This window comes from Larus michahellis, chromosome 4 (genome assembly GCF_964199755.1).
Source record: "Larus michahellis chromosome 4, bLarMic1.1, whole genome shotgun sequence".
Taxonomy (NCBI): domain Eukaryota; kingdom Metazoa; phylum Chordata; class Aves; order Charadriiformes; family Laridae; genus Larus; species Larus michahellis.
In genome coordinates this window covers 40,807,929-41,049,088 of record NC_133899.1, presented here as the reverse complement: position 1 = coordinate 41,049,088, position 241,160 = coordinate 40,807,929, and the positions used below count along the sequence as shown (strand labels likewise).

Here is a 241,160-nt window from a genome sequence, read left to right as displayed (position 1 = left end):
AAAGCCCCGTCCAGCCTGGCCTTGAACTCCTGAAGTTGTACCTGCGAACCACAGACCTGTCCCCTCAGGGGCTGCCACAGAGAAAGGATAGAGGCCAAATTTGGCCTCAGAGGACTCTGAGGCAGGAATGTCCCTCCAGAGGAGCCCGTGGCTCAATCTGTGTGTCACTCCGAGGCACATCACCTCAGCGCTGGCAGCTGTGCCGTCCGGTGCTCCGGGAAACCTCAGAGGAAGAGAAGGGATAACTGCCCTCTGCCACCCAGGCAGGTTGGACACCCGCTCTAGGATCTATCCATAGTATGTCATCTAAATCCTTGCCTGCGTATGAAAAAAAGAGGTGAGAAATTCACTGTTTAGCTTTGTAACTCATTGGTAACAATCAGGCTTTGAATTCCTTGACTTTTCCTGCTGCTGGTCCTTGTTATGCTTCAGCCTGCTAGACTGAGATCATTAGCCTTTTTTCCTCCAAGCTGTGTTTCTACCTAGTGATCAACTCACTTCTTTCCCAGCCCTTTCATTGTTTTGTGGCTCTGTCATACCTTATTGTCACCTACTCCTTTTCGGTCTAGCCAGTGCCATTAACTGGTGCACGGGGGAATCTGGTCAAGGCATTTCATTTCCTTTGCTTCCTCCTCTGTTCACATTCATTCTTCTCCCTTCCGCACTTGGCTAAATCAGCTGATGGCACAAAACAGCCTTTTATGAGCACAAACAAATAACAGATGTATTAAAAATAGCCATTGCTGTGGCTTTGCGTGGGGAATCATTAGCTGGTTAGTGTTTGTATGGTGCTTTGAAGATCAACGTTTTCATGTGTGTGAATGCAGATATAATAAATGCACTTAAGATATTAAATACTCTTTTGATCTTGATTTCTTGTCTCCTGCCACACTGCTAGGTAACACTAATGGTAGTTACAAACCAGTGATAAATCAACCACCTAGAACTCAGGAATTCAAGGCATAGCTCATTTCACAACTTCTTCATCCCCTTTTAGGCTAGCTACGAAACAAGATTTGTGACTTTTCATGTTTTTCAATTTATAGATTTTTTTTTTTTATATTTGTCCAACAGAAGCGCATACTCCTGCATGGTGAATTTACACCGACTGACAGCAGACATTTTCTCTTTACTTCTGATCTGTGGAGTGCTATAAACAGCCTGCACCCCTCCAGGATCTCACAGACCATGGGACAGAAGTGGCTGAGAGCCAGACCACGTATTAGTTGGCTTTGAGAGGTGCTGGGTCAGTAGGAGCTGGTAAGGCTCCAACCCCTTCTGCAAGATTAAAATTCTCTGTCCTAGTTAGGGAAGCACAGTTGATGCAAAAATCACTTGCCTGGTGTGTTGTGTGGAATCTCTGAATACACCACAAGTCCCCCACTTCCCAATTTCACCTCCAGTGGGAGTTGGTGTTATGAGAACATTACCAGCATTGATCTCGGCTTCAAAGTCAAATTTCGGGACTTAAAAGTGTTACTTTGCAGAGAAGGAAAGAAATGACTGGTTCATTTGAAGGTTAAACTAATATGCCCAGAAACAACGCTAAGCTTCAAATTCTTTCCAAACACCTTAGTTCTAGCTTAATTTTTCATCTCCTCTCTTCCTTTTATCCCTAGGCTTTCAAGGACATGCTGTGCGTGTTTAAACATCACGAGATAATAATATAAGCAAAGCCATTCTTGAAATTGCTCCTGACTGTGGTTCCCTTCCAACATCACTCTGTGCAATAGATGCACAGTGCTACCCTCTGTCTCTTTGAAAGCTTCTAATGAATTGCAGCTTCGTATTGTTGCTGAATTCTTACTATGCTGACAATTTTTCTTTTCAGAAAAAAATCAAGCAGATTGCTTTTTCTGCGATTAGGCTTTTTGGAAGTTATGGTTAAAGGAGTGCAGAGGAAGCCTAGCTGAGTAAGATGTATGAACTATCATTTATTACCAAGAAAAAGACAGTTACGTGATGAGGGGCACATAGGGACTTATTTGTTTCCTCTTTTTAAGTTAAGAGGCCCATCAAAGTCGCTGGTTGCATAAATATGCTAAAGTGATTTTGCAGATAAATTTGTATATTTACCACTCTGTGACTAAAAATCTAAGGGTTGATCCAGAAAAGAGCTTCAAAAGCATCCATTTAACCTGGAGCTTGTTGTAAAAGTTGAATTTCCCCCAGACTCTACAAATGGGTATCTTTCTTTAGGGAAAGAAAGAGACTCACACCTTTAATGGCCACAGAATTTGGCCACAGTTTTTTAAAAAAACAAACATGTTTAACTCCAGGCCATATGTTGTCAAAAATAACTTCCTGAGTGAGAGAACAACGTAAATGTCTCCTGATCATCTTGCTGATTCTGCAGACAGACAGTCCCAGTGTCTTTTTTGCTGCTCACAGCTTTCCCAGACAGCCTCAAATAGAAATGAACAAGAGTCTGGGTGTATTTCACAGCTGCCTTTCAAATCCCACTGGATGGTGCTGTCATGAACCGGCGAGTATCCTCACATGAGTAGACACTGAAGAACAGACCTTTCCTTACCTGCCTGTTTCTCACCACATCGGCTCTGATTCTTTCTCCATGAGGTAAGAGGCATGACTTCTTCTTTTTCAGTTCCTTATTTATGTTTCAAGGCACCCTAAAGACCAAACGCTGCTAACTCAATAGGTCCCCATGTTTGACAAACGGCCCGAGGGTTTTACAGAAAGATACAGGACAAGAGGAAGAATGAAAATGCTTAGAGCTGAAGTGATTGCCTGAGATCCCAAAGCAGATACACCACAAGCTTAGAGGATTACAACCCAGTTCTCCTGTTTCCCGTGCCAGTTCCCTGTCCTGCTCCTTCACTACTTCATCCTCCTCCATGTGCCTCCCTAGTCCACCTGAGACAAGAGCAAGGGGTGATCTCTGTCCAGGAGCAGAGATCCTTGGCAGTTACTGCCAATCCTGCCGCCTCATCTCTTTGAGGAGGTTCTGACCTAAACTGTTATCAGTAGTGAGCTGTTAAAAGAAAAAAAAAAAAAAAGAGGCAGCTTTGGTCTGTCAGTGCCTGTTTCTTTCTGAACGCAGCTTACTTTCGAGCCTGTGAACATGTGAAAAAAGAAAAAAAAACCTGCCACAGCAAGGAATGTTTAATGCCAAGTGACTCTTTTAAGTGAAAAATTAATTACAAGTTGATCATTCCAAATTAACTGTTTCCATTTCAATATACTATTGGGTTTTTTTAACAGGAGTGTGTCACTTGGACTGCAACTTAGCAAGAATCTTTAAAAAGGCGCTGCAAATAGAACTTCTCTCATGTCATTTGGATAAAATTATTTTGCATGGTATGGGCCCAGCTCTCAGACAAGTCATGCTGGTGTAAAACAAGCATGAACATGAAGAAGCTGGACCCATAGATAAGGAAAAGAAAGTCTGCAGCATTTAAAGTTCCTCTAATTGTCCTCTTCAGTGGTACCCATGGAAGTCACTGGAGCATAGCCAGTTCCTGCGCGCTTTGCCTCACACACACCAGGGATGAAGGATGGACTAGTCTCTCCATTGACATCAAGGTCAAAAAGGACTCATTGACAATAGGAAACCATTTAGTGTAAAGATGCCTGAAGCCGGCAGCTTGGTTTTAAGAGCTTTTCCCCTCTGTTTGAAAACTGGGGAGATTCCAGCTTGGAACACAATTTGAAGTCCAGTTCCAAAATATTTCAGAGCATCACCAGATATTAAAAGGTTTTGATTTGGCAATGAGCTAGGCAGCTTTTTTAATGCCAGTTGATTTCACTGAAGGGAGACAGAACAAGAAACAACTAATTGTTTCTGAAACTAAGACACAAAGATGGTATTACGGATGGGGGAGAAAGCTGCCAGAAAAATAACAAAAGGAAAGTTGAAGAACAAGGAAGAGAAATGTGAATGAATGGGGAAGAAAAGGTAGAAAGAAAGAAATTTTGAAAGAGAAGGATGCCAGCAAGTGAAATGTGTCTATGCGGAGGCTGGAACAGTGACCATCTGAGCTACAAAAAAATGCCTTCCTGATCCCAAACCAAGCTGTGGTTTTCACTCCTGGAAGGGGAACAGCCCTCAGAGCTCACCCGCGCTACGAGCCTGCAGCAGGACAGGGGGTGAGAGGAGCCTGAAGAAATTATTTGTGCGCAGTTTTTCTCACTGTGCACCTCTAGTCCAGACAGCAGCGCAGCTTTAAACAGTCCCCATGCTACAAAGCAATTTGTACAAATACGTGCGTGCTCTGATCCACTTCAGGCACTAGGGAGATGGAGGGGTAGTTAGCATTTGCCCCCAAGATGTGTAAAAATGCAAGCCCCCGGCTCTGTACATTTATTCTAACTAAAGCTAGCAAAAAAGGAGCTTTCAGGGCACACATCATTTTTGTTTCCAAATAGCAAAGGGAGGTAGTTATTCCTCTGAGCCCATGCTCTCAAACATTTCCTGGAAACATTTATTTAGCAGTAGCACTGCCAATTTATTGATGCCTGTTTCAAAGAGAGGGGAAACAGAGAAAAGCCTCTGTCCAAATTGCAACCGGTTGTTGCAGGTGTTTGCTCCCTAAGGGTCATCCAAGGGACCTCTGCTCATTCTCAATGGCAAAAAAAAAAAAAAAAAAAAAAAAAAAATGGTTAGAAAACTCCATACAAGTGCAAGTAGCACATGGCTACTGTGTTCTCTGTCACTTAAGATGGGCTGAGACCTGTTTTTGCAAAGTAGACACCATGCCTTTTGCCTTCCTTCTTTGACAGCTAGAGTTATGCTCATTTACAGCAGCTGATGGACTGGTTTATACCCATTGCTCTACTTTTTCAACTCCCACTTCATCAGCAAAGTCTTCAATTGATGAATGGCCACAACTAGGTTCTCATGCCGTTTTCAGTAGAGCCATGACCGTGTAGACCAGCAGAAGACCTTTCTTGGGAGCAGTGAGAATTGGGGTGGACAAAGCCTGGCTGGACCTTCAGATTCCAGTCTGACCGCAGTGGTAGGGATGGAGAAAGGAAATCGTTATTTGTACAGGAGACAAGGTACTTTTTAGAATAAATCTATGATGGCATTTCCAAGGAGCAACTTTCCTGCTAACACCTGCCATTCCCATTCAAACCAAGATTTGATCTCCGAGCAGTCTTCAGCATTTGGGAGGCAAGGAGGAATTGGAGCTCTACACTGAGAGCTGGGAATCAGCACTGATTTCTTGAGCATCTGGTAAGATTTTGTGTTCTTCTCCCTTGTCCCTGGATTTGGAAGCTGGTGTAACTCAAAGGCCAACAGGCTGATGCACTGACGTGGAAGTGTTTGGATGGCTGGTGGCCAGGACAATACTGAGCTCATGATGCAGTGTCATAAACCTCCTCTGCCCTGCCATCGTATATGCCAGTATTTCCACTGCTTTTGACATCAGCAGGAAGCACAGCAGGACCCACAATGAGCAACACTCTGTGTAATACACACAAGAAATCTGCAACACCGGGCAGTTTTCTAAAGTAGCTTTCTTGTGGACAACAAAGTCCTGACTCTTTCAATACATCTGCACCTATGAAGTTTCCCAGATGGTGTTTTCAGGAGGTAAAAGTGCATAAGAAGTGGCGTGAAAAACTCAAAAAATTCTACTACCTCCTTGTGGCAGAGATTTGCTCTCTGTATGCACAGAAAAGATGCTGATGGAATGAGGCCTGATTATCTGTAAAGATTTTGGTGTCTTCAGGTCAGTTCTATAACCCCTTAAAACTCCCAGTGATACATAAGGTATTACCTGAGCAACAGCTCTCCTGTCTGTCCTCAGCTTTTCCTTCCCACACTTCTCCCTGCCTACATCAAATCAATTCCTTTAGGCTACTCTGCACTCTTGCCAGTTAAGCCGAAAAGAAATATCTCCTCCTCTAACCTCCTTCCTTTTGACGTATCTTGTGCTGCTGGAGAAAGTGATCTCCTCTCTGGACTCAATCCCAAAAGCAGGGAGATTAAAACAAGCAGTGTGACTTCACCTCAACAATAACATTAGTCTTGTCCCCTGGCCTTCACAGGTCCTTCAGATCTATATGCTATAGAAGGATGGAGGATCAGCTCCTTCTGTTGTCCTAGACTGAATCTGTACCTGGTGCCTCAAGAGTAGAGTGGCCTCACTGATCATCTCCTGCTCAGGAATGGGCAGATGGACGATACAACCGTGTGTGTGCCCCTAGGACTCTCCAGTCCCAGCTCTCTAGAGAAGAGCTCACAGCTACTTGCCAAGGACCCTTTGTGCCCAGGCTCCTTATCAGGTTACACTTTCACTCCAGAAGGCTTCTTAATGTGAGTCCTCTCCACTTCTTAAGGTGAGTCAGGGCTCAGTTCATTAACCTGAGCATCAATAACATCTGGTGTCCTTTAAGATGCCATGGGGCATCTGAGAAATCTGCAGAGCACTGGCAGGTATAGCAGAGGGTCTAAGGAGGTGGTATGTTTCTGCACTGGCAGCTAGAAGCCATGAAGTTTTTCATAGCACATCCCAAATGGCTCTGAAGTTTTGTGTGAATCAAGCCCTTGGATTCACCACTAAATAATTGTGTGACTTGACTTGAGGGGAAAAAAAAAAAAAAAAGTCATCCTGATGCTTCTAAAGGCATGTTTCATCCTGAGTCACGTATACCTCCAGGAGGCAGAAGAGCAGGCTGTCGCGTTGTCCCAGGGCTGATGGATTTGCTGACTGCATGCTCTGAATTACCTGAATTGCACCTGGGAGGGTATAGGGCAGCACAACTCAACAGAGGCCAACGGCAAGCACTCAGATTAGCGAGTAAGTGCGCGTGTGTGTTTCCATATCTCCCTTGAAAACATGCTGGCCCATCAGAAAGATAAATTACGTGGAGAAAGCGAAGCCTCCCAGGCTCGGGACAGTACCTTTAGCTATGCTCTGCTTTCCCTGCTAGCCTCAGGAGGCTGGGTACATCACCCTTTGGAGGAGTACCACTGCAAGCTGAGCCTTTTTGCTTTTGGGAATGAGGTTTTTATGGCGTGAACTGTCTGTGAAGGCGAGTTTGATCTTTATCCTTTTCTTTCCATCTGTTTACCATGCTAGGCTAAGTCAAACAGATTGCAATTGTTCTTCGCTGCCCAGTCTCAGCATGCTGATTTTGTCATATCACCAAGCAGCATTGACATCCCTGATCCCTCTCCAGAAGGACCTAACAAATTCAGATTCCCTGGATTTCCTTCAGTCATGCTTGTCATCTTTTTGCACCTTTATCGTACGAAAGATCTGGCTGGAGCTCCACACACACTGCTCTTTCGGCTCCTACCTGCCACGTTTGTAGCCCAGCACTGTGAACTCTCTTCTGCCCCACAAGTGGACACATAGGACTTGTGATCTGCTGCTGGTGCTGCATATGTAGTCCCTGCAGCAGCACCACATCACATCCAAAGAGCCTGCCAAAGGAGCCCAGTCACCTTCCCCCAAAGAACACAATGAACTTGACCCAGCCTCCTATCCAGGTCTCATCGCATATTACGGCCCCATTACCCAGAGCATTCACTCCTGTTCCTGTCATATGCCACAAATTTAGGATCTCTCGTGACAGGACATAAAGGAAACCTGGAAGGGTCTGGCCAGTACCCTAAAAACATTGTGAGCTTTTTCCATATTTGCTGCAATGCATATTCGGAGACTTTATTTTTCTGCCTCTGCAGCTGCTCCATAGCCATGGGAGAAAACTTACATTAACTAACACTTTCCCTAAAGGATCAGTGGGCGAAGTCTGGTTTTTAACATCTGCTTTCTCTCCGGAGTCTCCTCGGATTAGATACACATGTAGGAAAAAGAAACCTGGTGTCCCGCTCCCTCTGCTGGTACAATTTTTCAGCCATCACTTTGTATCAAAGGCAAAGCTGTTCAAGTCCTCTGTTTTCCAACACCTGACCCGGCTCTCCTCTTTGGAGATCAAGCACTACATCCAAGGAGAAAGCTTGGGAGGGACAGCAAATCTCTTTCGCAAACAGTTTTCTAATTGAATCCAGGTTGTTCCCAGGTGGCACTGCCTGTTTTATGGCTGCCTCTGAACTTTCTGCTTGAGCTCTGCTATTTGGAGATTTATTTTTGTGTCCATAGAGAGACCTGCTGCTACCCAAACTTTTCTGCTGGTATGTTTTGCTGTTTCCATAAGCATTTCAAAGTTCACACGTACATCTCTTCCTTCAAAATCACCTACCCTGCTGCTTGTTCCATTTTAATGCTTCAGCCATTAGAGGTAGGATCCCAATGTACATATCTCGTTCTCTCCTTCTTATTGACATTGTGTTTAAAGAGCTTTCCAGACTGCTAACAAGCACTGACAATCTTTTCAGTCTGATATTCTTATTTATAATAAGGCACTTATCCCATGTTTTACAAATGCCACACATCTGTTTACAATCAGGTAGAAAGTGAGGTATGTTATGTTGCCTGTTACCACTAAACACAAACGGGGATGACTTCTCCAGAGACCTGCACCAGATGTGCATCTCCAGATACCAGTGTGCCAGAGGATTACTCCCATCCTCAGGAGCCCCAGGGGTTATAAAACCATGGAAAGCTGCACCTGAAACATCATCTCTAGAGGTTATTGCAGCCAAGTCTTCCTCCTGGGTTGGACAACCAGCTCTACCTGTAGTATCTCTGTACCTAAAAAGATTCCCACAACAGAGAGTCCATCCAACCCCAGAGCACCAGGGAATCAATCCTAGATGCTGTGTTATTAAAAAATAATTTCCTTTGTCCTCTTTATCACAATACCCCGTTCTAATTCTAGTTACTTCTTTTTTATTATGCAAGATGTAATTGAATGTGACCTATAGGGCCAGAAGGAAAATGGCAATATGGTTCTTCCTTTACCAATCCCACATATCGCATTGAAGTAATTTCAATACAGTCTATATGGTCTTCGGTGTTTACATGATCAGTGTTTGGCTTGTGTATCCAACGGGGCTTGTCAAATATCAGCAGAGACCAACATATTCTGCATCCAGAACAAGCTCTCATATTGAAATACTGACCCAGGTAAGATCAAAACTATTTGTTATTCATCACATAAATTATTAAATCTTTCATCAGGAACAGAGCCAGCTGTCAATGTCTTTAGCTAAATATATTCTTTTTAAATTGTAGTATTTTTTTCTGGTTTTCCAAAGTACCACAACTTGCCATGAACAATGTTTTCAATATCTGGTGGTGATCAACTTTCTGCTGCTCCCTCTTGCACTACTAGAATCTTTCACTTCAAGAGAACCCAGTATTTTTCTTTCCTCAAAAAGAAGAAATGCTCAATTCATATCAAACACTGCTGGCAGCATCAGTTTTCAATGATAAAAATGGTACTTGGGATGGCACTGAGATCTACTTGAAAGGGTGCCACAGAGCACTAGCTGTGTAGAAGAAGGGCTTTTTATTTTATATTTTTTAATATATGATAGCCCAATGGTATTTGTCAGAAGTCACACTACAGGGCAGGAAACCTCCTGTCACAGCCAGGTTTCTGTTTGAAGTGTAACATGGAACTGACGTATTTTCTAGGACAACCTCTAAAATAAGTAAATTTACTAATCCCAGGGCTGTGACTATTGTGCTATTGAGTTTTAGAGCAGTAATAACAATTTCCAAGCATTTGGTGTGAAGAATAAGGCCTTCCAGTCATTTTCTTTTGTTTATAATAGATTACCTCCGTGCTAGCTACTTGACTGTGGTATAAATCATATGTTTCCGTTTCAAGGAGATGTCATGTGTATCTGTAACTTCTGTTGTTACCTCTCAATTTATTACATGGAAAGCAGAGACCATTAACGTTAATGCTACAAAGTCAAGCACTAAAAAGTTCGGAAATGCCAGACTAAAGGTTGTCTGTGCCATTGGGACTGTTCTGGATGGGTTTTAACCACCTGTTAAAATCATGCCCCATACCAAACTGGCTGTTATGAAATGGTTCTGGCAAGCCCCCCTTCCCTGTACAGCTGCCCCACTTCCGAAAGCTTATTATTTATGCCTAGTTCAAAGGATGGCTCTTCCTCCTCATCCTCTCCTTACCCCTTGGCTTGGAGAACAAGCCATTCCCATTCTTCCTGCCACACACATCCCTGCTCCCATCTCTAGGGCTTAATATGTAGCACAACCTCAGAGCTAGCTTTACTTATCCCCCTGGATTCAAGCCCATATTCCATGAAATGACTGCATGTTTTTTTTCCTGCAAGTCTCTTACCACCTGGAGGTGCTGGCACAGTGGGGACAAGACACCAAGTCACTATTTTTCCACAGTCATTAGTCTGAGAGCTGAGCCCCTATTTTCTGCACAGCACCAAACCTCTGCACTGAATAGAGCATGAATAATTCCCTGTGGGACTTTTCTGGGACACTCATCACAGGAGAAACTGGGAGTTTTGCAAAGTGCAAAAGTAACTTTTTTGCCTTCATCTTCACAACACATGGCTAATGTCAAATGCCTCACTGCCCTCATTTTACACGCAGGGAAGTAGGTGCAGAAACAAAGGCACCTTTTTTCCAGATATTTAACTGCGTTTTAGCACTTTATATGTCCAAAGCACAGCTCCCAGTGGCTTCACTTGTAGCTTGGAGAGCTCAATACACCTCCAAATCAGGCCCAGCGCACATCTGAGTGGACCTCACTAAATACATCACTGATAATCACTAACCACATGGGAAAACGTGGGGTAAGAAACTTGCCCATCAGTCCTCCTCGTTCTTTGGTTGCTTTGCCATGGCATGCTTGGTAATGAAACACTAACAAAGTTTTTTTTCTTGGAGCAAGTCTCAATGTCCTTACCAGAATTGCAGCCCGCTGCTTAGTGCGCGTACCGTCCTGTTCACCTGAGAGAGCATTCGCTCTGCAACAGCATTGCTTGGTGAGATACAGGAGGAAAACCAGAGGCAAAGTGGTATGCTACAGACGAAGACACATCATGACTGTTAAAAAAAAAAAAAACAAAACCACAAACCAAAACAAACCCAAACAAACAAGGCACCAACAGAAGCAACCACTTTGGAAAGTAGCCTCAAAAACTCAATTTAAGAGATTACAGAACCATCAAGCCAAACCCAGTTGAATCTGTAATACGCAGAATTGTTATCGCAGCGCAGGGAACACTCATGGCTTTCAGCACTTATGGTTCCCTTTCAGCTTAAGCCGTGATTGATGCTGGTTGTGTGCTGAGGTCTTGCCAGTTGTGTACCAAAGGTCTGGACAGTCTCTTCTCCTGCCCCTTCTCCACCCTGAGCCACCCTGTTTTGCTCCATTCCCTTCTGGGTCTGCCTCTTTTCAGGACACCAACTGCTGTCCCTGTGCTTTTCCAGCATTGAGCCAGAGAAGTCAGCTTTTTGCTGACTTGATCACAAGTTGGGCTCATCACCTTGTACCTGAAAGAACTTCGCTTCCTACAGGTCTTGTGCAAGTCAGTTCCAAGGAGAACTTGTCAGAGAGGGTGAGAAGAATTATCACACCTTCCTTTAGCTGTCCAAAACATACACATCTAGCCTAAACAGAACCTTTACATTCCTCCTGTAATCAACGGAGAAAGTTAACCAGTTCCAGAGGGTGCTTTGTCCTGTCTTTGTCCAAATGCCTCAGACAGGTGGCCATTTTTCCCTGGGATTGCTGAGATGCATCTGAAAGGGCTTTTCTTCCCTGGCTTTTTTGAACCTCTGTAGGCTTTTCTATAAAAAAATTCATCTCTTAAGAACTCCTCAACAAGTTCCTTACATTAAAATGTATATCGTGAAAGGAAATTTGTTTTCTTACTTAAAAGTCTCCCACTTGACCACTTGTTAGTCTCTTCATCATGAGAAACAATGTTCAACTGCTCCCTTAAATCTTCTCCATGCTACTTCTGCTTTCACAAGCCTCCATCTTATTCTCTCCCTGTTAATCTCTGTTCCAAGCTGAAGAGTCTTATTTATTTCACTTTTCCTCATACGGAAGTTGTTCCATATCTTTGGCCACCTCTGACATCCTTCACCGTGCCTTTCTCTAGCTCTGCCTGTCCTCTTTGAGCTGGGGGAGCAGCACCACAGGCAATGTAACTGCAGACACACTGTGGATCTGCAGAAAGAGCCAACTGATAATTTCTGATTTGTTAGTTATTCCTGCCTAATAATCCTCCCCATGCTGTTTTCCCTTTTGAGCACTGCTGAGTCCGAAAGGGTTTTCAAAGAAGTTGCCACAGTTTGAAGATCTCTTTTCTGGATGGTAGCAGCTAACTTAGAGCTCGTCCTGACAAATGTTTTGTAACAATGTATTCCTCCATACTTTACTACCTTTGAATGTCACCTAACATTTTACCACCTCATTAGTGTATAAAGAGCCTTTATTTACCATTTGCACTTGCTCTGCATTTCTACCACCCTGAAGAGATGGAGCTTTGATGACACCCTTAATAGATGCTTGCCTTTTAAGATCCTATCCTAACAGGCACTCGAAGGAAGATTAAACAAAAAAAGGCTTTCCAAACAAAAAATCTCTGAAAGCAACACAGTAATTTCCACAGCTTGCGACTCAGGGGAAACATCCACCTGCCAGCGTGACTTTAGGCCAAATTTCAACTCCTCTTGCCTCAGGCTTCCTCTGCTGAAAAACAAAGACGCAGTTACAGTGCATGGCAGAGGCCAGAGAACTTCTCCCAGCCATTTCCACCTCCAGCCTCAGAGGCTGCCAGAGCTCATGCAAGTTCTTCGCATGATACCCTGTCTCCCTGAGGTCTCTCCTGATGGGGAACGCCGAAGTGACTTCTCCAAACAGACAGTTACTCCCACCATAGGGAAAAAAAAAGCCTTAGTTTAATAAAATCCCTTAAAAGTTTATTCTTCTGCATAAATAGCTTGTAGGTCTGCAGATCCTTTCAAATGGTCTGAAGCATGGCACAGCAAGGGTTAATCAGCTTTCCTTGTAGGCAAATACTCCCTCCAGCCTGATCCCCAATGTGTTACAGGTGATACAAGTACAAAGTATCACTGCTAGCTACCTTTAAAAAAAAAAAATAGAAGATTTCCTCTGTAAACATGTCCAATATTTTTTAACTAGACGTATCCCGTAATTGTTGAACCCTCCATTCAGAGCTCAATCCTACAATAAAGGGAGACAGACACTCTACTCAGAAGTACTTAGTTTGGGCCATTAGAAGGCAGAGATTGCCAGCAGCATGGGCAGAGAATGATTTCTATTCACTATAGGTTTTCATTTCAGATCTACAAGGAGTAAGATTTCTACTCCAGCAGCCTGGGCAGCAAAGGGTGATGCTACATGAACAAGGGATGCAAAGGCAGGAAAGACCACTGGATCTCCAGGCCAGCTCCAGTGAGGATCCTTGTCTAGCTGACATTTTGTACTGCCCAAGAAGAAGTTTGCTTGTGCCAACCACCACCGAGGCTCCCAGCAGCCGATCCACAAAGCAGCAGCCAGAGACTGTCAGTTCCGGTCTGCTGGCCACAGGATGTGCCTCGCTAGCGGTGGACGAACGGCAGCATAAGGCGATCAAAACCAGCAGCCAAAGGCACAACAGCCTCAGCTATTAGACAGACACAGCCCTGGTGGAGACAGTACCTCTGCGCAAGGGGCGGAGAAGGGGCCTTTGAGCTCCATTTTAACCCTGATTTTGTCTGAGTGATCAAAGCTTCCTTGTCATGCTGCCAGCAGTAGCTGCTCTCTGTTTTGTCTGCATCAGGCGATGTTCAGACAGCAAGGCACAGATCTGAGGCCGCGCTTCTTACCTGAAAGGTGGCGTGACAAGAAGAGGGAAGATCACAGGATCATGCCAGAGAACGTGACACAACCAGACAGTTTTCTTTGCTACAAACAGCCAGTGAGCCTTGCCTCTGCTCCAGCAGCTCCCTGGACTGAGCATGGGGGCTGGATCCTCAAAGACTCATCAGTACCTCACTCCTAGCCATGCTGCCACCACACGAAATCCTCCTTATGGTGCAGAGCTCCAAGGGTCACCACACAGCGCATAGGGAGAACTGATGCTGAGAGACAGGATGCTCAGAACCAGATGTGCGTGTGAGGCTGTGCAGAGACTGAGCGAGGTTGGGTCTTGGAAGCAGGACAGAGACATTAGTTCAGTGCTTTGCCCACCCTGATTAGCCTAATATCATAAGGCTGTATCCATGATCTGAGCAAGCTTCACTTAATGCTTTTGCAGTACACATCATGTATGGACAGATCAAAGGACCTTCACCAGTCAGAAAAGGGAAAGAAGAGGCTGAATTAACAGGATTAAGCAACTGGTCCGGTCAAAGATAAACCACAATCCATGTAGGATATTAAGACATGACCTTTCGTTGCCTGGGATAAATCTGTTGCTCCCAACAGAGAATAAACTCCATACCAAAATTAGGGAAGAGGATAGTTAATTTGGCTTGGACATGGAAATCATCTCCCTGATGTGACGTGGAGACTTAAGCTTCCATCTCCTGAGTCCAAAGCAGAGCATCCTGACCACCAGGACAGTGACATGACTCTTGGCCAGTCTCTTCTCTTGGAGTTCTAATGTACAAATAAATAAATGTTTACTGGATCCCGATCTTGGTGTGTTTCTGATCTGAACTATAATAAGACTTTATCTAGAAATTGTTTGTGAATAGACATAAAAATGACAACCACTTATTTTAAGAGAAGGGAAGAGTAATTCCATATAGAGGGTGGCCAGCACTAGTTTATTGCTCCTCTTGCCTCCCCAGCAGTGACTCTGCCAAATGAAACCCACCACAGACGCTGTCTGTGCAGAGTTAAAGAATTTAGCGCTTAAATGAAAGAAAACATCCCAGCACCGTTTGGAGAATGATGGAAAACATGACTAATAAGAAAAGAAAGAGCTATATTATAGCAAAGTGCAGGGAGGGAGTTTGTGAGTCTCTCTGCAATCAACATAAAAATTTCTACTAGCACAAGGAAATGAACCTGCACCAAATCCATTAGTCATAGTTGAATGAGGTACTTAAGGCAACAGGCGGGACCCCTCAAATGGGACCCCAACACTCCCTTCTTACCCAGCAATTGGGCATTCTTTGCTGTGCCAGGGAGCAGAGTAGCTACACCTTCATCATATCAAACTACGTCCACGAACAACACACAGTACGTATCAGGAGCGATCAGTATAAACTGTACGTTGAGGTTGTGAATAAAATGCTTAGGCAATCTGAAACATTGAAAAAAGCATTGCTGACAGTCTGATAGAGGCCTAAAAATAAAAATTAAAAAAAATAAAATTCAAGAAGTCTCACACTTATTACACTACAGAGCACAGTTCAACAAAGCCAATCTTTCTAAGCCTTTGTTTCAAGATTCACTTGCACTGAGGGAGATTTGGGAGCAATTACAGTGGCTTTCGCAAACTAGTAATTTTTATATTTACAGTTCGGATACAGATAGTAAATATGACGAAGGGGCACTAAACCTTTAAGTAACTCAAAATATTGCTATGCTCAGAGTAAAGCAAACTGAAAGAGAAGCCAGAAGAATACTTATGTGGACCATGTTATCAGAAACATTTAAGGAGACTGCATTAATAAAGAAAATTCTTACAGTCAGTTATTAGCCAATAAGTGGAGCAGTTCATTGGCAAAGACACAGTAATACACAGCAGGCTGCTGGAGCTTTTAGGGAAAATACAATTAACTCAGTAACAAAATTAAATATAGTAGATCTATAATAAGTGTGAGCAGCTTATAGTAAACCCAAAGGGAGTATTAAGAATTCAATCCATCAATCATCACAGCACGTAACCACCCCCGGACAATGTTTCAAAAACCTGTTTGCAATTTTATGTCTGTTCCAGTTACTGTAGGAATAAAGCTGTTCTTTGACTGATTTTAACTGCTATGGCTCCTTGAATTTCAATACAGAAATACTACTTCACACCAGTCTATCATTTCGATATTCTTGATCTTGGTGGAATATTTCCACCTCTGCCACAAGATTTTCACCAAGATGTGACTCAGTTTCTCCATCTATAAAAATGTGGATAATGACATTACTTTCCATTATGAATTGACTGGACACCTAATGGAATCGTGTTGGTAGTGCTGCAGCCAACTCTCCTTTTAGCTAACCTAAAGTAACCATGAGTAATGCTACAAACCTGATGAAGTTATTATGGTAAAATCCCAACACAAGAGAAGACTGTGTCTCCAAACATTCTAAAGAAAAAAAATCATCAAGAATATTGTTGCAGCTTACAGAAAACAATCCTGTGTAAAAAATTGCTGCCTGCTCTGTCTTACTACAATAATCAAATTTAGGCTCTGGAGCGGTGATTTGAAATTACGACACATTCACTCAACAACTTGTCACTCTTCACAGCCTCCCTTCTCCACCACGGGGACAGAAAAAACACACCCTCTCTCGACCCCGCAAGCAGGACCCTGCTCCCAACACACCTCCAACCACGACCGCGACTTCAAGGCAACCTCAAAATACAGTTCAACTAATTTAACTGCCCTCACAGCCACGAGGTTCTCTCACCTTGGATGAAGCTCAACACTGACGAGAGTGCTGGTGCATGAGTACTCTGGTACTCCTGCCAGCCCAACCGTCCACAGCCCTGGCTAAATTGATTTTTTCCATAAGGTACTCTGGAAAATATAATTCTCTCTCCATCTTTCTGTTCAAGATCACATTATCCCAGGTAGTCAGAAGTGTCTTTAAGTGGAAACTTCAAGTTTCCAAAAGATACTGAAACACTGGTGACCATTCATAAGATCCCCTTGTACTTCCAAAGCTCTCCTGGGCTGTGTAGCCCAGGTGTCTGCTGGCTCCCTTGCCCCAAAGAAACCTGGAGAAACTGTAGTTCCCAGGAATTCATACAAGGGTGGGGAGACATGTTATGACCCAGGACCATCAAAACTGCAGAAAGCAAGCGCGTGCACTTGAAAGCAGAGGAGCACTTGTTTAAGATACCAGGCAGTGAAACACTTGGTGCAAGCCCTGTCTGAAAAGCTGTTGCTGTCAGCCTGCCCAACAAAAATGAATGCCACCTCCAGCTGGATGGAAGTTGGTGCTGATGGATGCAGCGAGGATGGGCAAGGACTGTCACATACAGCTCTTGGAAACAGATCATTGTTTCCCATGAAAGGTGGACAAGCAACAACTCTTGTTATGGACTAGTATGCCGAGGCCAACACTGCCATCTCCCTGGCAGCTTCCCAGGTTCTCACCGCAAGCTCTGTCTCCGCCGCAGGGACCGGTGATTTGTCAGACATGGAACGAGAGGGGATTTTGAGGACAAGGATGCAGCAGCCTCTCGCTATGCCCAGGGCAGGGCTGACGAGGGCCAGAATGAGCCCCTGCCACACACCAACCCTGCAAGGCAGCTGCGGTCCGAGAGAGATGGGTTGGACTTCTTTTTGTACCCATCTCCATTCATAAATCAGGGAAAGCACTAAAGTGAAAATTCCCACAGTAGGAGCATTTTAAACTCAGACAGTCTCCACCCAAGGCAATTACAGAGAGGAGCTGTTAATCACCGAGCAGACAGGGTAACCTTTGAGGACTGTGTGATGAGAATTTGAGGAGCTGGAGCTAAAGTGTTTGCTTAAGGTGTTTTGATTCCAGCACTGCATTTTCTTTGTAAATATTGATCAAAGATCCACCTCTCCCCAGTTTCCTCTCTAGGTCTATTCGGCAATCATCCAGAAACAAAATAAATCTCCAGAGCCCACTAACCATTATTATTAATCCTTATTTAGGGAGAAAGTGTGCACCAGTTGCTTTTCTAGAGAGAAGAGCCAAACGTTTCTAGTCTCCATGCCCTTGGAAAACACACATGCTGACTGAGCTCTCTGTGCAAAACAAAACTTTAATTCCACCCACACAGACCAGGGGCTGCTCATGCCCCAAACCAGGGAACACAGGGGGAAGGGCTGCTATGGGTGACCCTCCAGCAAGTACTTCCAGCACCAGGAGCACTGCACAGACTAGTGGTGAGAGCAATAGGGGAAGGTATGGATCTTGAATAAGAAGTATGTTTACAATCCACAGGACATGGCTCCACCTGAGGTAATGCAGAGCATCCTCCAGGACAGCCCAGAGTAGTCCTTATTCACTTGAACTGTCCTGTTGGATCACTCTTAGTGCTTGAGCTAAACCTTTTACCTTTCTCTCTCCATTTATACGGTTCAAAGGGGCATGAGCTTACATCCCTTAGCAAAATCAAACCCCATCTTCCTCTCACCCCACCTCCCCCTGCTTTCCTCCTGCCATCTCCATCAACACTGAATCCAAGAGGTAGCAATAGATCCAAGGCAAGGGGGGAAAAAAAAAAAAAAAAATCTACAAACTCAGTTCTCTCAGGTTGGCTGATGGCTTGTTTCTTAGCTGGATAATTCCCTCATCCAAACGCACAGCGGTGGAGGGTCCATTGTGTCCATTTGAGTTGCTCCAACGGAGACTTTTTAACTGGCAGTGTTGGAGATGCTCCTCTGTCTTTGGGAGAAACCAGACCCCGTAAGCTCTACAGATGATATAAAACCTGGACCAAGATGTACTGAGGCATTCCCAGGCATGACAGACCCTCCTTGATCCCAAGCTGGCCACCACAGTGATGGGCATGGAGACGTTCACTAGGGGTTTGATCACAACCAAGGAAGGTCTCTATGAAAGATATTATTAACTTCAGAAAACAGGGAAACAACTTTGTTTTTCTGCCACCCTAAGCAGCACTTATTCAAAGGGGCAGGCAGGGTGGATCGGCACTTTTGCCATGAACAGTAAAGGCAAGAGGATGGCTGATAATGCAGAGTCTGCTTACACCAAGTGAAGAAGTTTGTCACCTGGGACTGTTCTGCAGAGTGCAGCTTAGGTAAAATCTTTAAGCAGAGCAGCCTTTAATGTTTAATATAAATAGTATCTTAATCACCGAGGAGCCCCTGGGCCTCACACGTGAGACATTCTGCATTAACCGAGCGCTGTACGCAGCTACAGAAATTTAGAAATGACCCTCCTCTTACTGCCGGTCATAAACACTTGAGCCAACAGCCACTTGGAAGTGCTAGCAGAGATGATTGGTGTGCACGCAAGAGAGGAGCTTACACTGATTCAAATAGGCCTTGGATCATCCCCTAAATACGCCTAGTTAAGCTAGCTGTTTTATTAAATCACTGTGCCAGCACATGCATGCATGGATCTTGACAGCTGAGGAGAAGGATATTAATTTTTGATGCAGAGCTGCAGCTTCATTGATGGAGTGCCCTCTGCAATATTTAGCAGTGCTGCCACACCACGGCTACCCCAGTAACATATCACCAGCTACCACCAACAACCTCTCAGGTTAGGAACTGGACTAGATGTTCAGTGAATTATTCATTTCACTGCAGAGCAGTGCCAGCAGCCTGGGGAGTAAATACAGAAGGAGCTACTTGCCCTCTCACTTATTACGGCTCTTTTCATTGTTCATTGCTGGCAAATTTGCACGTGCCCAGTGCAAAATTCTCAGTCCTATACTAAAAAGAAAATCCAAAGGAAGGAGGAAAGCTTCTCATTAAAAAAAAGTTGTTTACTACCAAGCCAGAAAGTCTTTTCATAGCCCAACAATTGCTGCCTTCAATATTTCTCCCACGTATCCTCTAGAAGCTGGCCAAAAATTCCCAGAAAATTATGGAAAGCTGCATGAATCCTCTTTGGCACAAAGGTGTTTCATAGATACATCTAAATAAAGTCATGAACATTGCTACTTACTGGCTTCAGAGAAAGCCTGAGGTGCTGCTCGGGGTATCGTGGTGACTCTCCTAATACTTGGGAGGCTCCTGAGAGCAGCAGCTCCTGCAGTCCTGTGATCAGTCGAGAACTTCGGCTGGTTTCAGTGTCTTCTCGAGATGTCTCTTGCTCTTGTGTTTGCTGGAAGAACTTGAGCTCATGACAGGAGCGAGCACAAGCTCAAAATTAAATTAGAAGTTGATCCTCTCCTGAGTTTATCAGCAGAGCTGCGCTATATCTCAAGGCATGGCCATCACCCATGTGTGGTTATTGCCCAAGTTGGGCAGTGCAGCCTCATTCACCCTGATGCCACAGGATGCCACCTCCACCACAGAATGGACCCAGAGGAGCGTTGTGTTTGTACACACAACATGCAGCACCTCCGTGCTCTCTGCCAACAACAGGGCTTTTGCAAAGCAGCATTCAGCTATAACTCTTCTTCATGGAAGAACCAAGCACTGGTGGTGTTAGCCAGGAAGCCTTCTGCAAACATCCTCTTCCATAACCAACCCCTGTTGAGACTGTTTTCCGTAGGAAGCTTTCACCATCGTGGTAGAGGAAACCTGTATATGGACTGATCTCTGCTCCTCTAACCTACCCTAGGCACAACCTTCCTGCACAAATAGCCCAGCTGAAAGCAAAGGGAGGGCTCAGAGGGTAATGGACTTACTGGCACAAAGGCACAACAACCTGCCCATAAGGCAGCTGGGACAATAATACCCAGCTGGAGCTTTGCTAGTGTGAATTGTGTCAGCTCCATCACAGCTGATGAAGCTGTGCTGATAATAAGGTGTGAAAGTATCAAGAAGCCTTAGTTGTGGTGAATTTTGGTTTGTTGTTTTTTTTTTTTTTTCTAAAAGACAATGCCTCCGGGATTTGGTCCAAGATGCAGCTAGATATGTGTGCTGGAGGGTACCAAAGCAGCCATCAGCTGGTGTCCATTTGACTTTTCGTAGCCAGACATGGAAACCACCTGAGGGGATGGGAAAAGGCTGTGCGCTGCCACTGCTGCAAGTGGTCTCTTGGGAGGTGGGAATGGGCAGGAGAGGATGGCCCCACTGTAAATTCATGCCTGCTTCTGGCTGGGTTGCCGTCAGCATCTCCCCCAGCTGCAGCTGTGATGCTCAGGGGAGTCAGAGGGGACACCAGTGACAGCTCAGCACTTGGGAATTATGGAGGAGAGCCCAGGACTGCTGGATAAATGGCATCAGATTCACAGACCGTGGAGACAAACAGCTAATGTGGAAATTATCCTTTGTCCCACACACACCGCAGGCAACACACAGCTCCGGCTCAGGCTCAGGCCAGTGCTAGACCCGCTTCTGCCCAGCACATCACCCCTACCATCCACATCGCACCTCATGGATTACACAATTTCTGCAAGGAGTTATGGGCAGCAAACATCTTACTTCTGTCAAAACAAATGGCAAAAATCCAGCTGCCTTCAGAGAGGGCACAACCATATTTATTTTTAAAAATTAATGTGCATGCTCTCAGGGAAATGTTCAGCTGTCAGAGCAGAGTAGGTCACAGCAGCATTTGATCTATAGACTTTAAACCTACTGGTGGACACCATGTTCTTTACAGGCAGTTATATACCTATTTTTGTCTATATGTCTATATAATAGCAGGCTATTGCAATTGCACTCTTTTTTATTGTTTTTTTTTGCTCAGTGCTTTTAAATAAACCATTAAAGTAATGATTCAGGCTCCAGCCTCACCAAGAGCCACCACAAATGGACAGATGTGCTGCAAGGACAGTGTGAACAGGGGCTGTGGTTGCCCTGAGCCACAACAGCATTTGGTGACGTCCTACTGCAGTGTCCCTATCCCAAATGAGAGCCTCTACAGGAGAGCAACAGAGCATCGCTGATCGAGACAAGCTGCCCCCAGCTCCTCAGCAGCATTTTCTGATCTATATTCAGAACTGGGCTGTTTTCCGTGCCCTAAAACATGCCAGGATCCAGCACTCGTGGCCTCGGTAACACTAAAGGTGTCCAGGTCCACAGCTGAGTCTCTTATGTGCTATCATCGCATCACACTGTAGAGAAGAAAAGACAGTTTGGGGAGGGAGGGGTGCGGGGTGAGCACTGGGAAGTCCAAATTTAGGGCTCATCTGTTTATCTACCATCCGGGTCCGGGAGTAGGGAGGGGGCTGAGGCAAAAGCAGAAAATGCCCTGGCACATGTAGTAGCGGTTGCAGGAGACAGGAGAGGTGGGGTACAGCTGGACACACAATGTTGATCTATGCATGTAAGGAGTTAAGGGAACAGGATTTTTATCCCAGTCTCTGAACGAAGTTCTTCCATACAGCCCTCTTCAATGAAACTATTTGGAGGCAAAAATTGCTCAAAGAAACTCATTTTTTTGTGAGAAAAAACTCACATTTTTTTCTCCTACCTAAGAGGGGGACATAACCTTCTAATTAATATGTCCAATGCGCTATCCCAGACCGGGACAACCCACTTCCTTTCTCCTGGGGCATTTCCCTCCACTACATCCCACAGTTTCAAGCATCTCTCAAGCAGAGACCATCACTTTCTTGTTATGATCGTCACTTGAACATATCAACATGACCAAAGCTCCCATCTTTCTTCAGTGGAAGGCCAACAGCTGCAGCAGATGCTGGCCTGAGCAGTTTGTCTCTCTGTAGTTGTGAGCCCAAGAAGGCTTTTGAGGGCAGATGGAAATCAATCGACTGACTTCAGCTTCCACATGCTGGGCAAAGGACTCGATTTCAGGGGTGTCTCCCTGTTGGGTGCTGGTTACCAGGAAAAGGGTCCAAAATGGGTGGCAGCTGATGGGCTGCAACCAAATGGTGGAGCTGAGCCAACTGTGGTTCAATTCATCCACTTATTCTGCTGGATTTATCCACTGATTTAACCACCCAGATCTAGATGGTTTTCCCCTAAATTCAGCCAAGACCTCTCCAGTTTCTCCTCCCGCATGAGACATCCTGGAGAATACCACCCAAAGCCGTTTCATTAAGTGGTCCTGTGGACACCACCTCCCCACTACCTCAACACCACGGTGGATCCCAGATTGGCCACATCTGCAACAGAGCAGGGATGCTCAGTCAGGACCTGCCAAAGAGCCAGGTGGAGAAGTGAGAGGCAGATCTGCTCTCCTTGCTCCGTATGTGAGACTCGGTAAGTCTGTGACTTGCACTTCCAACACGCTGCTGAGCAAAGAAAGGGGTCTTGCTTGCCTTGAAGCGGTGGGAGTTTGGGTTATATACGGCCTCCCTTTTTCCCTTGAAAAGCATCTGTTAGTAGAGAGGAGTTGGAGGGGAGCATCAGACAAAGAGACATCACAAGCACGATCCTCCCCATCAGTGGAACTGCCGCTTGCCAGGAGGGTTCTCATGCAACTTACGCCTGTGTTGTGCTATTATATTTTATGAAAAGAATGGAAAATGTCAAATTTAGAACATCTCAGCTATTTCCAGAGGATTAATGCTATTATGGCTCAGAGATGACATGCAGTGGAGACTGCTGCCTGCTCCCAAGCAGCAATTTGGGGGCCAGCTTTTTGAGGAGGCATCTGAGCCACAATAAAACCGATCCCAGACCAAGGCAGAAGCTCCCCATTTGGCTCATTTCATCCATCAGGCCTCCCAAGATCTCACCTTAAGTGCCAGTCGCTGATCGGGGCGCACATTGGGCTGTAAGGATCACGAGGGGATGGTGAAGGGCTCTGAGCTCTTGTGATAGTTCCCGAACTCTGGTGTCCCAAATGCCATACACCACAGGTAGGAGCATTTGATCATGAAGCTGTCACGCATGCAGCTCTCTTCATGGGTGGTTGCTCCCAGGGCTTTACTGCAACTCAAGCCACCACCACCCAGGCTACTGAGTTTGTTCTCCTTTATTGAACGTCTCATTTTCCCGTTGCATCTGCAGCAACACCAAGAACCGAAACTTCATCTCCCGTGTCCCTGGTCAGCCCTCAGCTACTGAATCATCATCCCCCCTTGAAAGGAGCTTTAAAAAAATCCATTAAACCGTTTGCTTTGTGGTCCTTTATTAGGCATTCCAGGTTTCCACTTCAGCATCCAGTTTCTCAGGACACCAGCACTGCAACAACTCCCTTCTCATCAGGGCTATTATTTTAAAGGGCAGAATAATCGAATGTCACACACGGGTTTTCCTTGCAGCATGCGAAAAGAAAGTCACTTTAATCTGAGATATGACACATCCTGATCAGGTACAGGAGGGGGTAAAAAACAGATAAGAGAGATTTTGCTTTCATGTGGCTACAAGATAAATCATTGTCCAGGGCAATGGGTAGTAATTGTAACTCCCCTTTGAGTTTTACAGTACATCAGAGGTCTGCGAGGGCTGAGATTGCTCGATAGCTACCGCACCTTCCAGGCTCCAATTACCCTCCTCGCTGCTTTCAGTATCAAAGGCAAAAAAATTGCTTTCTTCACGCTAAATGATCTGCAGAGTGGAGCCAGATGGGCAAAGGGACTTGGAGAAATTATCGCCGGCTCTGCTGTGCCCAGGTCTCATCTATTTCTTTTAGTTCCTTCCAGAGGAAGAAGCGCTGTTCGGAAGGTGTGGGACTGAAGGTGATGCTTTCTGCACCTCGCGCTCTCCGTGATGAGCTGGTTATTAGCTTTAGGCAAAAGAAAAACTAATCTGTGCTCAATTTGTTCGTTGGACACTTCAATATATCAGAGAGAAAGAATCAAACTGCAGAGAAAACCGTTTTGTCTTCTGACACTGCATTTTCACTTAGGAAAAACACCTGTCCCTGCAACAGTGACTGTCATCAGCAGATGGCCATGCGCATTTCAGTGGAGCCATTTGCCCTCTTAAACAGGGGAAACCAAGGCTGATGAAATTAACTTGCTAGTGGATCACCCAGCAACCTTGTGGCATGCGAACTTGAGTGACCAGCATCCCAGCCAGGGCTTGGTCCATCACACCATGCTGCTGTCCTAAAAGCAGAGACACCCCTTGGCCAAATCTCCACCCCGAAATGTCTTTCCCTCCTCCCATGAAGCGCAAGACCTGCCAGGATGCTCAGCCATGGAGCAATTCACTGTCAGGCACTTGTACTATCAAGGACACGTCCTTTCCATCTATTAAATCAAAATAAAATTAATTTGGGTGCAAGCTGGCTTGACCCAACCCTAGCATTAGCTCCACCAAGCACTTACGTGGTTGCACAATAGCACTCTGCTATGTTGTCTAGGGCTTCATGCGTGTCACACTTGTAGTGCCCCTTGTAGTTACATGGTCGTGCAAATGTTCCCTTCACTGCCTAAAGCGCTGCCAGCTCCATTACAATGTCCTGGGTTTTGCTGGATGCAGACTTCAATCAATCAGTGGGATCGGGCAGTATTTCCAGTTCTCAGGTTCACTTGTAAAATCTAGGCTGTCTACTGCACAACTCCCTTTCTCCACTGTACCAATTCTGGATGACTTAGATATTTATTTACTGTTGACTACATCCAAAATTACATATATTGCTTCAAGTTTGTCTTACAAGCAGTGGCCATACAAGTGCCACCTCAAGGGCAAGCACAAGCCCTTCCTCCAGCTTCACCGTTCTTCAGATCAAATGTTTAGTCCATAAGAGAGCACTAACATTTTATTTCCGTAGTGTCAGATGAGGTTCCTCTTCTGCAGAAAATTCCCAAACTGTGGCTTTCCCACGTGCAGTTCTGTGAGCACCAGTGTAAAGGCTTGAGGTTTGCCAAGGCAGTGGAGCTCGCAGGCAATTCACTCTTAAGCTTTTAGCTCCAGATTTCTGTCGGACTTGGGTATCTAGAAGAGAGTGTCTATGTAGATTCTCAGGCTCTAATAATGCTCGACCCATTCAAATTTCCAAAATCATGGCACGTATGAAGATTTCACTTTACACTTTAGGTGGTCTGAGCCATCGCGTGCCTGTGGACGTTACCCAGCACTGTAAGCCCCAGCCTGGTTCAGAGCACTTTGGTTTGTTATAAGTAATTGTTAAATAATAAGATGTTTTTTCTTGTTTCCTGTCTCTTCAAAGTCTGTACTCTGCCATCGAAAAAAACCCTTAGGCTTAGTGTTCCCGCTGCCTCATCTCCTTCCTACACCCAGGTGTGATCATTTAAATGTTTCAGGGCACTAGCATGTATTTTTGAACACAGTAGGCCGACTGCAAAACAAATATCCAATTAAATACTCATTTTTAATAGATGCTGCACAGCTTGCATGCAGGCAAATCCCTTTATTAGCCTTTTATTTTTAATGCTATTAAACCACATTCTTCGGTTTCAATTTTAGAGGAATATCTTCTCTAGCATGTGTTCACCGGCTCACCCACTCCTATTGAGCCCTTAACAATTCACTGCCCTCACCCCTGCTTTGTTGGAAATAAGGATGGACTTGGGTGATATCTATTGGCCTTTTTTTTTTAACAGAAGACAAATTCAATTGCAAATTATAAAAGTCACCTTTGACTTAGAGCTAGACATGCAAAGTCACCCCTACACATCCCAGAGTTGTTATTTTGTCAAACCATCTGGAGAATTTAGACACACAGCAGCTTCTGTGCCACTAAGATGTGGTCTCCACGCATGAGCCAGTCTCCATCCATGTGGCACCAGGGCCACTGCCAGGTCCCACAGCCTTACTCCACTCAAAGGCCTCACCAACATTTCACTGGCGATTTTATGAAGGTTACAGGAATGGTGAATGTGATGCTCCTCCCAGGGCATCACCATAGATGGATCCAGCTTTATGCTTCCACTCAGGTGAAGCAAGAGGTTGGGTTTTAATCAGCTTCCTTATCTTTTTCAACTGCCTATGGAAAGAGCATTTGCCCCCCAGCCACAGTATTCATTGGAGTTCATCATTTTTGACATGATCTTTCCACCTTTTGGTTGGCTGCTGAGATGCTGGGTGCCCTCAGCTTCCTGGGCTGATCCTGTATGTCCCCTCCAGCCTCCTGCGTTACTGGTCCTCCTGTCTCAGTCCCCTACTCCCTGGCAGAGACTGAGCCTCTCCATAGCACCAGCATGTGCCCGCACTTCCCAGAATTTGTCTTGTCCTCGTCTCTCTCTGTGCCTGCAGATCCAGCACCACTGATCTTTGTGCCGACAGCCACACCAGCACCTTTTCCTCTCTCTGTTGCCCACCCTTCAGGACCAGCCCCAGCCCCTGCTGTGTCTCCACCATCCTGGAGGAGCAGCTCTGCCCCATGAGCTCAGCCCAAAGGTCCCTGTGCAGAGATCAGGTAGTCGGTGCATCGCTCCAGAGTTCCGTGGGGAGCACAGCTCGTTCATCAGCATAGCGGAACATCTGACATGAAAGCACACCGATGTGTCAGCCCTGTAATTTTTTCTCACGTAACGGCACCCTAGAGCTGTAAAGCAGCCACATCCAGGAACTCATTTAGCACCTAAGTACATTACCCCCTGTGGAGGAGATTAAATATCATCCTCTGGGTTCATTTGACATTATAAACAATTACTTTTGGCACCGCAGGTTAAAAAGTGCTTTTGTCCTGCACTGACACACAGTTGATAAAACGGAGCAGGTAGTTTGGTGAGCAACAGACACTGCAAGCAGCTACCGGCTGCTTCCAACATCGTTGCCTTCCCGTGCTCAGAGATGCATGGACCCAGCACCCATGGGACGAGGTCCCCTGGGCACCTATTTAGCCTTTGCTGAGCCCAGTGTCAAATACTGCAGCTGTATTTCCATCAAGGGCTGCTTTGTGTGATCTGTTGCGCTTGACGGGACAGGCGCTTCCCAATCCGACAGGGATGCTCAGCAGCACCAGATATCAGGGGAGAAATCCATCAGCAGAGCTTCTCTTGTCTCTTATGAAGAGGAGTGTCTTCCATAAAGACACGGCCTCCATAAAGACGCGGCCAAACAGATGGCTACTCTAGCAGCAGTGAAGGCCTTATGAGATGGGGGTGAGCAGACCCAACTGCTAACGCTGGCCCTGGGCTGGCAAGCGGAGGCAGAGCCATCAGGGAGGAGACACCGCAGCCGGGGGCAGGTCTCTGACAAAGGGGTGCGCAACACCCCCCTTGGCCAGATTCTGTAAGAGATTATAGTTTTGGAAACTCTTCTGTCACTTATAGCAAGAACAAAACACCCCGACAAACCTCCACCACCGTTTTTGATGCAATCCACCTACAGGCACGGTCCAGAGGAGCCAGAGACCTGACACCCTCTTGCCCATAAATAACTTTCACATACCCAGCACTAACGCACAGCGCAGCTTTCTCTCATTCCAGCCCTGACTCAATGATGCATTTTACTACCTCCCTCCTTGTCATTTTAATCCCAAGATAAGAATCTTTTTTATGTAGGTCTCCTTGGCCACGGTTGCACCTCAAATATAATATCGATCTGCTCTCTAGTTAGCTCTTCATGCCCAACCGTGCTAAAGTGGCAGCAGCTCCCATCTCCCCCGGGATGCAGGGACCAAGGTTGTTGGCGTGTTATTTAGTCTTACAAAACAAAACCTCACAGCCCCTTGGGTCCACAGGTAAGGGTTTGTCACCGCAAACCGGTCCCAAATGTTTGCACAGCTCCCGCTTGCAGCGGCCCCACCTCTGCTCTTACAATAAAAATCCAATTTCTGGGTATTTCAGTTGAATTTCAGTCTGTATCCAAGTGAGATTTAACCAGACCTGAGTGCAATGCAAAACCAATCAGCCCGTGAATTGGAAGGATGTTATTTGCTATTTTTTAATATTAAAAATGCAAAATGTAAATAATCTGAAGAAAATATATCAGAAGCCCCGAAATTGCTTAAATAAGTGCACATAAGTTATGGTAAGAAAAAAGCACAATTCCATGGGCAGACCATCTCCAGAGGCAAATCAATAAGCTCTAAAGGGCATATTGACCAGTAGGAATGAACCTTGGGAAAATAGCTAAAAATGAAAAAATAGCTGGTCAATCAATTATTTAAAATAAGGACTTTCAGCTTCCTAATATAAAGTATGATTAAACCCAGTGATTTAAATATTTTGACTGAAAAATCCCAGGTCAAACTACAGCCTGATGCTGGCAAATGATTTCATCACCTAGACTTTGCTCGTGTAATAGCAGCTGTTTTAATTTTCCTGCAGAAATTCTTGATTTATTTCTGAATATCCTTTTAGATGAATAAGGTCACAATTTTTGCTGGGATTTTCTTTTCTCCTTTTTTTTTTTTATCACATTACCTATTTGTTCTCCATTAAAGGAAAAAAAAAGCTTAAAACTGAAGCGCAGTGAACCTCTGTTAACATCAGCCTTTTTCTCATTCAGTTCCATTTCCTCTGCTTCAGATGAAATGAATTCATTAGTGAAGAACTTCAATGACTGCAGTTTAGCCTTCCAGTCATTTTTTTATGTAAGATTTGGAAAATTTATCTTGCTTGGGTGAACTGCTGCTGGTCCGGGTGACGCTTGCTCACATCCCACCAGTAGTAGTGCCTGGGCAGCCTTGCCAGGCACTGCACAGGTCCCTTTCTGACCCATAACTGGAGATTTATTTCCTGCCAAACCCATGGGCTTCACGATGAGGATCCTGCGAGCAAGAGCTGAAAACACTCGTGCAACGGAGCTTGTCACACTAGGCTGGACCTGGCATCCTTCCCCAGGAGTCAGGTTTGGCCCCCGAGCACCGAATTTGTAGCAAAACTTGTATTGCTTTCCCTCTAGTGCCTTCATTATCCATCAAACAGATATAAATACTTTGCCAGGAGCCTCTAGAAACCTCCAAGAAGGGTGGGTAAGCCTCCACTCCTGAATGCTCACCTTAAGACAGAGGTTAACATTTCTCTTCTTGTACAATGTGCAAGACCCAGGACCTTTCTGGGGATATTTTTGGAAAGGGACACTCAAGAACTGCTGTTCAACTCCATCCGTCTCCCTCCACAGACCCCTGTGTTGAAGCTGCATCAGCAGCTGGGCAATGCCAGCAGTTGCTTAGGTCTCTGGCAACATTTTAGTGTCAGAGTAACTTCATCTGGGCATGGATTTGGTCAAAATACACTTGCCAACACCTGCCCATGGATATTCCTGCCTGGACATCAAGGCTTTGCAGAATGTGGCCTTTCAGCCCAGGAATGAAATTGTAGGTGTTGGCTGAAGGTAGCACCAGGGTCCACCAACTCCTTCCAAGACATGGAGCTGTCTCACACCTGTCCTTGGGGTGTTCCCCTGAAGGACTAACCAGCCTGTGAGCCACACTGAACTCCCCCATCTCCCACATCCATGCCACTGCCCTTCCCCTGCAGGCAGGAGCCCGGCTCGATGCTGTGGGGAAGCCTCATAGCTCCGTACGCGAAGGCAGTGCTGGAGCATCCAAGAGGTGACACAGGCAGGTACAGCTTAGCCGTCATGGCGAATCTGCCAGGAGGGTTTGTGTCTCCTCTTCCTGCATCAATGGTAAAAGCAGGGACACCAGAACTGTAACTCAGCCTATTCCTACAAGGAGCGTGGGGAGATTTTGCCCCACCATCTGGATGCTAAGAAGCCTTTTGACGGACAGAGAGCATAGCACATTCCCAACACTCTGGGAAGAGATGCTCAACGTTTACCATCTTTTCTTTGGGTTCAGATTTGGATGCTCTGACCCAAAGCCCCCTCTGCAGTCACAGCACCCCCTTCCCTCCCCAGCACCTTCTCTTCTCCTCTAATTGCAAAGTTCAGCCAGTGCCTGGTTTTGCATCCCTCTTTTGTCTCCTTCAGCAGGTTTCTGCAGGCAATAAGCCTTGTGTTAGATATGGGGTAAATCTGCAGGAAATCGGACCTAGAAAAGACAGAAGTCGAAGAGACTTGGAGTAAATCAAAAAGAACCCACTGTGCCTGGCAGGTGCAAAATTTGTGTTGCCAACACCATGCGGTTCTGTGTGTATATAACCCACTGGTTAAACTTCTATGTGTGCATATATCTTAGCATATATGCGGGCTAATGATGCAGTGTGCTCACATACAGGCATTTCGTTGTCAATACAGTGGAGCACAGGGTGCCCAGCAGTTACCATTAAGAAGGGACTGACTGGGGGAAACGTTTCCACTGGGAAATGCCACCATCATCTCTGCTGGCTCCCTGCTGCTGGCTCAGACCCAAACCCTTTCCTTGCAGGCTGGGGCTATCCTGCTCCTCAGCCCTTGGGAGAGCATCACCGTTGGGGATAAAAGGGGGAAAGTCATCGTGCGCGTCGCTGCAAGCCTGGGGTAAGCTAAGAGTCAACGTCCTTGTGCACTAAATCCATTAAGGTCCAACCTTAAAGCGCTTATAACCCCCATATGCACCAGGGGCTGCACAGGTGGAGGATGAGACGTGCCCCAAAGTAAAGGAGATTTTCGTGCCTGGCCCCAGCCCCTCAACCCAAGCGCAGACGCCGGTGGGCTCCGGCACAGCAGCAATGACCGCTCACGGGTGGCTTCACCAGCAGAGCAAGCAGAGAATGCCTTTGGGTTTGTCCTTCCAAAAGACATTGATTAAAACAAGCCCAAGCTGGGCTGTCTGCACTGCTCTGCATGGATCGGTGCCTCACGGCCCGTCGCCGGCTTGTCACTGAATTAGAGCGAGCCCTGCACAGGGCGACCTCGGGCTTCGGTCAGCCCAGGGAACCCTCACAGGGCAGCCACCCAGCGGGGTGTCTGGCACATCCAGCTCGTCCCCTCTATCAGGGCACATACAACCTTTTTCGCTTACGAGAGTTTCCTGCAGCCTCAGAATGGCTCCACACATGCTTTTCTTGGGGGTTTTTAATATGATCTCTCTCCTCTCCCCTGTTTTCGCAGACCCATGGCGTGGCTGGCAGAGTCAGGGGCATTAGGAGGAGGCTGGCTGACAGACAGAGGCTCACAGCCAGGCAGTGTGATCGCAGAGTCGTTTCCTTAGGAAATAAACCTATGGAAAAAAACCCCAATATTGTCATTGTTTATCTTCTTTCTGCAGGTTTTGAGTTTTTTTCACCGGAAAAAGTCAGCAATGCAGCAAACAGCTTCATGAATATACAGATTGGTTTTGGCAACTACCAATTAACAAAGAATGTGTTCGTGCAATCCCCAATCAGCTATTTCCCTGGGAATCTCTTGTTTGGAACAAGCCATTTTTCATTAGAGAAAAAACACACACACTTGGAAAAACAGTTCTTGCTGGCTCTTATTATCAGAGGAAGGCTGGAGAGGGGCAGCAGCCACCGCCACGGGCCAGCTGTGTGCCCCGCTGGCTCACACACCTGCAGCAGGACCTTCACCTGTAGACAAAACAGCAAAAGGATGCGTACCCAGCCCCTGCACACGCACACAATGACACAACGCCTGCAAGGACATCTGCAAACGGGACTGGGAAGGCAACTATAAACCCAGCCCCTACACCTTTTACTCACCCTCAGGGCTTTCCGATTCTTCTGCTTGGATCGCAGGTCCGTTGAAATGTGTGATAATATTTGACAAGTGGTGTCCTTTGGGGTCTGTACTGGGACCAGTACTGTTTAATATCTTCATCAATGACGTGGGCAGTGGGATCGGGTGCACCCTCAGCAGATTTGCAGGTGACACCAAGCTGAGCATGCGGTTGACACGCCTGAGGGACGGGATCCCATCCAGAGGGACCTGGACAGGCTGGAGAAGTGGGTCTGTGGGAACCTCATGAGGTTCAACAAGGCCAAGTGCAGGATCCTGCACCTGGGCCAGGGCAACCCCTGGCATCAATGCAGGGGGTTGAGGGCAGCCCTGAGGAGAAGGACTTGGGGGTTTTGCTTGATGAAAAGCTGGACACAAGCCGGCAATGTGCAATCCCAGCCCAGAAAGCCCCCCGCATCCTGGGCTTCATCCCCAGCAGCGTGGACAGGGGGAGACCACCCTCTGGGGAAACCCCCCTGCAGTGCTGCCTCCAGCTCTGAGGCCACCAACATAAAAAGGACATGGACCTGTTGGAGCAGGTCCAGAGGAGGGCCAAAAAAATTATCAGGGGGATGTAGCACCTCCCTTATGAGGACAGGCTTCTCCATGCAGCATGGAGAAAGAAACATAACACTGAGTCTTCCAGGCAGTCACCTCCCAGCATTACCTGAGAGACAGTGAATGCCATGAACCACAGATCAGAGAGACGAGGCACTTAAAGTCAGATATGATGGACAGCTTTTTATTTCCCAATGTTTTAATTTAACAAAAAGTGCTACATTCCATAGTTACAGTATGAGGAGTTGTTCTTGTCCGAAATAGAAAACCACAAGAAAGCACAAGGACTGCTAATATCACTCTATGGAAGCAGTGCAGTCCAGAGAAACCTCACCTCAGGTGAACATCTGGCATTAGAGACACCTTTAAAAATCAGCAGCTGTAGAGTGTAGGTGCATTTCATCAGGGCAAGAGCTGCACATCAGGCAGGCTGGTTCCTCCCGTTGGAAATGGGGCTGTAGATGCCGAGGCAGTTGTGTGACGCCTACAATAAATTCTGGCTTGTGCTGTTGGGAAATCCCAAGCTGGGCATCCACAGGAAAACAGAAGCGAGCGACTCATCTTGTGCTGAGTCAAGAGATTATTATTGCTGCAGCAAAGTCACCACCATCGCAGCCGTGGCTTTGCATGGGGCAAAGGCTGCGTTAGCCATGTCATGACCCACCTCTACGTTCAGGGGCTTGCAGTTCACCCGGCACAGAGGATGAGGAGGGCCCTTCTTGGCTGTTCTTTTTGTCTTGTCTCTTTCAAAAGAATCTGCTTGTTTGGCAATGCAGAGGTACAGATTAAATCAGGAGAGCGTTAAGAGACTGCAGGCTTCAGCTCCCACCTGAAACCCTCCTCCCCTCCCTGCCTGCACTCTGATAATTTCAAGCAAATGCATCAAACTCCAGGAGTTGTACAGAGAATATTTTTAAGAGACCAATCCAAAGTCTACTGGCCTTGGAAGAGAAGGGAAGGAGCTGAATGATGCTTGTGCTTTAAGGACCTGCAGAAATTGCACTGATGTCAGGGGCACTGCAGAAAACCCTGTCTGTGCTCCAAAAGCTCCTGCAAGCTTCACTGGGCCCCAGGACTGGTTTTGACTGTCCCTCTTGCCTCCACACTAAGAAGAACTAAGCTGAAGACACGGGGAGCCTCCAGGCTCTGGGGCAGGTGCCTGACCAAACCCAACTATTCAACAAACACCTCCACTTCAAATGGACATCAGTTGGGATCTCTCTGCACTGCTGAGTGGCTCAGAAAGTTGGCCAACGGTTGTCTTCTGCCAACCAGCAGCTCCCAACTGAGGCACCTTGGCTGGTGGTGTTCAGAGCCAGAGACAGGCCTGGGAGTGAAGCTGGACCACAAAAATCTTTGGGCAGCTCTTCTATCCCACAAGGCTGGCACCAGCACAGACCACAGAGCCAACACTGAACTGCGCATTCAGCTGGACCTCCCTTCGGGCTACAACTCGTCTGCTTGCCCAGTTTGTCCCACCATACTTGCCGTATAAGCACTCCGATATTTGCAACTATTTGTCAGCCCCGCTTGCGGCACTGCTGATTTCCAGCTTCCCAGCCACCCACACCACATCCTCGCCAAGCGAAGTCAGGCTCTTGAGGACACCAGGGCACCGAGCCGGTGCACTAAAACACCACCTCCATCTTTCTGACCAGCAGCGTTGCCTTTAATTTCTTAAGTTCATTACATAGGGGAGGAAGAAGAGAGGCAGTGAAACTGACTGCCACTGTAGAAATTGAGAGTTTCCCAAACCGTGGATTTATTAGCACAATGAAAGGCCACGGCACCTCCCCACCAGCCTTCCCAATCCATCAAATCAAAAATCCATCCATAAAGCTCTTCCTGCACTGACGGTGTTGCGGTACTTGCACTCAGACCAGCAGCCTCGCGCAGCCATCCCTCCTCCTCCCGACTGGCCCAGGAGCTCTGTGTTTTATCCATTACTTAACGCAACTTTTGCCGTTAACACACACTGCGCAGGCACCGCACCATTAACAGGAAAGCAAGAGGGGAATGTCCTTCACAGGCTGTTATCGCACAAAACCCTGCTGATCTCCAGCTGCTTGGGGTCTTGCTGGGACATCTGCTCTGTTCTGCAGCATCGCTGGCAGCTCCTCCTTTCCAGTGTTATTTTAGGTCGCTCTTTCAGGTTACAGTTGCATGCAAAGGACTCAGCCAGCCCAGATACCGTCCTGCCTGCTCCAAGACAGGCTCCCTCTTGCAGAGAGGCAAATCACTGCCCTTTGTCACTGCTCATTCTCCCTGCCTCCCCGGCTGGACCAGGGTAAAGCATTTCAAGAACATCTTGCAGCTGCCTATGTAGTCTTGTTCCCAGCCTGCCTGGTGCTGTACGTAAAAGACAATCCTTTCTGGAGATCATCTGAAGCAAACTAGAACAGAGAAGTCATTCCACCTTGCAACCCTCATCAAGCCTCGCCAGGAACAAACCATCACAGAGCCCAAGGGACAATATTTCCTGATTCCCAAAACTGCAAGCCAGCAACACTCAACTGGACCGTTAACATGACCCAACCTCCTTCAAGCGACTTAGGAATGAGAAGCAAATAGGAAGAGACCAGTCTGGAAGCAAAACTTCTTCTTAGGTTGGACTGATCACTTGTTACAGACAAAAGACGCTTTAATTTGGGGCAGGAGCACCTGGGCTTTACACTGGGCCACCAGTCAGTGCCTGTTAAAGACGTGGGGCTGCTTTTAGCAATGCAAAATTCTCCTGGTCAAAGTTTCAGGAATGAATAGGGAGAGATGTGAGCACTGTGGAGCCCTGGCTGGGAAAGCCTGTCCTAGAGGGATGAGGGTATGAAGACTCCCCAACATGTTGATGTTTTACCATGTCTCTGCCATCCTGCTTCCCACGCACTCGGCGGGACGAGTGCGTGAGGGACCACGCACAGCTCTTCAACTGGAAGACTAGCATTAGTAGCAGCATTTTGAATACAGGTTGTCCCGCCTGTCCTTCTCCAGGTGACTCAGTAGATGTGTGGGTAAGGCCTACAGGAAAGTACCTGGGCTCTGAAGAGCACTGCTTGTTCAGAGCGGAACATCACATCTGATGACTTAATGTCCAGATGAGGCCCTGACCCTCTCAAGAGATAAGTGAACTTCAGGAGGGTCTTCCAAACGTCCTCTCTACCTTGCAAACACATTCACGTGCCCACGAGATATTTGCTTACCATCATCTACATCTACCCTTCTCAATCTGACCCAGCTTTTCACCTTTACAAGGAATGAAGTCCTGCATGTGCCCCTCCTCAAACTCTCCTCCTTTCCACCATCTCTGAAGGCTCTCTGGGATTTAATCTCAGCAGATGCGCAGTCTGGCCTTATTTGTCTAGTCAAGTCTCCTCTGGCAACAGTCACTGCTCCTTGTATGAAGGATGATTCCTGAAAGAACAGTGATTCCCACCTCAGAAAAGTGGCTGTTTTGCATAAATGTCAGACTGATGTAATTTCACAACCAGAAGCAGAGCTAAAGTAACGGAGCCCTTTTTCTAGCTATTTTGACAGCATTTCTGTGCAAAGCAACATTTGTTTCCCCTGCTCAGTTCCAATAACATCTCAGACACTGGCTGTCTCCCTTTGCAACCTCGTGCTAGCAGCCCGGGCAGCTGCCCTCACCCTGTGCCACCCTTGGGCTTCACCTCCACAACGCTCTGCAGCAATCTGTCCTACAGCTTCTCATTTCACCCCATGGCCAAGGGCTCCCAGCGGGACCACTTCACCTCCCCACAGCAGACATCTCTCCAGCTGTGGCTGCCACTGCTTGCTGACTATTAGCAACAATTCCCACAACACCAACAGCCACCCGCCCCACAACCTTTGGTACCTCTCTGCATTCGGTGGTCTGGAGACAAGACCCATCCAGATCCCCCAAAGGTGCTGCCATTCACACCGCTTTTAGGGGCTGAAAACGTAATTTCCAGCGGGTAAAGGAGACGGATGCTCCGCTTTCACCTCTATGTGAACACAGCCTTATGAAAGAGATGGACCAATAACTAGTGTCCTTCAAACAGGAGGCAGAAGCTGAAGAAACCTCTAGCCTGGCTCTTCTCTTACTTGCACACTGAACAAAAGCTAAGAGATCCATGCAAGACTATCCGTCAGTAGGTGAGCGCTGGTATTTATTGTGCTGTAACAGACAGCGTTGGTTGAAAATGGACTATGATTTTTGTGGTGAATCAAGTGTTGAGGCCATTCCTGTGTGTCTCCAAGAAGCGTGGGGCAGAGCTGAAGGAAGAAAGAAGGGGTGAGAGTCGGGAACTCGAGTGCAGAAATGTGCTTCAAACCCTATCAACAACACTGTACTTGGGCACTTCTCAGGTGGCAAGGGATACAGTTCAAGTGTATAACTCATTAATTAAGCAGAGCAGCTAATCTTAGCACTAATGAACTCTAGCTCAGGTAATGTAACATTTAAAATTAACAAATTGGACAGAATTCATTCACAGTAAAGATTTCCATTCCCAGGCTAGGTGAGAGCTATTGTTATGATTAGATTACTGCCAGCCAGGACCAAAACAGCACACCAGGGTAATAGGAAAATAATCATCCATATGGATCAGCTCCAGCTGTAACAAGACGCGCTGTGGATCTGAATGAGGTGCCGGGTGCAAATGTGAAATCTCACTACTGTATCAAAACAAACATCACTGCGCGGGACACGTAGAGCGTAGCATGCCGTTTCGCCGGGGTGGTACCGACCACTGCTCGGTGGCTCGGGGCGGCGGAGAGCAGTGATGCAGCAGAAAGTCGCTTGTTCTTTTTCTCCCCCTCCCTTCTTTTTAAAAGTCACGGGCTATCGCAAGGGCACTGCAGTTCGACTCAAAATTCATCTTCAGAGCTGTCAGCTAAGAGCATGACTCGGTCTTGCATGCTGTTAAATTCCCTCTGCTAGGGGAAGAAAAGAAACATTGAAGAGCAATGAAAGAAGGAAATTAAGACCTTTCGGATTCCCCCAAACTCTAACTGAGAGGTCCCGAACACTCTGGCCCAGACAAACCATACCAATAACCAGGCTGCGCTCGCTTTACAGCCACAATGGCTAACAGGAGAGTGGGTGGGATTGAGGTCTTCCTTTGCAGTTTCCATACCTTTCTTTTATGTCTCTTTGAGCCATTTCTCCTTCGGCGATTCATAATCTTAATGCTGTAGAGCGCTCCTAGGATAAACAGGGCTCCAGCTATCCCGACTCCTACAGGGACCAGCATCCCCGACATGTATCCTGCCTACGGGGAAAAGAGAGAAGCAGAACAGCACTCACAAGACCGTCCTTTCAGAGTCATCTTCCACCAGTCTAGGACTGGGAGAGATCCCTGTGCTGCTTTTGTCAGAGTTTGTTGTATTTGAGTCCCTATCACCCATAGGATAAGCCCTGCTTCCAGGATTGCTAAGCAAGCCCCCAACCAGCCCCACTCCAGGACCAAGCTGGTAACCACCACGGCTCGCTCACCATCAGCTTTTGCTCGCAGGTTCTGCCTTGTGATAGCCAAGACACTGCAGTGTTTGCCCGCCTTTAAGAGAGGGAACAATTCTGGTGCAGAGCTGCAAGTGCCGGGGTGGAGCATCGAAAGAACAACATGTAAAGGAGAACCTCGACCGCCAGGGACAGGCAATCTCGAGCCACAACAAAGACCTGTCATAACCCAAACAGCTTCACGACACGCTGTGTAGTGTAGGCTGAGCGCTGCTCTGAGCTCCTCAGGTACCACCAGCATAAATCAAGGCACAAGTATGTATGTCTGGCCATGTGCAACAGAGCTCAATCCGGAGAGCCAAGGGCTGCCGTTTTCATCTGCTTTTTGGCACAAATCCGGACTAGCAGCGCGGCACTGAGCAGTGTGGTGACAAGTGTCTCGGCACCCTGCTGCCCGCAGCTCTCCACACCGTCCCGCAGCCCTCAGGGCGGCAGGGGCAGGCAGAGGAAAGCGTGGCACAGGCAGGACAGCCAAGTGCCCACGAGCCACCAGGTGAGACGGCCATCACCAGCCGGGGAGCAGAGGAACGGGCGAGGAGCTGTTTTCGGAGAACGGCCGCTCTGCAAAGCAGGGGCTCTCGCCACCATCATGAGAGGTGGGTGGGAAAGGGACCCACCATCCTCCTGACCAGCTGGAGGGTGTCTTGCCGTGGACGAACTGCTAAATACACCTCCAGTAAAGAGTATTACACAGCTCCCATGCTTCCCAGAGACACGTTGGCGTGGGAAAGCACATGCCCCAGGACACTAGTGACATATCTCAGCATGGGGATGTGCTTTGCACCAAATGCTTTGGCTTTGCATGGGAAGGGGTCGCTTGCATGAGCAGGACAATGACATAGAGGAAGAGCACGTGTACCTTCAGCTGGCCTTAAGGGAAGCACAGCAGAAGTAAATCAGCTCTAACTCAATTGCTATGATCCGTACATTTGCATTGCTCATCAAAAAAAATAAAATATGGATAGCATGACTAATTTAAAATTACACATTTAAACATTTAAAATCCTATGGAAAATATTCCCAAGTGCTTGTCATTTTATATTTCACTGTTTTGAATGAAAATTAACCCATGTTTTAAAGTGCCAAATTACTTCAGCATCCTCACCTAATCCAGGCTGGGGGGCTCAATGGAGTAAGGGAGGCAGGTAGAACCTGGCTCCCTCCCTCGTCAGCGCTGCCTTCCTTCACACTGCAGCAACAGAGTCCTCTGCTGTGGCACCACAGCTTTACCCTTCGCCGTCTACACGCCCCCAAAATAGTTTTTACGCCTGCCAAGGGACACATGCACAACTCAGAGGACCATCAGACAGCTCTTAGCAAGCCCCAGTCCATTGCTTACAACCACTCATCTTCATCTGCATTCCCAAACTGCAACACAACTCAACAACACATTCTTACAGCGGAATTGCTTTTCTTCCACAATCCACTGAGTAGGGGGGGAAAAAAGAAGCTATTTAGTGTGCGCTGCCCTGCCTTCGTATGCTTACCTGGAGAATGAAAATAATTCAATGCTCACAAGGGCTGTTTTGCCCTCCCAAACCCCTCCAGATCCTGCTCAGTGCGCTTTAAATAGCAACACCTTTGTGCCTGGATCCCAAGGCCTGAGGGATCTCCAGTTGTGTCCTGCAGGTCCCCTGAACACCCTCCCAGAACACCCAGCCCTGCTCAGCACACGCGCGTGGAGGGGGGCTGCATGCCTGCACCCCCGTTCCCGAAAAAAGAGGTCAGTGAGAACACAGATAAAAGACTGTATCTCTGCGAGGCAATTAAGGTGCCTTAATTGGGTGACCTAATTAGTGCAGCATGGGTTTTTCTATTTCTGGAACTTTCTGCTGGTGTGGGCGGTGAGGGGAGACTGGAAATGGCTTTTTAGCTGCTGCCCGGCTGGGTGTCCATATCAGAACTCACTAGTTTTCATACGGCGAACTCCCTAGCCCACCCGTGAGCCTTTATCACGCCTGGCCAGCCCATCCCCTTTTACAGGCTTCCCCCAACAGCTGGACCAACAATTTCTACCCCAAAAGCCTGCAATGGGAAGAGGATCCAGGTCCTGCTCTCCCAGCCCCTCTGTGTCATGCAGCCCAACTCATGAGGGCTTCTGCACTTGCCTGATAGGAAACCCCATTTCACAGGCAGCTCCGAAGCCATGTTTTTAGCCCTTGCCCATGGGGAAGGTGCTACAAGTCCTAGGGATGCTTTTAATACAACCAATCCATCACCATGACCTTCCTGGCTCCGCTGGACTTTGGGACAATAGCAACAGAGGACTTCAGAGGAACCTCGTGTCCACTATTCAGCGTGCCAAATGCAACATTTGCACAGTGTTTGCAGGAGACCGGACATAAATTTGTCACTGACCTGTGCTCCTGGCCCCATGCTCCCCACACCCTTCCCTCTCCCAGCAAGGCAGCCCTGATGGACACAGGAGGATGCATCTCTCGGGGATGGGACCATCATGTGCCAGGATAGTCTTTTGGATGGAGGGATTGTAAAATAGAGAGGACGGGGCTCTGCCAACAGCAAATGGAAGGGGCACATATTGTGACTGGTGCTGATAAACTCAACAAGGAAGAGGAAGAAAAGGGGTGAGCAGGTTTATTTGGGAGTGATTTGCTTCACCAGCATTCGGTTGGGGGTGGGGGAGTGGTTTTTGTTGGGCTTTTCTAAGGGAAAGTGTGAGCAAGGTGAAAGATCTGCTTCCATACATCTGCCGTTCCCCAAAGGAGGGAGATGGCTCAGGGCTGAGTCTCTCTTTTGAGTGGACACTAGCAGACCCCCAGTTATACCAGTGCTTGTGCCATGCAGTCCAACATCTGAGATTCAGACTCTACAGAGCAACTCTGTTGGAGACTGGAACATGCACCCCCACTCTGCAATGGGGAAGGACAGAGGCAGCCAACAAGGTGCCAAGAGGAAAGAAGTAAAAGCTGCGGCTTCAGTGAGAAGACGCCTGATGCCCCTACGCTGGTGTTGTGCCGGCTGGGGAAGGTCTGGCATGAGCAGGTGACCCGTGCATGCTCCATTCACTCCAGGCACTCAACCAGTCTTGGTGTCTGCTTTTTACCTTCGTCGGGAAAACCATTCTCTGTCCTTTCAGCATTCGCTCAGGCTGAATCCCAGGCCAAGGTGCTCTGCTATGAGCATGGCTTGTACTAGACATGCCTCCTTCCTATTGTAGGCAGAAAAGCAACTCAACAAGGGCTGGGCATAAATCCACCCTAAACCCTTCCACTCCCCAGTCCTGGAAAACAGACACCCAGACCCCATCTCTCTGTTCGGACTTGATGGTAAGGTGCTGCTGAAATTTGGTGGGATCACATGGGAAGGCTGAGCTCGTTGGATAACTATCTGCTTAAGCTTAGAGATGTATTTTCAGGGACTGGATCTTCCCATCAAGTCATTATTCCTTCTGGTGGTTTTTTTTGCCTATTGACTCTGATCCTGTTCAAGAATTTCCAAGCCCCGTTGAGTCACAAAGTGTTCTTGTCTTGAAACACTAGTGTCACATCATTTCTAGCTTCATGGTTTTGCTGGCATTAACACAACATTTGGAAGGCTTCACAACCATTTCAAAATGTTATTATTTGCCCTAGGCAGCAGAGCCTAAAAAGCCGTCACTGCCTGTGGTTGGCACAATGCCTGGTTCCATGTACCATCACCCTGCAACACCAGAGAGAAAAGATCAGGATCTGTTATCTTTTCCTCTTTTTCCTTCCAGGAATTTGCAGTTCTTCTTGCATGTGGAAGCAGAAAAGGTCTCATCCAGAGGCGGTGGCGTGGCACGCAGCCTCTCACCAGAGAGGATCACCAGATCCTCTTGACTTGGATATAGAACCAAGCTTAGGACTTAGAGAAAAGGGGTGGCGGTAAGTTAGAGGGCAATATAAAAAAGTAGCTCAGGTAGTCTGAAGCGAAAGTGATTTTCTTGCGCAGAGAAGTCTATAAAATACCCCTGTCCCTCCTTCTGCTCTTAGTTAGCACTCATCGGGGATCTACTGTGGATTTACACCACTCTATACAACAGCAGCATCTGCTTCATTGCCTCCCAGAGAAAATTTTAAGCCCCTTCTCAATTGTCTTTGTAGAGATAATGAACTCCAGTGACAAGAGTTTGTTCCTACAAGTAAAAATGGTTTTGCTTTTAAAGTAATTGAAACACTGAGCCTCCTACCTTATCTTTCAGCTTCTCCATCCAGCTTCTCACTGAAAAATAAGACAAAAAAAGCTGTAATCATGTTACTTATGTTATATTAATTAGTAACAAATTATAATGATAGTATTAAAATAGACACTAATTAACTTGACAAGCTGATAACACTTTTTGTTAGATTTCCTCTCTTCTCATTCATGAAAAAAAGCAAATGCAGCAAATCAACAAGAGAAACTCTCCAAGCGAGTTGTCAGGCAAGATTTGCCTGTGCCATTCACGTCTTCAGAGTGACTAAAAGGGGAAGATGAAAAACAATTATTTCAGGTTTTTAACCAGCACTTCTAATACACACAGTGGGATGCCAGACAAGGAGAAAACCTAGCAGCGTGGCTATCCCCTTCCACTGGCCTCCTCCACATAGATATTCCTCCCTCTGTTTGGCATAGCCTGTAACGATGCTTCAAAAAGCGTTTTGCCTTGTCTTTTATTCCCCTGCTTTTATGGAAGCAGCCACTGCCTGCTCTGGGAAGTCACCAGAAAACACGTGAGGACTGGGACAGCACTGGAGATGCTAAATTACTAAACCAAGAAATTTATACTGCCATCCCACAGACTTTCACTTCCTAACAGTTAATATAAGTCACATGAAATATGATACCCAAGAATTACAAGTCTTTAATGGCATGTACTTTGGGATGAAATATTCAGCTAATCTCGAAGAACTGCAAAGGCTTAGCCGCGGGTGCATGACCCATTAATTCCACAGGCAACTGGATTCGACTGCACTGCACCGAAGACAAAAGTCCCAGACTTTTAGATACCCACTAATATTTTAACCAATTCCTGCTCATAGGTAAGAGGCAAGCAAACAGTTCAATGGTGGTTCTTTTCAGCGTATGGCGACTGTGTTTTAAGCCCTGGTCAAGGACCTCTGTTTCTCCAGGAGGCACAAGGGGACTCTTGGATACGCCAATGTCCATCTGAAGAATATTTTTCCCAGGATACACTAGATCCCAGATGTAACACACTGTTTATGGAGAGAGACCCTATTTCCAAGCCTGCTTTCTCGTAGAAGGTGCCTTCGAAGCTTGCTTTAGCAGTATTAGAGCCTGCCTGTTGGCACACGCATGTACCCTGCTCAGGGTAACCATCATACTGAGAGCCTTCCTGTGAGTGGGGTGCAGCAATAGGGCCATCAGTAAATGGCCTTTTTAAGTCTCACATACAATACAGAGAAGCGCAGCAGCTAGGAAGTGGTAAGACTCAGCCCAGAAATCAGCATCACTGTATTAAACCACATGATTTTAACAAGCTCAAAGTGATTTGAATACTCCCTTTTTAACTATTAGTAACATACTGCTTTCCAAACAGAAGGATCCCAAATTACGTAGAGGTGAAAAAGTGTGAAACAGGCACAGGTGCATACACGCAAACTCACTTATCTCTGACAGGTAAGAAAAAAAATGAGTTATCCAGGAGACAGACACCCACAGCACCAGAAGAGGACAAAAAGTCTACTTTTATCAACTCTTCCCACCATTAGTCCTAACCTGCGTGGTCTAAGCTGTAGTAAACTCAAGTTATGAAGGTGCCATCACCATCAAACTCTGCCAGTCGGAGGCTGCATGCCTTGAACATCACTCCCAGTGGAATATCAGAGAGGAAGGAAACGCCTGGTTCCCCTGGGCTAGGTTTCTCAGCTGGGTTTCTAGATGTAACGCTAAAACAAGCACTGGCTGTAAACATCACCTAGACTTTCAAGGAGAGCCCCTACGCTGCTGCCTTGGTGACAGGCATGGGAGAGACCAAACACCGGGAAAAATCGTTTTAAAAACACAAATATTGCAAACCAAAGGAATTCATGCCAAAATTCTTACCAAAGAGCCTTCTCATGACTCTCATGTTTAATGATGCTATTGTGTTTTATTCCAGGTTCCCAGGAGGAGTAGTGATGGTGACTCACAGTCACACAGTGACAGCCACAGCCTCAGAATCACAGTGCACGTTTTGAGGCTCAGGACTGACGTCCTCCATACACATCGAGACAGCCACACGTGTACACACCATGCGCGCACACAGCCACTTAAAGCTGCTGTGGTGCTCAGTTGGCACCAACTCAAGCTCAGCACAAAGCCTATTTTTACAATCTTTCACGATAATTATATGGGATCTGTGATCTTGTCAACAGTCAATCCACTTTCTTGCAGCTGAACAACGGTGTGTCTAAAGCAGTAATTAACTCCAGAGTATTTCTGACAGGTCAGAGGCCGGGGCTGGTCTCATACTATTCTACTACCTATTTTCAATGGACACAAATTCTGGCTTTGCTTCCCCTCTGCTCTACAAAACCACAGCAGCACGTCCGTTGGGACCCACAGACACTACAGTACAAATCTTTATTTGCTATTTGTACAGTTGCTTATTACTAAAACCGGTCTTATTTCCAACCACGTAGAGCACGTCAGACGCCTCTGTGAATCAGCCTAAGCCACAAAAGAAACAACACAAGGTGATTTCTCCTCCAGACTGGACGCCTCTCCAAGAGATGCTCTAATGCAGCCACAAGCTGGCTGAGTGACAGCCCCTGACCTGTGCTAGAGGAAAATAATGGTCGCAAATTTGGGAAGCTAAGGCAGCAGGAGGTCAAAAACCTGGCTGGCCTTTCAGCGTCCTGGCAGGACCACACCGGTGTGCGGCAGCAGCAGATCCAGCTCTCCTGGGCAGGAGTGGAGAGCATGGAGCAGCCGCAGCCATGGTCCCGGACCTCCCGGCTCTGCCACCGGTCAGGCTGAGGCCATGACAAGTCAAGGAGCTCCGGATTACCACGAATTACAAACACTTTTAATGTCACTAATGCACAAAACTGTTTTAACACCTTTGAGGAAATGGCAAGCCACTGTGTCATTAAAACCGAGCACTTACTGCTCTAATTATTTACCCATATGCGGACACTGCGTGGTGTGGGTAGGAGATAAAGCACTTTTTCAAGTTAGAATTTATATCTATGCTAAATGGCTACCATCAATTAATTCAGACTCTAATTATGCATCATTATGCATAATTAATATTCTGAACTTGGTCTTGGAAGAGGAACATTGCGGATGGCACCTTCTCATAAAAATGCAACCCTCTCCAAAAACACTAGGTGACTTGCCAATGAGGCCGAGCAAATAAATAGCAACAAATACTCTAGTCCATGCATTTTTCATCATCTCCTTTTTTTTTTTCCTTTCCTGATCACTGAATGTCCTGAACAAGCGACAACAGTCTCTGGGTGTGAAATTACTAACAAGTGTCTGCAATGCTGGCTCGTCTTCCATGGCATTTTAAGGATGGTGACTAGTCCAAGCACTCTGCCTCCGCTTAATTTTGATCCCTCGGTTTCATGGGGAGCTGAGTTAGATGAGTGTGGAGCACCTCAAAAATTACACACATAATCTGACATTTCCTCAGTGATTTATATAATGTCTGCTTCTCTGCAAATTAATTTTAAATAACATACAGCTTAAGATTAAGCAGGTCAGGAGCACGGAGGAGGAGCACGGTTGTCTGGCATTGGCGTCAGAGCAGCCCAGGGTGAATTCAGACAGTTACAGATACACTGTGCTATTTTTAGTCATTTTTACCCAGCTTTCCCCTTGAAAACGTGCAGCCAGCTATTAAGAAGCCAACTAAAGAAGCCTGGCTAATTTGCAGAGGTAAGCAGCAGCCTGTGGGCCTGCCTGGCCCCTCCTTGGAGGAACCTGGTCCGAAGGGACAGCGAAAAAGCCCCATGAGCAAAAACTTTCTGAAAGTTCGGGTTTTGCCAGATGCAGGCTGAAGGCTCAGGAGAGGGGCAATAGGTGACATTTGAGGGTGTGTGGTACATGGCACTGGATGGCCCAACATCTGCTTTCACCACTGAACTCTTCAATGCAATAAATCCAAACAAACCCTCGTGAGAGACACCTCTTGTGTTTCCATCCCTCTCCTTTCCACTGTGTCCCACACCTTTGCATCCCAAACAAGAACAGATTCAGCCAGCTCACCCTCCCAACTCATTTGTTTTTTGCAGAGCTTCTCTTTACAAAGGGGGTGACCAGATACAATTTATAACAGAGAATCGAAGCACAAGAGGTTTGGAAGCTGCCTCCGAGTTCAGCTGGAAAGATCCTCCGACAACAAAGAGCGTTTGCATGACTTACATCAGGGAAAAATCCAGTATTTGTCGCTTCTGACCAAAGAAAATTAAATTAAGGTAGCATGACAGATCATATTCACTGCAAGTCTAAACCGCATTCTGACACTGTCCTCCTAGGGAAGAGTCTGACCTCTTGGTGCTCGGCTCAGGGATCTCGCAGCACCCTCAGCTTATGTCCCTGCAAAGTCTCACTACAGACAACTCACCTGAAAGGAGAGGGGATGTTAACTGAGGGCAAAGATCTGGAAAAAGTACTCAAAACACTAACTACACAGTAACTCCCATGGCTACTCTGCATCCCCACCATGGAAGAAAGTGGGTCCATATGTACCATTATTAGCCGTGCTCTCCTTCCCTGAGCCCTTATCAGGCACCTTCACTCATGATCTCACTTCTTGTTACTCTTCAGAGAACTGTCCACTTTCAAATAAGTTCTTCTTTACTGGTCAGATTTCTTGAACCCCCTTTTGTTCTGGAAGCTGCTGGGTGCCAGAGGCAGGCTCTGCCTTTAAGCCTCACCATAACGCACCACCAAATCTCTCGCCAAAGGCTTTCCCCTGCTTCCCTCATCGCCCCCCTCTGAAATTAGGAGCACGAGTCCTCCAGGCTTCATGCTTTGCCAACTTTTAGCAATCCTAATTGCCTAATTATCCACTCGAATGCAATGATAAAGCTGCTTAATAATTCTGTTCACTTCTCATTCATTCTCTCCATTCTCGGATAAGAAAACACAAAGACTTTACCTTCTGGTGGAGATTTCGATCAATAATTCATGCCCTCCTGCCAGCAGTTCTATCTCCCCTTTCCCCTCTTGGATGCCCTGCTGTTTATCTTGTCACTTTAGTTTCATCTTATCAGCTGGTTTTAATCATATTCCCTTTTTTAATCATCATCTAAAGCAATTCTGGTTTTCCGTGGCAAAATGAGCACATTATCCCTCTGCCCTGTGCATCTCGCTGTATTTTCAAATCCAGCATTTACATCTTTATTCCGGAACTTCATCTTGATACTGGTGAAGGTACATCCAGCACCTTCTCTTTCAACAATTCTCCAGCGTGACCGCCACAACAGCAGTGAAAACATGGCACCCAAGCTCCTATACACTCCCCAAAGGGCAGAGAAAAGGGCTGAAGGATGGTTTTATGGTTAAGCTGGAGCTCAGGTAACCTGGCTCAACCATTGCATCTGTAATTCCTTAAACGCAATAGGCTGAGAGAGGTGCACTTCATTCTGAGAAATCAGAAAACATCAGTCACCCCAATATGCTCAGGGCATGAAAAGATTTTGATCTAACAGCTACTGTTAATTGCTTTCACATCTGTCTGAAATCAGAGACATCCCAATCTCAGGAACCAGAGAAGCTGTTTAAGGACAAGGTCCCCACTGCAGCAGATGACAGTCCCCACCACAAGCGATCTGTGTGTCAGACAAGATGCAGGAGGCAAAGACGGATGGACGCAAAGAGCAAACAGAGCAACTCTTTTTTAGCACTGGCAATGCCTGCTGTGGATGTTGGGTTTGCTCTGCCTTCCTCCAGCCGGGGCAAGGTCTTCATCCCACCCCTGGCTATGGCTGTTGTAAGGCAGGAAAAGGTTGGCTTGGCATGTTTGCAAGAGTGTGGAATTGTAAATAGGGGAGGAGGCTTTGCGTAGGTTACAGTAAAGTGAAATATAACTGCACCTCGCGGACGATGCAGCTCAGCACAGGTCTGACACCACAATTTTCCCGAAAACAAATTAATTCACCTCTTCCATGCTGCTACCCTACTCTTCCCATTCCCCACCATGAAATGGCTGGGTTTGGTGCTGCTTCTGGTCAGGGATAACAACTGGTGGTAGTCAGGAGGGGTAAACTTCATCCTTGATGGTTAGACTTTGCTAGAGACCCCGCTGCCAGAGCAGCTACCCGTGCGCACCTCTGCAGTGAGAAAACGGGACATTACTGTCCTTTAAAGCGCCTGTTCAATCTCCATTACATACATTAGAGCAAGAGATTTGCTATAGTTAGTTCTCCTCTTCCCTCATCTACATGCACAATTTCCAAGCTGTATTCCTTGTTCCAGCAAAGGAGAGCTGGTTAAAGTGTAAAAAATAAAGAAAAGAGCAATTACTTTAAATCTGTCTATCTACAACAAGCAATCTGCCCTATTACAGTACAGATTTCTTCCCTTTCTCTTGCAGGTAAGACTTTCTTTTAAATGAGACTAGTGAGAACAATTTTGCAGAAATGCTCCGTGCTTCATCTGCTCGGCTCTGACAAGTTAATAGCACAAGGCTGCATCGGCTCCTTTTCCTTAAAAAACACAATTGCCAATTTACTTACTAGCACAAATAAATAATACAGAAAATGGCATTTGGCCGGAAGGCATCACATTTTTAATTCCAGAAGAAAAACTATGCCTACTTGATGGGAATTTTGATGAATGCACTTCCCCCCATGCCCAACTCATGAAGACTTGAATGGCCAGACAATCAAACAAATGCCAAACTGACAATTACTATTGATGTTTTCAGAAAAAAAATTTGGTTGGGCGAACTTTGAATTAACAAAGTGAACTTTGATAGTTACCATGCAACTTTCTCGTTTGTTAATTGCACTGACTACAACCTTTTCCCTGTCCTCCCAGCTACAACCCAAGCCTGGCTGCACACTACGACCTGCCACAACATACCCAAACCTCTTCAGAGAGGAAGGGAGGACAACTCACCACGCTCACCCAGAAAGCAGAAACTAAAATGGGCTTCTTAAATCCTTCCCTGACCATATAAATCCTTTTGGCACTCCCTTCCCCATGGCATTAGGTCAGGTTTCTCCTTTTCCTTTTCCCTTGCACTTTTTAAGCTGTTTTCCTCTTTGATCTGCCAACACCAAGTAGCCACTTGCTAAGCTTCTGCTTTTGCCTTTCTCTGTAAACTCAGTTCTTCTGCGGTGCCTTCAAAACACTTGTTGGTATAGACAAACTATTTGTTTCTACCTAAGTGATGCCAGACAGGCACAAGATGTTAAAACAAAGCCAAGGTAGAAAACCTCTCGGTATCCTAAGAGTAAAAGGCATCAGCAGGACATTGCTGTGAATCGGCTGTCACAATTTGTTGTACAATTAAACATTTACTTGCTCGCACAGTATCCAAAAGCTGTGTGCGCTCTGGGAGAGGAAATGCAAACCTTGCTTATGGAAATGGCAACGCCTCCACCGAAGCAGACCCGGTTCTCCGCCACTCTGCCCTGGCACAGCTCCTAGAGCAACACGGACTCCACCAGCAGCGAGAACCCCCCGGCTCTAGCTAATGGGTTTTCTTGTATGCTGAAAATATTCATATTCAACAGCTTCCATTCATGACATACTCACAGTGCCCATATTGGGAACATAAAGAAGTCCTAAAAATTGAATTGGGATGCCTTAGCTGCCAACTGGCTCTGCCACTTGTAGCTAGCCCTCCTCCTCTGCAAAATGCATGTCATCGCCTGAAAGGGAAAAACTGTTTGCAAGACTTAATGCATATCCCATCGAACTTCAGGTAGTTATCTGAGATGCCCAAATTAAAAGTCTATCTACCTTCAACTCCCAGAGTCACCGAGAGAGAGACCGGCACCTTCACAATGTCACCATCCCCACTCCAGGTCTGGTTTTTCCTCTGAAGGAGCCCTTCTTTTCTGATGGATACATGAGCAACTCTGATACTTCACTTAGAGGGGAGGCTCCTGCACCAAATTGCCTGGATGTTTCCAAACAGAAAGTTTCAGCTGGGAGAGGTGCAAAGCACAGAGACAAGATGGGTGAGGGTGAAGGAGGAAGCACAAGTGTGATGAACCCAGAGGACCTGGAACACAGTGCACACAATACTGCTATTGACACATATCGTGATTTATTGCACACAGAAGCTGCCTGATTCCTGCTCCGACTGTGATATTATCTTCTGTCCCCCTGAAGTCCAGCCTCCATACCTTTAGTCTTACTGAACCAAGAATTCAGTAAGAAATGTTTCAAATTTCAATAAGAAATGTTAAGGAGTGTTACGAATGCTTTGAACTTAATGATGGTGATAATGGGGTTGAGTGTTTATGGGTAAGAATCAGGGGCAGGGCTAACAAGGCGGATATCGTAGTAGGAGTCTGTTATAGACCGCCCAATCAGGATGAGGAGGCAGATGAAATATTCTATAAACGGCTGGGAGAAGTCTCAAGATCGCGAGCTCTTGTCCTCGTGGGGGACTTCAACTTGCCGGACATCTGCTGGGAATACAATACAGCAGGGAGGGAACAGTCTAGAAGGTTCCTGGAATGTGCTGGGGATAACTTCCTGACACAGCTAGTGAGAGAGCCAACTAGGGAAGGTGCCCTGCTGGATCTGTTGTTTGTAAATAGGGAAGGTCTTGTGGGGGATGTGAAGGTTGGAGACTGTCTCGGGAACAGTGACCATGAAATGATAGAGTTTTCAATTCTGCGAGAAGCAAGGAGAGGGGTCAGCAGAACTGCTACCTTGGACTTCCGGAGGGCGGACTTTGGGCTTTTCAGGAGCCTGGTTGACAAAGTCCCCTGGGAGGCAGTCCTCCAGGGCAAAGGAGCCCAGGAAGCCTGGATGATTTTCAAGAAGGAAGTCTTAAAGGCGCAGGAGCAGGCTGTCCCCATGTGCCAGAAGACAAGCCGTCGGGGAAAAAGGCCGGCCTGGCTAAACAGGGAGCTAGTGTTACAACTTAGGGAAAAAAAGAGGATCTATGGCCTCTGGAAGGAAGGGCAGGCCACTCAAGACGACTACAAAGAGGTAGTTAAGCTATGTAGGGAAAAAATCAGGAGGGCTAAAGCCCAGCTGGAGCTAAACCTGGCTTCTGTTGTCAAGGACAACAAAAAAAGCTTCTATAAATATATTAGCAATAGGAAGAGGACTAAGGATTATCTCTGTCCTCTAGTAGATGGGGCTGGCAACATAGTGACCAAGGATGAGGAAAAGGCTGAGGTACTTAATGAAGTCTTTGCCTCAGTCTTCAGCAGTAGGACCAGTTGTTCCCTGAACACCCAGACCCCTGAACTAGAAGACAGGGATGGGGAGCAGAATGAAGCCCCTCTAATCCAAAGGGAAATGGTGAGGGACCTGCTTCAGCACCTGGAGGTGCACAAATCTATGGGGCCGGATGGGATCCACCCAAGGGTATTGAAAGAGCTGGCGGAGGTGCTCGCCAGGCCACTTGGTATCATTTATGAGCAGTCCTGGACAACCGGGGAGGTCCCAGCTGACTGGAGGTTAGCAAATGTGACACCCATCCACAAGAAGGGCCGGAAGGAGGATCCGGGGAACTACAGGCCAGTCAGTCTGACCTCGGTGCCTGGGAAGGTCATGGAACAGATCCTCCTCAGTGCCATTACACGGCACATGCAGGAGAACAGGGTGATCAGGCCCAGTCAGCATGGGTTTGTGAAGGGCAGGTCATGCCTATCTAACCTAATATCCTTCTATGATAAGGTGACCCACTTAGTGGATGAGGGAAAAGCTGTGGATGTTATCTACTTGGATTTTTGCAAAGCTTTTGACACTGTTTCCCACAGCATTCTCCTGGAGAAACTGGCTGCTCATGGCCTGGACAGGTGTACTCTTCGCTGGGTAAAAAACTGGCTGGATGGCCGTGCCCAGAGAGTGGTGGTAAATAGAGTTAAATCCAGTTGGTGTCCGGTCACAAGTGGTGTCCCCCAGGGTTCGGTGCTGGGGCCGGTTCTCTTTAATATCTTTATCAATGATCTGGATGAAGGGATTGAATGCACCCTCAGTAAGTTCGCAGATGACACTAAACTGGGCGGGCGTGTTGATCTGCTTGAGGGTAGGTTGGCTCTGCAGAGGGATCTGGACAGGCTGGACCGATGGGCTGAGACCAATGGTATGAGGTTCAACAAGGCCAAATGCCGGGTCCTGCACTTGGGACACAACAACCCCATGCAGCGCTACAGGATTGGGGCAGAGTGGCTTGAAAGCAGCCCGGCAGAAAAGGACCTGGGGGTGTTGGTTGACAGCCGGCTGAATATGAGCCAGCAGTGTGCCCAGGTGGCCAAGAAGGCCAACAGCATCCTAGCCTGTATCAGGAATAGTGTGGTGAGCCGGACTAGGGAAGTGATCATCCCCCTGTACTCGGCACTGGTGAGGCCCCACCTCGAGTACTGCGTTCAGTTTTGGGCTCCTCGCTACAAGAGGGACATTGAGGTGTTGGAGCGTGTCCAGAGAAGGGCTACAAAGCTGGTGAGGGGCCTGGAGGACAAACCTTATGAGGAACGACTGAGGGAGCTGGGGTTGTTTAGCCTGGAGAAGAGGAGGCTGAGGGGAGACCTTATCACCCTCTACAACTACCTGAAAGGAGGTTGTAGAGAGATGGGGGCTGACCTCTTCTCCCTGGTGACAAGCGATAGGACGAGGGGAAACGGGTTCAAGTTACGTCAGGGGAGGTTTAGATTAGATATTAGGAGACATTTTTTCACTGAAAGGGTTATTAAACATTGGAATAGGTTGCCCAGGGAGGTGGTGGATTCACCATCTCTGGAGGTGTTTAAAAAAAGAGTAGATGGGGCACTGAGGGACATGGTTTAGAAGTGGCTCTTGTCAGGGTAGGCTAAAGGTTGGACTCGATGATCTTAAAGGTCCCTTCCAACCTCAACAATTCTATGATTCTATGATTCTAAGAATAGAAAGAGAAATACCTTAAAAACTCCTAAGAAGACCTAAAATGCAACGACCGCTCTACAACATAAATGTGCCACGACTGCAAGATCTAATATCCTGAAAGCAAACACAGCGTGGTCTCATAGGCAACGCTGAAAATCTCCATTCAAAACTTCAACCTTTGGGTACCTTTGGCTGAGACGTGACAGACAGCAAACCACAATTTGGGTCCCAAAGGCTTCCAAGCCTGCCAGAAAGTCTTCACATCGCATTTCTTCTTCAGCTCCTCTCCAAGGGAGGCAGGGGTAGCGCTTTCACAGCAGTTCAGGGTTCCTCTTATTGCTCTTTGGAGATTTTTAAGCCATTCTCTGGGTGACGGGAGTGGGGTTTAATACCACTCGCCTGGTCATTGCAGCGAGCAATGAGGGCACCTGCACAAGTCCATCCCAGCCCAGCATGATTTGGACTGGAGAAGGAGGAGCTGCAGAAGGACTTCAGCTGGGTGGCAGAGTAAAATATCCGTATGGCAAAATTTTACAAGAATTCAGAGTGTAGGGATTAGCAAAAACTCTAGAAGAGATAGATCAGCGGCCTGAAAAAAGCATTGAAAAAGCCCATGATGGCCTTCCTTCATAGGACACATGACTCTTCAATTGCTGCTTTTATGTAGTAATATTTGGATAGTGGTACGTAAATAAATGGCACACAACAGCTACCTTAAAGAGGTTATTAAAGCTGCAAAGTCAAGACTCATGACTAAAGAAACACCCAATTTTGCATGCTCAGCAGAATACCAATTCTAATTGCCCATTATTTTTTCTCAGAGGTCCCCAGTAAAAGAATTATTGATGGTTTATTTTTCCCCTCTCTTCATACACTGGAGCAGGTGAACTTCTTTAGCTGAAATTTTCTTTAAAAGTCCAGGGCAAGCACCATGGAAAAATTTCGGTCCCAACAGTTAAAATGTGGTAAAGTTATTGAGATAGTTCTTGATAATATAACAGAATATACATACAACATATTTAATGATTGGCATGGCTGTTATTGCCAGGCAAGCCACGTGCATATGCAGATTTACAGGGCAATGCCTTAATGGGAGAAGCATCATCCTTCCATAGGAAGCGCATCTCAACCTTAGTGACAGGTTTTTTTAAGATGCTTTAAGGTACACTGAGATCCTGAGCTGGCTGTTTCCTGATTTACAGCCGCTGAGGATGTGGCCCATAAATTCTTCCTACTGTCAACGGGCTCTGTGTTGTGTTTGCAATCTGCCCAAGTCATCTCAGGGATTAGAGAAAACAAAGTGAGATAAATAATGGTGTGGAGCCGCTCTGCGGCGGTGGGGGAGCTGCGCCATCTGATGCCACCAACGCCGAGAACCAAGCTGCAGAAATGGTTCGGGGATCTTTGCACTTACATTATGACAATCTTTTAGCTCTTTCTGGCATCAAGTACCTCTGAAATCACTGGTGGTTTTGCCCGGGCTACAACTGTAGGACTTGACCCCATATATTTGTAGAAAAAGAACATGAAATGGAAATTGGTCCCATGCTACCTCTTAATGCCCATTTTTCAACAAGCCTATTTTCCGCTCCATAACCCAGTACCCTTTCCCATAATCTCGGAAAGACAGATACATTTTTTGCAAATTAAAACTAAATGTCAAGTCGCTGTGATGGGGGGAGTGAAAAAGCCAGAGAAGCTGCAGATGGAGAGCGTCTCACTCATCCCACTGATAAACGGCATCTCATTTCTGCTGCAGGATGGCAGCAAAAAAACAGTCGCTGTTATCTGACTAAACACCTTCCAAATCTGCAGCTGAAGCCACGTGATTTTCCCCCCTACAGAGAGGAGAGGGTATTTGTCCATGCAGCTACTTAACCCACTCATTCAGCCCTCTCTAGATGCAAGCCACATAGATCTCCATGTCCTGCCGACAGAGCCCACATCCTTATCTGCTTTAAAGGATCAGCAGCTAAACTGCAAAACTTCTTTTCCGATATTAATCAGGCTCCAAAAAAATTCTTGGTTTGCTTTTTTCCTTCCATAAAGAGCAAACGTAATTTTCAGAATCACGTTTCCTGGGGACGCTGTATGAAGGATTTGCCTGCAGCAAGCAAGGCCGAAATACAGTATTTTCCACCTTTTGCATTTAAGAAAAAGAATGCATTTTTCCTATTTCAAGTTTTGATTTCAGCTGGCAAGATGCAGTGCTCATCATGAAATGACATAAAGATCAATAAAATACTAAATGGTTGGAAATCAAAATGATGGAGTTGACCTTTAAAGAAAAAAATAGATATTGAACTGTGTTTTCAGCAAACAATTATTCTAGTAATTAAACCACAAAGGCCTGAGCATCGATTAGATGCTACAAATAAAATCTGATTATCTCGGAGATTCATATTCATGCAAAGACTTGGGAACATGAGCAGACTGAGCACCGTCCAGTGTTAGTCGCAAAAAAAAAAAAATGCAGTTGGCTTCTATTTGCTAATAAAAAAAGTCTGATCCCACATTCCTCCTGCATCCAGAACTGAACATCGATTCCCACTGCGATTCGATGCTCTTGTGATGAAACACCAAATAGGAACTTAAGGTTCCTGACACTGGTTCGATAGCCTTGCAATTGACTTCTTGTATAACCACAGGCAAGTAAATTAATCTCTGTTATTCCATTTCCTATTCTTTCCAGGGGAATATTAAAGGTATAATACATAACATTTAGTCTGTCTTCTCCGTTTCTCTTGCGAGTCACTTGTGTCAGAGCCTCTTCCTACATATTTTAATAGCCCCTACTGTAACATCTCCATCTGGATGTGATGTTCTAGAAGCTAATATAGTACATATATTAAATCACAGTAAAATGGTCTTATTCAGAAAGGAATGCTCTTTAGCAAGCCATTACTTTAAGTATCAAAGTACCTAGGGTGCTAAGGAAAAATAAATACACTCTCCTTTCCCTACCCTCATTAGCATCCATTCAGACTGTATTACCTATTCTTGAAGATTGAACATGCAGAAAAGCTTTTCATGAATGTTTGCAAGGAGAAGCAAATTGTCAAATAAATATAGGACCAAAGAGGGAAGAATTCTGCTGCTCAGAAAGCTGCTCTGAGCATGTATTTGTGACAGACATTGAACCTGACCTTACTCCTGCTCCAGGAAGGAACACAAAATGCGTTCCTTTCCCTACCTGGTGAAACTCCACTAACTTCAGCAGAGTCGCACCATTTCCACCCCAGGATGTGCCCTGCCCAGGTTATACGCCTGTAGTGTCCATTGATACCTTCAATAACATCAGGAAAATTCTGCATGCTGCCAGCAGAAGCCCAGCCCCAGGGAGGAGGTGATACCCAACTGCTACTCATCAACCCGGGCCTACCTGGACTTTATACTCGGTGCTAGTGAAGGGTCCATGAAATGATCCTGTTTCTTTTAATTCACATAAGGCCTTACCTACAGTCCACTAAGTACAACACGAACCTGACCGAAGACTCAAATACACTATATATTAAGCCGAAAATGGTCAATACCCATCTCCACTTATGGTAAAATTCACAACTGTGAAGGCTGCAACTCTGTGAAGCAAAGCATCCTTTATCTGGGGAAGACAAGAGGAAAAATGTAATAGTTTCAATTAGGCAGGTGAAGAAAGTGAATGGGTTTTCCCAAAAGCTCTCCCAGCCTCCTGTAATGTTCACAGTATACCTATGGGAGGGCCCTAGGGAAATCGCAAGGAGAGGAAAAGGGAGCGAGCAATGAGCAAAGCAAAACAGCAGGGAGAGAACATGGAAATGGCAGGATCTTACTAGCAGTACAGTGATTTTCCACTGTGCTTACACTTCCCAGTGATTTATTCCTGCTGTCTACAAATGTCCTCTGTCACTGGCAGATTTTATCCCCTAAAAACTAGAAAAGCTCCAGAAATTACGGCACTCTTTGGAGGGCAGGTCACTGAGAAGGTCGCTGGAATGCCGGGTACCAGGAGACTGCTGATTAGACTCCGAGCTCCAGGAAAGCGATGGCACAAAAACACTTCATGCCTGGAAGTGAGGCAGACAGGGAGGTAATGACACGCAGCATCATGCCAAGGCAGCGTGAATGATGCCTTCTACTTGCTGTAATGCATTTTGAAGGAACACCACCACCCTAAATTTATAGCATACGAAGTGGAGGAGGGAGAAGTCTTCTGTGTACATCCCGTGAAGTCACGTAAGACCAGGCTGAACTAGAGACCACGCAACAGGATCAGATGTGTCAGAAAGTGTTACTACAGCACCGACTGAAACAAAATATAATCCAGAAAAGTAATTCGTGTCGTGAAGGATTACCTACAGGTGCTTGGTGCCTGCAGGAACCAGAGTGACTGTGGGCAATCATCCATCCATAGGAACCAGGGTGACGGATCCATTCGCAGCAGAAATCAGCCCCTCCAGTGGCAACGTGCTTCGCTCCCAGCAGCTGGCAAGTCCCACGTGGAGTCTGGTAGCTGTCTTAAAATGATCTCCCAGGAAAAACCTGTTCCTTCAGGTTAAGGAACATTTTGACATGATTTTGGAGTTGAACCGTCACTTCTCAGGTGAAGGTTTTGTCCCTCATCATGTGCTGTACCCAACACTGCAGCAGCCTGTATGCCAGAGGAGCAGAGTGACAGAGACGGGATGGAGGTCACCACTACAAGTCCCTTTTTTTGACATGGAGGCATCTTGTAGCTCTTTTCTGACTGGGGACTGCTGTCTCCGTGGGTCGCTATGCTCTTTGGTCCTTTGTCACAACATGGCCTTCACACAAATGTGGGTTCATCCCATGCCAGTGGTGTGGTTTCAAATTAGATGCTGTGCAGCCTCCCCAGTCAGAAACCTCTGTCTTCCGGCTCCAGAGCTTGGAAACTGTGCAAGGGTAAAGGCAGCTCCTGGGACAGCAGAGGTCTGGCTTGCCTGGAGAGTCAGTGCTTGGCAGCAGCGAGATACATTTATAAAGTGCCACCAAATTACAACAGAAATCCCATCGCTGCTCCAACAGGCCAAAGCACAGAACAGTATCATGGGAGGATGCTGAGGGCTGGCTGAGCTTTCATTAGAGACAACTTTAGCAGCCTCATTCAGGCCAAAAATACTCAAATCATTCACGTTGTATCACCACCTCCCCTTTAGATACTGTCTCTGGGCCGGAGGAGAGTTGCAGACACCACACTCTTGAGGAGCCACCCTGGGCACACCACGGTGTGGGTGGTGTTCCAGATATGACAGTGTCTAGCTTTGCTTCTTCTGCACTATTTTCTTATTATTGCCCTCTGATATTATTGCCCCCTGCTTGAAAGCATAATACTGATGTGCTGCATTTCTCAGGCCCACACAAGCCGTGACCAGCAGTGGAGTGAGCACAAGGAGAAGCAGGCAGCACTTCTCCATCAAGGCTCTTGACCATGCTGTGGTTTGCTGGTGAATGCAAACTCACAACCGTACCGAGAGAATGATGCAGTGAGGAAGAAGAACCTGCAATGGGGAGAAAACACTGTCAGTGACAGCACGGAGGGCTACGGGGACATGGTGCAGAGAGGGAAGAGGCTGTTCTGATTGTCCCCAACCACTTGTACGGTGAGGTCACTGTCAGCTGGCTTCTAGGTGCTACCACACCGCCAAAGAGTAAAAAGGGAGACGATGTCTTCCTGTTCTCCTCCAGGCTGGGCTGGCCATAGGACAGGTCTCCTTGGTGGTCAAGTCCACAGAGTTGCTTAAGTATGTTCCCATCCAACACTATGTGGATGTAAGGAAAGATCTGGTCTCAGAAAAGTTGAAAAAGGAGGTAAGCCCTAGATAGAGTCTTTCTAAGCTAATTTCTGAGACAAGTTGCAATTGTTCTGGCACTGCAAATACACACTTATGCCAATATAAGCTCACTTATACCAACATAAACTGAGCAGAAATCACTGCATCATTTGAACAGCAGTGATTTATTCCCATCTCATATCAAAGGATGCAGCTGAGCCAGGCTCAGGTTAACCAAGTCCTTCCTGTTTCAGTCCTTCACCTCTGTGGGCCATTCCCTCCTGATGATTTCATGACAAGAAGCTGGAGACTCACAACTGGGTGACAGCAGAACGTCTCTGTAGGAATACAACAGAGAGAGCACTTTCTTCTCTGTTGCTGTCACAAAGTCGCACTGAAGCTCGTGCCAAACCTTTCATACTACAGAAGTCTATTCTTAGCCCTCTTCCTCCAGGAGCTTGTGTATGTTAACAAACAACAACTCAAAAAACAAAAACAAACAACAACTAAGAGCTGGCGAGTGACAATTGCTGCATGCGTCGCTTCCCACTGGCCCACCCACGTCACCTTGCTCAATCCTACCTTGGGTATCTAGGTCTGCAAGACAGGCAGGGAAACCCCTGGATGCCATGGAGATGTGACTAACTCAGAGACTAACCAGACAGGGCTGGAATGAGGCAGGATTGAAGTCCTCTATCCCATTTTGTGTTCGTGAGCCTCAGTAATGGCATTACTGCCATGGGGCAGTGCTTTTCTCACCACAGTGAGATGAGCGGCTATGCTTCCAATTTTCCTGGCTTGAAACTAGCAGCCCAGGACATCTCCCGTTTCACTGAAAAGGCTGAAGTGGCTCTAAGCATTAGCTGCAGTAGCTGCTCAAGGATTTCAGCAATGGCTTGCCGGCAGAAGTGCACTTCAGCGCTCTCCACCAGCTCCCTCCTCTGCGCCCAGCCTCCCCACATCAGGGTGGCTGGAGCTGTCACAGGCAGCGCAGGCAGGGATTGCTGCTTACGGCAGGCGCTGTGCTGAAGTCTGTCTGCAGATCAGCGTTAATGCTCTGGCAATGCTCGTGACTTGTCAGTCCTGCCATATTTCACAGGCCGCCTTCCGCAGTGAACAAGCCTGGGTTGGGATAATTGAAAGCAGTGCCCACCGATTTATTCCACTTCAAACACATTACATGCCACCTCCTGGGCACGCGGCCTACGAATAGGAGGAACTCAGAGTGCGGAGACCAGTGAAAGAGAAAAAATTTTCCCCATTTTGAGAGGTTGGAGGGAGGTGAATCTCTAATTCATGATATATGCTAACACAGAGAATCATAGTCTCGCTCTCAGCACTGGAACATCTGTCTGTCCCCAAAGCTTAGCACATGCCCCTGGCCCACGCTACTTACCAGACCCTTAAGATATTTTCAAGCACCTCCCTGTTGCTGGTTTCCCAGCATCTTTCTCTAAGTTGCATCCACCTTCCCTAGCAGGTAATGAAAAGCCACACAAAGGAGATGTTCTCAACAGATGTGCTCAGACTGTCTCAGTGCTGGGATGCAAAACCAGAACTTAAAAGGAAAAGCAAAAGACGCTTGGCTAACTCAGCTACAGCAAAGGCTGAAAGGGAGCAGCATTGCACTCTGTAAGTAAATCCTAGTGCACAAGTACCAGGGCAGGAAGAAGAGCTACAAAGAGCAGGTAGCTAAGCTAAATAATCGTGTTGTTCCAGGGACAAAGGGACCGTAGACACTTGAGCCGTGAAAGCCAAAGTCTCCTGACGATCACAGCAACAAGGTTCCTCTCATAACATTGGCCAAACCTCAAAATAGCTTTGAGATGGAGCTTGCTGGTGGAAGAGGATGGTATGGTACAGCTGCCCATCGCAGAGAAGTGATGTGTCCACCAACATCTCAAGTCAATGCACTAGGACCCCTCCCTCCTACTGCTATGTATCAAAGCTTCTCAAGTTGCCTTTTGCCACCCCATGGAGAGAAGCCCAGGTTGGGCTGCCCCTGTCATTGGATGGAGCAGGACAACAAGAAAAGATGTAGCAAAAATAGAGGATCAGGAACTACTACATCTATCAACGCAATGGAAATCCACAGTCACAGTGGGCAGGGGAACTCACAAATATTACACTGGTTTGTTCCAAAATAGCAGTTATGGGCTTCCTACCATACCAGGACTTTCCAGGCCTTAGATGAGATACTCTTAGAAACCCATGAAACTCCCATCACCACCAACGTCAGTCAAACCCAGCCTTGATCAAGCAAAATCTCTGCAATATGCCAGTGAATGGGGTTTGAGGATCATCTCCCTGTCTATGATAACTAGGGCAAACTGGGAAACTTGTTGCCAACCAAAACGGTGGCTCTGGCCATCTTTTGCGTTGTGAGAGCAATGAAGAGAAGATGCTGTCCAGAAGGAATCCGGGCCACTAGGAGCCCTACCGAGTGCCCTGTGGAAGTCACTTCACATCTCTGAGTCTCGGGTCCCCACATGCAGCAGAGGGTTAATGAGATGAGCTGCCTTTGGGAAGCATCTTGCACAAGACCTGCTCTGCAGAGGGAGCTGGACACTATTATTTGTAGAGCCTATCCTGGAGCTGCACAACAAGGATAATTACCCAGCCCTGCTATTTCTAAAGAAGCCAGTGCTTCGCAAGCATTGGAAAATGATACTGTGTTGTTTGCCATAAATGCGGTAATTATATCTAAAACTCTTCATTAACATGGAAATGACAAATAACAAATTAGAATCAAGCATCTACAATTAGGCTAAAAAGCCACGGCAATTTATCATTCTTTGCAAGAAATCATTTTTCACATCATGTACTGTGAATGAGGTCTCATTATGTAATGATATTTAGCTCTTCCACTACTTTTCAGCTTTGCAGCTTTATTAATTGCACTCACAGCAGTTCTCTAATATAAGCAAGCAGTGTTATCTTCATCTGTTGACTAGGAATCCAAACCTGAAAGCACCGACAGGATATAATTACAGCCAAATGGAGGCACTAAGACCCAAAGCCAGTGGAGAAAGCAGGGGCAAAATCTGCAAGTATCTTCAGCACAGATATGATTCTGTTCCAGCTGAGAAGAGGAATTTGCATTTCATCACAAAGAGTTTCAGACCAGCACTGAGTTCTTCTGCCAATCTCACCCAAAGCCCTACTTCATCATAACAAAAATTATCGAGGTGACAGTTTCCACTCAGCTAATCTCAAAGCTTCCTATTGAAAGTTAGGCCATGAGGCAATGAGTGTTCAAAGCCAGTGGGTATTTCTTAGTAATAATGAGTCAGACACCTGATGGCAATCAAACCAAAATGGTGGCACTAAATCTGTACTGGCTGAGGGGAAAGTGAGTTTGACAGACAAAAACTCTCTCAGGAGGCAGAACGTGACACTCTGATGCTGGGCTATCCAAATGAGGGAGCTACAAATATACTTGGTAGACAAAAGGTGGAGAAGGCAGCTCCCTTTTTAGCTTGCACAGAGGGGAAATGGCTGATCTCAAACACTTTAACACTGAAAAGTCTCTGAAGGGAAATACTTTGAAGGAGAGGAACAATTTTGGTTGCTGGAGAGATTGGCAACTTCAAGGTAGGACTGGCTTTTTTTGTTCTGTGTGAGCCCAAATTCAACACCCGGACAAGCAGGCCTGGTTCCATGGGGTTGATGGTATAAAACTTTCAACATAGGTCCTCATAGATTAAGTTTAATTGCTGTGGAGTGGCTGTTCCAGGGGCTGCAGGGAAGCAGAACCTCTCTTTCCTCAGCAGCTCCTATTAACAGTTGTGGGTGAGGCTTTGCAGACAAACGAATATCCAAAAATCTTGGCGAAGTTTGCTGCCACCCACTGAACCTTGAAAAATCATCATCACCTCCCAGACAGCTCTGCAAGTAAAAGGGTTAATTTATCCTCAGATTGTCTGTTATCTGCATTTTCCATTTATTTCACATATGGCACAAAGCACTGTTCCTGCTAGATTAATGTCTGCGTGACTTCAGTCTCCGTAGGGTTTCCTGCTGCCCCCAAGTACCTGCAGCTGGTGCCATGGCATTCTCCATCCCAACCCTTCTGCTCAGAAATGAATGGATCCGGTGTTTCTCCAAGCACATTAAGATAATCTATAACAATTTACTTACACGGAAAGGGCATTACTCTGACTGGAACTGGTCAGGGAACCACTCTCTGACAAGGACAGCGATACGATGTGGCTTTAAGAGACATTTTGGAATATGAATATCTCTGAACGAACTCCTGATTTTGCTGCCATCATCTGTTCAAATAACGAAGAAATGGTTTGACGTGCGAGAACCTTCACAATATTATCTGGATAAAGCTTCAGATCTTAATCCGCTTTCAAAGTAGCGGCAAATGTTTATTATCTAAATGCGGACGGCCACTCTAAACTGCTCAGAGTCCAAAACCCACAAAATGGGCCAGAAAGTTTCCTGTTCACTTGACAAGTGTCGTATCATGTCCTCTAGGAAGACAAACTCTGCAGAGACAGACATACAGACAAAGGCGGCACTGACAAGCCCCAAGGAAGGAATAAACAGAAGGTGCTTTTTAAGCTCATTTTTCTAGTGGCCTGACTGTACTGTGGCTTTAAAGGACAGGAGATACACTGAAGAACTGAATTCACGTGTACAGGCTTTCCAGCATATGCAACCTGACTTCTTCTTGATGACCATCTCCCCAGCATGACTTAACCCTTACGTGTCAGCAGATCAATGCTAGAGACTCTCTCCTCCTCCGTGGCCGCATGCACCAGGCAGGAGCCACTCACCCCGTACTGACCAGCTGCTTCGTGCCCACCAGGTGAGACACACCACCCGGTCAGCGCTCAAAGGGAGCCTCCCTCAAGGCCCATGCCCAGCTGTGGGGCAGCCACTCCTGAGACCTCCAGGTTCTTGTCAGGTGACAGGATGTGTCAGGCTACGTGCTCTATCATGCAGAGACTCGCGTGCACTCCAAGCAAATGGGGAGATGGGAGATCTTAGTCTGAACTCATCATGGGAGACTCTGATCTCCAGTCTGGAACATTTGTAGGACATGGCATCACCCACTAGCTAAAGGGATGCAACAAACATCAAAAAAAAGACAAGAAGCAGCAGTAGGAGAAGGCATTATGAAATATTTAGAGACCTTTGCCGGGGTTTTATACCTCCCAGTGTGCAGATAAACCTCCACATTACATGCTAAAAGTAATCAGTCTGGAGAAAGACACAGGCATTCCATCAGACTTCAAGCAGGGGGCTGGTCTCCTATCTTCCAACAGGTCTTGCAAAATTCCGCAAACAAGTCAGTGAGCAAGTTCTAATCTCAAAGGCAATGTTAATAGCCTTTCCTGAGAAGGAAATTGTTATCCAACAGCGTATTTCAGAAATACACAAAGCCAAGAAAAGGTTGGGAACCAGAAGTTTCTTTTGTCTCTTTCTAAAGTATCACACACAGTCCATCGCTCAGGAGAGCGCTGGGCCTGAATAAGCTGCGGTTTTTTAGTTTACAGCTGTGAAGATTCTGCACAAGGAATCCCCTGGGGAAAGGCTGCCTTTTCCACAGCACAAACAAAACCTCTGTGGGCCATCAAAAATCTACAATTCTTTCTAGGTATAGAAAACAGTGAATCTGCAGAGTACCTCCGAAATTTAGTCCTAAACATGAAAGATAAATTACTGGCTTCATCCTATAATGTTGTGAATTGGTTCACAGATTTAGGCAATTACTGATCAAGCCTAGTTAGGAGTTTGATAGACGGACCAGATGAACTGTTGACTCAATGCAGTCCATCACAACATCCTGATTTATAAATCTGTCCCTTGCCTGAGAAATGTTATTTGTCCACATTTATTTGAACTTGAAGGGATACAGGAGCTTAAGTTTCATTTTCAAAGACCATTTCTAAGAGATAACAAACAGATTTACCAAAGCCAAAAGAGCAACAGACCATGCATTTCCATATGAGCTGTTGGACCCATAACCCAGGCAGCTCTGGGAATCCACAGGAAATTTATGCATACAAGAAAATTTCCATTCTGGTATCTGTGAACAGCGAACAAAACCCTGCAAAACAGAGGAAAGCAAACCGACCTGGTGCCTTGCTGAAAATGCCATCACTTTCTAAGCTACTGCACCAATTTTTCTGCATTGAGGACTTGAGAGAAGATCCTGCCTGTGCTGCAAGTGGGAAGTTTAGCTCAGCCCAGCAGTGACAACAACTGCAGGGCAGACCAGCCCCCCCCAAAAAATGTGCAGAGTCCTCAGCAAGGGAAGGGGGGATGCAAACTTACACTGGTGTCTGTACTCAGCTGCATGTCTTTGGTCCCTGAGTTAAATTATCAACAAGGTCACACCTCTGATTTCAGTATAAAAATGTTTTATGGGGAGCCTGGTGAATCTGAAAGAAGCTGCACAGATAAGCGTCTTGGAAGGTACCTTTACTTACTGAGTCACATCTCCCTGCTGGTGTGCAAAACCAGGCAGTTTCCAGGGTTTCTGTCCCTGAAATATGGCTAAGGGGGAAGCTCATGCCAAAGAAAGAGAACGTCAGAATGGCTGTACTGGATCAGCTTACCCCTGCGTCCCGACTCTGAAGGCAGATGCTCACAGAAAAAGCCTAAATGCAGGGCAAACACACAGTTGATACTTCCCTGCCTCACTCTCCAGCCTGCAGCAATTTACTGATCATCCAGGGGTCCCAGCTTTCCTCTTTAGCAGGCTTCAACAGATATTTTTGTCTCAGCAACTGTCAATGTTTTCTTTATGAGCAAAATATAATAAAGGGAAGAGGAGAAGGAATTTCTTGTTAATTGACAGCCGAAAGGCCATCTGAGATAACACACTCATGTGATAAATGCTCTATAAACTTGTAAAAAGAGACAGTATATGCCCAAAAGAACCTGAACAACTAAACCACTACAGAAGCATCAATATTGTCCTGTCTTTGAACACCAGGATTCAGGCACAGGATGGGTAAGACATTTGCTCAAGGACACAGAAGGAAAAAAGCAGCATTACCACTAATTAAACAGATGAGGAGACCAGGCTCCACTTACAGCCAGCCTAGGTCAGACCAAAGGTCTGGCTGCCTTAGCGAGGCTGGCAGTGGCCAACAGCATCCCTCTAGGAAAAGCTGATGAACAGGATGACCACCGAGCGATGCTCCCCCTACACACCCTGTGGGCACCCGGTGCTTCGTGGCTCAGAGACCTGTGGAGTCAGATGTAGAGTTTCTGCAAAGACTGGGATGGATTTCTCCTCTGTGAAATTGCCTACCCGAATGGAAAAGCCAATGCACAAACTGTGATCATCCTCAGCATCCTGTGGACAGGCATTCTCCCATCTTTTCCAGATGGGCTGAATGGCACTGAGTATTTAGGGCCAAAATGATGGCTGTTATTTTTCTCTCTATTCCTTTGTTCCCCCGCATCCTAATGTGTCATCCTCCCCTTCCTCTCATAAAGATTTGGAGCAGAGGACTTGCTTTAATTTCTACTCTTTGACAACAGACTCCCCAGATCTGTCTCCATCATTTATCAACAATCCTGGTCAACAGAGGAGGTACCAGATGACTGGAGGATGGCTAATGTGACACCCATCTACAAGAAGGGTCAGAAAGAGGATCTAGGGAACTACAGGCCTGTCAGCCTGACCTTGGTACCAGGAAAGATCAGGGAGAGTCTCACCTTGAGTGAGCGCTCACGGCAAATGCAGGGCAGCCAAGGGATCAGGGCCAGCCAGCATGGCTTTAGGAAAGGGAGGTCCTGCTTAACCAACCTGATCTCTTTCTATGACGATGTGACCCACCTTCTGGACACGGGGAAGGCTGTGGACGTTGTCTATCTGGACTTTGGTAAGGCCTTTGACACCGTCTCCCGCAGCATTCTCCTGGAGAAGCTGGCGAATCATGGCATAGACAAGGGTACTCTTCACTGGGTAAAAGACTGGCTGGATGGCCATGACCAGAGGGTTGTGATTAATGGGGTGAAATCCTCTTGGCGGCCGGTCACCAGTGGTGTCCCTCAGGGCTCAGTTTTGGGGCCAGTTTTGTTTAATATCTTTATCAATGATCTGGATGAGGGGATTGAGTGCACCCTCAGTAAGTTTGCAGATGACACCAAACTAGGTGGGAGTGTTGATCTGCTTGAGGGTAGGAAGGCCCTACAGAGGGACCTGGACAGGCTGGATCAATGGGCCAAGGCCAATTGTATGAAGTTTAATAAGGCCAAGTGCCGGGTCCTGCATTTTGGTCACAACAACCCCAAGCAACGCTACAGGCTTGGGGAAGAGTGGCTGGAAAGCTGCCCAGCAGAAAAGGACCTGGGGGTGGTGGTGGACGGCCAGCTTAACATGAGTCAGCAGTGTGCCCAGGTGGCCAAGGTGGCCAACAGCATTCTGGATTCTATCAGGAATAGCGTGGCCAGCAGGAGTAGGGAAGTGATCGTGCCTCTGTCCTCGGCACTGGTGAGGCCCCACCTCGAGTACTGTGTTCAGTTCTGGGCCCCTCTGTACAAGAGGGACATTAAAGTGCTGGAGCGTGTCCAGAGGAGAGCTACCAGGCTGGTGAGGGGTCTGGAGACCAGGTCATATGAGGAGAGGCTGAGGGAGCTGGGCATGTTTAGCTTGGAGAAGAGGAGGCTGAGGGGAGGCCTCATTGCCCTCTACAACTACCTGAAAGGAGGTTGGAGAGAGGTGGGTGTTGGCCTCTTCTCCCAGGTGAATAATGACAGGACCAGAGGAAATGGTCTGAAGTTGCAGCAGGGGAGGTTTAGATGGGATATTAGGAAGAATGACTTTACTGAAAGAGTGGTCAGGCACTGGAACAGCCTGCCCAGGGAGGCGGCTGAGTCACCAGCCCTAGAAGTATTTAAGAAACGTGTAGATTTGGCACTTCAGGGCATGCTCTAGTGGCAGAGATTGTAGGGGTTTTTTTCTGTGTGTGTATGGTTGGACTCGATGATCTCAAAGGTCCTTTCCAACCACGAAGATTCTATGATTCTATGATCACCATCCAAATTCACCCTCTTATGGTGATAGGACTAACAATAAAAATAACTCTCAACCTAAATTTCCCCCTGGAACTTGACTGTTCCTATGATTTTCCCCAGGATCTCTTTCAGAAACATTATCTACGGTTCCCTACTCACCCGACCATAAATAAGTCCTATTTTCTTCCATGACTCAGCAGGGATGTTTATTCTGAGCATTAACACCCACCCACCCTAAGCTTAGAGTGACTGTGGAAAAAACCTCTGCGTGACTACCCGGGGCCTGGGACAAGGCAGGATGAGTCCAGTACCTTCAGGACAGGATATAAAAGTGGACACTATAATCAATGCCTTGAAGAAGATTCAGCATATATTAAGAATTAAGTCACAAAATCATAAAATCATAGAATGGGTTGGGTTGGAAGGGATCTTAAAGATCATCTAGTTCCAGCCCCCTGCCCTGGGCAGGGACACCTCCCACCAGACCACGTTGCTCAAAGCCCCGTCCAGCCTGGCCTTGAACACCTCCAGGGATGGGGCAGCCACAGCATCTCAGGGCAACCTGGGCCAGGGGCTCACCACCCTCAGAGTGAAAAATTTCTTCCTGTACCTAACCTAGATCTATCCTCTTCTAGTTTGAAGCCATTACACCTCATCCTATCACTACATGCCCTTGTAAAAGGTCCCTCCCTCCAGCTTTCCAGTAATCCCCCTTTAGGTACTGGAAGGCTGCTATAATGTCTCCCCAGAGCCTTCTCTTCTCTAGATTGAACAACCCCAACTCTCTCAGCCTGTCTTCACAGGAGAGGTGCTCCAGCCCTCTGATCATCTTCACGGCCCTCCTCTGGACCCACTCCAACAGGTCCATGTCCATCTTGTGCTGAGGACTCCAAAGCTGGATGCATACTTCAGGTGGGATGTCACCAGAGGGGAGTAGAATCACCTCCCTCGACACGCTGGCCACTGTTTTTTAAACCCTCATATTCATCTTCAGAGCCTGCACGGTAGTGACTAATCAAGCCTTAATAACTAATTATTGCTGCTGTCAATTAGTACTGCGGAAGAGTGCTTTCCCTACAGCAGACGATTCCGATTCAGGGATGCCAGCTCTGGTTCGCAGGGATGGTGTCACAGTGCCTGTGCTGGTCCATGTTTATGCACTGTCCCAGGAGCTCCCACTGGCTGCAGTGATGGCTCTAGGAGACATCCCTGGGGACAGGATCCCCTGCAGCACGCTGGGAAGAAGCCATGCAGCTGCATCCCAAGCCCTGTGCTGCCCCCAAAGGCATTTCTGTGTGCTCCGTGTTGTCAGAGCCCAGCTGCAGCCAGGCCAGTACCTCCTCTTGGGCAGAGGTGGTCTAGCATGGCCTGAGACATTAAACGTGGGCCAGACTTAACCACTGTGGCTTTTGCTCTCACCTTGTCAGGATACAAAGTTTGAAGTCAAACACGAGGGGCCAGTGATGCAGCCCTGCTAAGCATGAAACAAAATGGTACACGGTCCCGGAGAAGTGTCTTCACAGACCTCCCAGCAGCTCCAAGGCTGCGGGACATGAGTCTCCACCGGAGCACTCACCAGAACAATGCTTAGTTTTGCTAGCTGGGATTCTGACTTTATCTGCTCCATTAAGATACGCACCTTAACAAAAAAACAGTCCTGGCTTGCCTCTGTCTAGTAGAAGTTAAATTAACTCTGCATCTCCTACTCCACGTTGCAATCACACTGGAGCATGCAACATGTGGCTGAACAGGGCTGACTCAACGTGGAGTCACTGCAAACTGCGACTTAAGTGGTCATCAAAAAATACCTGAGCCACATAGACCAGCCACAGGCACATTCCCAACCAACAGGAAACATACGGTGTTCTGACCTAGCTCAGCTCATCTTGCCGTGGCCAGGCGATGGCACGTCACCTTGAGGTCGCTGCAGACTAAGCCCACACGCAGAAGCAGCTACCGTGCTTCAGCTGATGCTCCGTAAGTTGACATAAGCCTGAGGCACAAGACCGCATGAGTCTCCCAGGAACGCTGCAACCAGGAACGCATTTGCTGGCTACAATAAGGACAGCGAAGGGTAGAGGAGTATGCAGCTGCATTTTGTCTGGCAAAGAAACCCATCTCCAGCCTAGATATTACACAGCTGCACACACTTACAGGCAGTAGATGTCTATTGGAAAACTGTATCTTTGCCTGCTTACCCCCAAAACATCTTCTAAATCAACAGCATATTATTTGCACTTAATAAAATCCAGCGTTCACAAACAGCACTCACGGGAACACGTTCTGGCTACGGGAGAGCACATACAACCAGAAAGCAATGCTTCACTGAGGCTATTCGTTTCGTCTCATGTTATACTCAACCCTCTACACAACAGTCCCTACAACCAAAAAATAGAAAGAGACTGTATTTAACCAGTTCTTACAGGTTTGAAAATAACAAAACCCAAGAGGAAGATATTTTTCTGACAGGATATTTATACTGAATCCTACCTTATCATATTCCAGAACCTGCTTACGGACAGTTGCAAGGAAAGCCAGCACTGAGCAGGACAAAGCAACTACCTCCCAAGGCTTACTCACAGGAAGAAACAGGCTCTGCCTAGACTGGAAGAGCAGGCGTCAAGGTCTCTCCTCAATCCTAAACCAAAGCACGCGCTCAAGTCTGGCTGTTGGGACAGCTGTGTTGAAAAGGAAAAAATTCAGGGCAACTCAAGGGGAGCAGACCCACGCCAGGTCAATGAGTGGTATGGGGAAGCCATCCAGGGCCCTTTGAAATCCTCCACTGGCGTTAGACCTGTCCTTGAGCATGCAAAGAGAAAAGACAGCTCAACCTGTACGTGCAGCAAAAGTGCAGAAGGGCCATAACGATGCCATGTGTGTCAGGGATGGGTTCCTGACGGGGACCTCGGAGCAGCCTCAGGATCGCCTTGTCATGAACATCCATAATGATGGATGCAGCAGCATGTCCAACTTATGGAGATAGGGACAGGAGCACAGCATGTGGCACTGCTAAACAAAATGGGGGGTTCCCTGGGGACACCCGTTGTGGCTGCAGAACGGGTGGCCTGGAGGACAGCGCTCAGCCCCAGCGATTGCATTTGAGCCCCTTTGCTAAAAACAAGCACAGTGTCCCACTACTGCAAAAGCCTGGCTGAGAAATGCAGCCTGAGCAGTCAGAGGGAAATGGGGGGGACGTGGGGAGAGCAACAAAAAAGGAATAAAACTGGAGAAACTCTTGGCCTCACATTAATAAAGCCTCAAGCGCAGATGGCGTTGCCAGTATATTAAGATAAATGATAGGCTATCAGGGAATAGCCTCGATGAAACCGTTCATTATATCCCAGGCTCGGATGAGGCTGTGATTAGAGTTATTCAAAAACAAGGCAAAAGAAAAAAAGCGCAAAAGCCTCTAGTAATTCTCAGCGTATCGACCCCTCTCTGTGATTAATGCTGATACCCAGCGTTTTTGCAAAACAACAATTGCTTGAGGTTTGAGGTAATTATTTTACTGTCAGTCAAAATCTAAGCAATTTACTTATTTCCAATACACGTTCCTAACACGCTCTTGGGCAGGGCAGGATTTATGTGTATCAAGAGAGCATCCTTCCAGGAAGGAACCTGGATCTCCTTCGATCCTCAAGTGGTCTTAATCTGAGCAAACACCAGAGGGGAGGCAGGTTTCGCATCAGTCATTTGCAGATTGTGCTGACCAAGCAGAGAGAAAACGCATCTACCATCTCATTAGAAAAGAATATTTTAAAACCATCTTCTCAATAAATTACCCTCTCTCTCCCTGCTGCTACTCGTTGCAATGAGCTCTTTTCCTCTATCTTTCTCTTATCGGCTCTGCAATGGAGCCAACATTTTAACCCAAAAGATCAGCCTCTGACGCAAATCCCCAGAAGGAGAGAGGCAATTCAAGGCCGATGAACCTTCGCATTCCCTCTCTCCATTTTTTATTTTTTTTTTTTAGAGGGCCGAAATAGCATGAAAACAGACAGATTTTTTGCACAGTAGTATAGATCACTATTACAAAATAAATGTGATTTCTCCAACATAAGGACAAGTCTCGTTTTAAAAGGCAAAGGCCACCTAGACTAGCACATAAAGGAAAAATTAATAACTCTCACCCAGGGAAAGATACTGCCCTGCCCGTGTTCTTCAATCAAGCTAAGTGATTACCAAACTCCAAAGGGAGAGAGGGCTGAAAACCATCTCCTCTGTCTAAATGGAGCCACGTTTTCTGACACATATAAACTGAAGGATAGAAGAAGAGGCAAAGCACACTAAAACGTGATACATGTACACACTGAAATTGCAGACGTGAGGGGAAAAAAAAGGATTACTGCAGATTAAAAAGAGAGGGAAGACACCATGATTTATATTACAGGTGGGCTGACGGACAAGGGGACAGACAGCCAGTGCCAAGGCAGCTGACAGTCTAGAAGGATGCCGGCCTCACCATGCTGTGCAGAAACCCCGATGGTGCTGGGTTAGCAGATGCAGCCCAGCCTTCACAGCACGGAGCTCTGCGCAGACTAATGGACCCTATCCTTTAATCCAGGCGAAAAAAACCCCAAGATAAATTACTTGGAGCAGCAAATGCCAAGCCACACTCCAAGGTAGACATATCCTAACTCTAAAGGCCATAGCAAACGGATGGATAGAGGCAGACAGCTGGAGAAGGTCAAAAATGCTCAGCCACGTGCCTGAGTTTTCCAGCTTTGCTTTCTTGGGCCAGGAAAAGCAAGTGGAGGTGCAGGCAAAAAGCTGTTTAGAAGGGGTCCTCTTGTGCTTGGAAAGCCCAGGAGCTTGGTGCTGCTGCCTTTACCTGCTCCCCAGCAAACCGAGAATTTGCTCAGATATGGTCTGCCAGGCAAATTGTAGATGACCAGTGGCCCAGGCTTCAGTTCTCTTCAGCCAAGCTTTCCTAACGCGCTCCACACACAAACGTCACCCAGGTCTCGCCTTTCACCGTTTTCACCACAGAAGCTGTCACTCCCTCCTTGCGGGTATTTCAGGAGATTTTTGCATTGCATGGTAGCGAGGACTAGAGCATGCAGGAGTGACAGCAGTCCTCAGGCTTGGGTTCATCCATGCCTCCCACCATCCATTAGAAATGTCCTCCGGTCAGCCTGACCTCAGCTGGGACCTCTCATACTGACCATGTCAGCCACAATAACCAATGTCCACTCTCTCTTCTCACGAACCATCAGACAATTTCTCTGTGGCTTCATACCACCTCGCTCCAAGCTGAAGAAAAAGAGGCAGGAGTGCTGTGGATGGACAGGACCTCTTCATTTCCCTCAGCAATAGCAAGTAACTCCAGTTTAACACTTTGTCTGATGGGATCCCATCTTCTTTGTGAGCAGGGAGGGGGAAGGCAGAGCCAAACCCAAGCAAATGCCTCTAAATCCACCCCAGCTCCTGGAGGCAGCACTTAAGGGCCGGTAACAAATGGGCTTAGACGGTCTTCCTCTGACACAGGCTTAACTAGAGGCATAAATGTTGTGGAGAGGCTGCTGTTTCAAAGTAATGTATCTGAGGACGTTATAGTGCTGTTCTTTCTCGATATGGTCCACCAAAAACGGCAGGCTAAAATACCAGCCCAAGTTTCCTGCTGGAGGTTTCCCTATAGAAAGGCCCCTGCTGTCTTCCCCTTCCCTATGATAAATTGCAAGCACATACTTTTTTATCGCAAGCAATGGCTTTATTTCACCTATTTCTGATAGCTGTTTGCTTTCAGAGCTGTGTATCACCAAAACACCCTCCAATCTTCTGTTTTACTCATTGCTGTTCCCTTCTCTTGGTCTTGATTTCTGCTTTGAGGACAAGACTTGAGGTGCTTCCAAGAGGAAGGATGTGGCTTTAACCCGTTAGCGGTTCATGCTCCGTGCCTGGAAGTTCCTCATCCCAGTTCACAGCAGGAGAGACACACTATCAGCTTCTCCCATTTAAAATGCACGGGCCTGGCAGTCTTGTGCTGGATGGAAAAAGAGAAGAGCACAGAGTGGTAGGTCAGGACCACAGGGCTGAGACTTGTCCAAGCTTCACATCTCCTGGAAGGTCCCATCGTCCAAGGTCCCAGCGCAGGGCATAGGGCTGCTTCTCACCATGCCATCAAGCATCGTGCTGCAAAGCATGTGCAGGACAGGTCTGCAAGGCTCGTTATCTCAGCTGGGTTTGGAGCAGAAGTAGGAGGAAGTCAGGTTGAAGAAAGAAGCAATATTAAAGAGGGGAAAAGAGACACGGTCCCCAAAACACCTTGGGATAAAATCTGATGAAAGGAAAAAGCCATCTCCAATGTGAATTGTTCCCTCCTGGGAGCTGCTCTGTCATTACAGCAGCGCACGTCACGCCATGCTGGCAGAGAGGATCGTTATTGTTTACAGGTATGTGGATGCAAAATTTCCTTTGACAAGGCAAACTTGATTAAATATCAGTCTGCTCCAAGATTAAGATGCGACCATGAACAGTATCTTAAAACAGTTAAAAAAGAAGTCATTCCAAACAGAGTACACATCCCTCATGAGGAACAGAAACTTGATTTAGGCACAGATTGATGATGGGAGCTTTATTACTGCTTGGGAGAGGGAAGAGGAGCTAGCATGGAACATATGGAATGGTATAAATTATTTGGAGCACCTAGAAAGACAGGAAAAATAACCACCTATATTTCTGAGACTGCTCATTTCAGTCTGCAGCCGTCTGGAACACAGACCTCACGTGGCCAACATTTTGTGCAACAAAGCTCCCATAAACAGGTACAGGGCAGAGCTACGGAGGGCAGGATGGCTGCAGGCAGCTGTACTTCGAACACGACGGGAAGAAAAATTTTCTGGCTCCACTCCCGATCCTGGCTCCTGCCAGCCTCTCTCACCTGGGATTTCGATAGACTCAGTCCCCTCTGTTGGGATGGTGACTTCTTGCACCTTTTCCAGGGAGAAATACAGGTGCGCACATCCTTCCTCCAGCAAGAGAAAGGAAGTGCTCAGGCACTAATTTAATTCACCTCATTCAAATCCCTACTCTGCTAAAGGCTCCCTCCTGAAACCAGTGGGGTCATTTGGCCTCTCTGTGTTTTTATTTGCCACCTGTACGACACAGATATCCTTTCCAGAGTAATTAAGAAGATAAATGCATTAAAGATTAAAAGGCACTCTGATGTGCCAATAACATGAGCTGTAAGAGTACTTAAAATAGATCCATTTTGGGCAGCAATTAAAGAACATACTACTAACTTCTGAGTCTCAGCTTCTGTCTTCCTAATGCTGGTTATTTTTGCCCACAAAAGCATTAATCCAAGGTTCCTGTAAAAATGACATTTCAAATATTCATCACTTTCCACTACTCTGCCGTACCATCATTAACCAGTGGCATCCATTGTATGGTTTATGCAGTATAATTTGCGATTACAGATCTGCAATACAGCTAGAGCTATTTTCTCTGTAACTAGTCAGAGCTGCAAATATTTTTTTTACTCATTAAAAAAAAAAAAAATCACATTTCAAAACTGCGTTTATTATCCAAGTGCCCTGTCATTACCCAGGTGAGAGAGTTATATGACCTTCCATTATTCTAATGTGAACATCCACCGTATTCCTCCTGGCAAAGGACTCCAGATGTTGATGACCCACCACAAACCCCTGAATGAAACCACCAACCTTAGGACCCACACAGGCAAGGACGAGCGTAACATCAGGGTAAAGCACAGAAACTAAGGAGTGTGTGTAACTATCCTAACTGCATTACTATTTCTTTTCCTTTAATAATTAGACCTGGTCTAATAATGATTAGACTCTTAAGATTTCAATTATATTAGCAATAAATTCTTGGGTTTATATATATATGAGGTGTGCCTCCTCTTTGCCCATAAAACAAGATTTTTGAGCACAACAATGGAGTTTCCTCTGCTAAGGTTTATGGTTCAAATCAGTCTCTCCTCTGTTTACTGTTGTTATCTCTTATTAGTGGTGGCCTCAGATAAGCAACTGGTGGTTTCAGAGTCAGCATCTTAAAGAATTAAAGTCCACCATAACAACCTCTGCTTAGACAACTTAAGCCACACATTCAAAACATCACAACCCTATATGCCTCAAGATGAAAATGTATTGTCACTCCAAACACCTCCGTACACTTTGAATGCACAAAGCAAACTGTTACATGCTCCAAAGCAGCAAAATTAAAGGCTGAGTAAATTGCCCTAGACCTCCTGCTGCTACCTTACTATGGACGGCAGGAGCTCTTCATCTTGGGACGTGGATGATAGGTAAGCACTATGTCATTAACAAATAGCTTGGGAGCCTGGGGACATTTTCATGTTTAACCCAAAGTTCCCACACCAGTTCAAGTTAAATTGCTATGTCTTCGCTCACGGTCTGTAAAATAAGGATTCTCACAGACACTGGGAGAATAAATACTCTCAAGAAGCGGGAGAAAAGCACAGTCACAGTAGCCACCACCAACACAGAAGTAGAGGGCCTTTATCTCTGTGAAGGTGTACAACAAAGACCATCTACTTTAACACTCATGAGGAATAACTAAAGGACCCAGAAACTGTTCAGTAGGTTGGAACCCATCTAAACCAACTGCAGTTTTCCTTGTAACGCATAAACATTTAATCACAAAAGAGGTAGCAGGAGGAAAATACGTATTTTTATTCCCTCCGAGAAAGCCCAAGTTTCCTGCTGCTCTGATGCTCTCTGAACAGTTAGCGTTCACCTACCACACACCACCTACAAACAAATCAAGAAACAAGCAGACAAAGACCAAAGTCATCTCATATACAATGCAGAGAGGTCCCAAAGTACTGCCGCGTCCTCCACTGGCAACGTCTGAGGACAAAGCATTTGAAGAGGACACCAAAAGAGATCGCAAAGCATACTCAGACCTTCCTCCTCCAGAGATGCAGGCCATCAGAACTGCTCTCGGAGGATCAATTTCTATTTTATAAAGGCACAGATGACATCATCTTCTGCTTTACTTTTTGTCTAAATATTGCTGGTTAGAGAGTCAGCTGATGGACCGTAAAACTGACAGCCTCATTACTGGCGCATATAAATTGCTTTTGCTCAGCTGGAGTTAATGTAGGACCATCTGATCTTCCCAGAATTGACATTTTTAACAATTCTGTTTCTCCAGCACTTTCCCACTGACCACTACAAAAATCCAAACTGTCTCTTGCTCTGCCAAGCTGTTTGTGGATCAAGTTACTTGTTCTTTAGGGATTTGCAGTGTGTCAGCCATCAGACCAAGCAAACTCAATAATAACTGACCTGAGAATAGCTACGCCAATACTTCTGGGCTCTTCTGTACTATAGATTTTAGCATTAGATGTCAAAATTCTGAAGACCAGAAGACAGATGCATCCCCAGGAGAAGGACCTATGTGCAAAGTATTTTAAAGATGGAAAATGCCAACTGTAAAAGTTTGCTGCTTAGATGGTGCACCCTCATCTTGTACTCCGTTGGGTACTGTTATCTTCAAGTCTTCCTTTCCTGTGCCATATCCCACGTCAAGCAGAACAACTTCCCTCCCTAAACGATGTCTTTCCCTCGCCCAAGATGGGAAATTCTTCCCATCTCAGCACTATTTGGCGAAGGGAGGGAAGCGCAGAGCTCTTCCCCAGGATGCACAAAGGCGCACACCGCGGGCTGAGGCGGGCGAGAGCACAGTGCCCCTGCCCCAGCTGCATTCAGAGCTGCAGCGCCCCCCGCCAGGGGCTGCGCCTGGGGACGTCCAGCAGTTAACGAAGCCGTCTTAAAATTAGAGTGGAGTTAATTTTAGCTTTAGAAGAAAAGTACTTAAAGGAAATGGATTTCAAAGAGGCAGCTTTAGATGAATAGCACTTTCAGAAAAAGGACTTCAAAGAGAAATAGTCCATGCACACATCCAGCAGATCTAAAGCTTTACGAGCCCTTCACAGTGAGCCTGGTCTCTCCAGGCGCTCCAGCAGAACAATGTGGGCAGTTCTTCTGACCTCCTGACAGGGTTGCGGGATTTCTTTTGTTCTTAACAACCCTCCTCCTGCTGACACGAGCTATACGCTTTTTCCACCTTTCCTGTTCTCCCTAATATACCCCATGAAGAAACGCATAACCAGGACCAGGTATGGACACAGGTACGGACGCAGCAGCGGCCCAGTGTGTCCAGGGCCAGGGAACCAGAGCAGAAACTCACAGCTGGCACAAACTAGGAAGAGGAGAACGGCTGCATTACCGCAGCAGCATCTCAGGGAAAAGGAGCCCAGCACCACCATGGAGATGTGACAGCACCTCCCATTCCCAGCAAATGAGCCCTTCAAACACCTGGGTTCAGCTCCTTGCTTGGCCTCAGATTTTCACTGTAAGCTCATGCAAGTTCCTTGGATTTTCTTTGTGCCTCTAAAACATAAATTATTTCCCTTCCTCTTAGGAGCACTGCGGGCATCAGCACATTGTAGATGAGGAAGGAAGAAATATCAAAGAGCCCTTAAGGTTGTCTAGACAGAAAAAGAATAAATGGCTCTTTACATAAGTATATTTACCTGTCGGAATAACGGGGGTGAGTCACAAGCAGAGAGACTGATCCGACCGCGTCCCCTCTTTTCTCGCCTACAACACCACTGCACAGAAGTCCCATCTAACTCCTCCTCTCAGCCACAGCCTCATCGTCTCCCTCACCGCTGCTTGCACAGACTGCAACAGCTTAAAAATAAAAGGCAATCCAAACCATTTGGATCTGGTGACAGGTAACCAGCCAGGCACTTCCAGAGGACGCGGAAATTCATGTCTGCCCAGTACTTCAGGTGCTTGGACTTGTGCTTTGCAGTTGACCTACCTTGACAGACTTCACAACGGCTCCTCCAGTTTGCATGAAGGTCAATAAAACATAAGTTAGGGAGAAAACTACTGCGTTTTGCCACACAGTCAATTTATTCTACATCTGACATTTTTGGAAAGATGGCCTTTCCAAGTTTTAAGAAAGAGAGAAGGTGGTGGAGGATGAAGGCTGCAGGATGATGCAATATTAAACATCAGAAACGGAACTGGGCCCATGTGTTCAGAAGCAGATCTCTGGAAGAGACACTGCAAAGTGCATCCTCCAGCACGGCTCTGCCTAGGGCAAGGGGACCTCATAACAGATGCTATTATACAAGGAGTGTTAAAGCTACATATTGTTCCATAGCCCAGGCCTCCTTATGTTCTGTACATGATTATTACAGCTTCCCCAGCCAGAGAATTTTACTGCACACCAGGGATAGCTTCAGCCTCTGGTCACTGCTTTCTCACCTGTCTCATTTACCAACGCATCTGATGGGGATCTCCTATCCTTAGCCTCTTCCTCCAGCAATGAAGGTGGTAGGGCCGGAAATGCAGCCATGACTCCAGTTGAGACCTGCATCAGCCATGAACAGAGAAGTGCCTGATGCCTTATACAGAAAAACCTCCTCCGTAGCCCCAAAGCTCATGGTGACAGCCTATGTCATATACAAGAGCATCTGCAGCAGACTCCAGGCACCCTTCCAGACAAACTAACCATTGCCTTGCACCCTGCTCTGGGAACAGGTCTCCCATCAGAGCCCTCTGGAGACCAAGCCAGATGACGTTGCATCAGCCACCCTAGCTGGGACGGTTAAGTGTACCAAGATCCCTGAAAAGATATCAGTGCCATCTTTCTCCATGCTGCATAATGTGATGCCTGGTCTGTGGGGACACATCTTGGAGTTTGCAAAACGCTGCCTCTCTTGAACACTTTACAAAGCACTGGCACCCTTAGCCAGGACTGACTGATTCAGAGGCAAAGCTCTGCCAAGCCATCCATCCTCGTACGTACGGTCCCGAACCAGGCAAATAGCTTTTGATGGCCAACAACTTAATGCTACCTTCTCACTATTGCTAGCAGTTGTGCAGAGGTCACCGAGCCAGCCCACTGCACCCCTGAGTGCAGAAAATATGCTGCTCCTCTCACATTTTCTCTCGAGACACCACAAAGATCCCACACCAAGGGCATGAATGAGAACACAAAGCCGCTGATGCGAATCCCGATCATGTTTCTCTATGTTTCTTACACACTTTCCCTCCAAGCACAGTCATGTACCTCTAATCCAGCTTGCCAAAGCCAACCACAAAGCCATTAAATACTTATGATTATTGCCCCCCACAACAGCTCCTCTCCAGCCTGATGGGATAACAGTACACATGAAACAGATATGACATGGAAACCACCCAATACAATGGTTTTCAAGCAAGAGTTAGTGGGACAGCGAGGTATCAGACTTGATGCAAACTCCATCTGCCCTCAAAGAGCAACCCTCCTATGGAGATCTTGAAACACGCTCTTTGATTCAATTCAAAGGACGCTAACAATGCTAAAGCAGGCTGGAAACAGCATTACAGGGGAAGAACTGCCAGGTTAAATCAGAATTTAACATCCACGGCAAGTGATAGTTCTTATAACACAACATATAAAAGAGTTTTAGGATCTCTTTATTTGACAAGCCTCTCAAAGCAGCTAGTTCTCTAATAGACACAGACACTTTCTGTATAGACATGTTTCAGCTCCCACCAATTCACCTGAAAGGTTCCCACTGTTTCTGATGGGCCTTGGCTTGGAAATTGAGTATGCTGGGAAATGATCCCACTGCCCTGAACCAAGCTGGGCAAGTTCCCTTCTAAACCCTACTTTGTCCCACCCCAGCTTTGACTTGCATCAGATGGACATCACACATATAAAGTCGGATAAGCTATTCCTAGGTGGAATAAATTAGTCCAGTTGTTAAATACAGGGCCTATACGTACAGTGAGAATAAAGTTTTCGAAGCTTTATAGAGGCTTTGCAGGTTTGTCTTGCTTAACACTGCCAACTTAGGGTCCTATGCCTGCCCCATACACCCCTTACAAATGCTGAAGTAGCAAATGGGCTCATTAGCAACTAGCCAACTCGTTTTGTCCTCACAGGACGTATATCCCCACACAAACCTATCTCAGGCAAAGGGAACTGAAATTTCCCCAGGTATCACACCTGAGAAGTTATTTTTTTGTCCACCCTTGGAGCAAGACAACACTAAGCTCTCGGAATGAATGAGCAGGTCTGGGGCATTCAGAGCAGCTCTCCCCAAAATGAAAACTCGGGTCACTCTGCTTGGGACCCATCCCAGTTCAACCAGTCATCACTGGTGGATGCGGTTTCCTTAGAAATGAACCTGCTGTGTGTTTAGCTTGAGAGCCAACCTGTGAGACTTCCTGGCACAAGGGGCTGCCCCATGCAAAGCAAAGGGCAGGAGACGTCCTCTGTAAGGAAGAAGGAGCTTTTTGTCTTACCCAGACCCTGGTTCTGCTGCTCCCACTCGATGGTGTCAGGCACCTGGTAGGACACCCCAGCCAGCTGGGCCACAGGGTTTTCCAGGCCAGCTATGGGCTCCTGGGAGGTCTCGCCTGGAAGCGTGAAACCTGGCAGCTCCGTGTCACCCTCCATGCTTTCATCCATCGAATCTATGTCTTTGTCCTCCTCGTCTTCCTCTTCCTCCTCTTCTTCCTCCTCCTCTTCATCCTCCTCCTCTTCCTCACCCTCTGGCCAGGGAGACACAAAAGCAACATCAGGAAAGATTGCACAAGACAGAAGGTTCATACATAGGTGAACACCAAGACAGCCAGCTGATACCACTTCTCGAAAGGCAGACCAGCTGAATGAACTTCTGCCTGTTTTCTAACAGGAAAGACACTCAAAGTGTTTGGAAGAGCTCACCACCTCAGTTTGAAGAGAGCTAAGTTTGAAAAGAGCTCAGTTTGAAGTTGCTAAGTAACTTAGACCATCAAATGCATTAGTGGGAAACACTGTTATTTTGCTTCCTAATAGCAGAGTACAAACACGCATATGTACGTGTACAAATACCTGAATGTATATAACTACAGTGCTCTCCGCTCAACTAATTTTAGCTCAAGTGAAAACTATTTCCCTGATTTCCAATCTTGGAGGCAGCAAGAAGTTGGTTCCATTTTTAACTTTTATTAAGGTCTGGAAAGGACACTGCTTTCCAGCCCAATTAGACTGATAACGTCCCATCCTCCAGAAAAAGCATCTCGCTTTGATGCATGCTGGCAGATCGGCTGTTGCATGCAGGAGAACAGCAGTGATGGTAGTCATCCTCAGCAGGTTTGTACCCGCACTCCTGTCACAACAGATTTACACCAGACGAAGGTATGACCAAGGAAGACTCGACTCAGTATTGGAAAGAAGGCACCGCAGCAAGCACTTCACATGACAGCAGATAAATGTGACACTGAGGAAATCCCTGTATATTCTCCACCAGAGCAGATACCTGTCTTATTTCAAAGCTGACTGTACTGTTAACATATGGAGAGATAAATATTTAAGCCATATTTCACTGATAGAATATAGAATGGCAACACAAGAACAACCATATTGCATCAAACCAAAGGCCCACATCCTATTTCTGACCAAACCACCGCAGATGAAGACTAGAGCAGGGCACACAACAGAGCCAGTCCTCCCACAGTCTCGCTTCATCTTTTAGTCAAAGGCTCAAGGACTTCCTGAGCCAGAATTTTCATCTGAGCTATTTAATAGCTACTAATGCAGCTACTCACCATGACAAGATAGTATCTGGAATAATGATCTGCTTTGAATTTCCAATGGTTAGTTTTTTCAAAGATGAAAGCGGAAACGTAATATTTATGTGCTTTATTTAATTTACAGGAAGCTCTGCTCAGCCCTGTAGAAAAACTCCCTCCTGATGTACTCAGACTGGGAGAGCCCATCACCCTGCATCTGAGCAGCTGCTTCACCCAGGGGTCTAAGACCATGTTAAAAAATAACAATCCAGCCAAATCAACTTTTGTTATCTAGATATCCCTTTATTTCTGTTGGAGTGGGACCTCATATAGGTGACAGACACTGCAATAAGATGGAGCAGCTGAGGTAGGACACCAGAGGGGCTGCACATATCATACCTGCACTAAGCAAAGCAGGTGACGCTTCACTCTTCTCCTTTCTGCTGTGGGATGCAATGGCACTCCAGCACAGCTGTTCCACAAACACCCAAGAAACAAACTGGGGAGCTTTGAGGAAGCTATTTACTTGTTGGCTATCCAACTTGAATTAATTGCGGGGTGCTGTACTCCTTCCTCTGGCCAATACTTCACAGACTGGAATATTCAGAGAAATCAGCGTATCTTCTAAAACCACAGCGTTCACTGGGCTCTTACATGGCATCTCCTTTCCTTCTAATTCAATGATCTGTTTTAAAACATTGTATGTTTTTTCCAGCTCAAGAGACAAGACAATCCTCCTCACCACCTTTCCTTTCCAGGCCCGCATTTCATACAAATGAGCTGCTGTTTGAATTTAGCTGCATCACCCTGCTATAGCACGGCTTTCAGTACCTGGAAAGGAATGATGACTCCCGCAAACAATTATGCCACACAGAGCATCTAAAGGAGCTTACAGGGATGTAGTTAGCCCCTTAAATTCCCATTATGTTTTATAGGCAGTTTCTGTCTTATAATGTGCCCGTCATTTCAAATCAACATAAAAATTTTCTCTTATCAAGCCACATGTTTCCATACAAAATACAGAACTTCTGTAAACCTGAGAATGGCACCTGGAGAGAACTTCCAGGAAACCTGCAAAGACAAGTTAACATAGGTCTTTTGCCTCTGCTGAGAGCAACACAGCTATAAACATTTCCAAACTTTAGTAGCAAAGACACTTAACAGCTAGCACACCGGAGAGGAGGAACATGAACAGAGGTTTTCCCTAGATGGACTGAGTGAAAAAGCAGCCAAGAAAAAACAGGCATCAGATATTTATCTCCAAAAAACTAGTTTGGGACAAGGTTTTTAGAAGCTTCTTGTGATTTTAGCAAGCCAAATCAGAGACACCTGCCAGGATCTATTTTTGAAGCAGCAGATAGCCATCTCTGTGCCTCCAAAGCCTAGCAGGCAGCCAAGCTGAACACCCAAATTGAAAGTGCCAGGACTACTTATCATGTCTGATCATCACCAAGCTACATCAATCATCATGCAGCCGCAGCACAGAGATGTGAATAATGTAGTCCTCGCAGCACAAACGCTGCGAGGGGAAAAGGCTCTTGACTTGTTTCCTCCTCCTCCTCCTCTCTAGCTCGTTCCTACTTATGAAAACAGCTTTTTAAGCCCCCCATCCCGAAATGCCAGCAGCTTGTCTTGCTGCAAGGTGCAGCGCAGAGCACCACTTGGTGGTCACAAGGAGGAAGCTACGCTTCTCAAAAAATCACAAACTTCACAAATGTTGTTATTTCAGGAGCAAAGGCGCAACAGGAGCCCGGCAGCCGTGGGCAGGATGCACGTAACACTTGGTAGCCTCATAAGATGGAAACTGGAAGCAAGCATCACACAGCTGAACCTCAAGCTGGAGGTTTGTGCTTCATGCAAGTGCCTTTTACAAAACTCACACTTTCGCTCCTAAATTGGCACTTTTTGGCCTTTCAGAGGCCTCAGCAGCAGTTTTGAAGAAAAGAAGCAAAAGAAATAGAAAGCAGCAAGAACTGAAGGTGCAAAGCCCAGCAGATTCAGAAGGCATCTGGATTTTCACGTGCGCTTGCAGCCCATTGTGAACTACTTTGTGCACCGTGCTTGTATATACTCTTCAGTTTTGGCTAACGTTCATTTTACAGAAAAAGAGAACAATGTATGATGAAATGCTGGTGCCTCAGGGTCAAGGGACTAGCCTCCAACCAAAAAAAAACATGCAAGTATAAAGTTTTCTTGGCCACAGACTTGAACCTACCCAAATCAGGCATTCACCTAGAGCCCCGCTGCAGGAACACTTCCGAACGCCTGACAGTGGTCACAAGTGCCCCTCACTCGCCAAAGCCAGAAGTCACACAGCACCTATTGTGGTTTCTGCTGTGAGCCATCCCTGCTCTATAGATCTTCATACGTTACATATAAGCTGATCCCGTTATCCTGTTTGCATCCACCGAATCCCAGATCTTGCTTGTGACATGCCATGTGGACCTATCAAGGAGGGATGGTATCCTGCCTCCCCTCCTGGTGACACCGGGAGACTTCACTGAAACACTTTAGTTCAAGACAACGTTTGTATTTTCTCCTGCAGTTAGGGCAATGCAAGAGCAGTCTAGGGCAGAGTTAAAGATTCATCTCCAAGAGTGAAGAAATCCAAAACCTGTCACTCTTTGACAGGCTAAATGAGCACTGTATTCTGTACAGTAGGCTCTGCTTCACTGTCATTGAAACAGGAAAGAAAAGAAGTGAAGACACTTAACACCTCCCTGCTGTGACAACAGCACAACCTAAGGAAGATGCAAGCAGCAGGAATCCCCAGGAAAATGAGATTCCCAGTTTACATGTCAGAGATTTTAGTTTTGAAGGACTTAACAACCTTGTAACAGGCATTCAGATTTTCAGGTTTGGAGAAGCCCTAGGAGAGCACCAAGAAAACAAGTCTGAGACAAACCAACAAATTTATTAATAGTCAGCAGAAACAGCAATGGTTGGGCTTTACCATGGGGCTCCAGACTGATCCGGTAGCAACATCAGTGGTATCCATGAGATGGGATTTGCTATTTCAGGGTGGCAAAACCTCCCCACACTTGCTTCAAAAAAGGGGTTTTCACTACAAAAATGTACACACCCCTGATGACTTTTGTGGCTAAGCACAGAGAAATGAGACCACCTCACACCTCCTTTGTGAGGCACATCCCTGACCCGGCAGGAACCAGGACCCACAGTGTATGAAGCAGCTGGACAACAGCCATCATCCTGCAAGTAAAAGCCTCAGCCCACGATGGCCCTTGCAGATCAACTGCAAAGAGGGACCTCCGCCCCTCCAGATGGTCCCACGCCACAGCAAAGAGGACCGCAGGGCCAGCTCTTCCTCCTGGCAACTCAAAGTGCCAACAACCCATTCCCCATAGATGACTTCAGTGGGGCTTCATGTTTCTCTACAGACTTCATACAGCTGCAGAAAGCCATGCTCCTCCCAAGCAGAAGGAAATCTGAATTACTCACAGGCGCTGCTATTAGCACGGCACAGTGGCTGTAAGGCCGCGCTGTAGGTGAGCAGCACCAGCAAGGCACTGGGCACAGCGTGTGGTGCAAACACCAGCATCAGGAACATGCTACAAATAGGCTGCGATGGCAGTGAAAAAAGTTGTTTTGTTATAATGGCTTGTAACGAGCTGGAGATGAAGCCAGTGTTGTCCTAACCTTGCTAAAGGCAACAGAGTTATACTGGGGCCTCTGTTTTCAGTTGAAGAAACCTTCACTGAAGAGGGATGTTTCTATCTTTAGATATTTTCCATTAACATTTGCAAACGTTTTTACTCCTCAGAAGATTCAAGAAACCATTATTTGTCAGGTTTAGCACACAAGAGAAATAGCCTGCTGCGCCCTACGCTGCAAGAGTGTCTCATTAGAAGGTGACAGATTCACTCACAGTCACAAACTGAATTCAAACATTAAAAAAAAAAAAACACCACACAAACCAAACTAAAAAGAAGGTTGCAGGACAAAACCTAGAGTTCTCATTTTTGGGACAAACTTTTTAGTAGGGCCTGTTGTGATAGAACAAGGGGTAATAATTTAAAACTAAAACAGGGAAGATTCAGACTAGAAATAAGGAAGAAATTTTTTTTACACGAGGGTGGGGAAACACTGGCCCAGGTTGCCCAGAGAGGTGGGAGATGCCCCATCCCTGGAAACATTCCAGGTCAGGTTGGATGGGGCTCTGAGCAACCTGATCTAGTTGAAGATGTCCCTGCTCATGGCAGGGGCAGTAGTGTATTAATTTATGTCCCCCACTATAACTCAGGAGTGACATGAAATCAGTCCTACGCTCTCCCAGTGATGCTGCATGAGGATGAGAAGAATAACACCCATTTCACAGATGGGCCAAGCGTCTAACCAAGGAAGCAATTTCTTTTCCTCCTATGCATACTGGAGCCACTCACAGGGCAAATGGGCAGCAGGGGCACACTGAAGCGTCTTGTCCACCATGCACCCCATAGCTTGTTGTCTTCCACTTCACACCCATACAGCAGCCTTGGACCATGGTCACCCATGTGCGCATGCAGTATAGGAAGCCGAGGAGTGTAAATAATGGATTAAGGATGTGGGTCTATGTCTACCTTCCCTTGCCAGAAGAGGAGGAAAAGGCAGTAAGAAGTCTCTGCCAAATGTTTTCTTCCAGTGAGATTCCTTTTCTGCATTGATTTATGATCACAGCTGACTGTCAAGGCAGGAAGACCTTTCTAGGACAACTCTGCTAATTACTAATCTGCTGTTTTCACATCATCAGTAATAACATCACCACCCAATATCTCCAAAATGCTGCCAAGAACAACCGCTTGCAACAGCTTAGAAGTAGATGGCTGGTAGGAAGGTAGGATGGACTCTCATCATGTGCCAAGCAGTGGGTGCAGAAGCTACGCAAAATCATTAGGGTAAAACCTTCATACTGATGGGTTCAGCTAAGCCCAGCCATGTTCACTGCAAAACTATCTGGGGTATTTGCAGACTGTGTTACATGAATGTAGTCTTAAATGCTTTGCTCTGGAAGCGGAGCCAAATCAAGCAGGGTCTCTCATTGGAAGTATCAGCATCTGGCCTATTGCACAGAGACAAGGAAAGGGACTGTTGGGAACAACACATCCCTTGGGTGGGATCCTACCACACAAAGCAAGATAACCTAACCCTGCCCTTATAAATTCCAAGAGAAGAGGAAGTTACATGTCCAAAGCTTTTCTGTAGCAGAAGAAAATGCTTGCCACATCTAGGAGAGGGAACAGACTCCCGGCAGCAGAGCTGAGCTGATGTCTGAGCTGCAGAAAGTCTTCAGCCTCCACTTGCCAAAACCCAAGAGCTGCAGAAGCTCTTCGACATTGCAAAGACAGCACAAGGAGAGATTTGGATTCTGATCCTAACCTACTTCCCCCCCAGATCTGAGGGGCTTCACATTTGCTTTTTCACAGTCCTGGCTCATCGCTCATCACAGGAGATCTGAGGCACTGAACAGCTTTTGGAAAAAAAAAAAAAAAAAAAAGAAAAAAGGGCAAAAGATATTCCAGCAGGGACCACAGGTCTGCTTCGGTGTTAAGACTAAAAACCAATCATTCCTAAGAGCTGCATTTCCAGCAGCATTCACTGCAAAATTGCTTTCACACTGAGCCAGGCTAGAGAGTCGGTTGAGCAACACAAGGCTATTTGAAAAGGGGAGGCGGGGGGGGAACAACTCACACACAGAATGCTGCAGAATACACAGTATGGACTATAACAAGTTTGCTCCCTAGTTTGCTGCAGAACAGCTCTTCTAACCCGAGGTATGCAGTTGTTGAACTAGCCAGTGTAAAAATGAAGACAAGAAAGATGTGATTTATCAAGTGAGGGCATTCAAATCAGTCCAGACTTTAACAACCATGACCTGTAAGTGGACAGGGCAGAACAAGACAGATGAAGGCAGATACAGAGTTTACTTCTCTCAACAAAATGCTTTCACATGGAAAAGGGCTGTGGGCATGGTACTTTTTCCCAATAACAGAGAAAATAAGCCTCAATAGAGACATTAATTCCATTTTCTCTTGCAAAAAGCTGTTTGGTAGTGTCTCTTCAGAAGTATCCAATTCAACCACACTGCCTGGGAGAGGAACAACCAACAGCCCAATGGTTAAGAAAACATTTGATTTAAGCTTCATTGTCTAGGCAAACCCAGCATGGATCCATCACAGATGACATAGATTAGGGGGTGGATCTGTTTTTACAGGCAACAGTCTCCAGGGTACCAAGGTTTGAGCTCAAGTCCTCTCAGGAGCCAAAAAGAGAAGATGAGTGCAAGCCCACTCAGCTTACTTCTAGTCTGAGCTCACACTTTTCTAAGTTCCTGATCAGCCTTTCTGCAGTCTTCACTGTCCTTGGTCAAAGCTAGCGCTTCTCCCCAGGGTATGTTCTTTGAGAGACTCAGAATGACACCGCTGGCCTCTCCTTGCACCCACACAGCCCAAAGTGTTGATGTCATCCAGAAGGAAACACACCATGCGATCGCCCCCCTCACCCCGGTTTTAAAGACAGCTTGTTATTAAAAAAAAAAAAAAAAGGCCTATGACTCCTCCCAAAAGACAAGACATCCCATGTCAGATTGACAAAAGGGACAGCATCCCACCTGCACAGGGTAGGAAGCAGAAATAAAAGAGCTAAACCAATTTGCAGGGTGGTTTGCCCTGGTCCTGATGCCCAAAGCTCCCCAGAGCAACACTATCCCCCACATGGACCCCAGCGGAAAATGCTCCTTGCAGAGCCTTCAGAAGAAACTGCCACATACCCGCTTATCTGAATCCACCTCCCTAGAGCTGCGAGGGTAAACTGCTTAATCCTCAGATTAAAACAAACAAGAACTCATTAGAAAACTTTCACCCACGCAGTCCAAGTACCTTTCAATAGCAACTGTAGGGGGCTTCTGTTGTTTTTGTTTAAGCTTGAAGAAAAGCATGGGAAAGCTACAACATTAAAGTAAGATTTAAGTGAACTCTAATTCTTTGGACAAATGAGAAGTCAGACAGTTAAAGATTCAAGCATAGCCTGGCCAGAACAAGAACCAAGGTGGGTCAGACTAAGAAATGTCATCTGACCTGCTGGAGGCAGAGCAGTGCCAGAACATCACAAAGAACAAGGTTACTTAGAAAAGTTTTGTTCCTCTCCCAAAAACTAAGAGTAAAAGCCATGCAGCTCACCTCCGCCCAGAGAGCAGCTGGGAAGGCACGTGCCACTTCCCAGACATCTGGGAAAGACAATGTAATGATGCTTTAAACTATTCCTAGAAATTCTTGCAGGAGTTGCTGTTGGAGCCCATAAAGCACAGCAGGTACAACATTTGAGAGATAAAGCTCTAGAGTGCATCATTTGGCACAGTGAGCCACTGGAGAGATTGTGTGGTTTGAGTTTTGTGAGAGCTACCAGTGCCTCCATAGCAGAGCAGGGTGGCCAGACCCTGCCTCCCATCGCAGAGAAGCATGGACAAGGCTGAGGTCAGCACACTGGCTGCGCACGGCAGGAGTTTCCTCACTCCTCCTCTTAGAGTGAGCCTTTAATTAGCCTAACACCCTCTTAGCTGCTCACCCACAAGCTCCCAACTCACTAAGGGCTTGATCACCCTCCACACCCCTTCTTCCTCAAGTCTCACGTGGATTCCATGAAACAAAACCAGCAGAGATATTGTCTTTGTTCAAGCGCTTCTAGGAAAAGAAAAAAGCTTGGTTTTGATGCAAGATTCTGCCACAATTTGTTCTTCTTTTCACAGTTCTCTGCTACAAAGGAGGAAAATTGGGGATGAACTACCACCTACTATGAAGAACATGGAAGTCAGCCTGCACCGGAGGGACAACAGTTCCCCTTTCAGGGGGAGCAATAAACTGGAAGCAAGACAAAAGTTCATACCAAGAACATTTAATAATTAATTCATTTTGCTCTAGCTTTGTTTTACATCTCTGTTCCTTGCCAATTTAGCTGATATCCAAAGAGCTGGTGAGGAATTATAGTATCAGGCTAGTTAACCATGCTGGACTAAGTGCCTGTCTTATTTACACCCCTGCAACCTCATTTAAATTTTTAATGGCATTGCAGAGATTTAATGAGGCAGGTCTTAATCCATGCAGTCAGGGTCCAAATAGCAATCCCAGTCAGAGACTTGATTTCCAGAAAAAATGCTCTTCACCTCCAAAAAAAGGCAGCTCCTGGTACTGTGACCTAGCTCAAAAGAAAAGTGTAAGAGGAATTTAAAAGGGTCTTGCATAGTATTATGTAAATGGCCACAAGTTCTGAAATATTTTCTCAAAAAAGGCAAGCCTATGCCTTCACTTTTGAAGTATGACCCGCCGATTAGATGGCTGTGTACAAGAAGAACAAAATACAGGGGATGTAGAAGAGAATGGAGAAGAGAACTAGGGGAGCTCTTCTCACTGAAATTAGTTAAGCTATGGTTTCCTTGGAAGGGTAAACTTGAGTACACAGGTCAGTAAAGAACAATAGAAACTGTTTAAACCCAGACACAAGTAGGTATTAAAATATCATGAATATGTTAAGGTCAGAAAGCCTAGAGCCTCATATGACACTGTTCTGGAACAGCCTTTAACGCAGCAGACAGAGCAAACACAGGGCAGCCCACAGCCAAGGTTGAAGGGAGGTCCCCCATGACTGCAGGACACTGGATTTGCTGATCCCAAGGGCAGTGTCAGATGTGTTTCAGCATCACTGAGGGGCTTCTCCACAGCCAAATGCTGCATTAGGTGGGGACAGGCCAGCTACCCAGGCAGAGTACTGGAAAGGGCCCTGTGCAGCAGACATCTGATACTGCCTTTCCAACCCCTCCACCCCAAAAGACCAGGATTCTGCCAGCTGCAGGTTGAGAGCCAGCCTGACTAATGAGAAGCACTTCACATGCAAGAGCTACATGGCTCACATCTCATCCCTCTAGAGCAGCTGAGTTTAAGTTGCCCATTTTCAGAGCTATTGACTGTTCCTGACAGCACACAACAGGTAGAGCATCTCCTGCTTTTTATAAAGCTTAAGCACCCTCCACATCCAGCAGCCTACACGACAGCTGAACCATGTAAGCAGCTCACCCCCAGCATCTACAGCTTGAAGCAAGCCTAGATGACTGAACAGGAGCCAGCCTTAGGGCTTACACACTGTTACAGTGCAGTTTGGGATTATTTTGGGGTGGGGTGGAAGGGATGAACACAAAAAATAGAATACACAAATCAGAAACACCAACAAATCCTATCCTTTTTATCCAGGCTGTGATGGGTGAGGCATCACTCTTGGCAGCAGACTAGTTCTGTACTAACTGCTGGTTTAGGATTCACATGTAAGGATGATGTGACCTTCAAGGTCCTCATAGAAAGAGCTCTACCCTACCTCCTGCTTAGCCTCAGAGCATCCCTGGATCACATCTTGTGCAGAACAGCAACAGGAGCTCCTTGAGGACCAGCCAAGAGGAACCATCTGCTCTTGTCCTCTGTCCACCAGGTTTCAGCCTAACACTGCAAGGATCTTGCAGAAGAGGGAACAAGGCAGGCTAGGTGGCACATTGCAAAGTTACACCTGCCAAACGCTGCCAAGCTCATGGAGTGCAGCCATCTCTGCCCATACCTACCATGGCGGACATTATGGCAAGAGAGTTTAGTCCAAGAGAAGAGTGGCTTCTTTCAAAAGAGCCACTTTTCAAAATGCATTGGGAGGCTTACACAGTGGTCCTGAGTAGGCAAGCTGAACTAAATTATACATTTGGAACCTAGAAGCCCTACAGAGAAAGCTGCAGCGTCTAACTTGCTAGAGAGACAAAGATTCTGGGCACAGGAAAATATACAATTCAGTCTCCCAGACAAGTAAGCCTCATCCTCTGCTGTGTCCCATCCCCACATCCTATAATCCCTTTACAGGGTTTCTCTGGCTAGGAAGGGCAAGTAGAACTAGTCCCACCACAGTCAAGGTAGGAGGATATTTGTTACCCAGCTAATCTCTCCAGAGTCCACTAGAGAGGGGGATAAGCTCATCTAGAGACATATTCAAAGCAGCTCATGTTTGTCTGGGCAATTTGAATTTTAATATGGTTTTGCATCCAAGCCAGGTAAGTGAATATACTGATGCAATTAACTGCAGGCAGTTTGGCACAGATGGTCCCCAAGAAACAGAGTTGGCTGAACAGCAGGGGTTTATATTTAATGATGAGCCAGGCCCACAGTCAGGCAAGTGAGCAAACCCCACTGCAGGCAGTGGAGACCAGCTGAGCTCACTCAGCTCCTTCCATTTCTTCCACTGGTGAGCAAGGCACAGCCCCCCTGCAGAGGCCCAAAATCCCTCATTAGGGACCCAAGCATATGCCTCCAACAGCAGTGATGTCTGACCTTGGCATCCTGCAAGAGCTTGACCACCCTGGGCTGGGGCTCAGCACAGCTTTAAAGGAGAGCACTCCCAAACACCTTCTGTCTGGCAGCATCTAAGTATTCTGAGAGTAAGCACTAGGAACTGTAATTCTGGGGGAATGGAAAACCAAGCTTCCAAATGCCACTCCACCATGAGGATGCAGTATCCCCTAATGGCTTTTAATGTATTTTTCTCCATGTAATGGCAGAGTTGCAGCTCAAAAGCTTCCTTTTTGCTTAACTGGGGCAGTAGCATCCCCAGGCAGAAAGCCTATTCCCAAGTGGTATTTGTCCCATTTTACAAGATGTGGGTTGGCGATCCCTAACACCAGGGAAAATTCTGGCTCACTGCACTAAGGTCTGGGTTGATCAGAAGAGATTTAGACTACAAAAGCCTTGCCAGTTGTCAAAACCACACAGCACAACCAGAGTGCACTGTGTCCCCTGGAGGACAGGCACCTGCAGAGCCATACCCCAGAGCCAAGAAACCCACAGCCTTCTAGTTGAGTCATCATCATTTAGGAAAGCTGGTCCTAGCTACAAGCCCACATTTGCCCTCAGAGGAGCTTAGAGCTTATTCAAGAGCACAAGGGAGCTCAGCAGGAACCCAAGAAAGTCACAGCAGTCCTATGTCAAGAGGAGAAAGGTGTTTTTCTAAATGCCTCTGCAGAAAGTCTCATTAAATAGGGAGAAACCAATGCTCAGTTGAAATGGAAATCCCTCTTATCTTCCTGTGCAGAAACCCAGGCTTCTAAAGGAGATCCCAGAGGGCTCAGAAACAGTTTAGCCTCCTGAATCATACTGCTCTTGCTAAGCAAAGACCTTTTTTCCCCAGCCTGAAAGATTGGGTTTCCCCCCCAGCCTCCCCGACCCATGCCCTTCTTCCCCTGCTGCCACTCTCCCACCATCAGCACCACATTCATGCATTGCCAGATACATGCAAGATTCATCCTGGCAAGGGGCAAGTGCTGTAGCTGGAGGCCCAGAGAACCCATGGCAGGCTTCAAAGCAAGCAGCAAGGCTGACAGAGAGCAGGAGCTGCAGCACCTCACACATGCAGTGGGGAGGGCTCCCAGCTTGTGCTGCCCTCTAAATTTAACAGGAATGAGAGTTATTGCTTCCCGCAGAGAAAAGATGCTGATTAGCTGTTGTCTACAGCACCCCACCTCTAATCAGAAGAGAAATACCATCTGGCATGCCACCCCTGGAGGGCTGCCAACCTTTGCAGTAAAATATGAAGGCAAGAGAAGGTCAAGATAAAGGAAGGGGAGCAAAACAGGCAGAAAGATTAATCCCTGCCAGGTGCTGTCAGTCCAGACACTGGAATACAGAACTGGATGGATAAGCAAGCAGAGAAGAGTTAAAGAGAAAGAGTGAGAAGCAGAAGTAAAGCAATTCTCTGCAGGAAAGTCACAGATGAGCTGATAGCAGATCCGAGCTGCAGACCAACTCCAGAGTAGGATCCACTTCACCTAAATCTCTCTTAATGGGCATTTGCCCAGCTGGAGTTTGCATCAACTGTCTGAAGACATTCAGGGAGCAGAGACTCCAAGACCAGCAGTGGGCAAAAGCAGTTTAAGAGAAGGGAGCCCACAGCTGAGGCAAGGCTGAAGGAACCAGTGATGGGACAGCAGCTTAGCAGGTAGCTTTGAGTTGGAAGGCCATCTTAAAGGGCGACTGAGCATTTGCCTCTCCTAGCAGTGTTTCATAGGGAATGAAAATAGGGTATTCACTTGTTTTAGCAAGGTTTCAGCCAGCTGGACACCAAGGTAGCCATCTCATGGTGAACATGCCCCTACATTGCATGTGGTGAGGATTTCAGCAACAGGGTGGCAAGGGCCCTCCAACTGTCTGAACATGTTCCCACAAGTGCGACCTGGTACCGAGGCTCCGCAATGGATGCGCATGCCAGCAGTTACATGGGCGCACAGAGACAGACTCCGCTGCAACAGAATGCCACTGCTGCTCCCTCTCTAAGGGAAAACCCCATCCCTCCCACCACAGCCACTTGAGTTTCAAGCATCCTCCATGACACTGTTCACTGCTTGCTTCCTGTACCTCCTGGAAGGGGACAGGTTGTTCAACAATTTTATTGACAACAATAACATGTGCAAATAGCTGCACGCCAAACCGACAAATTGGGGAGCTCAGTGTCAAGGCAAGTGGCCCACTCCGCATGAAACTGCCTGCTTCTTAGCCTTGGGATCAGTAGTACCTTCTGACTCCAGGCGGTCCAGCCCATAGGTCACAGCTGTACTGATCTTCCTCACAGGTGGAAGAGCTGTCCTCCTAACAGAAGATGCCATTGATGCTGGAGTTACCAGGACCATAGTTTTGCTGGATGGCTCCTCTGTCTGTCCAGACTGGGTAGCAGCCAACCCACCAGGAGCTGGAACAGCATTCTCACTGGTGACCAGGACCACATCTGCAAGATCTACAAAAGACACAAAGCAGCAGCAGTTTGTCACTATGATTTTAAAACCCCACCATTTAAGAACAAACTCCTTAATGAAAACTTAACTCAGAGTGGAAGAAGTTATTAAACTCTTGCCTCTTTCAAGATCTGCAAGTGGCTCTGCTGTAATGAAAGCTTCTCCTCCGGGACAGCCAGCACAGGAGGTTCCCCTTAATGAGAACTCGGCTAGGTTTCACTTCCATTGCTTTGAGGACCACTAGTCACCACCCCATAGCAAGATCAGAGCACCAAGACACTGGTAGAGATCTGAACCACCTGACAGATCTAATTGTTTATTGCAAAGATAGAAATTAGTTGAATGTATAATTAAATCCCAGAAGCAAATTAATTAGTGGAAACTGCCGGAAGAGCCTTCTCTCCCCTACAGAGAGGCCTTAATTTAAGAGATACAATGCAAATAGGTTTTTCTTTTGATGCCCTGAATTGTAAGAATTACCAGAAAAACTGCCCAGCAGCAGTTTCATTGCAGTGGTACCTACTACTACAGAAATACACTCAACCTCAAAGCCAGCTTTGTGCTAAGGGAACCCTTGCTACACTCCTGTTACAAAGGCAGGCTCCTACATGTACCTGCCAAGGTGACATCAAGCCAGTAGGCAGCAGCTGAATGAACACAACTGCTTAAAGCATTTCTGTACGAGCTACATCAACCTGATAAGAACTTGCCATTCCTCAATGGAAGCAAATATATTGCTGGACTCTTGCAAGAGGGTCACACACACACACCACACAACCTGCCCTCCTGACCTTCCACTGCTCCCACGTTGCCCTGATGTTTGTTCTTTGGGCTGAGCATCAGCAATCTGTGACTGCTTTTGGCTCCAGAAGTAAGAGCTCTGCCTCGATAAATAAAAAGGAGCTCAAATGTTTAAGGCTAGAAGTCAGCTTGCTGTCAAAGATGGGCATGGGGTTTTGTTTTGGCGTGGTTTGGTTTTTTGTTTGGTTGTTTTTGTTTTGTTTTTTTAAAATCCCTACTCCATTGTTATTTGGGCCAAAAAGCATATGCTGGCATATTTCAACATAGTGGATCTAGTAGCACAGGCAGGAAGCAGTAGCAGCCCAGGGCTAGAGGCAGCCTGCAGAAGGCTAGAAAAACGTCACTTAGACTATGGATGCTGTGTGGTGAGACTTCAGTACCCAAGCACTCGTATTGGTTTCAGATGTACCATCCATCTCATCTTCTGTGAGAATGAACCCGCAGTCCTTGAAGCGGAACCCTACCTTCTACATCTGGAGTGTTTGCCATAGAGGAAGTACCAGTTGCCACTGGCACCTGGGTGGCACCGGGAGCAGTCGTCATCTGGGTGTCCTCTCCGCTGTTTTCCTGCGGAAGGCTTGCAGCTCCTGTTCCCTGGGTAGCACCAGGCGCCAGTGTCACCACTGACAGAGCAGCATCAGCCTCCTGGGCAACTGCTGTCACCTCCTGAGTAACACCTGCAGCAAGAACACGTGTCAGTACCAACTCACAAGACAGCTGACAGCAACAGAGCAGAGGTTTGAAGGAACATAACTCCATGCATTAGCATTTGCAGAGCCACAGAGCAAGCAGCAGGTCCAGCCAAGTACCATCAGGGCAGTGCAGCATAAAGGCAGATGTGAGAACCCACATAACAGGAATGAAAGCAGCAAAATCAGTCTTCATTTTCTTAATTGCCCCTTTAGGGACACGTGGGTCCACCGGGGAGCAACACCATGGGAGCACAGCACTGCAGGCTTGTGGTGTGAAATACCATTCAAAGCAAGTGAGGCTGCCAGAGCAGTGCTTTTAGTGACCAGCTCTCATGGCTACAACACTTCAGCTTTGTAGAAGGGTTTATTTTTGTTGCACAAGTCTTATTGATAGTGTTGTTTACCCAACATCTGGGAAAGAGCAGAGAGGGAACCTGCTGACAAGTCAAGTGCTTATGAATTAAATCTAGAAATTAATCAGTCAGGTTTCAGCACCAGCATGCAATTAGCTTTTCTTCTTTAACAGCAAAAGCTAGATCTTTTGGATGCAGTGAGGGGAAGTTGTCCTTTTTGCCTCTGTAGCCTAAGAGGGAAGATTAAAGATGCCCAGCGATTAAAACAAAGTCCTAGGAACAAATCAGTCCAGGAACATGTCATTGCCCAACACCTGACCAGACTTATTTTTAGCATTCCCCCTACATTTTGAACACTGAGTAGAAACATTGTCAGTGGGATGACGGTATCATCTCCGCAGGTAAATACAGTACAGGGTGACACCATCAGCCTGTGGCAGGCCATCTAGGAAGATTTCTGCCCACTGATAACAGAGCTGGCACAAACACTGAAGTGTGGCCAGGCTCTGACCATCCACTCTATGGTGGGGAGACAGCACCAGGAGCTTTTGTTACAAAGGACAGAGAGCTCCAGACAGATCTTTTGATCTGAGCATCCTTCTAAAGCCATGGAAAACATCGGTCACTCACAGGCTACTGTGACAGCTCACCTATTCCTGGATTTAGGAAGCATTTACAGCCATCCATTGTCTCTGCATCATCTGCACTGACTGCAAGTGTCCATAGCTAGCAGTCAACAGTCAAGTGATCCAAGATGCCAGTTCATTTAATCCCCCCGAGAATTATCTCCCTCTCTGTTTTGCAGGGCTTGAGAGTGAGCCACAAGTTTGCCATGTCAAAGGGACACTTGGAAGAGTATTATCCTCCTTGAAACCAAGGACGCTTAACCAGCTGGTCAGAGGCTGGGCTCCCTAGTCACTGGAGAGTCATGCCAGAGGGCTATTCCAAGCGGATTTACATCTCTGGTCAAGGGGAGATACCTACAACCAACCACAGCCGTTCCCCTCATCCCCTACATGAATACCAAAACTGAAGCCCCTACTTGGTAGTACACTGCACATGCACTACTTCATTAAGTTAACAATACAAGATTTTTTACCTTTCCATGAGCTTTCCAGAGTAGGAGATAAATCAGACTGTGTATCTGTCACCACAGCAGCCTCCGGCTGTGATGGCAGGATGCTTTTCCCCTCCTCTGCTGTGACTGCACTTATGTTTTCCAGTGAATCGAGATCAGCCATGTCTACACCTGTCAGGTTTGCAGTGTGGAGAGCATCACCGCTGTCTGTGGGAGCTGCTGGCAACTCCTCCCCTTGCACTGGCATTGTGCAGTTGATCTCCTCAGCAAGCCCAGGATTTGGTGGAGGGGATGCTGGCAACGGCAGCACTCTTGTCACATCCTCTTCCTCCTCCACACCTCCCTGTGGGGTCTGGGATGGTTCTGTTGCCCCCAGGTCCTCTGTCATCTCCTCCTGAGACATGCTTACCCCTTGACTTCTGTCTCCCGGTTTTGTGTCATCCCAGTCAGGTGGCACAGTGTCCATAGGGTGGCTGGTGACAGTGCCAGCCATGGTAGGCAGTTCTTCTCCCCTGACACCCGTCCCTCCTTCCAGGCGGAGGGAGGCCTCAGTCACCATGAGGGGATGTTTTGCAGCCACAGATGCTCGCACAGCCAGGGACCTCAGAGGGCTCCCTGTGCGGGCTCTTGGCATTCCCACCTCAGAGGTCACACCATGAGCCTGGGGAGTTGGGATGACAGGGTGGTCACTGGCTGCTTCCCAGCTGGGAGGGCTGGGGTACAGCGTGGGCTGGGACACAGCCGAGGGGTGCAAGCTGCTCTCTGCTGCCTCCTCCTCCACAGCTGTCCCAAAAAGGGGGTTTGCTGAGAGGACAGCAGAGCTGTGCTCTACTTCAGCACCACCCTCCGTGGTGGCCTCGCTAATGGGGCCACTGACAGACTCCTCCTGGACAGCAGGGTTCGGCGTGGTCACAGCTGTGGTCAGCATGGCCTTGAACGCATCATCCTCATCCAGCTCCGGCTTCATGGGACCAAGGTCCTCTTCATCTATGGCAGCCACTGCCACAGCAGAGGTGCGAGCACCCAGTCCCTGGCTGCCTGGGCTGACGTGGCTCGGGCTTACAGGCAGCATTTCTCCTTCCACAGTGAAAGCTTCATTTAAGAGTGTCCCAGATGGATTTACTGACGCTCCACAGGGCTCTTCAGAGATAGACTGTTCAGAAGGGCCCAGGTTATTTTTCGAGTTCAGCATGCCTGTCCTTTCATCTTCTACCCCATTTCCTACCCAGGGGCCATGCTGGACCTTTGTCATGTCCCTCTCCTCCAGTGGCTGAGATGCAAGGCATGGTGGACTGGAGCACAAGAGCAGGATGCTGCAGGTGACCACACAGATGTTAAATCCTATTGATCTACTCATAGCTGAGAAGAGATGTGCCCAGAAGCCTGCAAGGCTGACAAGTCCAGAGTGCAAGGCCTAGAAAGGGAAAAAAGGAGCCAAGATTACTCATACCCATAACCATCTATTGACCCAAGGTATTTAATAAGTGGGTGACAAGTTCCAAGCATACTAGTCCATGGCCAGTTCTGAGCAGACACCTCTTACACATCCCAAGCAATGGATCCCATCATCTATTTTACTGTACCTAGACTAGCCAGTCTGAAATCTCATGCCAGACAAAACCAAATCTTGATGTGAAATCCAAGACAGACCTTGCCATGCTCACACCCCAGTGGTAGAGTGCTATGTTCTACCCAGCAGCCATCAGACTTGCACGCATATGATGAGGATCAACCTGTTTGTCCTCTACCAAGTCCAGGAATGATGCTTGTCAGGGCCAGACTGAGGTCTCAGGCCTGTTATGGCAAGCCCTGTTCTGTGCAGTGACACAGAAGGACAGCAAGGAACTTGCTCAGAAGAACAAGGTGGGTCTATAGGGCATAACATTGGACCAGAGCCAAAACAGGAGGCTTTAGGGCTGCATTAGTGTCATGTCCTGTATGAGCTCCCTGGCCCCATGGAGAAAGGCTACAGCCCAGACAGCAGCACTGCTGCATTAGCACACTGCACCGTGGAGGCCCTTCCAGAAAGTTTCACATGTATAATCATTGTGTGCTTCGAGAGGTTCCAAGAGAGCGCTGAACCAGTAGCCCAGCAGTGATCCAGCCACCTGACAGCCTGCTCTTGGCAGGCTCTGCTGCCTCCAGTAACACAGCTCAGGCCGCCGGGCAGATGGAGGACCTCACAGCAGCAGCAGCCGCCTGCTCCCAACCACCTCCCTCTGGGCAAGTGCCTCTCAGTCCTGGGCTTGCTGCACCATCACTCAACAGCAGAAGACTATCCCATCCAAGGCCCCACTCATCACATGCAGGACAGCTGGTCACACAAGTCTCACCCAGACAGCAAACAGCCCTCCATCCCACAGCAAATCTATTAAGGTCCTCCTTCCAGTACCAGGAGGCAGCTTGTCAGTGGCACAGTCAAGCTCTACTGCAAGAAGCCTCCAACCATCAACAGCGTCACTTGTTTTGGCTGGTATGTTCTCAGTTTCACAAGAGAGCCACTCTTGCCTTTGAGAGGCAGGACTAACGAAAATTAGTAAGGAAAGAGGCTGGGGTTGTCAGAACCACTCCTCAGGCTTCCAAAGACATTGCAGTCTTGCTTATGGGCACCAGGATGAGTACCCCAGCTTACCAGACTGCTCATTTCCCCACCCAGACAGCATGTAGATAAATATTATTCACATTTGTACACACACAATGCAGCAGCAGGCCACCTAGCACTGCTTTGTTACACAGGGGTGTACCACTCCTCCATGTCTTCTCATGCACCCATGGGATGCCGTGCCAGAGGTAACAGCTGTTGTGGGGAGAGGGATCTCAGTAACACCACATTTGTGCTAGTCCATGTAGCTCAAAGGCCCTCTGTGTCCAGCTGCTCATATACATTGGAAAGCATTATTGTATGTGCCCAGTCAACCAAACACAACCAAAACACCAGAAAGCTCATGTTGTATGTGGTCTGGTCCCACACAGCTATGTGTATTCCCATTGTAAAACATACCTCTTATTCCACACAGGAGGTAAAGACTTCTCCAGCTGAAGACCCTTATGATGTGCAGGGCTGTCTGTAGCACAGAAGACAACCTCGGCATTACCAGCTTAGAGAGACACAGGTCAGAGTCAGCTACCACAGGCTCTGCTCTCTGGTTGAGCCTTCAGGGCACACCGAGTCACTTTTTCCACTCTCCCTGCAGCCCCAGCCCTCAGTTTGCGCTGCTGGAATAACTCCCCATCACAGGCCACACATACACCTGGTGCTCAGGGACAAACAGAAACCACCAAGAAGCTGTTCACCAGCAACAGGACGGATACCTTTCACTTTATTTTTAGCATCTCCTTTCTCTGGAGGGTGGGTGGCTGCCCATCTATCACTACCCTCCCTGCCAAAAAAAAAGAAAATAGTTGAAAACTGACAGTATTCAGCTACTCTTCCAGGCTAATCCTTTATGCACTTTCATAATTAAAAAGCACTAAGAGTATATTATGCAAGTTAAATTGATAGTGCCCAATGACATGCATCTGCCTTGCTGTGCTGATGAATATGAGCTATGTTCACCTCACACCCCCTTTAGCAAGTGACAGTTAAGATCAAACATACTGAAACATGAGGTTTGGTTTTGTTCGGTTGTGTTGTTTTTGTTTTTTTTAAATAAGAACAGTTTGGATCTAAATACAGTTTCTCTGGAAGTCAGGAGTCTTTTTAGGCTACATAAGTAGGGTTAGCAGTGGTTAAACCTAGACAGAACTCCAGCTGCACTTGAGAGACAGCCATAGCATTTCTCTTGCAGTCATACACATTATGCATATGTATATATATTTGCAGGTTTTTAGCTCTAGGTTCTCAAATAGCCTAAGACATTCAGGAGGTGGTTAGCAGAAGTACTGAAAAATTAATCTCTCTTCCTCAACAAGCTCACTCCATCTTTACTAGGATCAGGAGTGTCAGTGAATAAGAGGAAAAGCTGCTCCCTAGAAGAATGGCTTTTAGAGATCCATTAATTAAAATGTAAAAAAAAAAAGTATTAAGAGCCTTTCCTCCTTATGGCTAGTGGATAACATGGGCAAGCAGTACTAGCCTGACACAAGAGTTCCCAGGGTACTTGGGCAGCCTCATACTGTTTCCCCCAGTCTGAAAAGCACTCTTGACTGTAGTTATACATTTATATAGGCTAAAAATAGTGCTGGAGAGCTATTTGCTCAGGAAACCCACAACGACCAGATCTAAGCTAACCTAGACCTCTATATTCAATGAAAGCTGGAGATAGCGGCGTGGAGCTTGCTGCAGGATAATGGCACAAGTTCACACTTCAAAGAAGATTAGTCAGAGCTTAAGATCTACTTAGCTTTAGGAAGAGGCTGGATTAGACAGTGTATGAACAGCAGTGACCTGGCTATCTTCTTAAGCAGAGTTTGACTCTGCTGTAGCACCTCCACTTAACACAAGAGCGATCCAGGTTTTAGTAGGTAGCTGGCTGCAGAGCAGCTTGTTACTCAAGCTGCATCGGGCTGTACATTCATCCTCCCATCTGGCTATTTTTACAGTCATTCTGCTCTACAGCCTCAGCCAAGCAATACGAGCAAGCTGGAGCATGCTGCTCTGACCAAGCACCTGTACAGTAAGCTTAAGCTTTTTTGTTACTAGCTTGAAGCTGTAGAATAACTCAGTATTTCATGCCGCAGGAACTCCTTGTCGCCAGATTTCACCTGGCATTCTCCAAGCCAAAGCCCTGGAGGAGAACTGCCAAGCACTGGGTGGAAAACTAATCCTTGCTTCAAATAGGAAACACACACAGAGGGCAAGAGGCAACACCAGGTACTTCCCCTGCACTTAATAACAACAAATCCCAAGAGATGCAGTTCCCCTAGCCGCAAAGGTAGCACAACCGCAGGCAGCCAAGGAGCTTTATCTTTAGCATGGAAAAAAAATTAAGTTGTCTCTTAATACCTGGTAGCCCAGAAAGAAGCACAAAAGACCTCTAGGCTAAAAATAGGTGCCAAAACAAGGCATCTCCAGAAGCTGCCCATCAGAATGAGAACCCGCTACTACTGTGGACAAGTCAGTAAGGTGAGGGACAACAGAGATAAAATGGTCACCAGCCAAAGCAGTCTTGTAGACTCAGCTGGATCTTTCTGAACCAGTCTGCTTCCTTCCTCCACACCATTAGCAATAGCTATTAAACCATTAACCCCCTCTGTGAGTTTCAGAGACCTGTTTGAAGGGTCAGCTCTTGGGAGGACTGACAAAAGCCAGCTCAGAAGGAACCCCAGCCTGTTACGGTCCCTCCAACAAGGCAGGCTTGAAGGGGACAGCCCAGAGCAGTCCAGATTTCTCCTGTTCAACAGCTGTTCCTTACATGGACCAGCAGTCTGTGGACACATACTACAAAGGATGAAACTCTCCCCTCCACCCCAGCTGTACTTAGCTACTCCTTAGGATGGCTTTTTAGAGTTTCACTCAGCCAGTTTACTTTGAAAAAACTGGCAAGAAACCCCTTTGCTGTTATTTTCTGCCTTTAGCAAGTTCTGGCTGTGTTTTTCCTAAATTGTTGAAACAGGGAAAAAAAGCATCAAGCTTTTAACTCACTTGAATTAATAACCCTGTTCTAACAGTCCCTCTCCCAGAGAGGACACTTGTCCTCTGAAGCTGAAGTGGCTGCATGCACCATATAGCAGTGAGCACGGGAGATTATCAGGTCAGCTTCAGAAAAAGAAAATCACTGTCTAGCCTTTGCAGCACACAGCTTTTCACACCTCCAAGTACAAGCTTGATTATGCCAGCTTTGACTGGCTGAACAGTCCTGGATGTGCTTGGCTTGGCAATTCAGCCACTGATTGATAAGGGAAACAGACAAAGCTGCTGCAAATCTTTCAATGTGAAGATTTAGGCAAAACATAGAAGTCAAGCAACAGCCAGCAATCAAATGCTTGTTACCAGAGTGCTAATGTATGCTACCCAAGCCTTATTACTCATGCTGAATACAAAAGCCAGCACACAATACACTGCAGAACTCCAACTCCTACTTTTGCACACAAGCTGAAGAATTCCTTCATTTCATCTTACGTTGTGTCCTTGTCCAGTTCAACGAAGTGAATTGTAGAGCCGACACTCTTACAACACATACTTCAGATAAACAGACCTCAACCAGTTAAGTCACCTCCAACAGCTCTCTGAAATCCCAAACAGCGACACGACTCCACACCAGCCACCAACACAGCCCGAGTTGGACGAGAAAAACTATGTAGACACAACCACGTATCAGAGGGATGCATCCTCCTCTACCTTGGAGGACAGATCCTTACAAGCAAATAAATGAGATCTTAATATTCTGTAAGGACAGCTCCCTACCAGTCCTAGTGAGGCACCTTAATACATAATACATCACCTCCACTTCCAGCATTGGTGTTCCAATAGTAGTTCTTTGAGAAGCGGGAGACATGACATGTTTTAGACATTATTCTCCCAACCACTAAGCGATTGCTTGCTTTGTTCAGAACAGCGTAAGACCACCTACGGAAATCCCTACTCAGATTTGCAAGTGAAAGCCGCATAGTTCTTCGTGGCTTCTGACCCATGCCAGGTCCCCAGCACCACAGAAGTCAGAGGTCTACCAAATTCCTGAGGGATTAAAAAGATTGCGAGGAGGAGCACGGGGGGTGGGGGGGGAGGCCATAAGAATGAGGCCAAAGGGTGTTACAGTTTTCAAACACCAGAAAGATGGAAATGCTGCTCTCCGGACTGACTAGGAGCAGAGCAGTAACATTCAGATTCCAATTAGCAAGAAACACTCAGAAATTTCAGCGCCTCCCCTAACACAGAGCAACACTGTGCAGCAGATCTCCTGGAGGATCATTAGTCTCTGCAGGTGAAGGTTTAAAACCAGATTAAATACACCTTCTCAGGCCCTTTTAGCTGGGTAGAACCTGCTTGTTCACCAGGGAATGGGATTAGGATGGCTCAAGGCACGATGACACCCAGCACACCTGCTTGCAGGGCACAGATCCATCCCCTCCCCCTCGCCCCCGTTCTCCTCAGTCATATTTACAGGTGAGCTTAAAGACCCAGAAGCACATCCTTCCCCTACAGCCGCCCACCACGCACACGGATCAAGTGCAAACAACCACCCGGCGATTTCTCCAGCCCAGGCCCGCAGCAGGACGGAGGGACAGCGGTGGTCACCCCCCTCAGTCCCCCCCAACACCAGAAGAACATCCCTCCCTGGATTTTCCGAGGGAGCAGGACGACACCCCCCTCCAACCACCGCCCCCCCCCCCCCCCCCGCATCCCCCGGGGCTGCAGGGACCAGCCCGCTCGCCGGGAACAAAGAGCCGCGCCGAGGATGCGCTGAGCATCATTACCAAGAACGGAAAAAAAAAAATTAAATGAAAACGCATAAACACGCGGCAAATTCGGCTTGGGGGTGGGATGGTGGTTGTGTGTCCCCCCCTCCCCTTCCCCGGGGTGTCAGCAGAGGAGCCCACCCCCGGCCTCACCTGCATCCTCCTCCCGCCGCCGCCCGGTCCCTCGCCCCAGCGCCCCGCGGCCGCGCGGGCGGAGCGGAACGGGCCGGCCCCCGACACCGCCCCGCCGGGGGCTGGCCCGCCCCTCTCCGCTCCGCCCGGCCGCTGCCTCTGCGCCGTGGGGGTTTTGTGCTCGCCGCCACCCGCGGAGCTTGGGAGAGGTCGCCTTCTCCAAAGGCAACTTCCAGCATCCGAGTCCCACGCACCCAACTCTTCCCCGCCAGCCGGGGTCAGGGTCTAACCCACCAGGCCCCTCCGCTTTGCTCACAAAAAGATGCAAAAAGCCAGGCTTGCGGCACCCTTGGTAGTTTTCCATCAGTTACAGATTCTCCTCCAGTATTTTCAGCTGTAGAGGTCACCTTCCCCTAATACTTGAAGGAGGAAGGCTTCTTAAATAGTATCCCACACATGAGCTTGTTTCAATTTGTTTGGTTGGTTTTTTGTTTTGTTTTAAGTGCCTATTTGTCCAGGGAAAAAGAAAGGTAAACAATTTTACTCATGTTTTCTTCCTCCTACCTGTTTTTTTTTTTTCCATGAGGAACCCCACAGCTAGCCTAACAACAGAAATAGAAAGCCTTTACACCATCAAGTCCTAGAGTGCACATCACCTCACTTTGTCAAATAGCAGCTCAGAAGCCCATACCTTGCCTCCAAAAATGAAAAGGAGATCCAAAAACAAAGAGATCAGCTTATCCCCCTCTCACCTCCCCGTCCAGCCTGATGTCAGGGGCACCACAAGGTCTCAGCTGTGCACACAGGATTTTATACGCCATCTTGGGCAATGACTCATTCAGAGCGGTGCTGCAGCAGGTGCAAAGCATTTTTGCCGGGCAGGCACAGGTGAGAAGAGACAAAAACTAATGCTCTTTCAAAGGAGGAAATGGCTGGGGCAGAGAGATCTAGGGGAGAATTGCTGGGAGGGAATAGAGGAATGGTTTATGAGAGAGGGAGAAGAGTCAAAATGCTGACTTTGCTATGAATGTGCTCTACCACATGAAGCAAATTGGTGAATCCCTCTGGTATAATAATCTATAAAAGGAGGGTTTGTTTGGTGGTTTCTTTCACATAAGAGAGTACGATTTAACCTGCTCGTACCTGTCAAACGCTGGATTCTCTAAATAAACAACATCCATTTGATGGGATGAGGGGTAATGGTTTTAAACTAAAAGAGGGAAGATTCAGACTAGATATAAGGAAGAAAGTTTTTACGCTGAGGGTGGTGAGACATCAGCCCAGGCTGCCCAGAGAGCTGGGAGATGCCCCATCCCTGGAAACATTCCGGGTCAGGTTGGACGGGGCTCTGAGCAACCTGATCTAGTTGAAGATGTCCCTGCTCATGGCAGGGAGTTGGACTAGATGGACTTTAAAGGTCCCTTCCAACCCAAACCATTCTGTGATTCTATGATTTAACATAAAAGAACTGATGGAGGAAAACGGAGATATTCCTCACCAAGAAATTGTTCTTCTTTCTTTCTTTCTTTCTGTTTGTTGTGCTGCTGGAAATAACATTTATATTCGTGGCTTGTTCTCTTTGATAGACTCACCCCAATGTTTTACCAGTCTAATTTTAGAGAAATAGAGTGTTTTCTACTGGATTTCAACCAAACTGGAACCAACACAATTCATTTTGGTAGCATTCTGCATCCAATATTCAAACTTTAAAAAGACAGATTTGTTGTAGGTCAGGGCAATTTCTTTCAGGGTAATATTGCTAACCTCTGCATAAGTTGAAAATAAAGTGTGAAAATGCCTGTATCAGCAATAAAAACAGTCACTGGCAAAAGACATCAGAAAGAACTTCAGAGTTAGGCTTGGCGGAGCAAACGGTCAGAAAAAACGATGGGAATAGTCCCTTCTGGCTTTGCATCTATGAATTGCGAAATCTGGGAAATTATTCATGAATCAATATCTCTAGTGCTGCAAAATCTTTCTAAAAAAAAATGCCAATATGTGAAAAGAAAGGATGTTTACGGTCTCCTCTAAGGGAGACAGAGCAGGGGGGAAAGGAAGAGATAAGAGCTGCATTTTTGTGGCCGTTTGAAACACCACAAACTCCCAGCATAGGGACCCAAAACTCTCTGGAGGTTCATCTTCTGTTCCGCCTGTGTCATTTTGGCGGAGGGCTCAGCCCTGGAGGAGGTGCCACCTCTGAAGTTAACGATGTAGCCAGATTTTCCAGCAAACAGAAATCAATGAGGGCTTATTTTCCACTGCAGCACTGCACGTTGTGGCGGGTCAGGGATTGATTCCCAAGGCGCTCCGTCATCCGCGTGCAGGGAGAGGGGCAGGAAAACAGAGACACCCCCCACTAGAAATCAGAGCCATCATCGATGAGTCCGCCAGGCTTGAGACACAGGCTACAAAATTCACCCCTAATATTTGACCTGGGATTCAGAACAAGGGATGTTGTTTTCAACCCCTTTTCTATCTAACCTTTAAAATTATCAGGAAAGTTATTTAAAATGTAAAGCGCGTGTAACTGATGCTCCACCCTTCTCTAAGGCATGCAGAGCACTTAATAGATTGGAGAGGTTTTCACTTCCCCCTTGTCATTGACTGACTCTGAACCCAAATTGGCACTGTCTGCTCTCAAGGTTAAATATTTCACTGATAATCACTGCAACCAAAATAGCCGGTTATCTCTGTTTTTTTTCCCTGTCTGAAATTGCAAATTCCCCATACACTGCAAGTTTCTCCACCCTGCTTACCTGCCAAAATCATCGGCTTCTGCGTTATCAACAAAAAAAATCTGCAGACTGAAAGAAGGACGCATGATGAAAGAGGCAGAAATCAGAAGTCACCAGAGACCACTGTTTTGTTATTAATTTCTATGTCTTATTAATTGGAAATACTAATTTTTAACTCAGTTCAGTACGCCACAGAGCATACACATAAGCAAGCAAAACTGGCCCCACTTCCACAGCAAGTGAGGAAACATCCATTCCTTTCCCGTCTTAGCAATTCTCTGGTTTGAGACATTTCAGTGCAATCCTCTATTGGTTCTCGTCCTTCAAAGAGTTCTCACCCCCTCAGGTGAAATTCAGAGATTAAATTCAGATGTAAACTGGTTTATTCTTCCATGCGGGTAGCGTAGCTGGTAAAGAGCATGGGACTCATCCCATTCCCAGCTCTGACTCGTTAGATGACTTTCAAAACTGTACTTTACCACTCTCTGCCTTTGTTTCCCCTTCTCTAAAATGGAAATAATAATACCTATCTTTTGTCAGAGTCCTTTACAAGATCTGCGTATTATTATAACAGCAAACTCTGTTGTATAAAGTAATAATATAATGCAGTGGATTTCTTTAAAAGGCGATATTCCTGTTGCAGCCCTATTGCACAAACCAAAAAGTACAAATAACATGTCCTAATTAAGAGACTGGGTCACTTAAAAATTTACATGAAGACACATTTTGTATGTATAAAATGAACTAAAAAATCACTGTCCTGACATCAGAATACTGCATCTTAGGATGCTACTCTTGGCATCGCTGATGAGATGATAACAGCTATCCTAAGTATGTCAGGACATGCCACAGAAGGTAAAGGCAATTTTAAAATAGTTACCATTAATTTCGCTGCTGAACGACTTTCCCGAATTGAATATTGGGGACATCCAGCACATAAATCAGTGCACATCTCTATCACACAATTCACCTTTACATCATCTGGTAGTCTCTGTTTTAAGGGGACCTGCTCTTCCCATTAAACAGCAGCCATGGGAATGGAGCAGCAATGAGTCTAAACCAGGGAAAGTGAGAACAGCATCCCCTGTTACGGAGAGGGAAGTAGGCTTAAAAAGAGTCCACTTTGAAAAAGGTATCAGGAAGTTTATGGCCAATCAGTTATTTCAAATGTAATCATCTTACAGATGACCAGATTTCTTTTTCCTCCAACTGCAAATCTGATAAATGCCATCTGCAATTAAAACTCAATCAAGAGAATCAACTTGGATTCCTTTCTTCCCTGTTCGACACCGCTGGCACCAACAGAAAAGCTGCGCAAGGCCAAGCGATGCCAGTGCAGCCCATTGCTGGCTGTGATTTATAGTAATTAGTCCTACAAGGAGGCACAGGATCCAGCTTCTGCTTTCACAGCTCTCGTGATTCTGCAGTGCGCACAGAGCAGGAAAGCCGTAAAAACTTATTTTTGTCACTAAAGTCAGCAGATGTGACTTGGAGAGCTCACAGCGACCAGATCTGCTGAGTAGCAAAGTGCCATTTTTACACAGTCACTTTTCAGAGTAGAACCAGACTTTTGCTGACTGGTCCAAGGTCAGGGGAATCAGTCACAGTTGCTCTGGGAATACAGCCCAGGAGGAGCAACGCTCACCTCCATAACTGAACCACGGTGCAGCCCTCGCTCTTCTTCATATCCTTTAACAAAAGCAATGCAGTTAATATCAAAGTACACCCCATATTACAATTTTCCCAGAAATAAAGTGCTGAGGAAGCCATCCCCATGCATATCGGAGTCTCAGCTAAAACGTGAACCATCTGTCAATTCCCTGTAGCGCTTGGATATTTTTTCCCCCGTCCTACATACTCCTCTACAAAATTAGGCTGACAATAAAAAAAGCACCTCACACACCACCCCAAAGCAAGCTAACCCTAAGCACTGTTCTGACATTAAACCCTCAGCTTCTTGAACATCTTAAATATAGTTGCTCAGATAATACCCAGCGGGATTTTGAAAACTTCAGCTTTCTTCTGCTTCTCAAAACTTGAAGTTAAGCCAAACCCCTGAATCCACAGGTTTTAAAGAAGTGCAGTTTCGGCACTGCCACTCCATCACTGACAGCATAAGGCTTTACTGTACACGCAGAGGGGCTGAAAGCCCCTGAGCACAGGGACTAAAGGGGTCTTTGCCATGGGTAACACGTGGTTGTCAGGACGCCTGGGTGGGAGACGGACTGTGTTTTAACATGAAGTAGCAATGCTCTCCATCCAGACACCAACAGTGTTTTCATTATTCTCCTCTGGGGGGATTTTTAGGGCAGTACAGACAACTTTTTTGACAGTTATGAGCAGAGAAATACACATTTTTATACTGGAGATATTCAAATCAATTAAGCTGAAATCCTACAGCAGGAACCGGGTCCAGCTGTTAACAGCACCCCAAGCAGCAGAAAATCTATGGGCTTTTTTCCTCTTTCTCCTTCTGGAGAACAGTAAGTGGATACCCTTGAATCCGTGTGCTGGGAAAGCTGAGAAGACACTCTGTGAGCTCCAGAAGCTACAACAGTTCTCTGAGAAATTGCTCTTTTATTATGCCTAAAGCCGGCCCTAAGTATGCCGCTATTTGATTCTGTGAGAAGGAAAAACGGGTGGGTGCCTCAGTTTGCCTGTATATAGGGATTAAGGAGGCTTAACAGCGAGTACACAGGCAAAGCCATCCAATGCAGGGACACAAAAGACTGGCTGAGTATTTTATGACCAAGGGGAAAAACAAAAAAAAAAAAGCTTTGCTGTTGAAATATGCAGAGGGTTCAGCTGAAATCCGAGTCTCTGCAGGGGTCCAGACAGGCATCTCGGCATTAAAGGGAACAGAATATTAGCTGGGCATGACGCCTCCTTGCCGTACCCAGTCGGGCCTGCAGTGTTTATGCTGCAGGACACATTCTTTTATGTTTTCAATGTTTGCAAGGGCACCGCGGGGATTAATTCAACTGAGAGCTGCCGTATTTCAGGACTCGTACAGAAAAGTCATTTTCTTTATGAAAAACGTTCCCTTTTAACCCTCCGGGATAGTTCTGTAGCTGCCACCTCAAGGCACCAGCGTTGCTCCCACCACCGCTCCTTGCAGACGAGCGCACAGTCCCGCTCTGTGACAATAACACGTCTGCATGAGGTTCAAAAAGAGTTTTTTGCTGCCAGTGGCTTGAATACCAACAGGATCTTGAAAAAAAAAAAAGAAAGAAAAAAAGGAAAAAAAGAAAAAAAAACAGAAAAGGACTGCATTAGCCAAAAGGATCTGTCCTACAAATTTTATATAAATCAGAGAGTTTTCACTGATTTCAATGAGCTACTGTTAATGTCTTGTATTTTTATATACCTATGCGACTTCTTCCTTGCTTTTCTGAGGACACTACCGCTTCCAAGAGTTGCAGGAACTGGCTGCATTCAGGGAATAATTTTTTATTGTGTTAGGGAGATCCTGCTTTTTACTCCGCTCTACCTTCTGCTTACTAGCTGCCTTAATTGTCCTACCATCTCCTTAGACTGTGAATAATTATCTTCATTTATATTGTTATCTTGAATGCATTTATAGTCGGATTCTTACGGGTTAGCATCACCATCTGTTTCTTCAACAGTTACATATTCGGGAGAGCGTGAGCGCTTTTCACATTATGCAAGCAGCTTCCTTGATTAAACCAGCACGGCGTGGATGGATTTTGTTATGAAACCCTGGCACATTTCTAAGTCTCTGGCTTCTGTTATCAATAACTGCTCGGCTCTGGAAAGACCATCCATTAAATTAAGCCACTTTTAAGCTGCAGCTTGCATTTCAGAACTCGTGTTAACTGTGATTGATCAATGTAATTTAAGACAAGACTTCCAGTGGACTATAAAGACGGTGATGTGATTAACAGTAAACTCTGATCTTTCCTAACCCAGCGATAATACGTTTAGGAGGAAGCGATGGGCTATGTATTTCAAGCAGGGCCCATGACTTCTGTAAAACATATCATCTAAGTCATTATTTTTACATAAAACACAAGCATAGTGTTGGAAACAGCACAGTAAGAGATCATAAGCAGGTGAGATTTGGGGATGAAACAGGTGGTGAAAACTTCATGCTTAGACTTCAAATTAATCATATATTATCTAAACTTTTACTCCAATTTTTGGACTTGTATTTCAAGAGCAACAATATTTTATTATGCCCTTTTAAGACCCCTGTCACAGAGATATTCAGGAGCATTTTACGGAATTTAAAAGAATTAAAATTCACACGTCAGCGAGAGCATATTCTCACCAGGCACAGTAACCACGCGGCTTTCCTCCTGCTGTCCTTGGAAGAACCAGCGATGGCAGACAGCACTCCAGGTAGTAAACTGGGGAATTTCCAGGATCGTTTCCTCCACAGAAAGCCCAAACAAGAGAAAAGCATCCTGAATATAATTCCCAGCTCAGTCAGGTGTAATTCTAACTGAGCGCTTATTCTTGGTACACTGGGGTACTGCTCAAACATGGCAGAGTTAAGGCTCTGCTGTGAGAATGACATTTGAACATATTTTCGGCATCGTTGTTTTCGTATTCTTTAAAGTTCATCTGCGTTTCCATATTCTGAAAGGGCATAAAATACTAACCTTAAAATATAATTTAAAAAAGCATTAAAAACATAAAACCACGCAAAATCATAAGGCAATTTGAACTCTGTGTCGGCGTGTTTAATTGCTACAGGCTTTTGTTTGTTTATTTTTTCATGTGTCGGGCATCCTCCGCTGCTGCCTTGGCCATGGTTCCTCCTCCTCCTACTGGTTGCGTGCTGGTCCCGTCACTGTTTCTGCATCTCACATCACCACTACAGCCTTGCTCTTGCTCCTCAGTTTTCCTCTCCGAGGAGAGGTAGCTGACAGGATGGGAAGCTGGCAATGGGTCACATGAAGAGTGCACAGGCTCATATTGAGTCGTGGGATAATATCTGCAGGAGGATATAAGGGCTTTTTGAGGGATGCAAGGGCTTTGCGAGGAGTCTCCCCTGAGTTTGTCACTGTTGAATTCCCCTTCTTCACACCTTCCTTGCATTCCCTCTGCACTGCCTGGATTCCTCGCGTGTCCTCCAAAAATGCAGAGCCCTTCCAGGATGCTCCATCTGCTTCAGCACCTCCGTCTGCACTCCTGCTCCTCCAGCTCTGCACACGCATGGACCTCCTCTTCTCAGCTCTTGACCCCACATTGTGACCCAGGTGACTTTAGGGAGACCAGAACGGGGGAAGGCAACAAGGATGGGACAGAAGCAGAAGAGAAAGAGTTATGTTGAGCCGCTAGTCCCAGCGATGGGCTAGTGCAGAGGTTTGCTCAGGCAACAGAGCAGATGGTAGCAATAACAGCTTTTGGCGTCTCACATCACTCCCACTCGTCGTCTGACTCCCACACACCTCCACCTTCACAGATCTCAAACAGAAAGCGTGGATGTGGGACAGACAGACAGCACTGCTGCAGAGCACGTGAGAAGCGCAGCATCTACAAACCACTGCAGCGGCCACAGCGCAGGGAGTCTGGAGATCCTCTAGTCCATTAGTGCCCTTGTCCTCCTGCGCGTATGCACTTCAGGCTCTTTGGCGTGCCTGTCTGGCAGTGAGCAAATGTCTAGACCCAACTCACCAGTTAATAGCTTTTTCAATATTTATCTTGCTTCCCTGAAGAAGAAATGGGTCCCACACACTCAGCTGATAAAAATACCCCGTGACAGACCTTTTGGGGACATGATCAGGGCCACAGTTACACTCCTGGGCACGCATAAAAAATGTCTGAAGAGCAGCTGATTATATAGATGCGGTTATCATGGGGAAAGGAAAAGGGGAATATTGCTAGGGGAAAGGAGGTGGATGTTGGGAGTGGGATAATCTCTCAAGTGATCCCAAATTTTCATTACACCAGCCAACATCTGTTATAAACTCCCTTTTCCCAGCTAGGGGATCAGGTCACAGGGAGACACAGATCACAAACAACGTTCATTAGAACACCTTTTATTGATCAAGCTCTTACTATTAATAGAGTCCAGCTGTTACTATTGATGGCAGATAACTGATCACACATTTCGCCCATGCACACATGCTCTGTTTCCCAGCTGAAGCAACAGTCGGAAGGCCAACCCCTGCTATTTACCCAGAAACAGAGGCTCGTACTGATGCGTCAATGGCTTCTAGGTGGGTGTTCACAAGGTCCCTCAAAGGGTGCTTTGTTTCATCGGGTGTATAAATAATCCTCTTGTCTCCGTCAGCAGAGCACAGCCACCGCCTTTGTGGACGCAGTTGGAGTTAGACAACCCATTGCTGATGCTGGGGGCCTTGCACAGATACAGCAAACTCTTGGCGTCCTGAGTTTATTACTGTCAGATTTGGCAGGACTGATAGCCTGTGGGGCTTATTAATTGTCGGGAGAGTTTCGCATGCTGCCTTTCGGCATGTACTTTTCCCCTCTTCAGTCTGTTCTTGGATTACTGTCTCTCCATCCACACCCTGAGGTACTTACAGAACCCATTCCCACAAACTCATGCAAAGGTGCTTTCATGACCCGGCTGTTACAGACCAGAAATGTCAATACCATCTAAGCAAGGCTGTGTATTTCAGACATTTTGAAAAACTTAGTTGTTAACAAGTGGTGATGGACATCAGCTCTGCATTTACCTAAAATGCAGATATGAAGACTATTCAGAAAAACTTCACATTTCCTAACCTTGATGGGGTTAAAACCTCAGCACTGAGTCAAAGTCTTTTATCGTAATATGTGGGCACATACAAGCTTGCATACAAACACAGCTTTTTCTTTCCTCCAAAACTGAGTAAGATCTTGGTTTCGCCAGCCTGTTACTCTGTGAGGATTTGAGATAATACAGCATTCTCACAAACTTTGCATAATATGTCTTGTGGTGTGTCTCTGTGATTTTGAAAGTCCAAATAGCAATAAATTCCCCCTTTCCAAAAACAGACGGATGAAGGCAAAACCCAGCTGTGTTGCCACAATGATACGTTTTCATGAAAATGGCTAAAATTGAACTAAGTCAAATCAGATTTTTAGCACTCTCGTCCTACCAGTTGACTCCCACCATAGCTGATCTTCTACCACCCTGATCATCGGACACAGGAGACGCAGTCTCACCAGTTACCACATGGCAACCCAGAAAGCACAGGTTTCCATGGTGGAGTTTATTTATTATTCCTATCCTTGCTGTATTTGCAAACTTCTGTCTTCACTCTGAACCACCGCTCTCTTGGAGCACTGAGGAGATGGGGCTTTTTTGCCCCCCCGAGACATTTTATTTCTGTTTGAGAGGAAGGATACTCTACCCTAAGGGTACTGGCACATTTAACCTCATAGTAAACGGCTCTCGCATTACACGCTGTGGTAGCCAGAGCACACACCACTGAGCCCATGGTGGGTTTAAGCTTTTGGGTTTGAGGTAAAACAGAACCAATTTTCTATTAAGTAATTTTACTTTTTCAGTTAAGCCTCTTCTGACTGTATTCTCTGAAATTAACAGCATATTGTTCAGACACTGTTTGCTCCCAGAGTGGGAAAGGAGAGAGAGAGAGGCTCTTGTGTATACTTATTGCTATAACAACCAAGGGCAGCTAACCTTGCTATTTGCCCCGTTGGAGGATCAGAAATGGAAAAATGTAGAGGGGTTGCACCCGTGGGGAGGAGCGGACAGAACAGGTGACCCAAAACTGACCAGCAGGGTGTTCCATCCCACCTGCATCATCCTCGCTATAAAGCTGAGGGATCAAAGGGTCAGCCTCTTCCTTCATGTCTAGCGTCCAAGGAGGACTCTGTCTGCCTTTGATCCCAATCCATGCATTCCTGAATCCAGCTCCCATCACCGAGTCCAGTCTGGGACCTTCCCAGTGCCTGCTGGCGCCGTGATCGTCATCCTGGGAGCTCGATGCGGTTTTGTAGATACTGCATATATTTAATTATTTTCTTTTTATTACTTTATTAATATTTTCATTAAAGTAGTTTCATTTTCTTTTTTTAAACTCTTAAGTGCCTTTCTCTCCCTCCTCTCGCTGAAGGGAGATGCTCTCTGCAGGGAAACAGGTCTGACAGCATCTGCCGTTCGTTTCCGTGCCCAGCCTGGCCCAAACCGTGGCAGGGAGGACACAGGAGACGGTCCGACACCCGGCTGGGTGGCGCAGTGAGGCCATGCGTGGCCCCTCACGAACGAGCCGTGCGGTACAAATTAACGCCATCCCTGCAGCACGGCCGCCTCAGCGCGGCTTTACGCTTGACCAGCGCTGGGCGCCATTTCGCTCGGGCAGGTGCAGCCCCAGCCCCGGGTCTCCTCAAGGAGGGCAGGCCGCCCTCACGCCCGGCCCGCCCCGCCTGCGCCTCAGGGGCCTCATCCCGCCCCTCTCCCTAGTAGAGGCCCTGCCCGCCGCCGGGCCGCGACTGAGGGAGAGCCGCGCCGCCCCACGTACGCCGCCGCCACCGAGGCGCTCCTTGTTCCTTCCAACCGCTGCAGGACGGGCGGCCGGCGGCGGCGGGGCGCGGGGAGGGCGGCGGGGCCGGCGCGGGCGCGGACAGGCGCCGCGGACAGCCTGTCGCGCCGAGGAGGCAGAAAGGCCCCGTCGCGCCGGGGAGGGGAGGGAGGAAGGGCTCGCCGCTCCGCCGCCGCTGAGGCGAAGGGAGGCCGCGATGCCGGTGTACGAGGGGCTGGGGAGCGGCGCGGAGAAAACCGCCGTGGTGATAGACCTGGGCGAGGCCTTCACCAAGTGAGTGGCGCCGCCCCGCCCGCTTTCCTGTCGCGACAGGCTGCTCTCCGTGGTGTCGCGGCTGAGGGGCTGGCCTGCCGTCGGGATAAATAATTGGGGGGGCGGGGGGGGGTCCTCCCCTGTCATCCCCTGTCATCCCCTGTCATCCCCTGTCATCCCCTGTCATCCCCTGTCATCCCCTGTCATCCCCTGTCATCCCTCTTCTGTGGCGATCTGCGTTGTACAAGCCCGGTAGCTTAATCTTGCCTGTTTTTAGTGAGAACTTCAGTGAAAACTGTGGGCCCGTATGGAGGACACAGGAAGGTATTTCTTTGGGAATGTAATAAGCAGTAAGGAAGGTTGCAGGTGGATGTCTGTAAACAGAAAACTCTTCTCAGCAGAAGGCAGCAGGCACGTCAGAGTCAAGCATCACAGGCCTTTACAGAAGTGAATAAAACTTGTTTAATGCAGCTGAGAGGGAGTCAATAAAAAGATATAAAATCATTCTCATTAAAAACGGCTAGACAGAAAAGGTATATGCAAAACATCTCTTTGCAGTTACAGAAACATCCCTGATTAATTACTCTGTGATGATTCCTAGGCCCAAATATTAAATAGTGACTTCAAATGATAAGGTTTTCAACACTGTCTTTTAGGTGTGGTTTTGCAGGAGAAACAGGACCAAGATGCATTATTCCTAGTGAAATAAAGAAACCCAATGTCACAAAGGTAAACTATTTTCCCTGAACTGTTTTACCTTTACAATGTCTGGTATGTTATGGTATAGAAAGAATTTGCAGATACATATTCTGTCCATCATAAGCTATTTTTCATTATCTTATAACTGCTGCTATTAAAAGGTTGTAACTAGATACAAGTAAGTGTGATAACACTGATGTTAATTGGTACTTATCACCTGTGCAGCTTATGTTTGGGACGTTTATTGAGAAATTTCTTTGCCTAGCTATGCTTTTTTTTTTCTCCTCAGTAGAGGATGGCAGCTTTGGGGAACTAATGTTCAGAGAAGATACTAGTACAAAAAATTAGTGTTAATAAACTCTGGAGTTTAGTTATAGGGTGAGTTTATGAGATGCATTGTTAAGGACATAGAGCAAATCAGACAAGAGCGAGCATTTCTTTATTTATGTCTGATTATATATGTCCAGATATATTATCGTATATATATATCATACATATTTTTCTTTATATATAATCACTGCCTATTATTTAAGCTGACACTGGATATTTTTACCTTACAGCCTGTCAAAGTTATTCAGTATAATATTAATACAGAAGAGCTATATTCGTATCTGAAGGAATTTATCCATGTACTGTATTTCAGGTAAGAGATACTTGGATGTTAGTTATTCAAACCTTCTGCAGCTCTTTTCCGAGTACATAGGGGGGCGTTAGAAATGTGACTGGAGGCTGCTCTCTGCCTGAGTAAAAAAAAACAGAAAGAAGATTTTGCAGGTGGCTGCCTGGTTGCGTTCTTGCAGTGGGAGAAATTCAGTGGTGCTGAGATTCAGGTTATATCACAAAGAGTTAGTGTCCTGCAGCATTGGTTGTGCTCTAGAAATAAAAAGTATTTGGTAAGTTGCCTTTTAACTGTGGAACTCGTAAAGGACTTGATAGGAGAAAGTTATTACTTAAGGAGTTGTGCTTATTTTGGTAGGGCTGAAGTCCACGTGACAGTGGTTTGGAAGGAGGAATCTTAAACCTGTGGAATATTTTTACCTCACTAATACATCTCTTTATTGTATTTTTAGTACCATTAGTGAATAATGAAGTTGGACTTAAGTCTTTTATCTTTACTTCCAGTCCTTATTTTTACATAGTTAAAATCATCACTTGACACAGGGAGACAAGCACTTAATTTCTGTGCCTCGGATCTTCTGGTGTGGGTTTATTTTTTTTTCCCTGTCCTTGATCATCACTGTGTAATTGAACTCAGGACAATTCCATTCTCTTACACTGAAATCAGGGCACCTTGTCATTCTTCCTCTTCTGTGCACACACTGTATGATACTGGACAAGCCATTAATGACTGTTGTGCATGCCTAGTTTTGCATTTCTTTGTATTGATTTAGAAGTGTGTAATGTATATTCAACACTGGGGAGGCCACACCTTGAGTATTGTGTCCAGTTCTGGGCACCTCAATACGAGAGAGATATCGAGGTGCTGGAGCGAGTGCAGAGGAGGGCAACGAAGCTGGTGAAGGGCCTGCAGAATAAATCTTATGAGGAGCGATTGAAGGAGCTGGGACTGTTTAGTTTGAGGAAGAGGAGGCTGAGGGGAGACCTCATCACTCTCTACAACTACTTGAAAGGACATTGTAGAGAGGTTGGTGCTGGTCTCTTCTCACAGGTAATTAGTGATAGAACAAGAGGGAATGGGTTCAAGCTGCAGCAGGGTAGGTTTAGGCTGGACATTAGGAAAAAATTCTTCACAGAAAGAGTGGTCAGACACTGGAATAGGCTGCCCAGGGAGGTGGTGGAGTCACCAGCCCTGGATGTATTTAAGAGTCGTTTAGATGTGGTGTTAAGGGATATGGTGTAAGGGAGAACTTTGTAGAGTGGAGCTGATGGTTGGACTCGATGCTCCCAAGGGTCTTTTCCAACCTAAATGATTCTATGATTCTAACTATAGCCTGCTGGCAGATAGCTCTGTAACTCGTTTTCTGTAACTCAGTTCCCTAACTTTCTTCTAGGAAAGTGTTGTGGTTTTTTTTAAATTTGGAAAAAAGGCTTTGGGATGAGCTGTAGAAAGTGCTATCTAAATGCAATCTTTTAGGATTTTTGAGGAGAATGGAATATGAAAACGAAGTGGGTCTCATAATGTGTGCTTAAACTTACCAGTGTTGTTTTACACGTCTTGCCGTTTTTAGGCATCTGCTGGTGAATCCTAGAGACCGCCGTGTTGTGATCATAGAATCTGTCTTGTGCCCTTCACACTTCAGAGATACTCTCACGAGAGTCCTTTTCAAGCATTTTGAGGTATGTGTTTTACATAACTACTGTATGTGTTCAGCATAGCACTTGCCAGTAGAAATTTTACTTACAGTCACTACCAAATGTGGACAAAGAAATTAAAATAATGCCAAAAGAATGAGAGAGGCATTAAGAAGATGAAAGCAAGCTGATGGGGAAGCAGGGCTTGGAGATTGGACTAAAGGCCATTTTTGTTCCATTCTGACTCTTCACGAGGCCACAAAACAGGAGCTATTAACGAGGATCTGAAAGGTTTCTCTGGCTTCTACAAAAATACAGCTCACATCGCACTGTTCCAGACAGATCCAATAATCCCCATTGAGCGCTGCCTGAAGCCAGAATTTATATTTAAACACTTTTTAGTGCTCTGTCAGCAAATCTCCTGACTTCTACCAGAGTCAATATCTTTGCTTAGCACGTGATCTAACCTCTGGCTGTGCTCATTTAGATACAAACTTACCTGAAATCTATTACCTTCTCTGCATAATCAGTCTTTTTGAAGAAAAGTCTGAACCTAATTCTTGCTTAGTTCTAATGGAAAATGTTTTGGAAGGTGAATCCATGCTTAATTCAGATAGAACAAAGGTTAAGGTTCTTCTGTAAAAAGTGGTGAAACTAGTTTGTCTGCAGTACTTCCTCACTGTGCTTCCACATCATAGCTTACCAGCTAATCTTAAACTTCCACTAATTCTTTTCTGCTGTTGATAAAATGTTCTGATGACTTGAAATTGCTGAAAGATTCGAATGCTTTGGGGGGTGGGGTTTTTTCTTCTAATCCCTGTACAGGAAAAAAAAATGTCTCAGATAAAGCATTCCCATGCAAAATGGGTTGTCAAAAATGGCTCGTGACTTGGAAAGTCATATTTTGATGGAGGGATTTTGTAACTTGTTCAGAAGCCAGCTGATACTGATGTGAGGTCAATTCTCTCTGGCTAGCGTTTCCATTTGGTGCAAAGAGTAAGAGTGGCATATTAATACAAGGTCACTGTTGTAACTTGTGTCTCTGGGCTAAGTATCAGTAATGTTGCCCTTAAATGCAGGGTTTATCGAAATTGCTCACTTAATTCACACTTTGAGGTCTATTCCATTAAAGGAACTGTCGCTATCTAGGAAACCTGATTTATGGAATTCTGGGAGAAGGAATTAATTCTTGTGTAATTTTGACTTGAGTTTCCGCACTGCATTGGGCAGAGTGTTTTAAATAGCCTCTGGTGCAAGGTTGTGTGCAACAGTTTGTTGTCATGAGGCACATTTTGATGGGCTTTCTGGCGCCTTTGTTCACATCTTCAAGTCTTTATACAACATTTCAAGTAGCTGTGTTTTAGTTTCTTTAATTTCAGCGACAATGACAATAAGGAACCTGATCTATGACTCATCTTAGAGTTCAGTAGTTAACACTTGCACTCCTTACAAGCCCATTCCAAGATTCATTATTACAGAAGTCACTGGTATGTACCATAGATAAGAATTTATAATCCTGTTATATTTTGTTCAATACTACGCTACCTCAAAAACTAAATTAAAAATGGATAGTGCAAGATACCATTGTTTGGATCTTGCTTTTAATATGACATTTAGGGAAAGCATCAGTGCTTTGAGTGGCTTGTGGTGTGGTTTTTTTTTTTTTTCCCCCCTCTTCTGTCAATTGTCCTCTTGGTTCCGATGTAGGTACCTTCCGTTTTGTTTGCTCCAAGTCATCTAATGGCTCTGCTGACACTTGGGATCAATTCAGCGATGGTGCTAGATTGTGGATATGCAGAAAGCTTGGTGCTGCCTGTATCCTTTAATAATATACAAAATTTTCAGCAATAAGGCTGTTGTGACAAGATGATATTTTTATAGACTTCAGATATGCTCAAAAAAATTAGGAAGTGATCAGCCAGTCTGGCTTTTGACTGTAAGATATCATGACTTGGGGAATCTCTTTACAGCTGACATGCTAAATCCGTGTTCCCCCGAAACTTGGGAAGGGTGGTTCATAACTTCAGCCTTTATGTACCAGAAATCAGTTTTGGAGAAAAGCAGTTAGAAAGTGTTTGCAATAGCTAATGCAAGAGAATGTTGGGGGGGGGAAAAAGCATTTAGTTCTATCAGACTGAAAACTCATAACAAAAGAGGAGAATTTCCTGATCTTCGTGTAGATATATGATGGAATTCCCATTCTGAGCTGCTGGGGTTCTCTTCCTTTGGGAGGAAAGGCTATCCACAAGTAAGTTCACGGTTACATGTTCCAAGTTACTGATTATTTATTTGTCAGAGTTCATCTTTGACTAATGACCAAAGATTCCTATTGAACGTGACTTAAATCATAACTGTTGCTGCGACAGCATCTGATATTTTAAAGTCACTACTGTTTGGTTTTTGTTGATGTACTAAAAGCTGTGGCAATCAGATCTGCTTCACTTTATATTTAGAAGAATATAACTGAAGGGAATAAATACTGTCCCGTAAGCATAATATAGAGAATCAGCCTGAGTTAATAGCTCTCTGAAACTAACTTAATGTGCCACATTTTAGGGAGCTGGAATACCAGTTGTTGGAGCAGTGCACAGTTGACACGGGATTAGCCAAAGGACAAAGCCTTCCGTCTGTGATGGGTAAGGTCTGTTTGATGTGGCACGTGCTGTGAACTTGCACAGGGGAAAGTGGATTAATACTGACAGTGAATAAAATGAGTTCAGCGTTCATCGCATCTTATGTGATCTACTTACATGATTTCTTTCTCAGTATTAAATAATTATTTTTATGATAAGCCACTCATAGCAGTAGGTTTGAATGAAGGCCAATATAAAATTTCTGTAGTAATTTTTCATTTTGTTTTGAGAGAAGACAAACTTTTTTTTCTGTTCTTAATATTATTTCTTCCTTAGAAATCTTTAAAAGCTGCTAAGAAAGTGAAACTTTATTGTACTAAATATAATTCAAACTTGGTTTCATTCTAAAATTCTCTTTATACTTAAAAAGCTTTTGTTCTAAGTTGTTTTTTTTTTCATTTCAGGCTCAGTTCCAGAAGACATAGTAGAGGATATCAAAGGTAAAATTTTCTGCTTCATGGAACTCCACTTTATTAAATTGTGCCGTAGAGTACAATAATAACAAGTGTGCAAGACTTTACGTTTAGGAATTTATTTTATCATTTCTGTTTATCATATTTCTTACCTACTGGAAGAACATGCAGTGTTCTTGCTCTTTGAAAGCTAAACCAAAACCACATTGAATCCTTCTCTCAGGTTTAGCCTTTGTGTTCGTCAAGAAGTAGCTTATGGATACAGTTGGTAGACTAGCGCAGAGAGGGTATTACACTGTTGTGACTTAGAGTTAGCAGATCTAATTTTGTTTATAAATTAACTAAGATGACTCCGTTTGCCTTAAAGTCAATTTTGCCAAAAAAAAAAAAAAAGTATGTATAAAAGACATTTTGGTGTGTTAATCAGGTAGGCGAGATGAGTCAAGGACTACATTTACACCAGAAAGCATAGAGCCTATCTTTAGGCAGAACATGGATGAATTCCTATGTAATGTTTCACGTGCAACAGATATAAAATATATATAATTGTAGAAAATAGCAACTAGTATATATCTCCTGGGCCAAATTAGGAAGAAATCCATCAGCCAAATGCAAAATAATAACTTAAATGCAACTGGTGCTTTATCAAATGGAAGTTGCTTTTCTAATTCCTGGACTTGAACACTGTTTTCTGATCAGTTCTGGTTTTTATTCAGTCTTTTGGAACGGGATATGCTGTGCTTGGGTTGAAATTATGGTTGCCCGTTTATTGAAGGGTTGTTTCTTTGTGACAACCATTTATGAAGAAGATACTCGTTTGTGCTAGATGCAAATAAGTAAGTATATAATGGAACAGCTGGGACACAAATGAAATTGTGCTCTCTCGGTGTTGCCTGGAGGAAAAAACAAACCTCTGGAGTTCTTAGAGTGCTGAAGAGTTGCACTAGGAAAAAAACTGCACCATCACAGCTTGTTTGAAAAACGAACAGTGTCTCGTTTGAAGCCATGCTGCGAGACCCACAGTGGTGTATTTGACAGCAGAATACGATCCCTGGCACCTTGTGGCAACCAAAGGCACAATTAGTAACGTCCCTCTGTCATTAAATCTTAGGTAGCTCGCCTAAGAGAAACCTTGCCTGTCCTAGCATAGTTTTGTTGTTGGCTTCCTTTAAACTCGTGGTCTAGATGATAGCATCTGAACTCTGCTGAAGTGTAGAAACGTATTTTTTATTTATTTACTTGATAATGACTTGGACCAGCAAGGCCCTAAAGTGCATGTTCTTGTTTAATCAATCAAAATTATTGTCTGTATTGGTGATGAAAGGATCCAACAGAGTCTCTTTTCTGCCCCTTGCTTTTCTTCTATGAAGTCCGCACTTGTTTCGTGAGCGATCTCCAACGTGGACTGAAAATCCAAGCAGCCAAGTTCAACATTGATGGCAGCGCTGAGGTGGGTGGAGAATGAAGCTTATCCTAGCCTTTTGAAGTGGATGTAGCCTTCTTGGCCTCTAAAATAATGCATGTATTGTTTTTATTTCTAGCGTCCTTCACCGCCTCCAGACGTGGACTATCCTTTAGATGGAGAAAAGATTCTCCATGTAGTTGGTCCCATCAGGTGAGAAATACTGTAGCGGAGTGCTTATCTTTAGGAGGATATATTTTCACTCTAAAAGCACATAAATTTTCATAAAATCTAATTTTAATTAAAGACTTCCATATACTTTTAATGTCCCTTAATTTAAGGCTTTGTCCTGGGCACAGTGCAAGCCCATAATAAAAGGTGCAGCTTCGCCGGAGAGCTCATAGTTGAAGATGAGATGATGGCTTTAGTGAAGTGAACGGGGCACTGTCTCCTCCCTGTTGGCACCGCGTGGTGCAGGGACTGTGTGACAGAAGCAGCAGTGATGTGCGTTGTCAGCAGGACGTTGGTTGTTGTTTCCAGCCCTGCTGCTCGTGAGCATTAGCTCATAGTGTAGTATTGCTTCTCGTTAACACTCATTTCCTGTCTTTTCAACAGAGACTCCGTTGTCGAAATACTATTTGAACAGGATAATGAAGAGACGTCTGTGGCCACTTTGATCTTAGATTCACTCATTCAGGTATCTTTATATTATAAAGAATTTATTGAACGCCTCCAGCCTTAGGGAACCTGCTGTTAGAAATGAATCTTTCTAGAGTAACGCCCTGGTGACTGCAGGTTGCGACTGGTTTCAAAAGTTTATCACAGCATGACTCCTAGGGTTCTGCAACGTGGTGAATGGCTGTGGGGTAGCAAGTCACCATGCGTCACCCACTCTGTGATAGTTTTTTTTACTCTTTGGTCTACTACAGTATGTCTAGGAGGGGTTCTAAGAAACGTAGTGCTCACCTCTCAGCAAAAGTAATAAATCAGCTTGCGTTTATTTGGGGGTGAGGCTCTACATACATAATGACGAAGGAGTAGCTAATACTTGGTGTTAAAGGAATTACACTGCGTAAACTGAAATGACAGAAGTATTTTGCTTCTTTTTTCAAAATGTTTTGCTCAGAGTTAGACTTTATGCATTGTGCAGACTGCTGGTTTATCTAAGATAGAATAAAATTAATTTGGATATCTCTATTGCAGGCAGTATATTAGATATATTATGGAAAATTTTCTTGGCATATAAAAATGCTTCATTTCTTATTATATTTAGGAAAAAATGCATTAAAAACCACTATAAATGGAAATTTTCATTATATGGTGGTATATGAATGTTAATTAAAGTTGGCTTCCTGTAGTTATTGGTGCTGTTTAAATTAATTTGCTGAGACATAATTTATTGGAGAGCCATAGGCTTGGATGACGTGACAAACATTTCAATTAGAATTCCTTATGAAAACAAATTGTTTAACAAGATCTGTCTGTGCCTGGACCCCTCACCTCCGTACCTCTAGGCACTTACCTTGCATCAAATGTTAAATTTGCAAGTGTTGAACAGTTACTTCCACTGGACAAGAGGATCACAGCAGCCTGGAATTTTTTTGGGACAGCCCAGATCTGTTTGTGAAGGGCAGAACTGGCAAAGCTTGGTTTTCTTGCGCCTCTGCATCTTCTGCTTGGATTATCTGCTGCTCATCACAGCATGCTCCCGTAAGCCTCAACTGGGCACTTCCTTAAGCCTGGTTTTCTTGGGAAGTTTGGGGAAAACATAATGTTGGTTATGTTTCAGCTAAGTATCAGAAAAGAGCAACTGAAGTGCATGGGAAGACTGAATTTCTAACAAAGACGTGCAACTGTTGATGACGGAATGTTCCAGACAGTTCTGCGACCTCAGTTAAAGTGTTTTGGTTTTGTTTGTTTGTTTTATTATTCCTGTTTGCATTAGTGTCCCATAGACACCAGGAAGCAGCTGGCAGAGAACTTGGTAGTCATTGGTGGCACCGCTATGTTGCCAGGATTCCTCCACAGGCTCATGGCTGAAATCAGGTACCTGGTAGAGAAACCGAAATACAAAGAAACGCTTGCGACTAAAACCTTCAGAATTCACACTCCGCCTGCCAAACCCAACTGTGTGGCCTGGCTGGGAGGTAAGAATGAAAACAGCTGTTAAGCAAAGGTACGAAGCGGGGAAAACCAAACCTTCCAAGTGGGATTTGTAGTGAATAAATAGCAGTAAAACTTAGGTGAACTATTGAAATGAAGCCGCACTGGAGCTCTGTGGAGCCCTTCTGGAAGAAATCTGGCAGAGTGAAGCTCCCTCAGGGACTTGTGGAGGGCAGAATGGCACTGCAGGTTATGGCAGCTTTGAACAGGTGACATGCCATTTGCAGGAGGAGCGCTATGGAAGGCGAGTTGGTGACTCAAGTACAGTACAGGACGGCCGCCAGATGGTGGCACCAGTAAGGTGATTAAGCAGAGCGGAGACCTGCTGCGGGTAGGAAAAATCTGCTTATTCAAAAAAACAAGTTTAATTACTGACCGAGGAGCTGTGAGCGGGGGAAGAGGCTGGAGGCTGCTAAGTCCCTGTGCTGTTCCCAAGCGCCGATAACATTACGGCAATTCTGCAACGGATTTTGGTTGCTGTTAGGGAAAAAGAAGGGCTTTGTGTCGCTAGCAATTCTTTAAGGGAAGTTCTGAGCGTGATAAGAACTCATGCTTCAGTTAATAAGCTGAGCCCATCTGGTATGAAGGAGGAACTAATTGTAGCTGTAAAGGTAGATTTTATTTCCGTATGCTTTGAAATGTGACTGTTTATCAAATTTTAGTTTTAAAACTTTTGGAGTCTACTTTTAGGATTAGCAAACAGGAATGATTTATATGCACCAAGTTCTCTGATACTTTTCTTCGCTGCCAGTGCTGGTCACCTGCTGCGGCCTGAATCTGCTCACAGCTCGTGTAAACTTCTCATGGGCATTGTGTGACACCCTTTTTGGGAGAGGAAATTCCCTTAAACACAAGATTCTTTGTTTAAAATGGTTAAAATCAAAACTTCTAGGAAACTTTTTTGTAAGAAGCAGGTCAGCTAGGCCAGTTTTGCTGTCAGCAGAGACTAGATGATTCTTTGCTTTCAGTTGCTTTCAAGGGACATAAATGGGAGCAATTTGGGATTAGCTGGGCTACTGAAAAGGAAAGTCACTAGATCCTTTAATTTCTTTAATTTTTGGGACAGAGGTGAAAAAGAATAGTGGAGATTCTTGATGGGGAAAAAAGTAGATAAAGAAATCCAGTACATCAAATTATTGCAACAATTTTTTTCTCCCAATAATGTAGGAGCCATTTTTGGAGCACTTCAGGACATACTCGGGAGCCGGTCTGTGTCCAAAGAATATTACAGCCAGACAGGCCGCATACCCGACTGGTGCTGTCTTAACAACCCTCCACTGGAAATGATGTTTGATGTTGGAAAAGCACCCCCACCACTGATGAAGAGGGCTTTTTCGACTGAGAAATAAGCACCTAAATGCTACGTAAGGATTCTCCTCATCTATTTCAAGTAGACATATATGCGTTGCCTTTTTTTTTTTTTTAGTTCAGTAATTTGTTTGTAACACTATTAAATATGAACAATGTGGATGTCCTGGGGGGAGTATGGTGGTAGGTACTAACACTATTTAAAACCACATCCAGATATAGTTTAAAAACTTAGCTCTGGCAGCTACTATGCTATTTTCTCCTCTTCTGAAGAAATTCTATACCCTCATGAGTTGTAGCCTACTGAGTCGTTTGTTATTTATCTGTACAGTAAATTACATTGGTGAGAGAATTTTTAAGATCATTTGTTTTTAAGTGTGCTTAGAAGAATGAAGGGCAGTCTGCTATGGGAAGTGTTCTGTGATCTATGGAAGCTTTTCTGCCAAATTCCGTATTAAAATATTCCACCCTTGAATCACATGTGAGGAAATGGTTTGGGGCTGTATTTAAAATTATCCCGTACTTGAAAGGTACTATGTAAGTATTAAGTATATTTTTATTCAAACTCACTAGAACTGAGAAAGTAAATAATTGTAAATAACTCAGAAAATGACAACTAAGGGGTATGTGACTATTTATAGCAAAAGCAGATCTACAGGAACTGACAACTCACAGATCAACTCCTGGGCAGTCCAGCTGGTAGGGCCATCCAGCGCGTGCCTCCAAAAAGAGCTGAAACAAAGGAGAAACACCCATTTTTAGTGATCTGGCCAAGAATCCATGTTGAGAGGGAATTTCTGGAAGCAGAATTTCAGTTTACCAAAAAAAACACTCGGTACATTCTAAAATTGCTCTACAACACATAATTTTAAAGTTGTTGCAAAACTATGGTTTGCAATTAAAACAGCGGAGAAGGCAGAAAGCTCCTTTTGCCATTCTCTTCGTGTTCAAAGATGAATAATTTCTCACCTTGTAAGGAATCCTGGGAGTTAAGCACAAAATGCAAGCTTGGTGAAACCGACAGCACACTTAGCGCGGTCTGAAGTGGTCAGAGAAGCATAAAAATCCTAACGGTCTGATTCTACAGTGACCTGGAAGTCACTTCATTTGCATGATCAATCCTCCCAAAGGCTTCAATAAGAAGGTTACAATCAAATGGAAAGACTTACTCGTACGCCTTTTGTGGCAACATGATAAAGACGAACACAACTCTGGCACACAGCAATGCAAATCAATGCTGAGGCTCACACAAAGCTATTGCAGACAGATCTCCACCCGGCGCCACGAATCATGATTGTTCCAAGAAAAAAAAAAAGAAGTAGTACAACATCCATCTATTTTATTTTAATCTTTATTATAAACAATTTTGTAGTTTCCAGAACGGGATTACTACATACTAGATAACAAAAACATCCTCAGCTGAATCAGTTTCAGCTTTTACTAGATTAAATCAGAACCAGCAAAACAGGTGTTTTTTTTTTAAGGATTTAGTCTATTGCAAGAAAAAGAGCTTTACAAATATGAAATAGAATTAAAGATAGCATTTGATCATATATACATAAGCAGCTGATGACAGTCTGGACAGAAACATACAAGGAGCTTCTTTGCACATAAATAGATTTTTTAAAAGTATATTTCTTTCTCATGTTTACAAAATTATTTTGCTTCCTATACTGAGCAAAGTTCTTGGAGACAAACAAGGATTTCTAAGAGACAAAATCCCACAGATTGCTTAGGATGTGGGCTGTCATGCACACAAGGATGTAATAATACAATTTCCACAGCATTCCTATACAATACTTGAGCTTCTTATATACATACAAGACACTTTTGTACATGAGATGCCACCTTTGCAATTGTAGTGGCATCTCCCCTGAAAGGCTGCGTTAGTTCCAGTGTTTGTATAAAAGATAAAAGGAGTTTCAAAAGGCAGCACCACTTGGCTTGCAGGGTCAGGGACTCACCGAGCTGCAGCGGGAGCGGAGGCGGTGGGAGGGGGGGATTATGCTGCCTCTCTGCCCTACACACACCCAGCGGGAAGACGTGACCCTTGAAGTCTACACGTTGCCTCTATAAAATGGGGCTGTGGCAACAAGAATTGATTTGAACAGATCCACAGCTAAAGCCACACACTTTTGCTCTTCAGCTTTCTCTTTGAGCTACCTAAGCCAAGTGTCTGGTTCTGTCTTTGGGGGAGAAGTTTGGCTTTATATGACCTTTTCAGTATGGTTAAATTGTATATCAACGGCGGGGCTGGGTTCAGCGCACACATGACCTGTGAAACTCTTCTTTAATGCAGGTAGGAGGGGGCACAGTGCAGCGATGACAGAGGACCCTGCTAAGCCTCTCCCGGAGCAGGGAACGCTCAGCACCTGTGAGGACCAGGTGCTGAGCCTGCTGTGAAGATTAGGTCAGGCTTCCACCTTGTTTTAGGCACAACAGTGTCAAGAGAAGGGCTGGGGTTTCGTTCCTCATTTCTCTTAATCATGCTGTGTCCAACTAGGAGACAGTACCCGGAGAACACTCGGAGCAGCATGCAGGTGATGCCTTTTAAGACCTGGCACAGTGTCTAGACAAATGCTACCCAGCCGTCAGCAACACCAAACACACGTACTGCTGTCTGCACCTGTGGGTTACACACACCCATACTCATACCAAACCGTCTGCTGATCCCCCTGGGGGTCCGGAGACCCCGGAGTGCTGTTGGAGCTGCTTCCTCTCATGGGCTCCTCCACAGTCCCTGCGCTGCCTTCTGGCAGCTTACCCTGGCACTTGGTAAGTAGAGCATCACCCTGGCCTTGCCCATGGCAAATATTTCCCTCAGTGCTGCTGGACACAGCTCTGGCAGGGGCCGCTGTGGCCACCTCCCCAGTACGAGGGGCTGGCTTGGGTTTGACTTTAGCGGGAGCGTGCGATGCTGGGGAGTAGTGCTGCCCGGGGCCCAGGCGCTCCTGCTGCGGCACGTTCAGGCTGCTGGTGGATGCGGTGGGTGAGGCAGAGAACTGATGGAAGGAGAGCGGCCTCTCATCCTTCGGTGGGGCCAGGGAAAGGCGCCTCGCGTCAAGCTGCCGACAGCGGGAATCGACACCTTGCATTGAACCTGCCACCTTTGCGGACTGCGGCCTCTCTCTTAAGGTTGCCTGGGAGCCGGCTGGCAGAGAAGCCCTGGCGGTCTGACTGACAGCGTCCTTGCCCCCGCGCAGCTCCGCTGCCGACTTCTGAGGGCTCTCCTGCCGGTACGTCTCCGGGCCGGTGGCTCTGAGGAGGTCTGCAGAGGCTAAGCTGAATGCCCTGTTCAGTGAGGTACTCCTCCTGCTGGCGGTTCCAGGCTGCTGAGGCTGTGCCATCTGCCGCGTCCCGCCGGCGGGCTGGTGCTGTGGTGTGTGAGGAAGCTTAAGGGACCCCGGGGAGTTTGCCAGGGGCTCCGGTTCGACTTGTCTGAGGTTTGGCTTCATGTAATTTCCAGGCTTAGCTGTTCTTCCTTCTTCGTTGGCGATGGTCATCTTTACAGTTGGAGCAACGAGACTGGTGGGCACCTTAGCAGCCTCCTTTCTGGACGGCTGAACCAGCAGGTTCCCAGTAGCTGAAGGCTCATTTGCTTTCCTAAAATAATCGCTGAGCAAGTCGTCTCTGTTACTGGAGGTGTCCTGGTGTGAGAAAATATGCACATACCACATTAATGACAACACTTCTTGGGTAAAGAATCATGCAGAGCTTTGTGTTCAGATAACCTTCCTTCCCACTCAATTCAACACAAACACAACCGTAGATTTTATATTTAAAGTAGGGAACAGAAGATATGTTTACAACAGGTATAAATCCAAATCAAGGAGTAACATGCTCGCCCTAATTAAATCTTGTTTGCCAGATTAATTGTCTTAAATTTTTAAAACTTTTGATTTCGCTTGCAACCTGGGCAGCAGCCCTTTTGCTTCCTTTCACATCAGCCACTGTCATTGTCACATCAATATCATATTGATGACATCAGCCATTGTTATCAGCAGGTATCAATGATGGTCTGTCACCTTCCAGAGTACGGTTCATATGGAGAACACTCCACTGTAACTTCAGGGATGTAACAGGAGAGAAAACCTTGGGGAGATGTGCCAGCATTACAAGAGTTTCATTGCTTCCCCACCGATTCCTCTCATCTCTCCCAGACGATACACTATGTTAAAAGCTGCATGTACGATATAATTAAATGTACAAACCACCATTACAAAAACGGAAATATGATTGCTTGCCCACTATTAATTTTCAAATTTCAAGTCAGACAATTAACCTGGCATTAAAAGAAAATACACAATGAGTATTTCATGGGGATGGTCCATGCAATCCAAAAATGGTGACATTTCATCATCTGCCATTGGACTATTAGTACAAGGCATGCTCAGAATAGTTAAGGGACATGCTGTCTTCACGAAAAATGTGCTCTAACAAGCTCTTGAAATTTCTTTACTCTTCTCTAGGGAGTCCGTTAAAACTTAATACATTCATTTCACTAGCGTTCCAAACATTTCTTCCAGTCACAAAACTCATTTGCTAGAGGTGAACACCGTCAATGGTAATAGTAGAGCAGGAAGATTTCTATGCTCGACTAAATGTTAAAGCGTTAGGATTATTTTTAACTTCACTTTAAGCTGCTGTTACGCACATTAACGTTACAGAATGACTAGTCCTCCAAAAGCACGCATGTTTATGAACAAGCATGGGAAATACCTTATGAGCAATTAACGCAAGTGATCTGGCAGCCTTTAAAATAACAGCTAAGAGTTACAGGATGCTTTGATAGGTATTAATACGCTAGCAAAAGCTGTGGTAAGTTGGGAGCTGTTGCCTTCATAGCAAGAACAACGGATACCCTGGGGATATACAGTGAAGTAGATCTCCTGTTTCCCCTGCCTGTTCTCTGCCTCACGCTGTCAGGACATGAATGACTGAGGACTGATTCGAGTGATTGCGAAGGTTCCTGACGGAGGGAAGGACATAGGGAGTAGCAAGAGGGATACAGGGCATCGGCTTCTAACAGAAATTGGTGCAATGAAATCATTTCACTCTCATTTAAACTGCGCCGACGCTGAAAAGGAACAAGGATGACAGAAAGAAATGAAAATGGAGACATGGTCAAGTAGTTACAGACACACCAAAAAAAAAATATCAAATTTTAAACATCTCTATAAACTAAGAATTAAGGATAATGAGAGAATAGAAGGTATATTTAAATATTGCTCTGAAAATTCAAGGACCAGCATTTACTGATGCCATAAAATGGTACAGGTCTGTTGATTTCAATATTGTTACCACGGCATTCATGAAACAGAAACATCTTACACTATCAATTAATTGTTCTTAAGATACCAACACGCTCGATACTGCACCACCTCACTACCGTACAGCACGTCTGAGCAGTAAAAGACAAACGCTGTCTAGAAAACAAGCATTTCGTTCCTGACCAAGCACTTCAACGTGCAACATATTCTTGCAGTTATCGAACCAAGCGCATGGTGCCAGTCAGCACACAAACACGCCGCATGGTGAAAGCATCGAGAACTTCCTTCAGCAAGAAAAATATTCTCCCTCAAATGCCCTGATGGTATTTTCAGATGAGGAGATGGTTTTAACAACTGCGTATCTTGCACTTCAATTCAAGGCTACTGTTAGGTTTCATTTCTAATTACAGATTTAGCAGCTGAAAATGACACAGAAAACTTATCAGTTCACAAATAAAAATACCTGGAGCTGAGAACTGATGACGTAATATGAAACCTTGACCACAAGTGTTTGATATTAAAAAGCCCCGGCAGTCCAATACATAGTACTTGCAGTGAATTATCTGCCTGACTTGCCATAGCTGATACACCAAAATAAATCAGCAGAGTTCTGTGTGAAAGTTAATCTTGCCTTAGTTGTTGGAATTGTTTCATTCAGTTTTCAAGATTGAATAGTTCTCTAAAGGTTCCACACGTATGAACAGGGATCTTCTCGTCTTTCCTTGTCTCCCTATGCCCTCATCCCCCTGAATCAGCTTGGAGCAGCTTTTTGACATCCGAGATGGGCTATCTAGCTCTATTTACTTACGCTTGGTGGAGACAGCCTGTTGCTCTCTTCCAAGAACTCTTCCAAAGTTACCATCTCACTGCCAGGTGAGGCAGACCGTTGCCTGCCTGCGTAAGACTGGGATGGAGTACTCTTCTGAGGTATATCATAATTGATCAAACCATTCCTGTGGGAGGAGGACTCATGCCTGCTGCTAGGGCTTAAGATGGCAGAAGCAGAGTGAAAGGGATAGGTGTCTCGGAGCAAGGCTGGTGCCTCTCTGCTTGGCACCGTATCTTCACTGCTGAGGCTCTCGGTTCTACCATGGATACGATCTAAGGAACCTGAGGAGAAGCATAAATATCATTAAAGACACTGTTCTTCCCTCATTTCAGTAGGTTTTCTCACTGAGGTAGGAACTTGATCATCCAGGGCCATTTGCACACAGACTGGGTGGGGTTTTTGACCTTACTTTCTTCTCCCATAGAACTCAAGGCAGTCAGAACTTTGAAAAATCAGGACTAGTAAACGTTTTACAGTGCCTTTGTGGCACTGTATTAAACTGTATTAAACTTTGAGGCCCTGTGTTAAACAAGCACAACTACTTGTCCAAAGACTAGGAACAACACAGATAGTAAGGGGGCCTCTTTACCACCTCTGTGCCACTAGAAGACCTCCCAGTCTTGGCTGCACGTGGTCTGAGAGACAGGACCTGCCAGTGGGAAAACAGAAAGTGGATTTTTCCAGTGTCAGGTCTCCCGGCATCCTTCAAGGATGCACAGTTTCAGCAAAAGCAAATCTCCAGAGCACACAGATTCCACACACAAGCTGTGTACAGCGTAAGAACAGCAGAGACCTGTTGATGTAAAAGAAGTCCAAGAGCGGCCTGATACTTCCCACGATATGATGCCAGTCAGACTGATGCAAAACTGGAGTGCCTGCCTTAAAAAAGCCACCCCTTGCCAGAATCAATCTTAGAAAAATGCTTCTTGCCAGCAGCTTGGATTCCCAAGACAGCCATGTCCACATTGCATAACCGTTACAGTTTCAAAACAACAGTTTTCAAATTTAATTGGAAGGAAAATGGCATGGAATTTCACTTTCTGTTTGTCAGAACTCAACTGTAAAAGGTTTACCTTTCAAATTGAGAGGTGAACTACTGCTGGAAGCGTTCCTACTGCTCTCTAAACTGTTTGGCCTGGACACTGAAAAAACACAAAACAAGCATTGAATAAGTTCCTCTGATTTTCTAAAAGACTTGGCCGCAGCCTGCCTTCTGAAAATAGTGCAGCAAAGTGCAACTTCGTGCAACTAAGTCAGTTTGAAAACATTAATGATGTAATATACACAGGATGCCAAAGTCTGGACAGAGTAGAAACCATTTCATTTTTCAAGTCAAGTTGTTCAGGATTCATCTTGTTTTTCTCACTTATTTGTTTTGCACAACGAAATACATTCTAGGTTTTGCTCTTACAGCAACTATAAAACAAAGTAATGCAAATACTGAAGTTCAACAATAACTTACTGTCTCTTTCTCAGTTTGGTTCTTTGCAAGGGGCTGGTAACCAGCCTGCAAATTCAGTCTTCCACAAATCTCTAAGCAGGTAGTGCTGCTGCTGTGGCACCAGTGCTTCTGCCGTGCACCCAGACCCCCCCACCCCACCGAATCTTTTTTATTGCTGATTCACTCCCTTAAGCAAGGAACCGAACACTGTTCAGAAAAATCAGCAACAAATCTTTACGACATGCATTAAAGGGTCTGTTGCTGGGGCAAGGCAATTCGTCTCAACGTCAGCATCGTTTTTGAAAATTAATTTTGGGAAAACGTCCATTAAAAGCTTATCAATAGAAAAATAGAAGTACTTAGCCCCACATTCCCAAAATGGTGTTGTGTTACTACATCTCATTCTATCATCTTAATTTAACTAAAATGTCCCAGGACAGTTCACGTGGATGCAATGAAACAAGTCTTAATGCAGAGGTCTGGAGCATTCATACGTGCTACAAGCTTACCGTGCTGTCTGGTGCTTGCAAACTCCACCTCAGGGGACTGTTCACATAGATTATCTTCTGAATTATAGCCTGAAAAGAACACAAAATTTAAAAGGCAATATTAAACACAGGAAGGTTAATCCTTCAGGTCAGTCTCTGATGCATTCTCTCTAGATGGAGGTGATCAAGAGGGTTTTACAGAGCCAACACTGGAAGAGCACCCATCTTTCTAACCACTGCTGTGAACCACGGGGCAAGGAACCACAGGAGAACTGACATCCAAACGCGTTCTATCAAGCTGATGACATTACAAGAGTAAAGAAACCCTGTATCTGATCAATTAAACCAGATAAAGTAGGAGTGAAACTACTAGCGCTCTGTTTTTGTACTTGAATGCCGCTAGAAGCTGTGTTTCGCCCAAGCAGGAACTACGAAGTAGCCTGACTTGTACGAAGAGCTGGTCTATCAAACACAGCGCCCACCTTTTGGCCTGCCCTGGAGCCTGGAGACAGGGGTGGAAGTGTGCAGATGAATAGCCGAGGTCGAGTACGTCCTGGGACCCAGCTCCACACAGCAGTGTTTTGTCGCAGAGTCTGCTGAGATTTCAACATTATCATTGCTGCCTCCGTGATGGGAATTCCTCTTTTGCTTTAGGTCCATTAGCACTGAGGGGGAGCGAGGTAAATAAATATGAATCAATGCAAAATAGCATTAGGAGATTTGTATTTATCTGCCCATACAAACATGACAAGCAGGCACAAAGAAACTGCACAACAAGAGGCGCTGGTTTTGCAAGCTTTTCCACGAACAGTTCAGTATTGGGTGGGAAATCTCTGCCACCAGTTTTTCAATCATGTGTGCTCTCTGTAATGTGTGGGAGTGACAAGGGCTGCTCTGTGCCAGTGGGAGGGCTGATATTATACATGCAGCAATTACCGTGAAAGGAGGAAGAAAAGGAGCAAAGACATGAATGCAGAAAAGATACGCGAGGTGTGAAATTCCCTTAACATTATTCCTTGCAGGTACATTTTATAAACACTTCTTCAGTAATAAAATAGAATAAGGGAAGAGTGACAGAAGTCACACTCTCATTCAAAGGGAAATAATGCTGATAATTTGGAAATTAGCTAGCATGATCTGCACACTAAGCTAACTGTTTTCAGGTTTAGATCTTTGCTGTGATAAGAGCTCAGTCTCTACAAGGTTAAAACTCTGCTGCTCTCACGATGCTCTGGTGCAATGATTTGTAAGTGGAATTCCTGGGATCTTAGCATGAGAACAACAAAAAATACCTGCTAGAATATTATTTAGATTCGGAAGGCTGAAGACATCTTTCCTCGTGATGAGGCAGGTTAATTCATTTCTTGTAATGTGAATGTAATGCTTTAAGGCACACATAAAACAGCACAAAATTTAAAGAATTTACTACAGGACTTAATATATGCCCTTAATGAGATGCAAGATTCTACTTTTCTATAAATAGTAACTAAATGCTGAAAACACAGCAGAGTGCAGTAGTCAAAATAAGCAACTTGCAGAGACAATGGACAGACAGTTAGTTCAAAGCACAGAGCAGCAGCAAAGCTGTATTAGAGAAATGGACTGAGCTACTGTCATCTTAGACAACTCCTGGAAGCTGACTTCAAAAACAATGTTTTCCTCAAAAACAATGTTTCCCCACCCAGTCTGTGGGGTCCGTAGCACAGGGCTGGCACTTTCTCTCAGAACTGAATTTTATGGCATGCCTGGAGGGGCAATTACTGGCTAAAGCTTGCCACGCAAATCTGTATTTCTGACTGACTTTGTAGACGCACTTAACACCTTCCATAGATGCCAGAATTATTAATTGCCCTGGAGACAAACATTCTCTACAAATCCCAAAACGGCAGCAATAGGCTCGTCCTTGGTTGTGCCACAGAGGGACCGCTTCTCAGGGTGAGAGGGGAGGTGAGGTCTTTTGGCCTCTCCGCTGACCTCCCCGTAGCAAACTGCCTGTGCTAAATATGTTTCTCTAACGCCAAGCGGGGACTGGACCCACACATCCATTTCAGAAGCCTCCAGGCTGTGACTCTCAGGCAATAAGAATTCCGGGCAACGGATCCATGATGAAGGTTATTCCTAATGTTAAGAAAACAAATCTACTTTCTTCTTCCGAAAATTTCTGTCAAAACTGAAGCAGCAGAAAATGAAACTTGAACTCAATTCAAGGTGTATTTTCATAGCTGGAAGTGTGAAACCCTGCTGAACAGCAGGTTTGAATGCAAACGTCAAGATGCTTTGTGGAGAGTAATTTTCCCAGTAGCTTCTGCTCTATATTCGAAGTTAGACTATTTAAAAGCAGACAGAGATGTTAAAAAAACCTGCCATTTCCAGGATTTAGTGGCAGAGAATATTGGAAAAATCTCCAGGATGTGAGACTCCGTTATATGAGATTTGTATTTTAGTAGGATTACAACGTTGTAGAAAGCATAGCAACAGCAAATCAGTTCAACACTTCAACTGGACACGATGCAAGTAGGTGATTGCAAGGAAGTATGGAAGCACGCAGCAACTTCACTTACTGATAACATGCACCACAGCCAATATACATACGCAAACTGTATGCCATGAGGTCCCCTAAAAATGTGCTGCATTGAAGAAGTGATCCAGTGTGCAATAGTGATTCCTCTTCTACAGGAAAACTTAAGTCCATGTTCGCTAATCTGTGCTTGTATTTAGAGTATTGTAAAGACATGCTGAGTGTTTCTATAAAGGTGTGTGTTCTTCTAAGGCATGTGGGATTTTTTTTTTTTTTTGTGTTCATTTGTTTAAAATATTTGACAGAAACAAATGAGGATAAATGCTAAAGGGAAGGTGTTAGAAATATCCCAATTCCGGGAAAGAAAGAGGTTCATTAGGAGAGGATGGGATGTCGGAAGAAGACCAGAACCGGAGCCGGTTAGAGAGAGACTGATGATTCGATGGAGACTTAGGAGACTTTTCTTTATCCTTGATTTTGCTTCTCAAAAAGGCAATCTTTTTGCGCTGAGCAGCTAAATTGTTATCACCCAGGTATCCCAAAAAGAAGAAGAAAAAAAAAAAAAGTAAAAAACACCTCGTAAGTAAAACTTGAAAGTGTCTTAAAACAGATTAAAGACTATACAACCAGTAAAAACGAAAACGGCTAAACAAAGACTCACACATACATTTGGAGGACTGAATAATGCATAGTTAATCATAGTTAATCTGACTCAGATTAACACATCGATTAACGCAAATACATAAAATATAAGTAAGACCATTAAGAAATTACTGTTAGATCAGCCAAAACATTTTTATTTAATAAAGTAAAATCAAATAGGTGTGTACCTATATTGGTGGTATATATACTTGGTGGTAATATACTTAAATTCCCTAGATGTCTCCTAGGCTTTAATACTGATGCTCATCATCGGAACATAAGCATGTTTCACGAAACATCAAAAAGAACGAAGCCCCAGTGACTTTCTGCTATCTCTGGTACTCCGTAAGAGCCTTGTTCTGCAGAAACCCAAGCCCAAATTCCCAGGTTGAACGTGGATGCATGTTAAACACTTAACATCTCCTGGTGATCGCATGGATGATCTGAGACATGCATTTTTATTTTAAGTGAATCAACGACCTTGGAGAATTAGAATGGGGAAAGGCAAATATAAAACCCAATCAAAACACAAACTTCATCCAGACCGACCCTTGCACTAGTTTATAACCACAGTTCCAGCCTCCTCAGCTGCTCCCCTTCTGTTCCCCACACTCCCCAGTGGGAAGACAGGAATTATTAGAATTATTATTTAAGGATTAATTTCAAAACTGCTTCTTCAAAAGTATTCCCGGAGGACAACAATCTATGTATAGAAGCTGACAGAAGTGATCTCAATAGAGTAAGCAAAGCTTGGGAGATATATTACCTTTAACAAAGATCACAGAGTATTTATTTTGAGGAGCTTTCTTTTAAATTTCCCGTATTTAAGAACACCTGATTTACAGTCTGAACTAACTAAGCAGAAAAAGAAATCATTCCATCTTCCTTACGTTTGTGGTAGAGAGTTCAGAAAAATCATTTAATCAATTTAAATTATGTAGCTCTTAGTTGATTCTAAGTCAAAACACAGTATCATCCTCCAAAATAATTAGATTACAACAAATTAGCATTTTCTATGTTATTTCTTCTGCATGTGCGCCATCTCCTGGTGGTGGCTGTAAGACCAGCTATTACCCATTTGAAGACTAGTCGCTCATCAACCATAATATTATACGGTCCAACTTTAAACTGCTTTGTTGCAAAACCCCAGTAAATAAAGTATTTCCACCAACTTATTAAGTCACATGCAATACATTCAGGCAAACCAAGAAAATATATACAAAAGTTGAAGGGAGAAAAAGTAGACAAAAGGAAAAAAAACAAACTAAAACCAAACCCAAAAAAACCCTACCTTTTAATTTACTCAGCTTTTTAGTTTAGGGGTTTTTTTGCTTACTAAAACTTTTCATGTACTAAAAAAATGGATAATTACTATAATGGGATGGAGTATCAACATATCCTATATATTAAATATTTTAAAAATCTTTTCAAAAAAACCTGTTCAGCTCATAAATTTAGGCTGGGCATTCCTTACCTTTGTTTGAAGAACCCCCAGGGGTCTCTTTCTCTTCCATAGAGTTTGACCCTTGAGAGGTGTTATCCTGAGTCTCTTGATGTTTCAGTTTTTGGGAGGCAGATGGAGAGTTTACCGTGTCTGGGGACTCAGAATGCCACGGGGGGCTTTCTGCTGCTGGTTTCAACCGCTCCCTTGTAGTCTCCTTCTTTGGCTTGATTAGTTTGACTAAGGCTCTGGCTCCAATCCAGTGGTTTTTCCTGATAAAACAGGTTTTGTGAATGGAATTCATAAAACACTACAAGAAATACTCCCCAAAGTTGTTTAGAGTTGTCCTAAAGCCGTCAAGCCAACCTACATTTTTATTTGTTTACTGTCATGAATCGGTTGGAAAATTGCAGGATAAATTTCATAGAGCTTGGGATCGATTTCCCTCCCAGGGTCAAAATTATTTTACAGAAATATTTCTTCAGCATGAGAAATGTGAGAAAAACAACCGTTCCCTCTGCTAGAAATCTAAACTACACATATGGACCCACATAAGACATTGCAACTGTGTGAGAAGCTCTACTACGGGAACACATTGAGAAGGAAAGAAATGAAAACTGCTTTAAAGACAAATCCCTCTCTAAGACTATCAGTCAGAACTCTGTGTGGTGGACTTAGCTTGGCTCTTTGTTGTTCGTAATATAATTTTTTTAAGTCCTTTCTCTCCAATGAACCACTTTGAAAGAGCAGCTCTGGAAGCTTCTACTGCTGCTTAGTCACCATATTGGGGGTCCCTCCCCCCTGCTAGGGACAAGATGATATTCATCAGGGGAAAGTGGCTTTTTTCCAATTAATTAAGTTTCAGATTCCAGTATTAAAATAGAGGGCCCCGCATGAGGTACTATGGTCTACATTAACACAACCTGTTTATTCAGGCAATGGCTTGCAGAGCGAGAGTGAAGAAAGAATTGGAGATGACACTGTCCTTATTTCAGATGAAATTTCTGTTATCTCCAGTTACAGAGTTATGGAGAACTCTCTCTCACCCTCACAAATCTGTGCAACAGCAGAACTGACCCCATGTGGGACTTACTTTTTTGGAGTAGGATCATAAAACTTGTACTGATCCATTATCTTCTCTTCAAGTTTTTCCTTGTGTCTCCTTAAGGCATTCAATTTATCACTGTGAGAGGGAAAAGCATGTTCTGAACCATCCGTATGAAATTAAGCATAATCAAAAAACTGAAGACCAAAAGCCACCAAGAGAGCAAAGAGACTGAAATATCTTCTTATCACATAACCTTCGGAATCCTACTGAGCTCACTCACTGTTTAGAGAGGGCAAATGCAAAAACCTACTGAAGTTCCTGATGGGCGATTTTTGTGCAATAAGCATGAAAGGTGAAAGAACAGCAATAGGTTGGTGCCACATTACTCACTAACAACTCAGGCAGAGTTTGTTTGGTGGGTGTTAAGATTAACCTTACTTTGTTTTTTGAAAATTAGTTTGCTGATTGTTCAATCTTATTCACAGATCACTGACAACTACTCAAGGGTTAAGATCCTTACATAGTTTGAACTTCTTGTCTACGTGATAACTCAGTATTTTATTCCTGTTCTGCTTACTCTGTTGCAACTCCGTATTTCTCTGTAGAGAAATAAATAATGTTTGATCTTTTTAAGACTATTTTGGTCTCCTGCGAGCAGTGTCAAAGCACTTTCAGCACTGCCATGTAATCTTACTATTTTTTTAGTCATTGTTTTATTAACATGCACAGTGGATGTTAGCAAATCTTTTTTCATTCAAGCAGCAGGTCTAATGTACCTCCACCGCAGAACTGTCAGACACCTGGATAAATACACTTTGAGTACATTTGAACTGTATTCAGCCAATTTCAGCAAACAACTTCTAACATTCCAACCATATAATCCAGTACTGAAATAAAACTCAGTAACTTCCACGTCATCATGAGGTGCTTAGACTAAAAGTCTTGGGATTAAGAGCACTTTTCTTCCTTCTTTCACACCTATACGGCAAATTCACTGCAGTGACAACGTGATTCTTTGTAAACGTACAATATGTTTAAACAGGGTACCTCACTTAAGTGTGTCACCCTGTGCATGGGGGATGCAGCGATGTATGTTGACACTTGCATCCTTAAAAGCAACATCAAAGGAAGCATTTTTTATAATGCAAATGACAAAAACTAGGAGTATGAATATTTGCTATTCCTCAAGCTCTTCAGAAACCTTTCAGAAGTACCACTGGGTTTAGCATTCAATCTTTTATAACTAAGTTTTCCACATGGGTTCATCCATATTATTTGAAAAGAGCTGTGCTTGTCTAGGTGTCTCCTGAACATTCCTTTGCAGTAAGACAATGAGAAGAAAGTTTGTAGCTTCTCCCCGTTACACACATCTCCTCCTAAATATCCCCTTTTCTAGCCAGATATCAAGTAGATCTATCATTCCGCTGCCTGTCCTTCTGCTCCTGATAGATGATTTGTGTCTCTGTCTAGATGACTTTTTTAGGTTTCCCAGTTTAAACCTCTTGTTTCTTACATGTACTGTTTTTGTTCTTCATGATACTGCTCCTTGTTCTCCATGTTCTGCTCCAGTAACATCTGATTCTGCTGGCTCAGCATCTGAATCTGACTCAGGAGATGATGGTTTTCTTCTTCCAGATTTCCCTTTAGACGGGACAGCAGCTATTAAACAAGACAGATTAGTTTCTCCTCTGCATCTAGCTTCCCTGGAAGTGCATCACAATAGCATAGCAACCTAGGACACAAATCAATAAACTTCAAAGTATACAGGGGTGTTATTATGACCACATAGCTTAGCTTATATATATAGCGTGCCACAAACTTCACATAATGAATGTTAGCACCCTAACAGGAGCCCAGCAGGACACCCACCTACAGCTACTCACCTCACAGTGGTTATCCAGCTTGGTCAGAGAAATATCCATGGACTGGTGCTGTTCTTTCAGCTCATCGTAGCGAGCCTGCCAACGATTCAGCTCCAGCTGAGAGTTGTTCAAGGAAGTTTTCAGCTCTTTAGTGTGTGAATGCAGCCCTTCATATTCTGCTTTTAGTTGGTTGTGCAAGAAATTCACCCTAAACATGAAGAAGCCAACAGCCAACGGAGGACATGTCATAGAAAGCACCTCACATTCAAAGACCACACCATCAGTGTGCAGCTGTCAGTAAATCAAACATTAAGTTCCAAAGACTAACTCCTAAAGACATATTTATTCTAAGCATATAATAAAATTTTATTAAGAAAGTAGTAATAGCATTATAAAATGTTTCAAATCTACAAAAGAACTGAAAGGAAAATAGATGAAACAAAAAAACTGCTATTTCCTCAATGTCTAAGAAACACACCACAAATTTCTGAGGCACAACGTATTTAAGAGCATTTGGACATAAAGGCAGCTCTATTTGGCACAAATAAAGAACACTCACAGAACTTTTTTCCTGATGCATGAAATATGAGCATTAAAGTGTCCTGAACCATGAGACATTGCAATGCTGTAAGATGATACTGTGGCATTCTTTTACAGCTTTTGGTAAATCTAAAAATGTCTACAAATCACGAAGGCATAAAATTAAATTTATAGATAAGCAAAAAAGATTAAGTTCTGTATCTGCAGACCGATCAGCTGAGCCTTGCTCTCTTCCAGCATCACAATCAACATTTTGCAACATCTTTCTTTGTTCCTGGCGAAATGGAGTTGAAAACAGCAAGCTTGAGGAAATCTCCTTTGCAATTGGGACAGCACATGAAACTTTCATGTCTGAACTTAACATGTGATTTTTAAATATGATTCAATCTGACGTTGCTTTAACTTGATACAACCTTATTTGTACCAAATTCTCTCTCAAAACACCTGTGTAGTGTAAACAGTGGCACTGAACTGGTTTTAATGGAGAGAGCCCCAGTAAGGATACAGGTTGAGAGGCAGGGTACGTTTTACTGCTGCATTATGTAAAGTTCGGATGCTAGCCCACGAAAGGGATTTTGACATGAGTTAACAGTTACCCAGTGATCTTATGAATCACTAAGCCCACTTTTAATAACAAGAATCAAGTTTCTTTCGCATTATTAACAAATGGCAGCTTTCCCCAGGCAGCAGAAAATAGAGAGCAATGGTAACTCCTAGAACTAAATCATGTTGTGTAAAAAACATAGTACAGTTCTCCTTAAGGGAAAAAAAACTGGGTAGGAACCATTTCACACAACTCTAGATATTATTGGGGGGGTTGGTGTTTGTGCTTAAAGTACTTATTTCTGCTACTTAAAGACAAGCGCTTGAAAACAACTCATTACAGAAACACTTGTGAACTGAACCACATGTGGAAGCTTATTTTGAATGAGCAAAAATCCTGGGATCTGACCACGTTTGAAGCAATAACAGTATTGGTTGACAGTGTCCACCAAGATAATAATCTTTAATGAATTAAACAGAACGATCAATTAACAAGACAGGAATTGAGAAAAATTAACAGACACATCAATGGAGCTACAGTTAACACAACACAGCAAAACAACAGTGTGTTTTACATAACTGACTTTTCAATGATGTATAGAAGAATGCAGCAAGGACACCATACCTGTCCAGTTCCTCCCTCAGCTTCTGATTTTCCCCGGTGGTTATTGCATTTGATCTCCTCTCTTGTTGCAGAACTTCTCTCTCAGTTTTTAAAATTATTTCCAACTCCTCCAATTCTGCCTTGTGTTTCATTAAACTGTTGTATCTGCAAGAAGAGGAGTGGTATACTCTCAGCTTTCATTTAATCATTTTCCTTCCTCTAGTTTAAGATTTTTAATAGGTAATACTACAACGACCAGAAAGGAATTTTTTTCTTCCTGCCTGCTTAGTTTCATACATATTTGTGTAGTTAAACATCTAACAAGGCTGAAGAATTCCACGCTATGCATAGAAATTCAGCTTAGTCTATAAGTCAACAGGGAGGCTTTTAGAAAAAAAGAAATGCATTTTTAAAGCAAACTGGAATGCAACTGCCAGAACCTGATTTCAATTCCAGGTTCTGATTATTTGGTAAAAAGCATGCGAGTCTCCAGGGAGAGCGGAAACCGCACCATTAAACTGGAATCCCATTCACAAGCAATTGTCAGTGGCAGGTTTTAAAAACCTGACTGAAAACCAGAAAGCAGCAGCCAAAAAGCAACGAAAAAGCAGTGGAACAGTTTATTAGGTAACAACCTAATGCACATTAAGTTATATGCGTAGGTAATAAGCATCCTGCATAGGTAATGATCTCCTGCATACTCCAGACAGACGATGAGGCCAGGATCAGTGAGTTGATGGCAAAACACCTTCAAGCAGGGGCTGTCCCATCTTCTGGAGTGACTCTACTCATTCTCTAGGCAGAAACCCAAAAGCAGCACCAGTCCAGGCTTCCCCTGTTACTTGGTTTATACAATTTGTGCATAAATCATTTGCAGGGGAGGAGATGGACAGAGACAGAGGGCAGATGCCATCAACCATGTCTTTAATTTCAATAAATAACAGAGGTGTGGAACAACTCCCCTGATCCTTGGCACAGGCTCAGCCTCCCACACCTCCTGCACTCGGAAAACCCTGCAAAGAACAAGGTGGGTTCAGACCCTTCACAGAACAGCAAGCTCTTCTCAGGTTGTTTTTTTTTTTTGCCTCTGGTGGCCTTTGTTAGGGTCCCTGTGTATGTGCCCATACACACACAGCAGTAGAAGCCACTGGGAGCACTGGTGCAGTAAATGCCAAAAGTCATCAGCACGTTTTTCTGTGACTGCGATGAAAGATATTACCCCAAAATATCCCTGAGAAGATAGACCTGTGCCAGTCACGGAGAAACATCCTTCTAAGCAACTTTAAAACAGCAACTAGGTGGAAGATGCATCACTGTTTGAAAAAGCTAGAGGGAACAAGCTCCATCTGTCCCAGCAGAGATGAATGCAGAGCACAGTTACTTTGCGGTTATAAGAACTTCAAAACAAAACCAAAAGAGGCAGACGGCTCCAAATACACTGACTCCTGCCAACTTGTTTCTCTTCCTGGCTACCATTCCCTTCATCCCAGGGTCAAATTACAGCCTGTCCCAAATTCCAGTCCATTGAAGGGCCACACAGAAAAGTACCTGTCTCACAGACAAAAAGCAGCTTTTTGCTATTCATTCCCAGTAACAGCAGTGGAGTTTGATTAACCTTATTTGTTTTCTTCCTCCATTCAGCTCCAGGACATTTCAAATTCAATGTCCGTACAACCAATGGAAGAACCTGAAAGCAGAGGAAGGTTTCGCATCCAGCTCCAAGAAGGATTTAAGACAGACTGCGTGCCAATCCAGAGTCGGAGAAGACAAACTCCACAGTCAGTGAGTCCCTTGGCAGAGATTACTGTGGCCTATGCAGAAACTGCGTTGTCAATTCTTTTGCCATTTCTGTATGATAGGGCTACTCTGTTCATTTTTATCCAAGCCCTCTATTTTTTATAGAGGGCTACTAAGAGGGAAGCAGTATACTGGTCCAGTTTTACCAGTTTGGCCCAGCTCCACATGCTGCCCCTGAGCATGAGAACCCTGGAGGTAGACCACAGCTGCTCCCCTGGATATTAGGTAAAAGGTAAGAAAGAAAAGACTGTCTGCAAAAATCAAATTGATTCTGCGTCTCTGGAGCCCTAATGAAATCCCCAGGCAAATTCATCTTGCAGTCTGGATTCAGCATTTGAGCAGGATTTGTGCAACCTGACAAGCTCTACCACCGGGGGCAAGCTTACCCATCCTGTAGGCTATTCAACACTCATGTTGACTCCACCTCTTTAAGCATCAGGCACTTGGACAGAGAAGGTTTTTTTTTATTAAAAGATTTTCTTATACATGCAAATAAAACCCGTTTTGGCTCCGACACAATCCATTCCTGGGATTGAACAATCATATTCGTCTTTACTCCTTTTGGTTTTCACTCTTTCTGCTGCTTTGTTAGGAGAAATACTGTGAGTAGATATTTGTGACTGGGAGAACTTTAAAAATGCTCAGCTATGATAAAAAGCTTGTGGCAAAAGGAACCCAGAAAAATAATTACCAGGCAGCACTGGTAACATAATAATACAAGTCCCTGCAATATGTAACCCTCTGTCCTGGTTTCGGCTGCGATAGAGTTAACTTTCTGACTAGAAGCTGCTGTAGTGCTGTGTTTTGGATATAGGATGGGAATAATGTTGATAACACACTAATGTTTTTAGTTGTTGCTAAGTAGTCAAGGCCTTTTCTGCTCCTCACACCATGGCACCTGTGAGTGGGCTGGGGGTGCACAAGAAGTTGGAAGGAGACACAGCCGGGACAGCTGACCCCAACTGACCAAAGGGATATTCCAAACCATATAGCCTCATGTCAGCATATAAGGCTGGGAGAAATAGGAGGAAGGGGCAACATTCTGAGTTATGGCGTTTGTCTTCCCAAGCAACCGTTACACACGATGGAGCCCTGCTTTCCTGGAGATGGATGAACACCTGCCTGCCGATGGGAAGTGGCGAATGAATTCCTTGTTTCGCTTTGCTTGTGGGCGCGGCTTTTGCTTTACTTATTAAACAGTTTTATCTCAACCCATGAGTCTTTCTCATTTTTGCGATTCTTCTCCCCATCCCACTGTGGGGGAGAAGGTAAGCAGCGGCTATGTGGTCCTAGTTGCCGGCTGGGGTTAAATGATGACACCCTCCACAGCAGGGATTCTGTTTTTCCAGTGAGATGAGTTTTTCCAGTGTCTCTGCAGGATTAGACTTCGCCAGAGTAAGCCACAAAGAAACACTCAAGGATCTGCTAATCAACTGTAGCTAGTAAGTTATTATCTCCCCTTAGTAATGTGCAGTATGTAAAGCATTTTAAAAAATGCAGCAAGAGTCCAGCCTTTCTGTGTTGACTGAGATGGTGCTATCAATGGTAAATGGTCCTAACATACTAACTCTGCTTTTCTTGCTAAGTCAACCCCTCATGCCTGTGGTTTGCTGGGCTATGACAGGCCGTTTCACTGCAGTTACACTCAACCCATTATTAAGTCCCCACTGTGGTGCTAATACAGTGCAGATAAAGCCGACGGAGGTTTAACGAAGTTTGCTGAGGTGCAGAAAATACTCTGTGGTTAAAATGCATCAGAGTGAACTACAGAAACCTTGGGGACCTTGGCTGTACAGTGTTAGGAGTCCACAAGCTAACTAAAGTTGCTGCGGATTTTTCTAGACGAGCTGCAGTCACAAGTTTGCGCTGGAGCGCAATCCTGCCTTAAGCAACAAAACTATGATTACAGCGCTGTCACCAACAGAGAAAAAGCAATTACCTTGGAGTCGGGACCCAAGCAAAACCCATCTCTTAGACACTGCACAAGCAAATTTCTTGGCTGCACTGAGCTGCTCTGGGAAAATTTAGCAGGTGGTGCGTTCTAGCTGAAGTTGGAAGTGAGATATTTCATCTTAGCAGTTAAATGCCTCAGAGTGGCAGAGGAAAACAGTTTTTTTACAGCTTTTTTTTTCTAACTTTCTCCCCTCTGCTCCCTCAGCCAGCTAAACTGCACATAGCACATGATGGAGGGAAAACACCACACACACACAAAAAAAGTGTCCCTTCTGACAGCCAAATGGAGACACAGGCTGTCCTTCGACAGATCACCTTGCTAAGTATCTTTTGAGACTGATCTGCTGAGGAGGACACTGCGCTCTTAAAATGGCCAAAATCAACCTGCTTTGAGTATAGAAAAAGCCACCATCTGCTCCCTGGCAACATCTCAGGCTGGCAGTCACATCTCAGTAACAAACGGTCCAAATTGTTAATGTTTACAACGGTGATCTGTGCACTTATCACTGGAAATAATGTATTTTTAGAAAACGACTTTTTCCTTAGGCTAGAGCTGTTTAATAATTGGTACTCATCAAGAAAAGAAAGAACCCAGCAAACAGCCTCAACACCGCAATGTGATAATCTCTAGCAAAGCCTGAATCAATGAGAACCATTAATCAGTCTGAGAGACTCTTGGTAAGCAGGAGCAGAGTCTGTGTAATCACTTACAGCTCATTTAGTTGACAGCCAAGCAGCTGTCCTGTCACACAGCCCTGGTGGATATTTTACTCACAATAGGTTTATTTCTGTATTTTATCAAAATCTACTGCAAAATCTACTGCTGTCAATTCTATTGCCAGCTCGTCAGTCTTTGGGAAAGAAAAGTTTAGCACCAGTTTGTAGTCCACCCTCAAAGATCACCATTGAGTTGCTCTAAACCCAACTCATGGTCTTGCATTGAAACTTACCCTAATACAGATATTTTGAGGAAAATCACTGAATTGTATAAGAAAAGTTTTGAGAGGTAGGCAGAGTGGCATTTATGTAGTAGTACATTAAATAGATTGTTCGATCCATGCATAATTGCCAGAAAATGACAATGACTAGAGACTAAACAATAAACAGATAACTCTGACTTCACAATTCATTCGAAGAGCCTGAAGCAAAAGCCTTCAGTAGTGTTGTATTATTTATTTTCTTCTAGTTCTCACAATCTCAGAGCTAGCTCAATACATCTTCCTTCAGAGGGCCTCCTTTGTCATGAGGTTGATGCCACACACAATCTGCAATGATCTGAATTTCTCAAGATACATACTACTCGCACAAAGGTAATTACCTAGGTGACTTGCAGCCCTTATTGTATGACTAGAAAAGATACCCCACACAGTAGAACTAGGAGAATCTTTTTAAGGCTGCGTGTTATTATAGCGCAGATCCTTAAACGTAGTAAAGACAATTCAAGCTACTTCTGACAAAGCATCCCCAAGACCCAAGCCCATGTCTGCTAAATATCACAAGTCATCTGTGGTCTGCCACCTTTAAAGGTCTAAAATCTACCACTTTGCAAATATTTTCATCTCATCTCCTACTGATAACAAGAATGAGAAGACACTTTTTCAGGGGAACAGCTTACTCAGTAGTTTCCGTTTGTACTTGGAGACCAACATTTAAGGCTAAGGTTGTAACATGGGCACATTCCAGCTACACTTACAGCCCTGAGCAGTGTGCGTACCTCTCACCCAGACCTTTGTGCTCCAGATCCAGGTTTTTGTGCAACGTTTTCAGGCAGCTGTGCTGGTTTATTAGCATTTCATATTCTGCGGACTGCCGTTCATGCAGTGAAGCAAGGTGCTCGTGGTCCTGAAGCAATGACTCATACTCAGCTTTCAGCTGCTCCTTCTGTTTCAGGAGATTTTCATTCTCATTCTCCTTGGCTGTCTGCTGATTCTGGAGTAAAGCATTCTGGGCCATCAGTGAAGCGCTCTGGGAGCTGAGGGTTGAATTTTCTACCTAAAGTTTTTCAGATAAAAAGCAGGCATTACTTATTTACACCTACTGGTACATACAACAAACATGTAGCAGCAGCTTATATCTGTATAGAGTTGATCAAGAATGCATCCCTTCTTTCTAAACTTAAGACATTTATGGAAAATTTGGCACAATTTTGGTATTGCTGGTAACACACACCATATAAAGCCATGCTATCAGCTGTCTGAAAAGTATCAGGATAACCTCCAAACTGAAACAACACTGTTTTACTAGCAGAAGCCCTTCAGCCTGAAGACCAAGATGAGCTGGAATACTCGCAACACAGCTGCATCGCTGACAATCATGTACAAAGCCAAAGTTACTCCATGTTTGTGTACAAGTAATGAAAACTTAAATTCACCCAAACTCAACAAAATTAACTGTGCCACTCTGTATGGGGGCAGCACTCCTAACAAGTCTGATTTCAGTAGATGGGTAGTGCACTGATTTTATACATTGCTTATATACTTCAATTGCAGGTGAGAAATGAGAAAAGAGAACAAAAAAAAAATAATAATCTGTGAACATACGAGAGGAAAAGCTTGAAAAGGGAAATTCCCTTTAAAAAAAATTTAGAGCTAATCCAACGTTGTCCTTTAAAACTGTTTTCTTTCTCAAGCGAAGTTTATTTTTCAAAATTAAAGTAATGTTTAAGAGTATCTGTTTTCCACCAGCAACTTTGACATTTTATCTGAAAGTGTGAAAACTGTGACTGGAACCCATTGCTACAACGCCTCTTGTGTCCTCTTCCCATTTCTTCCAAGCTCTTTCACAGGCATACCATTAACAGAAAAAAGGAGCAAAGATCTTTTATTCCAGAAGCTGCACTGGATTTTGCTGTATTGATTTTAAAAGTTTCTCTTTAAATAAGTATCTTAACAAAGATAGCTACCAGACATTAGCTACAGAGCCAATTTCCCTCCTAGCTTGCAGAAATTCAGACCTCAAACTAAGCTCCACCTTACGGGCCTCATTTTTACATCGCTACAGTGGCCTACCAATACAAAGATTTTTCTTATTAGCGCTCATCTTCTCCACACTACTATAATCAAATCCAGTCTTTCGGCACTGAGGTGAATGGCTGTCCTGACCTGGAGTTTGGCCGTCTGCGTTTGCAGGGCAGTATTGTGCTCCTGAAGGAAGACGTTCTGTTTCTGTAGTGTCAGGATTTGATTGTTGAAGGAGACATTCTGTGTTTCCAAGTGCTTCAGCTGTTCTTTAAGCAGCTGCTTCTCAGTATGCAGGGCTGCATTCTGAAAGAGAGATGGCATTGAAGGGGTGACAGGAAAAAACGTAACAGCTGTCCTGATCATTTGGAGTCCTATCAAAAATGAGAACCAATTGGTGATGATCATTCTGCAACAAATGTGCAAAAGCAAACTCTTCCCAGCATTAAATGAAGGTAGGACAGATGTTATACACAGGACAGTGTAATCGCCTGTAGTGATGTTATACAAGACATATATAGCATTAAAATCCCATGCAGTCCTAAGAGATACCTGAGGAATTTGGTAGACTTATGTGCTCCAGAAAACCCACTAGATTCCTATAACCTCAAAAATCCAGTTCCCAGCAACTCGGTCGTGATCGCAAGGGAAGTCTGAGGGATAACACAAAACAGAAAAAGAAGGCTTACATTCCTTTCCAGTTCAATTGCCCTGTCCTTCAGTTTCAGCAGCTCCATGGTAGCTTCTCGGTGTCCTGCTTCCAATTTCTCGTTCATTTGGTGGTTGGGAATGAGTTTCTCTGCAGAATACCTCAGTGACTTCTGAGCATACTGCCCATCTTGTTGGGTCTGCTTAAGTGCATCAAAGTCTTTCTTCACCTGCAAAGCCAAGAAGTAACAACCTTCAACACCGATTTAACAGCGGGATTTTGTATTAATAATGATGGGATATGTAGTTCCTCTCTTGCACTGTAGGGACTTCAAGGGATTCAAGAACCATCACCCTCACTTCACAGATGGGGAAGCTGAGACACTGACAGGTGCAGGAACCCACATGTCTTGGACCTCCAAGACAGGTGCCCTTTGACTCAAGCTCACTGTCACCTAACAAACAGCCTGTTCTTAGGTGAGCCATTTCAACTGCAGTCTTCTTCAGCCTACGCTTTCATTAAACAAGGCAGAAAAACAACACCACAGCAATGGAAAAGCCATGGGAAAACAGAGACTGCAAATAGTGGTCATGTAAAAAAACTCCTGTCATGCCCCCAGCCCAACAATTTTGCTGAAATTGATGCCATTATACAGAAAGGGACAAGAGAAAGTGGACCAGTCAAAAAAAGGGCTTGGGAAAGTGCGTGTATGTGGTGGTGGTGGTGGAGGAAAGCAGAGAACTTGTTCTTGCTGAGTAAAAAAACCAAAAGCATGTGAATGCGCAGAACCACATCATCAACAATTAAAATACAATTAACCTCTTACCATATTTAGATCATTCTGTAACTGCTGGTTCAAGTTCAGAGAGTCTTTTACTTGAGCTTCCAGCATTGCAATCTTTTCCTCTTTCACAGCTAGTGTTGTTTTTAGTGCCGATTCAGTTTTGCTCTCCAGAATCTTGTATTTTCTGAAAGACATGAGAATAGCTTTCCTACGTCTGCCATTAGGACATGAGCCACTGTCTATATACGAGACATCACCCATTCCGAAACTCACCACGTGTTACACTACATGTTTGCTTCTTCAGGAAAATTATTTCCCCTGCTGCTGCTTTTGGAAAATCCAGTCAATTTTAACAGAGGTAATGCCAGCATGGTTCTACAGGAATATCTAAGAGTTACCTTAACTTGAAAGAAAATAATTTTTTTAAAATTTCCCCTAATTACACTACAGAACTTTCTTCTCATGGCTCTTTTGTACGTTCTTGACAAGGAGAAAAATCTGCACTAGATGCTGAAGACTCCTATGAGATGGGTTTGTTTCTCTAACTAGGTCTCACCAAGAGGCCTATATACACATGGGTTGTTGGGGTTTCTTTGTTCATTACTATAGGACTTGCAAAAGAATTCCTTGCAATCAGGAATTTCAATACGTTTATATTAACAGGTGGCTGGATCACCAATTAGAGGGAGTAATGACAGACACTGTCTACTAGACACTATACTTTTAAAGAGAATATGAGGAGGAATACACACTGAAATAGCTACCCCGCTACTTTACTGGGGAGCAGAGGGGACTGTAGTAACACTGGCAAGCAGAGAGAGAGAAAATGCCATTTCTTCCTTACATTCAAGAAAAAGGTTTTCAAAACTTGCAGTATACTACCAAGCTTGCTACTGAAAAAATATGCTTTATGTCCAAAATTACTATGGGTAATTGGAGCAAGACAGATGAGAACCAAAAAGAAAGGCAAAGGGCTTGAGTTAGGCTGAGGAAAAGCCCGCAGCATCAAAAGAACGACTAAGAGAGCTCAGTTTCCTTACGTGTCGCCATTGCCATTGTCATCCTGTAACAGCAGCTCTTTGTTCAATCCTATCTTCTCCAGTTCCTGGCTCAGTTTGTCCAGCTCACTAGACAGCTGTTGACTCTTCAGCTTCTCCACGACCAAATCCTGCAACAGCGCAAACATGATTAGTTGCTGTGCAAACGGTGGTGATAATTATCCAGCACTATAGATATTTTTTTGAAAATACTGAAAAAATAATTGGATAAAATCCTAGTTCCAAGAAGGTCAGCTAAAATTCTTCATCAATGGCAGCTGAGTGCAGAATTAAACTGATTGCTTTTATTTATAGTTTACTTGGAAAAAATCTGGAGAATGCTTCTTTTGGCCTTTGTCTCGCTCACTCTACGGACTGAATTACTTTAGCCAACACTGGCATCCTGCCCGCCTGCCAAAAGAGGGAATGTGTGCGGGCCAGGAGACATCCTGCCCCTGTGCCACCGAAGGGATGTGTGCAGGTCAGGGGACACCAGCAGAGGGAGTTCCCACCTCCCAGCTAGGACAAAAAGCCCTGCTGAAAAGCCCAGCCAACACCGGCACACACAGAGAGGAGTGACAAGACTTCAGTATGAAAGTTTCCTGAGACAATATGGTTAAGATGCTATTGCCAAGGGACTTGGTAACAGTGCATTTTCACTACTGACTCTGAGTTTCTGACATGGTAATTTACTGCCAAAATTAAAAAAAGCATAATTGCATTGTCACGTAAGAGACAGGACAGCTCTGGAGACCAGAGTGCTTGGTCACTTATTCTGGTATCTCCTGGCCTGTTCTCATTTCATTTAGGTTTCTTTGTAAGAAACTTAAGCAGAACCAGACAAGGAAGTCATACAAGGAGGAGATTTGATGGAGTTGTTCCAGAAGGTATATTGGGACAATGCTTTGCTGTTATGCCAGTAAAGTGGTCTGTGTGGAAACAGCCTGAGAAGACATAATACCAGCCTGCATGTTTAAAAAGGACAAATCATTTTTGGTGCACAGCCAAGTTCAAAGATTCCTACCATTCAAAATTCTCTGAAAAGCAAACGTACCGTAGAGAACTACTTTGCTCATGTTTCTGCCCAAAAGTTTTCTTAAATAAGGCATGAAGAAAGAACAATGATGTTATTGAAGCACTTCAAGTAAGAAAGAAAATTATCCTGGATATCAAACACAAGCAAGAATAAAAATTTTAAAAAACACTTTGCTAAACATAAGCTGTAGGTATTCAATAGTCCTCTGATATCACAAATTTAGCCACGTATTCGTTCACATGGCAAGAGAAAAACAGGTAAGGTTAAGCTCAGCGCCAGTCCACGGTCTGTAAACAGGTCCCTTCAACATCCATAAACTCCTTCTCTAGAATCTATAGAATGCAACTAAGGAAAAGAAGATACGCTTCTGTATGGGTCTGCACCACTGGAAATTTGCAGAAGTCTCAGAAAAGAAAGATTAAAAAGGAGCCTTCTCAGAAATGCTTTTTTTATTATTATTTTTAAGGAAAGTTGGATAGAAGCACAACTTGGGACTGTTTCAAATGTTTCTGATAAACTTTTTTCCTCCTCGAAACTACACCAATGCTTCAAAAACTAAACTAAAACTAAATCTTCAAGTAAGCAACTGCTTACTGCATTAGTCTTGCTAAACTTATTTCACTGAGCTACTGCAGCATCGACTGTTTTCCTTTGAATGCTTTCAGAGGAAATCCTGTTTCTGGCAGGACAACAGCAGCTGGGGCAGGCAATGAGAGCAAGCTGCAATAACCTGAATTTGTTCATAGGCGGCTTATAAGAGCGTCAGTTCTGGCACATACATCATTAGTTTGCCAATGTCCTAAGGCTAATTGTGCATTTTTAAAAGATGGCTACTAGGAAGAGCGTGATTACTGCGTTCTGCAGTGGAGAGGGCTGCTGGAAGAGATGGCTGCTGCTTAACAACAGCTGCTCAGCACGCTCTCACTCTGCAGGGCAGCTTTTAGGGAAAAATGGTGTAGAGATAGCTGTAAAGCAAAAACTTGGTGCAGCTGTTGTTGAAAGGGTTGGGTTGGTCATCTGGGATGGTTCTTGTCTTAGCTAAGTGTTAGCTAAGAACAGGGATGTTAATGTGTCCTCAACAAGTGCTCTAATTTCTAGGCTTAAGAGTTGATCTCTGTTGCTGGAGCTCTCATGTTAGCAAACAGTTTTGTGGTCACAGGGTTAGAGAAAGCATCAAAGTCTTTGGTTTACAGCTACCACATGGGAGCTGTGTTAAAACCCTATGCTGTAGGAAAAAAGATGTCATTTGGAGACGTTGTGCTTGTGGACACAAAGTGGTACATGGCAGTTTTTGGCAGGTTCCACTTTCCAAGGCAATACTACCCCGTGATGGCTGTTGAACCTGTGAAAATCTCCTGTCTCATATATTAAATAGTCATGGGACAAATGTCTCCCTTTGGTACTTCACAGAGCTGAAATAAAAGACAGCATCATATCAAAACAGTAGTACTATTTGCTTACCTCTCTCAATGTAGCTAGTGTTCTTTTATCCATTGTAACTTGCTTTATGAGATCTTTATTGTCCTTTTCAAATTCTTTCAGCTTATTAGATGAATCTCTGAATCGAGCAATTTCCTTTTCTAGTGTCTTGTTTTCTTTCTCAGCAACTGCCAACTTTACTGTACTATCATCCAAAATAGCATCTTTCAGCTCCACTTGCTGCCAAAGCCGTTTCGTTTCTTTCTCAAGCATTTTTTTGTCCTTCTCAAGCTGAGACATTTCTTGTTCGAGGGCTTTGTTCTCCTTTTCTAACCTCTCTAGCCGCTTTGCAGAAATCTTTAGCTCCTCAAGGTTTCTCTGAAGGACCTGATTTTCACTCTCCATTCCCTGTACTTCTTTTTCTAACTCCTGGATCTTTTTGCTGCTGTTCTCCACAATTTGCTGAAGTCTCTGGTTTTCAGAGTTGACACTCTGATAGCTTAGCTCCAGCCTCTCTGACTTCTTGCTCATTGCTTTTAACATTTCCACATTCTTTCTTAAATCGTCTTTTTCCCTCTCCAAATCTTTATTTTCTGCTTCTATTTGTGCCATTTTTGTGCTGGTAAATCTCATGGTCTCTACCACTCTCCTAAGCTCCAGATTTTCTTCATCTAATTGCTTGTTGTCCCTTTCCAGGTCCCCAAGCCGGATGGAAATATTCTGCAATGTGTCCAGGGATTTTCTTAGCTTCCTATTTTCCACTTCCAAATCTCCATTCTCCTGCTCGAGAACTTCCACTTTTTCTGTCACTATTTTCATCGCCGCTGCCTTCTTGGTGAGCTGTTCATTCTCCCTCTCCAGCCGATGGAGCTCTTTTTCCATTTCTTCCACTCTTTCTACTTTTTCTTTAACCTGGTCAAAATCCTTTTGCAATTGTTTCTTCTCAAATTCCAGCTTGCTCAGTTTGCTACTCGTCTCTGTAACTGTTTCGTGAAGTATCTTGTTCTCTTTTTCAATATCTTTTACTCTTGCCTCGCTGCTCACTTGAGATCTTTGTCTCAGGGATAAGACCACTTGATTAAGGTGATCATTTTCTTGCTTAAGGTCCTTTATCTACATAAACAATAAAAAAGTCATGCAAATGTTACCTACTTTACAAAGTGCAGTATAAATTAGTTCTGAAGCAGACACATTATTGTTAACAAACCCACGTCCATTTAATTCAAGACAGATTTCTCAACAGTTTCCCCTGACTAAAGCAACAACCCAAACTAATGAAAAAAACTGTTACCTCTGGTAACCCGTGATTCTAACAAATTAAAAATAGTGCTATATTCCTGCTACCAGCTAAGAAGGTCAAGGCAGAGGGAAAAGGTAGACAGGGGACCTTCAGAGAACACTGTGGAGAAGGATGCTTTGTTAGGAATCTTTCCTAAAAAAGGATACCTTTCTGTCTAGGATTACGTTCATCTTTGGGATCTCAAGACACAAATGATCTCTGCTACGTTTGAAAATTTATAGCCGTTATAGATCTCATACAGGATGTGCTTTCTGTGAGAACAGTACACTTACCCCACTGGTTCAATTTCCACTGAAGCAATAGTGATTTTGACTGCCAATTTGCATTTGATTTTTATCTAGACAACATCTACAGAAATCAGAAAGGACTTAGACCTGAAAAAATCAGAATCTGCCCTCTTCTGATGATTGAGGATACTTCTGGTTTTCCTTCCTGCCCTACCTGTGAAGCATCCATTAATTCTTACCGCAAAGAGTCTGTATGTGTTCTAACTGAAATGTAGAGCTTTGGTGGTAAAGCAGTTTCACAGGTAGAAGTCTGGGCATGAATGCGTCAAGATTAAAAGCAATACACAAATAAGTCACTCTGTTATTTAATCTTCACCCCACAAAACTTGTGAGTAAATTTTAATACAGGTTGAAAATATACAGACCAGTCTCCAATTATATGTGTCTACATTTTCTTCACTAGTCAAATTAATACAGATGATACCTTGCAAAACCCTATAATAGGATAATTTCAAGGCATTGCACATGAACCACAGTACAGTAGTAAAAGCTGAAGGGCATTCAAAATATCAATCCAGAAGACATAAATGCTTTCTCAGCATCTTTTTAAAATAGATGCTGAAAAAAGGTTGGGTGGTGAAAATAAAGCCAAGCAAACCAATCAGGACATACAGCTGGCAGAAGATGAATCTTCTGTGATAAAATGGGGTTTTATTTGCACATCCTAAAAACAGTTGGTATGCCATTTAATAAGATCCAGGGCTTTTTTTTTTTCCCCCTGAAGAGAAAAGGTCTGTCCTTACAACAGCCTGAAGATCCCCCTATGGTAACAGCAGTAGCTAACAAAACATGCTGGGGTTTTTTGCTTGAAGAAGCCTTTTACCTGCATTTGAACAAGTTCAACCTGCACTTAATAGCTCTCAAATTGCCCTATCTCTCTGAGAGAAACAGATGTTCTAAACGGCATCGCTCATTTACCACTACTGAGCATATGCATTTGTATTACATTTGAAATGTTTGCACCTGTCTCTCTGTGTCAGCTTTCTGAGTCTCCATGACGACTTGTAGCTGTTCTTTATCCTTTATCAGCTCCTCGCTCAAGGTCTCCAGATCTTGATTACTTTGCTTCTCTTTTTCAATTTGATTTTGCAACTTCTCAATCTGCGTGGAGAGAACACACCAAAGCACATCAGCCACAGCTTGACACAACAACCATTTGCACTTTAAGTTATTTTGAACACCAGAAAGGAATGAGATGGGGACTGTGGCTGAAAAATGTAATCCTTCCCTTCTGCAGCTTGCCAGTCTCAGAGGAGCAAATGGGCTGCTTTGTTTTTCTCACAGTGCCATGAATCTCCTTCATGCCTATTAAGACCAGAGCATATATGGTACAGCTGTAAGAAATGCTTCACCTGCCTGACCGAACACCCTGCTGTGCCCCTGTCGTCAGTGATTAAGTTGCTGGTGCTCACCTTTCTGAGGGCCTTGCCTCCTCCTAGCCTCTCCATCACTGATGGCTTTAATCTACCAGTGAATGTGGAGACAGTTATTAAGACAATTCAGTGAGCAACAGAATTAAAAAAAAAACAAAACAAAACAGAATCAGGAACAGACAAAAAGCACTGGAGTTTCCAAGTTTACCGTTCCCCTCCCTGTGCTCTGTTGGCCCTGTTTTCCCCAGCAGGTGACAGGACTGGATTTGAAAGATTTGTGAGAAAGGTCCTAGTCCTACAGTGAGTGATGTCTTCTTACTCTCTCCTTTTGGAAGTTGTCCTCATAATACACTAAGCACTGAAAAGCAGTAGCTCTTCAGTATTTAGAAGCAAGAGGTTCAGAGAATTAGGCTCCCCAAGTCAGGAAACATTCCTTTTTATGCTTGTAACACACCGTGAGCACCTACAGCTCTGCACAAGTACCAGCTCATTTTTTTGTGTTGGTATTATGAACTTTGCCAACAGTGAAAAAGTCAATGAAAAAGGTATTAACCATAATTCTTACAAGTGGGAAATAGCTGGAGGCTGGGCTCTGCCTATGTCAACACGTGCCTCATTACAGGAAGTGTTTAAACAAGCAGGGGCTGCCCAGATTGGAGATAAGAAGGGCTTAACAGTCAGAAATGTAACCATGGTAAGGTTCATTGGGCTCAAAGGAGCTGTTCAGAGAAAGCTGGAACAAACTCAGTAACTCAGCAATAGCTGGTCTTCATTAGCACCTCCCAGAAAACTGGAGGCAAGTAAGAAACTACTGTTTACAGCTTGTTTCGGTCCAAAAAGTCAGGAATGCAGAGAAAACAGATAGGTACTTGCACTGCTACTACTTGACTGTGCCTGAAAGGAGGGTTTTCTGTTATTAGCGCCTCTGAGAGCCTTGCAAGAAAGGAAAAAAAGATGTATGTGACTTTTCCTTCGTATCATCTCCCCTTGTACTACCTGAACAATCCTGTTCTGGCCGCATCTTTCCAAGCACTAGATCAGTAAATAGCCAAGCATACTCAGAAACAATTTTGTAAAGTCCCAGACAGTGGATGAAATCTGACTCCAGTTAAACAACTTTAGGGAAACAAGATTTTACTGTGGGTATCTCGGGAAAGTTACAAAAAAACCCCCAGGCACTACACATTCGAGAAAAACACTTTATGTCTTGTCCTGTGACTTTATATGTGCTTGTCTTCAACAGTTTTTAAGAACTGTTGCCCTCTCCTCTGCCTATTGTCGTAACCACTCTGCAACACATCAGAGACTACTTCTGTTACCCCCTTTCCCTAGCACCCCCCCGCTGTGGACATGCATTCCCTCTAATTACAGGGATACATGTGCAAGAGAAATGTAAAAACATGTTAGAGAGAGAAGATTAAAAAAAGCCCAACAAATTCAAACATCTCATATCAAGATTATTTTACATATCGTGTTATCAGGACTCTGTACACTGAGAGACAATTGCGTGTCTCGCACAGACTACAGAATACTGTTTACTACCTTTTTTTCCCAAATCTCCCTGAATGGGAGGTGAAGTCCATCAACAGCTTGACTGGCCTGTGGTATTCAGTCAACAGTTTCCACCATATCCCATGTTTCTCTGGTGATGAGTTCATGCATTTCAATTGCTCTTAATAGTACTATTTTTACCTGCGATTTTTTTCCTCGTTGTGATTCACGCAGTGGCCCCCTTTCACCACACGGGCATTCCCCACTACTGGTTTTTGCCTTATTTAACTACCAGACCTGTAGCTGACCCCACCATGTCAACGTATTCATCATCATCAAAAACATCAGACTAATTCTGGAATCACAACTGTTGGCACCAATACAGTGCCATAACGAGAGATGCCCACAGGAATCTGCCTGGGGTAAAGCCAAGGTTTGACCACAGTTGTTCAAGCGACTTGAATTGCTGTACACCACAGGTATCTGCTGAGTACTTTATATGCCTTGATCTCAAATTTTAAGCATGTAAATTAGGGCTGGAGTGAATTACTCATACACAACAGGTCATAAAAGGGAGTGTGGAAGGAGGAGTACAGTGAACTGAATTTTTACAGTTTTCCTTGTTTGCAGAAGAAAGCCAAGAAGCAGAACTGGTCTCTCAACTTGGCAAAAGAATCTCTCCAGAAGACAGAATGATCCGGTGATGGATACCTGTTCTCCTTGGCAGGGAAACTGACACTCTGCTAGTTACAATCTGGCACTCTATGACCAGCATTTCATACCCATATTCTTTCTCCCCTTGCCCTTTAAAGCACTCAGCTAGCCCACAGCCAGGCCTGAGAGAACTGAAATCTTTTCATCAACGTCTCACACACACACAGGTTACAGCAGTAATGGGAAAAGGAGACATGAGCCTTATATTCTGGATAATTTAGCAAAGGTAGGAATGTGGAAAAAACTGACGTGGAATTTTTTTTTTTTATACTCAGACTAGCAAGCATCCTCCTTCCCCACTGGCACTTAGGTCAATTAATCAGAGTTCAAGATGCAAGTTAGTAATCTGCCAGGCAAAAATAAAGCTAGTGGCTGGAGGTGAACTCGGCACTGTGTTTCACAAGGACAAGCACTGAGCCGGCATTTGAGCTAAATGTAATCACAGTTAATAATAGAGTGTAACACACGTATATATAAAAATAAATTTTAAAAGTGATGACCTGCATGTTTGTTACAAAGGTTAAAAGAACCCAGATCTTTGCAGAGAGGGAGACACTAGAGAACTTCTAATAGCCAAAAGGACAAGACAAAGAGCAGATCCAGGACTATGGGCAGCAAAAGACTCATTTAAAAATATATTAACCTGAATTCACCTGTGTGATTTGACTTATGTGGAAACAATATTAAAACTTTCAAAAAAACAATCAATGTGTCCGTGTTTCCCTTGCCTAGTAGTGACTGCCGTGAGACCACAGAAAAGGACACAACCAACAGTACCATCAGAGAGGGGCAAACGAGCACTGAAAGACAGCTTTTATGAAACAAGAACAGTCATTTTTTGCTTACAACTATGCCCGTAAGTAGTCAGTGAAATAGAAGGCAATAGAATACACCAGTGTCAGAACGCGATTAAATAGATGGGCCCAAAAACATGCACAGTCTTCTGGGGAACCTGGGTGAATTCCCTGCAATCCCTCATTGTTCATGAATGCCATACGGCCCTGCATGCACTGCGTTTAAGAACCGAAGATCCCTGTTTGTTCCCATGAGCAAATTACCTTTTTGCTAAGCTGTTGATTTTCCTTTTCCAGTTCCACAAACTTCAGGCTGCTCTCTCTGGAGGTCAAGGAGGCATCTCTCAGCTCTTGGATTGTGTTCTGCAAGCTCTGATTATCCTTCTCCAGCTTCAGAATGCGACTCGAAGCACATTCATTCAACTCAAACACAAAGGACTTTCTGGCTGTTGAAACATGAGAATCAGAAAGTGGCACTAACCAATTCACAAGCATCTCCCTTCCTAGGTCCTTAAGATTCACTTGTATGAAGGTAATTGCAGTCAGATCCTTATCATTTCAGCTTGACTGCTAAGTAAACACTTTGTTAAAAACAGAACCCATTTTCATAGATAACGATTAAGACCTTTAATAAATGGGGAAGTATCCAAACAGATAACCATCTTAAAATTACTTACTTTCCTAACTCTTCTTAATGTTGCTTTAGTCATGCTAGTAGCATGTTTAATGTTAGTAGTAAAATATACTTTTGACACCCTCTCGTACTTCCATCAGAGGAAATAAATTGAGGCAGAATGTAAACCACTGCAAAGTGTTTGCTAAAACAGCAAGATGGTGCACTTCCACAAGCTAGTGAAAAGCTAGTATTCAATCATATTTACTCATGGAAAAAATTCTTACAGAAGCGAGTTTCAATACTCATCTTCACAGCTACTTCATCAAGAATATGCCAAATCAGGGAGGATATTTTACTACCAGGTACCCAGGCACAGGACACGGGTCAGAATGTTGATCATAGAGAAGTGTCCGAAGTTGAAATCTCAGAACTAACAGCATTTATGCAAGTTTTACAACAGAGATGTTATTTTACTCTGAATGTTTGTAGATCAAAAGTCTCGCTACCTCTCAGCCTTAACTCCCAGCAGCAAAGCCTCATTGTTCTGTTCATTTCTCTGCCCAGCACCTGAATAATTATAAAAGCAACCCTCTGTTTCACATGGCATAATTGCTACCCTTCACCGCAAAACCACATTTCATACAAAATTGACTTTAACATTGTCTTTAAGTCTCAGAAATTATTTACTCCTGCTAAATAATCAGCACTATTACATACAGTACACTGAGTACTTTAGAACTGGCAAGTCTCTGGGAATGGTAAAATCCCATTTGTCACTTTTATGGAGCATCACCTGGAGAGTTTTGATCAAATGACGACTCAAATAGTAAATATTAACTAAATACTCCAGTTGAGTTCTGTCCTGAAGCAAAGCCCACCTAAACTATTTTTCCCATGCTTATTTTTAAAATGATTTTGAGTAAAATATTCCAAACTAGCAGGTAAAATCTTCTGTTATCTACCACCCTTGCAGACTCAACTTTAAATCCCGGAACAGGAGGTTTTCCAAAAGAGCTTTCCAGACGGACTCTATTTGTACAAACAAGCTGCATTCAGAACAGCAACATGCATTGGAATGGGACTTCTTAAAGAGAATCACTGTAAAAGTAGGACAGCACTTCTGTGAAATAATTTAAAAGTTTCAAAGTTTAATGTTTTTAGGTTTTTTTAAATCAGGTTCCCTTCACAAATTTTTTTTCCTACTGAATACAAAAGACTACTCATGTTCTCAGTTCCTCTTACTCTCTTTTTCTTTGGTTAATCAGAGAGGTTCTGGAGCTCCGGTGCTGAAATGCTAAGCATCAGTGCAGTGAAGGAATTGCATCTTTTTTCATTTTTTTTAAACCACTCTGTTGAGCAAATTTTGAAAGATATATTTGATAGAAATTAAAAAATAAGATACAACAAAATAAAACCAGCATCCTTCTTTCTATTACATCACTAGTAAAATCAAATCAGGAAGGGGGCAAAACTTAGTACTTGAAACAAGCCGGAAAATTAGATAGTTTTGCATTTTCCCAAAATACTCTTCATCAAAATTTGTAAGTTTTGACAGAATTGTGGTTTTTCCCTGCTGATAAATATAATAAGTAATATCCTCGATTACACATAAGGAAGAATAGAGTGCCATTCACATCTCAGGCTAAGGTAAACCTGCTCTGCAAGATTATTAATTAAAAGTAACAATTAATTAGCCATTACTCTTAGTAAAGAGAACTCAGATCCTAGACAGCAAGCAGATTTGAGAACTGGTGTCAGGCAAACATTCAGTTATTTTACAAAACCAAGCTATTCTTCTAGACAGCTTTACTGAAAACTGAACATCCGCTTGCTCAAATTTATTACTTTGTCTTCAAGTTAAACTGTTGCTGGTACACGAAGCCAAACATGCAAGTCTTAGCAGAATCAGGCGAGTAATCAATAAAAGCTGCACATTAAACTGCACAAAATAGCTTGTATTTCCCAGGTTCCATTTAGCATTGTTATTTAGGCTGGCATTACAGACAGAATGAAAGTTAGACACAAACCAATGCTAAAACCTGACTGGTGAAGCAAGCATTAGTTACGTTTGTGACAGTTATGGAAATCAAATCAACCATTCAAAAAAAATACTCAGCCAGTTATTTTAACCGTACACATTTTTCAGTATCTAGTAAAAATAAATGACTTCAGCATACACTGCTTCCTGGGACTTAAAGACCAGCTAATTGTCTGTACTAATTGTACTAAAGAACGCTAAGGATCACAGACTCCTCCCAGCCATTCAGTTAGAAATATCCAGTGTTTGCTGTGACGTTTCTGCTGTGCCATTTACAAAGCTTTCTTTTTTTTAACTTTTATCATTTAAAAGTCACTTTCTCAGTGACGAACAAAATAAAAGGAAAACATTTTAATGCTTTCAAAAGCAAGTGAAAGAAACTAGAATGAATATATTTTGGAAGTTCTGAAAAACTAAATTCAAAGTCAAGCGGCTGAATGAGGGAAGTTCTCCAAGGTCGGACTGAACTTCTGTTCCCATCTCAGCCAACCAACCTGTCCACTCTGAAAGAGCCCACAAGCACACCAAGAGCTGCCCCAGCTGGTACTCACTGTCTGCAAGATCTGTGCTTTTAGACAGTTGTTCCAGTTCCCAGCCTAGGTGTGCAGACTCATTCATGCTCTGTTTCTGCGCAATCTCCAAGACCATGTTCTCCTCCAGCAGCTCTTCAATTCTCTTCTTGTCCGTGTCTCGGTCCTGTGCAAGACACACATGAACGAAAATACATATACAGCTTATCTGTAAGATTTTTCTGTCAGTTGAACTGCTACAAGCACAACACATGTTTGATGGTAGAAGAATCTCCTTAAACACTGTGTGCTTTTATACTGAACTACGTGTACAGCATTAAACGTTTGCTGTGGGCTGCCATACGTGCCACAAGATGCAGCGCAGCGACACCCAACTGGCCCTCTTTAGAGTCAGCTCAGGTCCATGATACACTTGGAGGGAGCGTGACTGGAGTGAGAACATACTGGGTGACGACAGGGCTGGTACAAGCCAAGGCTAGCAAGGCAGGCTGGATTCAAGCTGTCTCCAGAGCTAAGCTCTTCAAAAACATGTAGTATCATGCACTGACACTCTGGAGACTCTGCAGATTTAACCTTGAATTCCACTGAGCTTCTTCAGCTCATCACATCAAACCTGGATCCAGTCATATGGACTGGCAAGTAATAACTAACTCACAATTTAGGCTTTAAAATATCCAGAAAACAGATCTGGAGAATGAACATGCTGTTGCTTCTTGTGACTATTTTGGCCATTTGCATTTGTGGGAGCTGATGGGGTGCCTCAGAGAGTCCCAAATTTTCAGAAAACATCACCCAAAAATTCATCAAGTCACCTAGAAAAGCATCATTCAAATCACCAGCCACTTTGGAAGAGCTGGAGCATGACATGACCCTTATAGTGCCCTGAATCAGTCATTAAACGTAACTCCACACGGCACCCTCAACATCTTTGTTTCCAACAGACCCTGTTAGAAACCTGATGGAGTTAAACCTCTATACGGTTTAACCACAAGAATTCAAAACACAGTGGGATAAGAGGAGGACTGTTAAGTCAAATACAAGAGATCAAAGAGTATTTATTATTTCTAGTGGGATTATAAAATACCATGTTGCTTTCTGTTTGTAGACAATAATCTGCCACTTCTTATGTTTCCTTGCCTATGAAGCAACAAGCCATGTCTCTGATTTACACAGAAATAAAGTTTGGAATTTTGTGGCTTTTCCAGCAGTACTGGATTCTTAAACTCACTGTAATGGCTAGAGGCTTTGTTTCCAACACGAAAGACCATTTATAACAGTAGATTTCTTTTCCTATATCCAAGAGATTTCTACTTAACTGTCAGATTTTAACATCTCTGTCATCAATACGCATGAAAGCAACCTGTAGTTTAAAATTGTGATACATCTTCTTGCATAAAATTACATGTATCACTCTCACATGAAGTAGCATTGGTAATATTTACACTGTTAACATTATAATATTTCAAGAATTCATGCATGCAAAGTCCAAACTAAAGACCTTTTTAAAAGCACTGGTGATTTATTTGCCAGTCTCCACTGGTTTCTGTGACACGAATCTGTGACCCAGCATAAAAACAGAAGTTCAAAAAATCAGCATGATGAAAAAGAGAAGGCATACCAGCTCTACGTCATGAAGTTTGGATTTCAACTGCAAGTTTTCCTTCTCTAATTCATGCAGTTTATCACCACGAGCTCTTGCCATTGTTAGCTGTTCTTCTAGCATGGCCTTTGTTTCAATTAATATGATGTTGTCCTCTCTCAACTCCTACGGAGAAAAAGTAACAGCGTTAATCTCTTTACATAAACTGACTTTTCAAAGACCAGGTGACTTTCACAAACTGACACTGAAAACAGCAAAAGGAAATTTGACATGGTTCTCTGTTTCACAAAAAAGGTTTTACCTGATGCTTTAATGGGAGATGATCTATGTTTAATTATCTGTGAGTCATTAATGCAAATAAATCTAATACTTCTTATTGGTTTTTTCCTGAATTTTAGAAGTTTAATGGAGCTCCTTTTGCTTTATATGAGGCTGGATCAAGAGATGCACTGAAGACTCGAGACACAGAAGTTCCATTCTGATTCCGCTGTTTGTTGTACCATTTCCTTAGCCATCTCACTGTAGTCCCCAGTTTCAAAATAGATCATTTACTTTCCCGGGATGTTATAGCGTATTCAAAACACATTGGGGAGAACTACTCGTCAATATATACTATGTCCATATCCCTGTTTCAGTAGTTACATGTTAATGTCTGTTTAATAAAGTTTCTCTCTCTCTCATGAACAGAATTTTAATTCACTTAAACAAAAGTTGTTGTTTTATACTTAACACACCCCGCCCCATCCCCAATAAACACATGAGCATTAACTGCACAAGCCATGTTGCTTATCCATTCCAGCTTTTGTATCTGCTTTTACTCAGCAGAAGTTTAAGTGATTACTGTGCTGTAGCCACAGCATTAGAAACAAGTTAATTATACAGCACTCCAAACGTTCCTTGCAAAGCAACAAATGAAGCTCTGTGCATTCAAGTATCTTATCTCCAGAAACATGAAGTGTCCAAAGCATAAAATCTGACCGTGTATTCTTGGTCGTGTTTTAAACACATTGATTAAATTATGCCTTATTTCAAGCTATAATACCTCACTGCTAGCTTTTACTCTTGTTAAGCCTCAGATGAGTCTTGAGTCAGAGACAGAATTTCCTATGGCAGGAACATATCACCATTTAAAATATTAAATGGATACAGGAAGGATTTTTGCCCAGAGGAGTTACAATGGGGCAAGATGCAGATTATTTGATTCTCTGAAGAAAGTTCCCTTTGTCTTTCCTTGCTTTCTCCTCCCTCCTCTCCCCATCCCTTCCCCTACTCCAATGAAATATGCAAAAACAGCAAATGTGCACACAGACAGGATGAAATGCTTATAGCTTGACGAGTTTATTCCTGGACAACTGTCTTCAAAATGTGAAGTCTCTGCTGACATCAGTGTTCGTGTCTGCTCTTTCAGACCACAGACATCCAAACCAAGTAGATTCCTAAAAGATCACCAGGCATAGGCAAATCACTTGCTTCATCAGCAACTACCTTGTCATTTTTGGGGGTACAATCAGCCTTGAGAAGCCTTATGCGGCTCAGTTATTTAAAAAAAATGGAAAAACAGAAAGTAATCTTAGTTGTTTGCTGCATCCTGACTGTAGCTGACATAACATGGAAAGTCTACCTCATGCAGTACCATAATGCCCTTGACGTCTCAGTGGGTCAGCTACCAACTTGCAAAACATGAGAGGAAAAATTTCCCTACCACAGTAGCATTAAAAGGACAAGTATGTTAGTGCTTGTGAAGTGGTTCAACTACCACAATTAAAATGTCTGAGTATGCAAGTAAGTAGAATAATAAGAATACTGAATCACTAATTTTATAGAATCAGCATTTCGGGCCAAGTCTGATCTAACAGGGTCATTTCAAACTAAAAAGGCTGACACTAGAACAGATGACAGACCAGAAGAAGTACACGACACAAAAGGTGCTGGGTGTGATGTAAGCTGCTGGAATACCCGCAATGAAACAGCAATGTGACAAGAGTTTACTTTGCTACATCATCACACTCAATCTGGACCGCAGCCCTAAGAAGTAAGGTGGTGTCTGACCTCAAAAACGTGGCCTCAGAACTATCCCCAAAACTGCCTACCAAGCAGGAACTAGTTATTTTAGTGTCTGATGAAGAGTCGAGCTACGTGCCAAGTACATACACATATCCAGGCTCTGGTACAAACCACACATCACTGGGAGCTGCAATATACGGAAGACTCAAGCAATTTCCATCAAGTGCCTGCCCAGGAAAGGCGGACATGTCAGTTCAAAGCTGTTCTGATGAAATCTTAAATTAATAACCTGGTGTAAATGCCTGCTGTGGAGAGGTCAACATTGCTCACTGGTGTAGCCATGATCTGAGGTTGTCTTAATATTGAAAAGTTCATATAATTTAAATAATTACTCCATGGGAGCTTCGTAGAGTTACATCTCAAGGCCTGGAAGGTAAAACTGTCCAAATTAAAACATGTCAGCACTAACGTCTCCCAGAAGTCGCTGGGATAACATAGTTGAGCTAAAAATGTCTCTGGCTACACATAGCACTTGTTAGACAATCAGCAGGTGGTGGTCATGGGGTGGTGGTGATTCCAGTGGAATTAAGGTTTATTTTTTCTTTAATTAACAAACCCACCAACATTATTTTGTAACTAAGAGTTTATTTTTAAATCAACAGCTAAAATAGTTGGCTGTGGATTTATTTTTTTTTTAAATATACTGAATTTACTAGGCAAGGGATTAAAGAAACCTTTGTTTTATATCACTTAGATTGTGATGGTTTAATATCCAACATACAAAATTCTGCTTTTGTAATTGCTAAAATAAATTACATGTTTTGGTTTGATCCTGTATCAGTGTGCCTTGAAATAGGTTTAAGAATGTGCATTGTGTACTCATATGGTTACAATTAACTCTGAGGGTAAGTGGTTGCACAATCAGGGTGTGTTGCTACTGGAAAACATTTTCAGAAACTAAAGTAGCAATCAGATTGTTTAAATGTGAAACTAGAGAATTTGCACATGCATCCAGACCTAGTTATTAAACAGAGTTCAAACCCCTCCCTTCTGGCAGTTCAGAAACTGCCCCTACTGAGCCATGACACAGTTAGCATCTTGTGACAATCAAACGTTGCCCTGGACACCTATATGAAAATATACAAGAGATGCTTTTGCTTTTTTTAATATGATTCCTGCTGCCATCCTGCATGGAAATGTGACTGCAGTGAGGAGGAAGAATGGGCAAAGCAGACTCCCTGACCTCAGAAAATAATCTGATCTCCTGGAGCAGCAGAAGGTTCAATGGAGAGGAATGCCGGAGGGAAGCTTTGCATCGGAGAGAAGCACCTCCTTGGAGGAAGCCCTGCATTAAGGCTGCTCCTCCACATTCACGGTTATGACCCCATTAAGCCACCCCAGCAGGAAGGGCTCCAGAGCATATTTATCTCTATGTTCCTTGAACGATGGTCAAATTAAAATGTCATTTCTGAACAACTTTGTCAAGACATACAGAGAAGGAAAACACCACACATGCCTACATGTGTTATGTTCATGTAGGGAAAGACTTGCTCCTTTTACACACCTTCTGCAATAGCTCCTTAAATCTCTTCCTGCTCCCACTGCTGATTTGCATTATGTGCTTTCAGAAATTACTTGTAAGCTTGCTCGCTGTTCTTTAAGCTTGTCACGATATCATACACAGAGCACATTCCATACTTTTTGCCCAAATTACCAAACGTGTATGCAAACCACAACAAGGAAAAGATTTTTAAGTGCTCATTTAACAGCTTTCTGCATTGATGAACATAGGTAAACCCACTTTTTCTTTTTACTTACCAATTTGGCACTGCTTATTAACAACCCTGTCAACACCCTATGAGCCTTAAGGTATCACATTACCATAAAAAAGTGGCTTATGCTGTACTTTACGCACCTACATTTTCATTGCTGTGGTTCTGTAAGATTTGTTCAGGTCTTAAATCTTAGAGTTTATGAAGCCAGCCACAACCAGTAACTGCCCTGAGATGAATCAGCACTGGACTGTCTGGTGGTAAAAATCTCTACCGTGTTACATCCCTGCACAAATCTGACAACTTGGAATTGTAAGCCAAACAGTTTTTGAGGGAGCAGGAGGAATCTGAGCAGACACTGAACTGACTCCAGCCATCATCCTTTTGGAGTGGTGGAGGACTTCAGACAGGTAAGACAGAAAACTGAGAGACCATGGCAAGTTGGATACTGGCTGCTATGCACAGCCTTTGTGCTGCTCCATGACCATAAAAAAAAGACAGAACAGCGCCCTGTGGAATCCTCTGAATGTATCAGCATGAAACCACTGGAGTTTGCCTGACGCTGCCACTGCTCAACACTGGCAGTCCATGGCTGTGCCAAGACTTGATCAATGATGGGAGAAGGAGTGGTGAGAATGTGAAACTCTCAGGGTATCCCAGACCACAGAGCAGCCTGCGGACAGCTGTGCAATCCTGCCGCATATTAGGAGAGCTCAGCCCCTACAGCAGCGACAATTTTTGTTCTTGGCCTGGAATTAGAAAAGTGACATATCGATGGGAAATATTCTTTGTCCCACTACTGTATTTCAGGGAGGTATCCTTGGAGAGCCAGCACTCATCTCTGACCTTCAGTACTTTCACCAAAAACTGACGAGCGTGGAAGAGGGAGTGAGGAAACTTGGAACAAATTTGAAACTGAAGTGGAGGTCTCTTTACTGAAGGATGTGGTAAGCAAGATCAGCAAGCAGACTGCAGAGCAGGAAACTGCCGGCTCTAGGACAAGCAAGGAGGCTAAGAACTCAAGAACAGAAAGACCTAATTCCCTTGATCTTGGATGAAGACAAGACTAAAAAACCTCCTCTCCTAGCTCCGGCTAAATTATCTGACCAGCAGGTAGAAGCTAAGTGACTCCAGAGCCCAGCCAAGAGGGAAATGCCAGGATGCCACGCTGATAGCGAGTGTGACAGGTTAATGCATGGCTGATTTGCCACCTGGAGGGAGGAAAACACAGAGAGCCAGAGCTTCAAACTTCCCAGTGTAAACTGGGAATTACTGAGAGGGAAGATAGGCTTTTATAGTCTATTACTACATTTAATAACCATCCACTTTAGTGAACCTATTCATAAGAAGCAGCAGCTAGCTGGCCCCTTAGGTTAGAGAGGGAAAAAAAAAAAAAACACCTACAAAGTAGAGTTTATAGAGCAGAAATAAGGTCTGTGTTCTCAGCCAGAGGCCTGGCAAATGCGAGTTTCAACATCACTCTTCCACCTCAGACCTGGGATTCTATCTAATTACAGTGAGGTTGTCAGTTACTGAACCTCCATACGTTCAGCAAGTCTGGATATTTATTTGACCTCAGCTGAAGTGTTACGTATGTGGATCACTGAGAGTTTAGGTGAGAATGGCTCAAAGAACTGAAAGGACAGAAAATAAGAGCAGTCTGACCTAAATTTAAGGCCAGCCATGCTACCAGCAACGAGTTTGTGTAGATAGTCTCCAAGGTCCTTTCTGAACTAAGTTAATTAATAATGCCAGGAGGGGCACAGCTGCAGGTGACTAAGCTGAGTAACTGGCATGACAACTCGAACATTATACATTTCTCATTGACATGCCCTGCTCAGGGCATTATGGAAAATCCAAATTTTCTCTCCTTTATACTACAAGCAACAGTTGCACAAAGGGGTGGCTAGAATTTGTCATCCAAGGTCACGCTTAAAAATGCCCAGCCATTTTAACAATAGTTGCATCTGCTATAAAACCCTAAGGAAAAACACCCAGACATTCATTTAGTAAACTTATACATGACATTTAAAATGTTGGTCAAAGGAACAGCTCTGTAACACAGGCATTCTACCTAAGATTAAATTTTCAAGGCTAGACTAAAGGTCTGGATTCTCTAGACAAAGCATCCAGAAAACGTCTGTCCTGTTTAGTCACATAATGCTGAAAAGAAGAGTTTATTAAAACTAATGGATATTTACTTTTTGTGTGCACCAAGTCCTTCTTGCCACTGAAAGAAGTTTTAGTGTTGCTAAGTCAATAATTATGACGTATGTTATGAAATTTCCACTTGCTCTGATGTTTTGCTGCAGTCAGCTCAATGACAAATGACACATGAGCTGGTAACGCAACAAAAGCCAAACGTTAAGGATTACTCAGCAAATCTTTCTCCCGATTTTCACTTGCCTCCATGCGAGCTTTGTAAAAATCCACATCATGAAGTTTCTCTTTGCACCGAACAAGTTCCATCTCGAGTCTCTCCACACGGTTTGCCTTCTCTCTCAGAGAGTCGAGCTCATCTCTGTACGCTCGGGCAGAGCGAGCATCTGAGGCCAGGTGGATATTCTGGGAGAAGCGAGGAATAAGCAGTGAGAAAAATCTTAGTACTTTAAAGCATGTTCTTTAAACTTCATTTTTATTTATTTACTTGCTTATTTGAAGTGTAGGCAAAGAACATTCCCCCAGTTCAGGAGTAAGAGAATTCTCCTACTAAACAGTAACTTCTCTACAATGCAGAGAGGTTCTTCAGCCTGTTGGGACTCTGCCATTTCTAATGCCTGGTGCTGCATAAGCTTCAGGCATTACTAAGCTATTTGCAAGCTGAAGAGCAGATGAGACTGCTCTCACCAGTTAAGTGGAAAGCGTAGCATTGCTACGCCGTAGCCACAATCACCAAACAGCTTGCTGGAATAACTTGATTTCTTCATTGAAAAATAGGCATAGTAGTAGTATTTTTAGCTTCACACTGAAAGAGGCTTTTTTAAATAGGGAAGACTGTCACAGTAAAACGAGCCCATCTTACCTCTTGTTTTATTTTTTGCAGCTCTAGGGTGAGCTGCTCAACTTCATGTTTAGAATCTACAAGCTGCTCAGACTTCTCTTCCCTGAAAAGGATTAGAATAATCTTAGTATGAATTATTTTTTTTTTCCCCGAAACAATACTGATTATATGGAAAGGAAGACAGAAATCTCCTAGCATATTCAGAACACAGAGCCTCTTTTCATGACAGCTTCATAAAAGCAAGAGGTTTTTTTTTCCTCATGATACGATACACATATCATCGATCTGAGTTTGCAACTCTATTTTTAAACTAAGTACCTCTGTTTAAGTCTCATTGGTGCTACTGCTGTCATAGCAAGCTTCACTGGCCTCTGTTTCCCACCAATAATTAAGAAGTGCAGCCAGCAGCTGGCATTTTGAAAAGGGAAAGAGAGATGAGACACAAAAAGAAAAATGACATAGCCATCACTCTGTGTTTAAAGACCAGTTAAGAAAGAAGAAAGACGGAACACCCATAGCAGCTTCCCACTGCTATGAATAAAATATTTGAAAGATGTGATTCCGAGAGCTCCCATGGAGGTCAGTGTACTGAAGCCAACAGGCACCTGCATTTTCAGGATGCACAAGGCTTATATATTAAGTCTCTTTAGAAGCACAAATCACTGGTGACTCACAGCTCCTGCCGGATTCTTCTGAGTTTAGCCTTCGTGTCTGCCAGCTCAACTGCAAGGTGCTGCTTGTCTTCATTAGAAAGAGGGTTGGCTGGGTTTGGTGAAGAATCTGGACTTGGTGCTTTCAGAGGACTTGGTGGTTGTTGAGACTGCAGATAATCTCTCTCTTGAGTGAGATCTACAATGACCTAGAAATACAGAGAAGTACGTAGTGTCAAGAGATAAACTGTGTAATTATACACTGCTTTTCAAGTATCTAAAAATTATTTATAAATATGGAAAATTATTAGCCTGGAATTATACAGAATTCAAGTGATAGCCAGAAGGGAAGGTTATACAGAGGAGGAAAGGAATCTCCTCTATGCTCCGATCACCAAAACTTTCTCCTTCCAATGCTCAAAATAAAGCAGTCTTTTTTGCCTGGAGAATTCATATAACAACTAACAGTTTTAACTAACACAACAGTCACAGTAAAAAGCATGAAATAAAATTAACAGGTTAAAGAAGGAAAAAGCCTCCTGCAGAGATGTGAAGGGAAAGAAACTGATGAGTCAGCAACAGATACTGCCACCTTCACACAAAAATAACAACCTAGAGAAGATACCGCAATGGTAGATACCAGGGGAGAGACAGGCAAGCAATCACTCAAAGACGCATGACTGAGCAGACACGCAGAGACGAAAATCTCAAGACAAATCCACAACTTCAAATATTTTGGCCTCTCCACTTCATAACAATCATTTCACCACACCTTAGTGCTTACACGAGAATCAACGTAAAAGTCAAAATCTTTCTACAGATTTTCAGAGGCGTAGTGTAAAGGTGGAGAAGAAATAGAAACCCAGTGCACAAACAAGACACAAGAGAAGGAACAGAGCCTGCATCTGCTGCTTCACATGAGCTAGATATGGCAGAGGTAAGGCACCGTACTTCTGTGCATTCATCTCTCTCATCAATGAGCCTCTTGAGGTGGAAAACCATATTCCTGGAGAGAGACTCTAGTTCTTCTGGGGCCATATCTGGGAGCTCCAGCCACTGCAAGTCAAAGACATTCTCCTGGTTGTGGGTCACCTAGGAATAGGAACAAAAAAAAAAAAAAGTCTTTCCACTAATTTATTTGCTGTATGTGCTCCATCCACTGAGTTCTTCTATGGATCATTTAAATAACATACCACATTTCACCAAAACCAGGTTGTAAATAACAAACACAACTACCTTAACTGTAACACCACCCAGCAATTTCTGGTATTTAGGGTTTTTTTTTTAATAGTTATTAGGGCTGATTTTTAAAAGTGATCAGATACATATTATGATCAACAGCATGCGTGCTTGCATATTAGAAGAATGTAACTGCAAGCACTGAAGTGGTCACCACAGGGATTTGAAGGGACTGATCCCACACTGAACAGTCAGGGTCACTGCGAAGAAGCCCTGCTTTCAATGAATTTGCAATTTGCAGCTGACATAGCTGGGAGGAGCTGCCTTTAGCAGAAAAGTCTCTGGTTGCTGCTATCTTACCCAAACTGATTTCCTCTGAATCATTTAGCAGAAATGTCAGGCAAGTCTCTCAAGGTCAGTGAAAGACTGTTCCTGCTTTTGTCATAACCATGTGCTTAGTTCATCACGATTTTTTATTTTTTTTTAAAGCAGAACTATTTTTTTTTTTAAGCATTAAGAAAAAAGTTCCTGTCTTAGACTTTCACTATTTGTTCCTCAAATCTGAGCATACTGGGCTTTCCACACCTGCAGAGCTGACACCCGGACACAGCAAGTGCCTGGTCTCAGCGAGGGGAACTCCCAGAAGAGGCCATTTCCACATGGCTCTCCTTTGGGTCTCCAAAGCAAGCTGGCTCCTAACGCCTACCTGTATTCCTTCCTTCTACAGAAACCTTAGAAGTCCAAGAATACTTGTCGCTGAATCAAACTTATCTTTAAAAACAGAGTTTATGCCCAATTTCAGCTGCAGAGTACACTTTTCAGGACCATGTGAGCTCAGAGGCCACTGTCTGAAGCAAGACGCTGGGGAGCCTGTGTCTCACCTCCCACCGGACTTGGGGACTAAGTGCCTGCACCATTGCTGCAATGGGCACTGCAGCTCCTAAACCATACGTGCTTTTTGGGAATATTGCACAACAACTCGTTCTACATAGCCTGCAACTGGCAAAGCAAGGCATTTACCACTGCATCTCTTTAGAAGACCACTGAGCCAAGTAATGTTCTCAACACCTATCATTTTCATCTTTTAATTTGACAGCAATAACATATTCAATCTTTTTTTTGGTGAAGTTCATGAATCCATTATGAAAATTCCAAGCATTAAGATTTCATAGCAAAAACCCTCTGTTAAGTCAAGGAAGGGAGAGATAAAAAGTCAGAATAGACAATACTGAGAGTCCCACCTCCTGAATGTGTGACACAATGGCAGCTTGGGTTTCAATATCCAGTTGTTTTATTCTTTCAATAAACTCTTCTTTTCTTTCACACTGTTAAAAGAAAACACATCCTGAAACAGTGCTATATATCCTAAAATTCACTGCACCATTTTTCATGTAAATAAGAAAAAATCCCCACATAGCTAACGACAAAATGTTCAAGATCTTCACTCTGTCACACTAGAAGGTCTAACACTTCACTGCTCCATATGGAGCATGAAACGAATTACGCACTAAGTTATTTAAACTTTTTACAGTCAGTACAATTAAGGCTAAGTTAAATGGCTGGTTTTGCTCTTTAAAAATGGGTTCAACACACAATGAGATCAAGAGGTGGGGCAACAGCCGGAGGAAATCATCACAGCTTCATTAACGGAGCTGCACAAACACAAGCCTACATTTACATTGCATCATTTAACCTGTCTGCTTTGCTGTTTGCATTTTGCTTGGTTTTGGCAACGAAAAGAGATGCATCACTATTCACATCAATGCAAAATGTTGCTTGTTGGACTAAATCAACACGTGCTTTAGAAATGGGGTTGGGAAACATTCTGAATAAAAATGAGTGACATTTCAGACAAACAGATTTTAGTAAATCTTTTACTTAAGGCTTTAAAAGAGGCAGACATCTGCTATCTGTATATCTGTGATTGTGCACTAACAACATTAGCGCCTCCTTGTAACAACTCCGAGTTGTGGAGAAGTTAAGCATTACTTAAAGCTTTTTTTAAACTCATTTCTAGCGTCCTTTTGGAGCCTGATTCTGAGCCCCAACCATTCCTTTCACTGGGAAGAACCCCAGACCCGTAAATGGGGGCTGAGGATGCAGCTTGCCAAATCAGACCTTTATTCTTTGTGCTGCAATGCAACACTGAGATAGCTCAGAGCAGCCATATGCGGACAGCTTTCCCCTGACATAATTGACTTGACATAGCTGAGCAGGGTAAGTGTCCTAAGGCATGACAAAAACACTAGGCAGACCTACAAACGGTCAATTATAAGCAAAGACTAGCCCGCAACGTGCCTATTGTTTGCCGCCACAGAGGTTTGGTGAGCAGAACACTGATTTCTTTATCCGGTAACTGCCGTGCATTTCTGGGGAGTTTCCCGTATACATTGCCTGTCTATTTATTTTAACAAGTGCCACATAAAACTCCCCACATGAATATACAAAGTATCTATTCATTTTGGATTTTCTACACGTAATGTTCAGACAAAAGATTATGCAAATAAAATCAGGATTCATTAAACAAATATTCAGACTGTTAGCTTATCTATTTGTTTGGCATCATACTCCATATTTTAAAGCAGTAAGAAAATAAACCAACAACAATCTCGGTACCAAGAACACTGTTCAAAGCTTATCTCTTCCCACTTTGTTATCAAAGTGGGCTACTTAGTTGGAAGAGAACATATCCTGTGGCTGATAAAGCACTGCCAGCAAATTGAGGCAACCGCTGTCACAGTGTGCTTCTTTTCCCCTGCATTTCTTTCATTCACCGATTGTGTCTTCTCACAATTTCAGCTCACGAGCTGTCTTGAGCTGCAGATTTGTTTGTACAGCACTGATCTTTGGGTGGATTTTCTCAGTTCAGAAAAAAACAAACAAACAACAACAAAAAAACAGATTCAAAATTATTCCTCAAGCGTTTAGTGAATGCTCACCTGCACAGCACATCCCAGAACCAACAACAGCAGCTTCTTAATTTCATCCATACTTTTACCTAGAGAGAAAAAAAGGGAATCAGTACATATGTATAACAAATTAAGTACATCCAAGGGATCCTCTCCAAAATATCTGCCTAAAAAGAGAAATAGGACCTTTGAACAAGTGCCTGAACAATATATATGTGCCCATTATGTTACCACACTTCCCATGTAACAACACAGTTCTTAGGAATTAAAATCCTAAATACAGCAAGACTTTTTTTCCTCAATGTGCTATCATTACCTACATTTTCTGACGCTTTTCTGATGGATGCGGTGGGGGCGGGGAGAAATCCTGTAAATAGTTCAACACACATGCCCAGCGCTTGTCCCTTTGTTCTGTCATTAACATGGGTGCAAAAAACCCCACCAAACCACCACCCCTCTTCCTCCCCCCTCAAAAAAAAAAAAAAAACACCACTAAAAGGAAATAAAAACTCCCTGGGCAGAAGCAAATGAGGGTTTCTCTCAAAGAAAGAACTTGTCCTAAATTCTCTGTCTGTAAAACAGTTGCCACTCAAGACTTCCCAAAGCTGAATGCCATTCTGTGCATATAAATTCTCTCCAAGAGATGCTTTAGCAAATAAATTCTGCCTCTCTTCTGCATCAAAGCCTGCTCGCACTTCGAAGCGCAAAGCCCGTGTGCTAAGAGGGATGCAAACCAAGTGATGTAGAAGGCAGACTATATGCACACATGCTCGCGGAGCCGTGGCAGGGAGGAGGCACAGGCAGGTTGTTACTGCCAGGAATTCTGCTGCCACCAACAGCCCCGCCAGCCGCCTCCGAAGGTTTGGAGAGACAAAGCCACACAAGGGGAACCCATGCGGCTCGGAGACAACTGCAGATCTTCTTTCAACAAAATCAACGTGGGGGTTGTTGGGTGGTAAAGAAAATTATGTATATCAAAGATAGATACAGGGAGATGGAAGACGCAGAGCTTCAATGAGGAAACAAAAAATCATTAGGGAGTTAGGTTCAGGAAAAGCCTGTCCTCATCCACACTAGGAGAAGAAGAGAAGAGAAAACCAGGTCACATACAGTTTTCCCTCATCCCTATACTTCTTTGTGTTTCCCGACACAGAGCGTATAACTGTGGGATAAACACTTTCATTTTATGCCCTGCTTTACTTGGGTGTTCAATTCCTCCTGTCACTAAATAGAGAGAAAGTAATTTCTGAGTGTGACTGTGTTCCTCCACCGACACCAGGCCCTTGTAAGGCTGTGCTGGCAGCAAGTCAGAGGCATGTACAGGACCCAGGGCTGGGGAACTGGAGTTAAACTGACTCATCAGTTAAGCTGCCACAGCCCCGCAGATGCACCAAGGCACACTGACCTAAATTACCACGGGGGTTACTTCCATCGTGAGAACCTTGCACACCAGTGTGGCCACGTGCAGGCAGCTCAGGAAACAACTTACTTCCTGATTTTAGGTTCATAGAATCATTTAGGCTGGAAGAGACCTTAAAGATCATCAAGTCCAACCATTAACCTAGCACTGCCAAGCCCAGCAACTAAACCATGTCTCCAAGCACTACATCCACACATTTTTTAAATGTCTCCAGGGATAGCCACGCAACCACTTCCCTGGGCAGCCTGTTCCAATGCTTGACAACCCTTTCAGTGAAGAAGTTTTTCCTAATATCCATCCTAAATCTCCCTGGGCAAAACTTGAGGCCGTTTCTCTTGTCCTATCACTTGTTACTTGGGAGAAGAAACCAACACCCACCTGGCTACAACCTCCTTTCAGGTAGTTGTAGAGAGCGATAAGGTCTCCCCTCAGCCTCCTCATAACACTTGTGGTCTAGACCCCTCACCAGCTTTGTTGCTGCTCTTTGGACATGCTGCAGCACTTCAATGTCTTTACTGAACACAGTACTCGACGTGGGGTCTCACCAGTGCCAAGTACAGGGGGATGATCACTTCCCTAGTCCTGCTGGCCACACTATTTCTACAGAAGCCAGGGTGTTCTTGGCCACCTTGGCCACCTGAGCACACTGCTGGCTCATATTCAGCCGGCAGTGGACCAACACCCCCCAGGTCCTTTTCCGCCAGGCAGCTCTCCGGCCACTGTTCCCCAAGCCTGTAACGCTGCATGGGGTTGTTGTGACCCAAGTGCAGGACCCAGCACTTGGCCTTGTTGAACCTCATACCATTGGCCTCGGCCCATTGATCCAGCCTGTCCAGATCCCTCTGCAGAGCCATCCTACCCTCAAGCAGGTCAACACTCCCGCCCAACCTGGTGTTATCTGCAAACTTACAAAGGCATTAAATATCTCAGTCTTTTCCTCATCCTTGGTCACTTATGTTTCCCCCTCATGTCCAATAAAGGATGGAGATTCTCATTAGTCCTCCTTTGGTTGCTAATGTATTTATAGTAACATTTTTTCTTGTCTTCTATGGCAGTATCCAGATTAAGTTCTAGTTGGGCTTTGGCTCTTCTAATTTTCTCAGTGCAAAACCTCACAACCTCTTTATAGCCCTCCTGAGTGGCCTGCCCCTTCTTCCAAAGCTCATAAACTCTTTTTTTTTTTTTTGCCCTGAGTTCCAGCCAAAGCTCTCTCATCAGCTTCAGAGCACATCCAGATCAGGGATTAAATGCAGAGCATGACTGCGGGACATGAAGAACAAATTGGTAAATTCTGGAGAGAGACAGCAAGTGACACTCCAGTGTGTGTTTCTCATACTCCCAAACTTACTCAGGGCAGAACATCTTCTCTGTTAGAGACTGAAGGAGCAGCCAGCAGGCTGCTTGCTCCAGATCACACCATACAAGTGCTCTAACCCTTGTGTGCTCTGGGCACCTCCACCTGTTGACCATAAAATCCAATTCGTGCACTGTGGCATCACAACTATCCTCAGGGTGAGCCTAGTGGCTTGAAATCACTCGTTTTAGAAAACGTCATGGTTACTTTCCAACAGTGAGAGCATCTAGACCATTCTAAAGATATGCAAACTACTTGATCCATTCAAACCACACTACCTCTCTGCACCAAAGGTCCATGAGATAACAGATGGGCATTGGTGATGCTGCAGGACCCTATGAGGTGAAAGACCTTCAGCTATTACCACAGAGTAACTTAGCACGATCAACCCTGTTCTCCCACCAGATTGGCCTTGCCTGGAAATGCCATTCCGAGACCTCATCCCCACTCGGGCCCTCCCATCAGGAACAGAATCCGAGGCAGACACAGCAAGCCCCTTTGACAGGGAAGGCCAAGACAGGGTTTATAGAAAGGAGTGAGAAATTAAAACACTCGAGTTAATCATAAGATTATTAGTTTGCCATTGTTTTAAAGATAACATTTGGCAGTCTGCTCTCTCCACTGGCAGCTTTCACAGAAAACTTAGCTGTCAGGATTTTCCCAATATTTCTTTTAAAATAAATCATTTTATGCTTGCAGACATGCTATGCACATGTAATGAAAATGTGATTGTACTACCCACTAGAAACACTTTTAAGGTTGAAAGGTCTACTTAACAGATCTACTCTGCCAGCCACACAAGTTTCAGAAGATCACATGTGACTCTTTTTAAAGAGTTCGACTCTTTCATTCACAAGTTGTTTCCCATGGGGTGGAGACTGTTAGCATTAAGGCACTCCGAGATCACTCATACCCAAGCTACGTTTGAGTAACATTTTAAAGCCTTGTAGAATAACATTATTTAGAGGAGATATTTAGAAGAAATAAGGTATGAGTACAAAAAAACCCCTCTACCAATCTAAAGTGCTTTAGAGAGAGTTTTCAATGAAACCTCAGAATGAGCCAGGAAGGGATTAATTACCCCTCTCCCCTTTCATCTCACCCACAGGAGAGCTGAGATACCACACACTTAAGTGCAGTGCCCAAGGTTACTAAGTGAATCAGAAGCACATCTAGGATTATTTCACGGCACAGCAGCAAAGTTCTATGCTCAGGACAATGCATTTATTCTGAAACACACGCTGAACAAAAGCAAGCGATCTTTATCCCCAGTTGAGTCACGCCTCCTGAACAGTGAATGATTCTGCAGTGTTTTTCGAAAGGCTTGATTTGTGCTAATTTAATAAGGTGGTAAAGTTCCTTGTGCAACTGCGTAAGCAGGAATGTGCAGGCCTCCCTACGCTAGCTCATTGGGATGACACAAGTCCTTCCTAGATGGCTGGGAAGAAAGTCTGCTGGGTCCACCCAGGCTTATTAGCTGACCTTAGCAAGACGGTGTCCTCCCACAACCTAGGATGCAGACACTTAGATCTGGAGCAGCTCCTGGCAGACAGGGACCCACAAGCTGAAGTGAATGGACAGGATTCAAACTAGTGTTAAACGGAAAGGTGCTAATTTAAAAAAAAAAAAAAAAAAAAAAAAACCACAACTCTTTTCTTTTACACCTTTTTGAAAATTCCAGGGCAGCTGCTCTCAGGTCGCGTGTTTGTGCCTGTGAGGGAGCCAACCACCTGGGAGATTTGCAGCAAGACCATCTGCTCCCAACCGTGAGAGAGGGCCAGCGGGTTTTCTGGAAAAATAAAGAGAGGGAAAGCCCGAGCACCACCTGTGCATCTTGGGAGCCTCCCTGTGCCAGAGCCAGGAGACCCCTCTGCTCTCACAGGGGATGGAGGGTAGGAAACAGATGGCAGGACTCAGGGAGAAGAGGGATTAGGAGACACAACAACAAACCAAAAAAAAACGGAGGATCAACCTACAGAGACAATACAGCTCATGAAAAATAAAAATCTTTTCTAGATGGCAGAGAAAATAAAAATGGGAGAGCCCAAGCATGTGAAACCTTGAGCTTACAATGCTTGTTTCTGCACTTTTCTACTTTGCTCCTCCTGCAGAGGAGAGTGAGTGCCAGCTACACGCAGTGGCCGGTGCATGTGTGGTGAAGGTGGGAAGGGGTAAAACGCACAAGTGCCTTTTTTCCCCCAACTGTAGCAACATCCTGAGTGAGAAAAAGCCCGAATGCTAAATTTACACTATTGAGGCAGTGTTTTGTTATTAACTTTATATTTTATGAACCTTTGTGCCTCCGGAGGATTGTGAAACAAAATGAGGAAGGAAACCAGACATGAAAAAATACCCCAGTGAGAGTAGACATCTTTTATGTTTTGAATGAAAAACAGTTTCTATAGACACTTATTAGCAAGGACTTTGGGCTCTCTCATTCACAACCTTAACATGTAATTTGAAAAGGGGAAATAAGTAGCAAAGTTTTTTGAAGAGACAGAAATGAGCCCGCTTCAGGCAAATAAAACCTTATTTCCTGAAAAATGTTAAAATCCCCCCCCCAATTAACTATGACTGTTTCAAAGGATTAATTGCCAGTTTCCAAATACACTCACTAGTTGTGTTAAACTAAGCATGTCTAGAAACTAAGAAATTAAACAACACCTCTAAATAGAGTTTCAGGACCAGTACTGTATACTGACATTCCTTGTGTGGGCACATGAACGAGTGGCCATTTACACAGCATGCTAAAAACAGAGGTTAATTATCCATCTGGGTCAGGGCAATCCCAAGCACCGATATAGGCTGGGCAGTGACTGGCTTGAGAACAGCCCTGAAGAAAAGGACTTGAGGGTGCTGGTAGACGAGAGGCTCAACATGAGCCATCAGTGCGCACTAGCAGCCCAGAAAGCCAATAGTATCCTGGGCTGCATCAGGAGAAGCGTGGCCAGCAGGTCGAGGGAGGTGATTCTCCCCCTCTACTCCACTCTCGTGAGACCCCACCTGGAGTACTGCATCCAATTCTGGAGCCTCTACTACAAGAAAGATATGGACGTGCTGGAACGTGTCCAGAGAAGGGCCATGAGGATGATGAGAGGGCTGGAGCACCTCTCCTACGAGGACAGACTGAGAGAGTTGGGGTTGTTCAGCCTGGAGAAAAGAAGGCTCCGGGGAGACCTTATAGTGGCCTAACAGTATCTTAAGGGGGCCTACAAGAAAGCTGGTGAGGGACTTTTTAGGATGCTGGGTAATGGTAGGACTAGAGGGAATGGATTAGAACTAGAGATGGGACGATTCAGACTGGACGTTAGGAAGAACTTCTTCACCATGAGGGTGGTGAGACACTGGCACAGATTGCCCAGAGAGGTGGTGGAAGCCCCATCCCTGGAAGTTTTTAAGGCCAGGCTGGATGGGGCTCTGAGCAACCTGATCTAGTGGGAGGTGTCCCTGCCCATGGCAGGGGGGTTGGAACTAGATGATCTTTAAGGTCCCTTCCAACTCTAACAATTCTACGATTCCATGATAAAAGGTGATTACAGTGATGTGTATAGATGATAAATACGCTGATGATTCTCTTATTGAGCACAGGGGGATTTGTCATGCGGTAATGAACTGAAAAAGATATTCAGCAAGAAAAAAACAAGGAGGAAGACAAAAACAGAGGAAATATAATGGTAGCAACTGTGTACTGCACAGTGTACTGAAAAGACTAAATCCTGTGATGTCAGCTGCATCATTCTGCAAGTCAGATTCCTGGGGAAACTTTCTAAATCCTTTAATTAAACTTTCAAGTTTCTTTTCAGCTCCCTATATTCTAGAAAACAGTCAAAGCCTTCATCTTCCTACAAATATTTTTGCAACTTTTATGCCCATGGCCAAATGAACTGAAGTAGGCAAAATTGCCATGGAACAAAACAATTTAGAGGACATGAAAGCAAGGAAAGCTCCTAAACCCAGCAGACATGTGCCATCTCTATGCAAAATCCCAACTGCTACTGCAATTTTAGTGGTAGCAGCTCTGTTTTTCCAATAGGCTCATGTTCAAAGCAGAGCTACAGAAACTCTCAATAGTCCCAACTGCTGGGTGCCAAATGGGAGCTAAATAGCAAGAACACCACTCTCAGCTTTAGAGCTGTTCTGTTTATAATTTAATACATGTAACACCACTCTTGGCTGTGTTTTAGAGGGAATAAGCAAAATTTGCAGATAGAACTGGTAAAGACAGCTGTGAAAAACATGTATAGTGAAATGTGGTATTGTTACAAGGAATAAGTCACTGAAATTGCTACAGAGTGAATCATATCAAATGATCTAACAGCTCCCTGGTCTTGGACCTATGGAGTCCATACAGTCATTGGGAGCCTTCCCAGCTCAAACAGTACAAAGCAACACTATTTCTTCCAGGAATGTGGTCACGGGATCAGTTTTTCTTCCTCTGGTCAAGAGGGACCTTTCATTCAGATAACTTACCTACAGGACGGGGAAGGCAAAACTGGGACTTCATCAGTGCCTCTCAGATCCACCCCAGCCCCACAGACCGCCCACACCTCGGTCTCCAGTTCCTAGCGTTGCCCACATTGCCCAGCTCTGCCTCTGCAGATGTCCCCCAGCCAGGACTCTCCTCCTTCCCTCTCTGTCCTGGACTGGATCACTGACACACAGAAAGAGGTTTCTCCTCTACAATTCTTGCCTTGAATAACCGTCTCCATCATCTCTTCTCCCCATACTGCTGTCACACCTGGCCTCCTCGCTTGTCTGTCAGCTTTCCCTGGGGTTTCTCTGTATTCATCCCAGAAGCACGGCTTCCCATGCTGATGACCGCTTTGTCTTCGCACCTCTGCTCAATCTGCAGCCCTCCTTTAGCCCTCTCACTGACGGAGAGAATCTCTCATTCCACTTTTTTTCCCCTCCCAAGTGCCCCCAACCTTCCTCTCGCTCCTCTCTGCAAGACCCCAGTAACAAAGACATCAACCTGCCAGTCACCCGGCCATTGCTCACCCACACTGCTCACCCACAGCCTACACCTTTTTATTTTGGTTTTACTAACTTCTCAGCTTTCTCCTCCCTGTTCCCGAGCTTCCCATCAGCCCTCAGCCAGGTTCCTCTTCCTGAAGTTAAGTTCTAGTTCTCCACTTCTCTAACTGTTCCTTCAGCACATCTTAACCAGTGGTCATCTACCTAAGGGCAAGATTAAGATGAGCTTCTCTTGAGATCCTATCCCTCAGACACTCTCCTTCTTTAATACCTTCTTTGGAGCAAGCAGATCTCAAGTCTTTCTTTGTTCACCACCTTCCTCTGTAGCGTCTAACCTGGGACTGGTTCACAAAGCCATTATAAAATATGGCTAAACAAGAACTTCATATTTTTAATACACACATACCCCATCCATTTTAGACATCCAGAAGTTACATTTTTGCATTCTTTATCCTCTCTTTCCATGTTCTGAATAATGCCAATGATATGTCAGTAATGGATAAAATGAATTTTAAAAGACCACATTAAAAACAAAAAAAAAAACAAAAAAAAACCCAACACAAAAACACCAAACCACCACATTTTAAAAGATGTCAGAAAGTGAAGCAAAATTTCTGGTTATAATTAAAGGAGCTGGAAGATGGGAACACATGGATGACCAGCATCTTTCCTACAAGGGACACATCAGGTGCTTTCTTCAAAGAAAGATAGATCCAAAGTGCTGACATAAACCAGCAGGTCAACAATGGGAAATTATAGCTAAATATGGGACAGCTTTCAAGTGTGCAGCTTCCCCAGGAACCAACGCTGTGGTTGCTGCATTATGAGTCTCCTGCCAGCTGTCGCTTGGGAATGGCCATGACGAGAAACCAGCCAGCCTTTTCCATTGACACCTAGCCAGCAGAGGCACTGCCTTGTTGGCCCAGACATCTCTATTCACCAGCACTCTTGATGCTAGCAGCCCAGGCTCTGCCCATTGCCCATATGACTGGGAAAAGCAAAAGCTCTTGTATTTCTATTTTCTCCTTTACCCGTAACAGTAGCCTGTACCAGAGAATTAAGACTGGCATCGCAGACTTTAACCTGCTTGCTGAAGAAGTGGATGCCTTACCCTCAGCTTGATTTTATTGCAGAAGTGCCAAGACTATGAATTTCAGTGATCCAACATCTGTAAGTTAATATTCTTTTCTGATGTAAGCCCTTTTTATTTACATACACACACTACTGCTGCTAAGAGCAGCAAAATAAAGTCTTCTGCCAAGCTTTCTGCCATTTGTTTGTTCTGGAGATGCTGATGACCGTGTCATTCCCCATCACTGCTGACAGGGTTCACGCAGTTTTCCTTCTTTGGTAAAAACAAATACATTGTCCTTTGCACTGGCATGGGGCTCAGGCAGAGATAGAACAGGCATGCAAAACGAAAAGAGTGAAAACCACAGCAACAAAACCTTTCATTTCAGAAATGTGTTTCTAAGGAGAAGTCAACTTAATTTTCAGACTAAACAGCTCTCATTTTGTCTCACCAAAGACACTGGACTCTGGATCATGAGCTCACTGGCTTCCAGGTCACTTTTGATGTGACACCTCATGTGACAGATGTCCTTGCCTAGACAACATGGCCAGACAGATGGTTTTCTCCTTGTCCATTCCCATCCTCACTTCTCCCAATTTGTCATATATGCTTTTTTCTCTCCATCTTCACATATTTATCTTCCCACACTTCATTTACAACAGTTCCTTCACTTTAGGGCAATTCTGCAAGACTTTTCTGGTGTGTACATATTGCCACAACTGAACCGATTATACAGGCACACAGGACAGAAAACCTGGAGGACAAACAATTCTTCTATGGCAGACTGTATCCTGGGTGACTTGCAGCAAGAAGTGAGGAGACACGACTTCCAAGGAAACAGTTGCTGCTCTGGCTTTAGCAAGAACTAACTCACTATCACATGTGTATGTGTATGACGTGCAGACACACATAGATGTTATATTTGTATGTAAAAGTATGTAAATATTACATACAGATACATTAAACTCTGAGTCTCCGACGTACTCAAATATTTGTAGCTTGGCTACAAATACATACAGGTTGTTTAAAAGCATGTTTGTTATTTAAGAAAATTTTAAAAATACAAATTTTATTTATTTTAGCATTTCAGGGAGAGGGGTGAAGCTACTCACCAGAAAGAGGATCTTTGCCTATCATCAAAACATTTGGTAAATTCATTACAATCAGCTGCTGGAGGACTTCCTAAACAAAAGAGAACAACAGGCAAAGTTCAGTGCAAAGGAATTCCAATCAATTACACCACAAAGAATACAGAGCTCCATCGATTACAAAGCTTTTAACATACTGGCAGGTCAGAGGTCGCAAGAGGAAGTCCCACTTGAGAGAGAAACCACTATTTGAAGATGGCATCAGGTTGCACAGCTAACATACACTAATCGCCTCTTTTAACAATGGCTAATATGGAACTTAAAGGGTCCCATGGCACTAATCAGGATAAATGCAGGGCCATGCCAGGCACAGCCATCAGTCATGCCTTTAGCCCAGGCATGACCTGTATTCATTTGATGTTCAAGATACAGCTGCTGTCATGTTTCAGGGCATACAAATGCAGTGGGTTCATCAAAGGTAGCTAAGCCATTCTGTGAAGTTTGAGTAATTCAAGTAATTGGACAAATTATTTCGTGGGTCTGAGATGTTAATGACAGGCTGGGGAAGTGGGTGTGGGGAAAAGCTATGAACAGACATCTTGCAGTGCTGAGAGAAACTGGATTTAAAGTTCTAGATTTGTTTGCATTGTTTTTAATGGGGAGTAAAACAGATTTAAGTATGTCATGAACCTTGTTTAAAGGTCTTTTTATTTGGGGGGTGACGATGGAAGGGAGGTGCATTGCTTGGTCAGATTCAATATTTAAACATCAGCTGCCTGAAGCTACTCTGAAATGACAGAACAGGCTTAAGGGGCAGGAAAGGCTACAAGCCCTGGGGCAGGCAAAATCATAGAATGGTTTAGGTTGGAAGGGACCTTAAAGACTATCTAGTTCTAACCCCCCTGCCCTGGGCAGGGACACCTCCCACCAGACCAGGCTGCTCAAAGCCCCGTCCAGTCTGGCCTTGAACGCCTCCAGGGATGGGGCAGCCACAGCTTCTCTGGGCAACCCGGGCCAGGGGCTCACCACCCTCAGAGTGAAAAATTTCTTCCTAGTATCTCATCTAAATCTACCCTCTCAAAGGTGGACAAATAAAAACACTGCAAAGGGGACTCTGCATGGTAATACGTTCAGCCGTGCACCCCAGTAACACAAAGACCACAGGAGTACAGTTGTTAGCATCTACCTGCAGCTACCAGCACTCATTTGTGACGATCCAAATAAAACATTTTGCAGGCAAGTATTTCTTTCACTTAAAAAGCCTGGGAGGAAAATAGTTGTGCAATTAAAGCACTGTGCTGGTATTCAGGAAACAAAAGGTCTGCACATACAACTCTACCAAATGTCTGGCAGGCGCTGTTTCCCTGCTTGTCTCCATTTCCCAGCCCACCTCCAGGCCACCGAGAGGGCAGAGGCACTGGTCCTGGCAGAGTACTGGGAGCCAGGGGAAGAAGTGCTGCAGCCCAGAAATGCATTTCCCGAAACAATCACCCATTCACCCAAACACTTCCCCCTCCAAGTTACCCCATTGTTATTTCTCTCCTTTCAAAGTTACCATAGGAGGAAAATTAATCCTGATTGAAAGAGGAAATACTTCAGTGAGCCTGCAGCATTTGATAAGTAATCAGAGTGGATACTGTAAAAGAAAAAAAATAAATTTTTTTGGACATAATTAATTTTTTGTCCTCTGATCCATACCCAAAACATACTCCTCCGCAGTTTCTCTTTTGGATAAAGCAGAAATATCTCAGTGTCACAGGGGTTTTGGTACTGTTAAGAAAGAAGGCTCCGTAGACCTTCATACGATGTGAAGTTTGGCTAATGCGAACGAAGCATTCACTGAGTCGTTAGCCAAATGCATTTTAGAATTTGTGCATTTGAGCATGGCTAAACAAAGGTTTACTTGCACCCTGTTACAGGTGCAAAATTTACCGGATTTAATAGCACAGGGCTAGACTGCGATATCTTGCTATGACAAAACAGCATGGCATTGAGGCTTTAAACCAAAAAAAAAAAAAAAAAAAAAAAATCAGAATTTGCATACACCGAAGTATTGAGCTTTAACCAGCAATTTCCATGGCAAAAAAAAAAAAAATAAAATAAAGAATTGTGCTTCCAGTCAGCCAGCGTGTGGAGCGGCACTGAGGCAGGAATGCATAAGGAATTTGCGTTGTCTTTGTGTAATCATCAGATCGCTAGCTATTTAACTGGCAGACACAAAAGACATTACAGCTAACCTTTATGCCGTTAACACTCCCACGAGCTCCTTCTGTAAAATTATTTGAGTACACCATCCAACATAGCCACGACCAAACGCCCTCGCAGCTGCTTGAACTTAGTATTTTCTGGCAAGAATCCGACAGTCACCGAACACAAGCAGAAATGGCCCCGAGCCTGCAAAGAGTCATTTCTTAATTCGGATTGAAAGATTCAAATTGTTGCAAGAGGTGATACTCCGACCTGTTTATTTTTAAACTAAATTATTTAAACAGATAATGATCTTTATTGTTCTAAACACCTTCACCTTCAGACTAGTGCTTGTGATGATAATACCTAGCCTTTGCACAGTGCAGCTCACTGTGGGTGTCAACACTCTAAAGGAAGGTCAATGTCATCACTCTCCTTTTTCAAGATAAGGAAAGTGAGTCACAGAAACAAAGTCCCTTCACTTTAATAAACTATGGTCTGTTAACGGAGATGTACCAGTGAACCATCCACTCACACAGCTACAAGTGCAAGATAAAACGTGTTAACTGAAAACTCTTACAATGACACTGATGAATTTAGCTCAGATTTTGTCCAGGCTAAAAACACAGAAAGTTAATAAGGCTTAGCTGACACCCAGTGAGTGACTCAGTAGCTGGGATAATGTGACCGTGTCCCACGCACATGGCTTAAAATCCCACATCTGGAAACACAACCAAAGTCCCCTCCCCTAACAGCAAATCAGGAATTCTTCAACTTCTATCTGCCTGTTGATCTTTTCTTGTCTTCCTTATCTGAAGCAGCAGTAACACAGGTTGACAAGCAAAATGCTGTGCCTGGCATCTCTGCTCCCCTCACGTCTTACCATCCCACCACGAAGCCCCTGTGAAATCAAACTTGGCCTTCGGGCAGGGAGCTGGGCTGTGAGAGCTTCTCAGATGGCACCAAGCATCAAAGGGCTTCACGGACCCGATCAGCTCCACTGGACACCGTCTGAACCTGGACGTAGAATCACAGAATTGTCCAGGTTGGGGGGGAACCTTTAAGATTATTGAGTCCAACCTAACATGCTGCTGAAGCCCAGCCAGCAAAAGAAATGGAAGATAAAATGCAACATTTCCCCATAAGGGCAGCAAGTTATTGTATTATATAAAAGGATGCTGTTATGCTTAAAATCAAACCTAGCTGCGAGACACTGCAGCGGTGGCAGAGATGACATGGACATGTCCTTCTTCCTCAGGGGACCAGCACAGCTAGGGGCAGCATGCCCAGGCAGGAGCTGCTGGAGAGCAAAGCCGAGTTTTCAAACACTAAATAGCCCACAAACCCCACGGTACTCCAGAGAGCAACTGTACAAGCAAAGAAAAACCCTAATTCCTCCTGTGAGAAACCTTTTAACCATTTTCACAGCACAACTAAAGCTTGGTTAAAACAGCAAAGGTTACAGCAACAACATATGGTAACAATTTCCCTGATTATGAGAACAATTAGTATCTGAGCTGCTAGCTTTACACCTAGACCACTAACCAACTCGGAGGCCGGCTACTGCAAGTCAGGAATTACCTCCCTCAGACTATCATTTGCCCCCCTTCCCATTTTTTTTTTTTTTTTTATTGTTGCTACTGAGATTTCCATAAAAAAAATAATGTTAGTATCAAAGCGTTATTTAAGGAATCCAATTCAAACCAATTGATTTGGATTGAATTCAATTGGTTTCAATTGTATTCCTTAATTCAATTCAATTAATTGAATTGAATTAATTCAGGCATTAGTGCAGCACCTGTAGGTGCCTGAAATGTTCCTCTACAAGATCAGGATATCATAAGCTTGAAGAGATTTGTCCAAAATCTCAGCTCCTTTGACAGCAGCGATGGTTGCAAGAATGGATGCTTCTAGATTGCAAAATACAAACATTGGCAGCCCAGTCTTATGCTATTTGAGCCAGATCAGTAGATAAAGCTCACAAAGGTTTCTGCGTGCAGAGTTAAGTGTCCCTGTATGGAGCGGGAGGCCTTCTAAGGGATGGGCAAACTGGGTGTCGGGTCCTTGCTTACTGTGCCTGCTGTGTTTGCCTGCAGAGGAGCTGGGCAACAAGAGAGACGCTGCCTGCGCCGAGGGAAGTTTGGCTGGAAGCAGCTAGGGTGCCAGTCCTGGAGTGCCCAAGGATTCAAAAACTACCTAGAAATCATGAGGTTAAACATAAATAAATTCTGTGCTCTCATTAGCAGCCTTCTAGCATCTAAGCCCCTACTGCACAACTACTTCACATCTGCACGCTCTTTGCAATCACTTTGCTAAAAAAGGAGCTTAAAAAAAAAAAAAAAAGAGACAAAATTCCTCCACACAGATTCTAGCAGTCAAGGGTTTTAGGAAAAATCGAGGCATGTACAAGATTCAGGATAAAGTTCTAAGCACTGAGTTAAGCACTTAGGCTTATTAAAAGCATGAACAAACATATTCATTCCCTCCATCTAAAAAGTTTCTAACTCGTTTCTGGAGTGCGGAGGCACATTTTACCTACTCTTTTTATCCTTCCAAGATTACACACACACACCGTTTGCTCTGTCTCAGATCACCCGAAGAGGTGCAGGGGCAGCTCTCGCTCTCCAGTCACTGTGGTCACATATTAACCTTTTATTTACCTGTAACGGGGTAACCGGGCCCCTTGTGATTTTGTAGGAACAAAGTCTCCTTGGTCCATACTACACTTCAATACACATTTGCTTCTTAAAGATCCACGTGCAACAGCATGGAATAAAACAGTCTTAAAGTATTATTCTTGGTTGGATTTTTAAGTGCCAATGTAAGCGTGTCAATGGCCCTTGCAAACAATGCATCGTTTGGAAAGGAGTAGGGAAAATTGTCCTTTCCACGGCTGAGAGACCAGGCAAATACAAACTCTACACAAAAACTTGCCCCTGCGCTGCAATACAGCATTAGTGTAGAGTAACTACCAGCTTCTCATGCAGAATTAAATTAACCTCTGCCTGAATCCTAAACAAGGAGTGAGTACTAAATAAATTATGTAGGAAGAGCGGCGGTCTACCGGCCATTGTAATCCAATGCTCAAGCCAAGCAATTCCATTTAAGTATATTGCTTGGCTATAAAATGCTAATTGCCCAGCTGACTGGAAGCCAAATGGTACTTTCCTACTTAAAATGCCCACGAGGAAAAACCATCATCGGCTTTAGTTATCCCAGCAAGAGCAAACACTACCTCGCCAGGGAATCTTGCTTACACTGCAGCAGCAACTCCAGCCAATGGAGCGGGGAAGTTCAGCAGAGCCAACATCTTCCTCCCTTAACCTCAGTATGGATCTGATCTCACCAACACCCCCAGAGTGGGAAACATTTGCTCAAGGAGAGACTACATGCTTAGATAAGGTCTCAGCAGGAGTCAGGGGCCATCTGCACCGACCAGCTCAGAGCCCCCCAGCACTGGGATGGGGTGGCAGCTTTATCCCTACGCACCTTCACGTCCCTTTGGATGCTGCCACAAAGAGAGGATGCGAGCTGCGTTTCCCAGGCAAGGTGCACTCCAAGTCCAAGGGACAACCCAACTCAAGCTCCTGTGGGATAAGAACTCTAAGGAAGAGTGAATACTCAGGCTAATGAACAAGTTTTAACATTAACACATACTTTAAACAGCAAATTGAGACACAAGGGTTGGTCTTCAAATATGTTTTTTGCAAAGTTTCCTTTTTTTTTTTGAATAGTAATGAAAACAAGTTATTCTGCAGCCTACGACAAGGAGGTTATGTTCTAAAAGAAAAAAAATATTCATCTTCCGACACATATATAAACAATTTTTTCAAGTTTTTTTTTTTGTTAATTTTGCTATGATTATCTGAGGAATTATTAATGGTGTCAGGGAAATAGCAAGATTCTCTAAACTGTTCAAGAAGGTCCCATAAAAGATTAGACAAGATGAAACAAGTAGTTGCAGGGGAATGACAAGGAAGTGAAACGCAAACAGATCTTTTATGGAGATGTTTTCCATGTACATCTTACCACGCGAGCACGCCTGATGACACTATGCATGTGACTCAGTACTCACTGTTTCCCTGCCAACACATTATATACATGACAAAATTTGATTAAGAACTTCGCTCATCTCTGCAACAATTGCATTTGTTATGTGACAGACTAGAGGATTAGCTGTCTTTAAAGGGATTTTTTTTTTCCCCCTGAAAACCAGCAAATTACAAAACACACTTCTAAAGACCCTTCAAGTGGAAGCCCAAAAGCCACTAAAATAACTGTTGCTTCATCTGCTGAAAATAATCAGTTCTGACAATCGTAGACTGGAATCTCAGTGGGAGGGCATGTGAAGGAATCATACCTAGTCTTAGCCACACTCAGCCTGTGCGGGGTGCGGATAACCCACCAAATGACAGGAATACACTCGATGTAGAAATATACCATGTAAAAACAGGTTTTATTAAAAAAAATAATAAAAATCACACATATGCAATTTGGATGGCACATAATAGAGTATCATATAAAAAAAAAAAACCTAGAATGGACCCATGCACAGTTATCCACCCAATTCACTGTTACAGTTCAGGTTTTGTTGTTTGTATTAGAGAAGTGCAGAGGTCCCAGCCAGGAGCAAAACCTCACCCGCTGCAAGCTGTACAAATACTCAGTGAGACATCCCTGGAACAGAGAGCTTGAAAAATATATGCGAGGCATCAGTAGGCTGATGAAAAAGAATCGTAACAAGCAACAGAGGAAGGAAATGAAAATAGGATTCCATGGTTATAATGTGATCCATTGTGCACATTCTCGCTGCTTTATGAACTGGTTAAATGAACTGCTCCAGGCTGGCACAGAACTAAATCACTCCAGACAACAGAGGGCAAGGCGAGCAAGGCAAGACCTGCTGAAAACGTTTGCTTGAAGATCAATTCAAATTCTTTACAGTGCACATTGTTCACATTGCATAACAAAGGTTATATGTATATTTAAATACAGGTATTTTTATAAAAAAAGTTAAAAGTATTTTAGGACACAACTAGTTTTACTTCTAGCCCAGTGGAATAAATAATGGAGACGCTGCCACCCCCACATCTATCAGTTGCAGAGGAAATAATTAAAAAATTTTAATCAAACTAAGTACAAAAATGTACATTTACTTCTAAAATATGAAATGAAATGCTCAATGGCTACATAGCAGCAGATTTCCTACCCTAGTTTCACTGACTCCAAGATGAATCACTTATGTTAATACAACACACAGCTCTGTGGTTGTGCCTAGTGGCAATGTTGATTTGACCCAGAGAGGAGAAAATCCAATTGTGGAGCACTGTGTTCTCCTGCTTTTATTGCCAGCAGCACCTTTGACTAATTTACCTACTTTGCAGAAAATAAAAAGGCTATTGACTTATCCTCAACTTCTCTCTTCAAATCACATGCAAGTGACTTTACATGTTTATAATAGTATCCAGACAAATTACTCTTGACTTCTATTTTATCTCACCTCAGATTTGTCCTGGGGTGGTTTATGCAGTAACAGGGAACACGAAATGTGCTGTGTTAAAGGCCTGTCACTTGGCATTACAAATATAACCAGCTAAAATGCAATCCATCTGTTCAACACGCTTCCAGCTAATCTGTGGTGGTCTCTAAGGACCATAATAAATTAACCTAACACATATTAAAAAGAAACACCACAGGCCATCAGAACAGACTTCTGAATTCTCTGAAACCCAGCACCAAAGACGCTGAAGTTTTCCCATACACAGTTTGAGCCTGTTTTGCTGGGATAATAAAGCCAGAAGTTTTCACGTCAAACTCTAAAACTGAGCAACTATATTTCAGCTTTTAACACTGATCCCTGATACCAAAGCACATTAGCCATGCAGCGCTCTGAGGTGCAAACTCTGCTCCACTGCCCTCAATCGCTGGAGTGAAAAAATTTACAATATTAAAATACAGCTTCCCATTAAGAAACATACACCAACCCAATGAAAGTATTTATAGGAAAACTACACACAAGATGTGTTTTCTACCATTTCTCTTATTACAAGTATTTCTAAAACTTGGGGGTTTGTTTATATGGAACAGACACAGTAAACACCTAACTGGGCACACGATACTAGTTCACATAAAACTGAATTTGTTACTACAATTTCTACACTGCCATGAAGAAGTGCAAAAATAATTAGCCTCAGGCAAGCATATAGTGAGTTGTGGGGCTTATTTAGAGGTTCAGAGCTACAGATCTGCGTTGCAACTTCAAGACCGCAATACAAGTCCCCGCCTCTGAAAAAGTACCAAGAACTCCAAAGCAGCTGCCAACCGCTGGAGTGACCACCATAACGCAATGCCTCAAACAGCAGCAGCCGAAAATACAGGAATACAAAGGAGTTAGAGACAGGAAGATGTAGGAATATGTTACACATCATAGCAATACTGCTTTCCCGAAGACAAATAATAAGGAGAGGCTACATAGTTTAAATGTACACACATTTTGCACTTTTGCCAGCATCATCAAGTCATTAATTAGCATAAACGTTGCTTGAAAGAGAATGATGCATCTTAGGGAAAACTCTAAAATAATCTGTAAATTCCAGAAGAGCACAGAGGCATGTGTAACAAGAACCGTTTCGAGGTTCTCTAGTACAAATACTGAAAAGCCAAATCAAAGCCATCAAAGTTTAAGTAATAAAACAAATTAGTGAAACTAGGAAAAAAATTAATAAAGCAGGGAGAGGACACACACAAAGAATTCCTTGTTATGAACAATATTTTGATAGTGAACAGAAGGCCTACCAGATGCGATCAAGCTTAATGTGAGTGTATGAGTCAAATTTCATCAGTGAGTAATGGTAACAGAAGTAAAACAAACAGCCGGGTTGGCTCTTATTAACCTGATACTCCTGCGTCCTGTTCGAAGCAGGAACTCGCTAATTGTAATTGTCAATCAGTCCCCAAAGGAAACAAGCTGCTTTACCCCTGCCACTCTTATTAATGCCGAGTAACACCTTACTGTCCCAGTAGCCCTCTTGATTGCCATGGGGTCAGCTTGGAGAACAGTACTGTTAGCAGAAGGTGCCATGCCTCGCCTTCACTATGTCCAAACACCCTTGGAGCTGCCCAAATATAAGGGTAGTTAAATGCTTAGAAACAAGCACAAACGTGCTCAGTCTTTCCAGGATAATACTCCCTGAACAAACAAGATTTAATTCATATTACATTGGTAAACCATTTCGAGAAACTTGAATGAATGGTACTGGAGAAACGCAGAAAACGACACTCAGAAACTGCATAACAGTAAATACATGGGCAGCATTCAGGCAGTGATGACCAAACAGAGATTTTATGGGATAAAACACGTAGGTTATTGGTCAACACTGCTCATTTTGAAATGCACGAAAAACTTTCAGTCTAACCTCAAGAAAAACTCTAATCCCAAGACAATTTTTTCTCCCAGCAAAGAAAAGGGTTGTGACAGTGCTTGAGGAATACCAGCGAGAGAAGTCAGCAAATGGTCTGTTAGCACTAATCCAACCCTCTCCCCGCAACCCCTAACATGTACATCAATGTGAAGGAAAAAAAAATAATTAAGTTTAATTTAAACTGATTAATTTCCAAAAGCTTATTTAAAAGTAATTTCCAAAAGCTTATCTAAAGATTTTTAACCATGAGTTTCCAACAAGCTTAAACCTTCTTGTGCTTGAGCAGCTTATGGGCAACTTAGTATTGAACAACAAATGCATGTTTTAGAAAGCACACAAACAGTCACTATGCCATCAGTTTATTATCCAGCTTCAACAGAGGACAGCAGCATGGGCAAGAGAGAGGTCCTTGTGGCATTTGCAGACAACCATGGAAAAATCCATGTTGGATTTACAGAAGAGGAAAGTTTTCATCTGGTCTGAAGGGAAGACAGCAAGGGTAGAGGGAAAAGCCATCCCACCCTGCAGGGATGTCCAGACAGTAAGATGCTGTGGGACAAGTGATGAGGATGGGGAAGTACAGGGAGGGAAAGCTTTTATTGATAACGTCTGTAGGGTAAAAAAAAAAAAAAAAAAAAGGAGCTCACATATGCTACTCATCTGCTTTCTCGCTCATCCCCTGCAACAACCTGATCTTCTCATCACTGAGACCTCCCTCTTGCAGGCAAACCCCTGTTACCAACCAGTTACCAAGGGCACTAAAAACTCAAATATCAGTAACGTGGAGAGAGAGTCCTCGCAGTTCAGGGATGCCCCTGTCAAATACTCCTAGAAAACTTTAAGGGCTATCATTGCCGGTTAATGTTACGAGCTTTCTAATTCTTCTGAAGCAGGACTTATATCCAGCATCATTACCTCAACACAGAATCATAGAATCTTCATGGTTGGAAAGGACCTTTGAGATCAGAGTCCAACCATACACACATCCAAAAAAAATACAAATAAATAAATCACAAACCACCACAAACAAACAACCTACAATCTCTGCCACTAGAGCACACGTATCACCGCATTACCAGCATCATCTAATTTACCCAATATCAACAAGTTCAAGAAACACCCAGACAGTTCCTAGCCAGATCTGCCGCTGTAGCAACAGCCTGCAAATTTTTTCTTGAGGTGGGTAAAGGGAGAAGCTTCAAGTCAGACCAGATGGTTCTTCCACACACCAACATAGAGTGGTGTTTCTTTTTCTAGCCAATAGATTGCCCCAGGCAAGTAACATGCAACAGATTCCGAAGGACATCAATGCTTCTTGCACTGTGCAGGTGGAGAAGCTACAGTAAAATCCCAAAGTAACTCGACGTCAATGCTTCTTGCACTGTGCAGGTGGAGAAGCTACAGTAAAATCCCAAAGTAACTCCAAGCACCCTTGTGAAAGAAAACACTCCCAGCATTTACCATGTCAATCACCAGTTTTCCCATTAGCACTGTGCTGCAGTTGTAATAAGGAAAGAAAAAAGAAAGAAAAAAAAAAAGAGGAGAGAGACCATGCAAACTAGCAGTGGTAACAGTGAATAAAATGGGAGAGGAAATGGGGACCATGTCCTCAAAATAGCCTCCGGGCCTCCCATCATTCCCTTTCTGGATTTTCTACACTTACTTCTTTTCAACAGCAAACAACCTTTCTCTCTGCAGAGTTAGCGTGTCCCACTTGGAGGAGGGAAAAGCTACCTACAGGGAGGAGACAGAGTCATTTACAGTTGACACTTGGCTATTCACAGAGTTTACTGCCAATAACTTGCACCTCAGCAGAGCCAGGTCAGGCATAACGCACAGGCAATGCCCAGGTCAGGCTGCCAGGAACAGCCTCCCTGGTTTCCCCAACTTATTGCCACCGAGAAGGTGACAGGGGAGCCTCCTCCTCAGTCACACCCCAAGGAGACCTTTCACTAGCATCTGATCCCTTAGTAAACTGCCAGACTGGAGCTACCATGACAAAAAGGGATGCTGCTTCACGATGCTTAGCCCTCAGCAGCCACCCAAGGCAAGCGGGTCCGAGAGGGTACCTGGAGCAGCCCCATTGCATTCTCAGCCCAGGACACCGGGTCCCACCCTGTGCCACCCCCACCTCAGCCAAGTTCACTTGTTGCCCCCGCCTTTTGGGCACCACATAGTAACAGAAACACTATGCTCTAGAAGAAATGGATATACACACATGTATCTATATAGAATCATAGAATGGTTTAGGTTGGAAGGGACCCTGAAGATCACCTAGTTCCAACGCTCTGCCCTGGGCAGGGACACCTCCCACTAGACCAGGCTGCTCAAAGTCCTGTCCAGCCTGGCCTTGAACACCTCCAGGGATGGGGCAGCCACAGCTTCTCTGGGCAACCTGGGCCAGGGGCTCACCACCCTCACAGTAAAGAATTTCTTACTAATGTCTCATCTAAATCTCCCCTCTCTCAGTTTAAAACCATTTCCTCTTGTCCTATCGCTACACTCCTCAATCAAGAGTCCCTCCCCAGCTTTCCTGGAGCCCCTTTAGGGACTGGAAGGGGCTCTAAGATCTTCCCGGAGCCTTCTCTTCTCCAGGCTGAACAACCCCAACCCTCTCAGCCTGTCCTCACAGCAGAGGGGCTCCAGCCCTCTGATCGTCTTCATACATATCTATACATATACACACACATACATATACACATATAGTTCTGCATTATCTTTAAGTTTCTGCTACTCTTCCCTGCTATTACTCTGGAATTACTACACCTGCTCAAACCTGGGACAATCAAAATCTTTCTGGAAACACCACTGGATTTTCTATACATAAAACTGTCCCACGTTCAAACATTCAGAGTCCCATGGCTCAGCAGCGACAGCATTGGGAGTTTTACCCCACACCACACAGCAACAAACTTCTTAAACACACAACACTAAAAAGTCTGCCAAACTGATAAAGAAAAAGTGTGATACTGTGTACTTGATAAAATTTAAAGTTAATCTTTCAGGGTCAGGAAAATTCAGTTATTCAAGTTACTTCGACTCTGAGAAATTACACAAAAAAAGAGTTGCTCCAATACTTCCTTTTTAAAAAAAAAAAAAAAAAAAAAGGAGAGAGAGAGTGAAAATGAAAACTCAAACATTTCGAACAAGCATGGAAAACCACAACACAAGGTGCTGTGGTACATTAAGGTTTTAAATCTGCAATCATTAAATCCTCCCTTACGACAGATTCATCCTCTATACACTTAAAAAACCCAGTCACCTTCCACGTTCTATTTCACCCATGTGCAAGAGAGAAAGCCAATAAAAACTAATGGTGAAAACCCACCGAGCCACAATGAGTCCACAATTCAAGCAGCAGTTAATGTCGCAGGATAACAAAAATCTCCTCACTATCGCAACTGCACAGCAGAGGAAATATTTCATATTCCATATTCAAGCAGAAAGAGAGTTATGGGGAAAAAAAAAAGAAAAAAAAAAAGGAAAAGTCACTACCAACAATTTCACCTACACACAGAACAGGAAACAGCCAGTGTCCCCCTGTGCTAGCTGCTAGGTAAAATTTCTTTACCAATGGTGACCCAGGCCATGCATTCACATACATAGGTATACTGGCACGTGCAAACACCCTCTCAAGAAGAATTTTCAGTCTTGCCATTCCTTAGCAGTGCTCCTTTAAGTAATCAAAATGACTGATTAACCCCGCTTAATACAATCTGTGTAATCTACTGTGAATCTTGCAGATAACTCATAACTGTTAACATTAATTAACCCAGCAGAGCTTTACACTTCTTGCTCCCCCACCAGCCTCATACTGCAGACCTCAATTTAAGAGTTCTCTTTCACAACGGCCCTAGCAGACAGCTCAGGCAGAGTTAAGCCGCAATGGCGAGCTTCTGATGGAGAAAATCTGGTTAAATAATTGATGTGTATTTTTAAAGTAGACTTTTCTTCATCAGTACTCAACAGCAGTCAAGGCAAACTTAACGTATACAACACCCTGGGAATATCCATGATATCATAAGAAAAGATGTAAAGGGTGCAGTTGCATCCTGGAAGATCATGTCTTTATGCCATGTGTCACAGAAACAGAGGTAAGCTGTGTCACTATGTTATTATTAACATTCAGGAAAGATTAACATCTAATACTCCTGGTATGCCAGTTTTAAAGCTTCTGACCACTGGATTTTTTATGTCAACAAAACACAATTTCCTCTTAAGCTGTGACGGTATGTGTTTTCCTGAAAGCGAATCTCATCTATCATGTGCTCATACAAAAGCCTCACCTGTAACTGAAAGAAAAAGTGACTCTCAAGACCTCGTATTTACTGAGGAAGAGCTTAAAAACAGTCACGAGTGTTTCAAAACGAGCAAGAGCCCGCAGACACAAGGAGCTGCTCTGGCTACAGGCAGAAAAAGCAGAACTACGCACACTACCAAAAATCTTTTGCATTACTAGTGTCATTTTTCAACTATACTTCTTAATCTTCAGCGTCCTTTAATGGCGCATGAAGGTGGCAATCGTTTCTGGGCCATTTCCAAGCTGCCTCACATGTGGGTCCTATCCCTTACCTACATCAGCAGAGCTCAGGTTTACTATTTAAGCAACACAATCGAGGGAAACTTAATATGGCGAATCGAGTGACTTGCGCTCCCTATCAGCCAGATCACAAAACAAGAGCAGTGCCACAGTGATGGGCCGGCCTCTCAACTGGCTGAAAGCGGAGGAGGGGAAGGTAAATCCCCAGAAATATGCTCCAGGCAAAAGCGACTCAAGCCTCAGGCTGCAGAGAGCAGCAACACCTCCTCCGGTCTAGCACATTTGGACTGCATAGCTCTGTAAAAATAGAAATTACACAAAAGTTTGTATTGTTGTTGCAACTCCTGAGCAGCAGATCTAAGCCCAGCAGCGTTCAATGCATGCCAAACCTCCTCGGTGGCCTGGAAGAAGCCTGACTCCTAGAAGCAGCCTCAGAGGAAGTTTTAAGGGGCACTAGAACCAGAGAAAGGCAGCACAAGCACTGTTTGATCAGCAGAGAGCGTTTACACCCTTCACCTTGGTGAAGCACAAAACCTTGGCAAGGAGATCAAGCCATACAAGAGGAAAGGAGCAATGGTAGGTCTGCTGCAAACCCCAAAATGTTGACAATGTTAAGTGCTGGAGTAAGGACTCTTTTGTTCTGGTTTACATGCAGCTTTTCACATAACTTATTAAAAATGGCCCTGCATCATTGTTTAAACAGACTTTGGTGGAGGCATTGAGTTACTTCGACAAACCTGTTTTTTGCTGAGAGCATCAGGAACTGGCTGAGTGATGAATGGGCCGATCAGAAACTGGAGCTCCATGGGAATTAGCTCAGTCACTCACCAAAAGAAATGGCACAGTAAAACAATTTGTGCTCCTTAAACCTAAGTAACAGTTCATGTTTTGAAGCTGAGCATCTGAACTAATGGTCTGGCTTCTCAGTGCTCAGAAAACACGCAGCTCCCACTAATTTTAAAGGGAGAAACAGATGCTTACTACCTGGAGGAAATAATCAGAGAAAATCCAGCAGAGGGGTTGGAACTAGATAATCTGTAATGTCCCTTCCAACTCTAACCATTCTATGAGTCTATACGTTATAACGCAGTACCTGAGTGCAAGTCTTGATGCTCTGGCACCTCAGTAGCACTACCAGAATTCACCATTCCTCTAAATCTCAGCATAAGCCAATGTTCGTTATCTCCACAACACTAGGACACATAGTAAATACAAGGTGCTAAAGAAGATCACACATTTAAGTTTGAATCTCCAAGCTAAGCAATTTCTACTGACAACATAAATATGCAGAAGATTTGCTAGGTCTCCAAAATCTACTAGTGAACATTAACACACAGTACTAAAAACCAGAATTTCCCCCAAGCTAATCTGCAGTCACTGACGTCGTTCTCTAAGCAGTGATACAGGAACAGGCACAACTGAAACTGAAAATAAAAAGAGCATTTGCCACGTTTCAGATTAGCAGATACATGATTCCTTGTGAATTTTGACTGAAAGTCATTCTCACGAGGTAGAGGCAACAGCCCCTTTGAAATTGGCTCAGCACAATGTGGGCAGGAACTAAGCAAACTTCTTCAAACAGCTCTGCCAACACCATTCAGCTCAGAGCTGCAAAACTCCTGCTGTTTCAAACTCAGGGCCTCCTGTGAGCAGACTGCTGATTACACCAGGTTGTAGGGCAGGTTTTTGAGAGACGCGCGCAGGGCAGAAGAATGAGAATGAAACCTGCCTGCTGGTCGTGTTAAATAAAAGATTTGACACCAGACTGAAAGAGAAAAAAAAAAAAAAGGACACGCTGCCATCTATTCATTCCCTGGCCCTTCCTATAAAGAGAAAATATATTGCAGTGCACTATACACATACTCCGCTTGGTGTGTACCGCTCACACGAGTATTACGGGACATACTGCTAGCATGAAAGAGAAACGGGAGACAGCAAAATGCAAACATCGTATCTCCAAAGCGGAGAAGATACACTGAGTTAAAGTTAAAAAAAAAAAAAAAAAGCCAGAGCGCTGAACTGCAGCGCTGCAGCACATTTTATCGGGCTCTTTATTCCCAGTTACACACGTACACTGGAGAAGATTTGGAGCAGTCAAGGAAAGGGAATGAAAGCATGTCAACAGGCATTTTTCATACTGATTTTTATGAAGGAGGGGGCAGACGAGTCAAACTTTTACCAGTTTCTGTGAAATTCTGACAAGGGAGACCCTTGAGTATCACTCCCAGCACAGGAAGACGACAGGCCACCACAGCAGGCACCAGGTCAGCATGCACCTCGCTCCACATGCGCCCCAGCACATGCCCACCGTGGGGAAAGCAGGGTTGGTGTGGGACACAGGACCTGCAGAAAGCTCTCCCTTGTTCCCCAAAATAGTTGCTTTTATTTATTCCTTTGAGCAAAGAGGCCTTCGCTGCCTAATCAAGTACAGCCCCCTTGCAGCATCACAGCTGTGAATCTGCTAATTGCATCTTTGGTATGCAGAAGGTATGAAATCTTCATGAAAAGATGACACGAAAGGCTTCACTCGTTGGTCATAAACACGGACATTAGAGTCTGTCCTCAGGGAACGGCCAGTACAGAAATCAGATGTCCAGAATGTATTTCTGCCCATATGGTTCAAAGTGATGAATAATGCACTTTGTAAAAGAAGGATGACAAAAATCATACAATACTGCAGCGAAGCACCCATCATATTAAACAAATAACAGGTGGTGACTAAAAAGGCATTTTTAATGAGCGCTTCTTTATGAATGCACACAATGCAAAGTGGTTTCCACTGCTTTGTAACACACCACTCTTCACTATGGATTAAAAATATTTCAGCTATATAGAGGTAGATGCATTAGCTCTTTACTTTCTCTTTGAACATCTCAAGGAATAGTTATTTAAAAAAAAAAAAAAAAAAGATTTAGCAGCCAAACAACATGAACTTTAAATTCTGAAATCTTAATACTCACAGATTCTTTAATTAACACTAACTTTTTTCACTAGGTAAATTTGTAATTAAATGTTAAAACATATACTTTGATGTGTGTTTTCAACGCATCTGCCTCCTCAAATGTGCTTTTCTTCACAGGTACAGAATTAACTGAGGAAGAGGGCAGTCCAGTGGTTAATGCAGAAGACAGTGTTTGAATTCCTGGGTCCAGACAGGCATGAAACATAGATCCACAGCAGCGCTTCAAAGTGAATGACTGTGTTCCCAAGCTCTTCCCAAACCAGTCTGTATGAAATCCAGTGGCCAAGAACGAGACGCCACTCCATAGCAGGAACTGCCCCTATACCACAAGCTACTAAAACATCAGAAAAACCATTTCGTCAGGGTTACTTATCCAGCTGAGAGAAAGCTACAGAAGTTATTATAGCGAACAGTTATCTACGATATTTAGAATGCAAGACTCATTTAAATGGACTGTTTCTGCAATGGAAGAAGTCTCAGAAAGACATGTCAGGCAATTAATACAGTTAGGAAATGAGACTTTGCGCTATTAGAGCTACAGCATAATGCAGTATATTCAGCTAAACCTGTACCCCGCTCCGTCTCAGCAAAAGTGCCATATTATCTCCAGGACTGCGGCAACAGTTTACATGGTTACTCAAATCTGAATCTTCTTGCATGAAGGTCGGTGCTACAGAACATGAAAATAAATGTATTCCTGCTCTCTCGAGTGCAGCTGTCTCGTTAATCTCAAAGATGACATATTCCTCATATATCAGTCACCAGTTTAAAGCCCTGATTCATACAGAGAGACTTAGGAGCACACAGCAGGTTATTACTTCAGCAGGTTGCTTATTTCTATGAAGCATAATACTCCTTGTAATTCTTAACTGCTTTCCCCCTCGAGGGCATACAGCATATGTCTTGGGAACTGGAACAGACTTGCACTGAATATCAAAGGGAAATTAATGACTTGTCGCTAAAAAAGGTGAGAGGTAGTAGTTAAACTCTACCCGTTCCTAGTTGGTTCCTTAGAAGGCCAATAATTTTTCAAAATGTTATTTTTCTCTGCTTAGTAACTGTTTAGATGACATGCTAAAACAAACAAACAAAAACAGGCTTGTTCCTACAAACAGAAATTATTTTAGGCTGCTGCGTATTTAATATTGTATTACATTAGTGAGCCTGGTTGTTCGGTTAAGCACAAACTTCGATGGCTTCCCAAGTGCCAGGAAACCAGTTCACTCCATTCATAATTTCTCTTTGATACAGCAGCAGTGTGTGCCAGAGACGTGGAACTCAAAGAGGCCCAGATCACATGGAGCGGATGATGATTAAACAAACTGGGAGAGCTTAAACTGACACAAAAAACTCCCTCTCTCCCCATCCTCACAAGCGCAATGAGCAGATCTCAGTTAACGTTAAGAACCAAATTCTGCCTTTTTCTGAAGGCACAACGTCCCTGAGGCCTTGAGATTTGCATCACGGAGTAGAAAAATCTTTCACATCCTTTCCTAATTTAAGACTAGCAGGAGGAGCCGAAAATACCCTTCTAGCAGGCTTTTCAGAGCACCCAGCAAGAAGCACTGCACTGTAATTCCAGCATGGCATTTCAACGCTTCTTTGCATATACGGAGTAACTAAATGACATGTCTTACGCTAGCCAGCTGGAATCCGATGGGACATATTAAGATACGCTAGCGTAACAAGCCTCAGAGTTTACATGGGGAGGAGATGCCTTGTTGAAGCAGCTGACCATGACTGCAGTTCCCAACCACCTCACCTGGGTGGTGGTGGTGGGGAAAATAGCTTCTGTCACTGTGGATGGCCCTATTAACTACAAAAATTCGAGACATTAAGTGCAAGAGGGAAATCTATTCAATGGAAGCTTCCTCCTTCCTTTCATATTGCAAAACAGCATGACGCCAGAACAGATGGCAAACACCCCTCTGCAAAGCTGTCTCTTGGGGAAGTATAGGTGTAACCATATAGAACAGTTTAGGTTGGAAGGGACCTTAAAGATCATCTAGTTCTAAAGCCCCTGCCATGTGCAGGGACACCTCCCACTAGACCAGGTTCCTCAAAGCCCCATCCAGCCTGGCCTTGAACACCTCCAGGGATGGGGCAACTACAGCTTCGCTGGGCAATCTGGGCCAGTGCCTCACCATCCTCAGAGTGAAAAGTTTCTTCCTAGCATCTAATCCGAGTTTAAAAACATCTTTCAAGTTTAAAACCATTCCCCCTTATCCTATGGCTCCCCTCCCTGATCCAGAGTCCCTCCCCAGCTTTCCTGGAGCCCCTTTAGGTTCTGGAAGGGGCTCTAAGGTCTCCCTGGAGTCTTCTCTTCTCCAGGCTGAACACCCCCAACTCTCTCAGCCTGTCTGAGGGACTTCCCATTCGCAAGGGAACGCATTCAAACTGAGTTTACTGTATCTGATGGGGAGGGTCACAGCTCCTGAAGGCAGATTCCACGTTGCTGTATGTCATAAGCCCTACATAGCGTGAACTGACTTGGAAACAACACTTCATGCCAACCACAGTCTCACTAGATCCAACCGATGGAGAGGACCAGTTCTTAGAGCCCGGCACCCGTCCAACAGAAGGCTTGCACTGAAAGTTTTGGAAAACTGGTAAGCTGTAAGTTTCAGTTCATATGGATTCATGCTTAAGCTAAGTCAAAGTCACCATCAATATCAACAAATCTACCCGGCAATAAAGCACAAATTTCAAAGTTGTTGGTGCAATAACTGCCACGAACCCAGCAAACAAGATCATATCTCAGGTTTTCCTCTTCTCCCAAGTAAATCTATCAGCATCTAGAATGCAGGCATTCTGGGGTCAGGGCATTCAGTCTGTTCTTCTGACAACTGTTCCACTTAATTTATTTCATATTCTTAACCTATTTCATATAAGACACACAGATGTGCTTTGATATCACTCTTTTTCTTCTTTTGTAAAACCGGCTTTTTTCTTCTGCTTTTCTTACAAGCCCCCCAACAAAACATTTCAGGACCAGTTAAACATTTCACCTGGTGGGCTGGGAAGGTAGGAAGGGGGAAGAAGGATTTTAAAAAACTGAAAATGTTTTAAAACCCAAATAGCTGCCTTAGAATCTCAGATTCACCTATGAAAAAGTATCACACGTGACCAGTAAGCTATAGTCTCTGGTTTTGTGGTGCTGCAGAGGTACGTTAAAAACTGCCATATAAAAAGGTTATTTAAAACAAACGTGCTGAATGCATCTACTTGTCACCTCCTTTGCATATTAAATATGGCTGGTGGAAGCACCAAGACTCGAGCGTATACTAAAGTTTTAAGTTTGGAATTGTATGCTACCTGTTACAGAAAGCAGAACAAATCAGGAACTTGTTTGTGTTTTAAGCATCATTCTGCAGCATTTAGCCAACTAAAAAAGTTACTCTTCACTATTAACTTTCTTGACTTACAAAAGACTGAGGAATTAAGATTAATCCAACTGGATGGGAGAGGCTTGCATGGGCATCAGTAAGATCAAGGTGGTCTGATTTTGTTTTGGTTTGTTTTCACATGCATTTAATACTTAAGATTTTCCTTTTTGAGCCTCAAGAGGTTAAGTTACCAGTTACAAATGTGTTTCTACTTGTTTATAAACAAACTGAAAATAAACTTCAAATGATCTGTCCCTTATTAATGGGTGACAAAGCACAGGCTTAACTGCCTAGTCCACGTGCTGGAAGGGTAGAGCAGTTCAGTTCAGATTGTTATAAAAACAACTGCTTTTTACTTTGCCATGTCAACTCAGCTCTCTCATCTGAGTGCCTCTCTCTCACTAGCAGGCTGGGCAGAGCGCTCAAAGCCCCCAAAACCAGGTGTCCTGCTCAGCTCAAGACCAGGAAAGCAAGTCTGGATGAGTCCTTCTGCAGATATTCAAAGGGTTGCCATAAACACTGCAAAATCTCTAAGTACTGATTAAAGTGTGATAAATACCTTGACATTGGTAAAGGCTGCGATATGCTGTCAAGGAGAAGAGCCAAAACAAACCATGATCTGGCAGACAGCTCTGGTTTCATAACATCCAAGGGCATCAAAGCAAAACTGCTTAAAGACCGCGCCATTCAAGATGCTCGGCATCTCAAGTTCCATCAGTTCAGCCTGACAAAGTCAGTGCCACTTAAAATCAGGTCCTACACCATATAAAGAAAGTGCAATTGCAAGTTAATGCTTTAAGAAACAAGAGGCCAAACTGCAGTTGCGTCTTATAGAGACAAATCTTCAAGAAATAAATTATTTGAAGTTTGAATCACTCAATTGCACAGAATTTGGACCCAGCAATTTATAAAGAGAAAGGGCTAAGTGAAAAAGGGAGATCAAAATCACCTTTCCAATCCAGATTTTGGCTCAGGCTACAAAGGAAACACATACTGGACGGAAGGCGGTACAGGCTCAACCAAGTTAAGAGAATTAAAACAGAGCACTCTGGTTTAGTTTCTTCTGCATGACTGGAAGCTGGGAGCTAGATTAAGCGCCAGAGCACTGAAGTGTAAGCAAGGCTTCTAATAATGGCAGCTTTTGTGGTCCCTCTACTATAGACTCATTCCTTCTGCATGTAAAACTGTAAAGATACGTCCACGTGCTGTTCAGATAAGCATTTCCCACAAACCTTGAAAACAAAGACAAAGCCTTCAGTACTGACACATGGCTTTTTCAGATTCAGGAAAACACGGAACACACAGAAAGGGGAGGGGGGGGTTGTTTGGTTTGGTTGTTAGGTTGGGTTTTTTCCTCCTTTTTGGAAGATCAAAATTCAAAAAGTGACCTTAAGACATTTATTACATTAAAAGGCAACTCCTTGTAGTTAAAGTGTAGTTCTGCTTTGAAGTAACTAAACAGTCTTGAGACTCCAATTAACTCAAACAAGTAACTAGCCAAACTAGAAATTTGGGGCTTTTTTTAAAAAACAGTGAAGCGTGCTTTATTTTTAAAGGTAACAACTCCTCAGGACTGATTCTGCTTCTTTGAACATGCATCCTGACAAATGAGCCTTTTAACGTACATAGTAATTCTGCATTTAATATCTAAACTTAAAAAGAAATTCACCTCCTTCCAGTTTCTGGCAGTAAATGCTTATGCCTCCCGTGGGACTCCAGCCACTTAGCTCCACTGTAACACAGCTGCTCCAAAATAAACCAGGCATTAACCTCGGTACCACCCTCCCCTTTTCTTCTAACACACACCGTGCACCAAACAGGTCTTTCTGCAATACGCATTTGATGCTGCACTCCCTTACGAATACCTTCCCAGTGGATCTATTACAGATGGGATCACCATTAAAAAGAAACAAAAAAAGAAAAAAAAAAAGACAACCAAAGCAAAACAACTCTTTAAAGTGCCACAAGGAATTTATCTTTCTTCTTTTGCTTCTCAACCTTACAGCAAACAACTCAGATGGTTTTGAAATCAGTTCTTTAGCATCAGGTAAAAAAAGGTGACTTTTTCTAGAGGAAGAACACTAGTTATTGTAGTTTAAAATTTTTTTAAGTATTCACAACCCACTAAATAATAATTTTCACAGGACAGGAAGATATTTAAATGGAATTCATACAATATTTTTTTTCCTTTGTGCACAGACCGCAGGTCTTTGCTACCACTCCCCAAAGGACCAGATGTCTATCATTGTTATCTTGATCACCTAACAGGCCCTAACAATGTCATTCTAAGTCTAAAAAAACAAATTAAATCAACATCTAGAGACTTAATAATGCTAATTATGAAAGAGAACAGAGAGTGACAGCTCCACAGGGGCCATTTCAGTCTGCTGAGCAGATTTCATTTAGGCATTTTTACTGGCCATATGAGGACCCAGCAGAATTTAAAACACTTGATCCTCCTTCAGCTCCATCTCTTAATCATAATCGGAAACAGGAGAGGCACCAGCTCAAACAGCTTCTATTCAAACAGCCCATCTAAACAGCTATTAAAAAAAAAGCCATTCTGCTTCCTTAAAGTAGAGTGCACACACACGTTAATTTGCTGATTTGCTCTTTAGAGTTCACTTTCTTTAAAATCCTTCCTTTTAAAAACCAAGATATTTGCAAATGGGAGATGTATGCATGTATCAGCGAGGCACAGCATTTCAATTACTGTGCATTTGTGAGCAGGTGCCTTCCCTCGTTTGTGCTGGCATAAAGTCCATACACCACATAAAGTAAGAAATACACCCTTTCCTGTGGCTTGTCTTCAGCAAAGAAACTACCACACTAAAACCTCCTCCTGTCCCCAGGTCCAGAGACCCACTCGGAAGGGCAAATCCCATCATTCTTCAAGAGGGTAGGTGACTCCACAACCTCCTTCCCCACATCCTGGCCCAAGAGCATCCACCTCATCCACCATCACACTGGATTAAAAAAAAAAACAAACATTTTCACAGACAGAACATGCAAATAAAATAAGAACACAAATCACTTGCATTTGCTACCTGCCATTAAAAAGCAGGAATTATTTGCTTTGGGAACTGGTATGAAATTAGGGGGATTTGTTTGGCAATCATACTTTTGTAGAATTCATCTTCTTGCCTCTTTAAAGGCTTTTTAATGAGAAGTACTAAATGACATGGAATTCATTACAGAAACACAAGCAATAAAGCAATCTTTAACTTTCATTTATCAAAAATAAATCTCAAAGCTATTTTCAGCTACAAGTGGCACGCAGGCTATTTTCTAACTTACCCAAAATTGGTAGGCTCTATAAAACCTGATTTCCTCCTTCACAAAATTTCAGCTGACAAAAATGGGACATTTGCCTGCAATCTAGGCAGCAGGACTGAACATGGCTGTCTGGTGAGACTGTCTGAACAGTGACTTATGTCTTAAGCCTAATATCTAAAACCATGTATGTAACAGGACAGAAATACCCTGTGGCTTTAGCATTGGTAATCACAGCGATAGTCCAGGAGATTAACATTAGGCCTTGGCTTTCATTAAGAAAAGCCACACACACTCTCACATTACCCTTTTTTTAAGCCATGGACACAGTGGATGTGTTCTGTAATTCAGATATCCCAAGAATTGTTTTCAGTTAACATGCCAGAGGTGAAGCAAATACTGCTGTGTGGGAACCAAACAGCTATTCCATACCGTAAAATTTTTTACAGGTCACTTCCATTTGCCTCCATATTTTAGGACACCGCTCCTCTCTTTTCTTGGCTCAATTTCTTCATTTGTCTGCACAATGAATTCACACCCCTCTAGCTTATTAAGCAAAACAAAGACAGGACTACACGGACACATGCCAGCCTATTCTGCCTTTTCCCATATTCTAGCTCCAGGAAATTACAGGCAATAAAGTAGTTTAAAAACCAACCTATTCTCTTCCGTCTGTTTGAGGTCACTGTTTCATTCTGTATTAAACTGCATGTGGAGCCTCGGGGGAAAAAAATAAAAAAAGTCTCTAAACTCAGTCCTCCGTTAAACTTCCAGACATAATTCAATATATCAGCTGAAATGCACCCTAGAATCACAGCCAGTAATCTCAATCAGCTGTCTGACAGCAAGCCCCTAACCACCCCATCAACTCAGGAACAGTTTTCAAACTGACCTCCCCAGAAACTTATTTCAGCTCTGGGGCAGAAATGTTTGTTTTGTTTGGTCCTTCCAAAAGGAGCAAGACAATTCTCCTTAAAAGCATCAGACAGTCTGGCTGGAATTGATGAGTCACCTGTCTCTTTCTCACCAAAATACTTAGTAAGACAACCTATACAAAAAGCCTGTGATCTTTGTGATTGTTATGTTCATTCCACTTGCAGCAAAGTGGTACCACTATTTTCAAGTGATGGACTAAATCAGAGACTAATGTCACTGGTTCGGCATTTCCCAGAATGTCTATGCCAAGGTCAGTCTTGACCTTGCCCTGTACCCACCATCGAAACACCTGAACACCCTCACAATACCAGTCTTACATGCGTCCTTCATGGCTTATGGATCATGCTAACGCAGAACAGAAAACCAAACTCTAAACATTTTTGTCACTGCAGAGCTAAGGCAGCCTCGTTAAGCTAAGTACTGCATAAATACATACAGACAGTCTGTGCCTGTAGCAAGCTTAAACTACCTAGAGAAGTCAAATTAAGGAGCGGAAACAAATACAGAGCTAGTAAGGTCCTACTCTGCCTGTGGCAGAGCGGCAGTATCTCCTGGGCCCTAGCCGTACTGAAACACAGAGCATCTCTGCAACAGCACCTGAGTACTAACTTAGTTGTCACACTAATTTATTGCACGTTTGTGAAAAACGACTAAGGTGCAGAAAGCCTCAGTGGACGCTCACCATTCCTTCTACACGCAGCTGCAACATAAGGCCACGAGGACCTGTACAGTACCTTTGGTAGGTGCAACACCACCATTCCCAATGCAGAAACAACTCAGGAGACTGTATGTAACAGTACAGAGAAGGTAGAGAACATACTCTTAAGAGTGCACGACATCTGCAAAGTATTTGAAGTAGAAAAAGCTTATCTGTTGAAGCTTCTGGCATCTTGCTTTATAAAGCTGACATTCTCAGTTAATAATCTTGGAATTTAAAGCTCAAGATGAGGAAAGGTCCCCTAAAAGCCAAATTACTAGATTAAGACTTCTCAGGAACAGGAATCAAAGGAAAGCAGTCACCCAATATTGTAGTTCAACGCACCAAATGGACAAGACTAGCAAAAAAAAAAAAAAAAGTTTAGTTTTGTCATCTAATTCAGTAGGTCATTGTGGGTATGAACTCTCCCTGAGAACAGAGGAACACTTTTTCACTTCAAGGTGTGCATTTCTAGCATTTTGGTGTTTACTTTGCCATGGACTGGATTACTAGCCCACTAGAATTTGCCTGCCTAGTAGGGTAAGATTTCAACTCCACAGAAGAGGACGTTGCTACTTCCAGAACATTATTTATAGCCCAAGTACAGTTGCCAATTCATAATTTGTGCCCAAACCCGGAGCTCCAAGTTTGAATTCCTCTTTGCAGTCCAGTCAAGCGCTCCAAACCTGACTCAACGCTTCAACTACAGAAGCAGGAGTTGTTTATTGATCTGGAAGCTACTGGTATTGCAAGACCTTCCCCGACCCACTAGGAGAACCAGTTCTGGCCCCAGCCTGAAGACAATTTTTCCTCTTTTCCCGAGGTTAGAAACACAGCACTACTGCAGCCCCAATACCAAACCACTCGCAGCAACAGCCGGACTCACAGGCAGCTAACTCCCTTTAACATGCCTGAGAAATACCCTTGTTTTACAGAAACACACAGCAGCCAAATAAAGGGAGAAGGCCATGAGTCTGAAGAAACATGCCTTAGAACTAAGGCATCCTTGCTCACCATCATCTCTGAGCCCAGCTAAGTGAGTTTAGGTGGACAGGGTACGATTTGTGGTGATATAAAGTCTCAAAAAAATTTAATCTTTACCCCCCCTACACCCTCACTTTAATGTAAATGCTAAGTGTTAGGAGTTTCTTATCGAAGCTGCATGAGCCACAGTCACAACTGGTTTCAGACCTGTCTCTGATTTTTATTGTTTGTTTTTTTTTAAATTAATAGATATTTCCAACCTATTTAGAAACATGAAGCAATCTGCTAGGTATTTAGTGGCCACAAAACTGCAGGAAATAGAGGCAACAAAAATACAGCCGTGACCACAACGCAGCATTTCTTCCAACAGCATTTCTCATCCACATACTCCAGATGTGGCCATAACACCCACACAGGGACTAGGTAGGGGATGATCACATTCTTTTTTTTCCTTCTTCTCTCCATCGACCTCATGTTTTTCATGTAAATGGTGCGAATTTTTGCTTAAGAGTGCAGTACATACTGTTGGAGTGATTATTGGCATTTTTGAAGGTTAGGAAACTAGCTGACATCCAAACAGATCCTTTCATAAACTTAGTTTTTTATAAACTGGTATCAAAGTGATTTTTAGTTCCTTAGAAACACCCTAAACCCAAGGATTAGCACGTGAGCAGAGGAAGCACAGCAAAGCTTCCCCTGCCAGCCTGCCTTAGGCCTTTTCCAAAACTCTATAGGTCCGAGCATGTTCTCCAGATGTTGCAGACATCGGGGCAGCTGCTCTTACCTGGACACTTCAAATACCAGCACCTACAGGATTTAAATATTCTCTACAGCACTGCAAAGGGATAGGCCAACACCACTTAGATTTTCTATCTTTCTTCTTCCGTTATCAGAAGTGATGGAACCAACAACAATAATAGCTCTTGCACGGGTTGTTGCAGCTTATGGGGGTTTTTCTGCCTTTTTTTTTTGTGGCTTTTTGGGTGGTTTTGTTTGGTTTTTTTGATTGTTTAAGGGTTTTGTTTGTTTGTATTTTTTTTAGTTGCCAGAAACAGCGACAGTGAAGTGCCACTATGAAGGCAGTTGCCACAGCTGGGATTAATCACCATTTGGAAAAGAAGCACAAGGCCCTGGGGAGTTAAGGCCATAACAACTCACTGTCAACAAGGGTCAAGAGTGCTAATTTCAGTGAAGCCAGTCTTGCAGTACTCACACCTGAACTACTTTCAAGCCAATTTAATTGGGCCAGTAGATAATCCTTAGTGGAGTTCACAACAGAAGCTTTTCAAACTGAAGGCAGAGCTCAGGAATAGCAGGATAATTTCATTTGTGTTGCTCTGGGCTGGCCAGTGTTAGCTTAAGGACCAACATTCCCAACTACGTTATCACCACAAGGCAGCAGACGACAGCTGGCGGTCCATCTGTTCCATACGCACTGGTTAGCTGTAGCATGTGGTAAAGACTTCACCCTCTGAATGGGATGCACAACACCTGCACCAGTGAGAAGTGGATGAGCATCTCTTCTCCAATACACTCAGTTCCCAATCAACCCCTTTAATCAACATCCTCACAGTAATTACAGACAGCAACCTGTAATTCTCTGTACTAAACTATTCCCTACAAAATCATTTTGAACTCTAGTTTAAAGACAGCCAAGTGCCTGAATTCAGTCAGAGCAAGAAGAGACACATAAAACTCACACTACGAGCAAGCAACGAACACATTCTGCCGTGCTCAGCCCTTTTCCGAGACATGGCACCAATTCCAGAAGTTTTATGACCAGCCGTTTCTCCAGTGAACCAGTGCCGTAAGAGTTATTAAATGCAATTAATGACAGATCCTCTTGAATGCTCATGAAACCCCACAGCAAAATGAGTCATTTGCCTGGTTTCAAAAGAGGGGCCTCTCAACTCAGGAACAGATCTGCAAAGCAACTGCTCAGAGAGTGGGAAATGCAGAGAGGTTTCTTCCTGCCACCAATCACAAATATTACATACCCAATTAAAAGACACACACACACCCCAAAACCTGCAGCAAGCAATGTTTTCCCCTGATTTAAGAGTCCTGACACAGAGTTTTTCCTAGTAGCCATCAGCAATCCAGTTGTGTGCTGATGAAAGTTGTGAGAAGGCAACTCTTCAGGACGCTGTTAATGAACAAATTAAGTTAGCAGACTTCTAAATATGAGAGGTTATTTGAACTGGAAAAAAGCTTCTTCAGTGTATTTATCCCTGCCAAGTTATGCCTGCTGAAGCACAGATTGGAACTCATCTTCATGGCTCAAACCAAAGCCAAATTCCCCCAATAACCTGGTTTGTTTAGCTATACAAATATATGAGAAATCAGATATGAGATACAGATACACTAGACAAATTATATGATCTAAAATGTCAACTCACTTCTGAGTATCAGAGTTAATTTTAGTAGACACTTACGTCACCTTCCTCAGATACAGTTTACAGTACCATGAATTCATGTCATGCTCCTGACTGTTCCTGCGCAATGCAGAGGGGCAAGTATTCTTTCATACCTACTAATGTCCTTAATAAAGCACCAGGTGTCATCTTCCTCATTCTAGGAGAACTGGTCTACCAAACTCAGTAACTAAGCTGTAAACCTGACTAGCGTCCATTAAGTGAAAGGGAATGTTGTCAAGGCCAACACTGTATTTTTAGAGCTTTTGTTTCTCTTGAGGAAGCAGCACATTTGTGTTCCTATTGTTTGTCAGAAACTTTTCCCTCCCACTTCCAGTCTGCAACCAAATTTGATCATGTTTTCAGTCCCTAAGACACTACCCTCATTTTGTTTTAAGCTAATGTATTAGTACTACTTCATCAAACAATTCCCACAACTTCAACCTATTTAAAAAAATCCCTAACATTCAGGAGAGAAGAGGTTTAACAATATTTAATATATTCCAAAGCATCCCTTTGGTTGCATGTTGAAAAAAACCCAAGAAACCCCTCCAAATATCCGAGACATTAGTACAGACGCGTCATTACACTCAGCGTCAATCACATACAGAGGCTGGTTACTGCATAGACGGCCCTAACTCCTCCCAGACTACAGAGAGTTGAAGGCTGCACACCACCACACGAAAGGGAATCTCAGATTAGCATCGAGACCTTGGATTTGCCCTGAAGATGTGATTGTGACAAGGATAAATAGGTTTCCTACATAATGTTATCATCACAACAACAAAAAAAAAAACCCAAACAAAAAAGAAGTGGTTTTATTTTAAACTTTGTTACAATTAGACATTTTCAGGACCAAATGCAAAGAATGATCAGCTCTCATGACTGCTTTGTTTACATACAGGAAATATAGTCTTCAGGCAGCAAGATTCATAGTACTTAACTTCTGGACTAGAACAGGAACATCACTGTCATGCCTGCTACTGCAAGTCTCAACTACTGTTTCCCATTGAAAACTCTGTGTCTTAACCTATTTTAGCTGTTGCTAGCTTTATTGGATTATGATCACACAGCTCAACAGCTAGGTCAACAAGACACCAAGCAACATATCACATGATTCTGAGTCACTTTTTTCCTGAATCTGATCTCTCTTCAGGTCCTTTTAAAAACGGTCAGGTTATTCAGCTCTAAGAAAAAGAACTCACATGAATAAAAAGCTTTAAGCGTTTTAACACCTGAAGGACCAGACTTCCATATTGTAAATCTTGTGGGGATGAGAAGAGAGAGAGAAAGACTAGTCCTGTCCCTGTCCTTAAACATGGTCCTTTTTCCTTGTAGACTCCATATACATTTACACTTATCAGTGGGTAACAGAGATACAACACAAAACAGAATACCAAACCTTCAGCCTCTAGTTATGATCAAATGGAATTTCCCCTTAGAAATCACAAGTCTCAGGAGTGACAACACATTGCATCAGCATCTCCATTTCTCAACAATCGAGACGCAGGTCAGCTGTCTTCAGAAATACATGATACCCTCCTACAGCATCTCAGACCTGAGTTACACACTTCATGTTTCTAGCAGGCTACTGGAACTTGCGCAGATGACTCATCTGCCCCATCTGACTTTTTCACAAGTCCCTCTCGCTTTTAGGCTTCCCTAAGCAAGTTCAGAAGCAGAGTAGTGGCAATAACATGGAACAGCAGTAGACAAGCTCTGGAAGAGAACGGCATCAAAAGGCACTACTGGGAGTTAAGCATTACAGCTATTCTGAATTTTGAAGACAAAGCCAATACACAGTCTCTTCTACACGTACACAAAAGATGAAGTCCAGGATGAGCACACTGACATCAGCGTCTACAGTTTAGTTGTTTTGTCCATTATATGATTGGGACACATTTGCAGAGGAGCATTTTAACAGTCCTCAGTGCTTTCAGCCTGGTTTATACTGTACAGCATTCAAATCTGGCAGAAGATGTGTAAAAGGAAACGGTAGAACAGTTACCCCTCTCACCGAGGAGTCTAAATATACACAACAGCGTGTATACAGAAATTCTATTTAGAGTAACTGAATTCAGTTCTGTGGCTTTCCAGCAGCATCCAACATGTATCTGAGTCTGCAAAAGTTCCCAGCTGTCACCAGGCTGGTTTTAGGGGAGCACTATGACAGCAGGGGAACACTGACGGTCAGTTCAAGGATGCCGCCTAAGAAGCGCGCTATTTGTGAGAATTTGCAGTCATTCCTGCACTTAAGTCTCTTAGACAAGGAGGTCAGAACAAACAACTGCTTTAACACCCAAGAACAGGTACACAGCATAAGAAGTCTACCTTCAAGATAAGCACAAATTTATTTTTGCTAATAGCATATCAATTTGAGCTTTATATTCTAGCATTAAAGACATTTCTTCATAACGATTTATTTACTGGAAGCCCCTTTTAAGAGAAGGTTCCTTGTTTTAAACAAATTTTATACTCAAAAACATTATTCCGATTTCAGCAAACCCCTCCACATACATACCCCACAACGCCACCACAAAAGAGCCTTTTTACTACATGTATCTTCAAGTGCCATCACAGCCTTCCAGCACAATTTCTCTTTAAAAAAACAGGGGGGCAGGGAAGCACCCCCTGGCTATAGAGAAGGTAGCCGTATTGTCATTTCATAAGGAAAGCACGGCTGAAAGTACTTTTACACAAACACAATTTCCTCTCCATTTCCTGTAGCAAGCTTCTTTTTGAGCCACCAGCCCCTGCACTAGCTGGAACATTACAGGAATCACCACAGATAAATGAGCAGAGAGCAGAAATCTCACCTGATAGTAAGTCTTAATGTTTCTGACTAAGATGGTCAAGTTTTGAACCCGAAGGTAGGTGTCATTATTTACATGCTTGTTGACACGTTGGTTGGTTGGTCGAGGATCTCTATTAGAAGAAAAAGAAAATAAAGTATTACTAGTTTACTCAGCACTAAGACTTAGCATCTCAATAATGCACCATCAGGAAAACCATTAAAAACTTACCCATTAAATGTGCTGACATAATTATACAGGATACATATACATTAATTCATGACAGAATACGCTCGTTACCTTTGCACCTATGTCTAATTTGCAAATCTTCCTGTGTGCCGCAAAGTAACCTACTTTAGGTTAACTCAAACAGCCATTCAGGGCAGCTTCCCTCCTTATTTATATTTCCCTGAAGCAAAGGGCATATTTAGTTGATGCACATTAGATCAAAGCAGTCTCTGATAATAAGGGGTTTATCTTATTCAAATAAAGGGAACCCTAGGAAAGACTACCACCTTTCCTTGGCTTTGGAGCTTTATGACAAGAGGAGGGTGTTAACACATGATCAAAGATCACTGTGCAAACCCCAAATGTATTATACAGAGGAAAAGGCGCACTGCATTTTTATTATATCCATATCATCTAACTAGATCTCTGTCATATACCCACTGTGTCGCAAAAAACCAGCTCTACCGGGCTACAAGATATAAACAAAATATAAACGTAGGTAGAGATATAGGCAAGACAGGAAAAAGTTGGTGGAATGATTTTAGGGAAAGAAGCCTCAAGTTTTGATTTTAAAGGAACTTAAACAAGATTGTACCTGAAACAATTGTATTTCTAAAATAAAACACAAGGAAAAAAACCCTGCAAATTATTTAATATGAATGTGCACCTTTAGATTCTCTATGTGCACCGTAACATGTTGCAAAAAAAGGAATCAGAAAACCTTTATCTGCCAATAGCGTAGATCAAAGCTTTGTGTTTCCCCTCTAATAAAGACTCTTATCAGCAAACTCCTACACAATCCAAACACCTGCCTCCCAGGGCCCTGCTTTGGCTGTTAATTAAGCCATTCACAGCTCTTCCAGAGCCAAATATTGAACTCAGGCGTTGACAAGGGAAATAAAAGAGGAACTGATCCAATATTTATTTTTAAAATGTATCTGCCAAAGTTTACATAAGTATGTCAAAGAGCTTTTTCTTTACTTTTTTTTTTTTCTAAATAGAGAACTATCCTGAAGCACCTCTCTAGCTAAAGCAGTGCTGTGTGTATAAATATAACACAATACGTAGATATTCCAGAGATAAGAGAAAACTGCCTTGGCAGCAGATAACATCACACACAGCACTTACCTACCAGGGTTCAAGCAAACTGAAGTACAGGTGACCAAAACTGCCACTGACGTAAACTAGCAAGATCCTACACAGCCTTTACAGCAGCAAAGGATTTTGTATGCTGATTGGCGTTATAATAAGCTATGAACAAAAGAGAAAAAAAGAGGAGCAACCATAACAAGCTTTTAAAGTAAAATCTATAATAAGTATTCCATGTTACTGTTACTCAGGTACAGGAGTGCAGAAGCCATACCCATACACAGTTGGACAGTATGGGTCTTCAGCAACACAGCAAGTTGGGAGAAGTGTCAACGGCACCTGGGCTTGAACTCAGAGAGCACCTTGCCTTCAGTACCCTGAGCAGATGCTGGACCCTGAAGGATGCTTAGCCTTTTTAGGCAAGGTCACGACAACAAACTGGGAAGCTGAAAGGGAAGAAACGTACAGTAAAGAGAAGCTGGCCAAACAGAAGGGTCAGTCTACAGTTCTCATTTCCACACGAAAGCTCATGTAGGCAGCACACTGCTTATATCACTCTCTGCAGTGACCCAGGTCTACGTCCAGGAAGAGAAAGCTTTGGCTATAGAGTGGAGCAATACTCAACAACCCTTCCAAAAACTACACAAAACAGGGCAAAAATCCACAAAACACACACACTAGCCACCGCAAAGGAGAGGCAATTTCTTCAACAGCTGCAGGCAGTGTAACTGTAGAACACAGATGAGGTTTTCAAAAGCACGTAAGACAGAACAACTCCTCCTTCCAAGACCAGACCTGCTCATCTTCTTGTCATCTGTTCCAAGAACATAAGCATCGGCAGGACCAGGCCCTCAGAAGCAATTCTGGAGCTTTTATCCTATCATCTTCATTAAGGGTAATTGATTGCCCCAAGAGCCCTTAATGCCATTGACCTCTGGGGGCTCTTAACCTGGAGCCAAGCTGCAGCACAGTGTCACTGGGGCAGTCCTGCCTCCTCCTCCTCCTCACAGACAAGGAAGTTAAAAGCTTTTCTGAAATCAGAACGTACCTTGAAAAAAATTATGGTTTGGATTTCTGAATACGTGGTGTAACAACTTCAGCCAGCACCTCAGCTCACTTCAGAGAGGACCCTTTGCACAAGATGTGGAAGGCCAGCAGAGCCTACCCTTCAAACTACCACAGGGAAAACTAAACAATTCCTTCTCAACAAGCAATATCCCATTTCTTCTTCGTTTGTTACTGTATTTTTCCTTAATCCTGGATCAGATAAGCTCAAGCAATGACCACTGCTGTCCTAGCTCCACAGCCAAGAACCTGGAGGACCCACAGAAAGTTGCTCCTGGAGGCAGTGGGAGGTTCCCAAAAAAGACAGACTTATTCTTTTCCATTTACCAGGTAAATTCAGTTTAATCCAGTTGAACTGGCAAAACATCTTTTGACCTAACAAGCATGGAGATGAACACTTATGAGAATCAAAGGTTCGAGACATGCATTTATTCAGAACTACTGTACTCAGGGAAGGAGCAAGTTGCCAGAAAACCCCCAATCAGGCATGCTTACCAATCTCACAGTGAGTGAAAGAAAAAGGCTAAAAACCTAGAGAGACTGAGGTACTCAAAACCCTACAACCCAAAGAGCCTGATCTACAGCAGGGAAAAGCAAGAAAGGGAAACAGGGTCCTCAAAAAAAAAAAAAAAAAAGCACCTGAGTAAAATCATACCATAAGAGGCAAATTCTGTGTTTACACACGTTTCTATCCTAAAGAAGACAGAGCTGTTGGTACCACACTCTGCGCGTTATAGCTTGGTTGGTGAAACTTGTTTATGAAGAATTTTACAGAAAGAAACTCTTTCCAAGGATCATACTGAAAATTAAAGAGACTTTTTGCAACACTAAACAGGTAACCCAAACATTCAGACAGGAATTCGTATCTGAAAAATCCCTGAACACAACCTCAGTGAGGTGCTTTTTCAGTCCTTTGATGTTTGGTCTTTGCTTTACACACAAATATAATGAAAACTACAATTCTCTTTTTTTAAAAACCACCTACTCCTTAAGATCAAAAAAGTTATCTAAATAAGACTGAGGTGGTGTGACTGAGGTGTGCCTAAGCAACTTTGCAAACCAGTAAAAAAAAAAACCACCCAAGCCAAATAAACAGAAGGAAAGCCTCAAACCTCACTATATACCCAAATATTTTAAAGAAGTCCTCTGATTTGTACAACCTCATGACTTTTACAAGAGCACAGAGGAAAGGAAGGGCCAGGAGACAGAGGCCAAGTGACCCATTCGGCAGGCGTGAGGCCGGCAGCACAAGTACTTGAAGATGCCACCCCTTAAGCCACCAATTAATAAAAGTAACAACAAAAAAAAAAATTTCATGTTTAAAATTCAAAATGACAATCCCATTTGAGCAATTTCTGACAAGTAATTTTGATGAGTAAGGGGCCCGAGGGTTATGAGACGCCAGGAGGAGATGGCTGGGCCCAGCATCCCAAGGCTCTTTGCTCTGCGACACTCACTAGCTGCAAATACCCCAACCACTCTTGGACCAGCCTAACTCTGCCTTCCTCGGACATCACGTTGGATGAAGCCACTGAAGGCTGGAGGGGTTTCTAAATCGCATGGAAAATGGTAGAAAAACACACCTTTAAATAAGATTTTAAATTAGATAGATACATATCATCAACATTCCGGTAATCATGCCATTTGCTACAAACCACAAGGAGCGGGCACTCACAACGTGGCTGTTCCTGTCACGTGGGCTAAATTAAAGACGACAGATTGACAGTACCACAAACCATGACAGCTGCAATTTAAACGGAAAAACCTAGTATTGTGCATTTTTATTATGTGGTTTTAATACAAATGGTTTTATCAGATGTATTCCTAACAAAACATTCAGTAAACAGGAATGCGTAACAAAAAAACATCAATTGGAAAAATTAGAACGAGTCGGTATGAAAACACTTAAGTGCTTGTGTGCCTGCATGTGTAAGCCCCCACATCATTTCCCAAATAAAACTTTCTAGAAGAAGTTAAACAGGGTAAATATTTGTTTATGCTTGTAGGTATTATGCCACAGCTGCAACTGCAACACTGGAGGCAGCCCATGCAGTGTCACCATGTGCTAATTCCACACCAGGAAGTGACACAAAACCAACTGAAAAAAAGTTCTTGAAAATCTGTCTGCAGAGAAGCTCGTTAACCTGATACACGTAAATCCACCAGAAACACAGAAGCTCGGGACAGGGCAGTTCCACTTTGAAGATTAACAAACATTTCTGTATTCAGCCAGTACTGCAAGTCTGCAAAAATCAACGTGTCCTTCATGAGTGATCAGGCTGGGGCATACACTTGGACAGAACACAGGAAAAGGAAACCACCCACTTACAGCAAAATGACTTGGTGGGGGAAAAAAAAAAAAAAAAACACGCACATTTGTCTTGTTTTAAAATATAAGTGGGGGAATCAAATGCTGCTGTCTGTCTGCCTCTTCCTATTAGATTTAACTGGTTAACCAGCTAGGCACCACTGCTGAGAAATAAAACAATCCCCAACTCCCTTTTTAAAAGGGTCTTGCTTTGCAAGGGATCACCAGCAAAGGGATCACCAGCAAAGGGATCACCAGCAAAGGGATCACCAGCAAAGGGATCACCAGCAAAGGGATCACCAGCAAAGGGATCACCAGCAAAGGGATCACCAGCAAAGGGATCACCAGCAGGTCCTCTACCGACCATGTTATGGCCAGAATCTGCCTAAGTCCAGGCCGGGTCCCCTTTCTCTGCCCTTGTGCCATGGCTACATTTGATGTGCCTGAGCAAACGACATTTTATTCAGGGCCAAGGTTCCTGGGAGCTCTTCGTTTCTGACAAGGATGGAGCGAAGGCACAGCCCTGTTTTCGCCTCCTGTCACACAGCCAGGAAAAGCGATAGGTGTCATGAATCTCTCTGGTGACACAGCTGCCCTGCTGATACGAACCCACTGCCTAAAAAAACGTTGACACCAAAACACCAAGCTGTTGGGATCTTCTCCACCCACTCTAAGTTGCCAGACAGCCTTTTGGGCAAAATCCAACCTATTACAACAGAAACCAGAGGCTGACTGAGCTCGCACAGCCCACTCACGCCTCAAACAGCTAAAGCCTTCCTTTCACTCAGCAATCTCCACTCAACAGGTAGAGCTGGATTTCTCCACAGATCCACCTGTCTTTTGGACACAGATTAAACTTAAAGTCTGCTTAGCTGCAGGACAAAAATGTTTTATTTTTAATAATGAAAGTCACAATCTAGCTTTCAAAATCTTCCCTGGAAGAAACCTGTTGATCTGCAGCAAAGTACTGCATCACACAAGGTGTTCAGATGCAAGCTCATGTGTCTGTGTTATCTGTGTTCCAGTAAGTAGTCAAGCAGGATATTTAACCTAAAAAACTAAAAGGAAAATAACACACGAGTGAGGAGACAGCTACCCACACGGGGAGCCCAGCTACCCCCTGCTCTCTGCATGTGCGTGCCCGCATCTGTGCTTTCAGACAACCAACACTATCACAGCCCGGCACAACCAAATTCTAGCAGATTTATCAAAGGCCTTCATTAATACAATTTAAGCAAGAAAAAAAAATCTCAAGCCAAGCACTGAAAGTCATCTTCAGGGACCAGGACTTTAAAAAAAAAAAAAAAAGAAAAAAAGAAAAGAAAAGAAAAAGGTGATGAGCAAGCATTTTAAAAAAAAACATTTATTTTTCTATTCCGGAAGCTTTGTGGAGCAGAAACACACCTTGCAAGGCTTTCCTGATTTACAGGCAAGCAGCAATTGCATTGCAATTTCTAAAGGTTAAGTCAGGAAAAAGTGATGGTCACAGACAGCACCTTTGCTGAGCGCCTTGCTGGGTTATTATACATAAATACAACCGCGATCCTTCCTAAGTTAAACAGTTTGGGGCTTTCAGTAGAAAGCTCTTGGTTTCAAGCTCCTTAGACACCATTAGAAGCACTGCCAAAGCTACCTAAAAAGGAGAAAAAGCGCCCTGATTGTGTAGGGACAGTTTCCTGCTCCACATTGCTTATGCTCTCCCCACTTACATCTTCTGCAACACTGCTGGCAAAGATTTTTTTTTTTTTTAAGAAAAAACAAACTTGTTTTCCTGACTGCTTAAGGCAAGTACACATGCCAGGGCATTTCTCACAAATGCATGATATCCGACAAAATGCCAACTAGTGTCACTGCACTCAGTCAGCCTATACGCTTATCTTCCTTATTTCAACGAGATCTTATCGTTCACTCCTTGTCCCCAGAGCATTGTTACGTTGCTCCATAGACTTTAGCAATTTTATGCCTCCTTAGACATATTTCAATGGCCAACTACAAAATATTTCAGTTTGCATACACCGCCTGATAAAAGCACTTCTAAAACACACTGAATGATGCGTTCATTCAATGTAAGAACACCACAGTCACTCAAAAGCCACATAACTTCAGACTATTTAATATCAAAATTCAAGAGCAACTAAGTACTAAGCTAATTTTTCTTGTTTTGAAATAATAAGATTCTTTCACATGTTAGATAACAGTGATAGTTTAGTTAGTTAAACCTGCAGCAAACTCAACTGCTGCTGTTCCTTGATAGTTTAGTTGGTCACCCCCATGCCACACACAATGTTTGTAAATCATAAGCCAATTGCCTTGGAAAAGTACACGTCTGGATCTGGATGCTCATACTCAAGGCTCTAATTTGCAGAAAGGTCTCTTTTTAAAGTGTAATTACTCCTTGGGAAGTGCTGGAAATTGCTGTCTTTACATCATGTTTCCATCCCAGCTAACATTTCACCACACTGATCAGGATTCTGTCCCGAATCACAAATCTTCACCAGCTTCACTATCTAAGTTCCTGTTCACAATTTCCACTGTTAGTAACATCAAAACGGAAGGAAATTTGATTACCTTTTCAAAAGGAGCAGATGATAGGTACCAGAAGATAACAAAACTTGCCAACTTTAGTGGGTGGGGCACAGGTTGTCAGACTTTTTGAAGTCACTTTTCAAAAATTTCACTTAAAGATTCTAATATGAACTCTTAATTTAAGTGCTTGGACTTGGCCTAACATTGCAAATTACTGGTCAAGCTTCAATTGATTTAGTTCACTTAAAGGAGTGCAGTGCCAAATTGAGTGATTTCAAAAGTTTCCTCCCCTGAAAGTCAAACGTGTCTCTTCTACAAACTCTTTATCAGACACATTTCAGAATATTTAAAAGCAAATACAGAGATGATACAAAACAATCAGGATCTACAGGCAGCAGACCAGCAACAGGAAAGGATGTGGTCAAAACACGTACAAATTTTATCGACAATTCACTTCAATGTTAAGGTATTTTCAGGTCTTTTAACCTATTTATAGGTTTCCTCAAGACATACCCTCAACACTGCTGCCTGAACGAGAGATCATCGAAGTTGGGTGGGTTTTTTCTGAATCGTGTATTAAATAGCGAAGTTTAGACGAGAATGTAGACACACTTCAGACGAAGTCCTCCCTGTAAAGCTTTACATGATACAGTACTTTCATTTCCTTATTTATACTGCCTTCCCCTAAAGCCTGTATGAACAACTAAACTGTTTGGGGAGAAAACAAGAACAAAACCACATACACACACCACCACTACCACCCCCCCCCCCCCAAAAAAAAAATTAGAAAAAAGTTAAGCAGATTTTACAGAATTGGATGAGGTTGGGGGGATGATTCCTCCTTTTTTTTTTTGTTAATTCAAATAGCAACTAAAAGGCAACGAGGCAGAGCCGCCGCTCCGTCCCTGCCCCGGTGCCTGCAAGCCGCGGACCCGTCCCCGCCGGAGCCGCCCCGGGGCCGGGAGTGGCCTCTCCTCAGCCCCCCACCGCCCCCGAGGGGCCCAGACAACCCCCCCTTTCCCCCGGGAGCCCACTCACATCTGCAGCATGATCTTGTTCAGCACGACGCCATCCACCAGCTCCATGTAGACGCCGAGGCTGTCCTCCTCCCCGCTCCCCAGGGCCCCGAAGGTTTTCACCTGCCGGCAGAGGGAAGGACAGCGGGGGTGAGGGGATGGCGGCCGCACGCACCCCCCCACTTCCCCTCAGCGCCCCCCGCTCCGCCCGCCGCGCTCACCCAGGTCACCAAGGGGCTCCTCAGGAAGAGCTCCAGCAGCTCCGAGACGGTCACGTCCATGGCGGCGGGAGGCTGCGGGAGCGGGGCCGGCTCACTCGGGAGACAAAGGCGCGGCGCCCATGGCCCGCCGCCCCGCTGCCCGCCGGGCGCTGCCTACAGGGCAAACAATGCGCGGCCCATCGCTCCCCCGCCCCCGGCACGGGGGGAGACGCCGCCGCGGTCCTTCCTCCCGGCAGCAACAGGCCGAGTTCCCCCTCGCCGGCGGGAGAGACCCGGCAGCCGAGGCGCGAAGCTCCGGCCCCACAGCCCGGCTCCGGCCGCCGCCGCGGCGCTACCTGCGGCGGGTGCGCGCCCTCACCCCGGCGATCGCAGCCGGACGGCGGCAGCACCGTGACGGGCGCGACCCGCCGCCAATGAGAAGGGCGGAGGGAGTCGGCGCCGACCAATGGGAGGCGCCCCTGGGCGGCCACGGGGGCGGGATGTGGTGCGGAGCTCGGGCCACCGGCCCGGCCCGCTGGTCGCCCGCCCGTCGCGCCTCCCCGCAGCGGTCGCCCCTGGCCCAGGGCCGGCAAGAGGGGCACTGGCGGCTGTCCGCCCTCTACGGCCCTGCGGAGGCGGGAGATAGGGGCGGCCCCGCTCCACCCCCCGACTTGGTCCCGTTGGAACCGGGGAAATGCGGGACCCCGGGGAGGTGCAGGACCCCCGGGTAATGCGGGACCCTGGGGGTGTTGCGGGACCCCCGGCGAGATGCGGGACCCCGGGATGATGCGGGACCCCGCGGCTCGGGCACCGGGCGGTTCGTGGCCGCGTTGCTCGGCCCTGCGCCCTCCTCTGCCGCGGAGCAGCGCAAGTGCGGGACGCCAACGCGCGGATTTAAAGTTTCTGCTTTAAAAAAAAAAAAAAAAAAAAAAGTACGAAGCTGCCCATAAAGTCGGGCAGGAATGGCTTTTTGGGGGGGATGCTCCAACAACGTGCAGCGCACAATCCTGGGAAGGAAAACTTGGAGACAAAGGAGAGGCACGACCTGTTGCGTGCACGTTTGAAAAATCAAACGCAACGAGCTGCCGACGGGGTTCCTCGGCGCCGCTTTCCCGGTGCCGTGCGGGCTCCGGTGCCGAGATGGCGGTGGCGTGGCGAGGTGACGCGCGGTGTAACGGCGAGGTGATGGGTGGTGGCATGCCGAGATGGGTGGTTCTCCGCCGGTGAATGACCCGTGTGTGCATTATTTTCCTGCGGGGACAGAATTTATTCTATCTTTAGATGGAATCTATCTTTGGGGGGGGGGGGGGGGAGGGAATCTGGGTGCTTACTGCTTTATCTCAATTTTTGAGGAAATATGAACATAACACGGTGTTTCATAGGGAGGTTTGGCTTTCGTACCTTCCTCACCGATAGTTTTCTCTGCAGTTTTTAATCTCTGGGGGTTTTATCAGTCCTTGCATCAGCCGCTTCTTAGTGCGTTTTGTCTATTGCTTTGTTTGATCGTACTGAATTTAAATATATTTTTGGATCTTACACAGTCAAGCAAACCGTATGGGAAATTCTGTTCGTTATTAAGCACTTACTTACACATGCTTTTGGGAAGGGAGGTGGTTATACGCCTGTTTGCAGTTGCTGTATGGGCTGAGGGAGGGACATCTGTTGTTTTGCCCGAGGGACCTGAGCAGTTTGCAAGAGTAGCCCCAGCCTCAGGCTGCGGATTTGCATTTGGATGGATCCCGTTATTACCCGGCAATGGCCCTAAATTACCTGGTGACCGTGCCGTTTCAGGCATGCGATGTGTTTTTGATCCTCAGACCTGTAGAGCAAGGAATGATAACTCCCGGTTGCCAGCCGGTCCCGCCCCATGTGAGCTGCTGCTCGGTTACAAGCCCGTACAGCTGTTTCTCTTTGAGTTTCTCCAGATGATGGACCAGGAGGGTACAAATAGTTAAATTAACCCTTCATTGTGCGAGTCACGTAGTCTAAGCGTTTCTGAACCTAGAAGGAAGAAAGGATTGCAAGAAAACCACCTGTTGTAGTTGGAAGGACAAGCAGGTAGGCTTTTGAGCGTAACAGGTCCTGCTCAGGTATGAAGGGAAAAAAAAGAATGGCTAATAGCTTTTCAACACCTCCGACAGACTGCTATAATTTAACTGCTTTGGAGCCTTCCGATCTCCTGTTTTGTGAACAGATTTAATTAAACAAAATTTTAAAGCTGTTACTGCAGTTCTTACAACAGAGCGCGGTGTGTTAATGAATAGAATAAAAAGAAAACCAACGTAATAATATTTGAAAAAGATACAGTCCCCTTCAGAGAAGACAAGAGTTACAAATGCAGGAATACTTCGCTACTTTTCACAGCTTGGATGCCATTCGCTTGTAGGGGTTTGCCTCTACGAACTCCTGAAACGAAGCAGGAGTTGCAGGGTGCGATGCCGGCGTTGCCAGCAGTGAGACGATCGAAAGGGAGGGTGCGTCGTGGAGTGCAATTATAAAAACCAAACTTCTGACCCAGGAAATAATCCTGGGAATGTTATTAGATGCCAAATGCTCACACCTCATTCAAGGGTACTGCGTGTGTTACAGAAAACGTTTGGCCTCTAGCAGTGGCACAGCAGGTGCTGGAGGTGCAGCCACAGCAGCAGGGCGGGAGAGGGGAGGGGATGGGGACAGGAATGGGGTTTGGGATGGGGATGGGGTCTGGGATGGGGATGGGGACGGGGTTGCAGGCAGCGTTAGGGATGGGAATGGGGACAGGGTTGGGGTTTGGGATGGGACTGGGGACAGAGTTGGGGGTGGGGATGGGGTTCGCGATGGAGATGGCAACAGGGTTGAGGTTTGGGATGGGGGTAGGGTTGGAGTGCGGGAAGAGAATGGGGTTCGGGAAGGGGATGGGATTCGGGAAGGGGCTGGGGAGCGGGAGGAGGCTGGGGTCGGGCCTGGGAAGGCTGTCCCGGCCCCGGTCCCGGATCCCGGTGTGTCCCGGGCTCCCTCTGGCGGCGGCGGCCGGTGGCGCGGGCGGCGCGTCCCGCCCGGGCCGGGGGCGGGAGGGGGGAAGGGAGGGGCTGCGACCCCACCTCTGGCGCTGAAAGCAAAACAACGCCAGGAAATCACGGTTTTCTTGTTTTGAAAAACGGCAGCGCTGAAGTAGCGTGTCAAATACCGGCAAACTCCGTCAACACGCGTGACGAGGGGGAACCGCAGTGCTGCGAGGGTCCACAGCCCCCAGCTGCAGAGCTGAAAGGCTGAAACACACCGAGAAAAGTGTGAGTCTTCCAAAGTCCCTGGGTCTAAACTCTCTCCTGAGCTGCAGACCCCAAGCTGGCTGGTCCAGAGCCCTGTGTGTCGGTAAAAGCCACGCAGCTGAAGAGGACGGGGACCAGGCTCACCCTGGAGCCCACCAAGGCTCAGCCTCGGGACGTGGAGGACTGTCCTTGGGAAGAACCCATACCCTGGCTATTACACCCCCAAACTGCCCATAGCGGGTTTTTTCTCCTCAGTAATTCCGTGTCATACCTGTCAGGCCCAGCTGGGCACGCGTTGCCTCCTCTGTGTTCTCTCCAAACTGTGACCCATCATTTAAAGTACGAGCACTTTTATTTCCCCACCTTGTGTTTCACCAAAGATGTAGCTTGTAAACCCTCACCTACCTCCTGCAGCTCAGGTTCTCACTTCTGGTGGTACCTGAAGCTGCTGCCCTCCCACAGCAGGCAAAAAAAAAAAAAAAATGCCTGTGAATATGTCCAAGAAAATAAAATAAATGCCTGTGAATATATCCAAGAAAGTTCAGAGCCAGACATACAAATGCAATTGCATTTGGAAATCATGCTCCCTACAGTGAAGAAATGATGAAAATTTGTAGTATTTAATTTTAATGTGACAACAGCAACAACTGTCTTTTCATGCCATTTGCACATGGTCAGCTTTTAACTAAAAATATAATTATCAAAGAAGTAAGAAGCACCAGAACAACGATTTAAAACACACAGAAAGTTACAAGCGACTAAAGACACTGGGACGTTTAAAGCCTCCGCTGTCGTCATGTGTGTTTCTAAAGCGCTTTCCACAGCCACAAAACACTCGACTCTCAGCAACGAAGGCCACAGAAGGACATTTCTAAGCTCAGGCATTTCCAAATGTTCCTTGAGGCTGACTGTAAATGGCATGATTCACCTCCCCCAGACTGTCCCCTGGCAACGATTACAACCATCAACAAAGCTCCGCCATTGAGCCCCTGTCTGAAGCGTAAGTTGCCGAGGGATGGGAATAACAGAATTTACAGGGTTACAATACAAGAGTTAAACTCATGGTAATTGGGAAAGGGCTTTTTTCTCCACCTTTGCTTGAGACTGTTGTTTAGCAGCTTTCTTGTAAATACGACTCTACTGTTCATTAACCAACTTTTCAGCTGTGAAGCAAGTTTACTTTAAATAAGTCTCTGGCACTGTAAACAATGGGTGCCAGGAAAAAAAAATTAGAGAAGATAGCTTTGCTCCTTGCAGTATCCGATTCTGAAATGCTGGTTTCAATATTGTTCATTTTGTTTGGACAAAGGTGGTAAAGAAACAGCGTTAGAGCAATGTGAATGAAAATAAAAAGAAACAAAACTATATGTGCTACCAAAACACAACCGAAACCCCAGAAGTATTTGCTTATGTACCTTAGATGGATCTGAACGCATGGGGGAGGCTGGTGATTTACAGGGTCTCTGGGGCTGGTATCCCAGAGAAACTCCCAGAAAACCTGGCCTTAACCTTTGGTACAGGGCGGGATGCTCACTCAGCGCTGAAATTTAAGCCAGCTGCGCAGGCTCCTGACAAGATTAACATAATACAGCATCTAAAGTCCAAGGAGAGAGAGTCTGGGCAGAATATCGCATAAACCTCTGAGTCCACAGAAGATAAATACAGAGTCAAAAACACGAGGCAAACGATACAGTTTAATACTGATCAAAAGACATGGGGAGAAGATGAAGGAGCAGCTGTGGTTTATAGCTCTTTGCACGAGCGTCAAAGCACGAGTGGAGTACTCGCATCCCAGGCAAACGCAGGAACGGTGGCGTAACCTCCTTGACTCAAACCCTTCGGAGGAGCAACGAGTGCCACAGCAGCTGATGAAAAAGAAAAGAGTGGGGGAACTACATGTCCATCGAATAGGGAAAGACATCATCTGAAGCAGCAGCAGAGGGAAAGGTGTCTTGTAGGTTTTAAAAAGGCACGACAGGGCCCGGTCTGTTGAGGAGGTGATTACTGAAGAGGAAAGGACCAAAATAATTGTGTAAAGGCCACGGGATGTTATCCAAAAGCTTGGGTTCTTGTCAAGGGACAGAACATAACTGAGGCAGATGACTGCTGTGTATGTTCCTCAGTTCCTCTCTCTTGGGCAGGAGGTAAAAGAGGACCTACGCCGGCAGTGTTACCTGGGAATCACGAGATGAGTAGAACCACCAATAGGACCACTCTAGGGAAAAAGGGAAGCATAGAAAGAACTAAAATGTATCATCAAATGGAACCTCTTTTGATTGTGTTGAAGATTTAATACTGATGTTTTGAAAATATTTTCAAATCACCAGTATCAATTCCTGTCAATCATCACCAGCAAACGTCCTTATAAAAACAGAACATGATTTTGAAGATCCAATGCTTTAGGGAATTGTTTGTTTTTCAGACTGCTGTTTCGGCATTTTAGTTATACAAGAGTGTATCAATGTCTATATTGATGGCACTGGGGGCTAGGGAAGAATAACAGGCAAGCACAACCAAAGATTTTGTAAGCGGCTTTGGAAAGTACTTATGCTGGCTAAGGCTGAAGAAAACTGTAAATTCATGTGCAAGGAAATCACTCCAAGGAGGAGAAGTTAAGAAGGAGGTAGATGATAGTCGGGCTGGGACCACCACCTCAGGTATCTACCTAGAGGAAAGCCAGGGGAAGTTTGGATTAGATATTAGGAAAAATTTCTTCACTGAAGGGGTTCTCAAGCATTGGAACAGGCTGCCCAGGGAAGTGGTGGACTCACCAGCCCCGGGGGTATTTAAAAGACGGGTAGACGTGGTGCTGAAGGACATGGTTTGGTGGTAACTTGGCAGTGCTAGGTTAACAGTTGGACTTGACGATCTTAAAGGTCTCTTCCAGCCTAAACGATTCTATGATTCTATGAATGTGGCATCTCCTATCTTGGGTGTCTTTCCATGTTCTGGATTTTAATAGCCATCGCAGCCGTCTGTAGCTGGCTGTTTTCAGACCTCTACGAGAGGCTTCCAAGGGCACTCTGGCAACCATCTGTCTTTCTTTGGCCTGTTATTATTCATCACCAGCAGCCTGCGGATCGTTTCCATAAAGAAAACGGAGTTCATTTTCCACAGTCTATGGAAACTTGTCACTACTTGCAGTACTCTAAGTAGATAGCCTTCATTCCTGAAATAACTGATCACTTTAAGAGGATCCATATAGTTAGACAGGCATTTAATTTATTTTGGCTTAAAATTAGGTAATTAACAGCAACCCTGAGTTTGCATAATATTGCTTCGCCATGAAGGTAAGTTGCAAGAGGAATGAGATTTGTGAGAATCCATTGAGGCTTGCGGCATGATGGAAATGGGAGTAATTGCAGTAATCTGATTAGGGGTGATATGATCAAAATAAACATACACAGAAATCTTTGTAGAATTTCTGCCGCTGTTCTGATGTCTATGATAAGAACCAAGAGATCTTGCAGTCTATTACAAAATCGTCAGCACATGGCACAGGGGCTAGCGTAATTGCCTCATGATAGAAAGGTGATTTCTTTTTTGATGGAAATGCTGTAACTACCCTGCTGTTCTCAGGTCTAGCCTGCAAAAACACGATGCTTTGTGATTCCTAACTTTGATAGCGACATCAGGAAAAGGTCCTGTTCTTGGACAGCAAAAGAAGATACGGCTGCAGGTAACAAGATGACTCGGGTATTGCAGCTGGATAGCCAAAGACCGGCACCTTGCAAGTGGTCTCCCTCCCATCTTGACCTCTTTGGGTCTGTCTCAATAGGCAGAAGAGCAATACAGTTATTAGGAGTCAACAAAAAGGACATTTGGGCAGTGACTTAGGTAGAACTTGACCCAAGCTGTGCTCAGGGATGAGGGGCTGAAGTGTGTTCCCAGTGAAGTGCTTCATCAGGCACCTCATCCGGCAGCCAGCGTTACCAGGTTATGAGGTAGGAATGTATTTTTCCCTGGGATCACAATCGAGCATCCTTACATTAGCGACAGACTGCAAAAGAGAGCTTGCAGCTCCAAACACACTACACAACTACCACCGCCGCTTCCTTCACATATCGCATCACGTACAACGTAGGCACAGTCACATATCTCTCAGCTAAAGAGCTGTCAAGACAGATGTGCATGCAAAGATGTCACGCAAATATAGCTCCTTCCTGCAAAATTAACATGAATTAGATACCATTCAATCAGGAAAATTAAACATACTAAATGTGTGGAGTTCAGATCCTAGAGGCTCGAGTCCAGCTTAGGTCACTGGTGTCAGGCACCTCACTCTACAGGGAGAAGGTCTTCTTTTGAATGTCCATATACAGAAAGCTCATCTTATTCACCAAACTGAGTAAGAGGGAAGTCTGACGGCCAGCTCGTTGGGCACTCCAGAGGTTCCACCCGTTTTCCTGTTCGTAACGGTGAACAGTGAGGACTGTGGTCATTCTCACCCTGCTGTACAGAATGTCTGTATGGCCCTGATGGACAACTGTAGCAAAAAATAAATCCCACAACACAACTGGTCTAACAAAATACATGCGTCTCCATACTTGGTTCCAAAGGAACACATGTTCTAAAGATGAAACAGTGCCTATATATTCAGATAAAGGTATGGTGAGCTATATAAATACTAAGAAAATTTGAAAGGTGCTTTATAAAGAGCACACACGCATGAAAGCTTCTGAAGACAGACACTTGTATTACTGTATTATTAGCTTTGGTACTTAGTTCTCCTGCCCATGAAAAACACACATTTATACCTTCCGTTTCTTACTGCAAGTAATTTAGACCCTGAAGAGGTAGAATTGTTTCCATTTTGAGGCTAAACTCAAACATGTGAAGAGCTGTGCTCTGTTGTTGGATTTAATCAATGGTTATTTCTTCAGTACGAATTGCAGCTTCCAGCTCTTCTGGCTGATCTACAAAGTCCCAAGCGATGGCAGCAGAGGAGTTCACTTCTGGTTTGGGACATCGTGGAGGTGGGGGGAGCCGTGGGAAGGAAACGAGTTTTTTTTCAAGGTAAGATGGATACAACTCAACATTTTCAGGCATGTAAAAGCAGAAGCAGATTTCTCCCAAATGTTCACAGTTGTTAGCACAGACTTTTGTTATTAGCAGACTTTTGTAAATCAGTTCATCAGGAGCTGCTTCCAGTCACCTCCACATCCCTCATCACAACATTGATCAAATCCTGCTGAATGGCGAGATTAACAAATTGCACATCCGCAGTCATAGCTTCCGCCAGGGATCCCTGACTACTCAACGCCAATTCAGTGACAGAGCGAAGGTATTGCCTCTGGCCTCACCGGGGGATGGAAGACTCCACTGAACTCTCCAACCAAACAGCACCAACCTCCCACCTGAAGACCACAGCTGCCCAAAGGCCGCTCGACATCAGCAGATTGAAAATAAAAACACTGAAAACAAGAGAAAGGACTAGCCTCGTCTGAAAACTCATGAGCATAATTAAGGGCTCCGGTACGCAAGCACTTCCAGAAGCAATGCTAACGAACGGTGATACACGCGACTACTACTGAATGTTTCTGAACTCCCTTAGGTGGCCACAGTATCTTTATGCATGTAATTTAAAGTTGCTTACAAGTAGGGTACCAAAATCAAGGTTATTCAGTCCAAATCATCCCCAGTCTGTATTACAAATGCAGATTTTGTGAGCATAATTCCACCCTACTCATTCCACTATGATGAGTAATTTCCAGGTCTCAACATAAACCACAAACAGTTGTTCACATGGAGCCATTAAGAGAAGTTCTGAGACAGACACCTCTGGGAGATGTAACAGTGCACAGCCAGGCTACCGGCGTAGGTCTGAATTCACTGTAAATCAGTAACTATTTTAGTCCTTTGTCAGTAGCATTCTTTTTTTTTTTTAATATTATGCACTGGCTTATATATGATTTTTACATTGTTCATAAATACAATTGGCATACGGAAGACTGCCTCTCCCCCCTCTGTTTCTTAGATTGCCTTTTTTCCAGCAGTCCGCAGGGTTTCATTTCATCTTTGAATAGTTTCATTAATTTCCATTTGTATGAAAAAACCCCACAAGTTTTACATGCTCCAAGAAATGTGGTTGCAATTAGAGCAATATTAAATCGAGATACAAGCTCACCAGGTAGCCAGCCACCTATGAAAATAGAGTAAGTTACGCTTCCCTCGCATGACTAACAGATTTTAAATTCCGGCTCCAGTTGAAGGCAGGCATTACCAATCCTTCCACAGAAGGTTCTGCTGCATCTGCAGCATGCCCACATGCCCTGCCTCCTTTCTGGATTGAACTATAAGCTGTCTATACCTTCCTTTTTTCTGGACTCCAAAAAAGAGCAAGCAGTAGGAGCAAGTGGAGAACATACACATGGACAACTTTTCTTGAAAGACTTCCGTTGTTGGTAACTTCTCTTCTTTGAGTGCTTGCCCTGTTTTACACATACGCTGTGGGTGAGCCCAAGCAGCAGCCCGACTGGTCTCCTGCTTTCACAATTTACCTGACACGGGTCTTGATGTCCTCGAGGCAGGGGAAGGGCAGTACTGCCCTAGCACAGACAGCATCGCTCCAGGGTGGTTCTGCAGCTGTAAGATGGTTGACAAAGGCAAGGCTGCCCTTCCACGGCCACTCTGCAGATGCTAGGAAACATAATTTAGCAAGGCAACCAATGTAACTTGTGCTGGGTTGAAAGGTGGCTAATTCCCTCATGGAGCCACAGTAGCAATTTGAGAACAGACTCTTATAAGTTATCTAATTAAACAGTTTCTGAAATTTGCAGAGATGTAAAAACACAGACAAAACCGATCTGAATAGTTTCATCCTTGGTATGTTAAATGGACTGGGCCTACTTGCCGCTTAATTCCGTGAGAACATGACGTCTCCCCTGGGTGGGCTATGAGAGACAGACGAACTGCCTTATCTCATTTACCAAGTAGGCATATTACAGACAGGAACATTTCAGAGGCAAGGTATTGTTAGATACATCAGATTTCAGATCCTTCTGCCCTCATGACACAGGAGATCTGTTTTTCAGTCATGTGCACTGTCACCTGAAAACAACCACCCTCAGTGTACCGTGGAAGAAAATCTGGAAATATTCCAGATTACCTGGAATTACTTAGCTTAGCGTAAGGGTGTGCTTCCTTGGGGGACCAGGTACTCTACGTACTTTTGTCTGGTATCCCCAGTGAACCTAGGCTCAAAGCTGGGAAGTGTACATCCAAGCAACCAGCATCAAGTCTTTCAACCACCGAAGGAATACAGGCCTGCATGGGTGACTCAAGCACGTTGTTATCTTGCCTGTACAATACTTAAGGCTTTACCCTGTAAACCATACTTAAGGGTACAGTTAAAATGCAATTAAGACAACCGAGCCATGTTTAATACAATATGCACGCAGCCCTCTTGGGATGCGGACAAATGGTATTAAAACTAAGAATAAGAAAAAAACCAAACATCAGCCCAAAGATAGATCTAGAATGGAACACTATTTCATAACATCATTTTTTATCACCTCTTAACTCATACCCACTATTTTTTTTTTTATTTTATGTCCATCACTTCTCCCGACCCCACTATTTCCTTTTTTTCCTGAAATATATTTCAAGATTTCCATCAATACACACATGAAAGTCACTGGGCATGAGCATACCCACCACTGTCCCCAACTCACCTACTTCCTGACTACCTCCCACTTCCATGAATGTATCATCTAAGCATAGACATGTCCTGTCAGGCCACAAGCATTAGATCTCTGCGAAGACAACTAACCATCTAACTATGAGTTAGACAGCATTAAAAGGTGTGCAGCTTAATATTTTACCAGTCCTCTAGAGCTTCATGAAAATATAAAAAGTTCAAAAATATTCCTACTTCCATTATTATTTTGACCGAACCCAGTAACCAAAGAACAGTTAACTGTAATTCTTTAAGTCCTCAAGGTCCAAAATCCAAGATTCCTACAAGTATTATGAAAATGTCTGAAAGTTTAGAAGACAGCAGTATCAAACACCACAAGATCAAGCACTCAACAGCTGAAGGAACACAAAGAACATCAACAAAAAATGTTCTTTGACCAACCTGGAAGAATGACTTCCTGAGATACAGCCTGGAGGACACGAAGACGAGTATATGGACAAATTTTGAGAGCTCTGTGCTCAAGGAAAGTGTGACAGATTGCAAGTTTTAAATTCAGGCTAATTAAGAAAACCTGCAAAATCACAGATTTCCTTGTTACGATGTCTGCTCCGACACTGAAGTTGCAAAAATCAGGTTTCAGAGAGGTCGCTGAGGCAGCATGGGGACTCCCACTCTGCAGAAGAAGATTGTATCTAGTCTTCTAGTGACCAAGTGCTCAACTCTTGTCCTCTGTGTAAAACCTACTGCTGAGAACTGCCCTACAAACACCTTGTAAAATCTCGACCTCGGAAAGTGATTGCAAATGAACTTTTTGAAGAAAAGATGGCTAATAATTTTTCTCCAATGCACACTCTTATTTAAATCTGAAGTTACTAATATGTATTAATAAAGTCCAAGCACAAGAGCTTTGACATTTGCAGTCAGCACAGGATCTGCCACGCAACCCACAATTTTCAGAAACAAAGGCTGTGATCATGTTTGATCCTGCCTCAGATTTTCATTTCTCTTATTTCTATTTCTGTGTGATACATTCATGTGTAATATCACAGTTGGTGCAACACTGGTGCACTGAATATCCAAAAGGAAATCAACTCTCAAAAAATATATGTAAGAAGGGGTCTCCTGTTTGCAAAGGAACTGAATAAACTCCCCTTCGCAGGAAGCACTGCAAAAGCAAAAAGGAAGCAGGATATAACATTTAGTTTCAAATTAATATTATTTAGATTTTTGGAAAAAGGGGAAAGAATGTAGTCATTGAGTTAGACCCACAGTTTAATTGCTGTTTTTCAGTAGAGTATTAGAATAAATTTCAAAAGATG

General features: G+C 44.4%; 3 protein-coding genes across 9 annotated transcripts; 1 reads left to right on the top strand and 2 right to left on the bottom strand.

The window, feature by feature from the left end:
- Positions 1-32,765: 32,765 nt before the first annotated feature.
- On the bottom strand, positions 32,766-106,345 carry ARMH4 (armadillo like helical domain containing 4). 4 transcript variants are annotated; one of them, XM_074584212.1, is made up of 9 exons: positions 106,260-106,345; positions 98,120-99,512; positions 96,440-96,652; positions 94,958-95,176; positions 81,131-81,379; positions 42,272-42,303; positions 41,165-41,269; positions 37,718-37,852; positions 32,766-37,517 (listed from the first exon to the last, which is right to left on the bottom strand). In XM_074584212.1, the coding sequence occupies exons 2-9, from the start codon at positions 99,453-99,455 to the stop codon at positions 37,449-37,451; spliced, it is 2,358 nt and encodes a 785-aa protein (XP_074440313.1). In that variant the 5' UTR covers positions 99,456-99,512; positions 106,260-106,345; the 3' UTR covers positions 32,766-37,448. The 4 variants fall into 4 exon arrangements, with proteins under 4 accessions (XP_074440313.1, XP_074440312.1, XP_074440314.1 ...); XM_074584211.1 differs by lacking the exon at positions 106,260-106,345 and adding an exon at positions 105,590-105,793; XM_074584213.1 differs by lacking the exon at positions 106,260-106,345 and adding an exon at positions 101,100-101,435.
- A 10,547-nt stretch (positions 106,346-116,892) lies between these two features.
- Positions 116,893-128,381, top strand: ACTR10 (actin related protein 10). The gene is made up of 13 exons (XM_074584210.1): positions 116,893-117,056; positions 117,692-117,764; positions 118,295-118,377; positions 119,924-120,032; positions 121,695-121,802; positions 122,168-122,235; positions 122,544-122,623; positions 123,025-123,060; positions 124,404-124,483; positions 124,575-124,648; positions 125,051-125,132; positions 126,381-126,582; positions 127,766-128,381. The coding sequence occupies exons 1-13, from the start codon at positions 116,980-116,982 to the stop codon at positions 127,945-127,947; spliced, it is 1,254 nt and encodes a 417-aa protein (XP_074440311.1). The 5' UTR covers positions 116,893-116,979; the 3' UTR covers positions 127,948-128,381.
- An 858-nt stretch (positions 128,382-129,239) lies between these two features.
- On the bottom strand, positions 129,240-229,339 carry CCDC88C (coiled-coil domain containing 88C). Of its 4 annotated transcripts, XM_074584207.1 has the most exons (32): positions 229,311-229,339; positions 228,976-229,047; positions 228,777-228,877; positions 220,547-220,655; positions 188,955-189,024; positions 179,053-179,111; positions 177,355-177,438; positions 175,886-176,026; positions 174,959-175,143; positions 174,306-174,387; positions 173,690-173,848; positions 167,526-167,672; positions 165,929-166,073; positions 162,988-163,169; positions 159,315-159,452; positions 156,807-157,877; positions 154,313-154,440; positions 153,315-153,456; positions 152,529-152,717; positions 151,984-152,145; positions 150,597-150,874; positions 145,154-145,297; positions 143,467-143,653; positions 143,097-143,242; positions 141,629-141,718; positions 140,569-140,807; positions 136,417-136,599; positions 135,956-136,024; positions 135,079-135,147; positions 133,985-134,286; positions 132,768-132,983; positions 129,240-131,553 (listed from the first exon to the last, which is right to left on the bottom strand). In XM_074584207.1, exons 2-32 carry the CDS (start codon positions 229,033-229,035, stop codon positions 130,540-130,542), a joined length of 6,291 nt encoding a protein of 2,096 aa, XP_074440308.1. In that variant the 5' UTR covers positions 229,036-229,047; positions 229,311-229,339; the 3' UTR covers positions 129,240-130,539. The 4 variants fall into 4 exon arrangements, with proteins under 4 accessions (XP_074440308.1, XP_074440307.1, XP_074440310.1 ...); XM_074584206.1 differs by having other exon boundaries at positions 228,976-229,317; XM_074584209.1 differs by lacking the exon at positions 132,768-132,983 and having other exon boundaries at positions 228,976-229,317.
- Positions 229,340-241,160: the final 11,821 nt, after the last annotated feature.

Excerpts from the sequence above, each read along its gene's own strand:
- ARMH4 (XM_074584211.1), bottom strand. Across the intron at positions 81,380-94,957 it reads GGACCGCCTGGAGTCAGAAG|AGGGTGAGGAAGAGGAGGAG; the intron begins GTACTACTGATC and ends CTCCCTGGCCAG. Across the intron at positions 41,270-42,271 it reads TGGAGAAGCTGAAAGATAAG|GAAGGAGGCATGTCTAGTAC; the intron begins GTAGGAGGCTCA and ends TGCCTACAATAG.
- CCDC88C (XM_074584207.1), bottom strand. The coding sequence starts at position 229,035 with ATGGACGTGACCGTCTCGGAGCTGCTGGAGCTCTTCCTGAGGAGCCCC. Across the intron at positions 179,112-188,954 it reads AGGCAAAGATCCTCTTTCTG|GTAAAAGTATGGATGAAATT; the intron begins GTGAGTAGCTTC and ends TTTTCTCTCTAG. Across the intron at positions 132,984-133,984 it reads ACAGGCTGTCTCCACCAAGC|CGTCGGCGCAGTTTAAATGA; the intron begins GTAAGTAAATAG and ends GTTCCTTTTCAG.
- ACTR10 (XM_074584210.1), top strand. The coding sequence starts at position 116,980 with ATGCCGGTGTACGAGGGGCTGGGGAGCGGCGCGGAGAAAACCGCCGTG. Across the intron at positions 121,803-122,167 it reads CAGAAAGCTTGGTGCTGCCT|ATATATGATGGAATTCCCAT; the intron begins GTATCCTTTAAT and ends ATCTTCGTGTAG. Across the intron at positions 124,484-124,574 it reads ACATTGATGGCAGCGCTGAG|CGTCCTTCACCGCCTCCAGA; the intron begins GTGGGTGGAGAA and ends TTTTATTTCTAG.